This window comes from Doryrhamphus excisus, chromosome 15 (genome assembly GCF_030265055.1).
Source record: "Doryrhamphus excisus isolate RoL2022-K1 chromosome 15, RoL_Dexc_1.0, whole genome shotgun sequence".
NCBI lineage: Eukaryota > Metazoa > Chordata > Actinopteri > Syngnathiformes > Syngnathidae > Doryrhamphus > Doryrhamphus excisus.
The window spans coordinates 10,732,876-10,935,861 of record NC_080480.1 but is presented as its reverse complement, the minus strand read 5'-3'; the positions used below and the strand labels follow the sequence as shown (position 1 = coordinate 10,935,861).

General features: G+C 40.7%; 11 protein-coding genes across 19 annotated transcripts; 7 read left to right on the top strand and 4 right to left on the bottom strand.

Moving 5' to 3' along the window:
* Nucleotides 1–20,677: 20,677 nt before the first annotated feature.
* pitpnc1a (phosphatidylinositol transfer protein cytoplasmic 1a) lies at nt 20,678–78,304 on the top strand. The gene is made up of 9 exons (XM_058048801.1): nt 20,678–21,084; nt 57,630–57,778; nt 63,103–63,191; nt 63,635–63,642; nt 67,052–67,123; nt 70,205–70,300; nt 76,397–76,552; nt 76,785–76,848; nt 76,921–78,304. The coding sequence occupies exons 1-9, from the start codon at nt 21,037–21,039 to the stop codon at nt 77,232–77,234; spliced, it is 996 nt and encodes a 331-aa protein (XP_057904784.1). The 5' UTR covers nt 20,678–21,036; the 3' UTR covers nt 77,235–78,304.
* An 852-nt stretch (nt 78,305–79,156) lies between these two features.
* slc25a19 (solute carrier family 25 member 19) lies at nt 79,157–85,399 on the bottom strand. The gene is made up of 7 exons (XM_058049446.1): nt 85,254–85,399; nt 84,721–84,872; nt 84,495–84,650; nt 84,248–84,418; nt 81,843–82,023; nt 81,465–81,595; nt 79,157–79,794 (listed from the first exon to the last, which is right to left on the bottom strand). The coding sequence occupies exons 2-7, from the start codon at nt 84,850–84,852 to the stop codon at nt 79,597–79,599; spliced, it is 969 nt and encodes a 322-aa protein (XP_057905429.1). The 5' UTR covers nt 84,853–84,872; nt 85,254–85,399; the 3' UTR covers nt 79,157–79,596.
* A 232-nt stretch (nt 85,400–85,631) lies between these two features.
* mif4gdb (MIF4G domain containing b) lies at nt 85,632–89,360 on the top strand. 2 transcript variants are annotated; one of them, XM_058050213.1, is made up of 6 exons: nt 85,632–85,828; nt 86,293–86,412; nt 86,489–86,598; nt 87,222–87,377; nt 87,506–87,598; nt 88,733–89,356. In XM_058050213.1, the coding sequence occupies exons 2-6, from the start codon at nt 86,334–86,336 to the stop codon at nt 88,958–88,960; spliced, it is 666 nt and encodes a 221-aa protein (XP_057906196.1). In that variant the 5' UTR covers nt 85,632–85,828; nt 86,293–86,333; the 3' UTR covers nt 88,961–89,356. The 2 variants fall into 2 exon arrangements, with proteins under 2 accessions (XP_057906196.1, XP_057906197.1); XM_058050214.1 differs by lacking the exon at nt 85,632–85,828 and adding an exon at nt 85,853–85,992 and having other exon boundaries at nt 88,733–89,360.
* Nucleotides 89,063–92,026, bottom strand: mrps7 (mitochondrial ribosomal protein S7). The gene is made up of 5 exons (XM_058050212.1): nt 91,934–92,026; nt 91,425–91,616; nt 91,279–91,342; nt 90,960–91,127; nt 89,063–89,747 (listed from the first exon to the last, which is right to left on the bottom strand). Exons 1-5 carry the CDS (start codon nt 91,975–91,977, stop codon nt 89,526–89,528), a joined length of 690 nt encoding a protein of 229 aa, XP_057906195.1. The 5' UTR covers nt 91,978–92,026; the 3' UTR covers nt 89,063–89,525.
* A 182-nt stretch (nt 92,027–92,208) lies between these two features.
* gga3b (golgi associated, gamma adaptin ear containing, ARF binding protein 3b) lies at nt 92,209–99,085 on the top strand. Its single transcript, XM_058048916.1, has 17 exons — nt 92,209–92,253; nt 92,518–92,602; nt 92,672–92,747; nt 92,813–92,911; nt 94,289–94,412; nt 94,474–94,577; nt 94,722–94,802; nt 94,876–95,013; nt 95,082–95,163; nt 95,289–95,408; nt 95,492–95,731; nt 95,799–95,884; nt 95,944–96,056; nt 97,575–97,840; nt 97,921–98,090; nt 98,190–98,300; nt 98,372–99,085. Exons 1-17 carry the CDS (start codon nt 92,214–92,216, stop codon nt 98,480–98,482), a joined length of 2,046 nt encoding a protein of 681 aa, XP_057904899.1. The 5' UTR covers nt 92,209–92,213; the 3' UTR covers nt 98,483–99,085.
* Nucleotides 99,086–99,406: 321 nt separating this feature from the next.
* Nucleotides 99,407–107,274, bottom strand: nup85 (nucleoporin 85). Of its 2 annotated transcripts, none has more exons than XM_058049860.1 (19): nt 106,713–107,274; nt 105,825–105,915; nt 105,588–105,744; nt 105,438–105,508; nt 105,305–105,348; nt 105,148–105,217; nt 104,555–104,676; nt 104,349–104,483; nt 103,793–103,915; nt 102,460–102,591; nt 102,263–102,369; nt 102,117–102,200; nt 101,972–102,037; nt 101,340–101,491; nt 101,143–101,260; nt 100,952–101,052; nt 100,592–100,743; nt 100,345–100,449; nt 99,407–99,616 (listed from the first exon to the last, which is right to left on the bottom strand). In XM_058049860.1, exons 1-19 carry the CDS (start codon nt 106,743–106,745, stop codon nt 99,521–99,523), a joined length of 1,959 nt encoding a protein of 652 aa, XP_057905843.1. In that variant the 5' UTR covers nt 106,746–107,274; the 3' UTR covers nt 99,407–99,520. The 2 variants fall into 2 exon arrangements, with proteins under 2 accessions (XP_057905843.1, XP_057905842.1); XM_058049859.1 differs by having other exon boundaries at nt 99,407–99,619; nt 106,713–107,272.
* Nucleotides 107,275–107,416: 142 nt separating this feature from the next.
* On the top strand, nt 107,417–110,892 carry LOC131103525 (small ubiquitin-related modifier 2-like). Its single transcript, XM_058049861.1, has 4 exons — nt 107,417–107,553; nt 108,718–108,849; nt 109,450–109,521; nt 110,142–110,892. The coding sequence occupies exons 1-4, from the start codon at nt 107,533–107,535 to the stop codon at nt 110,202–110,204; spliced, it is 288 nt and encodes a 95-aa protein (XP_057905844.1). The 5' UTR covers nt 107,417–107,532; the 3' UTR covers nt 110,205–110,892.
* A 698-nt stretch (nt 110,893–111,590) lies between these two features.
* On the top strand, nt 111,591–119,322 carry LOC131103728 (jupiter microtubule associated homolog 1-like). The gene is made up of 5 exons (XM_058050217.1): nt 111,591–111,771; nt 113,891–114,033; nt 117,094–117,242; nt 117,541–117,571; nt 118,807–119,322. The coding sequence occupies exons 1-5, from the start codon at nt 111,716–111,718 to the stop codon at nt 118,941–118,943; spliced, it is 516 nt and encodes a 171-aa protein (XP_057906200.1). The 5' UTR covers nt 111,591–111,715; the 3' UTR covers nt 118,944–119,322.
* Nucleotides 119,323–123,239: 3,917 nt separating this feature from the next.
* Nucleotides 123,240–126,890, top strand: LOC131103395 (uncharacterized). Its single transcript, XM_058049663.1, has 4 exons — nt 123,240–123,327; nt 123,410–123,742; nt 125,521–125,633; nt 125,754–126,890. Exons 1-4 carry the CDS (start codon nt 123,258–123,260, stop codon nt 125,838–125,840), a joined length of 603 nt encoding a protein of 200 aa, XP_057905646.1. The 5' UTR covers nt 123,240–123,257; the 3' UTR covers nt 125,841–126,890.
* A 4,225-nt stretch (nt 126,891–131,115) lies between these two features.
* On the top strand, nt 131,116–193,868 carry LOC131103133 (septin-9-like). Of its 7 annotated transcripts, XM_058049091.1 has the most exons (14): nt 131,116–131,236; nt 131,325–131,354; nt 141,085–141,147; nt 164,915–165,655; nt 187,007–187,198; nt 187,559–187,687; nt 188,087–188,168; nt 188,834–188,971; nt 190,467–190,584; nt 190,717–190,812; nt 190,904–191,000; nt 192,656–192,707; nt 192,784–192,962; nt 193,099–193,868. In XM_058049091.1, exons 1-13 carry the CDS (start codon nt 131,131–131,133, stop codon nt 192,926–192,928), a joined length of 1,989 nt encoding a protein of 662 aa, XP_057905074.1. In that variant the 5' UTR covers nt 131,116–131,130; the 3' UTR covers nt 192,929–192,962; nt 193,099–193,868. The 7 variants fall into 7 exon arrangements, with proteins under 7 accessions (XP_057905074.1, XP_057905073.1, XP_057905075.1 ...); XM_058049090.1 differs by having other exon boundaries at nt 192,784–193,868; XM_058049092.1 differs by adding an exon at nt 131,437–131,475 and having other exon boundaries at nt 131,199–131,354; nt 192,784–193,867.
* LOC131103135 (uncharacterized) lies at nt 168,303–173,598 on the bottom strand. Its single transcript, XM_058049097.1, has 2 exons — nt 173,433–173,598; nt 168,303–173,186 (listed from the first exon to the last, which is right to left on the bottom strand). Exon 2 carries the CDS (start codon nt 173,183–173,185, stop codon nt 171,737–171,739), a length of 1,449 nt encoding a protein of 482 aa, XP_057905080.1. The 5' UTR covers nt 173,186; nt 173,433–173,598; the 3' UTR covers nt 168,303–171,736.
* Nucleotides 193,869–202,986: the final 9,118 nt, after the last annotated feature.

Below are 202,986 nucleotides of genomic sequence, written 5' to 3'. Positions count from 1 at the left end.
AGCCACGGCTGACATTAGCAAGTTAGGGAGCCACTGCAAAAATGTCACCAAACTCACCCTGAAGAACAGGTCTGCAATAGACAGGCTAATGAATGTCCTAGCGATGAACTGCATGCCGATAAACATAGCAAAAAGTGTTCTTCACCTCTTTGCTTCATATGGACCTGATCTTTTACCTTATTTTTATTTTCTAATTATTTGTAGATTGACAAAGAAACACAACAATATTACCCCCTGGTGTTCGAGACTTTTTGTGCTATATACATCAATATTATGATCTGCCTCAATAATGTCACCAATTGAATTGAAAATACATCAAGGTGAAGGCTTTTCTCTGCGATTTTGAAGTCAGATCAAAAAGATCAATTAATCACAGATCAGAAAGAATTAATCTCTTCATTTTTTAACCTCTTGACAGCACTAATTGTCATACAATAACATCTTGATGAAACAGACTGAGAAGAAAATCTGAACTCATTCATTTTCTACCGCTTTTTCCTCACGAGGGTCGCGGGGGTGCTGGAGCCTATCCCAGCTGTCTTTGGGCGAGAGGCGGGGTACACCCTGGAGTGGTCGCCAGCCAATCACAGGGCACATATAGACAAACAACCATTCACACTCACATTCATACCTATGGACAATTTGGAGTCACCAATTAACCTAGCATGTTTTTGGAATGTGGGAGGAAACCGGAGTACCCGGAGAAAACCCACGCATGCACAGGGAGAACATGCAACCTCCACACAGAGATGGCCGAGGGTGGGGTTGAACCCTGGTCTCCTAGCTGTGAGGTCTGCGCGCAAACCACTCGACCGCCGTGCCACCCCAAAATCTAAACTATGATGAGGAACTAATATTAGAGCAACCTTGTAGGCTTGACTAAAGCAGATAACAACACTAAACACTTTAAAAGAGTAAAGCCGTGAATTGTTGTAATGGGCCACTGCCACTGCAGTCTGTTCTCTTCTCTAAAGACTTTCTCCAATCAATGACAGACATTGATAGGCGACAAGGAGAGAGAGAGCGAGAGAGAGCGAGAGAAAGAGAGACGACTTGGCTGATACTTCATCTTGACAATAGTCATTGATTTCAGATCGTTATTCAACACCCCCGGTGACTTTAATCCCAAAGCCCCGATCCATCAAATTGGCCTTATCATTCGCAGATCCTCCACCTCATACTTTACATGTTTCATGAATGCAACACCATATAAAAGCTGTACGTAATACACACATAAAAACACTGATATTTGTACATTTGTATAATAACAGGAATGCCCAGTGGGATACATTGTGGATCATTTCTGGTTTAGGCAATTTTAGAGCTGAATGTGTAAAGGTAAGTATGGCACAGTATATTGTTCTATTAATGATTGTTTTTGATTGTAAAATTGTAAATAGAAATTTGAATAATTTTCTGTTCTTTAATATACTGTTACTTAGGATGACATTACCCTCATTTCCATAACTACACTATACAAAAGGCATCATAATTGAAGTTCTGTCATATAGTAATTGTTAGTACCTGTTGTATTTTTATTTCACATTGAGGTCTTTACAATACCCTTATATATTATTTTGCAATCAGTTACTTATTTACTCCTAAGCAGTTGGTGTATGTCAAAGGGGAACTGCACTTTTTTGGGAATTTTGCCCATCATTCATAATCCTGATGTAAAAAAAAAACTCTAACAACATTGCATGATTTGATGCATGTGATCATGCTTACGTACACCAGGGGTCTCAAACTCAATTTTCTTGGGGGCCACTGGGGCAAGGGTATGGGCGAGACTGGGCCGCATCAGGTTTTCCAAAAAAAAAAACCAAAAAAAAACGCATTTATTAAAAACAGAAAAATGACTTTGGTTCCAATTTTCTACAAGAAAAGCTCTGATAAAACATTCCACTGTTCTCAAATATCTTACTTTTTATTTTTCTACACAAAATAAGATGAAAAATAAATAAACAAATCAAGAATAAAGAAAATCAGTAATAAATAAATAAATATACGTAATAATAACAATAAAACAGCAAATAATAAAAACTTAAGAAACCACATATAGTTGGTGGGTAGACAAATTATTTTTTTCAGATTAAAATGAACAAAGCATTATTAGAGCCCTGTAGACATGACGAAACACGACTATAGTCACATTTATACTCTTTTTATTTACAACATATTGCGCAACTGCAGGGTCTTGTGACACATGCTAACTCGCAAACTAGAGAGCTAGTGACCTAAACGGTAGCCTTCAAGTTATTTCCTTTAAACTTAAATAGCCAAAAACTTACCACTTCCACACAGATAGGGAGGATAACTAACAGTTATTTAACCTTTAACATGAACATTAATCAAACGTAATAATTTTTTCTGGGTACATGATACCATACAGCATCCATATCAAACTTGCGCGGGCCGCACTAACATTAAACTTTCATATCAAGGCGGGGGCCCCAAACTAGTGTCCTGCGGGCCACATTTGGCCCGCGGGCCGCGTGTTTGAGACCCCTGACGTACACTGATGATAACATGTAATAGTTTATAATTTAAAACACTACCGAAACTTCTTTCCTCGGCACATTGATACACATACGTACGTATGCTAGTTCTGTATCCTAGCTGGGTATCCACTCTTCCATCTGTGAATGACGCTGAGACTAGCGGTTAGCGACACGTCGTGTTGAGCCGCGAGATAAGAATTGTTTTTCATGTTGGCTACTACAATAATATCGCTGTTGCTTGGTTAATATACCTGTTAGTTATGTAGATGGAACACCATTGGCGTTATTTTTTTTTCTTTATGAGGGCTTTGGGGTCAAAATATGTATTTCCCATGACGTCCGTTGTTACCTAGCTCATATAAACTTGTTTTCATGATAGGAAAAATCCACCAAAAGTGCAGTTCTCCTTTAAGTAATCAACACAATGAATGTATTTACAAACATCTATAAATACTTCAAATAGTCACATTTTAAAAATTAATAGGACATTTTTTTGAGTTTTTTTTTAATGCACAAAATATCAGCTCTTTTTTAACAATAACTTTTTAACTTAAGATTTTATTTTATTTTATGCAACAATTATGAACAATTAACTTGGTTTGCATTGTTTGGTTGATTTGTTGTTTTGACAATAAATAAATTATTATTTATTATTATTATTATTATTTTATTATGATTTGTTTTTTATGTACGATTAGCATTTCATTCAGAAAAATAGCTGACGTATTTGAAAATGTGTAAACCTTTACCTTGATTTGTATATGTGTTTTAACCATTTTTTTTATGTAGTCTTTAAATGCTTTTGATTCTTAAATGTATGTACAAATCCATGTTTGACGCTCAGCTTTAAGTGTTCCTTGATATTATTTTCTTCCTATGTATTTATATTAAACCTGTGTTGTGTATGTACACCCAGAGTCGCTGACTGCGCCTTTTAAAAAATATATAAAAACTGAATTTTTCTGCAGTTTCTTTAATAAACACATGTAAGAAATCTTTGGGTGGTTGCACACGCGTTTCTGTCAAGGAGGAAACCTTTCCACCAGGAAATGTACTTGAAGTAAGAAGAAGAAAACATACTCTCAGGGGACTTCACACACCGCTGGTCACAGCTCTTGAGAAGAGGAGGTAATATATGCAAGAAGCATGCTAAATCTTTCATGAGACCTTTATCATTGGAGTGATGCAGCCCGGCTTGTATTTACTCACTGTCACTTTCCATCCCCAGGAATCTCCACACGCTCCAGCCCCGTATACTGGTTCCAGTATGGGAATCAGCACGCTTGGTCATTTACAGGTGAAGATAGCATGCATGAAAAAGGTTTTCAAGCACATATGGAAGTTGTACATCAACATAATTCAAACCGGTGAAGCTTTGGAAAAAAAAAAACAATCCTAATTATCTGCATTGCACAACCGCAGGAGGCTTCATGCTGTCACATTTGTAGGTGTTCCGCTTGTGGGAAAGGTCAGGAAAACGTTGGTAAGATTGCTTTCTTGTGTAATTGGTTTATAGAGGAAACACAGCACCGGCACATAATTCATAAAAAAAAATGCTAAAGCTACACTTGCATGTTGAAGTTTGATAAAACTGTTCTTTAAAGCAAGTCCCTTTATTAATAATTAGCTTGGATAAATAGGCAAAACTAAATAAATAAACAATAAAGTCGATATCTTATAAATGGATGAAACCCACATCGACTGTGCCTTGAGTCCACAATTGTCGAAACATTGAACAATGGTGAAGGAAAAAATGATTGCACCATACCAACAGTAAAATATGGTGGTGGTAGTGTGATGGTCTGAGGCTGTTATGCTGCCACAGGACCTGGAAGACTTGCTGTGATAAATGGAACCATGAATTCTGCTGTCTACCAAAAAATCCTGAAGGAGAATATCCGTCTGAAAGCTGAAACTTGGGTTCTGCAGCAGGAGAATGATCTAAAACACACCAACAAGTCCACCTCTGAATGGCTGATGCTATTGAGATGCTATGGCATGACTAGCAATGAGTCAGATAATCGTTATAAACAAGTATGAAACAAGAACATTTTGTCTTTCACCGTATTCATGTTTAAAGAAAATGCTCATTATGTATTCACTCTTCACAGTTGGCAGTACACAGGTGAAATGAACTGATTGACTGGCTACAACATTGGGTACACCTGCACAGTAGCGACATCAAACACATGGTCAACTATTACACTCCTCTAAAAATGCTGCAGTATGAACATTGCAAAATTGTTTTATAAGCAATGGAAGAGTGCTGTATACGGCTCGTATACACTGCCGTTGTTTTGTTTTATTTTTTTCGTCTGCTCTCATTGGCTGGTACGATAAAGTTACTTGGAAAGTGTGTTTTTTGACAAAAATACAGTGAACAACGCAGATTATTTCCATGTTTGACATTATTGCATGTTTGCAATAATCACCAACTTTACACAGATCATTCATTCATTCATTTTCTACCGCTTATCCTCATGAGGGTTGCTGGAGCCTATCCCAGCTGTACACTCTGGACTGGTTGCCAGCCAATCACAGGGCACATATAGACAAACAACCATTCACACTCACATTCATACCTATGGACAATTTGGAGTCGCCAATTATCCTAGTGTAGTGGTAGGTTACCGGGACATAATTCACCCCGGCACGATCGATAGGGGAGGGGTTGCCACCCGGAGGGGTGGGCGCAAGGGACGGGGGTTTTCCGCTTCCTGTTGTGGTTGAGAGACGGGGCTTTCATGTCTTTCATGTCTTTACGTAGCAAAGAGTGCAAGTTAATGTTTGCAAGAAAAATAAAGTTTTCTCCCAAATTCGACACTCTGCCTCAGACTCCAGTTCTTCGGCGCTTCACTAGCATGTTTTTGGAATGTGGGAGGAAACCGGAGTACCCAGAGAAAACCCACGCATGCACAGGGAGAACATGCAAACTCCACACAGAGATAGCAGAGGGTGGAATCAAACTCGGGTATCCTAGCTGTGTGGCCAACACGCTAACCACTTATGTACCATGCATAATAAATATAGCAATGTCTCATCAATTCATGTCAGTTCCAGACTTAAAATAATGAACACATGTAAGCACCACACATTTCTGTTTAAAACACACCCACTCCTGGTTTATGCCCTGCCCACTATACAGATACATATAGTGGTGCACTCATTCATCCTTTGGCATGACTTTAAAAAAGCGCTTCATGCTGGAAAAGCCTCCAGTGTGACTGGATGACAACAATTCAGCAAAGATGAGTGGGCCAACATTATTCCACGGTGCTGTCAGCGACTGATTGCATGTGATCGCAAACGCTTGATTGCAGTTGTTGGTGGCCCAAACAGTTTTTTCACACAGAACCAGGTAGGTTATAATAAACAAGTTTCATTTAAAAACTTCATTTTGTGTTCAGGTGTGTGGTCATTGAGTAATATTAATAATATTTAAAGGAAGCAGGCAAACACTTTTTCACACCACTCTATGACCTGCAATAAGACCCCAACATGTCGAGTAGCAAGACATTTGCTGCTTTGTGTCATCTCCGTGTCACATGATTGATAGGAGAACATCAACAAGTCATGAGTCCTTTGCTGACCTCTGACTGAGTGCTGTCATACCTGCTACTGTTACTCCTGTCCAAACAGAGACCAAGTGGACATGCATTTTCCATCCATCTCAGCCCTCCTGAGAGTGTGTGAGCTGCAGCTAAAAGGTTGGGAAAAAATCATGAGGTTCTTGCTAGCTTTGTAGAAATCAGTGAGAAATGAGGATTTTGCTTAATATCCTTAACATTGTGGAACTTTTGCTACATTGATGTTCCTCATTGGTGACTCTTAGTCAGATAAGAAAAAATACCTAATAAAAACACAGCTTAAATGACAATTTTTCTGTTATTATGTCTATTATATTGTAGTATATTGTATATTGTATAGTATTATATTGTATATTGTAATATCCGTTTTAATCCGTTTAAATCGTTTTTTAATGTATAACTTTTTATACCTGACTGCTGCTCCCGCCCCGCTTTTAGCCTTGTTTTAGCTCTGAATGAATGTATGGATATTGTATTTTAATGCATTGTTTACTCTACTCTATTTTTATTTATTTTTTCTCTACTGTAAAGCGTCTTTGAGTACTCTGAAAAGCACTATACAAATAAAATGTATTTTTGTTATTAATATAACTGTAAATATGATTATAGGGGTGTTATTTCATCCTTGTAGGGCTCTAATAATGTTAAAAACTGTATTTAGAAGGTAAACATTCGCTATGCTTTAACTATGCAAATACCCCAAGGTTGGGCTTGTAACCAATTCACCAATTCATTAAACGGGAAATCATTCATTCATTCATTCATTTTCTACCGCTTTTTCCTCACGAGGGTCGTGGGGGGTGCTGGAGCCTATCCCAGCTGTCTTCGGGCAAGAGGCGGGGTACACCCTGGACTGGTCGCCAACCAATCACAGGTCACATATAGACAAACAACCATTCACACTCACATTCATACCTATGGACAATTTGGAGTCGCCAATTAACCTAGCATGTTTTTGGAATGTGGGAGGAAACCGGAGTACCCGGAGAAAACCCTTGCAGAGACCACGAGAACATGCAAACTCCACACAGAGATGTCTTTAAAAAAAGAAAAAAAAAACCCATTTCCTCTATTTGAGCTGTTAACTGACCTACATTATTCAAACAGCATCAAAAGCTAGCAAAAAGCACAACGGTGCATTCACGTTGCTGTCACAGACATCAAGACTAGTCAAAATGTTAAATGCTTTTGTTGTAAATTATTAATCCAAGTCTGTCTGCACAATCAATAGGGAAGGGGAGGAGGCGGTAGAGAAAAGGTCAGGAAATAATTGCCCAAAAAACAAACACACAAACACAACACAGGAAACAATTGTTCAAAGAATGATGGGCATGGAGGCGTTATTTTTGCTCCACTCTTGTGGAAAATAGATTTTAGCTGCACCATTATGTTTTTTTTCTTGATATTACATAACAACAAAACCCAGCAGACAAGAAGGGAAATAATGAATAGAGTTGACACAGCATACATGGTCATAAAGGCAACTACTGGGGAGAAGTTGGTTGGAGAAAACATGGGGATTCAAGTCAACAATAATGATTCATATCGTCACTGTATTTTCTTCATATTACTCATTTTTGGTAACATCATTTTTTACTTATTTTTTCAAAATTCAATTATTTTCCCAGTGTTTCTCTTGGCTTATCACTCTCCCTGTTAAATTGTGTTGAAATTATGCAAACTTATTTTATTGATTTACATATTTATTTATTATTTATATATTAATATTTATTTAAAACAATTTTTTTAATGATTCAATAATTTTTTAATTTAATCATAACCATTTCTTACTTACAAGGTAGTCCACGCAGTGGTAATTTGGTCCTGCGCACCGTTGGGCGCACCCAATTTGGGAGACTGGGTTGCGCTGAGATGGGCGTGGCGGCGCACCAGAGGAGGTTTCCCCATTTTCAGCTTGCCGCAGTGACAGTTTCGTGACCAAACAGGGCGCCAAAAGTGCGCTGAAAGCTCACCAGGTCCGACCTGGTCTATTCATGGCGCAGGCGAAGCGCATTGGTAAATTGTGTGACGGGCGCACAATGCACACATGTCACCAAAACCTCATAGGCAAGTTTTTCATAGTGTAAATGAAAGCAATGAGAAGCATTCATTTGATTGGTTAGGATTACACCCACCTCACAGCTAGGAGACCAGGGTTCAATTCCACCCTCGGCTATCTCTGTGTGGAGTTTGCATGTTCTCCCCGTGCATGCGTGGGTTTTCTCCGGGTACTCCGGTTTCCTCCCACATTCCAAAAACATGCTAGGTTAATTGGCGACTCCAAATTGTCCATAGGTATGAATGTGAGTGTGAATGGTTGTTTGTCTATATGTGCCCTGTGATTGGCTGGCGACCAGTGCAGGGTGTACCCCGCCTCTCGCCCAAAGACAGCTGGGATAGGCTCCAGCACCTCCCGCAACCCTCGTGAGGAAAAAGCGGTAGAAAATGAATGAATGAATGAAGATTACACCCAGCTGTGGTAAACCCTCTCAAGCCTCCTCCCTCTTTGCCACTTTGTGCTGGTGGGAGGGACGGAGGCTTGGGTGCGCGACTCTGCGCCGGACTGCGCTGCTCACGAAAATTACAAAGTGCGCTGGCCACATCTCGTTTTGCATGGTGCAGGAGCCTGGGCCTGGTCTACGGAATTAGTGTATATACTGTATTATATGTAGTGTATATATACATATTTGTATATACTGTATAGTTACAGTATATATATATGTGTGTGTGTGTGTGTCTGTATATATATAAATAAAGCTAATGATAATTGCCCTTTTGAATGACGCTTACTGAATATTTTCTCACTCGCTGGCTGTCTAAAAGCACTCATCTCCATCACAGTCCTGTGAGTCATTCATGGGCAACATGTGGGAGGAAAAAGAACATAAATAGAGCCAAAGTTTTCTCAATCTTCATTAAAAAAAATACATCTCGACACAGCTTGAGCTTCCTCTTTTTAAAAAATAAATCTGATCTTTTTTCGTCGCCATGGTGACCATGAGGGAGCAAGACTGTGCAGTAAAGGAAAGAACGAGGGGTTGGTGAAAAGGTCACGCTAGCTGGGTGACTCCTGGCGTACGTTTCTCCACAGAGGACATGCACACTGTCTGAGTTGTGGGTTTCACATTGGATTTGTTGTGCTGTTGTTTCAATGTTTCTCAAACTGTGTATGAAGTACTTGGAGTCAAACTAGCCATCTATCTTTTTTCTATACCGCTTTTTCTCATTACAGTCACAGGGGTATTCTGGAGGCGGGGCCCACCCTGGACTGGTGGCCAGCCAGCCAATCACAGGGCACATATAGACAAACAACCATTCACACTCACATTCATACCTATGGACAATTTGGAGTCACCAATTAACCTAGCATGTTTTTGGAATGTGGAAGGAAACCGGAGTACCCGGAGAAAACCCACGCATGCACGGGGAGAACATGCAAACTCCACACAGAGATGGCGGAGGGTGGAATTGAACCCTGGTCTCCTAGCTGTGAGGTCTGCGTGCTAACCACTAGACCGCCGTACCGCCCCCCAATGTAATTAAAAAAAAAAAAAAAACTTGTTACCAGGCAGAATTATAATTATGTTTTAAGCCAATCAAAGAAATGCCCACTTGTTGCTAGGTAGAGGTCATGGAGGGCCACTATTGGTGGTTCTGAGGCCATTGAAAAAATTACCACATGTTGTTGGGCGGAATTCATTCATTCATTTTCTACCGCTTATCGCGGGGTGCTGGAGCCTATCCCAGCTGTCTTCGGGCGAGAGGCGGGGTACACCCTGGACTGGTCGCCAGCCAATCACAGGGCACATATAGACAAACAACCATTCACACTCACATTCATACCTATGGACAATTTGGAGTGTCCAATTAACCTAGCATGTTTTTGGAATGTGGGAGGAAACCGGAGTACCCGGAGAAAACCCACGCATGCACGGGGAGAACATGCAAACTCCATGCAGAGATTTAAACTCAGGTTTTCCCAATCTCCTGACTGTGTGGCCAACATGCAAACCACTCGTCCACCGTGCAGCCCAGGGTAGTAAACAATAAATAAATTCACCAAATTTCCAAACTTTGGCCAAAACCTTTATGGTTCATTTGTGTTGTGAGCGCCAGCCTCTAGTTTACATTAAAGTGGGTGTGGCTATCTTTTTGGGCGAGTATGACTATACTCCATAAAGCACGGATTGGCAAACTGCGGCCCGTGGGCCACATGAGGCCCGTCATGCGCTTAATCCGGCCCACCGGGCATTTCTAAACACCCATATATTCCCACCACAAGGCATGCTGGGTAGCTCTTTGTTGCAGCTGAACTACCCAGCAGAAATAGAAATAACATTCTAAAGATACGTGTTATGTTTAGCTCTTAGCTGTTTGAAATTTTTGTGATGCGTTAACTTGCTGTGGATGTGTTGTGTTTTTGTTTTGTTGCTCCGTGAGCAAGTACATCATTCTACTTGATGCCGCCTATATATAAAACGGCTCCTCTGCAAAAAAAATTTAACCCATTGTGGCGAGCATGTCAAGAAAGTTTGCCCACCCCTGCCATAAAGTCTGCCTAGCAACAAGTAGCAGTATAAACATATGATATGAGGCAGAATTTAACACATGCACTCGACACACATGCAAGGATGCATACTGTTGAGAAAGGGGTGTCCAAACTTTTTTTCAAAGAGGGTCACATACGGCGAAATTTTTTATTTTTCTGTTACTAATATTGTGATCATTTTTGTGATTTTTTTTTCACAGCATTATGACATACACTTTTTTCATTCATTATCATTCATTTTCTACCGCTTTTCCTCACGAGGGTCGCGGGGGTGCTGGAGCCTATCCCAGCTGTCTTCGGGCGAGTGGCGGGGTACACCCTGGACTGGTCGCCAGCCAATCACAGGGCACATATAGACAAACAACCATTCACACTCACATTCTTACCTATGGACAATTTGGAGTCGCCAATTAACCTAGCATGTTTTTGGAATGTGGGAGGAAACCGGAGTACCCGGAGAAAACCCACGCATGCACTTTTTTCATAATGTTACACATTTTTTTGTAGTGATATTATGACTTTTTTTGTTAGTTTTCTTGTTTAATTGTATTTTTTAAATTGGTCAAGGGCCAATAAATGCTCCTGGGACACACTTTGGACACCCCTGAGGTAAGGGATATAGGGAGTAGTGGTAAAAGAGCGTCTATTATTCATCTGACATGTGTTGGATGATGTGGAACACCCAATCAAACTGATTCTAGACCCTACATCAAACACACACACACCTGCAGCAATGCTGAACGTTGGCCCACGATGTTCCTGTGAATGATTTGAGAATCCAAGCCCACTGAGACATTAGAAGTTTGCTTGTGAACAAGCTAGAAAAGCAACAAACTGGCAACACAGACCACACCAGCGTCACCACCACCCACTTGCCGACACAACTGCACACATGCAAATGTAATTTCAGAGCTAATCTGAATTGCAAAAAACTAGGAGAGTCAGTGGATGTCCAAATTCATCATAATGACGAAAATGAAGAGCCACAATGAGCGCTAATTGAAGCCATTGTACCTCTAAGGGTACTTTTAAAAAAGAACAAAACACTTTCTCACCCTGTTCTGCTCTCATCGTTTCCAGTCTCGCTATAGTGTTAACTTCATTAATATTAGGCGAAGGAATACATTCATCTGTACATACAACAAAAAGTTGATTGTGTGCACTGGCAATGTCCCATGGACAATCTATAACTGAACTGATGTGGAGAAAGGGTAGGATTTAATAAGCTCTGATTCTTCCTGCTCCTTTTCAGACATGTGTAGCATTGAAGTGTGTATTGTGTAGATGTGATTTACACTAATGTAACATTGTATGCATGTTTGAAATAAATTCCATCAAACAACAAACCTTGTTACACCTGTGGTGTTCCCATGGTGACGACCATGGATGAGAAAACATCCCCTCACACACACACACACACACACACACACACGGACCACACGTTTCAGACTTAACAATTCTGTTTCCCACGCCTATGTGCCAAGCTTCCCATGCGAGCCATCGTCCTGATGAAACAATGTATCATACCTTCACAAAGACTGGTTAGACTTTATAAACACGTCACTGTGCTTTGGTGCCTGAACTTCGAAGACCAATCAAAGTATCATATCTTCACACAGACCACAAAAATGTAGGATGATCTATGCCTTGTACTCCTTTTACTCTGAGCACAATGAGTAGGCGACTGACCAGGTGGTTATTTGTCATAGAGATAGAGGAGGACGTCTCAGAAGGGAAAGACAACACCTGATTTTGATCCAGACTTTGAGGAGCACCGACCAGTCAAAAGATGGAGAGGAAGCAAGAACTGAAGAACAGGCACCTGAGAGATTCCAGTCCAAGAGTGAAGACTTACTGTGGTCTTCATCACCCCAGGACATAGGCGGTAGAGTCAAGAGTGCAAAACATCATAAAAAATTGCATCAGGTGCCAACACAGTGTGCAACATCTTGTGTGGATGACAACAAGTACAGATTCAAACCCATTTTACCAGAATTCATTGAGGGAATTATACCGGACATGACAAACCTGTATAAGGGAGGTGTGCGGTTTCGGTTTAGAATTAGGCCTGATAGACCTCCAAGCAGGATTACTGTGGGATGCACAATCTGGCTGATAACAGTTGATAAAGGAACCACATACACAAGCCCATCAAACAAAATAAAAGATTAGTCGATGACAACTCAAATAATTTTCATATTTTTTTAACCTTTTATTATGAAGGGAGAAAAAAATCCAAGCCTACATTGCCCGTTATGAAAACATAACATAGCTGTTAATACATAACGTAATTGAGATTAATTGAGATCTAAGTCTGCACGGTGAGCGAGTGGTTAGCACGCAGGCCTCACAGCTAGGAGACCCGAGTTCGATTCCACCCTCGGCCATGTCTGTGTATAGTTTGCATGTTCTCCCCGTGCATGCGTGGGTTTTTCTCCGGGTACTCCGGTTTCCTCCCACATTCCAAAAACATGCTAGGTTAATTGGCGACTCCAAATTGTCCATAGGTATGAATGTGAGTGTGAATGGTTGTTTGTCTATATGTGCCCTGTGATTGGCTGGCGACCAGGCCAGGGTGTACCCCGCCTCTCGCCCGAAGACACCTTGGATAGGCTCCAGCGACCCTTGTGAGGATAAGCGGTTGAAATTGAATGAATGAATGAATTGAGATCTGTCAGGCTGGAAAAGGTTAAAAAGTCATTTCTAAAGCTTTCGGACTCCATCAAAGGAAAAACTAGAGGGACTCCAGCCAACCACAGTGAGAGCCATTATCCACAAATGTCAAAAACATGGAACAGTGGGAAACTTTTCCAGGAGTGGCTGACGACAACTCATCCAAGAGGTCTCAAAAGACCCCACAACAACATCCAAAGAACTGCATGTCTTTCTTGCCTCAGTTAAGGTCAGTTCATGACTCCATGACTGTAAGAAAGACGCTGGGCATAAACGGCCAAGATTTCCAAGAGAAAACCACTGCTGAACAAAAAGAACATCTCAATTTTGCCAGGAAGACTTCCTTTTGGAAAATACTCTACTTAAAATACTAAACTTTTTAACACCAACAGTAAAATGTGGTGGTGGTAGTGTGATGGTCTGGGGCTGTTTAACTGTAACAGATTAAATCTATTTCCATTGTTTCAAAGTTGCACTGTAGAATACATTTGTAGGATATTTGAAGAAATGCAAGAAGACAAATGAAGATTGCTTGAATATGGTTTCTTTTCAACTACCGTGCAAATATTCATATAAATATACCATATCAGTTGTTAATTGAACATAATTGTGCTCACGTTACTTCAAGTAAGCATTCACTCACAATCTTTTATTTTGTCTTTTGGGAGATTGATGAAGTTGCTGAACAATCCAGCAACTTTGTAACATCAGTGATTGGCTCATGTATAGCAACCACTGTCTCCATAGAGACATGGAGGCAGCATTTTTAGGGGGTGGGGGGGGGGGGGGGGGCGCAGGAAGATGATCTGCAAGCCTAAAATGTGTTATGGCCACTGTGACGCGCTGTGTCAGACACACACACACACTCATGAAAAGGAATCAAACACATCGCCATCTTCTTGCTGTGTGACAAACATCACACCCTCACATTTGTGTGACTGAGCAGTTGTCATTTAATCGGCGAGGAGAAATGCAAGCTGAGCCTCAAGATGCAAAAAAAAAAGAAAAAAAGCAATAACACTCCAGTGGCAATAAGTTGAGATTGTATTGTACATTATGCAAGAGGCAATCTTGTGGCTAGATTGTGACCTGCTAGGCTGAGAACCCGGGAAATGACCTGCATAAAAAACACATCAGATATATCTCATTCATTTAACTTTCTATATGGTTGGGTACAAGACAAATCTAAGAGAATCGCCATGGTAACGGTGCTGATGGAGAAACGTCAATCACCACTTTAGAAGGTTGCTAATGCAGAGTGATGAAGCGCATGGCAATTTATCAGGTATTTATGGTCACACTTTGGAGTTGCAGACGCTTTGCCACCTCGTGCACAGGTACTGTGTGCGTTTTTATCACCACGTCATCATCTCCTTGTTATTGAATTTAAGTCTTAACGTCTCTGTGTGTGTTTGGAACTTTTTACCCACTAGAGATAAAGTCAGGGTTATTAAAGGCCAAAGGCAGGCTGACTTTACATTTCCCACAGAGTTCAATGTACTGTAACAAAACAACAACTGTAACCATGCCACAACATCCCAATAGGATTCAGGTCAGGACTTTGACTAGGCCACTCTAAAACCATTCAGAGGTGGACTTGTTGGTGTGTTTTGGATCATTGTCCTGCTGCAGAACCCTAGTTGGTTTCACTCTGAAGTCACAAACAAATGGCCGGATATTTTCCTTCAGGACTTTTTAATAGACGGGAGAATTCATGGTTCCATTTATCACAACAAGTCTTCCAGGTCCTGAAGCAGCAAAAAGGCCCCAGACCATCACACTACCACCACCATATTTTACTGTTGGTATGATGTTCATTTTCCGAAATATGGCGTTTCTCTTATGATAGATGGATGGATGGATGGATGGATGGATTTCAAAGATGTAAAACTTTTCTTTGTACACAAAATTACACCAATTATGTCTGAATCTTAGACAACATGATCCTTGTGTACTTTAGGCTGGCCACAATAAAAGGCCACTCCCGAATGTACAGTTTTATCAGACAACACAATGCTACAGGCGTGATGGATGGATGGATGGATGGATGGAGAGAGAGAGAGAGGGATGGATGGAGAGAGAGAGAGAGATGGATGGATGGATGGATGGATGGATGGATGGATGGATGGATGGATGGATGGATGGATGGATAGATGGATAGATAGATAGATAGATAGATAGATAGATAGATAGATAGATAGATAGATAGATAGATAGATAGATAGATAGATAGATAGATAGATAGATAGATAGATAGATAGATAGATAGATAGATAGATAGATAGATAGATAGATAGATAGATAGATAGATAGATAGATAGATAGATAGATAGATAGATAGATAGATAGATAGATAGATAGATAGATAGATAGATTTCTTTATTCCTTTATTATCATTGCACAATAACACAGCAGTGAAATTGACAACAAACTGTCGTTGTCTCCCGTATAATAATAATAATAATGTAGAGAATAAAGAGATGACATCAAATATGAACAACAATGTTCATATTTGCATGCCAGATGTAATGGGACACATACCTTCCAAAAAGTTCAACTTTTGTCTCGTACGAGTATTTTCCCAAAGGTCTTAGGGATCATCAAGATGTTCTAAATTGAGATGAGCCTTAATGTTCATTTTGTTCAGCAATGGTTTTGGCCTTGGAACTTTTGGAACTTTTTTGGCCAGTCTTTCTTATGGTGGAGTCATGAACCCTGAACTTAACTGAGGCAACTGAGGCCTGCAGTTCTTTGGATCTTGTTGTGGGGTCTTTTGTGACCTCTTGGATGAGTCATTGCTGCTTTTTGGGGGTAATTTTGGTTGGCCAGCCGCTCCTGGGAAGTTTCACCACTGTTGCATATTTTCGGCATTTGTGGATAATGGCTCTCACTGTGGTTTGCTGGAGCCCCTCTAGTTTCTCCCTTAATTATAAAACTGCATGTTGTGTGCAGCTGTGTTGTCATTGATTTTAATATTAATATTTGAATTTGGTTGACAATATGAAACATTTAAGTGTGGCGAAAAAATCGGAAATCAGCAAGGTGGCAGACACTTCATGGATGCCTGCTTAAGAAGCAGAAACGACGCACATCCTCACACCGCTTTACCTGAACGGAATATAAAACCCCTTATTAATTTTGGCCCCTTGCAGAGGCCTCCCGTTGATGTTGAACGTGCCGAGAAAAAAGGCCACTTTCTGCACGGTAACAGAGCGGCTATATGAAAGTGACAGCAAAAGCTAATGATGTTGAGAGGCGAGGAAGCCAGGTCTCTTAGCAACAGTTTCTCCCTCTCATGCCGCCACTCCGGCACCGGCTGGAACGTACATTGTTTGTTTGTTTGTGTGTCTGTGCATTTAGTGTGTTGCTGACTGCAGATCTGAATGTGCTGGCCAAACTGTGGCAGGTATCATCAGTCAGAACATAAACAGCTTAAGCACAGTGTCACGTTATATCTGATATTCAGTCCAATTAAAGATGCTGCCTTGTTGTAACAAAGTGATGAAAAATGTTTGGCTGTGTGTGGGAGCAAAATGAAATCAGTTAAAGTAAGGTTATGCTGCAGGCAGGCATGTGTTTAATGCAATACATGATCATAGAGTTATATAAGTAATATCTTTTTTTGATTAAATGCATTTTATTTATTTAGGGTTGGTGTCTCAAAGGTCAGTTTTCAGTAATATTCCATATTTAAAACAAATATTTGTATTTCCATCTTCTTTATTAGATGGAAAAACAGCATGTTCAGAACTGTATTGTTACTGAGCAACAACATGCAGTAGTATGGCGCCCTCTTGTGTTCAAAACAGCAAAAAGCCTCCCAATGAGAAATGGTACTGTACTTTTATCATCATCTTTTATCATCAGGCAGGATTACTACTGCTTATATATTTGTAATCACAGTTGCACAATACATTTCTACCCTTTTACCACAGACCTTTTGCACTTTCATTTGTTTTTGTTAACAAGGGCAGCAATGACGAGCAAATACGGATGACAATTTTGCGTTTTGCTATGCGGTATTTTTTGTATTTAGAAATGTTTCTCACCGTCTTTATCAGTGCTGGCACCTGCAAGTTAATTTGGCTCCATTGTGTGTTATTTTGCAGCAGAGCTCAATAAGAAAAGCGACAGACTTGTTGAAAGTTAGCAAAAACATTGGATTTCCGTTTGGCTAGCTTGCTAACAGGCTGGTAACACGCACGTTTTTTCATGAATTGAAGTATGTTACTGACTCACACAGTGTATGAATAATACGACAAGAGTATAATATTTTATGTTAACCGGAAAATGTACACATACTGAGACAAAATGTTGGTGTAAACTGAAAAAGACGCTAACCAGGGCGTACGCTAACCAAGGTTTAAGTGTATATATAATCATAACACCTTGCAAATTTGATGTAGGTTTTTAACTCAAGTTTTCTCATTTGATTGATTCATTCGTTTTCTACCGCTTTTCCTCACGAGGGTCGCGGGGAGCCTATCCCAGCTGTCTTCGAGCAAGAGGCGGGGTACACCCTGGACTGGTGGCCAGCCAATCACAGGGCACATATAGACAAACAACCATTCACACTCACATTCATACCTATGGACAATTTGGAGTCGCCAATTAACCTAGCATGTTTTTGGAATGTGGGAGGAAACCGGAGTACCCGGAGAAAACCCACGCATGCACGGGGAGAACATGTAAACTCCACACAGAGATGCAGAGAGTGGAATCGAACCCTGGTCTCTTAGCTGTGAAGTCTGTGTACTAACCACTCGACCGCCGTGCAGCCCCTCTCATTTGATTTAAATATTTAATTATATTATGTAGTCACACTGACAACCACAAGAGGGCGCTCTAGCCTTGTGTACCAGTATCTGCTACCCCTGTCACTCCTGTACCCCTGAAAATGTACAATGTAAACATCAACAGACCTGTGATTGGCTGGCGACCAGTCCAGGGTGTACCCCGCCACTCGCCCGAAGACAGCTGGGATAGGCTCCAGCACCACCACTACCCTTGTGAGGATAAGCGGTAGAAAATGAATGAATGAATGAATGGAACACAAATGCCTCCAAAAGAAAATAATATTCTGCAGATTATAAGCTGTATGTAGTTATGTTATGTATCTTTAGTCTATAGTTGAATACTGAATAATTGTCCATTGTTAACATCCGACATTTCCGGTTCTGTGGTTATCATCACACTTTTCCTCTTTGCCGTTCAACAGTAGGGGTGAAATGATTCATTTTGTTAACAATTTTTGGTAGCCCAATCCCAGTTAAAACTAAAATAACCATCTCAGTATGTTTCATTTCCGGTTCTGTGGTTATCATCACACTTTTCCTCTATGCTGTTAAACAGTAGGGGTGTAATGATTTATTTTGATAACAATTTTTGGTTGCCCAACCTCAGTTAAAACTAAAATAATCATCACAGTATGTTCAATTTCTGGACCCATTCATGTTACGTTGTTACGCTCAAGGGCACCACAGCGGAGTCAAAAATGCATACCTTTGGTGAAAAAGCACTCATCCATTGGTCTATAACAGCTCAAGATGCCACATTGTTATGAGCATCTCCATTCTTAACGATGCGTCTGATTGAAGTGTTACTGTATTGTTACTATATATGTAACTGTGGCACAAATAAAAGCTTAGTAAGATTCTTGTTGTTACAGTAACAGGCTACAAAAGATTGGATTCACATTTACGAGGAAGACCGAGTGAGTGCCACATGCCATTGGCAGCACGGGTAACTTAGCAACTGTTTGTTGTGGACAAGATGCAGCTGTAATTGAGTGGAAAGGCCAAGGGAAGCAGAACACAGTGTCCAGTGGAACACAAAGTTCTGTGTTTTTGTGGTTTTATTGTCCACTGTTTATTAACGCATCGTGATTTGACCTCGGCAGATCATTTGGTTTTGTAGTATTTGACACTAGAAATGATGCCAATTATACTTAAACTCGTCCAGGAGGGGTTGGAAAGATGAAAGGTGGTAAAAGACAAAAGGATGAGAGGGATGATGTGTTATTTCTTTAACTTTATATGATTTTAGGTTTGGTGTGTGAATGTCAAGTGGTCTACCTATCAATGTATGCAACAAAGGCTCTCTACTGACATCTGCCATATTATAGCAGAATTGCAATAGCTATACTTTTTCTTGGTGATGATGTAATACACGGTTGTTCAGGGCGTACAAAAACATTGAACATTTTTACGTAGCTAGATCATATTTTTTTACTTTATGGAATTATTTCCAACTGGCTTCATCCATTAGATCAATTCTAAAACCCTGTCACCTCTGACCGTCTTTTACCATCAGGAAAAATGTACATTTATGTAAGTATATATGAGCTTTGCATTTTTGGTGAAGATTTAATTTCTTATTTTAATGGATGAATTATGTAATTAAAGGGGAAAATGTAGCACATGTGCACATCTTGTGCTGGAAGACACAGCCATCCCAATGAAAGTGGAAATTGGTAGTGTAGTGTAGTGCAGTAGTCACTGCTGTTTTTATTGAAGGAACTAGCATAAGTATGTGTATCAATGCGCCTTAATAAAAATTTCATGGTGTTTTAAATCATCAAAATACTGCAATACTGCAACTATTATATGCTATCATCAGTGTACGTGTTAATGCATGATCACAGTATGTAAATCAAGGGTTTCATCATCGAAATAGGTGTATCTTGATGACTGCATTGTAAGCTAGCTCAAATTAACTTATTTTCTCGCGTTATAATGCACAGAAAAGGGAAATAAATGTGTTCATGTTTCACATAAGGATTGTGAATTATGGGCAAAATTCCCCATTAAAATGCAGTTCCCCTTTAAAGGCCTTATTTCTGGACTTATAATGCTAATCTCAATTGTGGCTAACTATCAGGATGGAGGACTAGCTCTCTCCTGCAATTGGATATATTGTATATTCAATGATGTAACATCAAAGCTACATTTTGTTGAAATTCGTTTCTCTTTCAATCACGTGTCTGATTATTTTTTTTTGTCCTTGGCAGTACTTACAATTCTGTTTTCGTGACCTAAATCACTGAGGTCATAAAGCCTTGTCTGCAGTCATCCACCAAATAGAAACCACTATTAACACTTCCTGCCACGGATTGCAAAGTAAAAACATTATGAATATTAGAGTGAAACTCCAGTACCCTATACACATTAACATACATTAAGAAAGATTATGTAATTACTTGTATTTGTGTTTAATGTTCATACGCATAGGACAACGGCAACTCCAGGTGTAATTCGACGATTTAATTCGCCGATGAGCCTTTATTGCGACGGTCCCGCCTTAGCGTTTCCGGTTGCACATCGTCACAAACTGACGCTTGATTGCGCTTTCATTGTTTCATCCCTGCACGGAGCTGAGTGGACACAACTCACAGGAGCTCAGGAGTTCTTTAACACGGTGTTTGGGAGCAAAGGAGGCGAAGCTCAGTTCGACGACTGTTCCTTTCTTTTCGGCTCTTTCGTGAAACTTCCCACCTGAGCGAACGTTACCCACAGAGGAAAGTGCCGAGAGACTTAATTGAAGGTGCCATCTGTGAACTTTACAGCAGCATCTTTGTGAGCAGGTGTAGTCGATGCTGTAAAGGATTTAGTCCACATCATGGGTGACATTCCACGAAATTAATGGTTTCCGTCCACTCACGTGAAGATTCTCTGCTGTGAGGCTGAACTGTGCTTTTATAACAAGCAGCATTTTGTGTATAAAGATTATGTTGATGAAGGAGTACCGCATCTGCATGCCCCTCACCGTGGAGGAGGTAAGTCACAGCTTTACTGTGCATGTTACACGCACTCATGTTTAACTTGTTTATCCGCGTTGTCAGGGATGCTCCTCTTCCAGTCTTCCAGTCTTCCAGTGTTAAATAATGTTTTGGAGATTGACGGCAACCGCAGCCAGGGGGAGCTGCTGCCCTCTTTGGGCGCCCCCCTGTTTTGGGTTCAGGGGATGGGATTAATAAATGTATTGTGCACATCAGCAGGAGGGGGGGGGGCTGGGGTTCAAATGACTTGGAGTGCATCTCATAATTTGGATTGTTTGTGCTTCCAACCTGGACCCTCCTCGCTTAAGAACGCACTCGCTTGCGTTGAGTAACGGCAACAAAGCTAAACGTCTTACCTCATGCACATGTTTGTGTTAGCAGTGGCACCTCACTGGTTGGTAGACAATCTTCACATAGGGAATATTGGAAATAACTGCATGGTTGGCCACCATTAAACACATCTTAACTATAGATATCTTATATGAAGTTACATTACAATCCCAGTTCAAACTAAAATAACCATCTTAGTATGTTCCATTCTGGTTCTGTGGTTATCATCACACTTTTCCTCTTTGCTGATCAATGGTAGGAATATAACAATTAATTTGTTAACAATTTGTGGTTGCCCAATCCCAGTTCAAACTAAAATAACAATTTCTGTTTCTGTGGTTATCATCACACTTTTCCCTCTATGCCGTTCAACAGTAGGGGTATAATGATTAATTTTGATAACAGTTTTTGATTGCCCAATCCCAGTTCAAACTAAAATAACCATCACAGTATGTTCCATTTCTGGTTCTGTGGTTATCATCACACTTTTCCTATATGCTGTCCAACAGTAGGGGTATAACAATTAATTTTGATAACAATTTGTTATTACCCAATCCCAGTTAAAACTAAAATAACCATCTCAGTATGTTCCATTTCCGGTTCTGTGGTTATCATCACACTTTTCGTCTATGCTGTCCAACGGTAGAGGTATAACAATTAATTTTGATAACAATTTGTTATTGCCCAATCCCAGTTCAAACTAAAAGAACCATCGCAGTATGTTCCATTTCCGGTTCTGTGGTTATCATCACACTTTTCCTCCATGCCGTCCAACGGTAGGGGTGTAATGTTTAATTTTTGATAACCATTTTTGGTTGCCCAATCCCAGTTAAAACTAAAATAACCATCACAGTATGTTCCATTTCTGGTTCTGTGGTTATCATCACACTTTTTCCTCCATGCTGTTCAACAGTAGGGGTGTAACGATTCATTTTGTTAACAATTTGTTGTCGCCGACACGATTCAAGGACAACATCTGTTCAGTTAGAAATATACGATTCAGTAACTTTAAATCGAGTCAGTAACTGTGAAATGAATATCTGGATACTGGACAGTACAGGTAAAGTTTGTAAGGGAATCGGGTATAAAATAATCATGGACGTAAACAACAGTTAATGGTAAATGCATTCACATTTTGTTACATGCAACCAACACTTCAGGCTGAATGAACAGGTATCGATGCAGAGGAAGTGGTGACAAAATGAAGGAAGAGAAACTCGATTGGCGCCTATTGTCAGATATCAATGTAGTTACCTCAAAACCATGAAGTGATGAAAAAAAACAAATACACACCAAATAAGCCTGAAGGAATTGTCTATGACAGGGGTCGGCAAAATTTACAACCAAAAGAGTCTCCTCTCATAGAAAAAAATAAACTTATAAACTTTTTTGAACCCCTTAAAACAAACCTCTAACTAACAGAAGCTCAGTGTGCATGTGTCGGCATTTTCTTCTTTTCTTATACATGCTTAATTTTCATGTAGCCATGATAAGCCAAAAGTCTCCAAATTATGACGCATTTCACCATCACCTGAAAGTCAACGCCAGATGTTTCCCTTCAAGTCCTTTATTGAGCACATCGTCATCGTAAAGGTTTTAGCCGGCACTTTAAAGTTTACAGCAGGACGTGACCTTCCACCTCATTGAATCGGGGGCTCCTATAAATAAGTGTGTTGCTATAGCGGTTCATAGACCTTTCAACTCTATCTTGCTGTTTGTGAGGCCATTTACTGCAGACCTTTTTTTTATTGTCTTTACATTTGCAGCAGTTAGAAATTGAACTCATCCATACTTTGGAAACCAAGCAGTCTCTCCTGAAGTCTATTGATCCTAATCTTGCTTGATGGTCCTGTTTTAAAGCCTTAAGTGGTTTTTTCCAGAGATCCATGTTTATATGTGCCACGGCGCTACTTTAAGGCCTCGAAGCTTGACTCAAGAGGAGGTGGTCAGACCAGCTGAAAGCCACAGGATATGTCTTGAGTGTCATGAGACCTATTGAGCTGTCAGCGACTTATTTACAATTAGACTTACTGTACGTCTCGACTTAATAGGACAGTGCACACAGTAGAGCACAAACAATTCTACACCATGTGATTGAAAAATCATTATTACCTGCAAGGCCTTTTTCCATCCAGCCCTGGAGTTGCAGCTCCATCTGCTGGATCAGGCTGGTCGCTGCACTGCCTGGCCCAATGCGAGTAGACTGTAAAGCAGGGGTCTCAAACTCAATTTACTTGGGGGCCACTGGAGCTAGGGTCTGGGCGACACTGGGCCTCATCAGGTTTTCCAAAAAAAAGAAACGCATTTATTAAAAACAGAAAAATGAATAAACTTTGCTTTTTCTACAAGAAAAGCTCGGATAAAACATTCCACTGTTCTCAAATATCTTACTTTTTATTTTTCTACACAAAATAAGATGAAAAATAAATAAACAAATCAAGAATAAAGAAAATCAATCAATCAGTAATAAATAGATAAATATAATAACAATAAAACGGCAAATAATAAAAACTTAAGAAACCACATATAGTTGGTGGGTAGACAAATTATTTTTTTCAGATTAAAATTAAAGCATTATTAGAGCCCTGTAGACACGACAAAACACAACTATAGTCACATTTATACTCTTTTTATTTACAACATATTGCGCAACTGCAGGGTCTTGAGACACATGCTAACTCGCAAACTAGAGAGCTAGCGACCTAAACGGTAGCCTTCAAGTTATTTCCTTTAAACTTACTAAATAGCCAAAAACTTACCACTTCAACACGGATAGGGAGGATAACTATTAACAGTTATTTAACCTTTAACATGAACATTAATCAAGCGTAATATTTTTTTCTGGGTACATGATACCATACAGCATCCATATTAAACTTGCGCGGGCCGCACTAACATTAAACTTTCATATCAAGGCGGAATGCTTTGTCCTGCGGGCCACATTTGGCCCACGGGCCGCGTGTTTGAGACCCCTGCTGGAAAGGCAAAATGTGAAAATAAATTGCTAGGTTTTCTCCGGGTACTCCGGCTTCCTCTCACATTCCAAAAACATGCTAGGTTAATTGGCGACTCCAAATTGTCCATAGGTATGAATGTGAGTGTGAATGGTTGTTTGTCTATATGTGCCCTGTGATTGGCTGGCGACCAGTCCAGGGTGTACCCCGCCTCTCACCCGTAGACAGCTGGGATAGGCTCCAGCACCGGCGTGACCCTCGTGAGGATAAGCGGTAGAAAATGAATGAATGATTATTAACTATTTAAGCAACTGATGCAAGATGGAGTGCACTAATTGGCTTTCAAAGTCCTGGTTTGCTGTCTAAAGAGGACAGATACAGGAAGCTGAGCCACAATATTCTGCTGCATACAACACTTAATAAAATTTAGATCAACAATACTATCTGACCCAATGGCTGGACAGGACACAAAAAAATAAAAATAAAATATTCAGGCCAAAACATGACACCCATTTTTGCGTGCATTTTGTTTTGCTTCAGAAACATATAGCATGTTTCACACACACACAAAGGAACATATTTCTGCAGTCACAAAAACATTCCAAACTAAAATTATTCAAGCATTTAAAAAATATTAAAGTATAAAAATACTCCCAAAAAAACCTGTAGTACTAACCTAAGTACTTTTTTGCACAAATTTTCCACCTTGCTTATCCACACACAAATAAATGCCCTCTCATCCATCCATCCAGGACTTCTATGTGCCTACACTTTTTTTCTTGTTATGCTTTTTTTGTTTTATTTATCTAGTTTTACTTTATATTTTGTTTCTACAATGTGCCATTCATGGGCTGGGCTCATATCAGCACTATCAGGCAGAGAGTGGTTGCAGGCTGCCACAGTGATGCACATACACCATGCTTGTGGAGGTGCGCTTCAGCCGCAAGCCTCTTGTGACTGCTTGATAATGAGTAAATTCATGCACAAAGCGTGCCACGGTTACAAATGAAAACGTATTTTTAGCGCATGAGTGGAACAACACTTATGTCACGGGGAATAGTCATTTTTCCTGCATCAGCTCCGGGATCCATATGATAACATAACCGATTATCTCTACTATATCAGCGAGTGCAACTGCACTCTTCTCAGCTATACGAGCTAGTGACGTCATCAAGCGTAAGCATGATAGTTGCCAATGTGAACAAAGAAAAGTTTAGGAGACTTTATATTAAGATGCACAAAAATGTCACTTTTTTCTTCACCTTGTTTGGACTTATTCCAGGGGCAAAATGCGAATAAAAAGGTTTTTATTTTTTCTACTCACTGGCTGACTCACTAGCCAATCAAAATGCAACATGACATCCTAACAATAAAACAGGAGTGATGATCGTATGATACATCATTGCCAACATTATTTGATGATTTTAATGAGTTACTAAATGAGTCAATGATGACAAATAAGAGCATGTAAAGAGATTTTCGATGCATTTTCCCTTGGACTCATGTTGAGTCATGACTCTTGGCTATGTAACAAGTGGCTTTGTCTGCAAGTCACGAATCAAGAGTCACAAATCCAAACCGTACTGAAAGGCCTTGAGTATTATTGTGGTTGGGCTGATTGTATGATTCAGGTTGCATGTTGTACGTGGACAGGTGACATCAGCGTGCCTTGTACGGGCAGTTGACTTTTTATTTATAATGTGTGCGCACATATGAAGATGCTGATACATATCTGACTAATGGGGATCCTGCTCGCGTTACCGTAGCTCAGGGGTCTCAAACTCAATTTATCCGGGGGCCACTGGAGCTAGGGTCTGGGCAAGGCTGGGCCACATCAGGTTTTCAAAAAAAAAAGACGCATTTATTAAAAACAGAAAAATATACAAACTTTTTCAGTGCTTTGGTTCCAATTTTCTACAATAAAAGCTCTGATAAAACATTCCACTGTTCTCAAATATCTTAATTTTAATTTTTCTGCACAAAATAAGATGAAAAATAAATAAACAAATCAAGAATAAAGAAAATCAATCAATCAGTAATAAATAAATATAATAATAATAATAAAACGGCAAATAATAAAAACTTAAGAAACCACATATAGTTGGTGGGTAGACAAATTATTTTTTTCAGATTAGAAATGAACAAAGCATTATTAGAGCCCTGTAGACATGACAAAACACGACTATAGTCACATTTATACTTTTTTTATTTACAACATATTGCGCAACTGCAGGGTCTTGAGACACATGCTCACTCGCAAACTAGAGAGCTAGCGACCTAAACGGTAGCCTTCAAGTTATTTCCTTTAAAGTTAAATAGCCAAAAACTTACCACTTCCACACGAAGAGGGAGGATAACTATTAACAGTTATTTAACCTTTAACATGAACATTAATCAAACGTAATAATTCTTTCTGGGTACATGATACCATACAGCATCCATATCAAACTTGTGCGGGCCGCACTAACATTAAACTTTCATATCAAGGTGGGGGCCTCAAACTAGTGTCCTGCGGGCCACATTTGGCCCGCGGGCCGCGTGTTTGAGACCCCTGCCGTAGCTTGTTCCACACGCACATAAAGCAGATGGAGCGACACACTGATGACAGGCCAGATGTCAAAGGATGAGACATTAGGGTGACAAGGAGTGGTCGTCAATAACATTGGATGAGTCATTCTGCTAAGTCAGCATCATTTACTTGCATTTGTTGTTTGCTATCATCTTGCACAATTTCCAAACCTTGTGCAGCTTCCCCTGTAATTAAGCAGACATTAGTTAAAGACTCATTTGAAAGCGTTCGTTAGTGAGTCCCGCTACGTGCAGGATCTGCTCCAGCATGATGAAAAAAAAAAAATGTTCCATGTAAACGGAGCCAATGTTGCACCTCAGCACCTCCAGCTGCCAATAACATTAAAGCAGTTCGTAACCATTACATCATGTCAGTCACATCCACTTTTCTCTGTAATAATTTATCGGTTGCCCTGCCCTGCAACGTTTGCATCACTCGAATCCCTGAATTAGACCGGGGGCAGCAGGTCACAATTTACAACCAGTAATTAATACAGTACAATTTGTCTCCACGCTCTGAAACGATTAATTTTAATTGTGTTTTTGGGGTTATTTGATCCTCTGATTTTTGATGCACGGCGATCTGTTATCAAGCAGGTGATGTTAGCGAGGAAAGAGCAGAGAGGATCTCGCAAGACTGTAATTCATTTAAAGCAAGGACAAGTTTTGAACAGCTACATTGTACTACATTGTACACTGACCCCCCTTGAAAGCACATTGTATGCTGAGTATTTATTGGTAAGGTATGAGCAGTATTGTCTGCTACAACGTAGATAAAATACAAAATGGATAAATAGCATAGCTCTAACCCCAATCCACATTCTGCTGCCAGAGGCCATTTTTCACACTCACGCACACACATCAACTATTACATTAAGGTGAGCGATGATGAAGGGCTTATGTAAATGAGGCTGCACACAAAGTTGTCGTGGTAAACTTAAAAGTATGAAGCAAGAGGTGACGTCAATACATACTGTATATGTCCTGGCAAACACAAAGGGTCAAGCCTTTCCTAATAATAGCAGCAGTGGATGACTAAATTTAAAGCAGTGAAAGTCACTAGTAAGTCATGTGACTGAATCAAAAGTCACTGTCACACATGCAAAGCATTTTAACAAGTACACTTGAATGTGAGTTGAAATGCAACAACACACCAGCCAGTGAAAACAGTTAGCGTGTTTTACATTGATTATTTAGCCTCGGTTTGCATACATTCTTATTATTATTTATTTTTGTACAAAATAAGGATTGTCTTGATGTGCTAATATGCTGCAAGAGGCCTTGCTGTAAATTTATCACAAAATGTCCTTGTTAGCAGCTTGCTAATACAGAAAAACAGGAACACTGCAATAAGAGGTGCAGAGTCTGGAAGATCCCAACAACTTTCTGCTCAGATTATTGTTTGTAGCTGCGGAGTCCACACATCAATAAAAAGGCCCAAAAATTTGTATAATAGGTCCGGCCCTTTAGGTCCCGCACAGAAACGTCAAAACAGCATTTAGCCTTTCACGGCATTCTGGGTGACTTTAAACAGAATTTTTTGATAACTGTTTTCAGAGTGGGAAATGAAATGAGAATGCTCCTTAGTTATATGGCTCCACATCACAAGTACCTGGTTCCTGGCTCGTACCAAGTCCGACTCCTCTGCAGTTGTAGGGCCGGAAACAGAAGCCCCTACATTAGGCATTACTCATCCATTCATTCATTTTCTACCGCTTATTCTTACGAGGGTCGCGGGGGTGCTGGAGCCTATCCCAGCTGTCTTCGGACCTTGGACTGGTTGCCAGCCAATCACAGGGCACATATAGACAAACAACCATTCACACTCACATTCATACCTATGGACAATTTGGAGTCGCCAATTAACCTAGCATGTTTTTGGAATGTGGGAGGAAACCGGAGTACCCGGAGAACCCACGCATGCACGGGAAGAACATCCAAACTCCACACAGAGATGGCCGAGGGTGAGATTGAACTCGGGTCTCTTAGCTGTGAGGTCTGCGCGCTAACCACTCGACCGTGCAACATTAGGCATTACTAATGGAGATAATTAAATCAGTTTTGAAATACTCCGAAAGTTTAGAAATGCATTATGGGAAGAAATGAAAATAGAAATGTTTATTTTAAACTGGTATTTATACTTGTAAATTTATGAGCTACCTTTTCGAGTGTTAAGTTGCTGTGTGACGACAATGCGAGTCACTATTTTAAGCAACGACAATGCGAGTCACTATTTTATTGAGTAATGTACTCAATAATTTATGAGCTACCTTTTTGAGTGTTAAGTTGCTGTGTGATGACAATGCGAGTCACTATTTTATTGAGTAATGTACTCCTGTGATTTCCAATGGGTTGACAAGCTTTTCTCCTGTCAAATAAAGGAAACCGCAGTACCTGCAGAAAACCCGAGGAAGCATGGGGAAAATTTGCAAACTCCAGAGGCCCAAGCCGAGATTTGAACCCAAATGTGTGCTGCCTCCTAAAATGCTTATTCCATTTATACATAGACAAACACCTTGATTAATTCTGCCACTCTGCATTTCATTGTGTATTAGCTTCAATTTAATTTAATGAAAAGACGTCCTGACTACCTATGGTGGGTATCGCAGCAGCGCTTGACACCTGTTGCGCCACTTTACTGCCGCCTGTGGCTATGCACTTTAACATGCGCACATTGTAGCACTGAGCTCCAGAGGTTTTGTCAGGTTAAGCAAAGCACACACTGAATGTTTTCAGGGCACAACTGATTTCCCAATTTAAATAGTGTTTAAGCTTATTTTGACAGATGGGTGTAATATACAGAAATTGAGGATGTTAAAAAAAATGAATCAATAAAGGGCCAGCCTGCAAATCATTAATAAAAGTGACTATACAGAGCTGCAAGGTTCTTAAAGGACTACTAGTGATATGTGGTTTCAATTAACATGTAAGTCTTGTGACTATTTGTTATTGCGTGGATCCGGCCTGCAGTGCATGTACACTTAAAACTGTTTACTGCAGAGCTGTGCAGGCGTGCTAAATGGAGGTTTAAATTGGACCCTCCACTCAGCCTAAAGTTGTGCCCGTGCAGCTGTGAAGACAACACCGCATTCATCTTGCAAAGACACATGCCTGTGTGGCTGAAAGACCAAACACACTGGAAATAAATCCCACACGGTGAATCATGAATAAGTCAGGCCTGCTGTGATCTTGGGAGATATGGGGATTCACTTTAAATCTGCCATCTGTCGCTCTTGTTTTCAAGGAATACACTCACTTGACAAGTGATTGTGTAACGTTTGGAATCGTTTAGATTATTTTACATTACATCTCAACGCTCGGGATTAAATATCGCCAGCTCAAGTGATAATACTCAGAACAATCAACAGCAACAGTAGGTGAGAGAAAAATGGACAATGAGTCTCTAACAGTGCTTTGCAGAATTGTTGCAATTCAGTCACATTGGAGGTTTTTCCAGCATGAAGCATCTCAATTGGATTCAGGTCAGGACTTTTGTTCATTCATTTTGTTTTTCTTCAGCGATTCAGGGGTGGACTTGCTGGTGTGTTTTGGATGATTGTCCTGCTGCAGAACCCAAGTTGGTTTCAGTTTGAGGTCAATGAGTCTTTGTCTAAAGGACTGTGGATATTTTAACACATATCATTCTGTGCTTTTTAGCCTCTCGTCCGCATGCATATGGAGGTTTTTGTCCTTAAAAATTGAAGCTTTTTGAAAAATCAGTGATTTATGAAAGAAAATCTTGAAAATTATTGTGGGTGCCCAAACTTTTTCATACCACTGTATATCGAGCAGCTAGGCATAATCTAGCAAGGTTCCAGGTGCTCAAGTAATGGTAATGGAAATGGTTTAATTTCATTTGAACATGCATCAGATTACAATTGAGTGCATCCCATAATCAGTTCACAGTTCCACATGTCCAAAAGGAGTAGGAAGAAGCAAAGCTTATTAAATCCTACCCCTCCATCTGGTACTTTTACAATCAGTAACTGTTACATTTGTTCACTTCCTGCTTTCCTAATATAGTTTTTTTTTTGTCACGTACCGAAGTACGAGGTGATATGAGCATCCAATGACATAATGGGTACCATAGTAAGTGTCAATATAGTGATATATATAGCACATCATGACTGGTTCAAGACTCTTCATCCTTGTATTTAGCAAACATCAACTGCTTGTATTGTTTCTTGAATTGGCTCATCGTTGTGCATTGTTTGAGGGTCTTACTCAATCCATTCCATAGTTTGATTCCACATACTGAAATGCTATGGCTTTTTAACGTAGTCCTAGCATATAAGTGTTTCAAATGTAGTTCTTCCCTGAGATCATATTTCTCCTCTCTTGTAGAGAAGTATTGGATGACATTTTTAGGGAATTGGTTGTTTTTAGCCTTGTGCATTATTTTAGCTGTTTGAAGAATAACTATATCAGCAAGTTGAAGTATTTGTGATTTTAGAAATAAGGAGTTAGTATGTTTTCTGTAGGCGGCATTATGAATTATCCTGACTGACCTTTTTTGCAGTACATTTAGCGAGTGAAGATTGCTTTTATAGTTATTACCCCATATTTCCACACAATGAGTAAGATATGGTAGAACCAGAGAGCAATAAAGAGTGTGGAGTGATTTCTGATTGAGAACAAATTTTGCTTTGTTCAATATTGAAATATTTCTGTCCACCTTTTGTTGTATATTTGTAATATGAGGTTTCCAGCTCATATTTTCATCTATTGTGATTTTCGTTCTCCCTTTCAATGTCCACACCGTCTATATGTATTTGCTGGTACATGTCCTTTCTGTTGTTACCAAACAGCATGATTTTAGTTTTACTTAGGTTAAAGGACAATCTATTATCATCAAACCATCTTTTTAGTAAGCGTTTAAAACCCAACTTACCTCTCCACCAATACGGGGTGGTCATCTTTTCTGGTTATAGCTAATTATTTTGTCATCCCATAAGAGTTTGCCGTATAAATGCTGCTTCAAATGCATGAGTTTGGTCGTATTAAACTTCCCTGGTTCTGTGCCACCACACTCATTTGGACTTTTTTAACAAAATACAGCCAGAAGTCATGTTTCCACTAAGCAGGACATAGGTAATAACTAAAAATTATTTACAACTTCATGATGATGACAACTAACAGAAACTCACAGGAAAAAAAAAAAAAAAAAACAGCACGACACAAGGCAAGGAGCTGTTAAGTTAAGAAGACACGGATGAGCCAAAGTTGGAAACAGGAAGTAAACATTCAACAGGAAACTCGGAATAATTCATCACCTCAAGCCGTACTTTTGTGTCAACACGCTGGCTAAACAAGACGCGATAGCGACCGCCGAGAATAGAAGCAGTGCTGACACGTTGCGAGGGAGGCAACAGAGTTATGGGACAGGTGGTCACGGAGATGCGGTGGCGTGAGGGGGAGCAGCTGGCCATGCCACATGACAATACAATCGCAATGTATCAGGACACGTTGTGCACTGCGATTGGTGGTGGACCCCTAATGTGATTGTGATAAGTGGTGCTCATCAGTGCTCATCTTGTTGAATGTGTCATCGAATGCTTGGGTTCAACTTGTTTCTGAATATTTTTCACTAACGCAACAAGCACACACTGTAATAATTCATTCATTCATTCATTTTCTACCACTTGTCCTCACGAGGGTCGCAGGGGGTGCTGGAGCCTATCCCAGCTGTCTTCTGGCGAGAGGCGGGGTACACTGTAATAATATAATAATAATAATAATATAACAACAAATATCTAGTAACAAAACGGATTTTAGCCTGTGATTGGCTGGCGACCAGTCCAGGGTGTAGCCCGTCTCTCGATAGAAGACAGCACCCCCCTCGTGAGGATAAGTGGTAGAAAATGAATGAAAACTGATTTTATAGATCCCTATAAAAAGAGGACACTGAAGCGCCGAAGAACTGGAGTCTGAGGCGAAGTGTCGAATTTGGGAGAAAACTTTATTTTTCTTGCAAACATTAACTTGCACTCTTTGCTACGTAAGACATGAAAGCCTCGTCTCTCAACCACAACAGGAAGCGGAAAACCCCCGTCCCTTGCGCCCACCCCTCTGGGTGGCAACCCCTCCCCTATCGATCGTTCCGGGGTGAATTATGTCCCGGTAACCTACCACTACAACACACTGTTTTTGTAGTTTATTTGTAGTTGTGTATTGAAAGGAAAGGTATACAAAACTGTGGTGAGACCAGCCATGTTATTTGATAGCAGAGATGAGGATGCTGAGATTCTCATTGGGAGTGACCAGGATGGACAGGATCAGGAAGGAGTACATCAGAGGGACATTACATGTTAGAGGCCATGGAGATAAAGTCAGAGAGGCCAGACTGAGATGGTTGGGACATGTCCAGAGGAGAGATAGTGAATATATTGGTAGAAGGATGCTGCGTTTAGAGCTGCCAGGTAGGAGGCGTAGATGAAGACCAAAGAGGAGATTTATGGATGTAGTGAAGGAGGACATGAGGGTAGTTGGTGTGAGAGAGACAGATGCAGAAGACAGGGTTGGATGGAGGAGATTGATTTGCTGAAGGGAAACCCAAAGAGTAAGAATAAGATTGCCTCATTCCTACTATTTGCTTAGTTCTCTGTTTTGCATGATCTTCTTCTCTGGAGTTCAATATCTTGCAAATTGAGAAATTAATTAAGCTGTAAGGGTGACCCCTGCTGTTGGGTGGCGTCACGTGGGTCACAGCGGGACCAAATAATGCCACAACTGCTTCACATTATCATGCAGGAACAATGCATGTTACGTGCACTATTGTTGTGTACTTGACAAGGTGTCAAGTGAGTTGTGAAAAGCAGACAGTGTGCAAACTGGTCTTTCCACTTTTCAGATGTTCCATAAATAATAAATAACCCGCATATGCGTAGCCATAATGGTTGCAAGTGTAAAGTGCTATATAGTCCATGTATCACATACAACAACATAACATTAAGAAGTGGACAGTAGGACACAAACATTAGCAACAATCGCATAACTATGCAAGCTACAGTGCTAGCATCCTATGTAAAGTGGTGAGCATGTACACGGAGGTGGGCTCATCGAATTAGGGAAGGGTCAGAGGCGGTCTCACGTCCATGAGAAAGGTTTGTCCTTCATGTAGTCATGGAAACTAAGGAACTTTTAAAAGCAAGAGTTGAAGCACGTCTTCTCTCAGAATTGGAACAAAATAGTGAAGATGATTTGTGCTGATAAGGACACATATTACTGTTAGAATTAAAAAGACACCTCGTACCAATGTTTTCAAATATTGATAATTAGAAACTGTGGTTGCTTTCAAGAGGGGAAAAAAGTGATGCAGTTGAATAGCCATCTCTGAAGCATCTAAAAGGTTGTTGTAGATGACAACAGTGTACCTAAGGAGACAGCTTGTGGATTTTTTTTCAGTAATTCCAATAAACGTGGATAACAGCATTATTATTATACTACCTGTAGCATTATTCTGATTGCTTTAGGACAGGGGTCTCAAACTCAATTTACCTGGGGGCCACTGGAGCTAGGGTCTGGGCAAGGCTGGGCCGCATCAGGTTTTCAAAAAAAAAAAAAAAAAACGCATTTATTAAAAACAGAAAAATATACAAACTTTTTCAGTGCTTTGGTTCCGATTTTCTACAATAAAAGCTCTGATAAAACATTCCACTGTTCTCAAATATCTTAATTTTTATTTTTCTGCACAAAATAAGATGAAAAATAAATAAACAAATCAAGAATAAAGAAAATCAATCAATCAGTAATAAATAAATATAATAATAATAATAATAATAAAACGGCAAATAATAAAAACTTAAGAAACCACATATAGTTGGTGGGTAGACAAATAATTTTTTTCAGATTAAAATGAACAAAGCATTATTAGAGCCCTGTAGACATGACAAAACACAACTATAGTCACATTGGTACTTTTTTATTTACAACATATTGCGCAACTGCAGGGTCTTGAGACACATGCTAACTCGCAAACTAGAGAGCTAGTGACCTAAACGGTAGCCTTCAAGTTATTCCCTTTAAACTTAAATAGCCAAAAACGTACCACTTCCACACGGATAGGGAGGATAACTATTAACAGTTATTTAACCTTTAACATGAACATTAATCAAGCGTAATAATTTTTTCTGGGTACATGATACCATACAGCATCCATATCAAACTTGTGCGGGCCGCACTAACATTAAACTTTAATATCAAGGCGGGGGCCTCAAACACATTTGGCCCGCGGGCTGCGTGTTTGAGACCCCTGCTTTAGTATATCAATTTGTTGGAGATAAAATGTGTTGTACCACCAATCATAATGTTTCATTTTCGAAACATCAAAGCAATGGATTTACCTATTAAGTCAATGAGGCACATGATTATCACCCAGGCTTTTGAAAGGTTAATGAGCCCCCCTCTCGACAAAGGCGCCTAACCACATGTGACATCACATGTTGGTAAAGTAAAGGCTTTTTAGATGTAAAGTTAGACTACACAATTAAAGGCACTGTCATATAAACTCGCTGTGTCTTTTTTTTTATTCCATGTGGGTGTATTCACAAAGGTCTACCACAGGTACAAGTGTCCCTTGTTGCTATAGGAACATCAGCGACTCACACATGATTGGAGATCTCCTTGATGAAATGGCCCTCTGTGAGTGTGTTGTTCACCTGTTTGCATTTTAATGAAAATACAGTCAAACTTTATTGATATTTTACTAGAAAATGTTGCCATAATCGCTTCTTAAGAGTTAACGTCATCCAATTCAGCTGCGGATTGAAGAATGTGAGTATTATGCTAATGACCCTGACTTGGTTAACTCCTGTGAATGTGCAGATACACAGACAAGGTCTCCACCACATTCAATGCACCTCTCTGGCTAAGTGTGTACAATATTTGCATTCATTTTTCTGTCAGGTTCTGCCAGCTGTGGGGGTGGGGGGTGGGATGGGGGTGGGGGTGTCGCCTTGAGAAACTGCAGTGCACTTGATGGTGCTTGTGTCTTTTTCATGCCAAGCAATGCATGCCAAACAAATACATAAATGGTCCTTTAAACACTGTATCCATTCAGGGCCACTATGCAATCATGGCCTTCATCTGTAAGATAGAACATTTTTATTTTCTGTAGGTACACTATATGACCAAAAGTATGTGCTTCACTTACTGTGACTCACATACGTATGAACTTAAGTGCCATCCCATTCCTAACCCATAGGTTTCAGTATGATGTCGGTCCAACTTTTGCAGCTATTACGGCTTCAACTCTGCTGGGAATGCTGTCCACAAGGTTGAGGAGTGTGTTTATAGGAATTTTTGACCGTTCTTCCAAAAGCATATTGGTGAGGTCACACACTGATGTTGGTGGAGAAGGTCTGGCTCTAAGTCTTGGCTCCAATTCATCCCGAAGGTGTTCTATCAGGTTCAGGTCAGGCCAGTGAAGTTCATCCACACCAGACTCTGTCATCCATGTCTTTATGGACCTTGCTTCATGCCCTGGTGCATAGTCATGTTGGAAGAGGAAGGAGCCGCTGGTTGGGAGCATGGAATTGTCCAAAATGTTTTGGTATCCTGAAGCATTCAAAGTTCCTTTCATCGGAATTAAGCGGCCACTCCCAACTCCTGAAAAACAACTCCATACCATAATTCCTCCTCCACCAAATTTCACACTCGGCACAATGCAGTCCCAAATGTACCGTTCTCCTGGCAGCCTCCAAACACAGACTCGTCCATTAGATTTCTAGATGGAAAAACGTGATTCATCACTCCAGTGAACGCGTTTCCACTGCTCTATAGTCCAGTGGCGGCGTGCTTTACACCACTGCATCCGGTGCTTTGCATCACCTTGGTGATGTATGCCTTGGATGTACTTGGGCTAATCTGAAGGCCACATGAAGTTTGGAGCTCTGTAGCAATTGAATGCGCAGGACGTCTGCGACTTCTTTGCACTATGCACCTCAGCATCCGCTGACACCTCTCCATCAGTTTACATGGCCTACCGCTTCGTGGCTGAGTTGCTGTTGTTCCCAAACTCTTCCATTTCTTATATTTAAGGACATTTCACGACAGGATTTGTAGCACAGGTGGCATCCTGAGCTCCCAAGAGGGGGCCATTCTTTCACATATGTTGTAGAAACAGTCTGCATGCCTAAGTGCGTGATTTTATACACCTGTGGCCAAGCCACGTCATTAGGATACCTGATTCTGATCATTTGAATGGGTGAGCAAATATTTTTAGTAATATAGTGTATATGCTGTAAATGATATAAAAAAATGACTTTCAGTGTTTCCATACGTTCGTGTATTTATGGCCACAAAAAGACTAAATAAATAAACAATACATTTGGACCGCCACAAATTGATTTGGCACTATGTTTGGCACTCCTCTCTCTCTCCTTTACAAATTACATGCACATGCATTATGGACAATTTATGCAAATTTGTCATTGGGAGTACAAACCTCTCTCGCCACTTTAATTCGAATTTCACTGCTTCACTGTGTCACGGTTTTTTGGAAAAGTCATGCTGTTTTGTGGTTGAATACAATCTATTAGTAATAACAAATATGCATCCACTATGCCGCTTATCCTCATGGGTCGTGGGGGTATGCGGGAGCCTATCCCAGCTGACTTCGGGCGAGAGACAGGGTACACCCTGGACTGGTTGGCAAATATGCATATTGAAGCAAATTTGACATTTTGTGCTTAAATTAAGCATTTTCAAGAATAACATTGGCTAAATAAAGTGAAGACGCATTCTGTAGTAGTCTGTAGTAGTCTACACTGGTCACTAGGGGTCAGTAATGTCACTGTAATTTTGGGTGAGACACACAAACACTATACTTCGTCGACGGGAAAAGAACAGGGTTTTATTGTAGCTTTGAATTATTTCACAAAGGGCATAATAATCCTTAATAAAAATCGTGAATAATAGAAAAGTCAACTCTGAACCCCACTTCTGTCCGCCCGCCACTCAGCTCCCCTAGGGAATATATTTATTGCATCACACATGAGCATGACTCTTACGTATGTCTTAAATGGCTTAGTGTCTCTTAGTATGACTACTATATTAGATAACATGAGGTGACCATGTGGTTCATGTTTGGATGGCCCTAATAATAAACGTGTTTAGAAGGTCGTAAACAGGTTTTCTATGGTCGTACTACAACAATATTCTATTTATTAAAAAGGAAGCCTTCTTCATCGAAAAAGACATATATCATGGAAGCACTGCAATAAACTATGCGGACAAAACCTGGATGGTGGAGGTCAGATCCCACTGACTTTGCTCATAATCTCTGTTCTACTTGACACCAGTGGTGTCTGCTGGGATTGACGTCAAGACACACAAGTTCTTCCATGCCAGACTCATCCAAACCATGCCTTTATGTGCCTTAACTATGGAACTTGAACTGAATTGGGATGGCATATTGATTTCTCTTGCCGTTTGTCTAAAAACACCTACATTCAAGACTTACTAAAATACACTTTGTAAATATTTAGTCTGACAATAATTTTTCATGTTGTCACAGCATGGACTGGTCATAGTCCATAATTGAGCCTGAGACATTCTTTTGAAATCTGATGGTCTAAATGGCTGTAGGCTATAGGGATGTTCCAATCGACTGGCCACCAATTAGTATCATCTGATTTCCATGGAAAAGCATGTTATTGACTTAGGCCGATCAATGCCTTTCTATGCCAATCACCTGTCACTTGTACTATCACAGCCTACAGAGAACTATGTATGCAGCCTAGTGTTCTGTTCTAATATCCTGGGTAGTGATAAGTCATAAGATCATTTAAAATGGGATACAAAGTTGATTACCAAGAGTTGATGAACTAAACGTTGAAATGGTGATAAACACTGCCGAAAGTTACAGAACCTCTTGTTACGGAGCGTGAATTAGCTTAGCTTAAATTAGTTTAGCATGCTAATATGGTTGCGTGTGTGTGCAAGCAACTCTGGCTAGATGAATATATTGTTGTGTTGTACCACTTTAATGTAATTGCATGAGCTTTATGTTTTTAGTACACTGAGTTTGGCGATGTCTTGAGGATAAAAACTAATAGTCTGGTGATGCGTGTCTTTGCTGCCTGGTAACGTCTCCCAGACTGAAGAAAGTCCAACAGGTGGTGAATGGGGTGGGATGTGTCCTTCCGGATAGCGTGTGTTTTTTGGAGACAATGAGAGGTGAAAATTAGGATAATTGGCGACTCCAAATTGTCCATAGGTATGAATGTCAGTGTGAATGGTTGTTTGTCTATATGTGCCCTGTGATTGGCTGGCGACCAGTCCAGGGTGTACCCCGCCTCTCGCCCGAAGACAGCTGGAATAGTCGCCAGGAGGCCCCGTGACCCTTGTGAGGATAAGCGGTAGAAAATGAATGAATGAACATTTATCAGCCTCTGCAGGGCCTTTTTGTCTGCTGAAGAGCTGCTGCCATAGTAAACCAGCATGCCACAGATCAGGACACATAGGACTGGTAGAAGGACAGCAGCAGATGTTGTGACAGGTTGTACTTCCTGAGAAGCCTTAGGAAGTCACAGTGTCTGAGCTGTTACTGCTGTGCTTTCTTAACCGCAGCGCAAGGCCAAGTTCCTCTGAAATGTGTGCCCAGAAACCTGAATGTTGGCACCACCTCCCCCACATATCTCCAGTGACTTCTCTTTCATCCTGAAGTCGATGATTGTCTTCCGTTGTCTTTCTGGTGTTCAAGGTCATTTTATTTTACACCACTCTACCAGCTCGTGGACTTGCTCCCCATTGGCCATCTCGCTGGAAATTTAATGATGGCATCAAATGATGGCATTATTAGTCAGAAGGCTCAGCAAATAACCCGAAATTGGACTCTATGACCAGTCTTTCTCCTCAGTGAAAGACACTGGATTGGGTTCATTTTAATGTCTGGTACAACTAGAGCTAAGTTTGTTTGGACAAAACAAAAGATGACAACAAAAATAGCTCTCGAAAACAATGGAAGTCGCTAGATATCAGCTCTTAAATTAAACTATTACAAACTGTTTTTGTTGTCATCATTATGTCTGCTATCCAAACAAATGTACCCTTTAGTTGTTGGACCAGGTATTCAAATGAATGGATGGACTGAAGTGTGTATATATATATATATATATACACACACACACACACACACACATATATATACATATATACATATATATATATATATATATATATATACATACATATATACATATACATATGTCAGGCAAAATGTCTGACACATTTGTAAGTTAAATAAAAGGCAAATAAAGTAAAGAAACAGAAAAGTGTTTATTTTATATATAAAGTACATATTATGCCATTTTTTTTTCATATAATGCCATTTTGCTTTATTTCGTTATAATGCCATTGTTTTTTGTTTCATGTTGTTATGGGTTACCAACTTCAGAGCTACTGGATCTGCATTGAAACGAAAATCTACCGGCCGACCTCGCACCACCAGAACTGATTGTTTTTTGTTTATTTATTTTTAAAACATAATCTATATAAAACACAACATGTGTATATATATATATATATATATATATATATATATATATATATAACATAACACAACATAATGTGTGTATATATATAACATATATAATGTGTGTGTGTGTGTGTGTGTGTATATATATATATATATATATATATACCACTTTTTTGTTTCTTTACTTTATTTGCCTTTATTTTGCCTATATTTGCCTAACATTATATACATATATATAACATTGAATATATAGATATATGTGATGAACTGAAAAATGTAATCCATGTCATCGATATTGGCCGATTGCGCATTGTAATGGGCAGCATAAAACCCTGATTGGAGCGTCCCTGATTGGAGCGTCCCTATCATGTACAGTCATCCCTCGCCACTTGCCGGTTTGAACATTGCTCCCTCTGTTGTGGTTTTTCAGAAATGAATAAATGATCACAGTTTCGTGGTTGACTGTGACCTATTAGTCAAACAAATAAAAGTATGTCGTATTGTGGTCACGAGGCGTCAGGAATGTTACATTGATGGTGTTTGGACATAACACTGCATGGATTCAGCCATGGCATGTTCAAGGAAAAACAAGTTCTCCTCCCATTCCATGTGGAAGTGGTAAGTTTTTGACTTATAACTTTGGCCTCTGTTTGAAACCCTAAGAATAAATAACTGACTACGTAGCTCGGGAGTTTGCTGTGCTTAAAGCGGCAGTCCTCTCTTCATCTCTCCCATCGCCTACAAATAAAAGTTATGCAATATAGTGTAAAAGAATAATAGGGGTGTAAAGGTGACTACAGGGGTGTTATTTCTTGTCAAAACATATTTAGAAGGTCATAAGCAGCTTTTCTATGCTCTTAACTCCAAAAGTATTCTGTTGTATCCTATTTCACGGAAATTGACTTACCGTGGCTATTGCTTTGACATATGTGTTTTTATGCAGAAACGTAAAACATAGGACAATACTTGTGTAGGAGTGGAGGCTGATTCAAGCTGACAAGCCCAGCCACTGACCGATCAAGTGTTGTGTAATAGTGTTTCATAATATATATATATATATTATTTAAAATATATGACAAATTGTTGTCATAGGCAAATTAAATTGAATAGGCCTCACGTTGACAAGTCAAATATTAAAATTCCAATAACATATTCCAACGGATTCAATCTAATCACCGATTTCACAAAGCTTCACTGTCAGACGACAAGTCTGTAGTGTAACATTCTCCAGTGCTTTGTTGATTCTTTTTAAAACATCAAACTCGGTTTTATTTTACACATCTCATTAAAATTTTAGGTCATATGAGCGAGAACTGGCTTGTTTTTATCCCACAAAATGATGTCAAATATTTTGGGACACTCTGTACTTTCTTCTCATAGTCTCCGTGTGTGTGGCTGAGACTTCTACTCTCCCATTCTTCTGTATTTCTTCGCTTTCTTGTCGTCATTCCTCTCCATCTGAGCAGGAGAGGCGTACAGAGAAGTGAACACCGTGTGCTCCATATGCATAATAAATGAGATGGATTCCCCCAAGCTGTCTGAAATTCAAGTTGTACCAAAACACCCATGAGTGGAACGTTGCGGGTGGGGGTGCTTGGCCTTACATAACACACAGAGAGATTTGTTTATCAAGCCGCTCAATGAGCTTTGTGAATATGGAGTCACCTGGTTCTCGGCTCCAGGCTTCCCAAAATGGAAATGAAGAATACGATAGATGGACTATGGCGCCAAGAGGGTCTTACTGTTAGTTACATATCAGCTGTTGATGGAAACGTGACGTATAGCTATTGGCTGCTGGAGGGCATCAGAAATGTACCGAGTGAAGGTGCGTCCATCCATCACGAGCATCAGGGGCTTGTGTATATACTGTAGGCCTACAGTAATGACACACCTTGGAAAAAAGTGGATGTAAGCAAGGGAATGACAAATAGTGTGGGAATGAAAAATATTGCAGTTAAACAGAGAGGAGGATGAATGGGAAAAATTGTCTTTCCACAATAAGAGTCAATTGGAGAAACGGGAAAATAAGAGTCAAATCCTCTTATGTAATGGCTCTCTCCAATTTGCCTGTTCCCTCAACATCTTGCTCCCTCTGCAGCGCTATACCTTTCCCTATGCTCCAAGTCTCTGTCATCTTCTCATCCCCCACCCCTCCCGTCTTTCTCATCATCCTCATCCCTTCCTCTTCTCCAGTAATACCCCCCACTCCCTTCCCTCCCAGCGGGCCACCCAGCATGCAGCAAGGCAGCAAGTACAACTAGATGATGCAGAGTGGAAGGAACCGTAGTGAGTGATCTTGACGTTATGCAATCAGTGCTTCATTGACCTTAGACACTGCAGGCGGGATGGAAAGACGGTGATGAGTGAAGAAGGTCGACGACTGCAGCCATCAGGATAAATAAGTTGTATTGATCGGATGCTCTATCATCTATCAGTGCCCAGTAAAACTTTAACCTTTTATGTGTCTAACAACACAAGTCAAAACATTAGGAAACCGGAAAAGCTCCAAGAGAGCGCAGACCTCCGCCAGAATAGACCAAGATAGTCAAGAGGTGCTTCTTGAAGAAAAAGCCACTGCACTCGTGTTGACAGCTTTATTACTCTTGGATTTATCTTGGATTCAAGTGCTTGAGTGAAGCAGTGAAATTAGAAAATAAAGGTCTCTCCTTGCCCTGCCTGCCTTTCCTTGGCATCCTGTTCCATGTACCCCGATGAGATTGCATCTAACTATTACAGAGAGCTTCACTTTTTGCTGAATCGCACAAATGCGGTCAGTCATGCGCTTGGTCTCAGTGGCCTAGACACTTGGGGATCTGCTGAAACGGCAAAGAACACACACTAATCTAGTCCTCGGGAGAAGTGGGGGTTTTGGAGCTGGGGAGTATTATGACTGGGGACTAGGAAAGCTCATCAAGTCAGAATTACCAGCACTTCTGTATTGTTATGTTGTGTTATAGTTGGCTCCAAGCCTATGCTAATAACTTAATTAATGTGAAATTAATGCACTTCTACCACCTTGTGGCTGTTTTTACAGCTTGAAACTGCACCAAAGATGATCCCTTCTATTGTGCACTTGTGTCATCACCTCTTTTTGCCTCTTTTTACGTCTTTGGGATCGGGCATTCGGGTTGAAAACAACATATAGATACATCTTTGGTAGCGAATGAGGTAAATGCAAAAATCCTTCCATTTATTCATGCAATACATCATCGGCCAATTTTGCCAAGTATTTCAAAAAGGAGTGTAGCTTGGCTAACTTTTCTAATGGGATGTCAACATCTGCACACATTGTTATTCTACAACAATTGTAATGCCCGCCGTGCTTGTGGTTAAGGAAGACATAATCACTAATGCAATTCCAATTGCGTTATTAATGTATTTATGACATATTATTTTGTTTACACAATTAAACCTTATGTAGTGCTCTCATTTTGCATTAAGAATCTGTGGAAACGAGCTGGGAGCAAGAATAAATGTGCCTCTCATCGTTACACAAAATCATTGGGCGTCGTAAAACACTTGTTCACGTTAATAAGTAGTAAAACACAACATTGGGTAAACACACTCAGACAGCCACACTAGCATGCTCTGTTAAACTGAGCTATACGGTTCAAAGTGTTTAGTATGACAAACTAATATTCATTCATTCATTCATTTTCTACCACTCATCCTCACGAGGGTCGCATGGGTGCTGGAGCCTATCCCAGCTGTCTTCGGGCGAGAGACGGGGTACACCCTGGACTGGTCGCCAGCCAATCACAGGGTACATATAGACAAACAACCATTCACACTCACATTCATACCTATGGACAATTTGGAGTGGCCAATTAACCTAGCATGTTTTTGGAATGTGGGAGGAAGTCCCTGGAGAAAACCCACGCATGCACGGGGAGAACATGCAAACTCTACACAGAGATAGCCGAGGGTGGAATTGAACTCAGGTCTCCTAGCTGTGAGGCCTGCGACACCACTTAACCACCGTGCAGCCACACAAACTAATAGTAAAACTTCAAAAACTTGACACACAGCTTAATTGCATTTACAATATTTCTTATGGTAAAAATAGAATGAGTTAAGAGTACATTATGCTTCTGGAAGAGCTTCATGGTGCTAACCAAGGTTGCACTGTATTTTCCTGATGTGTGGGTGTGTCTGATAGTGAGTAGGACTAGAAAAAAAACTAGTTAGCCAATTTCTGTGAAAAGACACAGTAATTGAATTGTGTACTTGAATATTAAGTTGCCCAAGCGGGCCTGTTTTCACGACCAGAACAAATGTAATGTGTACAGTAGACTTTGTAGAGAGGTGAAGCAGGGTGACGCAGTAAAGCCATTAGCATAGTCCGATCTGCTGACACATTCAGGATTTTACAATAATCCTTTGCCGGGATAGCATATTTTCATGGATTCTTTTAGAAGAATAAATTACTACCCTCAAATTTATAAGACCATCGATTTCAGTACACATTCACGATTTAATACAACTAATCCTGTGATGCGAGGGTAAGGTAATTTGCATAGGTGAAACAAAAACAGGAACAATCCAATATAGTCGTTTATAGTATTATTTGATTTTAAGGATGATTATGGTTTTCTCCGGGTACTCCGGCTTCCTCCCACATTCCAAAAACATGCTAGGTTAATTGGCGACTCCAAATTGTCCATAGGTATGAATGTGAGTGTGAATGGTTGTTTGTCTATATGTGCCCTGTGATTGGCTGGCGACCAGTCCAGGGTGTACCCCGCCTCTCGCCCGAAGACAGCCGGGATAGGCTCCAGCACCCCTGCGACCCTCGTGAGGATAAGAGGTAGAAAATGAATGAATGAATGAATGTTGGTATAGTCTCCCTTTTTTAGTGGGGAACTGATATTTTCCTGAAACTAACCTATGTTCTACTGCTGACTACTAAAGAGTTCAATTCCACCCTCGACCATCTCTCTATGGAGTTTGCATGTTCTCCCCGTGCATGCGTGGGTTTTCTCCGGGTACTCCGGTTTCCTCCCACATTCCAAAAACATGCTAGGTTAATTGGCGACTCCAAATTGTCCATAGGTATGAATGTGAGTGTGAATGGTTGTTTGTCTATATGTGCCCTGTGATTGGCTGGCAACCATTCCAGGGTGTACCCCACCTCCCACCCCAAAGACAGCTGGGATAGGCTCCAGCACCCCCGCCACCCTTGTGAAGATAAGCAGTAGAAAATGAATGAATGATTATTATGGACCATTAAAACATAAATATTTGATTTTAAGGATTATAATAGACCATTAAGACATAGAGATAGACATGTGGTCTCCCAATGTTCCATGTGTTTCACATTGTCCCGCCCTCCACCTGATGATTCCATATTGAGTGATTCCCAACTTTTCCAAAATTCCTTATTGACATTTACAGTGTCTCTAAGCCATTACCTATTTACCACGCTATATTTAATCATGTTACGGCATCTGTTCTTTGCCAGCTCTCTCACTCAGTGTAGCATCTTCATAAACGTTTACTTCCTCTGCTTTCTTATAACCCCCTACTCATGTCACCTCCAGCGCGTACCTGCCAAAGTGAGACACATTATTTGTCTTTTTTTTGTCAATTAAAATCCTGAACCATTCCTGTGTTTTTTGCTGTAGGCACTAAAAACCTTGCAAGTGTTGCATTCAGTGTGTTGCAATGCTATCTCATTGGTGTGATGACACTGGTGGTAGAGATTAGACCAGTTTGAGTGGGAACGACGTGACAGCTAGTCTTTCTCATACATGCACAATTTTGCAAATAGATATCAATAGGCATGAGCTATTTATCACTTTTGCAGTACAGTCACTTATCCAAGAGTACAGAGTGCTCAAAGCAGTAATTACGCTGCCTGTGGCTGAATTTTAATTATATGTTAGTACTCTGCCTGCTACTGCCTTGAGTACTGGGTGTGTGTGTGTGTGGACACAAACACACTCATTGGCTGCAGCACAGTGACCACCACTTCCCTCCCTTCCTCCCCCCACCTGCTGTTGTGAGAGAACAGAGGCAGAAAGAAGCAGTTTGATCACATAATAGCCTCTGATTCTTTCTATTAAATATGTATTTTACATGCTATGTTTATAGGATGCACCAAGGTGGCATCAGGGTGACACTGACTGACAGGGTATGTTGGATGCTTGTATTTGAAAAATCCACCAGTGAGCTAATTTGACTGTATCCATAGCTACCACCGCCGTGTCCAATCGTTTTAATTATCACATTGTCACTGCGTTTGTTTATCACATTTGTCTCATCTTCTGCTATGTGTTTCGTTTGGATTGTTCTCATCCTTTTCTAAGAGGTGCTCTTAAAGCACTGCAAGAATACTGCAATACACCAGTCAGCCGTAACGCTGCACTTAGTGTTGTGACATTAAAGAGTAGTTAAAAGTACGTGCGAGCTGAAGCGCAGGCTGTGTCACTTTCCAGTTGTTCAGTGCGGCGACGCTTAGCTGTGTATGCATATTGTTTAGCAGTGAGAGCTCAACTCCACTTTACAGATTCAATATTTGCAGTTTTTTGTTGTATTTGTTTTTGTGACCCCCCACAAAAAAAGAATTTTTATATAAATATAATTTATTAAATTTATTACCGAATAAACAGCAATAAAGCTGCATGCAGAGCTATGAAAAAGTTTGGTCACCCCTGATAAATGTCAAGATTTTCCTTTATAAATCGCTGAAATTTCAGTTAAATATATCATAGAGGACAAACACGGTGATAGCTGTGAGGGGAAATTAAGTGTGCATAATTATTATTATAATTTATATGTATATGTATATTATTGTGAATCCCGTCGAGTGGTTAGCACGCTGACCTCACAGCTAGGAGACCCAAGTTCAATCCCACGTGTGCATGTGTGGGTTTTTCTCCCACATTCCAAAAACATGCTAGGTTAATTAGCGACTCCAAATTGTCCATAGGTATGAATGTGAGTGTGAATGGTTGTTTGTCTATATGTGCCCTGTGATTGGCTGGCGACCAGTCCAGGGTGTACCCCACCTCTCGCCCGAAGACAGCTGGGATAGGCTCCAGCACCCCCCCTGCGACCCTCGTGAAGACAAGCAGTAGAAAATGAATGAATAATGAATGAATTATAATCATTATTATAACAGACGTAGGCAGGTGCATACATTTGGGCACCCCAACAGAAAAATGACATCAATATTTAGTAGATCCTTTTGCAGAAATAAACACTTCCTATAGTTTCCAATGAAGGTCTGGATTCTGATTGAAGGTTTCCATGCACGGACAGCCCACTTTAAAGGGGACCTAGTATGCTTTTTCCACTTTTCTGACCTATAAATGTAGTTAGAATGTTGTATTCTCGTGTTAAACCATGCCAAAGTTTCAGAAATGAGGTTTGTGCATTTGAAAGTGAGCCCTAAAAGAAGTGTGGGATGACAACAAAACGCTCGGTTTGAAAAGGCGTGGTAAAACCGTTTCTTTGTGATGTCACAGAGGGGCGGACTTCCTTATATATAAACTCTCTGCTCTCCCCCAAGCTCTGCTCCATTGTTTACTTGCGAGCAATGCCTCGAAAGGGAACGCCACATTTGTTTACAATTCCTAAAGACGCCACCACCAAGTACAAATGGTTGGAGTTCCTGATTCCCTAATTTTAATCTGTCAACGGCAGCTGGATTAGCCGACAAACTTGCTTAAGTCCTACACCAGGGGTGCTCATTAAGTCGATCGCGAGCTACCGGTCGATCGCGGAGGTGGTACTGGTCGATCGCTGGTCGATCGCGGCGTGACATGAAAAAAATATCATCCTCACATCAATGCCGTCACTTGATTGATATACAGGGCAGCCATTCAGATGACAACTGAATGTTGCCCTTCGGGCGACCAATCAAATCAAACAACGTCTCTAAGTGCAGCAGAACTTACGATGTCAGCCTATCATCCATCCCCGTTACTTGATTGACATACAGGACAACCAATCAGATGACAACTAAATTTTGACCTTTAGGTCACCGCTCATGCGTAAACAACGATGCAAAGTGCTAAGCTAGTCGGCGAATTGCGAGATTTTAAGCCCTCGCTAAAGTTTATGGTCACTAAAATGAGTGAAGGAGCTGGACCAAGTAAAAAGGCAAAAACTGGACCAAGTAAAAAGGCAAAAAACATATAACTTCCATACGGATATGGAATATTATACGGATATTATGATACGGATATTATCCATGACTGATAAACATTTGGAAGTGTGCTTGAGGCTGGCTAACCTGGCTATCAGCAGCTACTGTCCGGACTATGCATCCCTGGCTGGTTCAATTCAGTGCAAGTCATCAAAGTAAAGTCAGGTAATTACAAAAAAATGTTAATAGTTAATTATGTGTGTTTTGCAATATTGGCTCATTTGGTTATGTAAGGTACATCAACATACATTGTACGTACAAATAATCCTCAATACATTTGAAAATAAATAGATGTTTTGCATTTTTGTAGTGGGTAGATCATTTTGACTCGGTCATTTTAAAAGTAGCTCGCATGCTGAAAAAGTGTGAGCACCCCTGTCCTACACCTTTCCAACGTTACTTGGTTGTGTGGAAGAGTCAGAAGAGCAAGTAGTGAGTAGTGAGTAGTTTATCAGTGTCCTAACTGTTTATTTTGTGTAAGTCATGGAGCAAAAACGGTTGTCTGTGTAGCATGATAGCATAGAGGAAGCGGGGTTGCTAATAGCTCTAGCCATGTTTTTTACACACTGGTATACCCGCAAAACACATTACACACATTGGCCACCTTAAATACCCTTTGTCATGATTGGCTTCACTTGTGTATGTAGCTCAAGGGTCAATGAGCTTACCAATGTTCCAGTAATTAGTGTTAAAGGTATTCAAATCAATAAAATAACAAAGGTGCCCAAATCTATGCAGCTGCCTTCATTCATTCATTCATTTTCTACCGATTATCCTCACGAGGGTCGCGGGGTTGCTGGAGCCTATCCCAGCTGTCAATCACCAGCCAATCACAGGGCACATATAGACAAACAACCATTTACACTCACATTCATACTAAGGATGTGGAAAATAATCATTATTAATCGATACATCGATGCGCATGCACGCGATGCAAGTGCATTTGCTTATTTTCTGGGTATGGATGCAATTGACGGGTGAAATCGAGATTCATCGCGATGCGTTTGTGGGTATCGGTAAAATCCGATGCAAGCGCTGTTTTATTAATGTTCAACTTCATTCCATATGCTGTTCCCCAGGTGCAATGAATGCACCATCATTATTTCGCGTTTTGTATTGAATAGGGACGGAAGCCGTGAGGCACACAAGTAAAACAGCATGGACGTTCGCACGTAAGCAGCAGCGAGGAAGTTTCTATATTTAATCCCCCCCCCCCCGCAACATTTAAATGGTATGTTTGGAAACACTACAGATTCTCAAAGAACGGCGGAAAGCTCGACAAAACGTCCGTCATTTGAAAAAAAATGGCGCGTTAAGAAGCCGTACAACGGCAGCACTACAAACATGCAGACCCCCTTAAAAAGGGGACACCACAACACGGACAAATCTACCACCGCTTGATCGGACTCACAAAGCAAATCAGGTCAGAACAAGCGGATCTTCAGCTGATTTCCAAATTGTCCAGGAGCTACGTATTTGTCCGTCCCCAACAAGTGTCCCCTCTGAACGAGTGTTCAGCACAGCAGGTGACATTAGAACAGCAGAGCAGTTGGCTTTTTCCTGAATTGTGAAACAATTCAAGGGTGAATAAAAAAGGTGAATCGTATCTCATCGTATCACCAGAAAATTCCATGTTTCGTTAAAGTATCGTTTCGCTGGCAGTGCATCGAGATGTGTATCGAATCGTCCTAAATGCTGAGATTCACACCCCTAATTCATACCTATGGACAATTTGTCAATCAAAAGTGCCCCTGAAAATAAATTCTACTGCTAAAATGAGACAAATAATTATTGGTGTTAAATAATATCCATTCATACTTTGGCTATCAAACACGGCCATTGCAATATTCATTCATTCATTTTCTACCACTTATCCTCAAGAGGGCCGCGGGGGTGGTGGAGCCTATCCCAGCTGTCTTCGGGCGAGAGGTGGGGTACACCCTCGACTGGTGGCCAGCCAATCACAGGGCACATACAGTGCATCCAGAAAGTATTCACAGCGCTTCACTTTTTCTACATTTTGTCATGTTACAACCTCATTCCAAATTGTATTAAATTAATCTCTTACCTCAAAATTCTACACAAAATACTCCATTATGACAATGTGAAAAAAGTTTTTTTTGACATTTATTATTTATTAAAAATAGAAAACAAAAAAATCACATTTACATAAGTATTCACAGCCTTTTCTTAATACTTTGTTGATCCACCTTTGGCAGCAATTACAGCCTCAAGTCTTTTTGAATATGATCCCACAAGTTTAGCACACCTATCTTTAGGCAGTTTTGCCCATTCTTCTTTGCAATAAGTCTCAAGCTCCATCAGGTTGGATGGGAGACGTCTGTGCACAGCCATTTTCAGATCTCTCCAGAGATGTTCGATCGGATTCAAGTCTGGACTCTGGCTGGGCCACTCCAGGACATTCACGGAGTGGTTCTGAAGCCAATCTTTTGAGATCTTGGCTGTGTGCTTCGGGTCGTTGTCCTGCTGAAAAATGAACCTTCGCCCCAGCCTGAGGTCAAGAGCGCTCTGGAGCAGGTTTTCATCCAGGATATCTCTATACATTGCTGCATTCATTTTTTTCCTTCTATCCTGACTAGTCTGCCAGTTCCTGCTGCTGAAAAACATCCCCACAGCATGATGCTGCCACCACCATGCTTCACTGTAGGGATGGTATTGGCCTGGTGATGAGCAGTGCCTGGTTTCCTCCAAACATGGCGCCTGGCATTCACACCAAAGAGTTCAATCTTTGTCTCATCAGACCAGACAATTTTGTTTCTCATGGTCTGAGAGTCATTCAGGTGCTTTTTGGCAAATTCCAGACGGGCTGCCATGTTCCTTTTACTAAGGAGTGGCTTTCGTCTGGCCACTCTACCATACAGGCCTGATTGGTGGATTGCTGCAGAGATGGTTGTCCTTCTGGAAGGCTCTCCTCTCTCCACAGAGGAACGCTGGAGCTCTGACAGAGTGACCATCGGGGCCTTGGTCACCTCCCTGACTAAGGCCCTTCTTCCCCGATCGCTCAGTTTAGAAGGCCGGCCAGCTCTAGGAAGAGTCCTGGTGGTTCCAAACGTCTTCCATTTACGAATAATGGAGGCCACTGTGCTCATTGGGACCTTCAAAGCAGCAGAATTTTTTCTGTATCCTTCCCCAGATTTGTGCCTCAAGACAATCCTGTCTCGCAGGTCTACAGACAGTTCTTTTGACTTCATGCTTGGTGTTTGTGCTCTGACATGCACAGTCAACTGTGGGACCTTATATAGACAGGTGTGTGCCTTTCCAAATCATGTCCAATCAACTGAATTTACTGCTGGTGGACTCCAATTAAGCTGTAGAAAGATCTCAAGGATGATCAGTGGAAAAAAGATGCACCTGAGCTCAATTTTGAGCTTCATGGCAAAGGCTGTGAATACTTATGTAAATGTGATTTCTTAGTTTTCTATTTTTAATAAATTCAAAAAAAATAAAAAAAAAACTTTTTCACATTGTCATAATGGAGTATTTTGTGTAGAATTTTGAGGTAAGAGATTAAAGTAATACAATTTGGAATGAGGCTGTAACATGACAAAATGTGGAAAAAGTGAAGCGCTGTGAATACTTTCCGGATGCACTGTATAGACAAACAACCATTCACACTCACATTCAACCTATGGACAATTTGGAGTCGCCAATTAACCTAGCCTGTTTTTGGAATGCGACCTTCAGCGTTTACTGGGACGGTTTGCATCTGTGTGTGAAGCGTCTGGGATGAGACTCAGTACCTCCAAATCAGAGGCCATGGTTCTCAGTCGGAAAAGGGGGGAGTGCTCCCTCCGGGTTGGGAATGAGGTCCTGCCCCAGGTGGAGGAGTTTAAGTATCTCGGGGTCTTGTTCACGAGTGAGGGAAAGTGGGAGCGTGAGGTCGACAGACGGATCGGTGCAGCCTCGGCAGTAATGCGGTCGCTGTACCGGACCGTCGTGGTGAAAAGAGAGCTGAGCCGGAGGGCAAAGCTCTCAATTTATCGGTCGATCTATGTTTCCACCCTCACCTATGGTCAGAAGCTTTGGGTCATGTCCGAAAGAATGAGATCGCGGATATAGGTGGATGAAATGAGTTTCCTCCGTAGGGTAGCTGGACTCACCCTAAGAGATAGGGTGAGGAGCTCAGTCATCCGGGAGGGGCTCAGAGTAGAGCCGCTTCTCCTTCACATCGAGAGGAGTCAGTTGAGGTGGCTCGGGCATCTAGTCCGGATGCCTCCCGGACGCCTCCCTGATGAGGTGTTCCGGGCATGCCCAGCCGGGAAAAGGCCCCGGGGCAGACCTAGGACACGCTGGAGGGACTATGTCTCATAGCTGGCCTGGGAACGCCTTGGTGTCCTCCCGGTGGAGCTGGAGGAGGTGGCCGGGGACCGGGAAGTCTGGGCTTCCCTTCTAAGACTGCTGCCCCCGCGACCCGGACCCAGATAAGCGGAGGAAAATGGATGGATGTTTTTGGAATGTGGGAGGAAACCGGAGTACCCGGAGAAAAACCCACGCATGCATGGGGAGAACATGCAAACTCCACACAAAGATGGCCGAGGGTGGGATTGAACTCGGGTCTCCGAGCTGTGAGGCCTCCGCGTCAGCGTCTGCTGCCTTCTTTTGTTTAAATAATTACTGCACACTTTCTGTAAATCTTATAAGCTTCATTTCACTTGTCATCCCTCACTGTGTGAAGTGGCTGATTCCAATAATCAGTGATTTATCAAAATTACCAGGGGTGCCCAAATGTATTGAAATATGAATGAAAACAAGACCTCCATGTGAACTTAACTTTGTGGCTGACCTCTCAAAGTGATCTTGTCTCATTTACATCAGGTCGTGATCATGCCCAGCGCCTCCTGTCTCTCCCCAGAGAACGAGATAATCACTATTCATATTCTGCCTCATCAAAACATGGCCACTTCTTCATCCTATTATTCTGCTTTGACAAGTCTATGCAGAAGAGGCTGAATCCCCTGGATGACGAGGAAAACGGCACAATGGCTAATGTGCATGTTATGTCAGTACACAGAATGAGCCCAAAGGAAAAATAGCCATAAGACGGTCCTTAATGTTTAATATGCCACCGCCAGCCATCATCCAAGCGGCACTCTGAGGTCCTCTCGAGTGGGCGCTCGGCCGTGATGCCTTTCACCCACCGAGGAGATTTAATGAGGGGTGTCAACAGTCTCTCATCTTTGTTTTTTACTTTGTCCACAGACAGAACATCTTCCCTTGGCTGTCTGCTTGTCATCTGTTCACACAAAAACATTTTCACTATTTTACTAGATTATTGTACCTCAGTTATGGATTTATGGTACAGCCTTCACAGAAGCAGCACTGTTGTCGTCCATATTTATCCAGTTGTAGTTGCCTGTTTTCCTGCAAAATGATTTTACGTTTAGCATTCTGACAGCCTCCTGGCAATTGTGGCTGTTGATATGTATATGTAAAATACAAGCTGCTTTTTTAATCATGCCCTGCCAATGACTTTGTCATTGCAACTGAATTGATGGTGCAGTCCTACAGCTGCTCAGTCACAAACACGCCATCTAAATTCCAGCTGGGTCCTTCCACTTCACTTTCCTCACCTGATTGTCAGATGGAAAATTGTGATATAAGAAGTTGCACCCAGGCTTCTTAACCGGTATAGACCGGCTCTTGGTTTTCCACAACACAATTCCACGCTCTCCATTCCTGGCTTTTTGTAGCTGTTGTGGAGTCACAAGCTAACATCCCATGCCATACTGGTCTTTTTTTCCATTAGCTTAATGCAGCTACCCCTAGTTGGGGTAAGTGTGTGTGTGTGTGTGTGTGTGTGTGTGTGTGTGTGTGCGGCAGCAGTGCTCTAGATGACCCCTTGGCATTCCTGCCAAGTGGTAGAAGTCATCCTAAGGGCCATATCCATTTCTCAGAACTGAAAATAGGACTACAAGCAGTCGGAATTCCGTCCCGGAACACTGACTCTTAATGCTTGCCGTTTTTCAAACGTATGGAAAACAGTTGGCGTGTGACTCGCCATTCCAGGCTGTCATGATGCTCAAAATGTTACTGCATGGGGGCCAAGTGGGTCAGTGTGTGATGAGTGAAAGGTGAGGGCTCCGTGGGATAGGACTTAGGGAGCTAAAGCTTACTATTGTTGTGTTGTCTGGTACTAACTCGGAATGAGGGCTTTGTCATTGAGCTACAGACGGCTGCTAATCTGTCTGTCTTTGGCTTTCTTCTTGCTATGGTACCCTTCATGCGGACATGGGCCGGAAATATCCTGCCATTTTTTGGACATTTTCAAATCTCAAGGTATGGTTCACATACGCTTGATATTCAATGTTTTATAGATCATTCTGCAAATGCCGCATCCTTTATTCATGTACGTACATTCTGGGTGTCTAATTCACTAAAAACCTGTTTTTTTGAGGTGGTCTGTTGCTATAATATTTTTAGCATGCAGTAATGTAAATCAAAAGCGCCCCTGAAAATAAATTCTACTGCTAAAAAGAGACAAATAATTATTGGTGTTAAATAATATCCATTCATACTTTGGATTTGGAACACCCCCATTGCAGTATTCATTCATTCATTCATTCATTTTCTACCGCTTATCCTCACGAGGGTCGTGGGGGTGCTGGAGCCTATCCCAGGTGTCTTCGGGCAAACGGCGGGGTACACCCTGGACTGGTCGCCAGCCAATCACAGGGCACATATAGACAAACAACCATTCAAACTCACATTCATACCTATGGACAATTTGGAGTCGCCAATTAACCTATCAATCAATCATTCATTCATTCATTCATTCATTTTCTACTGCTTTTCCTCACGAGGGTCGCGGGGGTGCTGGAGCCTATCCCAGCTGTCTTCGGCCGAGAGGCGGGGTACACCCTGGACTGGTTGCCAGCCAATCACAGGGCACATATAGACAAACAACCATTCACACTCACATTCATACCTATGGACAATTTGGAGTTGCCAATTAACAATCAATCAATCAAACTTTATTTGTAGAGCACTTTTCATACATAGAATGTAGCACAAAGTGCTTTACATGTTAAAAAAGAAAGACAACAACAAGACACATATACACACACACACAAGAAGTTTGTTTACCTGAGAACAGAGGAACCAGTTCAGGAAGTGCTGCCATCTGCGCTGGGGGCTGCCCACGGCCAAGGCCATGATGCTGCAACTCAGGGGGCCACCACACAACAGGTAGGCAGGGGACCTGCAGCGCTGCAGTGGGACACCGCCACAGAGCTCCCAGCCGCCCCAGTCGGTAAGCCCCACCAGAGGAGACACCCCAGCCCCCAACCGAGGACAGCCCCCAGCGCAGAGAGCTCTCACTGAGGAAACACTGGATATATGGGATAAGAAATATAAAAACATAAAATAGGAATATAGAAAGTATATATAGAAATAAACATAAAACATAAAAAAACATAAAAGTGAAACCTAGCATGTTTTTGGAATGTGGGAGGAAACCGGAGTACCCGGAGAAAACCCACGCATGCACGGGGAGAACATGCAAACTCCACACAGAGATGGCCAAGAGTGGAATCGAACTCGGGTCTCCTAGCTGTGAGGCCTGCACTCTTAACAACTCGGTCGCCCATTGCAATATGATTCGGGTTAAATGAAAATTGTTACCCACAGTCTTGGTTATTGACATTGATTGATATTGTGCAGTTTTGTATTACAGTGCAGTACACACTACACTACACCTCAAATATTACTCCCTAACTTTATTGCATGATGATGGCGGTTTTGTGGTTGACTATTATTCTGTGTGAAAATGGTAGATCTGCCGTTTTGGCAGATTATTTAGTCTTTCTGCCTCACTCTGCCTGATACTACATTATATACATACCCGTGGTAACCCTCTCAATATGTTGCAGTATACACGTTGCCGCCTTAAACCTTTTCCATAACATACACGGTGCATTACACAAAGCAGCTGTATACGGTTTGTGTCACTGCCTGTGTGGGGTTTTTTTGTTTATGTTTGTATTTACTTGCTTGTAATTTGGCAGGTAATACAAAGTCCCTTGGAAGTACCGAGAACGTGATGCTTTTGACAAAAATACAGTGATTATTTCCCAGTTTACATACATACACAGTACACATAAATACACAACAATAAATATAACAACCTCTGGGGCGGCACGGCGTTCGAGTGGTTAGCACGCAGACCTCACAGCTAGGAGACCAGGGTTCAATTCCACCCTCGGCCATCTCTGTGTGGAGTTTGCATGTTCTCCCCGTGCATGCGTGGGTTTTCTCCGGGTACTCCGGTTTCCTCCCACATTCCAAAAACATGCTAGGTTAATTGGTGACTCCAAATTGTCCATAGGTATGAATGTGAGTGTGAATGGTTGTTTGTCTATATGTGCCCTGTGATTGGCTGGCGACCAGTCCAGGGTGTACCCCGCCTTTCGCCCGATGACAGCTGGGATAGGCTCCAGCACCCCCGCGACCCTCGTGAGGAAAAGCGGTAGAAAATGAATGAATGAATGAATGAATGAATAACAACCTCTGACCAATCCATGTACATTTCAGACTTAAATTGGATGGGTTTTCTCCGGGTACTCCGGTTTCCTCCCACATTCCAAAAACATGCTAAGTTAATTAGCGACTCCAAATTGTCCATAGGTATGAATGTGAGTGTGAATGGTTGTTTGTCTATATGTGCCCTGTGATTGGCTGTCAACCAGTCCAGGGTGTTCACTGCCTCTTGGGATAGGCTCCAGCATACCCCTGTGACCTTTAATGAGGATAAGCAGTATAGAAAATGGATGGATGGATGGACAAATAATTACTGACACCTAGTGACCAATGTCGACTACTACATTCACAAGTTATGTGCATGTGTGTTGGTCTCACTGCAAAAAAAATGTTCACTCAATATGTCTCGTGAGTCAAAAGGTTTGATGATCCCTGCCCTAATGCATTCTTAGCTTAACTTTTACAGAAGAACTTGCGATCACAATGTCAAGATGACTTTACTGGATTGAATGAGTAATCTAATATGAAGTACATCTGATTGTTTTTCTCCTGTCCTATCTTTCAGTACCGGATCGGGCAGCTGTACATGATCAGTAAGCACAGCCATGAGCAGAGCGAACGTGGGGAGGGGGTGGAAGTGGTTCAGAATGAGCCCTATGAGGACCCTGAGCACGGAGCGGGACAGTTCACTGAGAAAAGGATCTACCTCAACAAGTGAGTGTCCTCGATTTGATATTGACTAAGTCAATTTTTGTTCTGTTTTATGTGAGTTTTGTCTGTTCATATTTTCTATTCATATTTTAGCTTTGAACTGATTGGCAATGTGGATTCTGAGGTCCAATCAAGGGGGTGTTTTCTGAATTTAGCCTCCCATTTCCTTGTGAAAAAGAAGAGCAGCTTTTAAAGCCTTTGATGGATGCTTTCACTCCTCTCACAGCTGGCTTCCGAACGTGTTCATTTTTTCTACTTGTTAATCTGATTAGCCTCTAATAGTGACACAGAGACTGAAAGTTCATCCAATCATCTTCCCAGACCTTTTTTTTCACCAGTCGGATGTTCCAATATCAAAATTATCAAAGGCGACACTTGTTTTGCATTCTGTATTATTCAAGAGCTCAAATCCCGACTTAGTAGTCTACACCAGTGTTTTTCAACCTTTTTTGAGCCACGGCACGTTTTTTTACATTGGAAAAATCTTGTGGCACACCACTAAGCAAAAATGTTACAAAATGTCACCACGACCTCACACGTGCATCAATAAGTCTATCGGAGGAACAAGGTAGGTGTTGCCACACGGACCAATATTACATTGCTCTGCCAGTCTTTACACCACAGACACTCCACAGTAGCCACGTTTTTACATGACCAATTTTTTTCTTTCCAAATGACCTTTCAGGAAACAATGGTATCTATAGAAAGGAATATTCCAATCTCTTGTCTACATGCGCCGTGAAAATCAACCAGAGTAATCAATAGGGCATGCCCAGTAAAACGTAAACATGAACATCACGTGATACCGGCTTCCCCAAGTTTTTCTTTCACTTGTTGGAATAACTCCGTATTGCCAGTTTTTCGTCTGTCCAGTCTTGAAATTTAGGTTGAATCAAAAACAAACTTTGCTTAGTCCAGTGCCGATTGCTGGCCTCCATTTTTAAAACTGAAGAACATCTGGATCTGCGTGTTACGTCATATCTGAGCATGCGCTGAAAGAACGCACCCGGGATAAATTTAAACAGGAAAAGATCAAATTCAATCTTGCTAATATTTTATAATTAAACTCAGGACATGTTTTATACAGATATATATTTTCTTTTTTAATAAAACTGCACTTGTGAATAAAGTATAGAAGGGTTTAGATTCTGTTCCACAGATGGCGCTAATGCATACGAAAGCTGCTTGCCAACCGCCAATAAACAACAGAAGAAGAAAAACACCACAAAGAAGAACACACGCTGACAACTTTCCGTTTAAGCTGACACAAGATACCTCAATCGGATTGGTTAAAGGAATATTCCACCCCTGTTCAATTCTTTCCGTTTGAGCAAATAAACCAAATGCAATTAGAATATTTGGGTCCATGTATACTATTGACATAATATTTGAAAATGATGATTATTCATTCATTTTCTACCGCTTTTTCCTCACGAGGGTCGCGGGGGTGCTGGAGCCTATCCCAGCTGTCTTCGGGCGAGAGGCGGGGTACACCCTGGACTGGTCGCCAGCCAGTCACAGGGCACATATAGACAAACAACCATTCACACTCACCAAATGATGATTAATAAATGTTAATTATAAAAAGTGATATTGGATAATTCCTCACGGCACACCTGACGGTTTCTCAAGGTACACTAGTGGTTGAAAATCACTGGTCTACACTATTCTGGCCTCACACACGTTTGATCACATGTTCAAACTGTCAGAAGAGATTTGAGCATTGAAAATGTGATGACGTAACATCTATAAGCGGTCCTGCTGAAATAAACAGCTGTAGCATAGGTACTTGCATACTGAAGACTACATGATATTATGAGCTTTGCAAGCTGCATTAAGCGTGTTTATAACATTTGAGGAATGAGTGAGGGATAAAGTGTACTGAAGTGACCCGGTCCTAGCTAAGCTTGTAAGTGTAAAATTGACAGCTCTCGATGAGTGACTGAATCCGATGCCGTATGCCATCATTCTCAAGTGTCTTCTCTTTAAAATAAATGATGAATTTGTGCAAAACATTATTGAGAGGTGTGCTTTTCATGGAGTTCACTGCTCCAGATCACCTCCAGTTATTGACAGTCTTGTATTGGCTTTCCTGTCACATACAGCAGACCTTTCCATCACACACTCCGGTAAATCCCAGCTAACACCTGGCACTGGCATCTATGTCAACACTTGTTTCTCCTGTGGAAGTATAGTGGAACCATTAATGTGTTCCAGAATAATAGTAATAGTTCCAGAAAGCCCATTTTTGCAGTTTGACATGCCCAAAACTGTTCTAAATGTTAGCAGTCATGTCTTGAATGAAGGTTTAAGTAACCTTTAATGTTCACTTAGCCCTTTCATTCGGGATTTATATGAATTTACAAGGTTTTATGCATGCTGTTTTCCCTCACAATATCACATTTCAATTATCACTCCCTTGCTATACTGTGGTTTTTTCAGAAAACGTGTAATTAATTAGCACCGTTTTGTGGTGGTCTGAGGTCTATTATTAGACAAAACATTGAGATACAAGTTATGTGTAGTATTCTGTTCACTAGACGGTAGTAATGACACAAAACATTGCATTACATTACATTCCTTTAACATTACATGAAGTCATGGTGTAAGACATGATAAAGTGAAAAAAAAGTTCTCCTTCCATTTCGTGTGGAAGTGGTATGGTAAGTTTTTGGCTTCTTAAATGTTTTCTTGTCTGGTCTCAAGTCCCTGCAGCATAAGAGTTGCACAATGTCTACAGGGCTCTAATAATTAAAAAAACATTTTTAGATGCTCATGAACAGATTGTCTATACTAACTACAAAAATATTCTATTTATTCACACTGAATTGTATATCGTGGTAATTGATTTATCATGGTCGGGTCCGAGAATCAACTACTGATGACATCATCGCATATTCTAAGCATATATATATATATATATATGTATATGTATATTTGTGAGGGAATTAAAGTTCAGGCTCAGGATTTTTTTTTTTTACTTTAAGCCCTGTAGACAGGCGATGTAACGTAGCTGATTTACGGTTTTGTTTAGCTAGCTGATAAGGAAGGACATTTTGTGGTTTTAAAAAGTATGTACATTAAAGATCACAACTGGACTCAGCAAGTAAAATAACAACACAAGAAGACCGGAGAATGCACGCAAAATGATGGCATACATTTTTTACGTTAAGCCAAAATCATGCCAAACAGTGAGTCACATGATACAAACGCAGGAGGCCCTTTCTAGAATAGTATAAAATCCCCAGTGTTGCAGTCAGTCCCATACATACCGCTTTAATGGTTTTGCCCTGGACTTCTGCTTTTTAGCAGTTTTTTTAAGTTCATATTAAGGACAATGAAATACTATTACGGACATCTAGGCACTTTCTTCAAAAAGCTGAGACAGGGACGAAAAGCCAGCCGCAAGGAGAACATGAAAGTGGCAGGATAAGACAGCGGGATTTTGTGGTCATAGATGACAAGTAAATGGGCCTTTGGGAAATTTAAAGTGAAATGCCTATGACAGACTGTGTGTGCGTGTGCGTGTGTGTGTGTGTGTGTGTGTGTGTGTGTGTGTGTGTGCATGCGTGCAGAGAGAAATGTGAAGTCTGATGGATAATTTAGGAAGATGGCGGACTCTTCTCCCACCAACCACCTGTTAACAAGTTATTGCTGGCTCCGTGCACGCGTGAATGTATGTGTGTGTGCCCTTCCATGCACAAAGTTATTGCAGGAATAAATTTAGAGACATGCATATTTCGTTGCTTCAGGCCTCTAAAACAATGAACCGTTCGGAGAAATGGGAAGAAAATGGGGAATGATATCAGCCACTCCAAATGTAAGTGGTCGTCTGTTTACACGCTCCCTCATGCTATTTAGTTTTTTCAGAAATTAATAAATGATTGCTGTTTTGTAGTTGACTATGTTCTATAATTACTCAAAAAATATTGAAAGACGGCTGCACGGCGGGCGAGTGGTTAGCGCGGAGGCCTCACAGCTATGAGACCCAGGTTCAATCCCACCCTTGGCCATCTCTGTGTGGAGTTTGCGGTTGTCCCCGTGCATGCGTGGGTTTTCTCCGGGTACTCCGGTTTCCTCCCACATTCCAAAAACATGCTAGGTTAATTGGCAACTCCAAATTGTCCATAGGTATGAATGTGAGTGTGAATGGTTGTTTGTCTATATGTGCCCTGTGATTGGCTGGCAACCAGTCATGACACTACCTTAACACTCCATGTGGTCAGCCATGGCATGTCCATGTAAGTATACTCGTTTGAAACCCTTTCTTAACAAGTTGGAGGCTAACTAGTTCTAACTAGCTCAGACATGCTATATTTTCAAGTGAAGGCCATCTCTTATTTTGCACAATACAGTTGGGCATTGTGGTGTAATGAAATAGTAGGAGTGTAAAGGATTGTATTGAATGTGAGCATGAATGATTGTTTGGCAAACCGTACAGCCCAGCAACAGTGTCTTTATTGCAAAAACCAAACAGACTACTATCAGCCGCAGCCATGCCAAAGCGACATCAGGAAACTCAACTGTTGTCTCTGAATGCATCCGTGTAATTTAATTCTTGTATTTACTGTTTTTATGACTGTATTGTGTGTTCTGTGTACACTGACGGAACATATGATGAAGGAATGACTTCCGTCTTGTACTAAAATTCAACTTATGAACAGAACTTGTTCATAAACCAAGGATCACCCGTACCACCAAACTGTCGAAATGCATTAGCCAAAGCTTGGGAATAAAACAGAATAATGGCACCTACACTTAGCAAAGTCTCTAGAAAGCCAAAAGGACCTGAGAAGAGAATTGCCCGAGTGACTCTACTTGTCACATGACCACGTGGTAAAACTCCTGTTAACTGATTTAGTGCTTTGTGTGCAACTTGTTGGATCTGACCAGCCTCGCCTGATTCATTTAAACATTTTCACTCTGCAGTAATGTGGACCAAGGCTCATTTAGGCTCCACAGAGCTGTTTCTGGCAGAACTCCATAATGATGCTGTCTGCGCACCGTTCCCTCTGAACATCCATTCCCTCCAAAAAACACTCAGGATTGAACATTTCTTAGCAATTTGTGTCATCTCATGTTGTCACAGTAAGCATTGGTACTTAATTTGGATGCCCAATGAGGAGCCTGCAACTCATCAGCATTAAGAGTCCTTGGTGTAGTTTTTATGGCAACTCCACCACAGTGTGCAAGGTGTAATCAACATTAACAGAGGCCGTCATGGCTGCCTTGTAGCACTTCTGGTAAAGCTCTACACTGCTGGATACTTTGACTACAGCTGTTTGTCTCATGTTGCTAATCCCTTTGCATTTGTTTCTGGGTTACAGCAAGCTGCCGAGCTGGGCCAGAGCAGTGGTGCCGAAGATATTCTATGTGACAGAGAAGGCTTGGAACTATTACCCGTACACTGTTACAGGTGCTGTTTAATATTGTCAAATTCAGAGAAATTGTCAGTCATGGCACACATTAATTAACTGAATGTAATTATAATTTATGCATGGTGACTTTGAACATGACTGTACTATAAGGTACGTATGCAGTGGCTCCTGGATGTGGTTGCTTTAGCATGCTTGAAGGTTTTAAATGCCACCAAAAAAAACCTTGTATACTTCACTTGCACCCTTCCAAAAGGTGAACTTTCATTACGCTGAACATGACAGTTACATGGCTGCAGAGTGATGTGCACTTTCCATTGTTGGTTCATTCATTGTGCTTTCACATGGAACTGAGGTGATATTGCAGCTCCAAATGGTCTTTTTTTCCCCTCCTCATCACTCACATTGTTTTTCCTGCCTTGTTCTCTTCTCCTTCACATATTCTGTCCATTCTGCTGACGACCGCTGCTGGGTATTTGATCAGAGTACACGGTGAGTACTTTCAATATGTCTACACACAGCTGTACCAGTAAAACAAATGTCAGTAAACACAGCAGTGCAGCGGAAACTTAATTAGGTACACCAATCAAATGACATCAAATACAATGGCAATATCAAAACTTGGACGCTTTGTGTGTGTGTGTGTGGGTGTGTGTGTGTAACGATGGAATCAATAAAGCCTCATGATATTGAATAACCACAAAAAAAAACTAACACAACACACAAACACACTGGTAGATGCTTACTAAACTCATCACACAGCAACTTAACACTCAAATTGTATTCCTAATAATAGAGGTATAGCGATTCATTTTAGTAACGATTCAATTTGCATCATGATTCATGGTTGCCAGTATGATTTAAGTACGATACTGGTTCATTTAGAATGGTATGATCCAAAACGATTCATTCATTCATTTTCTACCGCTTTTTCCTCACGAGGGTCGCGGGGGTGCTGGAGCCTATCCCAGCTGTCTTCGGGCGAGCGGCGGGGTACACCCTGGACTGGTCGCCAGCCAATCACAGGGCACATATAGACAAACAACCATTCACACTCACATTCATACCTATGGACAATTTGGAGTGGCCAATTAACCTAGCATGTTTTTGGAATGTGGGAGGAAACCGGAGTACCCGGAGAAAACCCACGCATGCACGGGGAGAACATGCAAACTCCACACAGAGATGGCCGAGGGTGGGATTGAACCCTGGTCTCCTAGCTGTGAGGTCTACGCGCTAACCACTCGACCGCCATGCCGCCCCCAAAACGATTCAGTAATTTTTAATTAATTCAGTAACTTTTGGCCAGACATTCTACCGGACTGTGAAATAAATACCAGGATACCAAACGGCGCAGGTGACGTTTCTGAGATTCCGGTTGTTTTTTGTAATGGAATCAGGCTACAGTGGAACGCAACCAACATTTCTGGTTGAATTAACAATGGATGAATAAACAGGTTGAATTAAATTAAGTCTGTGATTCATTCTGTCTGATAAAACATGATGTGAACTTTAATTTGATACAACAAATGTAGTTAGAATGTTGTATTCTTGTGTTAAATTATGACAAAGTTTAAGATAATGAGGTTTGCACATTTGGAAGTGAGCCCTGAAAGAAGTTTGGGATGGCTCAAAACATTCGGTTTGAGAGGGTGTTGTAAAACTGGATTTTTGTGATGTCACACATAGACATGCGCTGTCGGTCAGATATGCTCTCTGCCCTATCCCCCAAGCTCTGCTTCTGTGTTTATGTTGTTATCAGTGACTCCCAGCAAGTGTTTCTTTGGGTGTAAGGGAAAGCTACATTTGTTTACAATTGCTAACAACGCATCTGGCACATCTGGTTGGGTTCCTGATTCCCTCCCAACAATTTTAGAATAGTCGATGAATGATTTGATTCAGAGGAACCTGACTATACAATCAATATCGCCACTGAATCATAAAAATGTCTTGTGATCAATATTGTACCATTCTGACTGATTATTATCTTTAAAAAGAATGCCTTTTGATTTTGTTATCAATAGCCTGTTTTGATACAAAAGCAGCCCAATTTGTTCTAATGAAGAATTTAAAATGATGCGTGTGTTTAACAGAACACCTATACTTACCACGCAATTAACCGCTTCAGTGGTACAACCCACAGATAAGGTGAGCGCTAGCTTTGAATGCTAACAAGACCGTTAGGAATTGTGGAATTATTTGGACAAGGTTAAATATGACTCCAGAAACTAAAGTAGCTTATTGCATACAACAACATATGATATGTGCTTTTCCTCTCCTATAGTGCAAATGTGTGTGACATTACTGTGGCCTCCGTCCATCAAATTGCGCGCTGATATTTAACTGTGACCGCCACACATGTGACACAAGTCATTTCACATAATTTAGGAGCTGGGTGGAATCAATACAGTTCAATCAATAATTGTATTTTTCCTGTGACTTTCTGTGTATTTTCGTCTTTGTATGTGCTGTCTGTGTAGAGACAGCACATCTATTGTATAACATCTTCCAGTAGATGCATTTCACTAAAATGTTTGCCTGCAAGCTCGTACCAAGGACATTCCTCAGTAAAGACATTAAGGCTAACAACCTCTCTGTGCTATACAACGTGTTAATTGATTTAAGCTTAGACGACACACTAATGATTGGCTCCTAGGCTTAAGATGGAGTGCTTGTCCTCTAAAGCCCACCCATCCATCAATTATGCTGCTTTGTGCAGAAAAGACAATAAGGAAAAGTACTTACTATTACACTTACTATTGTGGGATGTTCATGAGACCTTACACTTACTATTGTGGGATGTTCGCGAGACCTAAGAGGAAGGGTGGAGCATGCATTGGTGCAGACTGTTGTATTAACACTGGCATTGGCTGGGGTCTCCACTGTTCTCCACAGAGCCCTTCTGGTTTAATCAAGTGTTTGTTGGCTGTGCCGCCTCATTCACTCTTTCAAGCTCGAGTGGCTTTTGTGCTGATGCAATCGATGGACTTTGTCATTGAATATAGGCAGGCATGGTATTGAGTTTTGTTTTACATAGCATTAATTAGAAAGGTATACTCATTATTTCTTCAAGCTGAGCCTCATGTGTTGTTCTGCTTGTCGCACATTTTTTCTTCTTTTAAAATATCAGCTCCTTATGTAACCAACATTATGGCACTCCTTGCTTGTGTAATCATTTAAAGTGTTAATCTAAGCAAACTGTTGCGTTTAAGAGGTGATGGACAGCAGCTATCGTGGCCAATGGCAATAAGTCTGCATGTATTAGAGCAGGGGTAAGCGGCCCGCGGTACGCATCAGACCCGTCAACAGTATTCAAGTGGCCCACAGGGCGTTTCCAAATTCCATTTTTTACCCCTTTAACATCTGTGCTGAACGCTTGAGTCATACAGGAAATAGTCAGATGCAATCTTGTACAAATAGGCGATAGGCAACAACACAACACAACACGGCAACACACAAACATCACCCACCTGCTGAACTATGTGTGGATACAAATAAATATCTATGTATATATCATATAGTCCTGCCGCAAGGCATGCTGGGGAGGTTGTGGTTTGTTAGATTTTTGCAAAATATGGTGAGGAAGTTGTCGGGGAAGTAAACAATGACTTTAACATGGTAATGACATCCAATGTTTTATTGTTGATAGCACATATTGTTGTGACCGCTGGACTACCCAGCATGCCCTGCGGACACTTGTAAATAACAGCTACGTTACGCGTTATGTTTACTGCTTAGCTGTTTATCACCCATATAGTATTAGTAGTTGTTGTGTGTGTTAACCTGCTGTGGATGTGTTGTTTTTATTTTGTTTCACCGTGAGTTCTCTTTGATGGATGGCCCCTCAGACAAATTTTTTAATCCAAATCACTTCTTTTTTTTTGCTGTTTGCCTTCAATAGTGTTCCTTCCTTCCCAAGTTCTCCATCCATATAGAGAGCAAGTATGAGGACAACAAAGGCAGCAATGATAACGTGAGTAAAAATCAGTTACATCATCTTTTCTTTCCAGATTTTGTCAGCTTTTCGTTTGTCTTTTTTCTTTCAAAGCATAACTATTTATATGACATATTTTAGTCATTTGGTGTGAAATATACATAATAAGTACAGGTAGTAGGTGGGTTAATGCATGAGCTGGTAAGTGTCTGAAGACAGCGTGAAATGCGCCACACTGAGGAAAGACGAACAGGAGTCATCAATTAATCATAAATCAGGTTTTAAAAGTGAGGAAGATGAGTGGCAGCCCTTGCATAATGTCATCTTTCATTCCTTTCTGTGTGATCATTAGGATATCATTGCTTCTGCTCAAGTGCACGTGCACTTAATTATTGACACCTCTCGCTCACAGATCCAGTAAAAATATAAAAAGTCTAATGCAAGTTGCTAATACTGTACAGCAACTCCCATCAGTAAAGACGGCGAGTTATGCAATGCTGATCCAATGTTTTAAAGGGAACCTATTGGGATTTTTTTTACTTTTCTGATCTATAAAAATAGTTAGAATGTTGTATACTCACGTTAAACGATGCCAAAGATTCAGATAATGAGGTTTGCACATTTGGAAGTGAACCCTGAAAGAAGTTTGAGATGGCTCAAAACGCTTGGAAAGCTACACTAATTCCCTTCCAGCAGAAGAAAAAGATTTTAATCTGTCTGCGGCATTTCACACTGGACTGTTTTGCTATAAGTAACAATCTATCCTAACTCTCCTAACTGTGTTTATTTTGTGTAAGTCATGGAACAAAAGCAGTTGTCTATGTAGCATTATAGAGTGTGCATACATGAGTGGGGTTGCTAATAGGTGTTTCCCACCACAGTGGCTCTACGCGAGTTTTTAAAACACTGGTTGGCCCGCAAAAAACGTGTAATGACCACATTACAGCTAAAATGCTAAAGCTGCTTACCATTGAGAGACGTCTTGAAGTAACCTCTTTTCTTGAAAAACCTGGCACTGTCCGGTTTCGACTTAAGGATCAACTTCGGGATCCAACGCATAAACACATATTTAAAAAGATAAATTGCTGTTTATTATCAACTCCTATACCGTTTATCAACTCCTCTGAAGTTGGGTTTGCAGCTAGCGGCACCGGAATTCCTCATAATCACTTGGGAGTATGACCAATCACAGTGGAGTGGGCGTGCCTGGAGGCTTGCCATGGGTGGGATAAATTAAAACATTGAGTTTTCATGGGAAGCATGAAATTCAAAGAAATAGGTGCAGATTCTGGAAGCTCTAGAAAGCTTTCTGTGCTGGTTATCGTGTGTAGCTGCTCTATAGGAGTCCACAATTCAATACAAAGGGTAAAAAAAAAAAGAGCACAATAGGTCGACTTTAAAGAAGACGCACCACCACCAAGTGGCGAATGAGGGTCATTGCATCCCAATTATCACAAAATCAGATGGTCTTTCCTAAAAGTTAACATTTCAATGCAACAAGTGAGTGTTTCTTTCTCCTCATTTATTTGACTAACCTTCACTGTCCTTTCACCTTTCCTCTTTAGCTTCCAAAAATATAGGAAGTGTCCAAAATCTGAAAAATATTATGCACTATAGTAGTAATAGTTGTTGTTTTGGTAATTTAATTTATTTAATCACAATTACACAGTATTTAGTTTGATAACTAAATTAATTTGACTTCCAGTTGAAGCATTAAACTGCACAATTTTCATCTATTTTTTAACACTTGTGTGACCATTGGGAATGTTAAAAAGTGACTTGCCATCATTTGAATCTTTTGTTGTTGTTTTTTATACAGTGGTACCTCGTATAAATAAATGTTATAGAAAATTAGAGCAGAAAACAATGTGAAATAATTATAAACATCACTGATGCGTTTCTATTTTCTTGGCCAGGATGGATGTTATTGTTAATGTATTAGAGGGCTGGATTATGTCAGGCGGTCAATGTCGTCATTAGTGATTAGTGCTAGCACTAGCGTGTGGTTGATTGATCTGTCAGGAGATGTGTAAAGCTACAGCGGACTCATACCTCAGCCTCATCTATGTGTGTATCTGTTTGCCATTATGAGCATATTAGAAACCCACAGTATTGCTATCGCAGGCAATTGTTGATGGGGTAAAATTGTCATTAGACTTGCCAAAGCAATGTGCCTCACAGGATACCGTCATACAGTCCCTCACCTCATTATGATTTCAACTAATAAATCCTGCTGTTTCATTGTTGAATACAGCCTATTAGAAATACATTCATTCATTCATTCATTTTATACCGTTTATCCTCACGAGGGCCGTGGGGGTGCTGGAGCCTATCCCAGCTGTCTTCCGGCAAAAGTTGGGGTACACCCTGGACTGGTTGCCAGCCAATCACAGGGCACATATAGACAAACAACCATTCACACTCACATTCATACCTATGGACAATTTGGAGCCACCAATTCACCTGGCATGTTTTTGGAATGGGGGAGGAAACCAGAGTACCCGGAGAAAACCCACACATGCACGGGGAGAACATGCAAACTCCACACAGAGATGGCCGAGGGTGGAATTGAACTCAGGTCTCTTAGCTGTGAGGGCTGCACGCTAACCACTCGTCCGCTGTGCAGCATTAGAAATACATATTGAAGCAAATTTTACATATTTTTCCTGTAAAATTTTTACTTAAAATACTTAAGTAATACTTAAATAATAAAAAACGCTAAAATCCTACAGTATGACCAAGTGCAGATTCGAACCAAGGTTCCTGACTGTGTGGCCTACATGCTAACCACTCATCCACCTTGCAGCTTATTTGTAGATGTAATTAAAATAGTACTTAAAAGATTGCCTGTGAAGTTAATTAACGGTTGTATGACGGCCACAATTTGACCCTTCTATCATCATTTCCAGACCAGCAGGAATGATTTTCTTGTTGTACCTGCTAATGTCTTCCAATCTGCGCTACATTTGTTTTTCACCCACAGCCAGTCTGGAACCATTTAAACACACACACAGCATGTGGCTTGGGAAATCACAGCCTTCACCACACAACATTGGTCAATTTCCCCTGAAATCGCATTTATTGATCCTGCTGTCCTCACACGGTTGTCTTTATATGCAGATATTTGGCAGCGAGCCTAGAGATGAGGAAACTGAGGTGTGTTTCGTGGACATAGCCTACGACGAGGTCCCTGAACGCCACTACAAGGAGTCAGAGGTAAGGATGCTACCATTAAATCACATGGAACTACGCCTACTGTTTTGTTTTGAGAATGAATCACGTGCAAGAGTGATGAAGTTAATTTGTGACCATGCACTACTGTATTTATCTACTGGTTGAGATGAGAGGCTGGGGGCTTGCTTGTTGATATGTGTGAGTGTGTTTAAGGGGGGTGAAGTTGTGATGATGGACAAGCCCTCAGGTGATTTGTGTGTATGGTTATAAAGAGTCAGTGCAGTGGGGTTTTATTATTGGCAAGTCCTGACACCACCACTGGCACACTGGGGGGGGGGGGGTGTAATGTACTCATTTAATGCAGGTCCTATTTAGAGTATGTTGGAAAAAATGTGGAAAATGCTCACATTTATATTTCAATTTACACATGGATCACAAAGTGAAATACTCGTACACCAATTCCTCAAGCCTCTAATAACCTAAAATTTATATAATTTATCTACTCATCTGTCCATCCCTGGTGGTGTAATAGTACAGCTGCTGCCTTTTGAGGTAGAATCAGAATCAGAATCGCCATTATTGTCATTGTATAGCATACAACGAAATTTGAGTGCAACTCCACGGTGCATTTTGTAGAAAGTAAAATAAGAATAAGGAAAAGGATCAAAATAAAACAAGGAATAACAATATAAATGACAGGAGCTGTTCAAAATAAGTGTAAATATATGTACATCAAAAACAATAACCTTATGCAGTAACAAAATGTAGAATTGCAGTCAAAACCAATAACTTATACAGTAACAAGATGTAGAATTGCTGTAACCAAAATGTGGAATTTCAGTAAACAAAATGTAGTATTGCACATATTGTACCTGAGTTTCACTTGGATGAATGAATCTTATTGCACATAAGTCCAGTATTGCACGTTTGAAGCAGCTTCGAACTGCACCAACATGAGCGGGTGCTTTGCGCTGTCATTTATAGACCACCCAAGCACAACAAGGATTTTATTCAGGACTTTTCTGACTTTGTCGCTGCAATGCTGATAAAGTATGACAGAATTTTAATTGTGGGTGATTTTAATATTCATGTCTGCTGCCCTTCTTCGCTTATGGCAAAAGACTTTTTAGAATTGATGGAAGCTTTTAATTTGACACAAAGTGTAGCAGGAGCTACACAGATACATGGACACACTTTAGACCTCGTTTTGTCTTATGGTCTTACTGTTCATAACGTCTCTGTAGGTGATGCGGTCTTCTGGACTTAGACGCACACTGTAACACCAGCCTGCCTGCTCCTGTTCGCTTTGGTCGCTTTATCAAGCCTGACGCGGCCTCGGCCTTTGCCACTCTGTTCTCCACTGCGTCTGAGGCTTTTATGACCTCCGACGCTGCACTGGACACCGAGCAGCTGATGAACTGCTTTACTTCTACCTGTGCGACTGTCTTGGACAGTTTAGCCCCTCTGAAAGTCATGCGCCCCAAAACTAAACAAGAAGAGTGGCTCAACGATGTCACTCGAGCAGCCCGGCGTGAATGCCGAAAAGCAGAGCGCAGGTGGAAGAAAGACTGTCTACAGGTCTCCTATCAAATTCTCAAGGACAGTTGGAGACATTATCAGAATGTGGTGAAGACTGAGAAAACAAAATACCTCTCAGACTTGATATCAGACAATATTAACAACCCACGTGTTCTTTTTAAAACTATTGACTCTGTTTTAAATCCCAGTCCATCCACTATACTTGAACAATCATATGAAACGTGTGAAAACTTTATGCAGTTTTTTAAGGACAAGGTTGCATCTGTACGAAGTAATATATCACCCCCCTCTTTTAATATGCCCACATTGACACAGTGCTCTAAAGGTTTTTATCAGTTTGAACCGGTGTCACTGGCTTTTATCACGGAGATGGTAAAGGGTCTTAAGCCTTCTTCTTCCCCCATCGACCCAGTCCCACCTCGCTTTTTTAGGGAGGTGTGGCCAACCGTGGGTCCTTCTGTGTGTGCCATCATCAACAGTAGCCTGGCCTCTGGTACCGTGCCATCTTTCTGTAAAAAGGCTACTGTTGAACCTTTGTTGAAAAAAACTAGTCTGGATCCTTTAATTTTATCAAATTATCGGCCAATCTCTAAACTGCCTTTTATCTCAAAGATTTTAGAAAGAAGTGTTCTTGCACAGATGCAACCTTTTTTAGATGAGAATGGGATTTTAGACACTTTTCAGTCAGGTTACAGGGCTTTTCATAGCACTGAGTCTGCACTTTTAAAGGTTTTTAACGACCTATTTTTAATAACTGACTCTGGTGGTTCAGCCATTTTAGTGCTTTTAGACCTGACTGCTGCTTTTGACACAGTGGACCATACCATTCTTTTATCTCGCCTGGAGAACTGTGTGGGTGTCAGGGGGTCTGCTCTTGAGTGGTTTAGGTCGTACCTGTCAGGGAGATGCCTTGCCGTGGGACTTGGGGGATCTTACTCCTCCACTGCTCCGCTTGACTGTGGAGTTCCGCAAGGATCAATTCTTGGGCCCATTTTATTTGCCCTCTACCTGGTCCCACTTGGCGCAGTACTTAAAAAGCATGGCATCTCCTATCACTTGTATGCGGACGACTGCCAGCTGTACTTGCCACTCGCAAAAAATAATCATGCCCCCCTGACACCCCTTCTTGAGTGCTTAAGGGATGTCAAGGCCTGGTTGGCTCACAACTTTTTAATGCTTAACGAGGAGAAGACCGAAGCTATCCTCCTCCTCCCCCCGATAGACTTCGGTCCCCTCCAAAACAACATTCGTCCCTCAGCCACCAGCCTTGGCGTCATAATAGACAGTGATTTTAAACTCAACAAACAAATTAATGCAGTTATAAAATCCTGTTTTTATCATCTTCGGCTTTTATCTAAAATTAAATATTTTTTATCTTTGCAACACTTTGAGCAAGTCATGCACGCTTTTATTTCATCACGTCTGGACTACTGTAATGCACTTTACTCTGGAATTAGCCAAAAGTCTCTCTCCCGCTTACAGTTAGTCCAGAACTCTGCGGCACGGCTTTTAACAGGAACCAAAAAGGGGGAGCACATCACCCCAATTCTGGCCTCCCTACATTGGTTGCCTGTTCGTTTTAGGATTGATTTTAAGATTTTATTGTTTGTTTTTAAGGCGTTGAATGGGCTGGCCCCGAAATACATCTCGGACCTCATCCAAGTTTACTCTCCAGCTCGGTCACTGAGGTCCGAGGGCCAGCTCCAACTTGTGGTGCCCAAGACGAGACTTAAGACCAGGGGGGACCGAGCCTTTTCTGTGGTCGGCCCCAAACTATGGAACTCTCTGCCCTCCCAAGTAAAAAAGGCCCCCAATATCGAAAGCTTTAAGTCTCGTCTTAAAACCCACTTTTATTCTCTGGCTTTTAACTCAGAGTGAGTCGTATGGTCCTGTGTCTTTTAGTTCTTCGTTTTTATTGTAATTGGTTCTATTTTTTATACTTTTATTGCTTTGTTTCTTGTTTTTAATATTTTAATATCTATTTTATTATTTTATTTCTTAAATGCTCTTTTAGTTTTGGATTATTACTTTTTATTTTTACTCGTCTGTGCAGCACTTTGGAAACTCTGTTTATAAAATGTGCTATATAAATAAAGTGGATTGGATTGGATTGGATATATATATATATATATATATAGGTAGAGACCAGGTGTTCGATCCCTGCCTCCCAGTTTCCTTTTTTTATTTTGAACATGCATCTAACTAATATCAGGTTCTCATTGGGAGTGACCAGGATGGATAGGATCAGGAAGGAGTACATCAGAGGGACTTTACATGTTACACGCCTTGGAGATAGAGTAGAGAGGCCAGACTGAGATGGTTGGGACAAGTCCAGAGGAGAGATAGTGAATATATTGGTAGAAGGATGCTGCGTTTAGAGCTGCCAGGTAGGAGGCGTAGAGGAAGACCAAAGAGGAGGTTTATGGATGTAGTGAAGGAGGACATGAGGGTAGTTGGTGTGAGAGAGACAGATGCAGAAGACAGGGTTGGATGGAGGAGATTGATTTGCTGTGGTGACCCCTGAAGGAAAAAGCAGAGAGAAAGAAGAAGATCTAACTAATATCAGGTTCAAGTCAAATCGTATTTTTTCTTCAAATCTAAACCATGATATATAAATTGTAATATTTATATATAATATTATATATTTATATTATTATATATTATATATGTTTAGAATATTATATTATATAAATTATTTTGCTCTTAATACATAGCATCCAGTTTGAAAGGAAAAGCAACGCAGCACACCCTACTATAAGACAGTACGATCCATGTGATCTCTCTCAGCCAATCAAAAACGAATTATGATAATAAAGTTATAGGTCATAGATTTAAAATGTATTTTTTAAAAGTTAATCATGAAAAATTAAAAATATTTTAATACACTACAATGATTTTCTGAGTGTCGAAAATGCGTATTTTTTAAGTATTATTAATGAAAGTCACATACATAATAAATACATTCATTTCATTTTGACTCAAGTTCCCAGGTGTCAAGTGATGTCATCCTGTAAAGCTTACCTGTGGACATCAGATGTAGACAACAAGCAGAGCACATGCCCTCCCTGTAGGGGATGAAGCGTCTGCCACAGTTCCAACATGAGTGCCTGAGACAAATGAGCAGAACTGTATAATTTGTCCGGAGGGAACGCTAATTAACCCATATAAGATTCTTAATTAAAGGCCTCCTGTTGAGCAGATTGTCAGTGCTTGTGTGCACGTAGCTTGTAAATGGATGCAGCTGTTGGTGGTTTCATACTGTTGTATGCAGTGAGGTTAAAAAATATGAGTGTAATGGAAGTCAATTAGTTGGCCACTACAGAAGGTGTCCAAAGAAAGTATGTGTTTTCTACTTTGGTGGCAAATGTAGTCATTTTTGGGTCATGATCATTTAACATTTGGTAACAGAGCCTCGTTTTTTGGAATATAGGCCTGTGGCACATTGCAGAAATAAAAACAGCAATAATAGGGAAATACAGGAAAAAGGGCATAATGTAACAAAAAATAGGAAATGTTGATACTAATATTACACATTGCATTACACACTCTGTGTGGAGTTTGCATGTGTGTGTGGGTGCGTGGGTTTTCTCTGGGTAGTCCGGCTTCCTCCCACATTCCAAAAACATGCTAGGTTAATTGGCGACTCCAAATTGTCCATAGGTATGAATGTGAGTGTGAATGGTTGTTTGTCTATATGTGCCCTGTGATTGGCTGGCGACCAGTCCAGGGTGTACCCCGCCTCTCGCCCGAAGACAGCTGGGATAGGCTCCAGCATACCCCTGCGACCCTCGTGAGGATAAGCGGTATAGAAAATGGATAAATGAATAAACATTACAAAGATGTTATTTAAATAAATGTAAAATGGAACCTTGGTTCGCGTGTTTTTTTGGTCAACTCAGTTAGCATACAATATGGTGTGCCTCTTATTGTGTTATTTTACACCGTGTTACTCCAACTGTGTTCTTAACCTCCTTGTTAGCTGCTTACTAATACATAGAAAACGGATGTCAGCTAGCTCAGAAAGCTACACCAAAAAAATAACATTTTGGGCGGTTTACACTAATATTTTTACATACATAAAACTTGCATATAAATATGGCAGGACAACCAACACAGAGAGCACCTTTTGTGTTTTGCTGTGGGTTATTTCTTCAAATGTAATAGTTTTGGAGCCATGATCTGAAGAAAAGCAGAGACTTTTGAATTTTTGAGAAACTATTGAATTCCAGAAATAACTCTTGCCAAAACACAAACGTCTGTGTTGCTCTCACTGCCACATGGTGTTTTGCCAACAACAGATCTTCAGTGAAGGTAAAAGTAACCTTAAATGTTCATGTATTTGTAAGCATTTTGATTAGTTTTTTTCATGTAAAACTTGAATTGCAAAACTATAAAAATGGGCTTTCTGGAACGGATTATTTCTTTGACTCAGTTAGCGTCTGTTTTGGTTAGAGCCAGACTTGTGACACTAACTAAGGTACCACTGTACATCATTTTTAAAACAACACATGCATCACAGACAATTATGCAAATTAGACAATGATGTCATTTAAACACCTATAATCTGACCCGATGATGTGTTGTCTCACGGCCATGTAGGACTTGCGGTACTTCAAGTCAAGGAAGACGGAGCGAGGACTCCTGCAGGAAGGATGGATCAACACTCAAGACCCCATCATGTGCTCCTACAAGCTGGTCAGCGTTAAGTTTGAAGTGTGGGGCCTGCAGACACGCGTGGAACAGTTTGTACACAAGGTCAGCATAAAAAAACAGACATGTTTGTATCTTGGAGACTTAGCTTGCCTATCTAGATGCACAACCAGATGGCCTCAGCCTGCAAAAATTGGTCACATGGTGTAGCAAGAGAGAAGATGACAACACAACAAGTGACTCATTTGAATCATCTGATCTCCATGGAGTAATGACAATAAGACAAACAACAACCAGCAGAATGCACTTTTGACTGTTTTCTTGGAATTCTTCTCAGGTAATCCGAGATATCCTTCTGTTGGGACACAAGCAGGCCTTTGCCTGGGTGGATGAGTGGATAGGTAAGTGTTTGTCCGGGTTCTTGAACCAGCTTGTTCATCTCCAACGTTTCTATATTGTCTCATCCCTGCCAGACATGACAATGGAGGAGGTCAGAGAGTATGAGCGTGCCACTCAAGAAGCCACAAACCTCAAAATCGGCACCTTCCCTCCAGCCATCTCCATCACAGAGACGGCCCTTCCATCTAGCACCCGCAGCGGCCCAAACAGCGCCCCGTCCACCCCTCTCTCCACAGAAGCCCCCGAGTTCCTGACTGTCCCGAAGGACCGTCCCAGAAAGAAGTCTGCCCCGGAGACCTTGACCCTGCCGGATCTCCAGAGCCGCCGGGATTCCATTTTCAAACTTCCCAGCTTCTTCTCCTGGAACGCCAGCCCTCAGCCCGAATGAGAGCGCGACGGAAGCCGCCCCAAACGTGTATACGCCCTCTACTCTCAATGAAGCAGAGGATGCCTGCCTGCCCAGCACATCCCATAATGCCCCATCAGCCAGCCAGCTGAAGGAGACTTGTCAGCATGACTGGCAGAGCCTGCAGACAGGCAAGCCTGAAGTCTTGCAGTTCCTTAAAAAGGCATGGAAACTCCAGGGTGGCCCTTAAAAAGTCCAGTTAAGTCTGCCAGTGAGCACCACTTAGCCCAATTAGCTGTAAAATACATTCCTTAAAAAAAGCTCAGGGTGTGGTTGCTCAGATATGTTGTGATTGAAACACATGATGCACATTTGTGTTGTTTTGCTTCTGGCAGTGTGCTTCAACACGTATGTGTTGTTGGGCCTGTGACTGTAACACTCGAATACTACTATGGTTTCCACAGCCACACTTGGTTGTAAGTGATTGTATAGCTGTAAATAGCATATGGTTTTTATTATTAATACTAAACAAAATCTTCAGACCGAGTGCATTTTAGGCTGGTGGACTGTAACCAGCTTGTAAATACAACATCAACAACATGAAAAAGTAGAAACCGGATATGATAACGCATAATAGTCAAAAATGTATTGACAACTGCATTGAAACACAAACATATTCAGGTTATATGATCATGTTCAATCCTAATGGCAAAGGCAAGGTCCCCTGCAAAACGTCATTGGACACAGTAAGACAGTGATGTTAAAATAAGACAACGGTGCAACATCTCCACATAGCCAGCCACCAAGTGATGACTCAGCATCAGTAATGTAAATATTGTCATTTTCACCCAATCATCAGATTTTATTCAGGACTGTATCCTTACTAATAACAATCCTGCTTTCATGCTAACTGACTGTTGTGTATTTAAATGACACACTACCTATTTACTGTGCCAGTGTTTTGCATGGGTTTGGCATAATTATGTGCGTTCTGTGTAGTTGTAAACTCAAACTGTATTGACTTTATCCTATGCTGGAGTTAACGTTATGTAAATGAAATGAATTGAAATAAAATACTGTAGCAGCCATATGTGTGTGGGGTTTTTTTTTTTGCTAACCATAGCTTTTTTTTATATATCTTTTTCTTTTTTTATATTTTATTACAAACTTCAAGTGTACAAAACAATATAAGCAGAATTACAGGAACATAAAAGTGCAATTTCTACAGAACAATATCAACATAAATAAGAAAAAGGAAATAACAAAGAAAGGAATGTGCGAGGGATATTGCTTGAAAATAAGAACAAAATAAAAACAATAGAAAACATGTCACTTAAGCTTGTTCTTCATATTAATTGTTTTTAGAATGTTCTCCAATGTACGAAAGGTTTTCACTGCTTTTCTGTTTTTGATTATCAGGTCCAGTTATTCATATATCTTCAGAAGAAAACTGGTGAATATTTGGCTTGCATAACATGACTCTGGATTTGTGAATATGGAATTTTCCTAATAAACGCAGAAATTTCACAGCATTCTGCAAAGCTTTATGAAGGTTACTTTGTATAAATAACATTTACATTTTGATGTGCCACTTACCACAGCTCACTTTGAAGTACTCGGGATAGTGTAGTGCTTTTTCAAAATGGTTGCTGTAGCTAGCCCATTTTCCAACGTCATGCTAATTTTTGAAATGTTCACAATCACGGCAGAAGGACAAGAAATGTTTTTCTTTGGTTTTAAACCGCCATCTTTTAGACCGCTTTTTTAAAGGAGAATTTGGCGCCACGATTGTTTCTTCCGGTGATATTTTATTGAGGCAGGTTTACACACTGGCGCCCCATTCTGTTAGACGTGAGTACTGCATGTTAGAAATTAAAATGGCTGGCATTACAAGTCAGCCTACTTGTATGAAATACAAAAGGAATAAAATTAAATATCACACAACAAACTACATAACAGCCATTAACTTTAATAACAAAATGCTTATTCAACACTTCTCAGACCTGATAAATATCACACAGTTTATTGATAATGACGAGGCAAAAGGTTAAAATGTGCAAATGACACACCAAAATAATCCCACAAGTCTTTGATAGATCAGTCTTTGATAGTTTATAGAACCTTCTGTAAACGTGTTCTGTTTAAGTGCTCTGACCCATTTCTTGTGGAGTTATGTGGAGAAATGGTCCTCTCCAAAATTTAATTAGCTCTTGGATTAAAATGTCATCCAAATCCACTCATAACAGATAAACACCTGGTAAAAACACAACCTACATGCTTGACGAAAGGTAACAACCCATCATGATAAATAATGTTTTCATCAGTCAAAAAAAAAACCCAAACCCCATTACATGTATGTAAACACAATATAAAGCACCTAGCGACCACTTCCTGTGTCCCTTTGTTATCTTTTGTTGTTCACTCTTTGGCTCTCCTTGAGGTCACACAGTACGTTGAGGAAAAACTCATACCAAAAAAAAGTGAAACCGGTTGACAGCGCCGCCTTCAGCAGGCTGGGAGAGAGGCCTTTAAAGTAGCCTCGAACGCCCTCCTCTTTGGTGATCTGGACCACACAGTCCGCCAGGCCTCGATAGCGCCGCACCTACACATGAGCATCACAGTTAAGAGATTTATCCAGGAACATTTTTCAATAGCATCTTGAAGGTTTATTGTATTGTAGCATTCGCAGGTTGTTTATAAGTCCTTAGGATTATTATTATTATTACCATAAGTGAGGGTAGGGATGTAGATTGGTAAATTAAAAGCTTTGCCTTTCCGCTTAGGTCTCTCTTCACCACAACGGACCGATGTAGAGACCGCATCACTGCAGATGCCACACAAATTCGCCTGTCGATCTCGCGTTTCATCCTTCCCTGAGGTACTAAAATTCCTCCACATGGGGCAGGATCTCATCCCGGACTCTTGAGATGGCACTACACCCTTTTCCGGGCGAGAACCATAAACTCGAACTTGGAAGTGCTGGTTCTCATCCAGTTAGAGTTGAAGGTCGTGGCTCAATGAAGCCAGCAGGACTACGTCATCTGCAAGAAGCAGAGACCCAATCCTGCAGCCAACAAACCAAAACACCATGGCTGCACCTAGAAATTCTGACCATAAAAGTAATGAACAGAATGGCTGACAAAGGGCAGTCCTGGCGGAGTCCAAGCCTCACCGGAAACGGGTCAGACTCACCACCAGTCATACACGGAACCAACAGCCTGAATTAGCTGATCCGATACCCCATACTCCCAACACTATTCCCAGAGGAACACGGTCAAATGACTTCTTCCAAGTCTACAAAACACATGCAGACTGGTTGGGCGAACCCCCATGCACCTTCAAGGATCCTGGTCCACAGTTCCACGACTAGGATGACCTAAAAATGGACCCATTGGCTCTTTATATTAACTCATTCAATCCCCGCCATTTTTCAAAAGTCGGAACTCTCGGTACCAGCCGTCTTTCATCAGAAAGATTTTTAAAAATAGGCTCAAGACCCACCTATTTAATCTGGCTTTTAACTCATGCTCTTAGTATACTCTTTTTTTAACCTTTGAACTTGACTTTTATCTAATGGTTATTTTTATACCCTACACCTTTTGTTTTGGATCTCTTACACATGCTTATTTTAGTTTTTTTATTAATGTTCTTATATATTTTACTTTTTATGTAATTATTTCTATATACACTTTCTATATTCTTATTTTATGTTCTTATATTTTTTAGCCCATATATCTAGTGTTTCCTCAGTGGGGGCTCTTTGCGCTGGGGGCTGTCCTCGGTTGGGGGGTGGGGTGTCTCCTCTCGTGGGGCTTACCGACTGGGGTGGCTGGGAACTCTGCAGCGTTGTGGGTCCCCTGCCTACCTGTTGTGTGGTGGCCCCCCTGAGTTGCGACATCATGGCCTGGGCCGTGGGCAGCCCCCAGCGCAGATGGCAGCGCTTCCTGAACCGGTTCCTCTGTACTCAGGCAAACGAACTTCTTATGTGTGTGTGTATATGTGTCTTGTTGTTGTCTTTCTCTTTTTAACATGTAAAGCACTTTGTGCTACATTCTATGTATGAAAAGTGCTCTACAAATAAAGTTTGATTGATTGATAGAAAAAAAACAGTTTGTTTCTACCATTTTCTGCTCTTTACTAAATCAGCAGTTGAACATAGGTACGTTTCAGCAAAGACGTTTAAACATGTCTTTGGTAGCGAATGAGTTAAGTAAAACCAAAGTGTGTTTAGCGTGTGTGCACGTGTAGTACTGTAAAGAATGACAAGCTCACCTGCCCAAATTGTACTCGGGCCTCCTCAAAACCTCCAACCTGCAGTCTTTTCTTGAAGAGGTCAAATGGATACGTGATAGTTTTGCTAATCACTCCAGCTCCACTGCCACAGATCAGACTCCTCATGTTTTCTTGGACATCATTTTGAGGGGGAAAAAAACTCAAATCAACCATCAAATGCCCTGCATTGAATCAATATGCACATACACAGTAGCATGGAATAGTCTATTACATGGGAAGGGGTGGGGGGATCAAAAAGGATATATTCAGCTTTTTGATGTACTTTTAAGAATATGAATTAAGACTAAAACAGTAAACTGTACTTTAAACAGAAGAAAAAAAACTGTTTTTATGAATCATCAAACGACCTGCACTCACCTCCAGATGTCCCAGCGAAAGGAGGCGGAGTCAGAATTCTTTTAAAAATGTTGTAGAAGAAGAACTGCAATCCAGCGTAAGGAAATACAGCAATGAGTGTAGGTGAAAGGCCGCGGTAGAATGTCAGCGCTCCTTCTGTGCGCCACATTTTAGACACTGCATGTGGCAGGTTCTTGTACATCTGTTAACACACACACATTTTGTAAAATGAGCAATAATACATTCAGCACTACTATACAGTGGTGTGAAAGTGTTTGCCCCATGTTTTGCATGTTTGTCACACTTAAATGTTTCATATCATCAAATAAATGTAAATATTAGTCAACGCAAAGAACACAAAATGCAGTTTTTTAATGAATCCTTGAAATGAAAAATTGACTCCCTCCATTCTGTTAAAACACAACTTAACTGAAGTTAATTGTGATCTATCAGTCTGGAAATGGTTGTAAAGCAATTTCTAAAGCTTTGGGACTCCAGCAAACCACAGTGAGAGCCATTATCCATTAATGGCAAAAACATGGAAGGGTGGTGAACCTTCCCAGGAGTCGCCGCCCAACCAAAATGACCCCAAGAGAGCATCGATGACTCATCCAAGAGGTCACAAAAGGCCCCACAACAACATCCACAGAACTGCAGGCCTCGCTTGCCTCAGTTAAGGTCAGTGTTCATGACACTGGGCAAAAACAGGCTGCATGGCAGAGTTCCAAGACCAAAACCACTGCTGAACAAAAACAACATGACCTTAAAAAGGCGCTTCATGCTGGAAACCCCTCAAATGTGATTGAATGACAACAATTCTGCAAAGATGAGTGGGCCAAAATTCCTCCACAGCGCTGTAAGAGACTCATTGCAAGTTATCACAAACGCTTGATTGCAGTTGTTGCCGCTAAGGGTGGCCCAACCAGTTATTAGGTTTAGGGGGCAATCACTTTTCACACAGGGCCTTGTTGTTTTGGATATTTGTCTCCCTTAATAATAAAAAGTTTCATTTAAAAATTGCATTTTGTGTTCAGTTGTGCTGTCATTGACTAATACTTACATTTTTTGCTAATCTGAAACATTTAAGTGCAACAAAAAATAAGAAATCAGGAAAAGGGCAAACACTTTTTCCCACCACTGTACTTCAAATAGCGGCCTCCACTCTAACAGACGCCATGCCCAAGTTAATAGCAGTGTGTCTCCATGCTTGCCATATTACAACTTTATTCCCACAAAAGTATTACGTTTTTATTGCTTTGTTTGTACTTTATTCCTGTAAAATTACAACTTCATTCTAATATTTTGAATATATGTATTCTTGTAAATTAAAACTTTATTCCTGTTAAATTGTGTTTTTGTTCATATAAAATTAAGACTATCCTCATATTACAACTTTGTGCAAGTTTATTCTCATTAAATTACAGTGTCACCTTATTGTCATGAAATGACATTTCATTTTATTTAATGCAATTAATGCTAAAATTAAACACAATTTTCAAAATATTCTTCATTATTTATATATTTCTAAATATTATGACTTTCTCATAATATTTCAGATATAGTCTCATGACTGTATTTTTGTAAAATATCGTAATACTCTAACTTATAATATTAATGATGAAATATTTAAGATTTTTACTGAATTAAATTGTTTATTAAAAATTATTTTTTTTCTTATGCTAATATTTCTAGCTTTATCTCATCAATGCGACTTGTTTCTTGTAATATAAGGACTTAATTGATGTGAAATGGTTAATTTTGTCGTAATATTATTATTTCATATTTTGAAATATATGTCTAAAATATAAATATACAGTAAACCTCGGATATATCGGATTATTTGTTCCCACTGGTTTTGTCCGATATAAGCGAAATCCGTTATATGCGTATACCGGAAAAATGTCGATTTTACGCATATATCGGATTTATATCCGGTATATGCGTAAATCGGATTTTATCCGTTATAAAAAGGCACTTCCTTGACTATGTTTCCAATGTACCTGGACGCGCAGGCAACGCTGCAAACGCTGCAAACGACGTCGTATAGCGGCCTGTCACGATTCGGCGAATCGGAGCGCCACGATGCGGCCATCCGATATATGCGAGGGAAATTTAATGGAAATGCATTGGAACGAGACTGGAGATTTTGTCCGAAATAGGCGAAATCTGTTATAAAAAATATCCGATATATATCCGATATATGCAATGATTTTTTATTGGAAATGCATTACAGAAAAATCGGTTCTTTTTTATCTGTCCGTTGTGAGCGAATTTCCGATATATCCGAGTCCGATATATCCGAGGTTTACTGTACAACGTTCTATCATTTCTTTCTGTATTCTGACTTTTCCCTTGTAAAATTACAACTCACAATATTTATTTTTATTTCAGTCTTAAAGCTCCAATTATATGTACCAACTTCCCACCTTAGGCTCGCCCTGAGCTGCAAAGCGTGTGCGCAGCGTGTCCAGAGGCTGACACACCACAGTAGCGGAGCAGGCGGCCAAGCCTCCACACATGAAGTGCATCCCGGATGCCTGGCTGTCGAAGGCCGTCATGTCATGGACCACCTTAGTCAGACACTCAAAGCTGGCAAACTACAAAGTGCACACATACCAACACATTTTGAAATATCATTTGGTTTAAAAGAAAACTTATTGAGAAATAATATACCTGGACTGCACCATAACAAATAGAAAGTAGCTGTGCAGGGATGTGTCCCTTCCAGAAAGCAGAGACTCCCTCCTCTGTGTGAATGCAACGTGAAGCCTGAAATAATCCCCAGTACTTTCCCGATGGCCTTGCAGAGGAAAGACTCTCAATCTGCAGCTGCACAGCAACATATCAACACTAGTATTATGCACACAACATCTCCAGGTGAAAGGATATTTTCTATTACCTGAAATCGTATTTTAATGACGTCAAATGGGCTGACGACAGCCCGGGTGACTATTCCAGCAGCTGAGCCAGCCAGGGCTGCTTCCTTTGTAGTAAGTGGCGCCCTCTGTGCCCTGGGGTCATAGCCCACCATGTCTCTAAGGCCTCTGCCACCTGTTAGAATTTAAAATTACAACAGATCATGACTTTCTGGTATTTGGGGAGGTATGGATAAATTGATTAGAATTTTTAATAACTTGTTTGTAGTTTATATTCACCAAAGGTAGAGGTAATAACCAAGGTGACAAACATGTTAAGACAATAATAACCAACAGGATCTCAGAGTGAAAATGCTATTATGTTTACATGTTTACATTCAGCAGACTAATAAATGTTAGTAGTGTAATTACTGACAAAAGATTTAATAAGTAGTACAGCCTCCGTGCTGTCATGTGGTGAACTATGTAAACAAACCATAGAGGGCATGTTGTAGGACTTAGCCTCGAGCTAATATAACAACAAGAACACTTGCTATCGACGAACGGGCCTACTTACCTACAAAATGTATAGTCCTTTATTAAATGCTTCTTCGACCCGGTACATAAAACCCATATAAAGTCGTACATTCACAAGTTCAATTTATGCGGTATCCAGCATTGAAAGACGCGATTACTTCCGGGTGCACTACTGCTTCTTGTATCACCGCGGTTGACCGATGATGAAGATGGTAAAACACTGCCAATAGTGGCTGGAGGTGGACAATGCAGCCTCAGGCACGTCACTGGGTTTTACGTCTAGAATGCTCTCGAAAAGCTATTGGCGGACTACACCAACATTTATTGACTAAAAGCATTTAATGAAAGAATTAAATAACATTCCTTCATTAATTTTCTATTCCGCTTGTCCATATGAGGGGTATGCTGGAGCAATTTATGTATATCACAGAAAATACACAGTGCTATCTCCAGCCACAAGATGGCAATCGAGATTGCAGTCATCCACAGACAGGGAATCATCTTGTCTTAAATTCGTAATACTTACTCTTTGAATGTGTAGTACCTGCTTCGGTGGAGTGTTGATGCAAGAATCGCCGTGAAATAAGTACATATTCGCGTAACGTTTCTCTAAACGTAAGTAGCACGTTATTGTTGTTTATTTTTAAAGTAATCTTTCAGTGTTTTCCTGCTAACTTATTACGTTTTAAGACAGGCGTAGCTACCGATGCCTAAACCCGAACTCCCACTAGTTGAGTAGTAAAGCAGCTAGCTAGCATCGCGAACTTGGATGAAAACTGGTATTTATTTTATGAGTTACACCAATACCTGTAACCAAGCTGTGCATTTGCCAAACACATTCTCTGTGGTCGAATTAGTTTCTTAAATTCATGTACTGCGTACTGTCTGTGTGAATGAACTGTTAGCCATTTTAATCCCTGCTATCCCAATATAAAGGACCTGTGGGAAGCAGCCAAGTTGATGACAACACAGGATTGTGCAGCTATTGTTGTCTTACAAAAGACACTGTAGCCTCTGTTTACTCCGTAGTTTAAATGTTAATTTAAAGATTGGATCCTTTAATATTATGTTCACGACAGCCTGGCAGCTCTCAGGAGTATTTTAGGTGTTTCCTGCGGCTATGGAGAACTCCCCAGAAGACTACAAGATCCAGTCCTTTGACCTACAGACGCAGATGTTGCTGAAAACAGCCTTGAAAGGTGAGATTGTGCCGTGACAATGTGAAGTATAATGACACTGAAACCACATACAGTATTTGCACTTTGTCACTTTCAGATCCGGGCTCAGTGAATCTAGAGAAGGTATCCAGCATCATTGTGGATCAGTCTTTAAAGGACCAGGTTTTCAGCAAAGAGGCTGGACGCATCTGCTATACCATTGTGCAGGTCTGCCATGTTAGGGAGATATACATTTACATACATATACATTCTTCAAGAATTTACATTTTTTTGTAGTGTTGGATATGAAGGAGGTTAGAAGCAGCTCTTTAAAATGAAAAAAATACATATGCAGTATCTAAAAATTACAAAACATGAATATCAATGAGATTTAAAGCAGCTCCTTTTCTAGTCCAGACATGTAAAATATAAAATATTTGCAAAAAAGATAAAAAAAAAAACATGTTTCATTAATTTGTGATTAAATGTGATTAATTCAGAGTTAATTGTGGACACTGTGATTAATCACAAATATTTTCATCGATTGACAGCCCTAGTTTTAATACAAATTTATATACTTGCATAATATAACAATATTAACAAAATTGTAAATATGTACAATAATTGTGTTGAGATCTCTATTTTTTGTCGTTTTCCACAAATGGTACTAAGTGTATTTTTAAATAAAATTATATATAACTGTACTTTAATAAAACAATATCAATTCTAAAAATACACTAAAATAAATATATTGATTTACTTGAATTTTATGTATTTATTTATTACAGTTGAAGTCATTTTTTAATAGAAAGTAGTTGTTTGCCTGTACTGAGCAGTTTCTATGGCGGCAGGCTGAGGCCAAGCAAAACAACGGCAGCGTGTTCCGGAGGAGCCTGCTCAACCGCCTCCAGCAGGAGTTCAAGGAGCGTGAGAAGACCAGAAGTCGGTCCTTGCAGGAGTGGGTCTGCTACGTGACCTTCATCTGTAACATCTACGACTACCTTAAAGTAAGACATGTTTGGCATTGGATAGATGGACCACAGGATAGTTTGTTTCCATTGAAAGGTACCAAAATGAAACTTTCATGGAGCTCAGAAGTCAAGTTGTTTCTCTTATATCCTGATGTTGTTCACAGGTGAACAACATGCCCATGGTGGCGCTGGTCCTTCCTGTCTACGACTGTCTGATGAGGCTGGCGCAACCTGATGCTCTCATGAATGAAGAGGAGGTAAAGGAGACTGTACTTAAATATTTGTAAGCACTTTTCTTGTGTCGCTGAGTAGGTTCTTAATTATGCTGAAGTCGATTTAAAAAAATGCTGCTTGACATTAGATTTGAAGAAGAAATAGAATGAATCAAATATTTTTACATTTATTAAAGTTTTGAATCTATACAGAGATTTTTGCTCCAGAAAATTGTCTGATCTTCACACAAATTTAAATATTAGTCAGTCCCCAAAAAACAAGAACAACATAATTTAACTGAGATTAATTGAGATCTGTCAGTCAGGAAAATGTTATAAAGTCATTTCTAAAGCTTTGGGACTCCAGCAAACCACAGTGAGAGCCATTATCCACAAATGGTCAAAACATGAAACAGTGGTGAACCTTCCCAGGAGTGGCCGGCCAAACAAAATGACCCCAAGTGCGCAGTGATGACTCATCCAAGAGGTCACAAAAGATCCCACAACAACATCTAAAGAACTGCAGGCTTCACTTGCCTTAGTTAAGGTCAGTGTTCATGACTCCAGCATCAGAAAGACACTGGGCAAAAACAGCCTGCATGGTGTTCCAAAACGAAAACCACTGCTGAACAAAAATACATTTTGCCAGAAAACATCTTGATGAAGACCTTTGGGAAAATACTCTGTGGTCTGACGAGACAGAGGTTGAACTTTTTGGAAGGTGTGCGGGCATAAAAGTAACACCACATTTCAGAAAAAGAACATCATACCAACAGTAAAATATGGTGGTGGTAGTGTGATGGTCTGGGGCTGTTTTGCTGCTTCGGGACCGGGAAGACTTGCTGTGATAAATGGAACCATGAATTCTGCTCCTGAAGGAGAATGTCCAGCCATCTGTTGGTGACCTCAAACTGAAACCAACTTGGGTTCTGCAGCAGGACAATGATCCAAAAGTGGCCTAGTCAAAGTCCTGACTGCATTTGTGTTGTTATTGACCAATATTAAAATTAGTTTGATGTGAAAATTTCAAGTGTGACAAACATGGGAAAAAAAACACTTTTTCCACACCATTTTGTTTTCTTTCCATCAACTATGGAAAGGCTCCAACTCACACGTGACGCTGAATGCTATAAATGGTGACCAAGAATGAAAGAGATCACCTTCCCTTTTCTGCCACAGGTGGACTGTCTGGTGCTGCAGCTCCACCGCATCGGGGAGCAGCTAGAAAAGGCCAACAGCCAGCGCATGGATGAGCTCTTCTTCCTGCTGCGGGATGGCTTCCTGCTTCAGGAGGGCCTGACCTCTATGGCCCGCCTGCTGCTGCTGGAGATCCTGGAGTTCAGGGCGGGAGGCTGGGTGCTCAGCGGCACGGCACACAGGTACTACTACAGCGAAATCGCAGACTAGGATACTCGCCAGGACAACGGGAGTTCACCAGCAACTTTTTTTTTTTTTGATGGACACAAATCACCAATGAGTGGAGATGATGTTGTCAATGTGCAATAGATCATAAGTTCAGTTCCTGAGTTCATTCACTGACTTTTTTTTATTTATAAAAAAGTTTTATATATTGAAAGCATTCCCTCTATGAACATTGCTGAACATCAGATTCAAGCTGGTGTGATGCTTGCTTTGTTTCTAATGTGTGACCAATAGTTAAAGGAGTTGTAGTTTTGAGAGATATTTTATTAAAAGGTTTGAATTTCTGTCACGTCTTGTTTTTTCAGCAGTTATTACATGAGGCAGCTACAGCATATATGCAGGAAGAGTTTGTTTTCATATGATTTATCCAATAAACCGTTACCATAATGCATTTTCCAGATGTTAGCATGACTTTTGCACACCATCCCTAATCAGAGGTGTGATGCCTCTCACCTCTGGATAGTCCGCTGTCATATTAGAGCTGTTTTGTGGGGTTCATTATTTCCAAAAGCATGTGACACCCTCTGGTGTCCCGTCTTTGACATTTGGCCTACCACCAGCGGTAATGGGCGTATGCTCTGTTGGCTTCGGCCATCTTGTGCATCTCTGTCTTCTTCTTGAAGACGTTGCCCTCCTTGTTAGAGGCCGCCAGCAGCTCCTGGGAGAGTTTTTCGTACATGTTCGTGCGCCGATGTTTATTGTCCCTGCACTCCGTGATCATCCATTTCATTGCGAGGAAGCGTCGCCTGTTGTCTTGAAGCGGTACAGGCACCTGGGTGAGGGTGTAGATACACAGTGTAGTTACAGCTGCTTTGTTATGGTAGTTTTTGTACAGCCATAATGAAAAGAGAAAAATTAATCCATGTGAAATTATGACTTTATTCTTTTCTCAAATCTACACATTTTCTCTTGGAATTTTTCCCCCTCAAAAATCAACTTCTTTCTTGAAAATAACTTCTCAAAAATGTTATTTCCCCAAAAAATACTGTTGTAATAATGTTCAAACAAAACTAACCCATTACCATTATTTTTCTTTGATCCCCCCACACACAAAATCTCAATGACCCCCCTCCATTTGTCTTTTTGTCACCCTGCAAAAATATCATTTTTTTCCTTCAAAAATAAACTAACACTACTTTTTTTCTCAAATTTTTTTTTTTCTCTCCCTCAAATATAGAACATATTTCTCAATCTTAATTTGGGGGGATTTGGGAGAAAAATATGCAATTTTATTTTCCTCAAAAATAAAAAAATGCAACTCCTACATATGTTTCTAAAAAATAATAATTTTCTTGAAAATCTAAATGTTTTTCCTCAAAATCAGCATACAAATATGTCATGTTTCCTTTAAATTAAACCTTTCCTCCCTCAACTACACAACTTATTTCTTAACCTTAATTTTCATTGCCCCCCCCCCCTTTTAGTGTGTAAACTTGTATTTTGGGGAAAAACTCAAAAATGTTATTTTCCTCAAAAATTGTTTTCATTAAAAAAAAAAAAAACTACATTTTGTTCTCAAAAATTAGATTTTTCTTCAAAATCTATATTTTTTTCGCCAAAGTTTGTCTTTTTCCCCCTGCAAAAATGTCCTTTTTCCTTCAAAGATGGAAAAATAAGTATTGTGAAAAAACAAAACCTTTTCTCCTTCAAATATACAACTTTTTACTCTTAGTGTGTACACTGGTATTTTGGGGAAAAATACTCATTTTATTTTCGCAGTTTTTCCTGAAAAAAAAACAACTAATACGTTTCTCAAAAATGTAATTTTCTCCATAATCTACATTTCTTTGTAGATTTGGTAGAAAATTTGTCTTTTTCCCTGTGCAAAAATGTCCTATTTCCTTCAAAGATAAACAAGTAGCACTACTTTCTTTCCTCAAAAAAATTACTTTTCCCCTCTCAAATATACAACTTATTTCTCAAAACCGTAATATTTTGAAGAAAAAAAAACACAGTATAAAACAAGTATAAAATCAGCACTGACCTGATAGACCCTTCCACCTCTCTTGATGCTAGCAAGGCCTACAATCGGCTGACAGTTCTCTATAGCCTGATGGAAGATGGAGTAAGGGTTGCACTCAATCTCCTCTCTTTTCCCCTCTGGAGCTTTGTGGTATTTCTCCACCTGTTTCCTCTTAATATGCTCCAATGTCTGTTGAAAAGGGAAGAACATATTTAGGCTTTTCCTCATAATGTATAGGATATATAGAATAGCTCTTGCATCATAATACATATTATATTCCATTAAGTATAATTGATATGCCTGGTGCTCTCTGCAGTTGAGTTGCATGCACATACCGTACCTCTGTCATGATCTCTCTTGCCAAAACTTTGTTTCCATGCTTCATCATCATGTTGATGAATTTACTGTAAAGGGAAAAGACAAAAATGATCAGGAGCCCCACGATGTATGTTACTGAACCAGCCTTGAACTAGACGTCTGTAGTACCTGATGAGCGGGTCGTCAAAAACTGAGCTGGTGACACTGTTGACTGCCGCCTTGATGGGTCTGACTGCCTTGAGCGCCCGCTCTTCCTTCTCCTCGGCGCTCAGTTCTGTTTCTGGTTTGTCGTAGGCCTCCTTCCTTACCTCTGGCTCCAGGTAGTATGGATTGTATCTGCTCCATCGTACCGCCAACACCCTGCAAAATCCCAACATGTCCACTAGTAAGTAATAGAATACCAGGCAATTGTATTCAAGATGATCAACACAAACGTGAGTGCTTCTTCAGTAAATTTAGTATTTAGTAAAAGATTAGCAATTGTACTTAATATTTCACGCCAACATTAACAATAATTGCGGTCTTATTTATTAGATATTTGTTCTTCTTGAACCAACCAACAATAAAATTTACAGCGATGTGTCTGTCCATTTAGCTTTTCTAAATGGATATAATCCGACACAAAACACAACAAAAAGCAGGTACTATATTTATTTATCTAATAAATACAATATTACCTCGGTGTCCAAGGTTTTAATAGTAGACCGATGGACGTCGCCATGTTGGAAATGTGTGTTTGTCAGGACCCCCCTGCGACAGTTTAGTATTCCGTAAAGGTGCCTTTATAGAATAAAAAAAATACAATAATTAAAATGTCAGATTTGTATTACGAAGCTGATTTAAATTTAATAAGTTTCACTGTGTGTTATTGAATGTGTTGTTGAATTTTATAGTATTTTGCTCGTAATCGCGCTAATTTCATACTCTCGTTCATAAACACGCGATACTTCCATTGCTATGGCGTACCAGGAAGGGGAGACGCTTGAGTCCTGGCTCAGTGAGTGATTATTGCATTTTTTGTGAATTAAAAGAAACTAGTAACTATACAAAAATACCATATCGGGTTACGTGTCAGTTAATTATTTCGTGCTGTAGCTGGTAACTGCTTTTAGTCACTTTATTCCCGTAGTCTAGTATGTGCATCACTTCACATTCAGCAAGGTGGAGGTCTTTAAATGCTGTGTGCTCTTTATTGACATCAGTAAAATAAACAATTTGATTACCTTGATTGATTTTAATTGTGTGAAAATATGTTTGTCAGATAGAGCCACCCATCAATGTAACAGACAAGAGGACTGGGAGTACATCATGGGCTTCTGTGATCAAATCAATAAGGAACTTGAAGGGTATGTCCAACATTTCCACCCCGAGTTGATATTTTAAAAGTTTATTATTTGGACTGTTTCTTCCTGCAGCCCTCAGATTGCAATACCACTGCTTGTCCACAAAATCCACTCACCACAGGAATGGGAAGCTCTTCAGGCTCTTACAGTAAGAGAACATGGAAAAAGAGGCAATCATGTTTAAACGTTAAAATACTTTTATTTGGTGGATAGGTCTTGGAGGCCTGCATGAAGAACTGTGGGAGGAGGTTTCATAACGAGGTTGGAAAATACAGATTTTTAAATGAGCTCATAAAAGTCGTATCTCCAAAGGTGAGTTTTTTTTTTTTTACTTTAAGCAGTGTATTTCCTTAAATAGTGACTGAGATAGCTTTATTTACAAACTACCGACCTAGGAAGTAATTATTCCATACTTGTTTAATCACTGTCATTTATGAGAGACGCACATGAGGGCAAATTAGCAATTAAAAAATATATAGTGTAATGGTAATGGTTTAATTTCATTTGAACATGCATCAGATTACAATTGAATGCATCACATAATCAGTTCACAGTTCCACATGTCCAAAAGGAGTAGGAAGAAGCAAAGCTTATTAAATCCTACCCCTCCATCTGGTACTTTTACAATCAGTAACTGTTGCATTTGTTCACTTCCTGCTTTCCTAAGATATTTTTTTGTATTTTTATTTTTTAGTTTTTGTCACGTACCGAAGTACTAGGTGATATGACCATACAATGACATAATGGGTACCATAGTAACTGTCAATATACAGTAAACCTCGGATATATCAGATTCAATTGTTCCCACTGGTTTTGTCCGATATAAGCGAAATCCATTATATGCGTATACCGGAAAATGTCCGTTTTACGCATATATCGGATTTATATCCGGTATATGTGTAAATCGGATTTTATCCGTTATAAAAAGGCACTTCCTTGACTATGTTTCCAATGTACCTGGACTGGGCAATGAAAAGAGACGTAAGGTAATGAAAATTTAACTTTATTGGACTCTGAGGATAACAAATTGTTAATTAAGCTAGGCCCTGTTACGCCCGTCAGGCCTACGTTATTTCCAATAGTGAGGTTAAGATCTCATTCACTGCTGTGCTAGTATTATTGACGTCACTCACTTTTATATTTGTCCTAAATCTGGAGCCAGGAGAAAGACAATAGCCAGTGACATCAACAAGATTAGCATAACGATGCGGCCATCCGATATATGCGAGGGAAATTTAATGGAAATGCATTGGAACGGGACTGGAGATTTTGTCCGAAATAGGCGAAATCCGTTATAAAAAATCTGATATATGCAATGAATTTTTATTGGAAATGCATTACAGAAAAATCGGTTCTTTTTTATCTGTCCGTTGTGAGCGAATTTCCGATATATCCGAGGTTTACTGTAGTGATATGTATCGGTTCCTATTATCAAAAGGATGTTTTTTGGAATGTTCTGCCCTTGCTAGGTTTATGTTGTTGTTGATATAGCTAAATAATGTGAGTACAGCGCACATCTTTAATATTATATATATATATATATATATTTATTTAATATTAAGTTGTAACAGTTAAGGCTGTGAGACCATGCTGAATTGAACTGTTTCATATTAGAGCTTATATAACAGTATAACATATAATAGTCATTATATTAGTTTATATGTCTGAATGCATGTTGTTGATTTCCAGTACATGGGCGACAGTGCTCCGGAGAAGGTGAAGACAAAGATTGTCGAGATGCTGTACAGCTGGACTGTTGCTTTCCCCAATGAGCCCAAGATCAACGAAGCCTACGAGACGCTAAGAAGACAAGGTTTGTGTCTGCGGTTTGTCTTTCATTTTTATCAATAACTTGACAACACTGTTCTCAAAAGGGCTGGTGGCACGTGACCCAGAGTTACCTCTAGACCGGACTTTGATACCCTCTCCTCCTGCACGGCCCAAACACCCAGTATTTGACAACGAGGACATGGGGAAGGTGAGGATATCAGCTTTTTAACGTTATCGAAATGCAGTTGGAAGGATGGAAGTGTAGCTTTTTTTTTGCCGTGTAGAACCAGTTCTCCAACATACAATATGTAAACATTGTTCCTTTTAACGTCTAATGTGTGTGTTTGCATAGCTTCTTGCTGAGCTTCTCCGCAGCAAAAATCCAGAAGACCTCCAAGAGGCCAACAGGTTGATTAAAAATATGGTTAAAGAGGTAAGACATTAAATACGGCGTCTCTGAGTGAGTTAACCTCTTGACTGGTACTGTAATAAAATGTTTTTGCCAGGATGATGTACGGGTGCAGAAGGTGACAAAGCGTGTCAACACACTGGAGGAGGTGAACATCAATGTCAAGCTGCTCTCCGAGATGCTCTCCCATTACGATAAAAACACCTCGTCTGAATCCGACAAGGAGATTATTAAGGTTTGTGCAAAACAAACATAAAATGGCGTTTAAAACACTTTTTCAAGCTTTTTCCTTTCCTGCTGTAGGAACTCTACGAACGCTGTGACAAGCTGAGGCGGGCTGCTTTTAAAATGGCCACCGAGGCTGAGGACAACGACACCAGTTTAGGTTTGTTAATTTTTTTGTTTTTTTTAATGAGCTCATGTCAACGTGTCATGCAATGAATACAAGCGCTCCTCCTGCCAGTTATGATAATTGCTGCAGTCTTTTGTGTGTTTGCTTTGTTTATTCAGGTGACATCCTGCAGGCTAGTGATGACCTCTCCAGGGTCATCAACTCCTACAAGAAGGTAGTGGAGGGGCTGCCTATCAACGGCGACAGCGAGGAGGCTCGCGGCGGCCACGACCAGAGCGGTCAGATATTTGTCGAACATAACCACGATAGATTTTTAGCAAATGCGTCATCTTTGTGTCTTTTTTTTGTGCATATTCCACAGAAACAACCGACACCCTGATCGACCTGGCTGGCCCCGACACTCCCAGCCCTCCTCAACCCGCTCCCCCTCCTCCACCAATGGGCTCCATTCCTCTCGCAGATCATTTGTCAGACCCCTCCATCCCTGCTCTGCCCCCTCCTCCAAAGCTGAGCTCGCTGGGCGGCAGCCCGAGTCACCCCCTGCTGGAGACCACCCCGTCTAAGGCGCTCTCACTTCTTGATAATGAGCTGCTGTCTCTAGGTAGGTACGTCCTCAATGTAAACAATACTCACAGTAACACCCTAACAGGCGTACATACGTCTTGCAGGACTCAGTGATGACCCTCCCCACTCTCTGAGCAGCCAATCCAAACCACAGCTCAATGAAGCGTCCAATCAGTGGAGCTCCTTGCAGGTAAAAAATCTTCAAACACACATTGTTTTGCATGTAAAGACTTCTCATTGGCTACACAGGCCCCACCTTTGGATGTGCTTGGGAGTGCAGCCTTGCCCCATGCAGAACCAGCCATGACGTCACTCCAGAACCTTCAGGACCTGGCCATGATGGGATTTGCTGATAACAAGAGGTGCCAACACGTAGTGTCAAATAGAAATATTTATGATACCTGAGTTAGCTGAGGCTGCACGGTGATCGAGTGGTTAGCGCGCAGGCCTCACAGCTAGGAGACCCGAGTTAAATTCCATCCTCTGCCATCTCTGTGTGGAGTTTGCATGTTCTCCCCGTGCATGCGTGGGTTTTCTCCGGGTACTCCGGTTTCCTCCCACATTCCAAAAACATGCTAGGTTAATTGGTGACTCCAAATTGTCCATAGGTATGAATGTGAGTGTGAATGGTTGTTTGTCTATATGTGCCCTGTGATTGGCTGGCGACCAGTCCAGGGTGTACCCCGCCTCTCGCCCGAAGACAGCTGGGATAGGCTCCAGCATAACCACGACCCGAGGATAAGCTGATTAAATATATTAAATTATTCTAATTAGGGATGTCCGATATTGGCTTTTTTGCTGAAAAACAATATTATCCAAATCTCAATTTCCAACACTGATATCAGCTGACACCGAAACCGATATACGAATTATTATATATACCGTATTTTCTGGACTATAAGTCGCTCCGGAGTATAAGTCACACAAGTCATATTTTTTGTGGGTAATTTATTTTCCAAACTACTTGACCAAAACAGACATTACGTCCTCTTGGTAGGCAGGTTCTAACAATAAAAGAATAAAGAACAGGGTGAATAGGTGTAAGATATGCTAGCACAATGGTTATTCAGTCACACAAAAAATAAACATGAACAGAAAAGGTGTCCAGTATTTATGTAACATAAATAGTATTTTCATTTATAAGTCGCTCTGGAGTGTAAGTCGCAGGAACAGCCAATCTATGAAAAAAAAAGTGTGACTTATAGTCCGGAAAATACAATATTTGTGTTTGTGGTACAAAATGTGGGGTGTTTTTGTAAATCTGATGTATTATATCTCATAATGGTGTGATCCTAATTATTATTGTCTTATATTTGAAAATATTTCAGTGTCCAAGTACTGAGAAAATTTCGCATTTAAAAAAAAAAATGTAGTAAAAGGTAACCCTGCATCTCATGCATCGGATCTCAGAATGTTGTGGTTGGTGTTAAAATAAAGCACACCCCACGCCCAAAATTGTATTTAATAATTATGTATATTAACTCATTCAATCCCAGACATTTTTCAAAAGACAACCCCTTCTGATCTTTGATGGCACAAAGACTAGACTCACGTCTTTCATCTGAAGAAAAAAGTTTGTTTCGGCTTTTTTCCATTCTTTAGTAAATAGCAGTAGAACATAAGTAAGTTTCAGGAAAATACCAGTTCCTGACTAAAAAATATTTTGTGAAAACATACATTTCAAGCATTTTTTTTGTTGCTTTTGAACAGCTCAAATATCTCATAGGTATACCACAACATAACACAAAGATGGTTTGTTTTATTTACAAATACATCACAATTTTCAAATTTGGAACTGAATTCTGAACTGAAAGCCAAAATCTTATCAAATGCACTTTTGCTACCTTATGAAATTGTCAGCCGATATTATGTTTTTCCAGTCACTTGACGTTGGGCAGCAGTTTTGGAATGCCAGCAGTAGCTCCTCCCCCCATGCCTGTCCAGAGCTCCCACTCCTCAGCCTCTCTCCTCAAGGGAATGATGCCTGCTTCCCCTGCCCTGACCCAGACCATGACCTCCGCCCCGGGCAGCCCACTTTTCCGCTCCCTCTCCCCATCCCACCCTCCGCTCATCATGGGAAGCCCGGCCAGAGCTGCAGAGATCTCCCTAAGCAACGTGCACGTCCCCCTGGAGGCCATCAGACCAAGTAAGTGGAGGGGGTGGAGGAGGGATTGACTGGTTGTCATGTCTGCTGGCTCCTGATTGGCTGTGTCCTTCCTGTTCTAGGTAAAGTGCTGCCAGTCACCGCCTACGATAAGGACGGTGTTCGGGTTCTGCTCAACTTTGCGTCCGACTCTCCCCCTGGCAGACCTGACGTGTTGGTGATGGTGGTGTCCATGCTCAACACGGCGCCCCTCCCTGTTTACGGTGTAGTACTGCAAGCCGCGGTACCAAAGGTAGAGAGACGCCATTGTGGCAATGTTTTGCATATATCTGCCAGTTTTTATGACAAGAATAAAGAACTTTGCCGTGACTTCCTCTTCCTCTTATACTAGTCAATGAAGGTGAAGCTGCAACCTCCATCTGGGACAGAACTGGCCCCGTTCAACCCCATCCTGCCCCCAGCTTCCATTACCCAGGTCATGTTACTGGCCAATCCAACAAAGGCAGGTGACATTCACTCGTCTGTCACTCAAAACACGATACTAATCACACCGCTCATCATGCCATTCCGCAGGAGAAGGTGCGCCTACGTTACAAGCTGGCTTTCACGCTTGGAGATCGTCTCTGTAACGAGGTCGGAGAGGTCGACCAGTTCCCCCCACCTGAGGCGTGGGGTCACCTATAGTGGTGTGAAACCCCTTACTCCTCCTTCCCATCCCAAAAAAGGACATTCCCACTTCCAAAAATGCAACATCTCATCCTGTTTTTTGTTGCAGGTTGTTAAATAGTTGTTATTGAGAGTGTATGCTGCAGGTAGCTAGCAAACACTGGAGATGAGGACAGTCATATTTAATATAAATATTGTCCTTTTTTATCCACATGACAGCACAACAGAAAAGGTCATTGTCATGTTTTAATGTATTTTATTTAGCATTTTATTTGTATTTATTTACAAAGAATATGTTGTATATTTGCTCTACAAATAGGCACTTTAAACCTGAGTCACAATGAACATGAACTTAGTTATTAAATACATATCATTGTTAGTATTGGGGGTGTGTTTTGTTTTATTGTTAACTAACACTGAACCTTGACAATGTGAAATCAAATATCCAGACTTCGGTTAAATAGTCAATAGCGACAAACATGTTGGGTCCTTAACTCATTTGCATATGAGTGTGAAGTGTACATAAAATATGTATGTATTGTTTGTGGATACAGTATGTGATATGAAGATGTGTACATTTGTACATTCTGTTTGATTGCTGCATGAAATAAAACCATGGCTATGGCTACCATAAACATGGCTATCATTTTTGCTTTCCATGACAGTTGAGCTTCCAGTGTGTGGCTTTCACTCACAGGTAATGAGCTTGTGGTGTATGAACTGAGTTAAATATTTCAATGTTTGGTTATATTGTATATTTCATATGTGTATAGGTAGCGCTAATATTTAACACCAGTAATGCTTGAAGCGGAGTGTTGGAATCATTCATTTACGTTCGTTTGAGGATCGAGGGTGGAATTGAACTCAGGTCTCCTAGCTGTGAGGCTTGTGCTAACCACTCTTTCGCCATGCAGCCCGTGTGTTGGAATTAATGACAACATATTTACAAACATGTATTTATTTTTTAACAGACAGATTTTTTCATTACAAAATACTTGAAACCAGTTTATAAACTGTATCGGAAATGCATCAAAGAGCTTTGTTGTGTACGATGGTTCATGATTCAATTGTGCCTTCATTGACGATAGCCTTCGCTAGGTTCCTAGCGAAGGCGAGCCTCAGGAGCTCCACTTTGGTCATCTCGATGTCTTCCTCCTCAAAAGAACAAATACACGGAAATTAGGGCTTGAAACCTTTAGTTTCATGGTAACTTCCGTTGGAGTTATCATGTTGGGATTAGTGTAGTTTGCAACGTTGCTGTAAGTCATGGCTCCCATCCTTTATGAACACCAAACTTCCACAACATCATCCTGAAACTCTTATTTCATTCTGCCAGTCAGCGGACTGGCCATGGCAACTTGGAATCCAAATGTATTCCTTTCTCATTGCCCAACACTAGTTAGCGGCCTTTTAGCTTGTTAAATATGGAAACAGTTGTAAGGTGTTGATCTCACTGCCACATTGCGTCTTTGGCAACAATTGTAAAGTAACTTGTAAAGTATGCATTTCAAATACTTTTATGCATGGAAAACTATAAAAATATATTTTGTGTTCATTTGGGTTTGGTTGGAGTACATATGGGTTAGAGTCGGACCTTCTGGAATGGGTTGATAACCGTTTTCTTAGCTAATATAACTATTCTCACTAGAGATGTCCGATAATTATTAGTACCGATAATATTGGTATCAGATTATTTCCTGATCATGAAAACCGATATTTAAAAAAATGCTGTATACAACATATATGTGTTCATGATGATATGCCATGTTACACATATCGGCATCAAAAACTGAGATTTGGACAATATTGGCAATATTAATATCGTTTTTTGGCAAAAAAGCCAATATTTCACAATATTGCAACTTCATAGAAATTCCTACCTGTGTGGGAGTTGCGCTAACAGCGGAAGATGCGGTATTCAAGGAGGATGTGAGTTCCTCCAAACAGAAGATGAGCTCGTAGGTTTGCTCTGATGTGAAGATGACCTTAAAAAAAACACATAGCAACAATCATAACCATGTATTGACAGGAGTGACACCGCTTCTCACATCACTGGAGTGTGATTTAATCCAAATGTGATGTACAACTATGATTTCTATGTGGGGGAACTAAAGAATACACACTGACCTTTTCCTGCTCCAGCAGTGGCAGGGCGTCAGTCAGGAGGGTCATCCAGAAGTTTCTGGGGGCGATTTTAGCAGTAATAAGCGATAGGAGTAGTTTTGCCGCCTCCCTGAAGCACTTTTTGCCGTACAACTTGTGGAACTCACAGTACTTCCCTGGGGAAAACAAATAACACATTAAACATGAATCGTACAGAGATTTCAACCAGGAGGAAGGAGAGCTTTGGTGCGCTTTTTTGTGTGTTAATAATGGCAACCAGTGTTTCATTCCATTTAGTAGTGACATAGGTTCAAGCCTCAAAGCATCCTACTGTGCCTATGGTTGACAGCATACAGTAGCTTTCAAGTGTATGTGTGTGCATACCGAGGAACGTGAGCCTGTCACTGAGCAGCATCGCCGGGCCTAAATTGTCTATGAGGTCCAGATCAGTAAAGATTCCTTTAGCGCAGTAATCCTGCAAGAATCTGACACAAACAAACACGATTGAGAAGGAAATACTTGCATAGTGACGGCATACACATCTGGTTATATGGTTGAGGGGGTGGGGGACAAACCTCTCCGAAATCAAGGTAGCAAAGGCAGCGTCTTTGGCTCGGATGCTCCAGGAAAGAGCAGAACCCAGTCTGTTGTTCCTTAAAGCCCGCATCGCCATGATCTTACAAATACTCCGCACTGGATAAACACCAAAAATCCTTCATTTTAAGTTGAGTTTTTTTTTTTAAAGGACTGAGTAAAAGTCGAAACATGCTACCTTGCTCAGACATCTGCCTTTTCTCACAGATCCTTAGCACCTTGAGGGCTTTGCGCTCTGTGTGTAAAGGGATGCGCTCCATCTGCAGTTCCAGGTAGACACGGCCAAATTCTGGGCAGTGGTCGAAGTAGTCCACGGACAGCTGCCACAGACTTGGAACAAAAACACACCCTGGTTAAGACTCAGAGACTGTCCTGTCTTCTTCTTTCTCTATGGGCTTTTCCCTTCAGGGGTCGCCACAGCAAATCAATGTCCTCCATCCAACCCTGTCTTCTGCATCTGTCTCTCTCACACCAACTACCCTCATGTCCTCCTTCACTACATCCATGAACCTCCTCTTTGGTCTTCCTCTACGCCTCCTACCTGGCAGCTCTAAACGCATCATCCTTCTACCAATATATTCACTATCTCTCCTCCCAAGGCCTCTAACATGTAATGTCCCTCTGATGTACTCCTTCCTGATCCTATCCATCCTGGTCACTCCCAATGAGAACCTCAGCATCCTCTTCTCTGCTACCTCCAGTTCAGCTTCCTGTCTTTTCTTCAGCGGCACTGTCTCTAGACCAAATAACATTGATGGTCTCACCACAGTTTTTGTCTGTCCTATGAGCAATCATAATAATAATCAATACCTGTGATGAGTGAAGAGACTTGATGCATATTCTAGCAGCAGAAACTCTCTCAAGTTGGAGCCAAAGCTGAACAGACAAAAGAATAATCATGTATGCATACAAAAGGGGTGTTTTCTCCTACTATGACAATAAAAAATCTCCTTACTGTAAATTGTGAGACTGGAGGAGCTGACAGTGATCGAGAAGGTCTGTCAGATGGGCCACAAACCACCAGTTGTTGAGAGCAATGCTGAGGGGACACATCGGGTATTTACCACATGGAAATCAGGGATGGATGTGAAGCTGCGTTACCTGCAGTCCTTGATAACCTGATGGATATCAAACTCAAAGGCAGCTAGTAAGATACTGTCCAGGGCCTCTGGCACACTCCTGGGGTCCAGAAACATGGTCATGCACGACTGTAGAAAGCATCACAGAAACAAAGACATTAAAACAACGGCAGTGTAGCATCAACAGCAAATGGCGTTGCAGCAAGGAAGGTGGAGTACCTGAGCATAGAAATGCAACTCTGTGGGTTTGACAGTAGGGTGGCAATAGAGCAGTCTGGTCACCAGGAAGTGGTACCAGGTGCTTAGCAGTTCTTTGTGCTCCAACAAAGTGTCTTCATCTCCCACAAGGATCTAAAATTCCATGGAATCAATGTTTAAAATGACCTTAACCTAAGAAACAGTATCAAAAACTGACTGACAGGAGTGTCACTCCTAATGGAGACACGACATTTGTGAACTACTTGAGGTACCTTGTGTTGTGTACGTCAGTGATTTTCAACGACTGTGCCGCGGCACACTAGTGTACCTTGAGAAACCGTCAGGTGTGCTGTGAGGAATTATCCAATATCACTTTTTATAATTAACATTTATTAATCATCATTTTCAAATATTATGTCAATAGTATACATGGACCCAAATATTCCAATTGCATTTGGTTTATTTGCTCAAACGGAAAAAATTGAACAGGGATGGAATATTCCTTTAACCAATCCGATTGAGGTATCTTGTACCCGCTCAGACGGAAAGTTGTCAGGGTGCGTTCTTCTTTGTGGTGTTTTTCTTCTTCTGTTGTTTATTGGCGGTTGGCAAGCAGCTTTCGTATGCATTAGCGCCATCTGTGAAATAGAATCTAAACCCTTCTATACTTTATTCACAAGTGCAGTTTTATTAAAAAAGAAAATATATATCTATATAAAACATGTCCTGAGTTTAATTATAAAATATTAGCAAGATTGAATTTGATCTTTTCCTGTTTAAATTGATCCCGGGTGCGTTCTTTCAGCGCAGGCTCAGATATGACGTAACACGCAGATCCAGATGTTCTTCAGTTTTAAAAATGGAGGCCAGCAATCGGCACTGGACTAAGCAAAGTTTGTTTTTGATTCAAACTAAATTTCAAGACTGGATGAAGGAAAAACTGGCAATACGGAGTTATTCCAACAAGTGAAAGAATAACTTGCGGAAGCCGGTATCACGTGATGTTGATGTTTATGTTTTACTGTGCATGCCCTATTGACTATTCTGGTTGATTTCACGGCGCATGTAGACAAGAGATTGGAATATTCCTTTCTATGGATACCATTGTTTCCCAAAAGGTCATTCGGAAAGAGAAAAACTCGGCATGTAAAAACGTGGCTACTGTAATATTGGTCCGTGTGGCGACACCTACCTTGTTCCTCTGATAGACTTATTGATGCACGTGTGAGGTCGTGGTCATAGTGGTGTGCCACAAGATTTTTCCAATGTAAAAAAACGTGCCGTGGCTCAAAAAAGGTTGAAAAACACTGGTGTACATGTTCCCTGAGAGGAGTAGATGCTATGGATGACAAACCTTGCATATGACTTCCAGGTGCTGGTTGCTGGCAAATGAGTTGTCCTGAAGGCAGCGGTCCACCTCCTCATGCCAGTGTCTCCACTTCACGTCAAACTCTGCCAGTGTTTGAGTGTCAATAGGCTGAAGGCAGAGCAAAGAGGATTTTATTTCAACTATAGAGGCCTTCATTTTTGAGGAACCACAGTACAATATCTGTATACAGTAGAGGAGAGGTGTCCAAAGAACAACAAGGGGAACATTTGCAGCCTGCGGCTTGTTTTTTATTGCCCCACTACAAAAAGCAGCATGAGTAAAAGGTGTAATGTAATAATAAAAAGCTGAATTGTTGGCACAAGCCATTAAAGGGGACCTATTATGCTAATTTTTCTGCCCTTTGTATTGAGTTGTGGACTCCTATAGAGCAGCCACAAACGATAACCCGCACAGAAAGCCATCTAGAGCTTCAAGAATCTGCACCTATTCCAACTGTATTTCCTTGGTCTGTATAATTATTTACACCTTAAAAGGAAAAAAAATAAAAGAAACCCACAAAAAGTGCAGACAATGATCTTACATTGTAGAAGGGCATCTTGCTCAGTAGGTTGTCCATCAGCTTGAACATATCCCTGGCAGCAGGCTGGTGGGTGGCCTGTTTCACCAGCAAATGACGGACTTCTTCCAAGCGACCCTGCAGCACATAGCTCACAACCTGCACAGTAAATACTGTCATTAGCCCAACTGCCTGTATAATGTGTGCACCTGATGATGTGATTCACCTACCACATCCCAGTAGTCACGGTGCTCAGCAGGGCTCTCGCTTTGCAGCACGTGTCTTGCCTTCTCATCCACGTCGGCCTTATGCAGCCTTACCCAATCCAGCAGGTGGAGCAACAGGGAGCCCGCTACGAACAAAGACAAAGGTTTCATTGCAAACTAGGGATGTTGCAATTAACCGCAGTAGAACTCCCCATTCTTAATTACCATTTGAAATTAACATTATCAGAAAATCGTGACTGATAACCATACTTGGATGAATTCACAGACACTGCTTATTTCCTGAAAAAACAGCTATTAGTTATGTTGTGTATTTGTCCCAAAGCACAAACTCTAATGTACACCATAGCGCTTGCTGTCCAAAATGGCTAGTATATATATATATATTTTTTTTAATACAACCTGGTTAGACTTCAGTGTGTGGAACATTTTCAGCATATTCAACAATACTGTGATAATCATGACAACGGTGGTAATTTTGGTCACAAAATTGTGATATGATGTTTTGCAATCATTACATTGTTTTTTGTTTTTTTACAAACAAAGAAAATATAAATATAAATAATATAAATAAATAATGAATACAAACAGGAACCAACCGGGAGCTGCATCAATGAAGAGCACTTCGCAAAGATTCCAGATCAGTTCTATAGCCAAAAGGATTGACACCTGTCAAAATAGAACAGGTATGGTTACCTCTAAATAGTGTGCACTCGGTTCCGATAAAACTGTTCAGAATGTAATGTTAATACAAACCTGGTTTCCATACTGCATGCCCGCCGCTGAGTCTTCAGTATTAACTAACGGAAGAATATAACAAATAACTACGATTACCTCTGATATCCTCACATCAAAAATGAATTGTAGATGTGTTGAACAAAATACTGACCTGCAATTTGCTGAAGCTCTTCAATAGAGGCCCGTATTATAGATCGATAGTTTTTACTAATGCTGACAAAACTAAGGGGTTAAAGAAAAAATTGTTAAGCAATGTTATGAAAAGTTCAAATGACTTTGGACTGATCAAACAGTAACTTACTGGGGTTTCTTGTTCTTGTTGGGTATGTCTTCTTGAATGGTCTGGAGGCCAACAAAGATGTAGTGCGACTCGTTGAAGAGTTTGCGTAAAATGGGGGAATAGATGTCCTCGTCTTTCCTGACCTCATGAATGAAGGAGGTACACGACCCTGAGGTACCTAAGCACAAGCCGATTGGAGATAAACACCGGATACAAACATGTAGGCTGCCACGTGTTATTAGCCACACGCATACGCACCTGAAGGTTTATAAAGGGTCTCATACACAAGGATATCTCCTGGACCCCAAGCATAACCCAGATGTTTTTCATGACTGACTGCGGGAATATTCTGTATGGAAAAACAGCAAGAAAGGTCATAACAAAATCCTACACCATTAAGTAGCAATGTTGGCAATGAAAACATCTGACAGTGAGTCCATTAAAAGTGCATTTTTTTCATATGATATCGAGTGTATTTTCATTTGTATACATGTTTGTTAGCTGGATTACTTCTTCATCTTCCATTTCATACCGTATGTATATTTTAGTTAGTTAGTTTGGACCATTGAGTCAATTCGTGCTTGGAAAATTTAGTACAACTTAAAGCCTTCCACGTTTATGAACCAGAGCTACATGAACCATATAAACCGTAGATGGTAGATTAGTTTACTTTAATATCAATATGCAGACGAAATGTCATTTAAATTGAATTGGTCGTTTTGGGGTTTTTTGCCCGGAATGTCATGTTTGCATTGTGGTTAGCACGGGGCGAAAAATGGGGACCAAGGACACTATTTTCCCATATAAAATCTGCTCTAACTTCTTTAATACTTGGGGGAGAGAAGTGAATGAGGTATGAAATAAAAATTCAAGTCATGCTTTATCAAATTTTCGTAACATTGCTACGCTAAGTACAGTAAGTGATTACACATTCCACAATTTCCACCTTTAACATAACACAAGTATTTGTCTGATACACTGACATGTAAACAATTTTATATTTAAATCAATGTAGCGTCGACTTGTTTCTTTTTTTTTTTAAATAACATGCTATATCTACTTTGTTGTGTGATGCCATTGAGTGGAGACACATCTTGCTTGTCGGCGACCATAATGAGAGGAAACTTAGCAAAAGGCGTCACTTACGGTAATTGTTGGGTCTACGTCGATCTCCTCCATCAGGGAATGATATCACCACAATACAATAAAATATGAAAATACGGAATAAAGTGGATACAGCCGTCACGCCATGAAAGTCTCAGCCCGCCAGCCATTCAGTGATAGGCCCCCGCGATGCGGGCTCATGACGTCACGATCGAGCTGCCCATTCTCTTGCCTGTTTTTTCCATCTACAGCCTTCTTGTTTTTACTACATTTTACCTTTTAAGACATTAAATGACAAAAGTACCAACAGATAATCGGTACAGGTCATGCCTAAGGGAAATGGGGCCCTTTTTTGTTGTAAATTGAAGTAATAAACTGCAATTGTAGTATTTGTCCTGCTTTTTGACTGCTCATTCGTGCTCAGGGACGTTTTATTTTCTGTTCGGAGTACAGGATTTCAAGGCAATGTGGGCTACAAAATGAAGAAAATTAGATCGTCTTATGGGGTTAACAGTGGGAAAATCTAAATGTATCACTATTGAAAGTTAGTAGTCGGTTTTATGTGTAAGTTTTGTTGTGATACAGTTATTGTAATCTTCGAAGCCAACAAAATGGAAAACAACGACATGCGCGTTCACGTGGTGCCTCGATGCCTCTGTAACGCGCATCCATTTTCTCCCGCCCATACCCCGACTGGTTTCCGCCCTCGTGACTGCTTGTAGCCAATTGAAGCCTGCTGCACCGTGCGCGCACCGTCGCGTGACCGCGCACGTCGGGTTTGGAAACTTTTAGCGGGAACGAGCACGTGCGCGCACACGTATTCTTTGTGTGGCAAGCGTAGAGAAGCGCCAAAAGAGTGACCATGGCTGATGAAAAACCTAAGGTGAGTGACACAGCACAGCGTTTAAATACGAGCGTATTCCGTAAAAAACGTGCCGTTTAAGCTGATATAAAACGTATATTTTAACAGACTCTTGTGTAATATTTTCCAAGTTGCAAGCTACAACTACTACTCCTACTTTGCTAGACCGGAAGGCTTGTGAACGCGCATTGACGGGCGCGCAGCAGCTTGCCTTTTCTGCATGAGCACACGCAGCCAACCAGCTGGTGTCACCCTCAGTGTATGTCTCCTTTCACCGATGATACCACTGCAGTCGGACCATCCTTTCACTTGTGGGCTCAAATGCTCTATAAATACTCTATTTCACATTCGACACACGGCACTCTTGTGGATTTTGAATGTGCGTGTCGTTAATAATGCAATATCAGTCACTTTGTGCCTGTAATGTATGTCAACGTTTCCATTGAGATAAGTATACGCATGATTTTGTTTACACAAGCTTTTCAATTGTATATATATTATTTCACTGAGTACTGTGCCACGCGTCTAACTTGAATATATTAAACAGCTGTTACAAAATATTAAATGCAAAGAATGGATAACAACAGCATCTGTGAGCAACTTGAGTTAAAGCATTCATTCATTCATTTTTTTCCTCACGAGGGTCGCGGGGGGTGCTGGAGCCTATCCCAGCTGTCTTTGGGCGAGAGGCGGGGTACACCCGGGACTGGTCGCCAGCCAATCACAGGGCACATATAGACAAACAACCATTCACACTCACATTCATACCTATGGACAATTTGGAGTCACCAATTAACCTAGCATGTTTTTGGAATGTGGGAGGAAACCGGAGTACCCGGAGAAAACCCACGCATGCACGGGGAGAACTCCACACAGAGATGTCCGAGGGTGGAATTGAACCCTGGTCTCCTAGCTGTGAGGTCTGCGCGCTAACCACTCGTCCACCGTGCCGCCCTGAGTTAAAGCAGAGGTTCCCAATTTGATTCTATCAAGCCCCCTCTGAGGGGGTTTGCGCCCCCTATTGAGAAACTGATAATATGTCAAATAATCTCAACCATCGCTTTAAATGCTGAGAATGGGTACTGAAGATATGGTACAACAACGGCATCTGTGAGCAACTTGATTTAAGTTCCCTGCATGCTTGTGTTGACAGTGTTATGTGTTTTTTCTGTGCCTTTCATACAGGAGGCAGTAAAGACTGAATGTAGTGAACACATCAACCTGAAGGTAGCAGGCCAGGATGGATCTGTTGTGCAATTCAAGATTAAAAGACACACAACACTCGTCAAACTCATGAGGGCCTACTGCGAGAGACAGGTAATCATAACAGTAAATGTAGGGGCGCTATTGTAAAAATAACACAATTGAAGTAGGAATAGCTGAATTACGAATCAAATGTTGCTAGTATTATACCAGTAATGTGAGCATTGGGATGACTAGATATTGTTTTTTTTTGTTGGAAACTTCCTGTAAAAAGCTTATGATAAAATCTTCCATGGTTTCCTTCACCCTGTCAGTGCATAGTACTCCTCTCAGTTTCTCATTGGCTGTTTTTTCAGTGACCGTTCATGCATCACTGGTCGAACTAGACTGCCAACTAGACCATTCAACGTTTGCATTTTCCCTACTACTAAACTGCTGATTACATCAATACAAATAAGAACTATGACTGTTTCCATTTGTACAATTTCGTTTTTTCAAACACTGAATGTTATTTCATCATTTTGTGTGTCCTGTAAATAATAACACAAAATCCTGTAAATCAGGTTTGTTGTTTCCTTGAGTAATGGTTTTCTATCTGTTGAGTGGGAAACGGTGGCGTTTCATTTGGAAATCATTATCCAAACTGCTTGATGTTAGAGCTTATCATTATTTTCCTTATGCAAAAGTCTGATAACTGTGTATGTGTCCTTCCAGGGATTGTCCATGAGGCAAATCCGGTTCAGATTTGATGGACAGCCAATAAATGAATCAGACACACCATCGCAGGTAAGTGATATAATACAGTGCACCGTGATGTGTGTCATGTCCAAGTGATTAGCCATCCATCCATCCATTTTCTATGTCACTTATCCATTGCAGCGTTTGTGTCATGTCTCAGTCAAGGGTTGTTCCGTTCATTTCATGCATTCTTTGCCACGTCTCTTCATGGGCATGCTTTACTGAGAAAGTCTTTACGACATGTTATGCTCATCACAACATTACAAATTTTAATTATGGTACAGGCAGTATTTGTACTTTTACTCAACTTTTTAATAGAGCTGCAACAATGAATCGATTAATTGATTGTTAATCGATTACCCAATTAATTAACAACTACTTTGGTAATCGATCAATCGTTTTTTGGTTTAACTATTTAAATAGCCTCAGATTTCAGCATCTCTAATGTGAATATTTTCTACTTAGTCACCCATGAAATTAAACCCATAGGCATCAGTTTGAAGGCTGCTGCCTTCACTTCAACAGATCCTGATGGAAAAATGTGACTATTTGCAAGCTCAAATGGTCATATTTGTGCCACTTTTTGTAGTATCATTAATTGTTAACTCCAGCTTTTGTTATTGCATATATAATTGCAAAGTTCTGATTATTTTTGTGTCTTCTAACAGCTGGAAATGGAAGACGAAGACACAATTGATGTCTTCCAACAGCAGACGGGAGGAGTGATTTAATCATGCAGCCCCACATGTCACCTTTTCCTCTTTTATCAACAGAATCGGCTAGCCTTGGTACAAACAGCAGATGACGATTTACATCTTGCCCCTGTTGGGGTTTAAATGACTCTGCTGTACAGTATTTTCAAATCGTGGCCTTGTCACGTCTGTTTCTGTACATAAAAAACCAACCCAGATTGCTCTCTGTTTCGGTTTTTCTTGGTTCTTTTTGTGTTCTGCTTAAATTGGACTGGCTCTCAAATGTTACTTATTGTGAGTTTTCAGACAGCAGCTGGCTGAATTAAAAGCTTTCCTAGTGTTATACAAATTAAGTCTAAAAAGTGTGTTATTACAAGCTGGCTGTCATGTTCACGTTGCCCAAAGAATGCGGTCACAGGGGGCCAAACCACCTTCAAAATTGATCTGTGTGATAACATCACAGTGTGTGCTGCACTGTAGTGTTGTCCACTTGTGATCAGACCACATGGAACACGCCAATAAGGTTCAGGCTTCAAATCAATTGAACACTGTTGAAATGGCCTTGAAATCATTTGCAGAATAAATAGATATTATGCATTGTAATGGCTTTGATTCATCCATTTGGCAGATCAAGGATCATATTTTGGGAAGGATGAGAATATGTTGCCATCACATAGTCTGTATTGTACCTGTTGAAATAAATCTATTGTTCTTTTTCCTAAATTAATTGCGTTTGTGATGCTTTCTGGTGTGATTTTCTTGCATATTTGTCAGATGATGCAACATACAGGGTTTGTTTCAAACATTGCTTTTACATTAAGGTACTGTACATCACATGTTTACACTTACCATTCAGCATGGCCGAAAAGGAATAGTCAGACCCATTATCCATGTCTTTAATCTTATATCCATTTTCTGATATGAAAAGAAAATAATGTGTAATAGTAGTGTTATGAGTAAAGGGGGCTCACAGCAGGTAGCTCACAACCAGATTTAGTTTATTCTGTAATATAAAAGAATAGATACAGGAGTCAAAACTGACAAACATTGCATAATGAAGTGATAGCTTATTCAGATATGAAAAGAATTGAGTGAAAACTGACAGAAACATTGCATAATGAATACATAAACAGAATGTATTTAAATAAGAAATTAATGTATTCAGGATAAATGATATGATACCAAGTGGTAACGTTGTTTGATTTTCTTGTTAAGTCGCTTTTAGCTCCAAAGTTAATACTGATTAGAAAATCGCCCTGAGGAGGGGACATGTACTGCGTGGTTACTGTTTGCTCTCTCACGGGGAAACTGCCACCAACAACGGAGGTGAGTTCCGCATTTCTTGTCCAATGAGAGATAAGCTACATGATATTCTGTCAAATCAGAGCACGCCAAACTCAAGTAGGCGGGGTATGGTTCTGGACTTGATTCACAGTGTCTGGGTGGAGACCACTTTACAGTACACTGCGGCTCTTCGCAGAGTGCCCTTATCCATCCTTGTCTGTTGACTTTTGTTTGTCACTGCCAACACTTCGAAATACTCCTCGAAGATGACGACGACCACCACCTTCCAAGGAGTGGAGCCCGGCGCCAAAAGTAGTTCCAGGTAAAGGGCTGGGAGGCGGGGGGGAACAAAAGAGGAGCCTAGCAAACATATCTTTTCTTCCCCAGAAGCTAACCTGCTAGCTACCGTTAGCCCGCTGGTACCGAGGAGGGATTCCCGTGGCTTTAGCTAAACTGTCACACAATCTTGCTAATTAAGTTAATCTGATGCGCCTTTTAAACCTTAGCTGTGAGGTCATTCTGTCTGGCCTTTGATTAATTAAGTAGCCGTCATTAATAACTTTTGTTGTGAATATCATTATGTTTGCTGTGCCGAGCCTACACAATAATATATAGATAGTCCCTGCCCCTCCCATGCTTTACTTGTAGAGTTGCGCTTATTGTTGTGTTTATTTGGATTATGTACAGTTTCACCAAAGAGAAGCAATTTGTGCCCGCCCCTTGAGCCGTGTAGTCTTCAAATGTAACTAAACGCATGGATAGTTCATTGTCTGTGAGGTCTAGTTAAAGTTTAGGGAAACTGGCCCACTGCAGGGCTACTCATCCAAAAGGTATGCAGTCATATCATGGCTGTAAGTCATGGGGTCTCGCCTTCATGCCTCCCACTTGGCACAGAAAACAATGCAAAGAAAATGTTCTGAATCTGAAGGGAATATAAATTAGATTTTGAGTGGGAGAAATGATCTAATTTGCTGGATTTGTGCTGAGCAAACATGTCAAATCTCGGTCAGTCATCAAGCCTTTTGATCTGGCAAGTGTAGCAAGGGGCTCGGGAGGGAGGGGGGGGGGGGGCTTTGGGGATAAGCTAAGCCTCCCAAATCGCTCCTTTTTAGATCTTGCCCCTTAAAGTGCCATTTACTGCTCGTTTCCGCGCCTGGTTGTTGTGAAAGGGCTCTGCCGTTTCAGACGACCAGAATGAGGCTACAATCTCAGCAGCAGCTGCTGCTTCCTTATCAGACGAGCCATCTTTAGCTGCAAGCAGCCCCCAAACAGTCCACCTTCCTCCAGCCAACCTCTGTCTGCTAAAGCCGTTTTACATCGATGTCATTTGCAGTGTGATTCTTGGGTGGGGTCCGCTGCCAACCAGGCCGCTTAAAGCCCCTCTCCCGCTCTCGCTCTCTCATTGCAATAAGCGTGGAAAGCATGAGCTCATCCCCTGGCCCAGTAGGTGAGCTCTGCTTTAGCCTTTTCCCACCAGCGCCAAACAGGACAGTGCACGCACTGATTGACAGACAACACACACTGTACAGTAAGTGGACATTTGCTGTCTTTCCATATTGGCCTGCCGTGAGTAGATGTTTGTAGGCCTGGACAGCTGCTCAGTGTGTCAGCTGGTGGCTCCATTGACTCTGAGAGAGCAGTTTGCTGGGAGGAAAAAGAGGGAGGGGTCGAGTTGGCCTTTTTTGTCCTTTGGTACAGCAAGAAAAAAGACCTCTTCCTTATTATTGTCTTCCTTTTGTCCAACTTGTACTTTGTTTACCCAGTGTATTCATCCAGTGACCCACATCAGATGTACTTTTAACCTCCGTTGTGTAATATTAACCCCCCAAAAACTACACTGACTTCAATATAGTCTTTTAATAATGGCAATAACCCCCCTCGTGTGTCACTACAAAGGAATCTGAAGATAGCAGCAAGCTGGAGTCAGCTGCAGGGCAGACTTCCTAAAACAGGCAGACTACCAGCTTAGAGAGCAGAAATGATATTTTGACATATATTTTCTTGCGTGTCTTTGAAACATGTGCTGGCAGCCCCAGTGTTTTATTACAATATTGATTGTTATTTAGCTGGGTGTGATTGACGGTCCAATTAATGGATGGGTGTCATCCACTTGACTGAATAAACGCCAGAGAAGCCTCCTTTTTCCCCCAGGACAGAAAATAATTGCCTTAATTACCTTTTTACTTGGTTTAATGTCAAAGTGGGCGTATTCACCACAACACTCACCGCCTGGCTGCACAGCAAGACCTGGCATCGGCAAAGCTGAAGTTGTTTAAACAGAAAGCTTTACGAAACCGAGATATCTAGAATATAGTACATAGGGAACATGCATTTTTACAAAAAACATGAAGCATACCATAATTAATAATGGGATGGGATGCGATGGGATGCAACCAAAAGCACACACAAGATGCATGATGACATCATTGTCTTCTCCACAGGGTACTACGACCGCCAGGCGGTGCCTCCAGCTTCTCTTTCGGCACAGACGAAAACACAACCCCGCAGCGCAAGAACAAGATGGCTTCCAGCATCTTTGCAGAACCAGATGACCCCCATGCTCATCGGAGGAACAACCCACCAAGTAAACAATCAGCATTTACTTAAGTTCATTTCGCTTGGCCTCCATTTTGGTTCCACTTGTGCATGTACTGCACTTTAAAAACTTGACGCTGCAAAGCTTGTGCATCACTTAAGAGTTTTTCCATTTAAGTAGTCAGAACATTCCATTGGTCTAACAGAAGAGCAACTCTGCAGTGCTACGATATGGGTAATTTGACCCAGAGTCTTTGTTATTGAGGGGGATTAGATCAGCCCTCAATGGAAAGAAATAGGTCAGTTAAAATGCAAGCCTTGTATAGACATGAGTGAACTGTAAACATACAGTCACCAAGTCTTCAAAGACAAGTATACTACCTTCCACTAATCCAGGTAAGGCATTGTGTTAACATCACACATTCTTTGTTTTGTAGTTTAGTTTAAGTTTAAAGTAGGCCACTCTAGTGTGGTTTTTCCAGTTTGTCAGTGTTTGTGAACTGCTTCACTAAAGTGCATGTTCTGCTGCACATTCCGTGGAATTTTCTATTTCAGCCCGGAACAGTGAAGCGACGAGAGGCAGGCATCACATGTTTTCACTTTTAACCTATTAGCAGTGAAGAAACACCTCCATGGTTTGTACTTTTATTTGGTATGTGTGACAGGAAATGGCTAAAATGGAATGGCCCTTCTTCCTGCTTGCATTGTTAGACAAAGGTGAAGGTCAACTTCCTGTAGTACTTCCTATCTAACAAGCACAAGTGGCGGATGTTTATTTGTTCTAACATGTTTATGTTGACATTTCTCCATGAGTAGAGTCTTGTGATAGACCGGATGTTATGTGTTCAGCATCATATTTTGTATATAAACTCACAGTGAAGCTGTTGCAAATAAAGTTGGGGAACAATTGGAAATGTATTTTCACTAGAATTCTCAGGGCATTAAATCGATGGCAAACAGACTGCTCAGGTGGTCCTCGAAGATTTTGTGCCTCGGGTCTCAGCATCAGTTCATGCTCAATGACTAGGTGAGGCTAACACAACTCTGACTAGGTAGGACTACATATACAGGTTCTGCTTCTTTGTACTTCTTTTCGGACATGTAGAATTGTGGTCCGTTAACATGAAGCATTCAATGTAAACTGTATGCATGCTCCAAATAAACTATAACCAACAACCAACTCAATGAAACTGTAATGAAAAAAATAAAAGCCAAAGCACTAGCAGTCTTTTCGTGTCAGTAATTAGACCACTACACTGCGTAGTTATGTGTGTGCATGGGACCAGGCCGAAGACGACTGCTGTGTGCAGACATGCCAATTTACTTTGCTAATGTTGTTTTGGTATGGTTAGGCCAAGAATATTGTGTTTTGGTTTTGATTCATCACCTACTTGTCATTCTTACAACATCTGGGTAGATGTTACAATGGCATCTTTATCCTTAATGATGGCCCTGACTGTCAAGTGTGGCCAATACGGAGCACATAGTGAATTATTCCACGGCCAACCAACACCGTAAGCCAAGGACAACCTTTAGTTGACATTTTTTGAATGGGATTTTTTTTTTAAATTTTCTGTTAGGAATTGGAATGTACACGCAATGCAGATGCAATGTGGTGGGATACATTGTGGTCATCCACGACCATTTCTAGTTGGATTATCAATTTTGGCAAGCTATCTTCAACAGATTTCCTTTTTTTTTAATTTAAAATTATTATGTGTATTATTTCCACAGTAAACATATAGCCACAAGCAAAGTACTGTATACCAGTATACCAGATGATGCATTTGGCTTGTATTCATAATCACAGTGGATTCTGTGTTGACTGGAGCTAACTTTAGATCAACTGTTGGGAAACAGCTGCTCAGCTGAGTTGGATGTCCTCGGGATGCACATACTTTTTCACTAACAAGAGTTCATTACGTGGGTTTTAATATGTTCACAAACTGAACATATGGATTTTAATTTGGGGGTATGTGAATTGAGAATGTTCCTTTTGGAAATACCTGGGTTATGAAATGTCCCGTGAATTGACTTTTTAAAAGATACCCCAACCGTAATGCAGCATTTGTTTATATATGTTATATGAGCACCAACTCACGTTTGGCTCCCAATTAAGCAAAGAGGAGCTCCAACAGTCTTTGAAGCGGATAGATGTACATAGCCAGTGTATACACCCACTACTTAACAAAGGCAGCTTTGTAAAAAAATAAAAATAAAAAAAGCAGGCTTCTCTACACTTGTTAAAAATGTGGGTGGAATGTCAGTGGTGTGTATGTAATGTATGTCAAAGCTACAAGCCCACAAAGTGGGTGTTCCCAGAACCAGCATACACCATTGTGGGACCTGTGAGATAGTAGAAATAGTTGAAACATGGCACCTTAATGTCTTAGAGTCTGTAGACCTTGAGTCTGTAGCCATTTTGAAGTCTTATGAGGACTGATTGATTGTAAAACCCTGTCATCAGCATTATGATTGCGTTGTGTCTCTTAAGCTTGTGGAGGATCAGAGATGCCCACTTAATAATGCACCCAGGAGATCTATAAGTTTTTAAATAGGAGGATATTGCTGTCAACACGAGAACATAATGCATCATTTTCATGTCCCAGCACTGTTATTAATATAATCCTCTTCCTATTTGTTGCTCGTGTTGCACGGTCCAGAGAGCCCAGCAGCAGACCCATAAACTCAGTGGGCCCAGCGCTGAACCATTTCACTCCATTAATGAGAGTGGCCACTCCTCTTGACTCTTTAGCAGCCATTGTTCCCTCATGACAAAGATGCTCTTGTGCTGGCATTGTTGCAATCGCTGAGTCACAGCAGGCAAAGTTTCCTGTCTGTTGTCTCAGTTTATGTATCTATGTAGCCATAAACCCGAGACTATATGCCTTGCCCTTGGATGGGGTCTGGGGAGGGGGGGGGGGGGGCTTGTGTGAGTAATTGCATTAGGCGGACATCTGCTAAGAAGGCTGAATCACGATGGGTCATTCATCTCGTCGGTTTCCTGGCTAATCCTAATGTCATCAGTTAGCTCAGATCGTTTTTTTTATGAATTACTCCATATACAAGATAGTCCTAGTCTAATGGCTCCATTGGTTAACCTTCACAGCGGGCGCGGCTGCAGGGACCCTGTGCGGGGAGCCGTCCGCCCCACTGAGACGGTGCCAGCAGCCCATTCTGTTCCCCAAGAACCCTCAGCCGGAACTGACCACCATCCACAACTCTGGGGCGGCTTTGGTGTGGACCCAAAGACAAGAGGTACCACCACTTGCTTCTGACTTTTGCCCCAGATAATAGGGACTGAAACACTTCATTTGTGTATTTTATAGTTTGTATTTCTGGTAAAAGAATGCTTTACTCTGCAACCTTGCTTATGAAATGTGTACATACAGTAAAAGTCCTTTTATGTGTGTAGTCCAACTTGTTTTGCTCAGATCTAAGCTTTTTTCACATGATGCCAGTGTGTCAGCTGTAAAGCCTTGATGATAGGGTGTTGTCCCAAAACTCAGCCGGGTCACTTTGGTTCAGTGTTTTTGATTTTGATTTTTTTTTGTAGGATGAGAATGGCCAAGAACAAGCAATCAATGGTGAGTACGTTTTCTTGTCTGATATATACGGAAAAACAAAGTTCATTTCCTGCATTGTGATATCGCTTGTTTACTTTAAAGCGTGCTTGTTTACTTGTTGTTTTTTTGTGGTATGATGGTTTGCAGCCGAGTGGTTAAAGCGCAGGCCTCACAGAGACTCAAGTTAGATTCCACCCTCGGCCATCTCTGTGCATGTGTGGGTTTTCTCTGGGGACTCCGGTTTCCTCCCACATTCCAAAAACATGCTAGGTTAATTGGCCACTCCAAATTGTCCATAGGTATGAATGTGAGTGTGAATGGTTGTTTGTCTATATGTGCCCTATGATTGGCTGGCGACCAGTCCAGGGTGTACCCCGCCTCTCGCCCGAAGACAGCTGGGATTGGCTCCAGCATCCCCCGCGACCCTTGTGAGGAAAAGCGGTAGAAAATGAATGAATGAATATTTCATGCAAAGGGGTAGTCTACTCAAATTGAACACAAAGACCAAAGTCGTAATATTATGAGAATAAAGTTTTACATTTTAGAGGATAATGCTGAAAGTTTATGAGGAAAAAAAGTCGTAATATTACAAGAAAGTTGTAATTTTATGAGAAAAAGCTGTACATTTACAAGACGATAAGATGGAATGTTATGAGAATAAAGTTGGAAATTTACAAGAAAATAAATTGTAAATTTACAAGAAAATAATGAGTAATACTACGAGAATAAAGTCATACATTTACAAGAAAAGAATTGGTAATATTACGAGAATAAACTCATGCATATACAGGAATAAAGCTGTCATATTAGATGAATAAAGTAGTAAATTTATGAGAACAAAGACACACATTTACAAGAATAAAGTCGGGAAAATTATGAAAAAACAAGGCGTAATATTACGAGAATAAAGTTTTACGTTCAAGAGGATAAAGTGTCTCCAAATTGTCCATAGGTATGAATGTGAGTGTGAATGGTTGTTTGTCTATATGTGCCCTGTGATTGGCTGGCAACCAGTCCGCCTCTCGCCTGAAGACAGCTGGGATATGCTCCAGCACCCCCACGACCCTCGTGAGGATAAGTGGTAGAAAATGAATGAATGGTTTGTTAGAGTAAGCTTCCCCTCAAATTAAAAGCCTCTCAAGTGTGTGTAGGAGAAGCCTTTGAAGCAATGATGTCACATGATTGACTTCAGCTTGGTTCGGGCTTGTAGCGCCACCTGTTGCTCTGACAGCCCACACATTTGCTTTTTCTTGCAGAGTGTCCCAACAGCGAGGAGGCGGAGCAAAGCGAGCAGGAGACGCCACAGCCCTCCGCCCCGTCGGGAAGTGCCAACTCTGCCTCGAGCAACCGAAGAAACCCACCCGGCGGCAAGTCCAGCCTCATCCTGGGTTAAGACTTTGCTCTTTGAACATTTTTTTTTTAATTTTAATAATAAATCCGCCTCCTTCCCCTCCTCACCGCTCTCTTCTTCTCCATCCGCCTTGCCACCTCTTTGGCCCGCGTACTCCAAAGTCATGTCCTTTCATTTCAACTCGTCCTTTTAATCCTTTTTTCTATTAAAGAACTGTCGATAAAAAAGCACTTTACGTATCTCTGTGCCCTCTCCACCCTCGTCAACCCTCCTCCTCCTTCCCACCCGTTTAAGGCCATCCCGCTGGGGATGGCATGACATTTAGCTTTGTCTCTCCCATTCGTCCATGTTGTAAATGGTAAAAGGAAAAAAAAAATTGTTGCGTGAATTTCTAAATACAATAAAGATTGATATGAATTTGCTGGGACTGTCTTGGTTTTTCTTATTGGTTGCGCTACTCAGCTGTTGCTGGGAAACTTGTGTGTTGTAGTGAAGTCAGTTAAATACTATGCTAAATAGATAAATAGATAAATAGATAAATAATCTGTCCAAATAAAAACACCTGCTATTACACCATATACAAACTATAAAAACGTCTGCTTTACCTCCAGTTGCCATTTTATTTACGTTCTAAGATGATATGACCCAACAGGCATGCGGGTCTCCATCTTATTTATGTTTTATTCAAGATGTGATTTGCTTTATGTGAGATGTCTTAAAGGCTTTGCTGTATTTGGAAACGCTTGTCTTCTCAACACCTTTGACATGTTTGGATATGAGCCAATTTTCTCTGCTCTCTTTGACATATACGGTGAGAATGTAGTGTTAACAGTTGAAGGAGTCGCTGCTTCAAGAATGGGGAGCAAATCATGGCTGCTAGTGATGCGTTTGTACGTCCTATTTACTTGCTTGGGCTTTTATGATCAGAGGCCGTGTCACATACGCTAGATTTACCTGCGCCAAGCGCAAAGCACAACGTGAAGGTTTATGTTTTTGCCTGCGTTTATCTGCGTTCAAAATTGTGCTATCATGCTAGGTGTTAGCATCTTAACAATTCAAGCATGCTAACGTTAGTACTAGTATTTTTATCCATTTTATGGGTAGAAACAAACAGCACTATTATGCTAGGTGTTACCATGCTAACATTAGCATGTTAATGTTAGTGCGGTAGCATTCGTAGCCATTTTCATAGGTAGACACATATACATAAACACTTAGCACTCTTATGTTAGCATTGCTAGCATGCTAACATTAGCATAGTACCATTTTTAGTCTTTTTCATAGCCGCTTAGATTAGATAGCCGCTTAGATTATGCTAGTAGTTAGCATGCTAACTACTAGCATAAACTAGCATATTGGCAATCCAAATATATAGATAAAATAAATATAGGGCTAATATTCATGTTGTGAATCACAATATGGGGGGAGCAATGGCACTCTATGAGGGCTTTTCTAGTTAATGACTGTTATGTGTTGCCTATCATGGCCTCCATTTTTCTTGCTGTTGCTTTTACATCTGATATTGTTAAAAATGCTGGCGCTTAAATACAAAAAGATGTCCGGAAATATCACCAAGAGTAGCAGCTTTTTTTCTCTGTAAAGTTTGACTGCTACTGTACATTTCGGTTGTTTGATCACTAAATTAATGATAAACGGTACAAGGTAGATTATTGAAAAAAATAAAATTTAAAAATTTAAAACCTTAAACTGTATTATAGAAAGCAGGAAGTGAACAAATGAAACAGTTATTGATTGTAAAAGTAAGCTGTATTATGGAAAGCAGGAAGTGGACAAATGTAACAGTTACTGATTGTAAAAGTACCAGATGGGGGGGTAGGATTTAATAAGCTTTGCTTCTTCCTGCTCCTTTTGGACATGTGGAACTGTGAACTGATTATGGGATGCACTCAATTGTAATCTGATGCATGTTCAAATGAAATTAAACCATTACCATAAAACTCAGACATAATTTCTCCTTTAATAAATGTGAAATATAAGCATAATTATTTATTTCATGATCGAGTCATTTAGCTAACAACTTGGTCATGAACTACAGTGCATTGACAGTTGCCGCCATATTTGTAGTTCATTTGAAGCCAAACATAAGTCAGGGCTTTCCTTTGTTTCAGTGTAGGAGAAGAGAAGACTCCATTACATCAAAAGCATGCTGACTGAAGTTGAACCATATAACCGAGCACAGATCCAAAGAACGACGGCTATCCCCGCCTTAAGATGGCTCCCGTCTGAGGAGTTTAGTCAGAACCTGTGTTTCCACTCTGAAAGGCATGTCGAGGTCACTCGGGATCAGGAAAAGAACTTCCTGTTCTGGATACGCGCCAGGATGCTAAGAGTGCAGAACTTACTGGAAAAGGAGTCTGGTGCTTTGGAATACTTCGGGTATCCCAGGCTTTATGTGGACACGTAGCAGTTTTCCTCCCCCTTCCTTAGTCATGCATGTAATGGGAAAGACCCCCCCCCTCCCCACTGCCATCTGCTGACTGATAACGACTCATCTTCAATATATTGACAACAAATGCTCATGTGCTGTCCAGATGAGCTCATGGGTTCTCCCAGGAGACCCCCCCTCCCCCAACCAACACCCATCTGCCTAAACAGCTAGCCTAGGAAATGAGGAGGAAGGAAACGAGATGAGTCATCCCTGATTGGCACGAATCAATACCCCCATTCAGTCATAAAGCGCTGACTCAGCTTGACTCCTAGCAAAGATGGACCAGCACCTCCCGCTCACACGAAACAGGATGTGTTGATTGGTTAATAGAGAAAGCAATGAAAGAAATGATTTCTGCTGCGGTTCTTTTTTTTTTTTTAACTAGACGACCACTCGCGGGTACTGGGCGGGGCGACGGGTGGAAAAGGCAGGGAGGGATATCCGTTCCCACAGGAAGCAGGAAGTCATATCACTTTTTAACTGATCTCTAGGGATATTTCATGGATTTGGACTTTTCAAGTCCATTTCTCCAACTCATATGTCAATGAAAAATCCTTTACTGTCCCTTACGTGTCTTTTATTACAGAGAAGTACAGTCGTACTTTGGTCGTACAGGCTTCTAAAAACGCAAGGAAGGCACTTTTAAGTACAATTAGCAATAAATGCAGTGAATTCAGTTAAAATTACGTGGTGTCATTGAACGCAGCCCAAACTATGTAAGAGACGAGACATATTCGTTTGTATACAAAGTAAAACACGCTATATAATCTAGTTGTCATTTATTTTTCTGGTAATTAAATAAAAAGGGCCATATTGGCCATCAATCATAATTAATGAATTTGAAAACTTACAAATAAATAAGATAACTAACATATACAGTCTCACAATATAATATTTATTAAAGTAAATTTGTTTATTATTGTTTTTTATTCTTCATTTCATTTGTACGACACATGTTTAATATGTACTGGAATATTGTAGTAATTTAACAATATAATGACAATAAAAATTGTATAAATGTGTCAGAATAACAATGTATTACATAGTAGATTTTTTTATATTTTATGGTTTGTAATTTTGTACTAATAGGTAATAATTCAAAAAATTACAATAACTGTGATAATTAATTAATTAAGAATATTTTTTAATATATCCACCCTTCCATCCATTTTCAAAACTAAGTAAGCTGGAGCCTATCCAAGCTGCCTTCGGTGCCTGCATTGGTCACCAGCGGTATTATTTTATATTACATTAGTGCTACCATATTACATTAATATTATTATTACAGCTCTTGTGAAAAATGTACACATAGTGGCGTTTATTAAAGTTGAGGCTTTCATTATTTAGTATTTTTAAAGAATATACATTTAAAACATTTCTATGAATAAACGATATGATTTTGTTTATTTTTTGTAGTAATTTTTTAGTCTTTTTATTTTTTTTATTCACAATGTTTAGGTATGTTTCCTCTATTGCCGCTAGAGAGTAGTGTTGTGCAAACGTGCAATTCCACAGGTCAAACGTTAAACCCACACAGAATATACACTATATTTGTGTAGACATGTATCTAAATCTTCATTTTTTTCTTCAGTTTTATTATCTAAGTGTTTTTTTTAATCTTATAAGTCGTGTATTCATATGGAATGACACTTCTGCTGTGTTGTGGTCGTGATTCCAAACTTAAAAATAATGTAAGTATTGCATACCATTAGCACTGTAGGCTTTTTTGGGGGGGGGAACATCACCATAAAAAAACATACTATTGCACGTATATGTCACTTTCATTTCTTACATTGTGACCCACAGATGTGGGTAAGGAAAGAAGATTGACAGGATGTTGTGTACATTTAAATAGGTGTACGTGGGCAGACGGATGCATTCGCTACTCTCGTACACATTAGCTGAACATGTCTGCTGTCTGGCTCAGGCTTCTCATCGGCATCTTTTGTTTTTCCTACACAAGCCAGGCTGCAACAGGTAAGACCGATGGCCGCTGATGCCATCCATGCTTAAAAATAACATAGCATTAATAACAGATTGCTGTTGTATCTATCCTCAGTGCACACCGATGGAGTGATATGGAGACAATCTGGCGACTCCATGACCATCCAATGCAGATCTTCTCAAACAGGCCGATTGTACCTGTATTTGCGCAAAGGGCTCAGCAAGGACTTTGAAGTTCTCTACAAGGCATCCCAAAAAAATACAGTTTCTGAGAAGTACGCTGGCAGACTCCAGGTCACAGGAGCCGTCGCCTCTGTGGACATTGTCATCTCAAACCTGACGCATGAAGACACAGGACCATACTGGTGTGTCTATGAGATGTTTGACAGCCGCAGCTATGAAACGACGGGAGCAATCGGCACAGGCTCGGTGCTCCTGGTGGTTACAGGTGAGCCTGCATGATTCATGAAAGAATAGAACTTGTTATATTTCATGCAGGGCGGCACGGTGGGCGAGTGGTTAGCGCGCAGACCTCACAGCTAGGAGACCAGGGTTCAATTCCACCCTTGGCCATCTCTGTGTGGAGTTTGCATGTTCTCTCCGTGCATGCGTGGGTTTTCTCCGGGTACTCCGGTTTCCTCCCACATTCCAAAAACATGCTAGGTTAATTGGCGACTCCAAATTGTCCGTAGGTATGAATGTGAGTGTGAATGGTTGTTTGTCTATATGTGCCCTGTGATTGGCTGGCGACCAGTCCAGGGTGTACCCTGCCTCTCGCCCGAAGACAGCTGGGATAGGCTCCAGCACCCCCGCAACCCTGAAAATGAACGAATGAATGAATATTTCATTCTTAGGGGTAGTCTACTCAAATTGAACACAAAGACCAAAGTCGTAATATTATGAGAATAAAGTTGTACATTTTAGAGGATAATGCTTAAAGTTTATGAGGAAAAAAATAGTAATTTTACAAGAGTAAAGTCGTAATATTATGAGAATAAAGTTGTAATTTTATGAGAAAATAAATTGTAAATTTACAAGAAAATAATGAGTAATATTACGAGAATAAAGTCATACATTTACAAGAAAAGAATTGGTAATATTACGAGAATAAACTCCTGCATATACAGGAATAAAGCTGTCATATTAGATGCATAAAGTAGTAAATTAATGAGAACAAAGACACACATTTACAAGAATAAAGTCGGGAAAATTATGAAAAAACAAGTAGTAATATTACGAGAATAAAGTTGTACGTTTAAGAGGATAAAGTTGTAATTTTATTAGAAAAATTTACAAGATGATAAGTTGTAATATTATGATAATAAAGTCGTAAATGTGCGAGAAAAAAGCTGAAGATTTACGCGATTAAAGTCGTAATAATGTGAGAATAAAGTTGTAAATTTACAAGAAAAATTGTAATATTACGACAATAAAGTCATACATTTAAGAGAGTAAAGTCGGAATTCTTCAAAAATAATGTAGTAAATATATGAGAAAAAAGGCACAAATTTACAAGAATGAAGTTGGAAAATTACGAGAAAACAAGTTGTAATATTACGAGAATAAAGTTGTAATTTTATTAGAAAAATTTACAAGATGATAAGTTGTAATATTATGATAATAAAGTCGTAAATGTACGAGAATAAAGTTGAAGATTTGCACGATTAAAGCCGTAATAATGTGAGAATAAAGTTATACATTTACAAGAAATAAATTGTAATATTACGACAATAAAGTCATACATTTATGAGAGTAAAGTTGTAATTCTTCAAAAATAATGTAGTAAATTTATTTTAAAAATTGCACAAATTTACAAGAATAAAGTTGGAAAATTATGAGAAAACAAGTCGTAATATTACAAGAATAAAGTCAAGAATGAAGTCGAAAAGTCAGTCTACGTAAATCTACTACTTTATTCTCGAAATCTCAGATCATTGTTTATTCGGTGTGGCCCTAATACTCATCATACAATTTATCCACTCCAGCCCAATAGTCCAAAGAACAAAATGGGTTCCTTGTTGCTAGGCAGAGTTCATATAGCGTCATCATTGTTGTGCCATGGCACCATGACAAACTGGTCAGTTCATAGGATTCAAACATACTGTAACTGCATCACGGGCATATGTAAAAATCCCAGTTGTTACTAGGAAGAGTTTGTCAAGGGCTATATAATACAGTATAATAAAGTATAATAATACAAGTGTGAAATGTCTACATAACTAACAGATGAGCAGCAGTGTGATCAACCAAACAAGAATCTTCTCCTGGTGACGGCCGTGGTTTCAGCTGCTGTGCTGTTTGGAGTCTTCATCGCCTTCCTCCTGTGGATCATCCCCAAGGTGTGTGTCTATATTAACTCATGATTTACTCAACTGCAGAAGGTGCCGGGCATCTAATTTAGGATGTAACCTGTTTTGGTGATGGTACTGCTGACTCATGGTTGTTCATGTCCTCATCAGATCAAAAGGTGGCACGCCAAAATGGTGCCGAGGCACACAGTGAGCACTGATGTTTATGAGGACATGCGTGCGACACTCCGACCCTAAAGACTGCCCGGACTGCGTGTGTGCTGCAGCTACACGGTACACAAACAAAGATAGGTGGAAGTACTTCATGCTCTGCTGACTGTAAACCAATCAGGTACATCCGTTGTGAAAAGACTCTTCGGTCTCTTAGTTTTGTCATTGCAGGATGCTCTTTTATTTCATGTCATTTAGTATATTTTCTATATTTACAACGCACTGCTTCTTAGTTTATGCTTGCATGTTGGTGTTTTGGGGTCTTTTGTGACCTTTTGGATGAGTTGTCACTGCACTGTTGGGGTCATTTTGGTTGGCCGGCCACTCCTGGGAAAGTTCACCACTGTTCCATGTTTTCGCCAATTGTGGATAATGGCTCTCACTATGGTGTGCTGGAGTCCTAAAGCTTTACAAATGGGTTTATATATATATATATATATATATATATATATATATATATACTTAAATGGCATATAACTTTATTTGTAATCAATCAATTGTTTCAATAAATGGATCATTTTAATGTCAAGGGCTTTCACATTAATAACTGGGTGAAAAATGAAATCATCAAAGAGTGTAGTGATGTTCACAGCTTGTTAAAGCCCATAACATCTGTTTTTGCAAGGACAAAAGTCTTGTCGTATCTTTAAATGATTCAACCAGTCACAGATTAGAGCTTCACCTGTGACAAATACTGTAATAAACACATTCCCAGGTGTGTATAAAAAGATCCCTGGCACACCAGACCTTCATGTGAAGTGCAACCTGGCCTCTGACAACATGCCAAAGATTCAACCACAGACCAAAGTGCTGATCATCAAGAGCCTGAAGACCAAGTCTGCTGCTGAGGTGGCAGACATCTTTAATGTGTCCAAACGTCAAGGGGAGAGGATAAAAAAAAGATTTGAAGAAACCGGTGATGTTCATGACAAGCCCAGGTCAGGCAGACCCCGTAAAACAACTGTTCGAGAGGACCGTTTGTTGCTTCGACAGTCCAGGGCCAGCCCTTTTTCAACTGCAGCTAAGTCATGTTTTAACAGGGGGGCAATCACTTTTTCACACAGGCCCATGTTGTTTTTTTTCTCCCTTAAAAATAAAGTTTCATTTAAAAACTGCATTTTGTGTTCAGTAGTGCATTTGTAAACTCATTCATTCATTTTTGGGGGTGCTGGAGCCTATCCCAGCGGTTTCCTCCCACATTCCAATAACATGCTAGGCTAATTGCCGACTCTAAATTGTCCATAGGTATGAATGTGAGTGTGAATGGTTGTTTGTCTATATGTGCCCTGTGATTGGCAGTCCCGGGTGTACCCCGCCTCTCACCTGAAGACTGCTGGGATAGGCTCCAGCATGCACGCGACCCTCGTGAAAAAAAAACAAAAAAAGACAAAGCTGACTTTTTGATGCAGCTTTTGTACTGGGTGTCACATGTCACTCATGTTACTGAAAGCTTACAGTAAGGGGTAATATCACACAGAGAGACAAAAACAAAAAAAACATGTACTTTGTGGTTCCAGAATGCAAACATGAAGTCAGCCTATCCGTCTGTGTGAATGCTGAGTGACAGCTAAAGAGAAGCAGTAACAGTCATTTTTGGCCGGTCCCGACACAGTGGAGACGCCGTCATGGGCCTCCTAAAGAGCTCAAGCATGTGAGTCAACATGGAAATGTCGTGTTTGCCGGAAAATCTATCTCTCATCAAGTTGCAGCTTGCAAGAGAGGCGGTGATGTTTACTTGTGCGGTGCGTTTGTGGCCACGACCTGTGACTTTTCTCACCAGGCCAGGACGTGCATGAGTGTTAACACATGCCGTGTTGCTGTCACAATACAGCAACAACATCTTAGAAAAAAACGACATATGCGTATGTCTCAAAGGAAACTGAGACCCCACTCTACGCTTTACTGCCAAGGGGCCAAAAAACTTTAACACCACCAATTTGATTTTTTTTCTGCATTGTGCAACAACATCCTTTTCTATGCCTGTCGTAACCTGTTTCAGGAAACACAAAATGCTAATGCTCTTTAGAATTGGAGGCAAAGATACTTTATGTAAGAGATCACCATCTGGCACAATCAACGCAGCCTGAAATAGAAGACTCATACTGAACTTTTGAACTGTTCTCGATTTTAAAGCTTGAAAAAAATCACACTTTCCATATTTAATGCATATTTAATGTCTTTAATGTCTTTGGTTCACTGTGTTGTGTTAGTTTGGCTTTGGTCATTTTCACCTCCACTGCGCTACTTATTTTAGATTTGACTGTTATTTTATTTTATTTATTTATTTTATTGTAACTGTTGTACTTTGAGATCATTCATTTGATGTAAAGTACGTTATAAATTTAATTTATTATTATTGTTATTATGGAAACCTTTCCACTCATCCTTCACGTCTTTGCGTTTCGCAGCATCACTCTATCACGTTTTTTTCAAAATATATTTAACTGGGCTGCACAGCGCAGCACACAGGCCCCCACAGCTCAGTTCGATTCCACCCTCAGGCATCTCTGTGCAGGTTTTCTCCGGGTACTCCGGTTTCCTCCCACATTCCAAAAACATGCTAGGTTAATTAACGACTCCAAATTGTCCATAGGTATGAATGCGAGTGTGAATGGTTGTTTGTCTATATGTGCCCTGTGATTGGCTGGCCACCAGTCCAGGGTGTACCCCGCCCTCTTGTCCGAAGACAGCTGGAACAGGCTCCAGCACCCCCGCAACCCTCGTGAGAATAAGCGGTAGAAATGAATGAATGTAAAGCAACTGTTTTATTGTGTTGTTTATGTTGTGGCATCATTGTTTGGATATTTTTCTTCCTTTTTTGTGACAACTGTTATTTTGATGAAACGTATGTTCTACTGCTGATTACTAAACTTTTTTTTGTCAAATTAGTCAAAATCATCAAAAATAGCCAGTACTGAAAGATTGAATGAGTTAACAAACTCTAAAATCTGTGCTTAAATAAGCAAATTGTATGTATTTCTCGCCTCAAGGAAGCATGTTCAAGCATACAAATGGTTAATTCCAAACATAAGGCATTCAGAAGACACATCCAAATACATGTTTTGATATGTATTATTCTACATTGGTCACTAGGTGTCAGTAAAGTTACACTGATGAGACAATAGCCACTGCAGGCAGTACAGGATGTACTGTATTACTTTCCCATTGCTATCTTATGTCTTATTTCTGTCTTAAATGGCTTTTATGACTAATATATTGGGTAATACAAATGTCAAGGAGACTTATGGGGTGTTATTTCATATCTAGAGGGCTGTAATAATGTTCAAAAAGCGTATTTAGAAGGTTGGACACAGGTTTTCTGCACTTTAATTGTGAAAATATTTATAAACAAGGAATCCTACTTTGAGGAAATTCACTTATTACGGTCGTTCTAGACCACAATAAAGGAGGAATGACTTTTGTCATACAAACAGTATATAAAAAGTTCCACACTGATTTCAAATATGAAAAGAGTCACTTTGTGTCGTGAAGTTTATTTAAAATATGAAATTATGTATTTTTGCTAGTCTTCTTTTCCTATGAAAGAATCTAACTTAAATGTTTTTTCAGTAATTTTCCCCCCAAGAAGTTCACTAAATCGTCCAAAATACTTTTTTAATATTTAAAAGATGATTTATTTACATTTTCTTTTTGCAACATTAAAATATATTTTTCCTTACATTTTATGTTTTGCTTTACATATTTCTAAAATGTGTACTTTTCTCCAAAAATTCCCCTAGAACGTTTCCAGGAATTCATATAAATACAGATATAATTCATTTGAAAAGAATAATGATGATCAATATTGCAACGAAGCACAATTAGTAAATTGCCATGACACGGCTTGGCCACAAGATGTCACTGCAGCTCAAATGTGCAGCTTCCACACAAAGGACGTCACTCAAATCTGGCCTGAACATGAAGCAGGTCGCCGCAGTTTGACATGAGGAATTCAACGCATCACCACCAACACCACACTCAGTGATTGACGTTTTAATAAGAGGCATTTTCAATTTCCATACAAAGTAAGATAAGTAAGAAATATCTGTTCCAGGGTCAAGCTGTGGCCATCACAGAACCCTCTTACAGTATAGGCAGTGTTTGAAGATTGACTAAACACATACTCCACTAAGTTCAATTTCCTCTTCTATGGTCATCATCACACTTTCTCTTCATTGCCATCACTGATGCACCTCTCTAAAAACCACACCAGACAAAGCAGACTACTTATAGTCCTTAAATACATTCAGAAGAGATGTACTAGCATGATTGATGTTGTGATGTATTGTGGTGTACTGAGGAGCCAGCACAGATACATAGCCATGTACTACATATGTATGTTTGGATGTATTGTAATGTTCTGAGATGCATGCATTGCAGTTTTCATGTTCTATGGTTATCATCACACTTTCATCCTTGCCACCACTGATGTTGTTCTCTAAAAGATAAATATGATATGGTATAAAAGTGCTCAGGCCAAAATCTGTCAGCGCATCAAAAAAAGATCCGCTGTGGCGACTCCGTAATCAGGAAAAACGCCAAAAGAAACAAATATGAGTGCCACAGACTTCCATTGAAACACACGCACGCACTCACGCACATGGATAGCTGCCCTGATGGTAAGTTACTATTGGTCAGTTTGGATGTCAATATTCCGTAACTATTCAAGCTAGCTTGCAAACATTGTCAACAGGCACGCAGTCACCCTGCTGGACGTCTTATGGGTGAGTTTTCTACAGCTATGGAAGCCCGTTTCCGCCACTGAAAAAATGTTAGCCCAACGGTAAGTCATAATTATGAAATAAAAAGTCGTAATACGAAGTCGTGATTATGAGATACAAACTGCGCATGCGCTACAGGTGCCGCCTTCTTCAAGGCAAAAATGGCGACATAATTGTGGGTAGGTATACTATGCGCCTTTTGTAAATGTTCGACGTTTGCTTCATGTGTAATGAGTTGTCCGCGGCCGTATTCTTGTTCGGTAGGTTACCCACCTTGCTTACAATTGTTTCGCCATTTTTGCCAAGTGAAGGAGGCGGCAAACTGGGGCACATGCGCAGTTTGTATCTCATAATTTCGACTTTGTATCTCGTAATTATGAATTTTATTGCGTTATTTTGTCTTTCTTATCTTATAATTTCGACTTTTTATTTGATAATTTTGACTCTTTATGTCATAATTACGCATTTTTATCTCATAATTATGACTTACCATTGGGATAACTTTTTTTTCAGTGGCGGAAACGGGCTTCCATAGGTTCCTATTTGGTTAAGAGTAAAAAACACTCCTTCTGCTCCATGGGCGTGCGTCATGACGCATGCAGGAAAGGAGTGCAGGTGTGATTTGTCCTTTACTGTCTCTTTCTCTTTGCAAGGAGCTGTACTGGAATACAACCAGACGTAACTCATTTGGAGTGAGAGGAGGTCAGCCTAAAGAGCCGCGATTTAAATAATTAAAAAGTCACGAAGCTGTTTATTAGATTGTTTTCATTGATTGGTACGCGAACTTCAGGAGGAGCCATGAAGAAGTCTTCATATACAGGTAAGTGCTGCTATGCATCATCATTACGGCGATTTTCCGGCATATTCTTCCTCATTTCAAGTGTATTTTTCATGTGGTTTAGGAGAAAGACCCACGCATGATTTCACTGACTGTGGGAGTGGTTAGAAAGCTCAGAATGGGCCAAAACATTAGATACAATATTTGCTTGGAATTATCAGTCTTCAAATTGTGCATCACACTGAGAGGTGTTTCTAATTTATGGGTGGGGTGGGCAGGTTATAAACCCAACCCTAATCATATTGAGCCAATTTAAACCTCCCCCCAGCTGTGATATTAATGTTTTGATGAATAAGTTCATCGCAACAAGTAACTAAAGCTACATTTTATTTTGTGTTGCTGCTATTGCCTGGCCACTCTGTTGCCTGAAGTCATCTGGGATAGGCTCCAACTAAAATAGAATATTTTAGTAGTTAGAATGCAGCAAAATATGGTTTCGCATCATTAGAGTCCTCTAGACATGAACTAACACCCCTATAACACATGTATTATCCAATATAGTAGGCATAATCATAGTAAATAAGCTATTTAAGACATAAATAAGACTGGTAATGTGTGTTGCTATAAATGCATTCCTTGGGGGAGCAGAGTGGACAGGAAGTGATGTTGGGGGTTCAGAGTTGAGTTTCATTTTGCAATGTGTTAAGGCTACAAAATTATTATTATTACGGATTTTTATTAGGGATTATTTTAGGGATTATTTGATAATTCAAACCTGCAACCAAAGCCTATAGTTCCAGTGTGTGGAAAGTACCACGTCAAAATCTTTGAATGTGTCTTTTGAATGACTCATATTCGTATTTTAGTTCATTTAGCCATTTGAACAATTTCATAGGTGGGTGTCATGGTGGATGAGTGGTTAGCATATTAGATTTTGATGTGTGAAGTTCGATTCTCTGCTTGGGCATCTCTGTGTGGAGTTTGCATGTTCCTCCCACATTCTAAAAACATGCATGTTAGGTTAATCAGCGACTCCAAATTGTCCACAGGTATGAATCCCAGTCAGCTGGGATAGACTCCAGCACACCCTAGTGACCATAGTGAGCATAAGCAGCATAGAAAGTGGATGGATGGAATTTGTTAGGCAAAAATATCTAAAATGTACTTTCTTTTGAGTAATAATAGGCTGTATTTAGGCCAAACTCAGCTCATTTGCATTAAAGCTGCAGACACACAAAACTGTGTGGTAGTGAAAGTGCTTTTACACTTGAAAAAGTGCTTCAATCTTGTATAATATGGGTCAAAGTCATTGAGGATGCATTGAGACAGTAGGTAGTATAGACGAATGGAACATCTGTGCAAGGTCATCCTCCTTGATCACATTTTACAGCCTTGAGGTTTGAACCCATGTTTTTGTCGTCAAACATCACTCTCGAGCACCCGCTAATTGTGCACATCATGATAAAAACATCCATCTATCTCTCTTATCCTCTCTCTTTTTCCACCAACTGCTTCGTGTCACTCCCATCCACGGAGCCTCATGACCTCCTCCACCTCCACTTTTTAAGCTCCAGCTCAGTCCAATGTACACAAGTCTATCCTGCGGAATGCCGCCCTCGCCGGAGTCCTCTTTCCAGAGTCTTTGTGCGCGATGGAGCGTCTTGACAGTTTTTTCATTGGAGACAACCACAAGTTGGGTCATGTCACCTCTTCTCCTTCCTCCTCTCCCGTGTGGGAGATGCGTTGTCACATTCCTCGTCGTGGAATCGTATAATAACAAAGTGTGTGTATGTGCATTGTTAAAGGCACTCCTACACAATGCATAGGGGTGTTTGGACAAGCATCAGGGATGTGTTTGTGTCTGTCATCCTTGCACATTTAGAATTTGTGTTTGTGCATCAATAAAGGTGTCCACTCCCTCCATGCCTTGGATTAATAAGTAACTCGTATGAATAAAACACACACAGCGCTTTTAAGTGTGTGTTCACACTTGTCATGTTTGGTTCCAGCTTGGAACTCCGGTGTGTTTGCTTTGCTAGTACGGTTCGTTTGGTCAAGTGTGAACGTGCTCATCCAAACCCTGGTGTGCACCAAGCAAGCAAACCCTGGTGCTGTTCCATTCACTCAATATTGTCAAGTGTAATGTACCTGTATGAGCCACATTAGCTTGACACAGAGTACAACCGTATTGAATGGTTGCATTTCTTCTGCAATGTAGCGAGCAACACTGTCTGTGAGCGCGCACAGTTATGTACTGTTTGGTTTATATTTACACTGCAGACCAAACACTTCAGTCTGCTGTACCTCCATCAGTAGTTGTTTTTTGAGACAACTGTCCGTGTCGGTCGTTGGTGTTCATGCCCTCACCTCATTGCTTCTGTGCCTTTATTCATGTTAGCGTATGCTAACGAAAACTCATTTTGTTATATTTGAGTTATGTGACCTAATATATTTTGACAGCTGTCGTTTAGTGTATTCATTCATTCATTCATTCATTCATTCATTCTTGACCGCTTTTTCCTCACGAGGGTTGCGGGGGTGCTGGAGCCTATCCCAGCTGTCTTTGGGCGAGAGGCGGGGTACACCCTGGACTGGTGGCCAGCCAATCACAGGGCACATATAGACAAACAACCATTCACACTCACATTCATACCTATGGACAATTTGGAGTCGCCAATTAACCTAGCATGTTTTTGGAATGTGGGAGGAAACCGGAGTAACCGGAGAAAACCCACGCATGCACGGGGAGAACATGCAAACTCCACACAGAGATGGCCGAGGGTGGCTTTTAGTGTATTTTTGAAGGTTATTGTGAAATTTTAACTGGTAAATATGTTAGATTATTAAAATAATCTACATATTCAAACCAGCAGATGGCTCTATTTTAGAAGCTTACCGGTGCGGTTTGTAGCTGAGTGTGAAGCTTCTGGGACGAGACTCAGCACCTCCAAAAAGGTGGATTTCATCCTTTGGGCCGGGACTGAGGTCTTGCCCCAGCTGGAGGACTTCAAGTATCAGGAGCTCAGTGGAGAGGAGCCAGTTGAGGGAGCTCGGGCATTTAGTCTGTTTGCCTCCTGGCTACCTTCCTGGTGAGGCGTTGCGGGCGTGCCAAGCCGGGAGGCAGACCTTGGACACGCTGGAGGGATGATGTCTCACAGCTGGCCTGGGAATGCCTCGGTGTTCCCCCTGTGGAACTGAAGGAGGTGGCTGCAGATCAGGAAGTGTGGGCTTCCCCACTGAGACCGCAGTCGGATAAGCGGAAGAATATTAATGGCTGGCAAGACCCAGCAGACATCATCGTATAATATGTCACAAAAGCCCCCCTTAAAGATTTTCTGAGCTTTTAAAAAAATCTGAGATGGTAAATATTGCAAAATATAAATATAACTCATGTATTCAACGCAACAGACATCATTCAGTTATGTTACGTCACATGTCAGGAAGGCTGCCCAATCAAATGCTTACTTTATGCATACTATATGTTATTTACTGCACGGCCTTTGGTTCCATGACAAAAATACCAGTGTGCATATCTTTTTTATGTTTAGTCCAGACAAGACATCCCCCTCCATGTGACCTCCTCCATGGCCTCCCATAATGACTTTTCAGCCTGTTTATACAGCACTCTAAGCTATTGTTAGATGCTAACTTGAAAGTCAAGCTATAAAAGTGTGTTGAGACATATTTACCCTGTCATCTGAGCGCAGCATGCCGATGGATGGCCCCCCTAACCCTTCAATTTGGAGTCCTAGAGACCTGTGAATAATGGAATAATAAGAAGGTATTGGAAGGATATTGGACATGCTAGCACAGTCCTGCAATTGATGGTGTGCATAACATTCAGTAGACCAGCTGGTGGAGCGCCACTCATGGATCCACCCCTAATAATTAAGCATGATAGCTTGAATGCCAAATTGATATTTGTCTAAAAGGGGGATTAAATAAACAGTTTTAGCAGGATATTTTACAGTCGTGTAGAAAATAGGCTGTTTCTCTTTTACTCATGAATTTCACTTTGTTGGACTGAGGCTTCCACCCTCGGCCATCTCTGTGTGGAGTTTGCATGTTCTCCCCATGCATGCATGGGTTTTCTCCGGGTACTCCGGTTTCCTCCCACATTCCAAAAACATGCTAGGTTAATTGGCCACTCCAAATTGTCCATAGGTATGAATGTGAGTGTGAATGGTTGTTTGTCTATATGTGCCCTATGATTGGCTGGCGACCAGTCCAGGGTGTACCCCGCCTCTTGCCCGAAGACAGCTGGGATAGGCTCCAGCACCCCTGTGACCCTCGTGAGGAAAAGCGGTAGAAAATGAATGAATGAATGACTTAATGGACTGAGGCTGCATGATGAACGAGTGGTTAGCACGCAGGCCTCACACCTAGGAGACCTGAGTTCAATTCCACCTTCGGCCATCTCTGTGTGGAGTTTGCATGTTCTCCCCGTGCATGCGTGGGTTTTCTCCGGTTTCCTCCCACATTCCAAAAACATGCTAGGTTAATTGGTGACTCCAAATTGTCCATAGGTATGAATGTGAGTGTGAATGGTTGTTTGTCTATATGTGCCCTGTGATTGGCTGGTGACCAGTCCAGGGTTTTCACCCGCCTTTCGAAGACAGCTGGGATAGGCTCCAGCAAGGATAAGCAGAAGAAAATGAAATGAATGAAGGACTTGAAATTTCTCACACAGCTCTACAAAGCTCAGACTGTACATTGTCATGTTGAGCCAGATCACCACTAATTTTGGTACACAGCTTTAAAAAAAAAAAAAACATGGCCGCTATCAACCAAACCATAACTCACTGACCATTTTTCTTAATGGAATATCTCAAAGGACTCACACAGTTTAAAAAGCCTTTCGACATGACCTGTCTTTTGATTGTGTACTGGCACATAAAGCGATTCCTGTCTCAGTGGTTCACCTATGACATACACTAATTACTGCATGTTTCCGTGGGGAGGTTCTAGTCGTAAAGCTCTATGGACGTCTTAAGTGACTCGAAGAGGAAGGTAGATCCTTATCATGCCACGCCAAGCTTTTTATGAATAGTCGTAGCCTGTCCAGGATTCACATACTTCTACAGTGATTGCGTTGTGCAGAAAGGTGCATGAGTGCAGTCTAGTTCAGGGTCAAAGCTTGTGTATGTTTTGGGTTTGGTGTGGTTCTCACTCATTAGGAATGCATCCAGGTAGTGCACTTATGTGGTTTGTAAAAACAAGCTTAAAAAAAACAAAACGGCGACCCATCTCGCCTTTTGTCACTCGTCGTCTGTGCTCGTCCATCCATCCACTCAACTCCCGCTTCATTTACGAGCAATGTTGTGAAATGTTTTCTGCAAGCTCTAAGCGTATGTAACAGGAGACACAGGAGGGTTGCTTTCCACTTTTTGTATGACTATTAGGGAGACACTTTTATGATGCATATGCAGTATCATAAAGAGTTGGAACACCATTGTACCTCAGTGGGGTACAATGTGGTTGCATGCATTTCTAGTTTAACACGTTTATTATTCATTCATTCATTTTCTACCGCTTTTCCTCACAAGGGTCGCGGGGGTGCTGGAGCCTATCCCAGCTGTCTTAGGGCGAGAGGCGGGGTACACCCTGGACTGGTCGCCAGCCAATAACATGGCACATATAGACAAACAACCATTCACACTCACATTCATACCTATGGACAATTTGGAGTTGCCAATTAACCTAGCATGTTTTTGGAATGTGGGAGGAAACTGGAGTACCCGGAGAAAACCCACGCATGCACAGGGAGAACATGCAAACTCCACACAGAGATGGCTGAGGGTGGAATTGAACTTGGTCTCCTAGCTGTGAGGCCTGCGTGCTAACCACGTTTATTTTTATTTTACTTTATTAAGCAAGCATTTACGAGAACTTGCAATATCTAACAGCGCTGTGGTGGAATTTTGGCCCACTCATCTTTGCAGAATTCTTGCAATTCAGTCACATTGGAGGGTTTTCCAGCATGAAGCGCCTTTTTAAGGTCATGCCACAGCATCTTTATAGGATTCAGGTCAGGACTTTGACTAGGCCTAGGACTAGCGTTTTGGATCATTGTCCTGCTGCAGAACCCAAGTTGGTTTCAGCTTGAGGTAAAAGGTAAAAAAAATATGGCCGGACATTCTCCTTCAGGATTTTTTGCTCGACGGCAGAATTCATGCCTCCATTTATCACAGCAAGTCTTCCAGGTCCTGAAGCAGCAAAACAGCCCCAGACCATCACACTACCACCACCATATTTTACTGTTGGTATGATGTTCTTTTTCTGAAATGTGGCATTACTTTTACGCCAGATGTAATGGAGTAAAAGTAATGCCTTCCAAAAAGTTCAACTTTTTCTTGTCAGACCACAGAGTATTTTCTTGGTTATCATCAAGATGTTTTACGACAAAAGCGAGATGAGCCTTAATGTTCTTTTTGTTCAGCAGTGGTTTTGGGCTTGGAACTCTGCCATGCAGGCCATTTTTGCCCAGTGTCTTTCTTATGTTGGAGTCATGAACACTGACCTTAACTGAGGCAAGTGAGGCCTGAAGTTCTTTGCATATTGTTGCGGGGTCTTTTGTGACCTCTTGGGTACTTTTGGGCAATTTTGGTCAGCCGGCCAGTCCTTGGAAGGTTCACCACTGTTCCACGTTTTCACCATTTGTGGATAATGGCTCTCACTGTAGTTTTCTGGAGTCCCAAAGCTTTAGAAATGACTTTATAACCTTTTCTAGACATCCACTCAACATCCATTGTAGCCTTGTCATCCTCTAAGGGGGATTCCCCCTCCTCTGTGATCCCTTTCAGTTTCTGTTTTCCTCCAAATTGGTATAGACAACCAAGTGATGATGATAACCACTAAAATAAATCCTTTCTAAAACCTTACAAAACTCTAAAGGGGACCTTTTATGCTCATTTTTCCACCCCTTGTATTGGGTTGTGGTCTCCTATAGAGCAGCTACACACAATAACCTGCACAGAAAACCTCTTTGATTTTGCAGAATCAGCACCTATTCCAGCTGGATTTCTTTGGATTTGGAGTGGCGCGCCCACTCCACTGTGATTGGTCACAAGCCCAAAATGCTTCCTAACTATGAACCATATAAGGAAGTCTGACCCTCTGTGACATCACACAGGGGCAGTTTTACCAGGCCTTTTGAAACAGAGCGTTTTCAGCCTTCCCAAACTTCTTACAGGGCATGGTTTAACACGAGAATACAACATTCTAACTACATTTATATGTCAGAAAAGTAGAAAAAGCACAATAGGTCCCCTTTAAAACCTAAATATGTCTGTGTTGAATACTAATAGAAATAAAGCTTGTGATGGAAGTAGTCTACATGTGCAGCGCAGTGTTGTTTGCTTTGTCAATCACTCCACCCTTTTTTGCTTCAAGCTTTCATTCACAACTTATGTGTGTGTGTGGGGGGGGGGGGGGGGGTGTCTTTTGTGCTTCAAGTACATTTAAGTGCTGCATCCCCTCCCCTCTGTTTACCTTCGCTAGCCATCTGAGGCCAATAACTAAGCAGTTGACATGTTTGTCCAGGCATAGCCACGCACTTGACCGCTCATGTTCTACTTACACAAACACATGCGGTGTAGATCCGCATCCAGAATTGTCATCCATCAGGTGAGGCCCAGAACAAACACAGACGGGCCTTCTTCCTGCATCGGGTTCATTGAGAAATCTTGTGAGCAGTAGTGTTTTTCCACCAACACCAGCTCTATTCTTCTCAAGTATCAGTGACCTCCTGGGTACATAACGTTGTCATTAAGCAAATACAAGCAGCTTGGCAAATTCCCTTCAATGCTAAAGAGTTTACTGTCGATCCTTGTGTCGGGAAGATGACTTTACAGCCCATTGAAGGAGCGATAAATGTGTGTGTGTGTGTGTGTGCATGGAGATAAGTGTGTGTTTTTGTGGCTTCAGACAAGATTGTGCAAGTGAGCGTATTCTACACACACACACACACACACACACACACACACACACACACACACACACACAGTTAGAGAAAGACATACCAGTGTAAATCTGCAGGTGTCACTCTTTGACTTCACTTCCATGCAGACTTGTGACTTTTGACAGTCTGTCAGTACTTTGCCCCGGCTTTAAACCGCAAAGCTGCTGGCATGGGTTGTATTGCATCACTTTTGTGCCAAACAACACCTTATCAACACAATGTTTGAATTAGAGACGCAGACTAAACGGGCGGCGGTTTCTTTGATGCGCTAACAAAAAGCACATAGCCAGGAGCGAGAGGAGTTCTAAAGTGCTGACGTCTTTTTTTTGGCTGCACCTGAATGAATTCAACCCAAAGATTGATCAGGAGTTGGGTTAGTTTTAGACCTAAAAGTGTAGAAGCACCACAGTTTCATCTTTTTTTCTGAGATTCTGTTTTGTTTTGTTTTTATGGTTTTAGGTTATCAACATTTGCAACTCTTCACATTTCTCAATAAAATCGTATTATTTATATTTAAAGGTTAAAACACACGAGTACACAATGTGTCTGTGAAAGCAAAACAAACTAGGGATGTCCGATATTGACTGACTCTCAATTTCCAATACGGGCTGCACGGCGGTCGAGTGGTTAGTGCGCAGACCTTACAGCTCGGAGACCCGAGTTCAATCCCACCCTCAGCCGTCTCTGTTTGCATGTTCTCCCTGTGCATGCGTGGGTTTTCTCCGGGTACTCTGGTTTCCTCCCACATTCCAAAAACATGCTAGGTTAATTGGCCAAATTGTCCATAGGTATGAATGTGAGTGTGAATGGTTGTTTGTCTATATGTGCCTTGTGATTGGCTGGCGACCAGTCCAGGGTGTACCCCGCCTCTCGCCCCAATACAGCTGGGATAGGCTCCAGCACTCCCGCGACCCTTGTGAGGATAAACGGAATTTCCAATACGCATTTCAGCCGATACCGATACTCATATGTGTACATATCGGACTTGACCTATCTCCTGTGGTGGAATGAACACATATGTGTTGTATACAGCATTTTTAAAAATATCTGTTTTCATGATCGGGAAAAAATCTGATACCAATATAGAAAAAAGTGATTCCTTCCCCCGTTAGAACATAACTTAACTGAGATTAATTGAGATCTATTAGTCTGGAAAAGTTTATAAAGCCATTTCTAAAGGTTTGGGACTCCAGCAAACCACAGTGAGAGTCATTATGCATAAATGATGAAAGCAGGAAAGAGTGATGAACATTCCCAAAAGCGGCTGGCCAACCAAAATGACATCAAGAGTGCACGATGACTCATCTGAGAGGTCACAAAAGACCCCACAACAACACCCAAAGAACTGCAGGCCTCACCTGCCTCAGGTCAGTGTTCATGACTCCACCATAAGAAAGACACTGGGGAAAAACGGCCTACATGGCAGATTTCCAAGACCGAAACCACTACTGAACAAAAAGAACATTAAGGCTCGTCTCAGTTTTGAACATCTTGATGATCACCTTGATGATTTGTGGTCTAACGAGGGAAAAGGTGAACATTTTGGAAGGTGTGTGTCCCATTACATCTGGTTTAAAGGTGATGCCGCATTTCAGAAAAAGAACATCATACCAACAGTAAAATATGGTGGTGGTAGTGTGATGGTCTGGAGCTGGAAGACTTGATCTGGACTCAATTTGCCGTGATAAACAAGGATTGACTGTATATGGTCCATAAACTGTTGTTTTTCATATAAGTGTGATAGATGTTCCAGTTCCAGTATTTCAGCAGATATATTTGCACTTATTCATGATTTCTTATCTCTGTTTACAGCGAGGTCGGCCAGCGCGCGGTCAAGGAGGACAGAAAGAGACGCTTCCAGCATTGTCGGTCCCAGTAAGTAGACTACACTGGTATTCGGATTCCCGTCATGACTGTGTTACTGCATTTGGTCTCTGTGTAATCACTGATTTCTTCCTGGAACTTTTATTATGCAAGTCTGTGGTCAGTGACCCTCAGCAGGATGTGGAAAGCTAGAAGGCAGAGCAGGTATTGTCTCTCCTGCCCAGATAACAGCGGATAATAGATTAACTTGTCATCAGAGATAAAGGCACACAGACGGGTGACCTGTCATGAATAAATCCCAACTGTATCATCTCCCTCACTTATTGGCTTCAGGACAAACACAGCTCATTAGCAGTAAAGCTGCCCACACACAAAATAGCATGTGCAGGCTTACTAAAACAGGTTGTGTTCAAATTTTTGCCAGCAGCATAGCTTAATGAAAAATGAAACGATACAAGGGCCACTTTTTTCAAGCACACATGTATGTAGATATGATAAGAAATTATATACTGTATATTGCACGAAAAAGCTGTATGTCAGGATGGGTGAAAAATCCCATAGTTAGTATGGACATCTTTGCGACTCTTTTTTCACTCTTTTTTGTTTTGTTTTTCATTTTGCACATATTTCCACTTGTTTCTTAAGCAGCCTTTGTACATTTTTTTCATAATATTATGGTTTTATTCACATCACATTAGAACATTTTGTCCAGTTTATTCTTGTAAAATTACAACCTTTTTCTCATTAGAATAGAAGCATTTTCTGTTCATATTTCGACTTTATTCTTGTAAAATGACAGCTGCTTTTTTCCATTTCTACTGTTGTTTAAAAAAGAAAAAATGCAGTGTTTTTTTTTAAAAACATCTTTATTCTTTAATATTGAAACTTTAAGTCACTAAAAGGATGTTATTTTTCCTCACAATATTATAAGTTTATTCTTGTAAAATTGTGGCTTTTTTCTCCTTAGAACAGAACCTTTTTCTGTTAATATTTTGACTTTATTCTTGTAAAATGACAGCTGTTTTTTTCATTTCTGTTGTTTAAAAAAATTGTTTAATTTTTGCTGTGTTTTTCATCATATTATGATTTTTTTTAAAACAAGTATTTCTTATTGAATATTGCAACCTTATGCAACTAAAATTATGTTAATTTTCCTTATAATATGATAAGTTCATTCCTTTTTTCCCGTTAGAATAGAACCTTTTTCTATGAACATTTTGACATTATTCAAATTTTTTCAATTTCTAATTTAAAAAAAATAGTTTTTGCTGTGATCTTGTTTTTTTTTTTTTTTTAATCATATTACGACTTTATAAAATTATGTTTTCTTAAATATTATGCAATTAAATGATGTTATTTTCCTGGTAATATTACATTTTTTTTCTTGTTAGATTGCAACTTTTTTTTCTCGTAAAATTACCACTGATTGTCCCTTTTTTTTAGCTTTTCTTTTTAATTAGGTTGTGTCCAAACACCGTCAAGATTTTGGCCTACACACTTCCAATACCGCCGAGACGTATTTGAAATTCTTGAAAAAAAAACTATAACAAGATACCTTTTAGATGGCAGGAATTGGAAACATTTTACTGGCATTTTCCCATTCTTAGCTGTCAAACAAGTGTAAAAAGACGTTTGTGTATTTTCACTTGTGTGTGTGTGTGTGTGTACAGTACTGGCACATAGACTGACGATGTGGCTATGCTCACTGCTAAGGCATGTTCTCTTTGTGGATAGAGCAAATACTTTGTGCAGCATCAGCACAAAAGTAAGAGAGAGAGACAGAGAGAGAAAGCAGGAAGGACACACACACACACACCACACACACATACATATACACACATACACACACATACAGACTAAATGTGAAGGCTGTGTTGTACAGGATGTGAACTCATCCCATAAACACGTGATGTAATGAGACAACATACACATTAAGAGAGTCTTTTGCACTGTTGTGTCACTGCAGGGTGGTTACTGCAGATGTCGTCCACTAGAGGCCGACAAAGTGCATACTATCCTTGTGCTAACGGTTTTTGAGCATGTGTGTTTTTGGTTGTGGTTGCCCTCAGATGACTGTTACGGTGTGCAGTGTATCATCTAGTCATTGTACATCATAATTACATGACATAATTGCAGAGGCGTCTGCTTGTTATCCATTTCTCACGACAAATTGATGTCAAGTAAAGTAGGACACTGTTATCGTGCATGTTTACTGTGCAGTCGATTGAACTGATTAACATTCAACAGATTTTTGTAGCATTTGTTGCCTCATTAAAATTGTATTTGTCCTATTGCTTTTCTGTCAACATGAGCTTTAGTGTCCCAAGACTTTTGTACACACACATAGAATCGAACACACACACTCCCAATGTGCACATTCAGTGGAGGCGTGTGTTGCCTGTGTAAGTGCGTTTGATGTCTCTACGTGACCTCTGCTCCCACACACATTGAAGGCTATTCAAAAGGTCAAGGGTCATCTGTGTTTCCTGAACACAGAGACTAGTTGTTCACCACCTCTGTTTGTTGGTAGGTTCTTAAAAAGAGCAGAGCATTCCTTTCACCTAGAGGGTCTTTGCATTTTATCTTTAAAAACAGCAGAGTTCTCCTGTCATATAGAGGATCTTTGACCAACATTGCAAAAAGTCTAGCGCTCCTTACTTGCGGAGGATGTTTGACGTGTTTTGGCTGTACTTCTGATATATAGAGGATCTTTGACGAATGCTTTTTTTGCATTGCTCCTGGTATATGAGGATATATGATATATAAGTTTGTTGTAGTAGGTCCTCAAAAATAGCAATGCCCTTACAGATGATGTAGGTGCTGTACAGATGATGCAGTAGGTCTTTAGAAATAGCAGAACACTCCTGACATATTATTAATCATGTATTAATAATCATTTTTGACAAGATTTTTCTGAGAGGATCTTTGACAAGTGTTTTTTTGCAGCGCTCCTGATGTATAGAGGATCTTTGACAGGATTTGGTCGTATGTCTTCCAAAACAGCAGAGGTCTTCTGTCATATACTAGAGAGGATCTTTGATAAGCTTTGCCAGTAGGCCGTTACAAAAGGCGGAGCATAGTAGGTCCTCATAAACAGGAGTGTGGGTTTGTCTTGTAGAGGATCTTTGAGGAGGGTTTAATTGCAATAAGCTGTGGTCCTGGCACATATAAAATTGGTTCTGGGTTTTCAAAAACAGCAGTGTGATTCTGTCATGCAAAGGATCTTTGATAAGTTATTTTCCTAGTAAGTCCTCAAAAACAGCAGAGTACCTCTGCCATATAAAGGATATTTGAATGGTGTTTTTTGGCAGGGCTCCTGACATTTGGAGGATCTTGGACAGAATTTAGTTGTAGGTTCTAAAACACAGCAGTGTCATTCTATAATAGAAGAGATCTTTGACAAGGTTCCTGTGTTCCTGACATACTGAGGATTTTTGTAGTAAGTTCTCAAAAACAGCAGACGACTTTGGTCATATAGAGGAACTATGACTCGTGTTTTTTTTTTTTTTTGCAGTAGTGTTTTTTTCCTTACAAACAGTCCAAACAAAAAGTCATTTAGAAGATCTTTGACTAGCATTTTTTGCAGCCCCCCCCTACTTGTTTTTTGTTGTAGCTCCTCAAAAACGTCAAATTGTATTCAATCTACCGTATTTTCCGGACTAGAAAGTAAAACTTTTTTTCATGGTTTGGCTAGTCCTGCGACTTGTACTCCGAAGCGAATTATTGTCCGGAAAATACGGTATTTATTTCTAAATGTATTGTATTTATTTGTGTGTAATTTTTTTTATCATTGAGCCTGAAAGTTTTCCAGGGACCCCTGACATAGTGGATCATTGACCATTCTTTTTGTAGTAGGTCCACAAAAACAGCAATGCACTTGTGTTATATAGATTATCTTTAGCTTATGCTTTTGTAGTCGGTCATCAAAAACAGCTGCATGCTTCTGTCATATAGTGGCTCTTTGACGAGCAGTACATCCTTTTAAAACACCAGAGAACTTTTGTCCTATAGAGAATCTTTGATGAGTATTTTTTAGGGATGTCTGATATTGGTTTTGGGCTGCATGGCGGTCAAGTGGTTAGCGCGCAGACCTCTCAGCTAGGAGACCAGGGTTCAATTCCACCCTCGGCCATTTTGTTTGCATGTTCTCCCCGTGCATGCGTGGGTTTTCTCCGGGTACTCCGGTTTCCTCCCACATTCCAAAAACATGCTAGGTTAATTGGCGACTCCAAATTGTCCATAGGTATGAATGTGAGTGTGAATGGTTGTTTGTCTATATGTGCCCTGTGATTGGCTGGCGACCAGTCCAGGGTGTACCCCGCCTCTCGCCTGAAGACAGCTGGGATAGGCTCCAGCACCCCCGCGACCCTCGTGAGAATAAGCGGTTGAAAATGAATGAATGAATGATATTGGGTTTTTTTTGCCAAAAAATGATTGTTCAATATAGGTAATTATGGGTACCAATAATTATCGAACATCCCTAGTATGCAGTTTGCAGTAGGTCCTTAAGAACAGCAGAGTGCTCCTACCATATAAAGGATCTTTGACTCACATTTTAGCAGTAAGTCAACATCACGGCTCCTGTTACACAGAAAATCTTTGACTGTAAACAAAAATTTTTGGGAGGTTATCCTCCATGTTTCCTTCCTGTATTGTTTTCACGCATCCCACAAGCGGCGCTGTATCAATTCATCACAGGGAAGGGGCTGAACCAAAATAGCTGTTGTCACATGTGAATGTCTCCGAGTGACTTCCACTAGATAGTACAATGCTGCTACAGTCTTCCAGAGACCACAGGCTGCAACATATGACCTGCACATGGCCATGGCGTCATTGCACGCTCATTAGCGAGACACACTGAAGGAATCAAAGCAGGGAGGAGAGGAGGAGAGGAGGAGAGGCAGCAGAGGGAGGAAGTGAAGTCCAAAAAAAGACAGACAGGGAGGGAGAAAGAGAAAGCGAGGGAGAGAGAGTGCGGAGTCAAAGTGCAGACGCTACATGTGGCGCTGGAGGGAGCGATCTGGTTATGGAGGGGGACAAATTCTCAGGTAAGACACGCTCACGGGACACATGTTTCTTCAATAAGCGTCTCTTCAATCAGCTCTTCCCGTTGGAATGTCTTTTTTGTGGAGCAGCCTGCCTCCACTTTGCTCTCCTTTTGTATTTTCTACTCTCCCATTTTGTCCTCTTTGCTGACTGCATGCTTTCTTTTGGGGGGGTTACAGCTTTGGAGTTGTTATCTCCACAAGCTGGTGCTCACACATGATCTTGTTGCCCTCCATTTAAAGTCATAGCGTCACAGACAAACTATTTCTTGTTTGGTGTCAAAACAGGAAAGCACTGAGAGAGTTTGAACACTACTACGTTTGTCCCTCGTGGCTCTGTCGCTCACTCGCTGCTTTTTGGAGAACAGGATGTAGAATGTAGACTTGGTCAGTGTGCGGGTGTAATGCCAAGTCATCAGTGAGTCATCAACAGGAGTATATGGAAGTCATACATCATTTTAAAAAGTAGAATAATATCATGATCACATTCCTATATTATATATATACATATATATATATTCCTATATATTTTTTAATAAAAAGGTTTGCTCGATTATTGCACATGAACTAGTACAAATAATAATACTAAGATGAATCGGATTCACTCTGTGTTGCTTTCAGCACTGTAGTGCATTTGTTCCATAGAACAACGGCATGAACAGAGTAAGCCCTTTCATCCTTTCCTCATACAGTCTCTTTGTCTCGGTGGGTGAGTGGGTATGACACTCAAAACTCAAACCTCATTCGGACTCAGTCACTTCAGTGTGTCTGAACATATGATGGGAGAATGTTGTGTGATAAATGAAAGTAGACAACATAACTACAACATACTGGCTGGAGGCGAGTCTGGGTAGCATTTTAAACCTTATTATTATGAGCAATCAGGACCTGGACTGGTGGCCAGCCAATCACAGGGTACATATAGACCAGGGGTGGGCAAACTACGGCCCGGGGGCCACATCCGGCCCGCCAAGTGTTTGAATACGGCCCGCCCAATCTTTCAAAAATATTTAATTTAAACTCAACATACAACCTGGCATCATGGCCTGAGCCAACCTTTTGATGGTTGTATCAATTTTGTTGTTTGACATGGTCTGTTGTTTACAAAGTGCTCCTGAAAAAAGAGACACAAGCACATAATAATAATAAAAATTAAAATAATAATTATTATATTATTATTATAACTATTATGATTATTATATTTATTATATTAATGCTAATTATTATATTAATTATATATAATAATATTGTTATATTAGCATATTTTACATAATAATAATATAATAATTATTATTTTAATTTTATTTTAATTATTATAATATTTTATTATTTTTAAAATATTTAAATATAAAATAATAAATAATAATAGCAGATTGCATGACAATTTTACAGATACAATAATACCAGGTGGACTGTTACGTGTAAAATATATAGTCTGCCCCCCCCCCCGCCCCCCCTTCACCCACCCTTCAACCATTCACACTCACATTCATACCTATGGACAATTTGGAGTGGCCAATTAACCTAGCATGTTTTTGGAATGTGGGAGGAAACCGGAGTACCCGGAGAAAACCCACATATGCATGGGGAGAACATAAACTCGCGAAGAATCGAACACAAGTCTTCCCGATATATGACTGTGTGGCCTACATGCTAACCACTCATCCACTGTGCGGCCCTTCAGCACACTTAAATGTAGTAAATTGCACATACGAATTAAGAGCTATGAAGTGAGTGATAAGAATATCCACTTCATGTTTTTCTTTATCTTTCTGTTTATTTACACACACACACACACACACATTGTAAAGCAGTTTTTTATGTTCCCTGATTGTATCTTAAAAGGGAACTGCACCTTTTTTGGAATTTTGCCCATCATTGCCAGTCCTTATGTGAAACATGAACACATATTTCTTTCCCTTTTCTGTGCATTATAACACGAGAAAACGAGTTAATTTGAGCTAGCTAACAATGCTGTCATTGGGATACACTTAGTTAGACTATGAAGCCCTTTAAAAAAAAGAATGCATTACCACGTACACTGATGATAACATGTAATATTTGCAGTATCTTGCTGTATTTTTATGATTTAAAACTCTACCAAAACGTCTTTCCTCTGCGCATTGATACACATATTTATGCTAGGTCTGTCAACAACAACAGCAGCATAGATACAGTGACATCACTTACTATGTCCGTTCTCATTGGGATGGCTGTGTCTTCCAGCACAAGACGTGTGCTCCAGTCCTCAGGTAAAAATGCTGATGAGCAAACGAGCGTCTTTGTAGTGAAATTAAGAGCTAGGTATCCACTCTTACGTCTGTGAATGACACTGAGACTAGCAATTAGTGACACGTCGTGGTAAGTCCGCCAGATAAGAATAGTTTTTCATATTAGCTGCTACAATAATAATATCGCTGTAGCTTTGTTAATATACAAGTCAGTTATGTCAATGGAACACTGTTTTTTTTTTTGTGAGGGCTATAGCGTCAAAATAAGTATTTCACATGACATCCGTTGTTAGCGAGCTTATATTTACTCGTTTTTTCAGAATGCGCAGAAAATGGTGTTGGAATTATACTGCTGTTGATGTATTTAGGTCAGTATGAAGTTCTAAAAGCGGGTCAGACTCTGTGCAACTGCGTGAGGAAGTTCCACTGTACTTCCGTCTGCCATCCTAACAGAAACACTGGTGAACATGCGTTAATTCCAGAAAAAAAAATTACGTATTGAAAGAAAGACATTAGATACAGCCTTTAACGTTATTTTTGACAGCCCTAACTATTAGATATGACACTAATACCAATTTGCATTGTCGCTCATAACAGAAAAGCTATGAAAAGTCAATGTTTTTCAGCACATATTGGCATACATTGGATTGGTTTTAATATCTTTATTGTCCAAAATTGTATCAAAGCCACCCCCCCGCGTCTAACATTGTGGTACACTATAAATGATTTAATATCACATATCCTTTCCCTAGGCGTGTAGCTAAATAAGCTAATATGTGTTTGAATATCAACAGTATGCATCCATGCATTCAGCTGTTGACGTCAATGTCTTTATTTCAAGCGGCTATAATCGACACTGTCGCTTCCTAGATCGCCGCCAGTCCATTTAACGTAGCCAGATACTTCCCCCAAGAGTTGACGGAGATGAAAAAAACAGAAGCGATGATTTATTTCTCCACACTGGCAGACATGTGACCCCAAATGACTGCTCCAAGTTATAGAACGTGATGATGATATGTCAGCCTGGTGTCCACAAATTTCCATCCTGTGAAGTCACCCCATTTGGCAAATCATCATAAGATACTGTGGAATATTATTTTAACATATCTTCAACTGCAGTATCTCGACAGTGATTGATTAGGCTTCATTGTTTATCCTCTCTTTTTCTCTCTTCTTCCCTGGGCCCAAATCACTTCCCGCTAATGTGCTCCCCCTGTAGAAGTGATGTGCAGAGCCTGCTTTGTTTCCACGTGAGTCCACAGCGAGATGATGTGTCCTTATTCATTGCACGGTCACAGTGAGGTCAGCGGCTGACACATTCACACTAACAGTCAGCGAGGGGTCAAGTGTCACACTCGTGATGAGGGTCGGAAAATGAGTTGAATATCTTTCATAGGTTTTAAAGTTGAACTTTGTTACATTTTGACGTCTTTTTCAATCGTCAATCTTCTTCAGGAGCTGTTGTTGTAGTAGGAGTAGTAGTACCAGTAGTACCACTCGTAATAGCATTTCTAGTAGTTGCAGTGGTTGGCGTAGGTGTGGATGATCTCATAGTAGTAGTAGTAGGTCTGATTTATAATTTGGATTTGGGTAGTTGCAGGTGTTGTAGTAATAGTAGTTAAAGCAGTTGTAGTAGTAATGGTGGTGGAGTAATTGCTGTAGTAGTACTTGAAACAGTTGTATTAGTAATTGTCGTAGTAGTAGATGTATAATTTCTCCACCTAATAGAAGTAGTTTTGAATCTTATTTGGGTAGTAGCAGGTGTTGTAGTATTAGTCGTCGTAGTAGAAATTCTAGAGGTTGTAGTTGTAGTATGTACTTGTAGTAGTCGGTAAAGAACTTTTCCTAGTAGTAGTCTTGGTAGTTATGGTAGTAATAATAGTAGTTACTACAGTATTAGTCATAACTGAGGTGCTAGTAGTGGCAGTAGTAGTGCTAGTAGTCGTATTGGTTGACATCTTATAAGGTAGTAGCATAAGTATCTAATGCTACTGTTACAATACTACTGATTAGAACTACAAATACTTACTCTATCTTTGTACTCATGCATTCATTCATCATCTAGAAGGAGTTCTTACAGCTACTACTACCTCCACTACTAAGTAGTGGAGGTAGTAGTAGCAGCTGTAGGATGAATACTAGTTCTAGTCGTTATAATATTTCTACTTTCAGTCATGATTATAGTACTCCTTGTAGTAGTAGTTGTGGTACATATAGTAAAAGAGATGTAATGTGTTGGTAGTGGCGTTTATTATTATTATTCTTATGATTGTTAAACAATACAGCGCTATTGTAGGCAAAAGGTTCATATATGTAATGCTTAGTGTGACCACCAGGCGGGGATGCTGAGTTAAATACTTTGAAAGTAGTAAAAACCTCCCAAGATGTGTTTTATGATGTTGTATTTTATTGTTTAAATAGTCATCTCGGTTTTAATATGTCCAAAAATGAGTTTTGGACAAAGTGACACAAGAAATGTGCAGCCATGTTGCTTCTTGGACTCCATGAATGTATGTGTGTTATGGTTGTTGCTATGGCGATGTGCTGAGTAGAACAATATGTAAGGCCAATGTGGAACCATAATGCTGTCTTGTTACATTGATCAACTAATGTATTACCCAGTGGAGAGGTGGGAAAGAAAGGGGGCTATTGATAATCATCTCCATGGAGGTTGGCTGGGCGTGTGACAACACACACACACGCAAACACACACACACACACACACACACACACACATACGCACACATTTGAGTCATGTTGCCAACAGGTGTTGCATCAAATCAGCGTGCACAGAGCTCCAAAGCTATATAGGCTGTGTGCTGCTGTTGAACATTTGGCTTAAAAAAACAGCTGCTGTCCGTCCAGCTGTACATGTACTCATGCATGATGTACATGTGGGTATTTGGGCCAGTCTGCGGTCAACACTGCAATACTTTCCATTCACATTCATTGCTCACATTTAGCTGAAAGGGCGGTGCTGTACTGCGTTTGTGCTTTCAATCTCATTAGGTACACATATTCAGTATATAATGATATATATTTAGTATATATATCATTATTAGTATTTACAGCCAATCCTCATGCAGTAGTTCTAGCAGTGATGGTAATAGTAGTAGTAGTAATAGTAGTTTAGTCTTAGTTCTAACAGTATGAGTCATAACTGAGGTACTAGTAGTGGCAGTCGTAGCTGTGGTAGTGCTAGTAGTAGTATTGGTTGACATCTTATACATCTTAACGTAGTAGCATAAGTATATAATGCTACTGTTACAATACTACTGATTAGAACTACAAATACTTACTCTATCTTTGTACTCATGCATTCATTCATCATCTAGAAGGAGTTCTTACAGCGCGTTGCCGTGACAACAAAGACAGAAAACACAACTCCAACAACAGTGACTGACTCATGGAAGTCATGATTACAGGTTGGGTTTAATTTAAGATGAACTCCTCATTGTCATTAACATTTCTATGTAGTATTACACTAAAAACTAGTGCAGTGAATGGGAGGGAAACATTATATGGTAATCTGCTGCTGTCTATCTGTGTGTACTGTGTGTAGTCAATGTATGTGTGTACATGCAGTTTGTAATCTATTGTCGCCCTGCTGTGACTCTATCACGCCAGCCTGGCAGCCATTTATAGAAGATGTCGTCTTTTTCCTGTGGGGAGTGGAGCTGGTGGTCTTCTATCTAGTGGTGTTCCAATGTGACAGTTGTTCCAGCAGATTGGATTAGCAGTCTGGGCTTGCAAGGACATGCAGTGGAAGGAAGTGGGCTTGTCACACACTTGTGTTTCTTTGTGTGTGTGTGTGTGGTTGTATAATAAGAAGGGTCGGTTGCTGGGCTGATTGCGTGCATCTGTTTCCTCCCCCCAATGTTCATATTTGTGCATGCATCTGCTGTGTGTGTGTGTGTATGTGTGTGTGAATGGAATGGAATGGAATTGCACTCATGTGTTGGACACCAAACACTTTAGTGGGAATGAGGGTGTGTCCCTGGCGTGGGATTCTCCACATGTCGCCATCTTAATAACACTGTACTGTACTGTAGATCACTTTACTGTAAACCCGTGGCCACACTTTTATTTGGAGGTGCAATCCTGACCCCTGCTGGAGAAAAAAATACCATATGAGTACTGTCATATTGCTAGTATTAGAAGTCAGAGTGGTAGTAATAGTAATAGTAATAGTAGTAGAGGTGGTGGTTGTATAACCAGTAATAGTAGTTTTAATGGTAGTGGCTGTTTGCTGAAGTTGTAGCAGTTTTAGTGGTGGTGGTAGGATGATTAGTAGTAGTTTTAGTGGTGTCGTAATAAAAAGAGTGGTAGTTGTTGTGGTGGAAGTGGTATTATTAGTATTGATGGTGGTAGTAGGGGTGGTGATAGTTTAAGTACTTCCGTAGTAGTCTGAATAGTATGTACGTGTATAGTATAGTATAGTGCGTGTTGTAGCGGTAGTAGTGATTAGTAGCGTGGTATTAGAGGTAATAATGGTAACAAGGTAGCAGTAGTTTTTTGTTTTTTTTGGGGGGGGGGGTGAATTGCAGCATGAATAGTTCCACAATGCCAGCTCACTGCTTTAGTCATATCCACTTGGCTCTCCAGGGGTGCGGCTTCATCCTTTTTGTAGTTATATTATGCCTTTTTTCTCTATTTTTCATACTTTGCACGGTTGAGCGGCATACAAGCAGCATGTCACTTCCCTCGATGATTGACTTACACTCAAGACCTATTTGTCATAAATCATATAAATCATTGTGTTGGTGTGTGTTTGTCTAACCTGGAGATGTCTGTGTTTAGGATTAGTAAATATGCGTCAATCAAGCCAGAATACACACTGTGCTTCCAATGTAAGCAAATATATTGGCAGCAAAACTTTGACCATCATACAACTTTTTCTTTCTATAATGTTTTCTTTCCAAACAAGTCCAAGTTGGGAAATTAAAAAAAAAAGTTGTATAATGTAGTTTGCAACTTCAAACATTTGCAGACAAGAGTAGTATAAGTGGCAGTAGTAGCAATATAAACAGGACAGTGGACCAGACAATATAGTGTATATATACATATATAGTCATTGTGTTCAATGAATAACATTCATCAATTTCATCAAAGTGTATGCACAGCGTATAACTGCTTTTTAACTGTTTTATTGAATACACGATAAACTGACGAGCCCGCCCGCCTCTCACCATCATGGCAGACGTCTTGCTACGCGTACTACACATTTGCGGTTGACTTGACATAGAAGGCAACAACGTCAATGTGGATGTGTACTACATTACCCAGAAAGCTTAGCGCTCGAGGGGAAGCCGGAAGTGTACACGCTGTTGATGCTATAGTGGAGTGGTTAAAAAAAAGAAGAAGAAAGAAAGAGTTCACACGGCGGTTCCCCATTTGTTAAACAAGCAGTACAGTAGCTTGCAACGCTTTCTCTTTTCGTTTTATGGCTGTGGCGATGTTGCTGACCTCATAATCGTCTATGAATGTTTCTGCTTCCGTCGGCTCTCGTGGCCATGGTGAATCATTGACTCTGTGATCCATAGCGGGGTCTATTTAATGAAGCGGTGCACGCGCACTGATCCGGGATTTGGTTCACACAAACAATTAAGCCTAGACGCTCTTCTGTTTTTATGTTTTATCTAATAACGCGACAAAAATGTAAAAACCTAAAATGCTAAAATGCAGCTACTCATCAGATGTTAATTTCTCCTCCACGGTAAGCCTCTCTGGACATAAAACGGTTTTGCCCAGCTCAACCAATCAGAGGACGGAATAGTGCTGATGTCACTGTAGATCGGCTTGTTGACAGTGAATCTAAAGTCTGGTTATAAGGGCTAAAAACAGTTCTCCAGTGCTGCTGTTCGACTATGTATTATATTCGCTATATCGCTGTTTTTCAGAAATTACTTGAATAAATGATCGCTTTCTCGTGGTAGACTGGTCTATTATTAATGAAAATATATTAAATAGTAGTAGTAGTAATAGTAGTAGTAGTGGTACTTGTAGTGGTGCTAGTAGTAGGTGTAGTACAACTAATTGGTGCCTTGGTACTGGTAGTGGCAGTATTAGAATTAATAGTGGTAGTAGTTGGGTTGGTGGTAGTGCTAATATTTTCAAGAATAGATGATAGTATACTAGTTGTACACACTGTAAACCCGAATGTTCAAAGTACTTAAATGAAGTTATGCATACTCAAAGTTCTAATAACTTAATTATATCATATTCATTTAACATGTTGTTCCATTTTGAGTACTTTTAACTAATATGTTTTGATGAAATTGAACTATGGCTATATTAAGTAAGACTAACTTAAAAACATAGTTTACATACAACTTAAGACACTGTAAATCCGATCAATCAATTGGTATAAGTATAGTTAACTTAAAATTTTCTTAAAAGTTGTCCTTATAAATGTTGATTGCCAGTTGCATTATCTGTCTTATTTACTTGTAATTTTTGATTAATATGAACTTTTTGCAGATTTGTGTAACCTACTTAAAAGAATTTGTAGTTACTTATAAAAAGTATCTATATTAAACATGAATAAATCAAACCACTAATCAATTAAGAATAAATCCATTGCATCAGATAGATTTGTACTGTGTAGGTTACACATGCACACTTTCTTCCTATGGAAAGAGTTGAAATGAGAACGAAACTGAAAGAATGGAGAATGCATGGCAGAGAGAATGCGAAAAAGAAAGCTATTTCTCTTTTGACCCCAAAATTAAAAAAGTATATCTAATATCAACTCCAAAGCTCTGATACACTCAAATGTTTGAGTTTATGAACTAAAAAAATATGGCAACTGATTGCCTCACTTTGTTCGAGTTCTGCTAATTTATTCGGGTTTACAGTGCAGTAGTTCTTCTCGTAGTAATAGGTAATAGTAATTTATGTTATTGTACTTTTAGTGTTAATTCAAGTAGGTATAGCAAAGTTGGGGTAGTACTCCCACCATAATAAACATCCTGTAATGAATACTCGGTGCGAGTGCTGTGAATAGCCGTCGATAGCGGCGCCTGCATGTCCTCACCATATTAGTCCATGAAATACACATCTGCTGTCAGCTGATGATCTGCTTTCTCTTTGCGTATTAGACACAGAAGCCGCCAGCCGAGAAGAAAACCTCAGCAACAACAGCAACATCTGAGTTTCCTCCATCAGCTGACAGCAGTTTAGTCATGTGACCGAGGCCACAGGATGTGGGCTTGTGAAGACAAAAAGAGAGAGAGCTTCCACGAAGCTCGGACAGCTGTGGAAGTGGGAGGGAAGCACGGATGTGCATGAGGAGGGGGAGGGAAGAAAGGGAGGAAAAGAGGCAAAGAAGTTGTAAAAAGTGGGAAGAGTCCGAGACTTTAGTTTGGATCTACTCTTCTGTTTTTTTCCCCTCCTCCCCTCCTCTGTCGTACTCCTAATTTGGGATTTGTTTAAAATCAGGACTGCTCCTCTTGGACGACGTTTCCTTGCTGGGTGGAAGGGAACTCTTGCATGATACAAACGCACTTGCCCCCCTCCACCCCCCCAAAAATGTCCGATTCCACTGTCAACGCTCACTTGGAGGGGATCATATCAGACTTTGAAGGTTAGTTCCTTCCTTTTTCTTCATCTCGCTCTGTGCTAACCCTGTCATGAGGACAGCTGTAGATGCTTTCCACATGTTTGATTGGATCTCATCAGGAACCACCGAGGGGGCTTTATTGACCTGTGAGCTTGAGCTGGAAAGGAAAGTGGTCTAACTGTGGTTTGAGACGTGTGGTTGCTAATGATGTTATGAGCCCAGAGACCCCAGAGAAGGGTGCAATCAGCCTTTTTCTCCACAGGAACCCGCCTTGGAGAAAGGCCATATGGGTGTGCAACAGACCAGAAGGAGGCTGGTACTGCTTTTCGGCTGTGTCTCAATTTGCATACTTCCATACTGAGCACTTTGAGTGCTTTCACTTATCCACTCAAAATGGACAGTGGAGTACAGAAGTGTGCAAAAATGATGCCTGTTTTTTTTTTTAACCTATAAACTTTGGTTATTGGTAATGTAGTTGTTCACATAGCCTTGCGATTGCTTGGTTACCTACTCCTGCTCTTGCTGTAACCTCAAACAGAAAAGTAGATGCATGCATGCATGCGTCCTGTAGTTACCCTTATGGGAGACTGCACCCTTATTTGTCACAGTACAGCGGCGACCATGTTTGTAGTTTTAATTGATTTTCAGTCATGCTGCATAATCACTATTACTTGCGTTTATGAACTTGAGTATGCAATAAGGAGTGGTTATATTGGAACCAAGCCATTATCCTGATTTACACTATTAATTGGGTTTATGGGGGGGGGGGGGGGGGGGCAAACTGTAGCCCACAGGCCACATCAGGCACGCCAAGTGCTATTGGGGCAAAAAACAGCGATCCAAACAACTAAACACATCATGTAAACAACCTATTGCACCATGTAGGCAATACAAATAAGTTGTTAGCACGCAGGACACACAGCTAGGAGACCCGAGTTCAATTCCACCCTCGGGCCATCTCTGTGTGGAGTTTGCATGTTCTCCCCGTGTGCATGCGTGGGTTTTCTCCGGGTACTCCGGTTTCCTCCTACATTCCAAAAACATGCTAGGTTAATAGGCGACTCCAAATTGTCCATAGGTATGAATGTGAGTGTGAATGGTTGTTTGTCTATATGTGCCCTGTGATTGGCTGGCAACCAGTCCAGGGGTGTACCCCGCCTCTTGCCCAAAGACAACTGGGATAGGCTCCAGCACCTTGCGCGACCCTCGTGAGGCTAAGCGGTAGAAAATGGATGGATCGATGGGCCCAAGCCATCCAAAAACCACCCATATATTCCTGCCGCAAGGCATGTTGGATAGTGTGGTATTCTCTTATTTTGATTGAGGAGGTCATCAGAGAAGTAAACAAGCAGGACATAACATACTCTTAATATCCAATGTTATATTGTTCATAGTTCCTAATATTGTTTCGACTGGACTACCCAGCATGCCTTGTGGGTATTTGGAAATAACTCTATTAAGTTATGTGTTACGTTTAGTGCTTAGTTGCTGTGTATCACCCTCGTGGTAGCTGTTGATTTATGTCATGTGATAACTTGCTGTGGCTGTGTTGTGTTTTTATGTCGTGGTGGATGACCACCTATATATAAATGGCCCCTCCGCCAATTTTTTTTAACCCATTGTGGCCCGTGAGTCAAAAAGTTTGCCCACCCCTGGTTTATACACACCAGTATACCAAGAGGGATGGGTTATATTGTAGTCCAGTCATTACTCCTATTCACCCCCGTATTAATCTGCACACTACTGTCTGACAGTACAGTGACGCCCATGATTGTAGTTTTAATTGATTTTCAGTCATGTTTCATAATCATGGGTTGCATAATTGTGTTTATGCAACTGCTGCTGAAATTAAAAAAATGTTCACATTGGAGAGGCTGAAATTAGGGGTTATTTACATTTTTAAATAAAAATATACCAAAATAGTTGTTGATTAATTGGTCATCAATTAATTGCAGCAGCTGCCCATTCTGCTTATAAAGTATGTCTTAGGCCAAAGTTGCAAGTATATATATGCAAGCAATGGCAAGGTTTGCTTGTCATATAAACGGGTTCCACTGTATTTTGTATTTATATTTTTCTTTGTGTTCCTACGTACCATGAAAAGCAGCATGTGTGCTATCAGAGGTATTTGCACGTTGCAGATTATACCCCGAGGAACAAAATTGGTGTATTTTACTCCCATTTTTTACAGCAAAGGGGAACACCTGGCCCACAGCCACTCCCTCCTGCAGGGTTCTTCTTCCTTTTCATCACCCACTCCTCGACCCCTCCTCCCCCCTCCATTCCATCCCGTTGCATCCCGTCTTCTTCTCTCAGCAGCTTGTCCATCCTCAGCCCCCATTCTCCCCCTCAACGGGTAAAGATGCAACAGTTGTTGGGGGTTCACAACAGGTCAACATGTACGCTTTCCTCCTTCTACCACCCACAACCTGTGTGCTGTCTTTCATGACACACAACACACAACCATTGAGAACGCATCTACACTTGTCCAGAGTGCCGTCACTGTCAACACCAGTTTGCTTGTGCGGTATGCACGCTCAATCTCCCGCTGGCCCGTTAAAGCCCGAGCCGAAAGATAAACGGCGTTAAGAGGGGAAAGACGTTTGCACCATGAGGAAAAGTCATGCTTTTAGTCCCGTGTGGACACATAATGGGCCACTGTTGTTGTCAGTGTGTGCTTCTGCCTAGCTTGGACCTTGTGTGTTGTGTGTGGAGTTCTAGAAAGGTTACCGCAGGGGTCTCAAACATGCAGCCAGCGGGCCAAATGTGGCCCGCAGGACACTAGTTTGAGGCCCCGGCCTTGATATGAAAGTTTAATGTTAGTGCGGCCCGTGCAAGTTTGATATGGATGCTGTATGGTATCATGTACCCAGAAAAAAATATTATGTTTGATTAATGCTCATGTTAAAGGTTAAATAACTGTTAATAGTTATTCTCCCTATCCGCGTGGAAGTGGTAGGTTTTGGCTTTTTAAGTTTAAAGGAAATAACTTGGAGGCTACCGTTTAGGTCGCTAGCTCTCTAGTTTGCGAGTTAGCATGTGTCTCAAGACCCTGCAGTTGCGCAATATGTTGTAAATAAAAAGAGTATAAATGTGACTATAGTCGTGTTTTGTCATGTCTACAGGGCTCTAATAATGCTTTGTTCATTTTAATCTGAAAAAAATAATTTGTCTACCCACCAACTATATGTGGTTTCTTAATTTTTTGTTATTTGCCGTTTTATTATTATTATTATATTTATTTATTACTGATTGATTTTCTTTATTCTTGATCTTATTTTGTGTAGAAAAATAAAAATGAAGATATTTGAGAACCGTGGAATGTTTTATCAGAGCTTTTCTTGTAGAAAATCAGAAAAGCAAATCAAAGCAAAGTTTATTCACTTTTCTGTTTTTAATAAATGCGTTTTTTTTTTTTGGAAAACCTGATGCGGCCCAGCCTCGCCCAGACCCTAGCTCCAGTGGCTCCCAGGTAAATTGAGTTCGAGACCCCTGGGTTACAGTGAGGACTTAAAATGAGAAATCTTGTCAAATTTAAAATGACAGCCCTATTTTGAAGTGAGACGTTGCAGTATGCCTTCAACATTGGCCAATAATAGTCGAGTTTAATAGAGACTTTAATAGAGTAAAGTGTAGTGCAGTGCTGAACTTGTATGACACTTAGGAATACTCCTCCAAACATTAACATTGCCACACAAAAATGTGAGTGGGCAATTTATTGCAAATCATCATTAAACTGGCAAAGGCTGAATGCAACACCTCCACATAGCCATTTGCCGTTTGACGCCCCTGCACAACCTGAAGCTCCATTCTTCCATTGAAAGACAGACCACCCCAGATCATGACGGCACCCCTCACTGTGCCCTCTGGAAAACCAATCAGGACCGTCAAGGAAGAATAAAACGTCCTTCCACTTTTCAATGTCCCATGTTTGGTGCTCTCATGCTAATTCCAAATGGCTATTTAAGATGGCGTCTGATGGTTGCTGGCCTGCACTCGACAAGTGACAACCTTCTTTTGGGCCTAGGTTAAATACGTGGCCCTGCATAGGGTTGAAACCGGTACATTGAGTGGAATAGTAGGGTACATTAGGGCTGATTGTAGCCTTACTGTATCACTGACAGTAGTACAGAAATCCATGAATTGCTATTGTGCTCAGTAGTTTAGCAGATACAGTTGATATTATTTTTCCTACTGCGAGCTGAACGAGAAAAACAGGATCTTTGCGTGCAGTACAAACGTATATCTGATAACCCCTCTGTGCACAGCATCTGGCTTCTATTGATTTCTTTGTCGTTGCAGCTGCCACTTATCTCTCTTCTCAGTTGACCTCTTTTCCTCCTCCTTTTCTCGCCATTTCCAAGCAGACGGTCGGGGAGACTCACTGGCTCAGGGAGAGGAAATTCCACTGGAGCAGCAGATTTCTGTTGTGGGTTAACATGTCAGACGGGGCAATAACACAAGTTGTGATTGTCAAAATAAGTGAGAGGATCAGCGTGTTGGCTCTGTAGGAACCTAACCTCAAAGGCCACATCACATCGCGACACCTAATGAGACCCAACGGCTGGATCAAAGATGGAGCCCTTTTCGAATACATTCCGACGTATTGATCTTTGACAATATTATCCAGAAGTGAAGAAACATTTTCCCATAACAGAAGCTGTTGATAGCCTTCATCTGCGGTCTCCATCCTTATCAGAGCTATTGGGTAGCGTTACACTCACCAGCTAAGACATGTTTCCTGCCCATGACGCCAATCGTAAGGGTGCCACAGGGAAAGGAGGGTTCACTCCTAAGTAGCGGACACAAAGCAAGCCTTTGTTGGGATTTGAAAGGGATGCTGTTGAACATGATGAGTGATATCTGCAAAAGATGGCAACCTCAGATAGAATTGACCAGTGGTAACAGTAAATGTAAGAGAATTGGAGTCAAAACTTAATTTCCAGATTATAGAGTTCACCAGAGTTCACCACTAAAACCACAAAGTCATCACAATTGATCTGCATCATAATTCCTTCATCACACCCGTTGTCAGCCTCTCTCTCTTTTGTTGTCGCCCTCTGAGTCACTTTTGTCTCGAGTCAAATTAGCCATTTAGCTTGTGCTGTCCTCTCCATCATGCAGTAGTCCAACCTTCTGTAACCGTTGGTGATAGTGAACGGTTGGCGGTCCGAGGAGTCCAAACAGAAACTGTAGGATTTCTACACTCGATCAAACTTACTTAAAATGTGTTGGATCAAAACATGATTGCTCTCTAAGACTTTAAAACCTGATATTAGCGTCCATGTCACCCCTTCCTGAAACTGCACTGTAAGCATTATGGGAAATGTATTTTTAAGCCATCACTGTTCAAGCTGCTGGGTTCAAAGCATGAGAAAAAAGTAGTGGCTGGAAATTACGGTAATGACCAAATATTTGCGTGTTTTTGTTTGTTTTTATATATTTCATATTTGAAAAACATTTTTAGTCATTTAATTGACAAAAATTATCATAAAATAATTTATTATAAAATTGTTATTGTAAAATTGTTAAATTTATTATAAATAATTTGCAAAATTATAGTTTGGTCCATAGCTTGGGAAAAATTGCTGCATAATCTTAAAATAAATTTAAATTTCAGTTTAAAAAATAATACATTTTATATATATATAATTTATATATAATATAATATAAAGTTATATAGTTTATAATATATATAATTTAAAAAATAGAAGATTGCATTATTTTTTTCTAATGACTAAACACATTTGTAGTATTATTTAATACTGCCTCTCACAGTAGTGAGCATAAGCTGTATAGAAAATGGATGGATGTATATATGGATCTATATATACTTAAAAGTACAGTTCTACTGCACACATATTGGACATTCCTAAGACTTTTTCTTGGTGAGACCAACAATAGCAAGAGACGTGCACGTGGCCCACATGAATTTTGAAGAAGAAAATTCATTCATTTTCTCCCGCTTAGTCTCACGAGGGTTGTGCGAGAGAGCGAGACTGGTGGCCAGCCAATCACAGGGCACATATAGACAAACAACCATTCACACTCACATTCATACCTATGGACAATTTGGAGTCGCCAATTAACCTAGCATATTTTGGAATGTGGGAGGAAACCGGAGTACCCGGAGAAAACCCACGCATGCACGGGGAGAACATGCAAACTCCACACAGACATGGCCAGGGGTGGAATCGAACTCGGGTCTGCTAGCTGTGTGGCCTGCATGCTAACCACTTGACACCGTGCAGCCAAGAAGAACATTGATTTGCAAATTATTTTCTGCATGCACACAGGAAAACCTTGCACGAAACCAGGTCACACGGGCAGGCCAAGGGAGGAGTGCAAGTTGGTGCAGTGTTGCAAGTTTAAAAGTACATTGTGTACATTGGCTGGCCACGGCAGTGGCTCCTCCCGCAGCGGGTGACGTACTCCTTCAGCTGTATACTCCACATAATCATTTGATGAAGTTTGTTGTATGTTGTTATGATTATAGATATATTAGATATAATGAATTGTACTTTGCACATTACCATCCATACTGTTTTGTTCACGCTCGGCTGCAATGACCTCCCTATTTGGTGCAGTCTGCAGACACATTTACAGAATACCTCAAGACCACTGGAGCACACCACACATTCATGCTAACAATGTCAAGAGAAACCCACATAGACAAGGTAGAGCAGATCTGTTTGAGTCACATGAAGACATATTACTGTTGCATGTGACCCTCCTCCTCATCCTCATTCATGCACTCACACACACATAATGCTAAGCACACCGTGTTGCTCTCCAGCTGTGTTTAAACACACACTGGCCAGGCTTTCAGTGTGTTAGGTTTCAGTCATCACTAGTGCAAGCAAACAGGTCATGATATCGCAGTCATGGTCAAATGCACCCATGTTTGTTTTATTCCCAAAGACAAAAAAAATGTAACTCATTAAAAGTGTTTAATTACTGCAATTCATTTGTGCATTATATTGGAGATTGCTACGGTATGATCTGTTGTTATGTAAGTAGAATGGAAGCTCTTAGGTGACACACAATTCGTTCCAGGACTGATGGTCCGACAATTTTGACCCAACACATCTCACTAAATGTTCTCATTTGGCACAGAAGTCTAAAACAAAGTTTATCACTGCAATGGTAATGTGTCCATCCATGCATCAATCCGTTTTCTTCCGCTTATTCGGGTCATGGGGGGAGCAGTCTCAGCAGAGTCCGGACTTGTCTTTCTGATACCGATATCAACCGATACCGATATGTCATGTGTAATAATAGGCCCTGACATGCATGTAAACTGATACTGAATGAATCCTGACTGGTGATTTAAATAAAAAGAAGCAGTAATTCACTATAATGAGCATTTCACCAAGTTGCTGTTTCTCTCTCTCTCTCTCTCTCTCACACACACACACACACACACACACACACACACATAATTTCTCAGCTGACTCACTCACATACTCTGTAAAAACAGTACTTTTCCAGGAATCTTCTCCCATGCTGGTGCATGGCCTATAAGCAGACCAGATGCGTGCGGAAGTCGGGTATTTATCTAGGACGTAGACTCACGGCTGCAGGTGAGCCAGGTGTCGCTCTCATTGCATATGTAACCAAACTAGTGGTCTTGTTTAGTATTAAATAGATGCACTATTAAATGAGTATTTATTTTGCAGTATGTTTGTTATGGCGGTTGTAGTTGCCAGTGTTGTAGTAATACACGGCATATCTATCCATGTCCTCATTAGGGTCACGGGTTGGCTGTAGCCTATCCCAGAGGGCAGGGTACTCACGGGACTGGTTGCTAGCCAATCAAAGAACCCTTATAGACAGTCACATTCACACTGTGAACGAACAATTTATGATGAGGTTTGGATCATTATGAGTACAATTGTATGTATGTATGTAGTTTATGTGGGTACTGTATAAGTGCACTGTAGTGTGTATTTTAATAAAGGTATTGTGGAAAAGGTATTGTGGAAAAGGAGCAATACATTTGTTTTCTTTCTGCAACAAACTCTGGCACAAGGGTAATGCACTGCAGTTGTACACTGCTGCATCCACATTAATAGTCTGTGTTGGTGACTATAGAATTATGTCTAGATATTATATATTGTTCATTCATTTTCTACCGCTTATCCTCATATTATATAATATATATATATTGTATTGTATAATATATTTAATGACAAATAACGTGAATAAACAATAACTGAGTCCTCAAGCAGTCTTTGAATGACATAACTTTATTAAATCACTTTCGTAGCGACCAGCGTGATCTGCGCATGCGCCGACCCCAACAGGTGTTCTTGATGTTTCCCCCTGAAAAGTCAAGATGTCGACGTCATTTCAACCAACAAATGTTTGCCTCTGAGTTTGACGTCAGTCGATCATTTTTCGCCATTTCAAGTACATTTTAGAAGCACGGTTCATCGAGGTTTTTTTTTTTTATATCGAATATCCGAACACGATGCTGGCAAACTATGTGAAGCGTGTCAAGTCGGGTGAGCGCTAGCTAGCTTGTTTGCAGTTAATGTGACTTAAGAAAACACATTTTTTGTAAACAAAGACCTCAGAATGATGTGCAATATGGTAAATTGCACTTAGTATACGCATGTGTGGCTTTCTGGATGCGCCTGGTGTGTAAATGTTTGTTTTAAGGATCATGTTGCTCCCGTTTGTGGTCATCGTTGTTTGCAATTTCTCCATCATAACTATTTGAAGACGCTTCAAGAAGGAATGTGTGTTTATTTAAAAAAAAAAAAACTGACACCAGAGATTGAAGGAGTATCCCCTTTGTCTGTTTGGGAGGCTTAAATGCAAGTGTTTCCAGCCCTCCCTAAGTTGTCATTTTTAGATCATGTTTGGTTTTCTTTGTTTAGCTTTTTTGCATACTTCTAGTAGGATGGGTCCTGTGTGAATAAAGCAAATGTCAAGTCTTTTGTTTCCTGTCTAACCAGAAGTATTTTGTTTTCTAGCTCTGAAACGGTCATTTGAAGTGGAGGACACAGATTCATCCGCACTCCCCTCACCCCTGTCCCGTCGGACCACCAACCCACTCCGCTCATCAGTGTCCTCCACATCCAGCCAGAGGAGTTATGACCTGATCTCCCGCAACTCTGACTACTCTTCCACCAAATCATCACCCTCTGACTCCAATCCACGTTCTCCGAAAACCGGCATGAGGCGCATTGAGTTATCAGGGGCCCGCAATCCCGATGCAGTTTCTTCTCGCCGCACGGAAATCTCCATCGATGTCTCCTCCAAGCAGATTGACAACTCACCCAGTGCCGGCATTGCCCGCTTTGGCCTTAAACGACCTGAGGTGAACCTGGGGAGTCGGAGCACACAACCCGACAGCTCCACAAATTCCATCTCCAGCTCCGCAAATAGGCGAGCAGAACTTAGCATGACACGGCCGATTGAGCCGCCAGCACCCCCAAGAAGGATGGACGCCCAGCTTTCCTCTACTCCAGTCTCTCGGATCCCCGAGCCGCCTCAAAGAAGAATGGAGCACCCTCCATCCAACCTGGAGGTAGCCAGGAGGCCGGAGATACCGACGTTCAGACAGCCAGATGGTTTGGTGCCAGGCGCCGTTATGGAGAACAGCAGCCACCCACCTCCTGCACCCAGTGCGCCTCTGCCCTCCCTGGAAGACAGCAGGGTGGAGTGGGTGCAGCCCACTGTCACAGAGACCCCCACAGCCAGACCAACAGAGAGTGAGTACCTGCTCATTCAGCATATTTTCTTTGCAGCACATCCTAAAACCACATTGACAGATTGAATTTGAATAAGAAATGCAGTGGATATTTTACTGCTTTTATGTGCCGGACTCTTGTTGTTTTTACATGAGCACAGTTATAAAGGATGGCTGTGGTCACAAGGGTGATGATGAGAATTGCAGGTCTAGTTCCACATCGGCAGGGAATTTGAAAATAGTCATCAAGCAGAGACTCATTGCAATTTCAGGAAAGTAGTGAGTCAGGTATGGAAATTATAGCTTTCGTATATTTATATTAATTTAAGCGATTATACACTGTACAGTTGTCACTCACAATGTCACGGTTCTCAAAAAAATGAATAAATGATTGTTCTAGTAAAAAAAATATAGAAAGACAAAAGTGTATATAGTCTTTAGGCCACAAGGGGTCAGTAATGTTCCGTAATTGAGACGTGACATTAGCTTACCGTCACATTGCATGGAGTCAGCCATGGTATGAAAAGTTAGCCTCCCATTCCATGTGGATGTGGTTGTTTAGTGGAAGTTTTTGTATTCTTTGTCCCCACTTCGACCCTTAAGTTCATTCCTTCATTCATTTTCTACCGCTTTTTCCTCACGAGGGTCGCGGGGGTGCTGGAGCCTATCCCAGCTGTCTTTGGGCGAGAGGCGGGGTACACCCTGCACTGGTCGCCAGCCAATCACAGGGCACATATAGACAAACAACCATTCACACTCACATTCGTACCTATGGACAATTTGGAGTCACCAATTAACCTAGCATGTTTTTGGAATGTGGGAGGAAACCGGAGTACCCGGAGAAAACCCACGCATGCACGGGGAGAACATGCAAACTCCACACAGAGATGGCCGAGGGTGGAATTGAACCCTGGTCTCTTGCTGTGAGGTCTGCACGCTAACCACTTGACCGCCGTGCAGCCCTTCTTAAGTTCAGATTACGGTAAATAAAACAGAGGTTAACTGGTTAGCTTGCGAGCTTGCTAATGGTTAAAGCGTCTCGTTTGGCCATGCAGTGACCTGTAGCCTACGCGTTACAGTTGAGCGGTGTGGTGTAAACAAATAATAGAGTGTAAAGGTGGCTACAGGGGTGTTATTTCGTGTTTACAAGGCTCTAATAGTGGTAAAGATTGTATTTAGAAAGTCATAAACATGTTTTCTGTGCTCTATGACAATATTCCATTTATTTATTAAGTCCTACTTTGGGGAAGTTCACTTGTTGCTTCTGCGTCTAGAACCGATGAACCGCGATTGCATGATGACTGTATTTGAGTTTGTTGCAAGTTGTCGTGCCTTTTAGGGCAACTTTGATTTATTTTATATACTTAAGCTTTTTGAGGATTGAATGGAGTCAATGACTGAGCGCTTTCATTTTTACCTATACTTCCTGTTGACTGGCTGTTGAAGCTTGTGGTGTCTTCATAATCATCGGCACCATTGTAAGGCACAGCACATTTCATGGTGTTACATGTACATTCTACAATTTAAAATGCTTTTAATAAATATGAGAGGCTTATAGCAGGGTTTAGAGTATCTGAAATATGCATTGTCAGCATTGTATCCATTATTTGTGATATTTTTGGAATGTGACAGATAGAATACTTGAGAATAGCAGGGATCCACTGCAATGGAAATACGTATATACATGAAATAATCATCCAAATACAAACACATTAACCAAAGAAGTGCTGAAATTGAATTTGAATTACATTACAGTGGAAGAATTTTGAGGTGTAAGAACAATTGAGACTCACTACCTCAGTAGATAAATTCTAATGGTTGTGGTGACCCCTTGACCTGTCTTTTAGCACCACCTTCTGGGCAAATTTTGCACTTTCATGCACATTGCTGGGACCTTTGGCATTGATAATAATTATTCACCCACACAATTATTTCCTCCATTAATTCCATGACAAGGGTTAGTCTGTTTGGGTTTAGTTTGTTTACTTTTGTTAGTGCATGTTGATTGCACTTCTCAACAAGAGTTTCAGATCTTGAGACGTGACTCCTATTTGTGTTGTTTCAATCCCCCTGGTATATTTGAATGACTCATCTTTTTGTGTGCATGTGCAGCACTCCTTTCCGGAGACAGCTGGAGCTCACTTGTTGTGTTGTAACAAGGCACAAGCCGCCAGGAGGTGATACATTCCAAATCTGGAAGCCATAAATCATTCCTAACGCCTACAGTTTAATACCGTTAAGCAGTTTTCAACCATCTATTTTGCAGACAGGATAACAGGGATGGCTGTATGTCGAGCTTGGTCGTGTGGGTGAAATCAAAAGTTGGCTCAGATTACTTTTGCTTTATTGTGCACATGGTGGAAAAGAAAGGACAAGAGTTGGTCATATAAGAGAAGAGGAAACTAAACCAGAAAAACTTGCAGTGTTGTGACTGTTTTGTGTGTGTGTGTGTGTGTGTGTGTTTCCTGTCTGCAAGTAGAAAACAAAATAGAACAGTCCACTAAAACTCCCAGTCGCTTGGTAGTAAACAACAACCTACACCACAGCTTTGAATGTATTTCCTCTACAAGTACACATTACTGGCTTTACTTTTGGCAACTCCCTTTTTACAGCTGTATTATTTTTGTCTTCTACACATCACTCCCCCCCCCCACTCTGTTTGGAACACTTTAAAGGAAAACTGCACTTTTGGGGCCATCATCCACAATCCTTATGTGAGATATAAACACATGTCTTTCTCTTTTGTGTGTTGTAAGGATATAAAAACAGATAAAGAGACAGCTCATTGCTGCACATAACGGGAGGGGTTATTTTTCCGAAGGCTTTCTAGGCGGAGTTAAGTGTATCCAATTACATGGCTGATTTTTCTATCTTTACAACTCACAGAAAAGACAAATGTGTTCATGTCTTACATCGGGATTGTGGATTAAGCAAATTGGAGAGGCTAACTAGTTAGCTCAGTGGTCGTTTCTTAGGTCCATGCAGTGATCCCTTAGCCTGCGTAATGTGATGTAAACAATGAATAATAGGAGTGTAAAGGGGTGTTATATCATATCTACATGGCTCTTAATAATGTGAAAAACTGTATTTGGACTGTCAAAAACAGGTTTTCCATGAGAATATTCAGTTTTTAATATTGAATCATACTCCGTAGAAATTCACTTAACGCGGTGGGGTATGGAACCTATTAACTGCAATAAATGAAGTGCAAAGTTTTTATAAAAAACAGTGAGTTGTGGAAATCATTTCCTATGTCGTCATGTTTTGCAGCCAAGCCTGTTAAACCTTTCAGAAATGCGATTGTCAGTTTGGCTGAACACCCCAAAATTACAATTATTATTTTGTAGAGCGCGTTTGACATCAGTTCAAGGGTAGAAGCGTTATCTTATGCAAACAAATGCCATGTGAAAATGAGGACATGAGATTTTGTTGTGGCTGGTGACGGTATAGCCTCACACAAATGAAGAGAGGCTGAAGATAATGTCTTTAAAATGAAGGCCATTAGTCCCAAGTGCGTTTTCCTCATGGTGACTGAAAATCCAATAATAACGGGTGGTAATGAGCAGCTGCATACACTTGTGTATTTAGTGTTTTTGCTTCATCAGGACGTGATATCATGTCATGCTAACTATCCTGTGTCTGGACCGTAGATGTCGCTGTAACACTGAAGGGTTTGATAAGACGTTTTACATGGCATTTTTTTTCAATCCTAAAACCGGATAACTGACTTTCTGAGTATTAACACAAAATGACACATGCACAATTAGTTTCTATTTACAGAACGACGGGAATGCTTGATAAGCTAATATCTCAGGTCAAAGAGCCTTGACGCATAGCAAGATAAGAGTGGGCACAGCCTTTACTCACCATTACATTGATAAACAACACAACAATAGCAACACAACCTGTATGAACATAGATCTATTTTTAGGCCACTTCTCCCTGCTTTGGAGAGACAGATTCTGCAGATACTTTATGTAAGAAGATTAGGTCAGGGTTTATGCTGCCGATACAATCATCCATGAGTGAGATTGACAGAGTACGTGGATGTCACACAATGAAAGATATATTACAGTAAACCTCGGATATATCGGATTCAATTGTTCCCACTGGTTTTGTCCGATATAAGCGAAATCCGTTATATGCGTATATCGGAAAATGTCCGTTTTACGCATATATCGGATTTATATCCGGTATATGCGTAAATCGGATTTTATCCGTTATAAAAAGGCACTTCCTTGACTACATCCTTGACTGGGCAATGAAAAGAGACGTAAGGTAATTAAAATTTAACTTTATTGGACTCTGAGCATAACAAATTGTTAATTAAGCTAGGCCTTGTTACGCCCGTCAGGCCTACGTTATTTCCAATAGTGAGGTTAAGATCTCATTCAATAAATCCCAGGGTGTTTTCTGGCAGCATTTGCCAGAATAACCCAGTTTCGTCGGCATTAAAAATGTCCTCTGCTTTAAAACGTCTCAGAATGTCAGCTAGCTTCGGAACGCCACGATCGCCATCCGATATATGCGAGGGAAATTTAATGGAAATGCATTGGAACGGGACTGGAGATTTTGTCCGAAATAGGCAAAATCCGTTATAAAAAATCTGATATATGCAATGAATTTTTATTGGAAATGCATTACAGAAAAATCGGTTCTTTTTTATCTGTCCGTTGTCAGCGAATTTCCGATATATCTGAGTCCGATATATCCGAGGTTTACTGTACAACGATCCTTCCTAGTCCTATAAACACAGATTGTAAATGGGTTGTAATTGTAATTTCATCTGCTGCGGTATCACACAATAGTTAGGAGTGTAAACTTGGGTTTTTAATGCTGAATTATGATGACTCATTGTCTCATGACTTGTTGAGTCCTGTGCATGGTTAGCACAAGACTCATACTCTTGTGCATTGAAAGGATCCATTTGTGTTGTAGTAATATCAAAGCCTGTTGACGGTCCCGTCCGGGAAATGTCACAAGTAGCCTCGCTAATTATCCGTCATGAGAATTATGTGGCGTTTTCTTTTTGACTTCCAAAATTGTGTTGCTCCAGCTTGGACGCAAAACTCAATACTTTTATTTACGGTATCAAAAGGCCAGGAAGAATACAAAGCTAATCTTAATATACGCAATCAGTTGGTTTCAGGTCATGGGACTATGAGTCATTGCCATTTGTTTGGACACACCGATACGTGACACGAAACCTGAAACCTTCAATTATATTATAAGAGACAAAGAGATCAAGATAAAGACTCTTTTGTTTAGATTACTTTGTAAAATAGGCTGATCATTTACATGTATGTTCAGTTCAAAGTCAAGTTTATTTACATATCCATACACAGGCATAAAATGACTAAGACAAGTAAGGAAAGAAGAGATGTTATTACTCGCTAAATATCTGTAAGCACATTTTACATACTGTATGCTAGCATAAAAATAGCTAAATACACTAAAATACAAATATAAGGCATTCAGAATATGCATTCAAAGGCGTTGTGATATGTAGTATCTATACTCTGCACGAGGTGTCAGTAATGTTACACTAATGCAACAATAGCCACCGCAGGAAGTACTGTACAGAAACCCGATGTAAAAAAAGCAATAAGGAACTCTCCCAATGCAAAATAATCTGAGTCCAATTCATGTCTTATTTTCTCTTATCGCTATTCGGCATTACAAGTGTAAAGCTGACTACAGGGGTGTTATTTATTGTCAAGAGGGCTCTAATAATTTACAAAAACTTACTTAAGTTGTAAAGAGATTTTCTAGATATGGAATTCTACTCGTGGATATGAGGTATTACTTTACACGCAAAGCAAAGAAATTAAAATTGAAGTTTTGAAGAATTGATTGACAGTGCACACATGTAAATAGATTAAAGCTCGGTGTGTTCCCTGGGTTTACAGCATTGGACAGTGCAGGTGTAAAATACAATTCACATTTGATAAAAGAAATCAGTAGAAATACTACAAAGTGGCGTGTTTGTTCAAATAAAGAAACACTGCCCTTGTAAAATGGGAGAAGAATCACAGTAAAAAAAAATTATTTTCCATGTATCCAATATCATATTGAGAATTGAAATCTTCGATGTGTGGTTCGATCACCTCCAGCTTGTCTGTGCCAGAACAGTGTCATCATTCAGAATGAATCTTGCTTGCACTCCTGGGGCAATGGTCAGACCCGAGTGATATTCATAAACATCATGGACGGGGTCGAGAGGCGTGGACGCTTGGAATTTTGTGGCCCACTGCCACTGCCACCATTCATATTCACTGGTAGCTTTATTTGCACCAGTGTAGAACCCAACCCAGGACTTGTTAAACTCGGACCTCCAGTTTCCAAATGCCTTGCTCACAAATAAGCGAGCACAGGCCTTACCGTTCTTCACAAAAAGCTGTAGACTTGCATGGTAGCCTTGTAGCGTGACTTTTTCTGGATTGTGAAACTCGGCGCCTCTGCAGATCTCCTCGGCCGGGGCTGTCAAGAAGCAGTACTTTCTTCTTGTCATATGTAGCCGTGCCTGAAGACCAGCATCCAAAGGTACAGAGGTGTCCAAATTGCCAGAGCTGCTGTTAATGAGCTTTGAACACATTTCTGTCTGGCTCTCATTGTCTTTAAAAAGGACCACCATTACACGTTGCTGTAGGTGATCTTCAGAAACTCCCTGCCAGATAATACGAGCTCTTCCATTCGTGCCAGTTGTCACTACGAGTTGAACGTTTTCCTCAACAGAAAGATGCCGTGGAACTTGACCACCATGGTGATTTTGCCTGCTGTTTGGCATATTGATGACAAAATGTCTGTTCATTCGTTTTGCGGCCCAGTTTCTGTTGTGGGGGTAGAATTTTTCCTCAATGATGATAAACAACAGAAGTCCAATGCAAGCGATGTCACCCCATGTGACTCTGAGGGACCTTAACTGTGAATGGTTAATGTTGCTTCCAATGGCTCCAATGAGCTCCCTCAGAGAGTTATTGTCACCTTCCGTTGAAAACGCTCTGAGCTGTCTCAGGAGGTTGGTGCTGATCTGGTATGTGTGGGCAGGATCATAACGTGTGCCTGAATTGGAGTTTTCATAATGTTGCGTCATATAGACTTCATCTATTATCTGGAGAGGTTGCCATCCCGTGCCGTGCACTAGAAAAATGATCCGGTCTCTGTTGCGTCCCCTGTACTCCCTTGGTGGCTCGAGAACATAAGCCGGAAGCTGGGACTGGGCTTGATGGTTGTTGAGATTGCCAACCGTGTAGTACTGGTATCTGATGTCCCCCTGAGGCAGCGGGTTCAACATCCTCTCATAGTTTCCATAGTGATGTGACCCATAGTGTCCTACGTTTGGGTCAAAAGTCAGTCTCATGACGTTATTATTATCAATGTCAATCTCGTTGGCAAACCAGTAGAGGAGAAGGAGGCTGTGCTTTGGTACCGCTCTGTCAAAATCAATTTTTTTCAAATCATCGATGGTATTTAGCTTCTTAATGGCAGACACAGAGATGAGGGCGAGAAGCAGCACGGTGCAGCAAAGCCCGAGTCTTCCTGACATCTTCATCCTGTATGGTGAGGTTTTAATGGTTACTGCTTCAATTATTCTTATATATTCCCGGTTGATGACATCAAGCTTCTTGACGTCAGCTTTTTGTTTTATAATACGTAATAAGAAATAAAATGCACAATTAAAAATAATTGTAACATAATTGCCACCTTAAGCATCTTCAACATTGTATCGGCCGTAAAGAATTCATTACATATTCAAGTTTTCAAAAGAAGTAAAAGCAAATATAAATAGTAACACTCACCCGCACAAGTCGGCTGCCGTCACTTATCTGATCTGTTTGTGTCTGTGGGCAGGCTTTATGCTCGCAGGTTGTTACCACCATGGAAATGAAACTGAGCAATCAGACTCATATTTGAAGGGTAGCTTACTGCTTACTTTCAGTTTTGCAGAAAGGGAAGCCAGCGGTTTGTTTTCATCCATGTCCATATATGGGACATTTGGGTTTGGCAACAAGGCAGTGCTGACTATTGTGCAACTTGCACGTCACACTGTGGAATAAGGAAACAAGACAATTAGCCTGGCTGAATGAGTCACGACGATATAGCCATAAACCCTCCCATTGGCTGCGTTTGAGTGATATACTGTATATTTTTGTAATTATGTTGTTTTGTGTATTTGTGACTAAAATGAAGTGGTGCATAAGTGATAAGGGCAGCATAAAACGTAAGAGTGCAGTTCTTATCAGGATCACCTGATGTTCTGTTAATCTTTAAATATATGTATTACCTCTAATCAATCATGATTGGAAAATGCCATTTTTTATTGTCTTAGTGTGGTGCATTCAAAGGGTGTGTAGTTCCATTTTATTGTTATAATTCCTCCACCTACCAGCAGGAGATGCTGTTGCATTGCTACTGGACCTCACAACACCTGTAATGCATTACAGTCGTGCAGTGTAGCCCCTGCAGAAATGTGGAGCCATTCTAATTTAGTTAGCGGCTCTCTGTACACCTCTGGGCTTCAGTATGACCATCTCCAATAAGAATGTCGGTGTCTAAGAGTACCGCTAATTTAGCTACATTTCCTATAAATATTCTACATGTAGGAAGAACATCTGCTTTTCCCAGAGAGGTGAACTTACTGTGTACATCTACGAATGTACAAATACACAACCCTGAATGCATACACAAATAAAATATTCTGCACAGTACCCCTTTGGGCATGGCCCAAATAGGAATAATGCTTTTCTTTTTTTTCCCTCATGGTCACCACCCACATCTTTCTCATGGGCAGCACAAGAACAGTGGACCTGCTTAGGGTCATTCATTTGTTCCAGAAGATACGACTCTAACCAAATCACTTTTTCCCCATAAGAAACAATGTAAATACCATTTATCTGTTCCAGAAACCCATAAATGTGACCACAAAACACATTTTTAGATTTAGAAAAAATGTAGTTTTACACGTTAGCTTACTATAGGGCAATACTGTTTCTCACCTCATTAACCCAAAATGGAGCCAAAACAAAGTTGCAAGTGCAGCTGGTGAGAAACACGATTGAATTAAAAAAAAAAAAAAACACGTGACAAAACAGGAAGATGTTGATTTCTTCGGAACAGTCACGTCTTCAGTGAAGGTAAAAGTAACCAAAAATGTTCATATATCCCTTTTAATAGATACTTTATGTGCATTCGGAATTAATTTAATTTACAACTATAATTGTAAAACTATAAATGCATATTTTGTGTCAGCATTTTTCAGCATCAACCGCTGACAGCATCCTAGACGGGGCCATATAAAGCTGACGTCCGGCTCTGGTTGCAATTTTGTTAGCAAGCTAAGGATGATTTGTCATTAAAAAAATACATTAAGAAAACAGTTGTACTCACACAATGCATTAACAGCAGGACACGATGTACACCATAGTGTAAGTTGAAAATGTACCAAACCTAGACAAAACTAATCGAAAACACACTAACTGGGCAGATGCTAATCGTAGCCACTGTATGTCAAACGATAAACAGTACCCCCCTCCTTGTTTCCTTGTTAGATTCTTCACTGCAGGAAGCAGTGTTTCAGCCTGCTAAAATGACTTACCTTTTCCTAAATTGTGCTCAGAATGTTCCTGCATCTTGTGCGTCCAGTTAGGATCCATTCACCTTACTTTGATTTCTTTGTAAATGACAAAACACAACCAATCATTGCTGTCATACAAAGGAAGCCAAGCGCCTGTGTCTGTTATCCATCATGTTTCATCATGTGTCATGAAGGACAAGGGATGACGACAAGCAAATTAGCCACCCAAACTCACATTGGACTCAACAATTAAAGTCTCAAAATGTGGGGGGGTTGCCTGCACTGGAGCAGTTGAAGTTTCTATTCATTGCTCAAGGGGAAAGGCACAGAGAATATCGGTTTGCCTCGGTGTATAGGTTCAGTTTTTGTGTCCTTCTTGTGTAACCCACTCATCTATTCTACTTCTTTTCAACTCGCAGTAAGTAAATGAATATTAAAAGTACCGGTAAATGACACCCCATAGTGTCTTCCTCAAATTCTATGAGGGCTTTTAATCCTTTTTTGAAATGTTACCCATCATTCACAATTGTTATGGGAAACATATATTTATTTCTCTTGTCTACCGAATTCTACCGAGAGAAAACAAGTTAGTTTGATCTAGCTAACAATGGACATCATGGGAGGTATCTATTTTGACCCTAAATCCCTAACAAAACAAAACAAAACCAAAAAACTGTGTCCATTCCATTCCGTTCATTTACATAACTGCCTTGCACATTAACCAAGCTACAGCCATATTGTTACAGAAGCAGCTAACACGAAAAACTAGACCTGGCGGGGTCACATGACGCCTCGCTTATCACGGTGTCACGGTCATTCACAGATGGAATTTTTATTTTTATACAGAGGCTCAAGATGATTGTTTGCTGACAGCATTTCATAAATTTGAGAACTGGTGCACAAATCTTGTGCTGGAAGACACAGCCATCCCACTGAGAGCGGACATTGTAAGTTTTGCAGCTGTTTCTGTGCTGCTGCTGTTGACGGAAGTAGCGTAGGGTCCTGGGCTAAATCAGTGCACCTAGTAAAGTTTTGGTAATCTTTTAAATCATCAAAGTACGGCAAGATACGGTCGGTATTACACGTTATCAATGTACTTAGTAAAAAAAATAAAAATAAAATAAACTAAAATTAAATGACTTAGTTTGATGTGGTCTGATGTTTAAAGTGTTCCTGAAAAAAAGGATATGAGAACATACAGCTGATAGTATAACACTTTTACAGATAAAATTAGACAAATAATTCAAGGAAAATTCATTCATTCATTCATTTTCTACCGCTTTTTCCTCACGAGGGTCGCGAGGGTGCTGGAGCCTATCCCAAATTCATTCATTCATTCATTTTCTACCGCTTTTCCTCACGAGGGTCGCGGGGGTGCTGGAGCCTATCCCAAATTATAAGTATAAAATAGTGTGTGTGTTAAATATATGTTCTGGCCCCCCGGACAATTTTGGTCACTCAATGCAGCCCACGAGTCAAAATATTTGCCCACCCCCGTTTTAGACTAAGGGCTCTCAGCAACTTTTCCATTAAATTAAGAGTTTTGCAAAGTTCTCGGTTCATGTCCTGCTAGACTTTAAAGGCCTACTGTTTGAGAGTAGAATTTGGAACCTTATTGAGTGGCGTATAAATTGGGTTAGTGTACATGGGTTAGTGTTTTCTGGGCTGCAGAGTGCAGAGTCCATAAAGGAAACAAATCCATCGATGCAGCACACTGTATTTGCTTTTTCCGGAGCACAACACTTCGTTCGAAAAGAATGCAAAGCCGCTGAATGGATGCGGACATACAGTATGTGGCTGCGTCGTTGCACTACAGCCCCTACAATTGGGGTATAATTACACTTCCTGGAGACAGCTGTTTCCTCTCCTCTCTAATCCCACATACATGTATAGTCCATAACAGTAATCAGTCAAAGTAATTGCTTTTGCTCCCAGTTTGAAAACAAGTGAATGATGCAGCACTTTCACATTCATACAATAAAGTTGTTGAAATTTTAAATTGTGCACAAAATGCATGATTTCCTACAATTCCTCTGACTTGATAATTCACTGATTATTAAATAATGAATATGGAAATAAAGGTGACCTCACAAAACATGATTTTGACCATAACTCAGTTGACGTTTATCTGATTTATGATGATAATCCACAAAAAACGCTTGGCGGAATACAGTGCTGTGGAACCTCTGTTTCTGTAATCAATCCATTCCAAAAGCAGAAAACATTTGAAAGGTTTGCCACAACAAATAATCCTAATGCAATTAATCAGTTTCAGACGCACACAATATTAACATATTTTATAGAGAACATTTACATGGAGAAAACTATTAAATACATATTTGTTTGTTTCTTTTGGCTTTTTCCTGATTACGGAGTCGCCACAGTGGATCTTTTTGATCCGCATACTGATTTTTGGCTTGAGCCCTTTTACATTCCGGATGCCCTTCCTGATGAATACATATAAATACACAAAATGGATAAATAAACCTTTTTTTACCTTTTTATTGAAGACTTGTTGGCGAACACCGCAGTGAGTGGTATACATGGAAAGGAATATTCCAATTTCCTGTCTACATGCGCCGCTATAATCAGAATCAGCCAATGGGGCATGCACAGTAAAGCGTAAACATCACGTGATACCGCTTCCCTGAGTTTTTCTTTCACTTGTTGGAATAACTCACCTCCATTTTTTTTAAACTGAAGAAAGTCTCTAGCAGCGTGTTACGTCATATGTGAGCATGCGCTGCAAGAACACACCCGGGATAAATTTAAGCAGGAAAAAATGAAATTCAATTTTGCTAATATTTTTTAATGAAACTCGGGACATGTTTTATACACATATATATTTTCTTTTTAAAGAAAAACTGGACTTGAATGAAGTAAAGAAGGGTTTAGATTCTGTTCCACAGATGGCGACAAGGCACACCGAAAGCTGCTTGCCAACCACCAATAAACAGAAGAAGAAAAACACGACGAAGAAGAACGCACCCTGACAACTTTCCGATTGAGCGGGTACCAGATAACTCAATCGGATTGGGGAAAGGAATAATCCACCCCTGTGAATTCGATTATATGTTCATTCGGATTGGCACTTTTCTTTCGGACTGAGGTGTATACAAAGGTTAAATTCTTTCCTTTTGAGCAAATAAACCGAAAGCAATTGGAATATTTGGGTCCATGTATACGTGGCTAATGTTTCATGTCCAGATGATCAAAGCTACTTGAATTTGTCACATCAAAAAACTTCCATCTAGCGTCTATTTCAGGACTTCCTGCTACCGCACTTTACCACAGTTCTTTTAGCTGAAACAAAAAGCTAATCATAACAAAATGTTTACATACATCAGGGCTCGACAATAACGATGTACCGATGGCCCGGGGCAAGTTAAAACAAAATTCGGGCAAGTAAATCTAATCAGTGATATTCCCGTCGGGCAAGTGCACTACTGCCAAGAGGTTTTTTTAAAGCGGTTCTTGTTGGGTGTTGGTAAAACACGGACTGCGTAATTCCGGTGGTAATTTGCAAAGCAATCCTTGCAATGGACCAATCAGAATCGTTTATTTAGACCGCGGTCCGTAATCCACAGTCCGCGTTTTACCCACACCTGTTGTTCGCGGTCAACCAATCAGCGATCGTTTGACTACGAAAACATCCGTCATGGCGGCGCTGCCAACGTCGTCTAATTCTGAAGGAAAACACCAAAAAGTGATGAAGCAGTGCCCCCTAAACAAGTATTTTATTAGCGGCAGCCAATCAAATGATGGCACAGGTGAGTGAATCACATTGCTGTGACAATTTGAAGTGGTCACAATGAAACACCACCCATTAGATCCAATACCAAATGCTGATTTTGCACAAGCTACAAAATCTAGCGTTTCCATTTCTCTGTGGATTTTTCTCACCTTTGCTTCACAAATTATTGTTTGACCATTGAGCTTTTTTTCTGGATTAAAAACACTTTACTAGTACACAAATGTGTCTATTCAATAATGTTTCATTGTGGTGCACAACTTATAAATATCACTGCTTACTACGACTACCATGTGTAAGGTATTATTTATTATATTTTATTTATTTGAGATTCTCATGTGATGCCACAAAAAATTACATGATATCATTATGGCAGTCTTTTCATTTTACATGGGGCAAGTACGGGCAAGTAGTTCTCACCTTGAGGATTCCCTATGGGCAAGTAATTTTTGTTTTTAATGTAGAGCCCTGTACATGTTACATAAATGATTACCGGTAGTTTTTTTTTTTTTTGTGACTCTGTTAAAACGGACCTATTATGCTCATTTTTGGCCTTTTATAGACCAGCAACACTTGATAACTCTGACATAAAGCTTTCTAGATCTTCCAGATTCTGCTCCTTTGTGCCGCATTTCCATGGATTTCCTGCTACGACCCAAACAGTGTTTGTTTAATTTATTCCACCCATGGCCCGCCTCCAGGTACACCCACTCTGTTGTGATTGGTCACACTCCCAAGCGTTCAGAGGACTGGCGGATATGTCTGTACGCATTTACTGAGTGCTGGCAATCCATACAAGGAAGTCACATTGATACATTGTCACAAAACTCAGTGTTAGAGAAACTCTCTGAAACCAAACCATCAAAGCCATCCCAAACTTCTTTCAGGCCTCACTTCCAAATGCCCAAACATCATGGTAAATGGTCTTTCACTTGTATAACGCTTTTCCACCTGAAACATGCTCAAAGCGCTTTGACACTGTTTACGTTTACATACTAATGACGCAACATCAGGAGCAACTGGGGCTATCTTGCCCAAGGATACTTCGACATGATCACAGCAGGATGGAGTATCAAACCCACAACCTTCAGGTTAGGAGATGACCACTCCACTAGCTGAAACTTTGGCCTCATTTAACACAGGAATACAACATTCTAACTACATTTTATAGGTCAGAAAAGTGTGGGGGAAAAAGCATAATTTGTATCCTTTTAAATTAAAAAAGGATGTTTGTCCTTATGTGAAACATGAGCACATTTCTTTCCCTTTACTGTGCATCACAACACGAGAAAAGAAGTTAATTTTAGCTTACAATGCTGTCATTGGGATACACCTATTTCAACTATGAAGCCCTCTAAAAAACCTCTAACAACATTGCATGGTTTGATATTTACATGATGTGATCATGCATTAACACGTACACTGATAACATGTAATAGTTGCAGTATCTTACCATATTTTGATTATTTAAAACACTACCGAAACGTCTTTTTTCAGAGCATTGATACTAGCTAACTAACACAATGCCTCACTAATCGCTAGTCTTGGCGTCATTCACATACGGAAGAGTGGACACTTGCACACAGTTTTGCTACAAAGACTCAACAAGATACTGGTTTGTCAGTATTTTTTTTTACCTGAGGACTCCCACATTCCAAAAACATGTTAATTGGTGAATGTAAATTGTCCAGGTATGAATGTGAGTGAATGGTTGGTAGTGAGGTTTTAATGCATGAGTTTGATGTGAAGATTGTATAGCCTGGGGATCAGACAAGGTCAAGACTGCCGCAGTACATAGTTTTGTACATTTTTGTCCAAAGGCTGCAGTCTGTAAATGCATCAACATTCTCTTCCGATTTGTCCTATTTAACCTGCTTATTAAAATTGTATCTTTTGTTTCACATATTGCTGCCTTTTACCCCTTAGAGGCTTGGGGGGGGGGCTAGCTAACTAAAGGAAGTGGGTGTCTCCTGTTGCACTGCGTCCTAGTTCACATGACGAGCAAGAGTAGGAGGGGCCACGGGGAGCTTCCAGAGCCACAGTAGAGTTTGGCCTTTTACTATCACGCCGCGCTACAACCAGGGACAACTCTTTCCCACATACACTGCACATACGGTAAGTGGTAGTGTGCATGTTAGTGTTAATGTTTTCTGTGTTGTGTATTCGTCATGCTGACGATGCAAGTCATGGTGGTGGTGATGTTTGTATGGAATATGTAGACTATCATTGCATTCAGGTTTGGTGTGTTTTCTTTGTGCACATGGTTACTATAACAGACGTTGATTTTGAAGCTTTGGAATCATTCTCTGCATAACTTCCGTACATACATGCATAGCTTGTATACTTGTGCTTGTCATTTGTCTCATTAGTGACACTCTGCGTCAGTTCTCATGCTGATCCATTACCAGATCACTTAACAAGCACCGGTATTCATTGCTGCTCAGGGATGTGTAATTCTTTTGATTGACATGCACAGTATGTCTTTTTTCCCCCCACACTCACTCTTATTTTTACACAAATGTGTTATTATATGTGTTATATTTTTGTATACAATATGTACATATTTTTAATGGATTTTTAAGGAATAATGTTTCACCAGCAAAGCAAATCAGTTAGTATATATTTGTCACCTACTGTGTAACCATTCATTCATACATGTATGTGACCTAACTCTTCTACTCTTCAAACACTACAAACACAAAGGTACACATTTGGCAAAACATGCACCCCTTCTTTGTTGCCTGTGCTATTATTTTTCTGACAAACACCAAATGGTGGTGCTGTAATGGAAAAAAAATCATCCACTGTAACTTTTGTGTGTTTAATCAAATCACCACCAAATTTGGTACACACCTTTTGGCTACTGTATGTAAAATTTGGGGAAGAACTGTTGAAAACCTTGGCAGCCATTATTCAAAACACAGGGACACAGGCGGGGCTTGACCATATGTCTATTAATGATAACACTTTGTGGATAACTGTATTACATGTATGCTAGCATGTCTTCCAAAGCATTTTCTGGGGGGGAATTACCAGTGTATGTCCTAATTTTGCAGTCTAAGTACATCATTTGCTTATGTGCATAATGTGGTTTACCGACTCTCCGCCCTAACGGAATCTTGATGGTCTGGATGGAAGCTCCTTTACACATTGTGTGTTCAATTCTACACACATTTCATACAATTCTTTTTTTGTCTTATGGTCTATACTTTTTTTTTTGCCTGTTTGTTGTTTTGCCTTGACCCGGTCAGTACTTGACAAGTCTCTCTGACAATCAAAACGATGGAAAACAGCAGCTACTCTTCACTGTTTTAGAAAAGTCACCCGCCTCTGGTTTGCCTCACCAGCATGCATGCATGCACAAACACACACACACACACACACACACACACACACACATTCCTGTGTGCACGCAGAGCCGTTGAAAGGTGCCCCTGGTGCACTGGCAGGCGAGAGCAGACACTGGCCTTTCACCGGTGTTTGACAGGATGCTGAAAAGGTCACCGTAACCTTGTCCAAATTGTGTGCCTTTGTGTCTACCAGTCAGCCTGTATGGAGCCATTCTGCATCACGACTTTGAGGTGCAAAATTTGCTCAATAATTCAAATGCTTGTCTCTTGACATGTTAAACATCCTTATCCCCAGAGTACGGAGGTTAGATACCTTGTGATCCGTCTGCTTGTTGTCAGCCAACAATTCGACTGATACACTTTGACCCCTGCATACTGGCTCACCACTAATCTGTCTAATCATGCTTAGCAATTTGCAAATAATAGCAAGCTTGCTCATTATTCAGTGTCTTCCTCAAGCCTTTAGAAAACAACTTCCTGGGTGATTTCAGGTATTGGTTAAACCCGCTTTAGAGTTAATGGTTAAGGTAAAATAACAAGCAGCCGCAGCGACACACACTTATGTGAGGAATTTATTCTAGTGGTGGATACCGCCTCCTTGAAAAGTTACATTTGCATCGGTGAATATGCTTTTAACAACTTGTTCCAGATGAGTGGCCTTGTTGGTACGAGCCTAATGGTGTCAGAGGCAGAGGCTGGAAGGGCCACGTTTCACTCGCGCACCACCACACAACACATTCCTCTGGCAGTCTAGACAGACTCTGCTGTCATTCTTGCCAATTTACAAACATTTCCCAACATGCTGCTAACATGACATTCGTTGATGCACTGCTGCGGATATCATCTTGGCCACTGACTTGTTGCAGTGTGCAACATACTATATGTCAGAGAATTTAAATGTGACAGTGTTAGGTGAAACAATACGCAAGTTAGACCATGCAGGGGTCAAAGGGCGCATATCTGCAGGGAGCCATCTAATGATGACTCTGGGAACTGTTTCTTTCTGCACAAGCACTCCAACTTTAATAACAAAACTGACCAATGTCAACATGTTAATTTTCATTCATTCATTATTTGTTTCCCCCTGTGCATAACATTGCCCCCAGGCCTGTCCTAAGCCTGTATGGTTTACTTGAGCCACTGCATCCACGGTATGGTGTATATATTCATTCTATGCTAGTTGCATTTTAGTGTCTCTTTCAGGACTCATAGGAAAAGCCGCCAGCCACATGTTTGTTCAGAAACATCTGGGTTGCTATCAAAACAAATGTAGCCATGTTAAGATGAGACGAAGCTGCTTTTGTCCTCCCTGGGAATGTAAATATATGACAAAAGGAGCTGATGTTTTGAAAGAGAACCCATAAAAAACATTTTAGAGCAGCGCAAAGACACAAACGGGACATTTAGTGGGCTTAGTGCACAAATGCGTATTTGACATGGCTGTAAAAGCTTCTCTGTTTGAAAGGCTCGTCTGTTATCACATTCAAGGTATCTTACGGGCTCCTAATATTATGAATTCATGTCACTTCACTGTACCATATTTTCTTTGTCAAAATTCATTCCTCCATTTGTAGTTTGTGGTGGTCAAGCCAGCAGTTTGTCTTAAGGGGAAATAACTCAATGTGACTCTTTTTAGCCCTGAAGTGGGAACATGACCTTTGACCTGCTCAACATGCTGTCAAGATCAACGCATTGGGCAGCAGGCGCATGGCTCATCTTTACTAAAAATAGAAAGAATGTTTTCTATTTGCAGGACTTTGCTATGGAAAAAGTACAAAGTAGCTTTCTTTCAGCTATCTGAGGAATGGGTTCGACAAATATCTAATCACTAATCAATCACTCTTCTCCTCCCTTCCACACTCCCATATTTGAATGTTTATTATCTTTTCTACACTCCACTGCTCGGTGGCCTGCTTCCTTTTTGCCTCCCTTATCTCCTGCTTATCCTCTAACATCATTTCCCCACACTCCAAACGCCTCCCTACTCATTTCTTCTCTATTTCCCCCTCCAAAATACTTTTGCGGCAAAGCAGAAGGCCCACCATATTTGCAAAAACAAAAAGCAACCCAATACTGCAGGAGAACAGAATTCTTTGGGCGCCTGTAATTGAAAACAGTATCTGCCATGACTCATTCTGTTTTTTCCACACTTATTATTGTTCAGTTGGAAACATGCCATCCTGTAAGTGAATCTAATACAGGGGAAATCCCTCCAGATACTTGACCGATGTACAAGTTTGTGGCGCTGACAACCTTGGAGACTTTTGCACTAAGCTTGTATAATGTTTTCACACTGAGATCAACTGAGCTCAGTGTGAATAGTAATATGACTGCAGTGATATATTCCAGATAACTTCCATACGGTAAGTCATGGTTACCAATCTAAGGCAAAAAGATGTGTGTTCGGAACACACTGTGGTACTGTACCCTTGTGAACATCAGTTGAACATTGTTGTACTGGAGAAAGTAATTTGTTGCTAGAAAAATTGGAATTACCAATGGAAGCGAGACGGATCTTAACACTTCAAAATGTAGGTTTTTCCTCCAGATGAATCTGAGTATTCTAAAACCTTTCAAGGGTAGTGTACCCCCCACCCCACAGTGTCAGATTTAAAACGATCCCGGTGGAATAAAAAGTGTAAGGGCAGTACCCCAAAGTGAAAAACGCTGTCAGCACCTATCAAAATGTGCTCATGCCCTGTATGGTCTGCACTAATCCCCGTTTTGACCTGGCATGAAACAAAGAGTCAAGATGACATCCCACCAGATGGTATCTCACCAGGACCAGAAAGGGTCTTTTAGCGTTTATAGGGTCCCGCTCCAACCGGCTGTCTCCAGACACCTGGGTTAACTGGCTCCTGACCCATACCAATGTCTGCACCACTATGGTCAAAACATGCACATGTTGAACAATATTTCTCAGCGTATTAATCACCACTTTTTGTGGTGTCAAAGCAAAAGCGTTTTGCAAGCGTACTGATCCAGTAAGTGACTTTTCACACCCTTCGCCTCTTTCTTGCATAGCATCAAAGCTGTAGTTATTGGTGGAGAGCATAGTTTGAAGGTTTGGCAAGTACAGGGATTTTAAAAATGACTCTCATGCAATCAAAATACATGACTGCAGGGAGGAAAGCATTTTTTAACAGAATTGTCTAGTTTCAAGAGTAAAGGGTGAAACTGAAAGGCGGGAGCAGAGGTAGAGGAATGCAGGAGGTGTAGTGAAGAGGTGGAGGGCAATAAGTCACAGTAAACTGCTGACTGACTGCTGGAACAGGATGGGGAAGTGGAGTTGTGAAGGCCATAAAGAGACGCTTCCATAGGGCTGACACATGGACGGCCAGTGGAGCACATTATAAGAGTAAGACCTGTGTTGATCATGACTTGGTTTTCAACGGAGTGTTATTCTGCCCCAGATTTCCTCCAATCATCAAGACAGTGCCAAGTTTTAAGTGCATGGACCCTGTTAGTGCAGTTCTCTGATGTGAGCTCCCCGAGTGATTCAGAATTGATTGAGTGGATTGAAACGAGGCAGCTGGTTGGAGAGACGGTCTGGGGAGTAGGATTTGTGCTTCAGTGGAATCCAATAGCTGATAAACCCTTCATTCATGTTGTCATGTGCTAAGATGTGTGCATGCCTACAGGCCAGCTCAGTGTGATAAGAAGGAGGAGGAAATGTGAACATGTATGTGTGTGTGTGTGTGTCTACGTTTTCTGAAAACTCGTGAAAGAGGCCTTGTGAGAGGTATGGTCCTCCATCAATCACTTTGTAAATAGACACTAAAATGTAGTGAGAAATAGAACAGAATTACCTTGATACAGTACCAAACACACTGTAGTTTGACTTGTATTGGTATGACCAATACATTCATTCATTCATTCATTCATTCATTCATTTTCTACCGCTTTTCCTCACAAGGGTCGCGGCGGTGCTGGAGCCTATCCCAGCAGTCTTTGGGCGAGAGGCGGGGTACACCCTGGACTGGTCGCCAGCCAATCACAGGGCACATATAGACAAACAACCATTCACACTCACATTCATACCTATGGACAATTTGGAGTCACCAATTAACCTAGCATGTTTTTGGAATGTGGGAGAAAAACGGAGAAAACCGGAGAACATGCAAACTCCACACAGAGATGGCCGAGGGTGGAATCGAACCCTGGTCTCCTAGCTGTGAGGTCTGCGCGCTAACCACTCAACCGGCGTGCCGCCCCTACATGTATTCATACTTAGATCAAATCAGTATGCACTGAATGGGAAGCTGTGTACCGATTCCCCTCTCTGTTTCAAATGGAAGTCAGGATGTTTACATTCTGCAATGCAGTGCACCTCACAAGTTTGGGTCGTGTGAAAAATGTATTTGCAAAATGAAAAATGTTAAAATGGTAACCATATCATTATCACCACATCTTTTGGTAGATGTTCATTATATCGTTGAGCCAAAGTAAAAGTACACACATCCACAGAGTTAAAAGTGCAGTATGTATCATGCAAAGCAGTTTTATTGTAGCTTTCAAGTAGCTGGTGATTATATTTAATGTGTTCTACATCTGACTAGATTATTGCTTCTTTTTTTGCCCCCCCTCTATGGTCTGGATAATTTCTCAGTATCAAGTGCAGGCCTGTGTGCATGTGGAATAGAAACGAGAAGTCTTCCTCTGTTAACCCCGAACCCCTGATTGTCTTTGTCTCACCAGAGTCGGAGGTGATTTCCAGCTACAGCAGCAGCTCCATGACCGAGGCAGTGGTGCCCGATGCCATGGCATCGTACGGCGAGCGAGCCGGCGTCCCTGTGGTGGACTTCACTTATGTGGGTATTGATGCTATTCTGGAGCAGATGAGGAGGAAGGCCATGAAACAAGGTTTCGAGCTCAACATCATGGTCGTAGGTAAGATGCTGAGACTGGAGTGTGTTTTGGTCTGTATGGTAGTACGCTGTCATATGTGGATTTCCATTCATCGCATAATCATAACAATTATTTGTCCTTCTGAGCCTTGTAATCAAGTCATCTTTCAAATTTGTCAGATCTTCAGACGACTCGTCTAACACGTCTCGTTATCATAATCTCTAATCACGTTCTGACTAACGGTAATCACCATCTTCTCGCAGCAGGACTTCACCATAACACTCCCTTCCCTTTTCATCACCGTGATCATCTCATCACAAACGTGCATCTTCACTGCCACTTAACATGCCTAAGTGCCAACCTGCCTTGCCGACTCTCCTCTATATATCTTCTCACTCACAGGACAGAGTGGCTTGGGAAAGTCCACTTTGATGAACACGCTGTTCAAGTCTAAAGTCAGTCGTAAGTCTGTGATGGCCACAACCCAGGAGAAGATCCCGAAGACGATTGAAATCAAGTCCATCAGTCATGGTACTCCAGCCTCACATTGGCACTCAAGCAATGCATCCATCTTTGATCTCCACTTAACAGCACTTTAAACCGAAAAATACACCATGTGATGATGTAGAGGAAGGTGTCAAACTTGTTTTCAATGAGGGCCACATCAAATTTCTGGCTGCCTTCATTCTCAATATATAGGAATAGAAATGTGGCCTTTTGATATTATTAAACAATTGCCCATACATTTGATGATTTATATTTTTACCATCAAATTGATGGATACTTGCTTTCCAGAATGCATTTAGAATGAAAAGTGCATTATTGACACATTATTTGGACAATTGTGCTTTCAAGAATGATCGACCGTTTTTGTCTGTGTGTGTGTGTGTGTGTGTGTGTGTGTGTGTGTGTGTGTGTGTGTGCGCGCAGACATCGAGGAGAAGGGAGTGAGAATGAAGTTGACCGTTATTGACACACCTGGATTTGGGGACCAGATAAACAACGAGAACTGGTGCATACCATTTTATTTTTGTAGTACAATAACCATAGGCTGTGGACAACTGTCAGACATCATAAAACCTTTGCTAACTGTGCAGGCCCGTGTTTGAAGTTGCATTCTTAGAACAGTCTTATAAGTGTAAAAAGAAGTTAACGGCTGTATAATAAAACTAAATTACACTCCGATGTACGACACGTAGCATTTAACTTCATGCATCATGCTTTTAAGTGTATAACTTAAAATTAAGACACTGTGTAGTCACGCTTAATTTGTGTGATGATGCACGAGGATGACTACTGCATGTGTCTGGGTGGTCAGTCTCTTCACGTAAAGACTAAAAGCAGATTTTTTATTTTCTTTGGTTTATGTTCTGCTGTTCTATCATTACTTTGGTTATTATCATTTGAGTCATATTGCATGCATGTGTGTGTACTATGTGGTTCTATGGCCATCATCACATTCTGTAGCGGCAACAACAAAAAAGCAAAACCTACTTAATTCATATTACAGATGCTCACTAAGCTGAGCTATCACTTGATGTCATGACAAGATTTTGATTGAGTTTTTAATTTTCATATCTGATCAGATGTTCTTCACTCTCCCCTGTCTGTTACCTTTTCCTGTGACATGATCCTCTTTGTGTTTTTCCGCCCCCGTGTTGCCCTGACGTCAACCAGCTGGCAGCCCATTATGAAATTTATCAACGACCAGTATGAGGCGTATCTGCAGGAGGAGATAAACATTAACAGGAAGAAAAGGATCCCGGACTCGAGAGTTCATTGCTGCATATACTTCATCCCGCCTACTGGACACTGGTGAGGCTCATGGTAACACACTACAGCAGGGGATTGACTTGGGGTTCTTGCTTAGAAAAAAAAAATCCCTGCGGGGTCTACCTTTTGTTTCTTGTCAGCATTATCACTATAAATGAGTGCGGAACGTCCCCAGGCTTGCAGAGCACATCCACATTTCCTGTCGGCACTTAGCAACATATCCCACAACACAAACACGCAGAGGAAAGATGGCTCGTCAGGCCTTGCAGCAGCATTACAGAGTCACTTCTTTCCTGGAGGCCTTGCACAAACTCATCTGGTTATGATCCGACTGCACTAACTGGCCTCTGCAGCCCCTCCTCGCTGTGTGGGGGCTCAAAGAATAAATTGGGGGGGTTGTTGGTCAGGCTGTTTATCGTGTGATTGGTCGTGCAGCTTTACAGCACACGAGTGTTGTGAAATGTTTCAAACAGCTGTCATCCTCACGCCAAAAGACACACAATGCTATCAAACCTTGCCTTGTGGCCTGTCTCTGCTCTGTGCCCGCGTGTGCGTGTGCGTGTGTGTGTGTGTGTGTGTGTGTGCACACATACCAGTAATGCGTTCACTGCAGTTGTCACATACGCCGACCAGCAGCTGCTCTGCGTTGGCCTTTAAAAGCCTAATGGAGAGGGACAGGATGGTCAGGCAAGACTGCATGTGTGTATGTATGTGTGTGTGTGTGTGTGCGTGTGCACGTGTCTCTGGGATGTGGACCGTCTATTCCGCGTGTGTTGTTGCTGTTGCCATTAACTCCTGCAACACCCTTCCAAACAGGTCACTATTGCTTTAAAGTTCTCAAGAAACACACAGAAGAGAAGTAGGTCATGGGTGCAGCTGCCCTCTGGTGGAGGAGCTCTGTATTGTATATGCATAGAATGCATAAACAATAGTGGGGGTTTTCAAAGTGGGAGGTGGATCCCCCTCGGGAGAAACCAGAAGATAGCGGAGGTATTGCAGTCCCTGAGGAGAGGATCACTATGTCACACTTCTAAAACTGTGTACTGTCATAAGCATAAAGCCGCTAAGCATGTACATGCAGTACAGCATGTACATGCAGTACAGCATGTACAACTAAATAAATCATTAGTTGATGTGTCGCTAATTGACCATGTCGACCTGCCTTTTTCAACCACCCTGGTTACTAACTTTGATTTTATGATGAAGTGTATTTTAAATGGCAACGTTTGTCTTCAGACACACTGGATCAACTGTGTTGGTACAACATACTTTATGTAGATGTCTATGATGTTCAAATGTGGTGCATCTGTCCATAATTGCCATTTGTAGATTTTCCTCAAGGAGTTTTATCCTTTTGTTAATGCACCCAATTTGGTAAATTGTCACGTTTACTGAACCTGTTTTTTTTTTCTTGATACATTTAAAACTTTTTGTTTTAAATTTTTTTGTTTTAAATTTTTATCACCAAAAAAAAAAACTGTACTGTCGTATTTTCACTGGGGTTATGCTTAAATGTCTCTTTCTTTCGCTTGTTCAGTCTGCGGCCTCTTGATGTCGAGTTCATGAGACGTCTCAGTAAGGTGGTCAACATTGTTCCAGTTATTGCCAAAGCGGATACACTCACCTTAGAGGAGAGGGACTTCTTCAAAAAAAAGGTAACTTCTATCCATGTTCTTGGAGTATGTCCTGCATATTATATAAACAATTATGTTTTTAAAGCTACACTAAGTTGTTTGCAGAAATCATTTGAACGCCGTCAAAATATCTTCAATTTGTTCCCTGAGCAGATCAGGGAAGAGCTCCGAGCCAATGGCATCGACATCTACCCTCAGAAGGAGTTTGACGAGGATGCCGAGGACAGAATGATCAACGAGAAGATCAGAGTAAGGATTTTTAGTTGGAGGCTCTCACAGTTCCCAGGTACCTGAATGCAACTTGATATAGAACTGCTCATTTGTCATCTTGTGTATGTAGGAGATGATCCCCTTTGCTGTGGTGGGCAGCGATCAGGAGTACCAGGTGAATGGCAGGAGGCTGCTGGGGAGGAAGACCAAGTGGGGAACCATTGAAGGTAAAAATGCTCTTTCTTTTCCGATCCTTACTTCTCAGTTTCACCTTTAGTAGACTGTATGTGTAAACAAAGCCAGGTAGTGAATTGCACAATTTAGTGACTCAAGAGCGAGAGCACCAGAAGTGGCACCACCATTAGTAGCAATATCGTAACAGCCCCCGCTTAGTAGCAGTAATTCTTACTTGTCCTTAATTATATTATCTCTGCAGACAGGAGGCACATGTCTCGTAGGGGAAGTTTCATTTCCTGCAGCGTGTGCAGAGTGCTGAAACATCTCTTATCTGCTCATCGAAACTGAACACAGAGATGTGCTGTACACTCACCCGTCATAACATTCGGTGTATCTTTAGAATGGAATACAGTGGTTCAGATTTTGCGGCTTTACGTTATCAGGTTTTTTCATATGATAGTAAATCATGCTGCCTTGAGTTTTAATATGGCCAAAAAAAAATATACAGTACATATTTAAGCACATTGTATGTATTTTAATGAATCGTTTTAAAGCATAAAAGAAGCACAGCGTCACTCAAAGATGGAACAGATGGAAGAGTGGATACCTAGCTCTCGATTTCGCCACAAAGACTGATCAAGATGCTAGTTTGCTGTCAGCATTTGTTTTTACACGAGGACTGGAGCACACGTCATGTGCTGGAAGACACAGCCATCCCAATGAGAGCTGACATCGTAAGTGTTGTCGCTGTAGCTATGCTGCTGTTTTTGACAGAAGTAGCGTAAGCTCCTGGGCTAAATCAATGTACAGAGAAAAACGTTTTTTAGTACGGCAAGATACATTAAGTGATACAGCTTATCATCAATGTACTTGTTAACACCTGATCACAGCATTTTTTTAGAGGGCTTCGTAGTCCAAATAGATACGTAAGTCCCAATGATGTGCATTGTTAACTAGCTCATACTAACTTGTTTTTCTTTCTTTGTTTTTTAAATGTTATTTTTTAACACTAATTTTTGTATTGTTTAACTTTATAATGTCAGCAATAAATGAATGAGAACCAGATGCATTTAGCAAAAGAGCCACATTGGTTCCTTCCCCATGCAAATAATGAATGCATCTATAAAAAGCCCAAAAAATGCACATTAAGAAACTGTTAATTACTGGCATTCATTATACAGTATTCTACTTATAAAGCTGGCAGCAACACACAACATAATTTACACAAATATATTGTACAATTTGAATATTATTATCCAAAATATGCAGAGGGTGTGACTGCCCAACTGTGGGGGAGGGGGGGTTGATTGTATTAGTCATTTCCAAAATGCAAAAAATATTCTGTACATTCATTCATTCATTCATTCATTTTCTACCGCTTATCCTCACGAGGGTCGCGGGGGGTGCTGGAGCCTATCCCAGCTGTCTTCGGGCGAGAGGCGGGGTACACCCTGGACTGTTTCATTCATTAAAATATATCCCACAATATCCCAACATCTCATGAGCCTTTCTTTCAGTATTTCCTCTTAAACAATATCCATTACACACATTTTAATTTAATTGCAATTCTGAGAGCTTTGTGAATAACAGGCTCCCTCTAGTGGACAATTCCCAACATTCTCTTTGCCTGTTTCCGCAGCTGCTAAATGATTGTTGTTCCGTTCTGACATTTTGCATATAACAAATGGTGTGTTTCCTCCATTAGTTGAGAACATAGCCCACTGTGAGTTTGCCTATTTACGGGATCTCCTCATCAGGTGAGTGAACTTTGCATTCAAGCTGTGTCGTACCTTCCAGTTTGAGCCTTCCTGACGTCTCACGGGCCTTTTCCAGAACCCATATGCAGAACATTAAGGACATCACCAGCAGCATCCACTACGAAATGTACCGCGTGAGGCGCCTTAATGAGAACAACACAGCGGCCAATCACGCCAACGGTGTGCCAGAACATCATCATCTCACCGCCCATGAGATATAGCCGCACCGTCCTTGATCCTCAACTCCCCAATTCGGTATGAGACTTTGGCCCAGATGCCATGACCCCCCCAACCCCCCCACCCCCTCCCCAACGCCACTCCATCCAGCCCCGTCTTACAGGTGGGCTAGACACTTTAAAGTCCTGACAGAGGCACTTTTCTTTGTTTCCAGTGACTTTCTCTCACTAGCGAGAGTGAAGAGTTGTCCATTTTAACCGCTTTTTTCATCCTAAAGTTCCTGATGGATTCACCTGAGGTTCCCAAACAGGTCAGCATGGACTGATGTTCTGTAATAATCTTGTACACGTTTACTTTCTCAAGGTTGCTTTTGCAGTGCTGCCCTGTGGTTTGGACTGCACTTGATCGCTACATCCGTGTCTGACAGACTCCGTGCGTGTGTGTGTGTGTGTGTGTGTGTGTATGACGAATGCCATATCATCATTCAGTGTGCAAAAAGGTTGAGGAGAAGGAAGATGAAAATAGCACATATGGTATGTTTGGTTCCCTTTGCCACAAGCTGCATTTGCTCACACGTTAAACATGAATACCTGGACCTTAATGTATGGGTTTTTGAATTCTCAGTACTCTCTGCCACTGTTTTATAGCAATATCTATTTATGCACCACATCAAATATCAACATCATAATTTCTACGACAATCCCGGTTGGCTCACTCAAATTGTGCCTTATTTATTGGATTTTCGTTTGGCCAAAGCTGAACATTTTAATGCCATCATTTAAAAACGTGTTTAAAGATCATTGGCTCTCCATTTTAGTCTATTTCCCAAGCATCTATGTCACTTTCATTCTTGCTTAATTTCCTCAAACTGCCATACTCTGTATGTGTATTCTGTTTTTGTATTTGTATTATTGATAATAACAAAAAGTCCCTTTATCTTATTTTAAAGAAATAAAGATTGTTGTTGTAAACGTGTCTCCTATATTTTTTTAAACTGTCTGTCCCTTTTAAAAACAGTTCTTATTTAGCCATCAGCCTGAAGCTTCAACAGACCAGGTAAAGTTCATGTTCATTGTAAAGTATTTTAATTGCTATGTCATTAAGGTGGTACAGGATTAGCCTTTCAAATATCAATATGGCTGCCCGCGAGGTCAGTGCAGACCTGATTAACACTTACGACTACTTACTGTCTCTTTCTCTTCCTCAGTGGGAGATGGAGGAGGTCCTTGCAAGGCCGAGCAGACGTCAACATCCCGAGGTAACGAGCCAATGCAACAAGGATATGTTTTCTTTCGATTTCACGACAGAATTTACTTTTATTCAAAAGCAAGCTTGTGATTTCGGGCCTTCACTGTGCAGGTGGGACTATACCGGAGTAGCAATGGGGGCACTGCTATATTCACAACAAAATAATCATTAATTCAATCATTTTCTACCGCTTATCCTTACGAGGGTGCAGGGGTGCTGGAGCCTATCCCAGCTGCAAAATAATCATAGCCAACAAATTGACAGTTTGCACCATCTGTGGAAACTAACTGTTTGATGTGTGTAAATTATACATTAGGAGAAGAAAAATAACAAGGATAAAGTTGTTAGGTTAAGTAAAATATGGGAAAATATGCATGGACCCTTGGGAAGCGGCATTAATCCATTCCAGAAGGTCCAACTCTAACCGAAATGTACTCTAACCAAGTCACTTTTTCCCATAAGAAACTAGAAAACACTCATGGAGTGCAGACCTCCGCCAAGCATCATAGTTCCCCCCCCCCCATATTGTAATTTACACCTTAAATATTTATTTTAGTTACATATTTAAATTCATTGAGCATGAAATGGAAAAACTGACTGTTGGATTGATAATGATATCAATAGTACTTCCATAGTTATTCATAAAAATCCTGTTTTCTTCTGGATGTAGCTCCATGGCTTTTGAAGCTACAGTAAACCTCGGATATATCGGACTCGGATATATCGGAAATTCGCTCATAATGCATTTCCAATAAAAATTCATTGCATATATCGTTTTTTTATAACGGATTTTGCCTATTTCGGACAAAATCTCCAGTCCCGTTCCAATGCATTTCCATTAAATTTCCCTCGCATATATCGGATGGCTGCATCGTGGCGCTCCGATTCGCCGAATCGTGACAGGCCGCTATACAACGTCGTTTGCAGCGTTGCCTGCGCGTCCAGGTACATTGGAAACATAGTCAAGGAAGTGCCTTCTTAACGAATAAAATCCGATTTACGCATATACCGGATATAAATCCGATATATGCGTAAAAACGGACATTTTCCGGTATACGCATATAACGGATTTCGCTTATATCGGACAAAACCAGTGCGAACAATTGAATCCGATATATCCGAGGTTTACTGTACAACAAATCCGTTGGCACACTCCAGCTTCCACAATGTCTTGGCTATATATATATATATATATATATATATATATATATATATATATATATATAAAATATGTGGATATCTTGTTTTGGCTAAAATACAAAGATAATAGGCCTGCTTTCATGGATGACTTTGGAAATGTCAACATATTCTGAGAGGCTATAATCGTAGGATATTTAACTGCACATATTTAACTCAAAAAGGTTTAATCCATTACCAAAATAGTTAGGGATTAATTGGGAAAACAATTAACCCAGTGGTTCCAAAACTTTTTTGTGTCCCTCTCCCCCTTTGAAAACTACTGGATTAATCGATCGATTAATTGATTAATTGTTGCAGCGCTAATGTCTAATGAGCACCCAGCTTGTATGCACCCATGTGTGTGTTGGCAACTAATTAGCGAGCAATTGTATGATTGGTGCATTTATTGTGTGTGTGTGTGTGTGAGCGAGTGATCGTGTTGTGTCCAATCTCTTTGCACTCACGTCTCCATGCTGGAATTCATTTGTCCTCTCCTTGCACCATCTGCTCTTTGGCGTCGTCTCATCCTGCATTCTTGCTCCTTTCTTCATCTGATGTCATTTTCTACCCTCGCTTTCGGCGTTGTGCCAGCCTGCTCAGACGCGGTGGGGGCAGAACGCGAGGGAGGGAGGGCTGCCTGCCGTATGCAAAATTGTTCAACTTCATGCAAATGAGCCTTGCGATTAATTAAAAGTCGACCGCAAATTCAATTAGCCGACAACGCTGAAGGAGCAAGAGAGAGTAATGGAGATTATGCGGATGAATGTGGAAACAAACGCTTACATGGTTATTGCATATCAATGTGTATGCCGTGTTTGACTTTATTAATTACCCCCTACATCCACCTAGCTTGGCACCAGTTAAATGCTATTTAAAGGATGCTTCGGAAGTTTGCGTTTGCGGTTGCACACAAGAACAAATATCACAGTTGGCCGATAGAGAATTGGGTGATGCTAAATGTAAAGACAAAGGAGGCAGCAGAGGGAATGTACATATATACAGTAGGACCTTTGTCCTTTAATAAAGCTCGAACTGCAGGCTGCCTTTATGGCTTCATATGTGACTGACATATGGGACTCTTTTATTATGTCTGTGTGGAGAGGAAGGTGATACAAGGTTATGGCTCTCTACCACTGCAAACTCCAACCACAATGATAAATATGTACTTCTATTGAAAATCCCATAGGATACTATTTTGCCACAATTGTAAATAAGTATCAAAGGTCCCACAATAGCGTGTTGGTGGCCAAATTCAAGCCTTGATGGTTAAGCCCTATGGGGAGCACAGCGTTTGGTGTGCCTGTAGCTTTAATGCTAATGGATTATTTTTGCTAATATCTGCGATATTGGGTAATATGAGTGTAAAGGTGTCCATATGGCTCTAAACACATTTAAAAGGTCGTAAACAGCTTTTGTATGCCATAAATATTAAAATATATTGTAAATATAAAGGAAATTCACCCAATCAATGAACTCATTCAATCCCAGTCACTTTTTAAAAGTCTTTTTTTTTTTAAGACTGATTTTTCAAGGCTCACAGAATATTGTGTTCTATACAGACATGGTACAGTATATACCAAAAGAAAGACTTTAGACCAGGGGTCTCAAACTCAATTTACCTGGGGGGCCACTGGAGCTAGGGTCTGGGCAAGGCTGGGCCGCATCAGGTTTTTCCCCCAAAAAAACGCATTTATTAAAAACAGAAAAATATACAAACTTTTTCAGTGCTTTGGTTCCGATTTTCTACAATAAAAGCTCTGATAAAACATTCCACTGTTCTCAAATATCTTAATTTTTATTTTTCTGCACAAAATAAATAAACAAATCAATAATAAAGAAAATCAATCAATCAGTAATAAATATAATAATAATAAAACGGCAAATAATAAAAACTTAAGAAACCACATATAGTTGGTGGGTAGACAAATTATTTTTTTCAGATTAAAATGAACAAAGCATTATTAGAGCCCTGTAGACATGACAAAACACTACTATAGTCACATTTATACTCTTTTTATTTACAACATATTGCGCAACTACAGGGTCTTGAGCCACATGCTAACTCGAAAACTAGAGAGCTAGCGACCTAAACGGTAGCCTTCAAGTTATTTCCTTTAAACTTAAATAGCCAAAAACTTACCACTTCCACACGGATAGGGAGGATAACTATTAACAGTTATTTAACCTTTAACATGAACATTAATCAAACGTAATAATTTTTTCTGGGTACATGATACCATACAGCATCCATATCAAACTTGCGCGGGCTGCACTAACATTAAACTTTCATATCAAGGCGGGGGCCTCAAACTAGTGTCCTGCGGGCCGCATTTGGCCCGCGGGCCGCGTGTTTGAGACCCCTGCTTTAGACTGTCGTATTGCATCAGAAAATAAAGTTTGTTTCTACGTTTTTCCATTCTTTAGTAATCAGCAGTAAAACACAGGTAAGTTTGAGCAAAACATCAGTTCTCACCAAAGACAGGAAGTCCCACACACAGCAGACATGGTCGTTCTGAATGTTGGAGCAGGGGTGGAGCTGATCGGCCGAGGGGATCGGCGTTTTAAAGGCAAGTATCGACTGAAATCGATACCGTTTTTTGTTTTAAAACTGCACAAAACATGCTCTCTTCTATTGTGGAGTTACATCATTACCTCCTTCTGCCTCCCAAAAACATAATTTGTGTAACTACTTCATTGGTAGCAAATGAGTTAAATGAGATAAACGAGGGATTAGCGTATTTTTGTCCAAAGCTACCCTGTGTGAAGTGGTGGGTGTATACATGGAGGTTCATCTATTCACATGTGGGTCACGGGTGTCTTACATTTGGTGCTCATAAATGGTCTCCAGGGACACACTCTACTGTTAGGACATCATTAAATAGGGCATTTTACGTAATAGGGGACCTCTAATACTAAAAATGATTAGATTTTAGGCATAGTTTTGTAATAGCAGTAGGAGGCTGGTGTACAGCACGGTCTCCCTATAGAAGGGAAGTGTGTAGCCTATACTGTATATGACTGCGAGCGGCCACTGGGTCCGCTGTGCAGCCATGGGGAAAATTAAATTCTTATTACGTGACTCGCCTCTGTAATCTTTTTCTCCGTTTATACCTGCGACCCCCCCACTAAATAACCCCTTGTCTTCCTTTACTACATTTCCACTGACTTCTTTCTGTTGTTGTTCATCTGCTGGCTCTTAAAGAGGCATAAATGTTCCACGTGTTTTTACTGTAATTGTCGAAAGTAAGCACAGTCATGTCACATTAATTAACCTTTTAACCTAATATATAAATACATGGTGGTAATTAGCCAGTTATATAAGAGGACTGCAGGCACTGTGTAAGCTTTTATTACGGTACTCCACACACAAGGTGCATTCAATGACCTTCACCTTTGGCCCTCCTCGTCTACACAAAAGTCGGCTTCTTGGAAATTGCTAGAACGTGCTTTATTCACTCTCACTCTCACACACACACACACACACACACCAGCAAAGGTGTAACTCAAACTCTCCGGCTTAATTAAGAGCAGCCCACTTTGGAGCTGCCAACTCGTTTAGCTAATTAGTCCCGAATATGAAATGCCAGCGTTTTAATTAGCTCTCTGTTGTTGACGAGGGCGAACCAATCAGAGCGAGAGGAGCGACGTCTAATTTTTCCAACAGAAAAGGGACGTGATTGCATTTCTTTGTTAACAACAAAAACCTCACAGGCGCTCGTTTTTATTCTGACTGGGACTGAAAATGAATAATTAGTAAAGTGCCAAGTGAGCATACACATTGCTTAACATATGCTAGACCACCGCCCAGTCAATTTATGCCACAGATCCCCTAAATGAACACTAGCAACGACCAACATCTCTTCCTGTAATGGTTAATACATAGCACATTTTTATGCTAAAATGTCACTGTTATTAATAGCCATTCATTTTCAAATGTACTGTACTAAAAAAACAGTAAATCACATCACTATCATTATCACCATACACACAGAGGTGCATGCTATTGTTTTGTTTGTCATTTGTTAGCAGCGCTTTTCAATGACTAGCAGCTGGTAATTAGTCAGGCTGCACAAGTTGATCCATGAAATCAAGGTTTAAGCCCTTTGGAGCGTTGGTTCCAGTGTAGAAGAAAACGTGTAACATAGTAGAAAGGAAATTTGTACATTGCTATGTATTGTCATATTTTTCAATGTACTTTTCTTAAAGGTAATGTTAAAATCTCATCTCGTTCTCATAGACCCAGTCTTGTGTATCGTCTCGTGACACCCCTGAGAACACCTGATGATGGTAATATATTTTGTCCTTGGATAGATATACAGTAGTCCCTCATTTATTGGAGATATTTGTGTCCACACCCGACCTTTATAAGTACATTTCCGTGAAGTCGAATTGTTCATTTATAAATCATATATTTTTTTTAGTTGGAGCTTAGAAAACCTGTCTCTGACCTTCTAAATATGTTTTTTAAATTTGTTTTTTAATATAAAAGTAGCTTGTGTTGTTCTGATTATGATGCCGATTATGTTATGATTATTGCTATACATTACAAACCTTCCGGCGATCAAGTCTGATGCTTGTGTGCATTAACTCATTTGTGTTTTTTCAACCCGACCGCTCGCTTTTGTCTTTTACGTCTTTTTGAGTGAGCGGCACAGAGAGGTGATGATGCAACTGCACAATAGAAGAGAGCATGTTTGGTGCAGTTTTAAGCTGAAAAAACAGCCACAAGGTGGCAGAAGTGCATTTCAATAGAGCATGGCCTGCATATCTCTTTCGTTGAAATACATGCTCCGCAACAATCAGGAAGTGAAAAGGCATCTTGCCATGTTGCGGAAAGGATGTTACGCATTCAAAGGAATGCTTTCCTGTGCATGTGTGCGCAAATGCGTTCACACACACACACACACAGGTAAGTTGCAAATGTGAAAAAATAAAAAAAAAACAAAAACAAAACATAAAACAACCCTTTTTGTGTTGCTTATTTTGTGGCATCATTTAGACGTGCATTTTTAGACACGGGTTTCGTGGGGGTGCTGGAGCCTATTCCAGCTGTCTTCAGGTGAGAGGCGGGGTACATAGGGCTAATTTTGTGTCTAAGCTTGAAAAGCCTTTTTGATCAAACTGATATTTTGCTGACACATATGTTCTACTGTAGGTAAACAAAGAACGGAAAAAGATGAAAGATGAGATCCCATGTCTGTATAGTTCAACAACACAATATTTAATGTGCCTTGAAAAATGAGTTAAAATCATCAAAAATGTCTGGAACCGAGAGGGACGACTTTTGAAAACTGGCTGGGATTGACAGTTAACAAATATTCCAGGAATACGACTGACACCTACAGTAGAATACTACATAGTGTCACCTTTTTCAGTGTCTTCTGATTTCCTGTTTATATTTTAGTTCATTTAGCCATTTTTATGCTATTTTTATGGAGCAAAGTACATACAATGTGCTTAAATATACATATTTTTGACACATAATAGACCCTATCCAACTGGAGTCCGCCGTGGTGTAGTGGTTAGGGTTCTGGACTTTGGAGCAGGAAGGGTATCCTGAATATAAAGGGTCAAATCACTATGCGGATCAGAAAAGATCTGCTGTGGAAACTCCATAATCAGGAAAAAAGCCGAAAGAACCAAATAAAAAAGCCCCGATTCAACCACAAAACTTTCTATTACATTTTTGAAATATTTCAATGAAAATACTGGATTTAATTTTGCACAAGGCCATTCAAATTTGCCACATGTGACTTTTATTAAAATGTGTTTTTTGTACACGATATAATTTTCAATAACTCCAGCTACCTCCGCAGTTAAAGAATGAAAGAGATATTTTGGGGTCAGGTTTCAGTGAGGTGGAGGTGTTTAGATCAGGTGTATATTGAAGGTATATCAGACCAGCAGATTATTGTGCTCTTTGTAATTAAATGGATGAAGGCTGAGCTGCTGCTGCAGACGTGACGACAAGGAGTGGGAAATGGAGATGGATGAGCCCGCCAGGCTGGAGCTACGAGACAGGAATGTTGATTTGGGGGCTGGCTTGCTTGTGTGTGTAGAATATTTAGGAAGGCTGTTTGAGAACATTGGTGGCCATGCTGCATGAAACGCTGTTTGTGCTTGTAAGATGTTGAGCTGCTGCTTGGCTGTGCGTTCAAGAGTAGCGATGGAGGCTACAAAGCAAACATCTTCGAGGGTGTGCGGGCCTGCGGGCCTGCTCAAACCACAGCTTCCTTATTTGTGATCGTCTTCCGCAACTGTGACTGCTGGGTGCTTTCCAAAGTGGCACAACATTGGAGGGGAAACTGAAACTGGCAGGCGTCAATGAGTGCACCGGGTGCATTCAGACAGTAGGCCCAAAAGAGATGCTTATCTTTCTTGTGTCTAATCAGGAAATTCTGCAATTTTTACTTAAGAAAATGTTACAATCGATTGCAATCATACAGAAAATACATTTATAATACATTCATTCATTCATTTTATACTGCTTTTCCTCACGAGGGTCGCGGGGGTGCTGGAGCCTATCCCAGCTGTCTTCAGGCGAGAGGCGGGGTACACCCTGCACTGGTCACCAGCCAATCACAGAGCACATATAGACAAACAACCATTCACACTCACATTCATATCTATGGACAATTTGGAGTCGCCAATTAACCTAGCATGTTTTTGGAATGTGGGAGGAAACCGGAGTACCCGGAGAAAACCCACGCATGCACGGGGAGAACATGCAAACTCCACACAGAGATCCGCTGAGGGTGGAAATGAACCCCGGTCTCCTAGCTGTGAGGTCTGCGCGCTAACCACTTGACCGCCGTACAGCCCTATAATACATACAATACAATACATATAATACAATTCAATGGGCAAATATTCATGTTTTATTAGTTTTTCCATTTATCAGGTACTAGTGTACACACAATAATGACAATCAGCAACTTGAATATTTTCAACTCAAAGCGCTCTTCTCCAGCAGATATCTACAGCTGTGTGTCGGACGGACAGCACGGCTCCCTACTGTTCAAGCTTTACAAAGTCACGCAGAAAAACGGCGGCAACAAGAACGCAAGGTGCATTCAGTGACATTGGGTCATTCAAGCGTAGACCCGTGACCAATTTAGGCCTTTACCAATCATTTTTGTGATGACACTCAAATTAAATTGAACAGTATGAGAATTTTCAAGTCAAAATGTGGGTTTTGTCAGAAGAATAATAGCACAGGCAGCACAGTAGATGGTGCAGATGTAGCTTAAACACACACAAATGACAACCATGGGTTGTCCTAAATATTTCACAGGGTGCTATTTGGCTCTAGGGCCAATTTGCTGAGGTGTAAAATGCAGCTTTAAACATTTTCGGGTGTGTAAATTGTGCGAAAAAGCGATTGTGTTTGTCCTCCAAACAATCTATCAATCTAAATCCCTCTGAGGACTTCTTACTCTATCACCTGATAGCATTGATTGGATTGAGGAGACCCCTTGCTTTCTTTCAGCACCATGAACATGTGTGTGTGTGTGTGTGTGTGTGTGTGTGTGTGTGCGCGCGCAGTTAAATTATCTGAAGGGAATAATGGCCTCAATTTGCTCCCTCCCCCTCTGTCTCAATTTGAACCACATGCGCTCACACTTATTGCAAAGCAAATGAAAACTGTAATGGTTATTGATCTGTGCTATGTAAA

Bases quoted from the DNA above. Each gene is read 5' to 3' on its own strand.
- nup85 (XM_058049859.1), bottom strand. From the start codon at position 106,745: ATGGAGGAGATCGACGTAGACCCAACAATTACC. The intron at 101,261-101,339 runs GTAGCATGTTTC...GTGTTTATCCAG, and splicing joins AAGGCAGATGTCTGAGCAAG to TGCGGAGTATTTGTAAGATC. The intron at 101,053-101,142 runs GTTTGTCCCCCA...TGTTTGTGTCAG, and splicing joins GCTACCTTGATTTCGGAGAG to ATTCTTGCAGGATTACTGCG.
- mif4gdb (XM_058050214.1), top strand. From the start codon at position 86,334: ATGGAGAACTCCCCAGAAGACTACAAGATCCAGTCCTTTGACCTACAG. The intron at 86,599-87,221 runs GTCTGCCATGTT...CTATGGCGGCAG, and splicing joins TCTGCTATACCATTGTGCAG to GCTGAGGCCAAGCAAAACAA. The intron at 87,599-88,732 runs GTAAAGGAGACT...TTTCTGCCACAG, and splicing joins CTCTCATGAATGAAGAGGAG to GTGGACTGTCTGGTGCTGCA.
- LOC131103395 (XM_058049663.1), top strand. From the start codon at position 123,258: ATGTCTGCTGTCTGGCTCAGGCTTCTCATCGGCATCTTTTGTTTTTCC. The intron at 123,743-125,520 runs GTGAGCCTGCAT...CATAACTAACAG, and splicing joins GGTGCTCCTGGTGGTTACAG to ATGAGCAGCAGTGTGATCAA. The intron at 125,634-125,753 runs GTGTGTGTCTAT...TGTCCTCATCAG, and splicing joins TCCTGTGGATCATCCCCAAG to ATCAAAAGGTGGCACGCCAA.
- pitpnc1a (XM_058048801.1), top strand. From the start codon at position 21,037: ATGTTGATGAAGGAGTACCGCATCTGCATGCCCCTCACCGTGGAGGAG. The intron at 67,124-70,204 runs GTGAGTAAAAAT...CTTTATATGCAG, and splicing joins ACAAAGGCAGCAATGATAAC to ATATTTGGCAGCGAGCCTAG. The intron at 76,553-76,784 runs GTCAGCATAAAA...AATTCTTCTCAG, and splicing joins TGGAACAGTTTGTACACAAG to GTAATCCGAGATATCCTTCT.
- LOC131103728 (XM_058050217.1), top strand. From the start codon at position 111,716: ATGACGACGACCACCACCTTCCAAGGAGTGGAGCCCGGCGCCAAAAGT. The intron at 114,034-117,093 runs GTAAACAATCAG...TAACCTTCACAG, and splicing joins TCGGAGGAACAACCCACCAA to CGGGCGCGGCTGCAGGGACC. The intron at 117,572-118,806 runs GTGAGTACGTTT...TTTTTCTTGCAG, and splicing joins CCAAGAACAAGCAATCAATG to AGTGTCCCAACAGCGAGGAG.
- LOC131103133 (XM_058049091.1), top strand. From the start codon at position 131,131: ATGCAGGAAAGGAGTGCAGGTGTGATTTGTCCTTTACTGTCTCTTTCT. The intron at 165,656-187,006 runs GTGAGTACCTGC...TTGTCTCACCAG, and splicing joins CACAGCCAGACCAACAGAGA to AGTCGGAGGTGATTTCCAGC. The intron at 188,169-188,833 runs GTGCATACCATT...GACGTCAACCAG, and splicing joins CAGATAAACAACGAGAACTG to CTGGCAGCCCATTATGAAAT.
- LOC131103525 (XM_058049861.1), top strand. From the start codon at position 107,533: ATGGCTGATGAAAAACCTAAG. The intron at 107,554-108,717 runs GTGAGTGACACA...CCTTTCATACAG, and splicing joins TGGCTGATGAAAAACCTAAG to GAGGCAGTAAAGACTGAATG. The intron at 109,522-110,141 runs GTAAGTGATATA...GTCTTCTAACAG, and splicing joins AATCAGACACACCATCGCAG to CTGGAAATGGAAGACGAAGA.
- gga3b (XM_058048916.1), top strand. From the start codon at position 92,214: ATGGCGTACCAGGAAGGGGAGACGCTTGAGTCCTGGCTCA. The intron at 94,578-94,721 runs GTGAGGATATCA...GTGTTTGCATAG, and splicing joins ACAACGAGGACATGGGGAAG to CTTCTTGCTGAGCTTCTCCG. The intron at 95,885-95,943 runs GTAAAAAATCTT...TTGGCTACACAG, and splicing joins ATCAGTGGAGCTCCTTGCAG to GCCCCACCTTTGGATGTGCT.
- LOC131103135 (XM_058049097.1), bottom strand. From the start codon at position 173,185: ATGAAGATGTCAGGAAGACTCGGGCTTTGCTGCACCGTGCTGCTTCTC.
- mrps7 (XM_058050212.1), bottom strand. From the start codon at position 91,977: ATGGCGACGTCCATCGGTCTACTATTAAAACCTTGGACACCGAG. The intron at 91,617-91,933 runs GTAATATTGTAT...GGGATTTTGCAG, and splicing joins TTAAAACCTTGGACACCGAG to GGTGTTGGCGGTACGATGGA. The intron at 91,343-91,424 runs GTACTACAGACG...TTCCCTTTACAG, and splicing joins TTTGACGACCCGCTCATCAG to TAAATTCATCAACATGATGA.
- slc25a19 (XM_058049446.1), bottom strand. From the start codon at position 84,852: ATGGTGGGCTATGACCCCAGGGCACAGAGGGCGCCACTTACTACAAAG. The intron at 84,651-84,720 runs GTAATAGAAAAT...GTTGCTGTGCAG, and splicing joins TCATTAAAATACGATTTCAG to CTGCAGATTGAGAGTCTTTC. The intron at 84,419-84,494 runs GTATATTATTTC...TGCACTTTGTAG, and splicing joins TTTGTTATGGTGCAGTCCAG to TTTGCCAGCTTTGAGTGTCT.